The following is a 288,358-nucleotide window of genomic DNA, read 5'->3' as shown; positions in this document are numbered from 1 at the left end:
CTTATTTATTTGTTATTATTAATAATATTATTAGTTTTTTCTTTCTCTTTCTTTTTGTATTTGCAGTTAGTTTTTTTTTTGCACATTGGGTGCATCCTGTTGGGTGTCATCTCTCATCAATTCTATTGTGTTTCTTGTATTTACTGTGATTGCCTGCAAGAAAGTGAAATTGTATCTGGTGACATATATGTACTTTGATAATAAATTTACTTTGAATTTTGAATATTGGTTTGTTTATTCTGATTTAGAGGATTACTTAGAAGTAGGGTCAATGACACATTAGCACTACTTTGTAGTCCTTATCAGAAGCACATATGAGGGAAGTGATCATTACTCCTGCCCAGTTGACCTTGAGACCTGTTAGATTTAGAGTCTCGATCTTCAAACACTCCTTCCTTCCCAAAGATAATGCTGATGCATTGAAGACAATGTTGAATACCATCACTACCTTTGGTGAAGTTCGGCCCTGACGTATGGGTGGTCGTCCATACTTCAGAGTGTTTGGTTTATTATAATGCATGTGATTATCCCATAAATTAATGTCAACATGAAGTTATAGGGCCAAAATGGAGATCAACAGAATCCTTGTCATAGTATATTACTCTTGAATCAGTCAGCTTTTGTCATGGTTATTTTTTTCCCTGAAGATTATTATAGTGAATTGCCTTCCTTTCTTTGTGAAGAGGGACCTTGAAAATGGATGTTAAGGAGATAATATTAAGTAGATTAATGAACTCTTCTCGCAACCAGTGTCAGAAACAATTATTCAAAAGGCCAGAACCAACAACCAATAGATACTCACAAGTGCCCTCTATTGCCCAACAATATGTCTTCTCAAAGAGTGTCTCTGCTGCATAATTTCCACTTCCAGCAGTAGACATCCTTATCAAGGTAAGCCTCTCCATGTCATGGTACTGAGCTACAGTTGTGTGCTAGACCCCGCTGAGGTGAACACAGGTTGAAATGGACAAATTCATTCCTACAGAGCCATCATAACAATGAAAATTAATACATATATATGGTCAGATTCATTCCATATTTCAGAGTTAAAAATGAAAATGGATTATTAATCACCAACTTTGCCACAACTGCTGTTAAATATAATTTGGACTTGCAATTTAATGGGGGAAATTGAAATGTTTCTTCAATGCATTTTTGAAAACAGTGAAAATCCCAGAGCCTGTGTAACAGTGGATGGCGTACAGATAGCAGACATCCCACCTCTCCCGGGAGTTCCGGGAGTCTCCCGCATATTGATAGTGGCTCCCTGCTCCCTGGTGCCTGCAAATTGTATACAATATCCCGGTAATCAATTTTTTTGAGAGACAGACAGAGAGCGAGCAAGCAAGAGAGAGAGAGAGAGAGAGAGAGAGAGAGAGAAAAAAAGAGAGAGAGAGAGAGAGAGAGAGAGAGAGAGAGAGAGAGCGCGAGACATGGCAGAATGTTCCAAAAAAGGAAAATATAAAACGTACTTCACCCCAAACTACACTAAAGTGTACCCCTGCCTAATAGAGGTCAAAAATAATGACAGTGTTGCCCACTGCACTGTTTGACTTTTCTATTGCCCGTGGTGGGTTAAAATGTAAAAGACATGTTGAGGTGAGTTTAACAGGTGTTCATCAGCATAGCTAACATTATTTAAACTAGCTGGCTCGCTGCTGAGTAGCTGCTCTATTGCAGACACCCCACCTTTCCCGGGAGTCTCCCGCAAATTGATGGTGCTACCTCCCTGAAATGAGTTTTTGCAGGATGGGATGTCTGAGATAGCAGCCCCAGCTGGAAGTGAAAGATGCTAGAAATACGAAATAAAAACAGAAAATATTTGGAAACGTTCAATAGGTCAGACAGCATCTGCGAAAAGGGAAACAGAACTAATTCTGAGCTGAAGCTCTGTTTCACTTTCCACAGATGCTGCTGGACCTGCTAACTGCTTACAGCAGTCTTTCTCAACCGTTTTTTGGCCACTGCTCCCTTAAGAGCTCTTCTCAGGTTCCAGGGCCTGCCTTTCAAACAGGGATACAACACGAACAGATAGACAAAAAATGCTGTCACCTGGAGGTATTTTTTTATATAGGTGATTTCATATGCAGTAATAAACTCTTTTCACAATCTACCTTAACGTATAATATATCCAAACACATTTACTTTAAAGACACTAGGCTAAAAAAAGGCCTAGCAATACACGCTGATCTTCAGAGAATGAAGTATGGCGATAATGGATGTGAGAACCTTTAATTGAATACGTTGATCTGGTGCAGTCTGATTCGCAACTGACTCTGAAGTGAGGCTGTGTGGGAGGAGCTTAAGCAATGAATTTACCAGGTGCGCCGTGTTGGAAAGATATTATAAATAGGAGGGAAACTATTGACTCCAATGAAAGTTGCTGCTTGGGTATTTCATCAGTTCAGTTACCAGGGCCCCCATAAACACTTGGGGCTCCCCTTCTCACAGTTTTCAGTCGGTGGCCCCCTTCAAATGTGCCAGGGTCCCCAAGGGGCCATCTGGCCCCCATTGAGAATGGCTGGCTTACGGTATTATGGGATTTTTTTAATCAGCTGGAGCTATAAAATTTTCCAGACTTGAACAAATTGGAATAAGCCAGCTGTTCACTGGGATTCAAGTGGCCAAAGACCTCACAACAGAGACTAATTCAGCATCAGGTTAATTAGCAGCATTGTCAACTTTAGAAGTGACATGTCAGAGTATTCAAAGATTTGCTTTTCCTCTCTAGTCAAATTTGATGTACAAATAATACAGTTCCAAAGGTTGACAAAGATGTGAAATGGGGCTAAAAGTCATAAAACAAATGGATTTACTTTTGTGGTGCTGCTGCAGCTGGTGCAATAGATCTATATTGCACAAATTATGTGAATTGAGATGTAGAATACAAAGAGCAATAACACAAGATTGTCTGCATCAATCTATTGCAAAAGAACATGCCTATATTTATTTCCATTATTTATGTGTAATCCAAACTATCATTTTCTTCTTATTGTAGGGTATAAAGTTGATAAATAAAATCATTTATTGTTAATCAGAACTGTATTATTTCATATTTCTAAAACCATTCCATGTATTTACACACGGCTGTGAATAGTGAAGTATGATGATTGATGATGTAATGTTGTGCCATGAATATTAATGAGACTGTGATTTACCAGCAGAGTAGGAACAGACAGAAGATGAGCTGAATATGAACGCTTTATATTTGCGACTTTCAAATGAATGCCTATCAATAAATATTTAAATAGATGAGATTAATGCCATAGCTATAATAACTCAATGATTAACAAATAATCAAGTTTGCACCATAAGATGTCAGTTATCATTTTTATGTGCCTTCAGTTTAACATGCATTAAATTAGTTTGGTATCAATATTGTTGTTGACGTCAAGCTCGATTTTCTGCATATCTGACACAAGAGTGTTACGTTATGCCTTACATTTATGTAAGGAAGGACGTATTGCTGAGGCTTTAGAAAGCATCGGTCAGACCACACTTGGATTATTGGAGCAAATTTGTGCTCCTTATCTGAGAAAGATATGCTGGCATTGGAGGTGGTTCAGAGGACGTTCATGAGAATTACCCCAGGAATGAAAGGGTTAATGTATGATTGTTTGCTAGTTTGACGCCTGGACTCACTGGAGTTAAGAAGAATGAAGGAGATCTCATTGAAATCTATTGAATATTAAAATGGACATAGAGTGGTTATTTCTGATAGTGGGGGAGTCTGGGACCAGACAGTCCAGCCGCAGAATACAAGTGTGTCATTTTAGAACAGAAATGAATATGAATTTCTTTAGCCAGAGGGTAGTGAATCTGTGGAATTCATTGCCACAGATGTCTGTGGAGGCCAAGTCTCTGAGGATATTCAAAGTGGAGGATGATAGGTTCTCAATTAGTCATCATTCTGTGCCGTGTCGTGTGATGTGGGCAATCATGAGCACAGAAGTGGTTTGCCATTACCTTCTCCTGGGCAGTATCTGTGCAAGATGGGTGACCCCAGCCATTATCAATACTCTTCAGAGATTGTCTGCCTGGCATCAGTGGCCACATAACCAGGACTTGTGATGGGCACCAGCTGCTCATAGAACCATCCACCACCTGCTCCCATGGCCACCACCTGTTCGGGGGCTAGGCAGGTGCTACACCTTGCCCAAGGATGACCTGCAAGTTAGCGGAGGGAGGAGACATATCTCCATCCTGCCACCCAACAATTAGTAAGGTTGTCAAAAGTTGCGGAGAGAATACAGAAGAATGGGGCTAAGAGAGATAATATATCAACCATTGTTAAATGGTGGACCAGATTTGATGCGCCAAATGGCCTGATTCTGATCCTTTGTCTTATGGTATTACAGTTTTGAGTAGTAGCTTGCAGGTAAGAAATTATGCAATGGAAAATACAAGAAAATGCAGCACTTTCTGAAGAGAAATATCATTAAGTTGCAAAAGATATAAACAGAAGTAAAAGGTAAAGCTGAAAACTAAAGTGTAAACAGGTAGCAAGGATATAGTACTTAATACACACTTTAGCAGAAAGCCATTGCTTTTAACTATTAACAACCAAGTTCTTACTTTCTGATCTTCTTGTTTCTGTGTTCCCTTTCATCATTTTCCTATTGAGGTAACGGAGAGAGACGTAGGAAGCATGGGAAGAAGGAGACTGACTGTTGAGAGTCAGGGGCTGCTGAAGTGTGGAGATGTGAACAGTTTCTCAGGAGCCAGATCTGGACTATGGAATTGAATATGTGATTTAAAAGGAAATGATGTAGGTGACTCAATAGGTAGGGCTTAGTCTGAATTAAGTGAGAGATCAGGTGAGACCTTACAATGCACCTAAGATACCTGAATTAAATCACTAATATTAAGGAATCACAGGTTTTAATTGTACCTTTCCTTCACTAATCATCGCATAAGTGTCAGACATTTGGGAACTTGATGAACAGAAGTTTGCCATCCAAACAGATGGTTGTGCAATGATTAGTCTGCTTCTCACCCTCAGCCGCAAACTCATCAGATCTTGGCCCAGAAATTGGATGCAACAGTGCATCTGATTACACTGATTTCTCTAATGTAGAAGGACCTCCAGCCGTGTCTAGGTGAAGAACCTCAGCCCAAAATGTTGACTCTTTATTCCTTTCCATAGGTGCTGCCTGACCTGCTGAGTCCCTCCAGCATTTTGTGTGTGTTACTTCAGTAGTGTTGCTTTTGCATGAGGGTTATTGGCAAGCAGACTTCTGAGAACCTGCACGCTGGGAAAAAGAAGTGGAGAATCCCCATCAACAAGGCCATGTTCTCTTCTCAATACTACCATTGTGCAGGAAGTATAGGAGCCTCAGGTCCTACGTCACCCAGTTCAGGAACTGTTATTACCCTACAGGAAGCAGAGTCCTGAACCAAACTGGATAACTTCAGACGCCTCAGTGCCAAACTGACTCCACAGCCTGTAGACTCACTTTCATGGACTCTACAACTCAGTATTGTTTACTTACTTTTTAAAAGACTGTTTGCACAATATGTCTTCTTTTGCACATTGCTATTTATAGCTATTTATAGTCAGTCCTTGTTATTTATAGTTTTTCATAAGTCTAATTGTAATTCTTTATTCTCCAGTAAATGTCTTCAAGAAAATGAATCTTAGGTTTGTGCTTGGTGACAATAAACTTACTTTGAACTTTTGAATTGGTCACTGTGACAGCCTGTGTATTTTGAATAACAATTTTATAACTTCCATTGAAACAGGAGAAATGTTAAATTAGGTCAATATTTACAATTCTTGGCACGTGGCCAAGTGGTTAAGGTGTTGGTCTAGTGATCTGAAGGTCGCTAGTCCGAGCCTCTGCTAAGGCAACGTGTTGTGTCCTTGAGCAAGCTACTTAACCACACATTGCTCTGCGATGACACTGGTGCCAAGCTGTATGGGTCCTAATGCCCTTCCCTTGGACAAGGTGGCATGGAGACGGGAGACTGGCAGCATGGACAACTGCCGGTCTCCCATACAACCCTGCCCAGGCTTGCGCCCTTGGAAACTTTCCAAGGTGCAAATCCATGGTCTCTCAAGACTAACGGATGCCTATTTACAATTCTTCTAAAGGCGAATGCGGAAGTTTGAAGATTGTTTCAGCACTTCCAGCGCCCTGCAGTCTCTATGAGGATTCCGGGAGGCAGAGGCAGGTGCACGTACCTCAAAGTGGGCTGGCTGCAGGACATTTGCAGGGCCCGAGCAAACGTTTCACTTCATTTCACTGCTTAGAGTAACAACAGAGATTGTAGCATCGAAATGGGGGTTGCTGATTGTGCTGCCTTTCTTGGTTTAATGGCTATCTGAAGAAGAAAAATTTCAGAGACGTATAATAAATGTATAATAAATAAATAATAATAATTGATAATAAATGACCCTTTGAACTTCGAACTTTCAAATGTACAAAATATTTATTTCTGAGAATGTTATCTATTCTTGATTACTTTACCTCTTCCATCAATTCCTTTCCCTCTCTCCATAGCAGACATAATAACTTCAAAGTAAATGTAAACCGCACAAGGACTGGATGATAATAGGTTGACAGAACAACTTTATGATTAACTCAAGCTGCCAGATATTCACCTCTACTTGAAATCTTATATCATTCCCTGTAAGTATAAAATATTATTTACTTGATTTTGTGCTACTCTCCATACTAACTAGTCTGTACCGTGTCTATTTCAAATTGACTTCAGTAAATCTCTTCAGCCTTAAACAAACTAGCAACGCTTGGCTTTCCACTTGACAAAGATGCGTTTTCTTTTCTAAACTGCCCACCTGTCTCCTCCTTTCCTGCAAGTTGCTTCCCTTGGTAGGAAGTTGACTGATGCTGTAGATAATGCACGGAACAAGTCTGCACCAGAGGCGTTAACTGACCTCACTTTGTCCATCAATTCTCTCTTTGTTTAAACCTTCTCTACTCCCGACCTTCCTAAATCGATGCAACGTGGTATTCAATTAAATACTTAATTGTTATATTTGGTTGCAGCTTGTCAGGATAATATCTTGGATCCTCCATGTGCAACTATTTCTAACCATTGCCTTTCCATACCTCCAGATAGCACTGTATCAATACTACTATGTGCTACCTACCTGTTTAAAGTGTTATAATTTTTAGACCAGCAGTTAGCATGTTAATAAATCTACTCCTTCAATTGAGTGGTGGAGAAAATGGTGTCAGCAAACAAAGTGACTAACGGCCACGTCCTTCAAACAGTTCACAACATTACTTCTTTCACATCCTTTACTACCACTTCTTCTTTCGAACACAACTCAGTTACTATTGGAGCCAGTGTTCTACAGTCTGATGGTGTGTCTGTGTGAGGTCTGGAGCAGAGTGTGCGGCCTGGAGGCCAAGCAGCTTGGAGACGAGGTGAGAACCCATGATCAACTCCATTTCTCACTAACCTCACCGATTAAAGCATCAAGGAAGATTGAAGTCAATAAGGATGAGAGTGGCAGGTAAGCCGTCTCACTCCCTCTCTCGCTCACTGCTGCCAGAGAGTGGTGCCTATGTTTGATTGGTCTCTCTCTCTCTCCCTCACACTCACTGCTGCCAGAGAATGGTGCTGCAACTTTGGGTCCTGGGGCAAGGTTTAATCCATGCAGTTTGTGGTTCATGTATCTGGCTTCTCCTTTGCTTATTGCTATTTTGTGTGGTTTTAATCAGGACAGACAGGCTCTGCGGCTCACAGTCAATGAACAACACAGCACTAGATTGAACTGAACTGAGCTGAAACTGGACATTCCTGGTTTGTTTCATTGACTTTGTGGTCTGATGTTTTAAATTCTGTGTTTTTCTCTCTTTTTTTTTGCCATTTGTGTGATTTTTTCCATCATTTTGTGCATTGTATGTTTAATGTTTTTCTTTGAACGGGTTCCATAGTTTTCTTTGTTTCATGGCTGTCTGTGAAAAGATGTATCTCAGGGCTGTACATTGCATACATACTTTGATAATAAATATACTTTGAATATTTCCATTTTGAATCACCATTATTCCTCTTAAAATATTTGTAAACAAATTTACCTAACTTATTCACTTTACTAAGTATTACATGCTTCACCGTTTGAATGTGTACTAGTTGGATTTGGGACTTAACCTATAAATATACTTCCCTGACTTCAGCTGGAGGGTTGCAGAGAGCGATTTATTTAAAGCTATGATTTTTTTGTGCCTTTAATAAAGATATTTACTTTTAATTTTTTTCTAATGGCTTAGTTCTGATTTTATTTTTGTTTTTATTAGCATTTGATAGAAGGAAAGATAAGCTGTGCTCAAAGACTCCTTCACTTTTCACCTCCATAAACACAGCTAAATTGAAATTGTTGATAACAACAGTGCACTGGCATTCAAAGGCACATTAACATGTACTAAAACACACCTCTGCCTTCTGGGTCACCATTGTAAGGCCACTGACCTGTGCATTGAAACAAAAATAAGGTTATCCTGACCAGATGTCTATATCTGCACATTAAAGCCACACACATTATTCTTAATGAAAAATAAATGCGTATGCAAGTCTGACTGTGATATTAGCAGCACTGAGTGTTATTGGAGCAAAGTCTAAGTAAGCCTTCAATGGTGTTTTACAGTTTTTTTAACTGAATGATTCAAGCGCAATTAGCCCATTATATCTCTATTTTTAAAACTACATCATAATAGAAAATATTGGCTGCTTGCAAGGTGACAATGGGCTGCTATGACAGCTTCTTAATTTGCTCCAGTTATCTTGAACAAATCATGTTCCAGTGCTGAAGTAAACATGGAAAATGCTGTGAGAAACCCATCAGATCAGGCAGGACCTGTGGTTTGAGAAACATAGCGTCTTAAAATAAGACCCTTAGCTAGTTCTGATGAAGGGTCTTCAAACTCTGATCTGCTGAGAACCTCCAGCATTAACGGTTTTATTCATACCCTATTGTTGTGCTTTCACAGTTTAGCTGGGAGAATGTTAACTTAAGAGGAGGATTGACACCTTTAAACTCAAGGCTGAACTTTGATTTGCTTCAATTCTCAAAACAACAGTTTAATATTTGCCCCTGCTGAATTGCTTGTCTGCTTTCTTGATGAGGTAACACTTTGCCATTTGAACTCATTGACAGGTGGCTCACTTGGACACTTGGACAGAACCCTGGGCCTATTGGTGCATGAAAAGTTAGAAATGCTAAAAATTCCTGTTCCAATATAATTATGAATTTAATGCCAATACCCTGTGTGGGGGGGGGGGGGGATTGTTAATAAACTGTGAAAGCAATTCTATAACTTTTTAGCTTTCACAAATGCAGAAAGGTATAATTTGTAAATGTACATGGCATGCTGCTCAAAATTCTCCTCTCTGCTAAACTGTAGCAGATCTTATTGCTTCAGAGCAAATCATGCGGACATTGACAATGCTGGCATTCTTTTATTTATTATGTTCTTTGAGATGAAAGATTAAATCTAAGTTTATAATAATGTTTACAGTATTCACCATTGTGACCCTGGCCCTGCTGAAACCAGCAGAGTGAAGGTTATAGCATTTCTGACCCACCTTGCTTCCCCCTTTCAATATGAATGCAGGGAACACACTGGAGGAGAGGATTTGAAATTATACTCTGCTGTTGGGCTCCAAGCTGAGGTCATGCCATGCTGAACGAAGGGATCGGGCACACTTTGCTCCAGTCTATACTGGGCTTGGCTGTCCCATCCAGCATTTCAATGGGTTTGCAGACAAGACCCTGCCTTGTGTGGATGGATCCTGGACTTCCTGTCAGATTGCTGGCAGGTGGTAATACTGGGCTTCCTCACCTCTGCCCCTCTGACCCTCAACACAGGTGCCCCTTAGGGCTATGTCCTAAGCCTCTCCCTTAACTCTCTGTATACCCATGACTGTGTTGCCAGCTCCAATCCGCCAATTAAATTTGCTGATGACACTTCACTGATTGGCCTAATCTCCATATAACCATATAACAATTACAATACAGAAACAGGCCATCTCAACCCTTCTAGTCCGTGCCGAACGCTTACTCTCACCTAGTCCATATATAACCATATAACAATTACAATCTCAAATAATAACAAGGCAGCCTACAGAGAAGAAGTCATCACCCTGACACAGTGGTGTCAAGAAAACGACCTCTCCCTCAATGTCGCAAAACCAAAGCAGCTGGTTGTGGATTACAGGAGGAATGGAGACAGGCTAACCCCAATTGACATCAATGGATCTGGGGTTGAGAGGGTGAACAGCTTTAAGTTCCTCAGCATAAACATCACTGAAGATCTCACTTGGTCTGTACATACTGGCAGTGTGGCGAAAAAGGCCCAACAACACCTCTTTCACCTCAGACAGTTGAAGAAGTTTGGTATGGGCCTCCAAATCCTAAGAACTTTCTACAGGGGCACAATTGAGAGCATCCTGACTGGCTGCATCATTGCCTGGTGTGGGAACTGTACTTCCCTCAATCGCAGGATTCTGCAGAGAGCGGTGCGACAGCCCAGCACATCTGTAGATGTGAATTTCTCACTATTCAGGATATTTACAAAGACAGGTGTGTCAAAGGGCCTGAAGGATCATTGGGGACCTGAGTCACCGCAACCACAAACTGTTCCAGCTGCTACCATCTGGGAAATGGTACCGCAGCATAAAAGCCAGGACCAACAGGCTCCAGGACAGCTTCTTCCACCAGGCCATCAGACTGATTAATTCATGCTGATACAACTGTATTTCTATGTTATATTGACTATCCTGTTGTACATAATATTTATTATAAATGAGTATAATTGCACATTGCACATTCAGATAGAGACATCGCGTAAAGATTTTTGCTCCTCATTTATAAGAAGGATGTAAGTAATAAAGTCAATTCAATTCAATTCTTTAGAAGTTAATAAAGATAACTATTTTTATTAATTAACAGTAATGTTTTATATTCTCATATCAGTGGGGTATATTTCTGAATAACTTTATAGAGACTATTTGTATCTACTGGTTTTTAAAATGTTTCATTTTCAGAGATGTTTGGAATCTGTTAAGGAGGTGCTGCTTGGTGCAAATATCCATCAGAAGGCTGGGGTGGGACTTCAGAGCCCACATCCCATGGCCCAGCTGCTGTGTGCAGGCTGCATTACCTCATCAGATAACCATAGTAACAAGGTCTCCAGTCATATTGTACCTCAGAGGTCCATATAGTTACGGCAACGATGGCAATCAAGCAGACATGGGGTGGAGGAGAAGGGTGTGGGATGTGGGCACTAGGCACGAGCCAGGTGGGGTACAGTGCAGGCCAACAGGCCTAATTTTGCAGTCAGAGGGTGCAGAGTCTTTCAGCACTCTGATACTGTGCTGTAAATTGGCTGTGTTGGCAAGTGCAGCTCTGTGGATCCCAGCATCAGTAAGTTGCTGTTCGATTTGCCTTGCTCCTCCGCAAGCTACACTGGCACACCAAAACCTTGACAAATTTTCACCAACCAAGTAAATAAAGGGCATGAAATTATGGCTGAACTAGTTAGGGCTTAGGCCTTCAATGTAAGCAATTCTCCTCTATTGTTTCCACTCTGCGTCCTCTTTATCTGCTCATTAATACAAATATCTAATTAGCCAATCATGAGGCAGCATTTCAATGCATAAAAGCATGGTCAAGCGGTTCAGACCAAGCATCAGAATGGGGACGAAATATGACCTCAGTGACTCTGACAGTGGAGTGATTCTTTGTGCCAGTCAGGGTGCTTTGGGTATCCCAGAAACTGCTGATCTGGGATTTATACACACAAGAGTCTACAGAGAATGGTGCGATGAACGGAAAAGCATCCAGTGAGCGAGTGGCAGTGAGTGGGCAGAAATGCCCTGCTAATGAGAGACGTCAGAGGACAATGTCTAGACGAGTTCAAACTGACAGGAAGGTGATGGTAACTGAAATAACCACATGTTACAACAGTGGCCTGCAGAAAGGCAGCTCAAAATGCACAATATGTCAAACCTTGAAGTGAATGGGCTGCAGCAGAAGACTCAATACGTGCCTTATGACGTCCAGGAGGTACCTAATGAAGTGTGTTTGAGAGAGTGAGTAGCCTTAAAAATGACCATGCAACTTCTATAAGATTAATAATTAATATTTCCTGTTTCAGGCTCTGCATATCTCCGTGAATAGTATTCAAATCTTACAACATGAGGGAGTAAACGCCTTTGTGTTATGACTCCGTTGCAATGTACGGACAAGTGAATTTATACGTCTTGTAGAAAGAAATCATCTGGGTAAAATCACTTTTGCTTGCTTCTTTCATACCTGGACAAGTTACACAGTAGAGAAGCCTGCACCAAAATGGGTATCTATTATATCTTGCTGTACAAAGTCCAAATCGTGTATGTGAAAAGCTGTAAGTGTAGTGAAAAGCAAGAGATTCTCCTTTAGTATTGACTGCAGAACCTGAGCTTACTGGAACATGCAGAGGGGGTTTTCAAACTGATAGTTCATAGGTTGAAGTCAGTACTGTACCAGTTAGAAACCAGATACCTGGAATCGGATGTCGGTTGTCTCCGTTTCCTATTATTGTTTCATGAATTACAGAACTAATCCACAAAACACATTTTGTGCACAATGAGTGTTGTACTATTTTGGGGCCTCTTTTCAAAACCATACACGATTAGTAATTCCACATAAACAAAAGGGAACCCTCTATCATGATACTCATGACAGAAACTCACTTCTCTTTCATGACGTGACCTGAGTATTATTGTTATGGGCCCCTGCCAGGTTTGAACAGGCGTCCTAACTGCAGCCTACTTGAAAAGGTTGAAACATGATCTGTTGCCAGCGAAGGTGCAGGTACATGACCTGAAACCTGGAACTTCCATCCTTTCTTTCATTTCTGTTGGGCAGGTAAACAGGGAAGAATACATTTAACTATATTTTATTACATTTAACCTTAAATGTCAACAGTTTCGAAATTTAATATGCGAGGTTGTTATTTTTCTATCTTTCCAGTCTTCCTTTTGAGGACTCTGCGGAGTTATGAATAGTTATCAGTCTGACAAGCCAAGCTGTGCATAGCACAGCCATGTTCATAACATTAGACCATTCAGCCCATCGAGACTATTACACCATTCAATCAGGGCTGATTTATTATCCCTCCCAGCCCAGTTCTCCTGCCTTCTCACCATAACCTTTGATGCCCTTATTAATCAAGAAACTATAAACCTCCACTTTACATATACCCATTGACTTGGCCTTCATACATGTACAAGGCAGTGAACTCCACACAGATTCATCACCCTCTGGCTAAATAAAAATCCTCCTCATCTCTGTTCTAGAGGGACTTCCTTCTATTCTGAGGCTGTGGCCTCTGGTCGTAGACTTTCCCACTACAGGAAACACCCTCTCCACATCCAATCTATCTAGGCTTTTCAATATTCAATGGGTTTCTGTGATATCACCCCTCATTCTTTTAAACTCCAACAAATACAGATCCAGAGCCATCGAACGCTCCTGATGTGGTAACCCTTTCATTCCCCCAATCATTCTCATGAACGTCCCCTGAAACTTGTCAGCACGTCTTTTTTTTTTCAGAAAAGGGGCCCAAAACTGCTCAGTATACACCGTGAGGCTTCACCAATGTCTTATAAAGCCTCGGTATTACATCCTTGCTTTTATATTCTAGTCCTCTCAAAATGAATGCCAACATTTGCCTTCCTCACCACCAACTCAGCCTGCAAGTTAACCTTTAGGGAATCCACACGAGGACTCCCGAGCCCCTGTGTACCTGGATTTTTTGAATTTCCTGACTGTTTAGAAAATAGTCTACACTTTTGTCCCTTCTACCTAAGTGCATGACCATACAATTCCCAACATTGTATTCCATCTGCCACTTCTTTGGTCATCCTCCTAATCTGTCCAATATATATTGATTCAGAATCAGGTTTATTATTACTAACATATATCATGAAATATATTATTATATATATAGTATAAAGGTAAATAAGTACCTTTATAGTGGTTCCTTAAGGTTGTTATAGCTGGGGTGGTAATGGGGTCAAGCTCCCACCACCTATTAAATGCTCCCAATGGTGTGCGCTTCAAGTAGCCTCTGACAACCAAGTCCAGTTCCTGGCCTTCACCTGTGGCTTAGCTACCAAGCCTGGTGGATCTGTTTCAACTGACAGGAGAAGGGGCAAAGGCAGGTTACTGGCGCCTTAAAACCAGTCACTTTGGGCAGTTGGGGCTGGCCGCTCATCTAGGAGAAGGAAAACTCAAATTTCAAACGTCCGCTACCTTGCAGCTAGGCTTCAAGTATAAACCCTGAAGGAAATATCTGGTGCTGCTGTCCCTAAGGCAGTTCTACATTGGGTTTAATTGCTGACTGGCAACTCCTGCAATGCTTCTGGTACCTGACTGTATCGGTCTCTGCCGTCCCTTTGCCTTCATCAGTTGTGTGGAGTGGGCGAGCTTGCTACATGGGCAACAGCTTGCTCTCTGTAATCATACTGCCCAGGTGTGTGTATCTAGACAGCTAGGATGCAATATTCATGGTCAACTCTGACCACCACAGGCCCTCACAAATAAATAGTGCAGAAAGAGGGCAAAAATAGTGAGATAGTGTTCATGGGAATCTAAAATGTTTCTAAGTAAAGGTTTATTATTTAGAAAAATACTGATTATATCAATTTACACATAAATGATTGCAGGGTATTTCACAATTATATGATCATAGATTTCAGAATTATATTAACATTATATAATAGAGAACTCCAGCTTCATTGCAACAAAGGCTATGGGTATGGGAGCATTTCAGCTACTGTGCAGCAATGCACCCATGTAGCTTAGAGGGAACAGTGCTCCACAGTACCTCTGCAGGAACTTGCTGACATAGAAAATCTCCTCAAACTTGTATTCATTGTCATGCCTGCTTCATAATTGCATCAGTACGTTGGGCCCAGGATAGATCTTCAAAGATGTTGACGCCCAGGAAATTGAAACTGTTGCGATATTAAACCTGATTCTGATTTTTAACCTGGCCATGCTGCATCAGACTGCAATGAAGTCTTCTGGCAAGACCATGAAAAAGTTGAATCACCTTCTCTATCTGCCGGTCAAGGCTAACATGAACAGGGAAATTTCTTATCATCTTCAATGTGCCAGCACGTTAGTTGATTGAGGAAAAAGGTAGATAAAGATGAACATCATGTGGCCCCAAAACTCTGTATCTATCGGGTAGCCATAATCCCTGTACTAGTGAGACCTGGGCCTAGTCGTTGTTGTTATTGGTTGTTTGAGTGTAGTTTTTCATTGATTCTATTGTATTTCTTTGTTCAAAATGGATTGGGTAACAGATACCTGCTTTGATAATAAATTTACTTTGTACTTTAAACTTTGATCTACAGCCGATATCTAATGTTGAAAAGGAGCGCAACGTGTGTCTCTAAAATATTCTGCAAATTAACTGGATAAAGAAGGGAATCAGTAAAAATCCTGAGCACTGAGGCCCTATTTTCACTTAGCTGGCCATATCACTCACATGGAATAAGATTACTAGTGGAGAAGGACATGATTCAAGGATCTGCAAGAATTCCCTGCTGGCTCACTGGAATCATTTAATGGAGAATAAGCATTTGGATGGTATTGAGAGCAACACTGAATGAGAGGTTACTTCATTGAAACCTATCGAATGCTGAAAGGCTTTGACGGAGTGGATGTGGAGAGGATGTCTTCTATGGAGGGGGGATCTGAGATCAGAGGACACAGCCTCAGAATAGAGGGGGGGGGTCCCTTAAGAATGGAGATAAGGAAGAATTTCTTTAGCCAAAGAGTGGTGAATCTGTGGAATTCATTGCTACAGGTGGCTGTGGAGGCCAAGCTGTGGGGAACATGTAAGGGAGGTCTTGATAGATTCTTCATTAGTCAGGGCATGAAGGGATGTGGGGAGAAGGCAGGAGACTGAAGCTGAGGGGAAAATATATCAGCTAAATTGTCTAATTCTGCTCCTATATCTTACGATCTTATGTAAGCCCACCCATTCAGTCAGGCAAAATTTTGCCCCATCTGTGGAAGAGCGTTGATCTTAGAAGCCACCCCTAAGCCAACAAAACCAGAGTGGGAGTACTTTATCCTCAATCAAGAGAGGAACAGCATAAAGAAATATAAGTTTTAAAATGTCAGCTAATGGCAAAAATGATTAGGCCACAATGAGTCCATTTTGCTACTGGCATGGCTGACTCTGGTTAACAGCTGCTTTCTTCCATTCAAAGGTGCTAATTTGGTCACATCGCCACATCGCTCATTCCCTGAAAGCCATGAAGGTGGCACGGTAGTATAGCGGTTAGCACCAGCGATCGCCATTAGGTTTCAATTCCCACTGCTCTCTGTTTGTACATCTTCCCCATGACCACGAGGGTTTCCTCCGGCTTCTCTGGTTTCATCCCACATTCCCAAAGATGTACAAGGTTAGGGTTAGTAAGTTGTTGCCATGTTGGTGCTGGGTGCATAGTGACACTCGTGAGCTGCCTCCAGCACATCCTCAGAATTTGTGGACTAGTAGCCGCCGACCAGGCGACTGCAATCGACCGATCTTTGAGACTTTCCCAGCAGATCCCGAAAACAAAATGAAAAATAAATACACAAATACTGTTGTAATGTGAGCATTATAACAATAAGTAAGACTAATTAAGATAATGGTAATATAGCAATACTCCCGCTACGGAAAGCTGTTTGTTTCCGGGGTCAGGGGGTTTTACTTCTGTCCTTTCTGCCCGGTGCACAGGTGTGTATAACCCCTCCGCCATGCACCGTGGTTCAGTGAAAACCTCTGTATCTTAAATGTTGGTTTTGCCATCCCAGATAAAGTTGTTCCTTTGGGCATGAAGCTGTCGATTGGTCCTTTTTCAAAGCAGAAGTTACTACAAGTACGTTATGCCTGATAAACCTTTTGATGCAAAAGCAAGTTTTACCCCTAGGGCGCATATGTGAGTCATTTTTAACCCACCCTTAGTTGCTTTCCCTGGTTATTGTGTTTTTCTTTTACCACTGCCCAGCATTGTGCGTCACATGTGTGCTGGCATCATGTGACTGCTGTATGTCTTTCAGCGCAGCTTGTGCTGCGTCCAAGTGACCGATTGGATTAGTGTGCAGATAGTCACTAACATCAATACACGGCACTCACTCGTGATATCCTGCAAGGTAGGTAGCTAGCATGGCAGAGGCTCCACGAAAGAAAGCGAAAACATACAAATTCCATCCAGAATGGGAAGAGGAATTTCTATTTACCTCGGTGAAGGACAAGCGTGTCTGTATGTTGTGCCATCAAACACAGGCTCTGACTAAAAGAAGGAATCTGGAGCAGCACCACAACACCAACCACCAGAAATTTAAAGATACCTACCCCCCCCCCCCCCCCCGCCAAAAGCACAATCTACGCCAGGGAAGTCGAGGAGCTGAAATCGGTGTTGAAGGCCCAGCAATGGTTTTTCACAAAATATGCTGCTCAAAATAAGGCTGCTATTGAAGCATCATTTCATGCACCTTCTGGCTAAACACAAGAAGCCTTTTACAGATGGCGATTTATTCAAGGAAGCAATGGCCCTTACTGCAGAGACTGTTTTTAATGACTTTAAAAACAAAAACGACATCAAAACCGCAATACGTAATATACCGCTTGGCCCTGCAACAGTGACAAGGAGGGTAGAGTCACTGTCAGAGGAGTGGATCGACAAATATTAAAGGACTTGTCACTCTGTGAATATTTTTCACTACAGTTCCATTAATCCCTGGATGTAATGCAACCAGCTCAGCTTGTAGTATTTGTCAGAATGGCTTCCCAGGATTTTACAACAAAGGAGGAGTTCCTCACTCTTTTGCACTTACAGGAGAGAACGAGAGGTGAGGATATTTACAATGAGTTTAAAAAATATGTCCGTGAACATGACATCCCCATTCATAAACTGGTGGCAATTACTACTGATGGGGCCCAAGCAATGCGCGGTGTGCGCATTGGTTTTATAGCACTGTGCTGTAATGACCCTGATTTTCTTGACTTCCTGGATTATCGCTGTGTGATTCGTCAGCAGGCCTTGGCTGGGAAGGTCGTGGAATTTTCTCATGTAATGACACTGGTGGTCAAACTGATAAACTTGATTCAAGCAAAAGCGCTTCAGCACCGCTTATTCATGGTGTTATTGGATGAGCTCGATGCCACTTACGGAGACATAATTCTTCATGCTGATGTTCAGTGGTTGTGTCGCGGCAAAGTGCTGTAACGATTTGTTGACTTGCTGCCTGAGATAAAGACTTTTCTGTCGACAAGAAACGAGGAGCACGAGGAACTGTCAGATGATGCGTGGCTTTTGGAGTTAGGGTTTCTGACAGACCTAATGGCTAAATTAAATGCACTTAACAACGAGCTCATGGGGAAAGACCAACACCTGCCCCACATAATAAGCACAGTAAATGCGTCTAAGGCCAAGCTCAGTGTTTGGATTTCAAATTTAAAGAACGGGAGGCTGACACACTTTCTGAACTTGGAGAAAATGTTACAGGCCATCAAGGAAAAAAACTGCTTTTCGCCCTAAGCAGTACTGTGCTTACCTAGACAAACTGGCAATAGAGTTCGATCATCATTTTGGGGAGTTAAACATCATGAAAAATATTGCTGCATTTACTTCAAACACATTTCTGCCGATCGTCATGGAACAGATAGCAGCCAAATTCCAACAAGTATTTGGTGTGCCAAGTGATATTGAAATAGAAATAATTGATTTGCAAAATGACATCGAGCTTAAAGCGTGATGAAGGGGCGGTGACTTTTGGGGGCTTGTCAGCAAGGAGAAGCTTCCTCATCTCACCACACATGCACTAAAAGTCAGTGCCTACTCTGGGTCAACTTATCTGTGTGAAATTGCATTTTCACAGATGAAAATTATTAAATCTAAGTACAGGAGCTGTCTTACTGACAGACACCTCACAGACCGTCTCAGACTGGCTGTCTGTAGTTATGAGCCAAATTTCAGGGAACTACCAGAAAGTATTCAGCTTCAGTCATCACACTGAGTGCAACAGTCATTTTTTATTCATTTATTTTTCGTGTTGAAATAAAATTAAATAGTGAAATTTAGAATTAAAGGTATGAAGTATTGTAATATTCTTAAAGAAGGACAGCTATGACCTGTTTGAAATGCTAGTTACTGTGTTTTCTTGGTTGAATTAATTTGAAAGTTTGAAAAAGGTATTTTTATGTAACTCAAGTACAATTAGCCCAAATAAAAGGCCTCTAATTGGAAGTACAATCTGAGCTGTTGTTTCTCTAAATGATTTAGTAGGTAGATCTTGCCTTTCACTAGGGCCAAGGTAGGGGATCTTGGGCTTAAAACGGTTGGTGACCACTTTTGTAGATCATTGAATCGAACAACACATTCCAATATATGCTTTTGACGTACATGTGACAAATAAAGCTAATCTCTAATATTATTTTAAATCTACTTGACGGTGAAGTTTGTTTATATCTTCATGACTAACTTGTGACATATCATCTGCCTCTTTGCTCTGTTGACATTTCTTTCTGCAGATCCTTTAGAAAACTAAAGTGACACTTGTAATCTTCAGTTTTTACAAACTGTTAATTAAAACCAATGCTTGATACAGTTTCCCTAAGAACTTAAAATAATTTCTTAATTATGTGTACTATTTTCTTCAATAGTAATCATTCACAATTTCAAAGGGAGAAGTAGACAATTGTCCAAAAACCTTCAGGTCCCGAAGGAGCAAGGGAGAGAAGAAGCAACAAAGCAGGAAGGGCATTAATTAAACATGCCAGAGCAGAAGCAATGTCAAGAAGTATGCCTGCTTTCATGTGATGTCATAACCAGGCTAGTACTATGGAGAAGGAATGCTGGGAGGAGACAGCAGAGAAGACTGGAAGAGTTAACCAAGCAGAGAAATATAGACAAGTGAAGGACATTTAGAACCAAGAACATGCAAACATCACTGATTGCTGGCCATGCAGCCTCAGTACTTTTGAGCATTTGAGTTGGTCTGCAGGGAAAAGCGATTGCAAGTTACGGGATTTTGCTGGAGGTAATTCCTTGCATTTACTCAAACCCCACATCTATATAAAACAGCAGGACCTTTATATTCTATCCTTGGTGATTCAAGAAAACACACATTATGCTGGAGGAACTCAGCAGGCTAGGCAGCATCTATGGGAAGGAGTAAGTAATCGATGTTTCAGGCCTTTCATCGGGACTCGATACACTTTCCCACTTCCCTTCAAATTCGGTTGATGTGAATCAAATGAGTGTTGGATTATTTAAGGGAGCTAAAAGGTTTTATTTTAAGGGAGATTGGAAGTTATTTCTACATTTTTCTATGCTACCTTTCAGCAATTGATCTTCAAGTTGTGTCTCAAACAACGTCCCTTTTAATTGTTTCCTAGACTGTGCATGTTAGATAGCTAAAGATGCCTTGGGCTGAATTTCCCCATAATAATCACATTTAGCCTCAGAGAGTGATGAATGAGTTGATCCCTATCATGGATCATTACACCAGCATATCATTACCATTGGGTTGAGATGGCTCAGGGCATCTGGATGGCTTGACCCAACGTCAACTAGGCAAACAAGGTTTCATCATAAACACAAGAGATTCTGCAGATGCTGGAGATCCAGGACAGCACACAAAATGCTGGAGGAGTCCAGCAGGTCAGGCAGCATCTGTGGAAAAAACAAACGGTCGACGTTTCAGGTCTTTCAGGACTGGAAAGGAAGGGGAAGATGACAAGATGTTTGATCGTCTTCTGAATCAGTGCATCAGTGGACCTGGATGGATTCAGCTTATCATCCATTAAAGCCCCAGGATTGAAATTCTTCCTTTGTTGCATGCACTAAACATGAAATTTTGAAGGGTTTGGGCTCGGCTTCTGAAATTTGGCTCTTTTGACTTACACGATGTAATGACGTCTTCCAATCCTACGTCAAGGACCCTTTCACTTGCTCTAAGCTTGAATGTTAAAGCCATTTCCTAAGCCGATTGATATCTTTGTTCACTGACCTGGCTATCTGTCACACGTACAAGTAGCTGTCATCCTGTGACCTTCGAAGAGTAAGTGTTATTGTTTTGCCTGAGGGAAGTAATATGTCCATGTATTACAGCTGGAAATGCTGCAGAAACATTAAAACTTGAATATATTTTTAGAAAGCAATTAATTTGAACAACTTGGACATGTTGAGCTGTGCCACTGAATTCATAATTTGCCATAGTTCACATTCACCTTAATTCCACTAAAAGGACAATCAAGATGAGATGTGCTAAATCAAGTAAGTTATTTATTGAGAGGAAATCATAGAGACATGATGTCATGGAATCATACAGAATGGAGACAGGTCCCTCATCCACACTGACCACTGGGCGCCCATCCACATTAACTCCATCTCCCAGTATTTCTGCCTAGATGATTCAGGTGCTCATCTCTACACTACTTGGTGTCACAGTAGCATAGCGGTTGGCGCAGTGCTTTTACAGCTCGGGGCATTCCCGAGTCTGGAGTTCAGTTCCGGCGCCGTTCTGTAAGGAGTATCTGTACATTCTCCCTGTGGTTCTCTGGTTTACTGCCACAGTCCGAAGACGTACCGGGTAGGTTAACTGGTCATTGTAAACTGTCCCATGATTAACTTCGGGTTAAGCAAGATCATGGAGGTGCTGGGTCTGCGTTCCTCGAAGGGCCCAAAGAGCCAGGAGGTCGTACTCTGCACTGTATCGCTAAATAAATAAAAATAAGTAAATGCTGTCAGAAACATAGCTTCAACCATTCCTCAGGCAGCGATTCCAAATATTTACCATTCTCTGCATGAACAAAGTCCCCCTCATGTCTCTTTGATTTTATCCTAAATCAAAACCCAATGGCCACTTTTGTAGGCACATCCTGTACCAATAAAGTGGCCACAGAGAGTACTTTAGTGGTCTTCTGCTTCTGTAGCCCCACCCCCCCACCTTCAAGGTGCAATGTGTTGTGCGTTCAGAGATGTTCATCTGCACACCACTGCCATAAACTGTGATTATTTGAGTTACTGTGGCTCAGACCAGTCTGGCCGTTCTCCTCTGACCTCTCTCAATAACAAGGCATTTTCTCCCACAGAACTGCTGCTCACTGGATGTTTTTTTGCTTTTCACACCCAGCATTCCCTCGTAATTTTTTTAGCAGCGGTGTGGACCAACCATTGCTCTGAGCTGGAAATTTTTACACAGCCTGAAAAGTACACGGCACTTTAAATGTTTTTTTGTAATGTGCGTACACCGAATATTTAGAATGAAAATTGAAAAATTACATCCTTTTGATTTTATTTATTCATTGAAGGGTATAATGAAATACAGAAAAACAAAGAAAATCTTTCATGTTTCATAAACTTTTTCCAACTGCGTCCAATTCTAGCCGTGCGGCAACAAAGGCGATGTGCGTGGGTGCATTTCAGTTACTGTGAGGCCATGCACCTGCACAGTTTGTAGCTTATCCCTTTCTCTCTAAACTCTAGCGACTGCTCTGCGTGGAAATCCCAGGAGATCAGCCGTTTCTGAGATACTCAAACCACCCCATCTGGCACCAACAATCATTCCATGCTCAAAGTCACTCGGATCACATTCCGTCCAGATTCTGATGTTTGGTCTGAATAACAACTGAACCTCTTGGCCGCATGCTCTTACGCACAGAGTTGCTGCCACATGATTGGCTGATTAGATATTTGCATTAATGAGCAGATGTGTCTAACTAAGTGGCTACTGAGTTTATCTCCTCTAGTTTCATTTACCGCTGACACATGGGCAGGTTTCCTGCAGTTTGCCCTACCTGTATCCCTCATAAATTTACATACCTCAAACATGTCCCCTTCTTAACCTTCTCCAACAGGGAGAACAGACCTCTCTTCTCCAGTCTCTCTCAATAACAGAACTGTTCCTTCCCAGGCAACCTCCTGGTGAATGTCCTCTGCTCCCCAAAGTCATAGAGAGACAAAGCATGGTTATTATGGTCTTCAGGCCACCAAGACCATGCTGAACATCAGCTACCCACTTACACTGATTCTACATTAATACATCTTTTATTTTCCTCTATGTCTGGAGGTGATCTTGTTAAGAGGCATAAGCAACCTGTCTTTGACTGATCGCCCAGCTTAGGGATGATGTCATTAAGCTGGAAAAAGTGCAGAAAAGTTTCATGAAAATGCTGACAGGACTAGTGGGCTTGAGCTATAAGTAGAGGCTGAGCAGGCTGGTGGTTTGCTCCTCAGAGTACAGGAGGTTGGGAGGACACCTTATAGAAAATAATGAGGTTAGAATTGGAATTGATGGAACTAGTTTATTATTGTCACATGTACTGAGACACAGTGAAAAGCTTGTCTTGCAAATCACTACACAGCGTATTGAGGTAGTACAAGGTGAAGCAACAGCAGAGTACAGAATAGAGAAAGGTGCAATGCAGGTAGACAATAAGGTGCAAGATCGTACCGAGATAGTTTGCGATGTTGAGAGCCAATTTATCATATTTGGGAACCATTCAATATTCTTATAACTGTGAGGTAGAAGCTGCCTTCGTACCAGGTGAACCACCCTTGGTAGTTTTGTTTTATCTTCTGCCCAATGGGAGTGAGGAGAAGAGAGAATGTCCTTGGTGGGTGCAGTCCTTGATTATTTTGGCTGCTTTGCTGAGGTGAAAAGGCTACAAGTAGGGAACGGAATCACTCTAAAAACAGGTGTAAACTTGATGGACAGAATGGTCTACTTATATTTATTTCATTTTGAGGCTGAGCATGGAAACAGGCCCTTCCAGCTCGGTGAGCCTGTGCCGCCCATGTGACCAAATAACTTACTAACCAGTACATTCTGGAATGTGGGAAGAACCAGAGCACCTGGGGAAAACCCATACAGTCACAGGGAGAATGTGTAAACTCCTTACAAGCAGTGTCTGAACAGAAACCAGGTTGCAGGTGCTGTAATAAGGGCTACACCCCTGCCTTTTGGGAATGTAAGATTTACCTAAAGCATTTAAAAGCTTAGTAAAGGCTCAAAATCTTTATTTCTTCACATGTATTGCACTGTAGGCAGTTATGTAACACAGCATGCCAAGTACATAATTCAGGCAGTCAATAGACTATTAATTGTGAAACTTTCAAATGCAACCAGGTCATTGGTTATATCTGGACTACCAGGATAATTTACTAAGTACTTCATTGGCACGAAACGCAGCGATTATTAATTGAAGTAGATGATGCTTGTGAAGGATTCTCCAGAGAATAAATGACAGTTCTTGCCAATAAAACAACAGACGATGCAAAGACGAGGATGAAAAATGCAATTGTACCAATCTTAAGTGTTAAGTGTTACAATACGGCAATTGATACTTATGCTGCAGGCAAACCCCACAAGGTATTTAATTTGTATTTTCATATATTTCTGATGAGCTTCTTGTATAAATCTCATATCCACTTTTCCAGCTCAACCACATATCCATTTCTTTGCCACTACCAACACTTCTGCCATTAATGATTAAGAATCTTCTAAAATATTTTCATTTTCTTCTCATATTGTTACTAACTTTCAGCATACATTGTACACTATTGGAGTTCCGATATTTACATTCTGAATGCCAGCTTAAACAATGTGTCTCATCTTTCTTCTGGAGCATTTTATTAATATTGTGTTTGGTCATGTATCAATATATCAATTGTATATGTCAGGAAAGACTAGTCATCCTTTGAAAATATAAAGATAAAAACACTGTGAATATTAAAAATTTGAAATAAAAATAGAACATTATTGAGATAAGCATCAACTAGATAAGTTTCAATACGTAATGAAATATATGTAGATTCCCCCATGTGCCTCCAAGTGAGAGTAAGATTTTCTTAAAGGTGTGAAGTACCAAACTATTCATCTATCAACAAAACATAGCCTAAGGATGATGTAAATTGTTTACACTAATAGATAAAGATTGATGATAGCTTCTTGGTCAGCACTCCAGCCATCTATGATTTATAGAAAATTAAAATGGTTATCATTCCAAGGTATAGAAGTCGCATTTCTGTCTATGCTCAGTCTCATCACTGGCTCTTAAATAACTTTAGATGGGTCTAAACTTAAATATGTTTAGATAAGTCTTAACATATAGACTTGGCTGAGAAACAACTATTTTCAAGTCAAGTCACGTTTATTGTCATTTAACTATATACATGTATACCATCAAATGAGACAACATTTCTCCAAACCAGGGTGTAAAGCACTGTAGTACACAGAACACACATAATGCATAATAACTAATGAAATTAAGGATAAAATCTACAGATGGATTGCGCAAAAATAAACAATCTAAAGTGTATAATTTAAAAATTGCAAGGTACAAAACCGATTAACCAAAGACACTTTGAATGTGATGCAGCAAGAATTTCAGAAGCCTAATGGCCTGGGGGAAGAAACTGTTTCCCATCCTGACCATTCTTGCTTTTATGCATCGGAGTCTCCTGCCTGATGATAGAAAGTCAAAGAGGATGCTGGATGAATGGGTGGGATCTTTAATAATACTAAGGGGCCTGCGGATGCAGCACTCCTGATAAATGTCCCGAAGGATGGTAGGGAGAGCTTTATGATCACCTCAGCTGTTCTCACATCTTCTCTGCAGTCTATGAAGTATTTAAATGAAGACATAACATGACACACTGCACATATCCCCTCAGTCCCTCTTTTGTAAAGCACTATATTCTGCAGTAATATTATGTTGTACCTTCTGTTATTGCTAAATACTATAATTTGTATTTTGTACTCTATTATTCCTTTACCCTTGTACTACGTTAATGTAGTGATGTGGTGAAATCTGTGTAGATGCAAAATTTTTCATTTACCTTGGCAAGACAATAATAATCCAATTACCAATTACAACAGTATTTTTGCACAATTTGCTTTCTCTGACAGAAATCTTTTTTTTAGAATTCTTTGTGGTTAGCGCACTTTACAGTACCAGTGACCCGGGTTCGATTACCACCACCACTGGTTTACTGTGGCGGTCTGGGGACGTGCTTGTCAGCTTGCCCCAGCATTCCTAGCAGCCAGCACCACATTAGTGTCAAGAGTGGGATCAGAAATTGAGAGTGATGTTGAAGAGCTACAAGGGCAGAAGGAGCACCTTAAGGCCGGGGGGAATAAGTCAAGGGACTGAGTGGTCTGCCTCCACTGTTCACCCGGGCTAGGCTCCCGAAGACGGGTCGACAACCCGGAGGGAGAACCTGGGAATCGAGCATTGTGCCTTCCCAGGGAACCTCGATGGGGTGAGCGTACCCAGGCTCTCTACATGGCGGAATGGCTTGCGCCAAGGAACCCAAGATGCGTCAGCCCCATCGAGACACTGGAGCGGCATTTTGAGCAGAGGCCATTGGACAAAGCAATGGGAGAAGAACTGAGCAGCAGACAGCACCGTGTGGGTGAAAACCTGGGGGCAGAGCTCAGCCACCGTGCTTGGCATGGCTACCCCCCCCCCCCCCCCGGTTCACTCCCATGGCCCAGGAAGAGCTTGCCCTCCACACCTTTGTAAAGGAGCTGACGCCAGAGCGCCTTTGGCAGCATGTTCGCCTGGCATCACCATCATCACTGGTCGAGCCGCTGGCAGAGGCACAGTGGGCAAAAACCATTTTAGCCCCCCCTCAGGCGTTTCCAGTTTTGCCCCACAAACCACGAGGTACTGAGATGGAGGAGGGGCCGGTGAGAGGGGTACGACCAACGCTGCGTCAGCCCTGCCGTGCGCCACTGAGCGGTCTCTGCTACTGCTCTAGTGAGGCAGGCCTTGGGGCCCGGGACTGCCATACCAGGGCCAGTTCAGCCATCGGGAAATGCCCGAGACCCTGGCACAGTCACTCCATTGTTCCCTCCCCGCCCCCCCCAGGGTTGGCCATTTGGCTGAAGAGCAAGGCTTATAAGCGGACAGCACGGTGAAGGGCATCAGAAGCTGTGCGTTGGCAGACGCAGGGTCAGCTGTCCAGCTATCCTCCCCACCTGGGTGGACAACGACGGTGGTCCAGCTGGCTACTATCACCAGCGGCTGTGTGGCAAAGAGAGGCAAGTGGTGGCTGAGCGTCACAGAGGGGGGAGCAGAGCAGAGCACAAGGTGCGGCTTGCTGACGTCCTGGACTTCGGCATCATCGGCCTAGACCAGCCGTCCCCCTGTGGATGTGCTGGGGGCAACTCTCTACCTTGGTGCTGAAGCCGTGGTTTTCCGGCAGGGCACAGCAACAACCTCCAACGGTCTCACAGCAGGCGGCCGCAGTGCGGCGTCCCCCCGGGGCGGCTTAACGTAGCGCGGAACCCTGCGACGTGCTCCACCAGTTCACCGCGCCCCTGTCGGCAGCACTTCTGCAGTGCCCGCCAGCGAGACATCCTGGCGGTGCAGGAGCAGTGGCAGCGGAGCAGCGAGGCCCTGGGTCAGGACCGGCAGCAGCGGCTGAAGGACCTCCTGGGCCAGCGTCTCGACATCTTCACGGCCAGGGATGGGGACCGCAGAAGCTGCTCCAATACTGCATTAATGCTGGGGACACCCTGGGCCATCTGCCTGAAGCCCCATCGCCTGGCCCTCACCAAACGCCAGGCAGCGGAGCCCCAGGTGAAAGGGCTGACAGCAGATGGCATCATCGAGCCATCCGACGGCCCGTGGGCAGCCCTAGCGGTGGGGGTCGGGAAGGATGGTTGTGGCGGTTCTACATAGAATACCGCCATTCAATGCCATGACCCAGAAGGACTCCTAACCTCAGCCCTGGTCTGATGTCGCCCTGGACGGTATCGTGGGTTTGACCTGGTTCAGCTCTTGCAAACTCTGCCGTGGGAAATGGCCCTGGAGGCTGCCTTCACCACTGGTCAAGGGCTGTGGCACTTCTGACTAACGGACAGGTGCTCGCTCCCATTCCGCGGAGCCACCGTATCACCTACTTGGACAGTGTTCTGGTGCACACCACGGTTTTGGGTGATGCTCTGCAAAACCAGGAAAAGGTCCTTGCAGGCAACCGCCAGGTGAGTCTGTGCTTCGATCCCACAAAGTGCCGTGCGCTGCATCGCAAGACAAAGTTCCTGGGCCACGCAGTGAGTGTGCAACGAGTGGCAGCGGACCCTGAGAAGGTGGTGGCAATTAGGGAATGGCCACCCCCGCCCCCCTGCAAAATCTCTGAGCTTTGCTGCTTCCTGGGGCTGGCATCGTACTACCGCCGGTTTTTTATTAAGGGCTTTGCCACCGTTGCCAGTTGCCTGCACTAGCTCACTGGGAAGGGCCTTTCACCTGGGCTGCGGCCTTCAGCTGGCCCCGGTGGTGGCGTACCCCGATCCATCACACCCTTTCGTTGTTGACACAGACGCCAGCAACGGGGCCCTGGCACAGTGCTGGCGCAGGAGGGGGACCAAGCCGGACACGTTATGGCACTCTTCAGCCGCGCCCTGAGCCACCTAGAGCTCAGTGCTGATGCCCAGTCTCGCTGACGCCGCAAGGCTACCGAGTGTGGCTACCCTCACCGCCTTGAGGAGCAGAGCCAGGGGCAAGCAGCAGTGGCGGCACTTCAGGTGGCAGTCTGCGGTGACCTCCCCACCGTGGAGCACCAGCAGCTGCGCAGCAAGCAGGTGAGCGATCCCGCGCTGGCCCGGGTGACGGATGGCTGACCGTGGGACGAAGGCCAGAGTGGGCAGAGGTCTCTGCCCTGGATCCAGAGCCCTAAGGCCCTGCACTCTCAACGGGCACACCGAAGCTCGCCGACAGTTTGCTGCTCTGGCAGTGGCAGTTTTCCGATGGTGACCGGTACCTGCTACAGCTGATGGGCGGCAGGGTGCACAGGCTGTTGGGGTCCAGACATCTTGGGTTTGCAAAGGCGCTGGGCAAGCTGCATGAATGCTTCTGTTGGCCTGGATACGGGCAGGGCATGGAGCTCTTTGTGTGCTGCTGCAATACTTGCCAGGCCGCCAGTCTAGGTGCCAGTGCCGTTGTGTCTGGCAGGGGCTTCAAGGGAGAGTGTAGGGGTAGACATCCTGGGCCCCTTCCCCCGCACTGACGCTGCATTCCCGTGGCCGTGGATTCCTTCATGACGCGTACGGTGCCCCAGACCAGGGCACGACCAACACAGCCGACAGACTTGTGGAAGAGTTCTGTCATCTTGGCAGCCTCGAGGATCTCCACAGTGACCAGTGGTGCAGGTTTTTGGCAAGGCCTGCAGGCGGCTGGGAATCACCCCTCAAGTGATGGGCTGGTGGAACGTTTTAACCACAGCCTGGCCTTGCATCTTGCCATCCTCATCAGCCAGCGGTAGCACAATTGGGGTCGCCACCTACCCCTAGTACTGTGAGCAGTTCAGGAGAGCACCAAGTGCAGGCCGGCTGTGCTCAGGGAGCGGCACACGCCGGTGGATCTAGTATTTGGCCCTCCTCCCGAGCCAGAGATTCCTGGGAAGGCCAGGTTGGCGTACCAGCAGCACCTCAGGAGAAGCCTACAGGCTGTTCGCAATGTGGCTCGGCGGAACCAAAGCGCAGCTAACAGCTGCCAAAAACAGGCTTATGATGCTGGTAGCTCTACTATGGGGGACCGAGTATGGGACTACCTCTCTGCCTGGGAGAATGGACTATCCCACAGGCTTGGCAGCTGCTGGAAGCTGGGAGAGGTGCTCGACCACATCTCCAATGTGGCGTACCCGGTGCAGTTGCCTGCGTGGTAGTCATGCTGCACCAGGGCCGGTTGGCACTGTATCGACCTTTGCCCCCCGCCGACCCAGCGAGGCTGAGGGAATGAGGTGATACTCTGAGAGCCCTGCCCCTTGCCTCACCAAACAATGCCCCCCCCCCCCCAGTGCCCCGGGTGGTAGCATCGACCACCACCAGGACTTTTGGACTTTGTTGTGGACTCTGGAGTTGCCGGGTATGGATGGCCCCTCAGATGAGGGAAAAGTGGCGCCTCAGGGGCATGGCCGACAGCTCACCCTAGCATTCCTAGAGGCCAGCATACTTATTGTTCTTGTTTTAAAATGTGTTCATGGTGTGCATGCTCAGTAGAATTATGGTGGGATATTCAGGTTCATTTATTTTAACTCAGTTGCTCGCTTGTGTGATTGTGTGCCACCCTGAATTTAACCAAGGTGCGTAATAATCACTTCTCCCATCTGTACGTGACTGAGTTAGTTATTGAGCTATTGTGTTTCTCCCAATAAAAACGGCAGTTGAAATAAACGTGCTTTCCTCGTCTGTCATCAGGGACTGAATGCTTGCCGCCATACATTCTCCCTGTGACTGTGTGGGTTTCCTCCAGGTGCTCTGGTTTCCACCCACAGTCCAAAGATGTGCCGGTTGGTAGGTTAATCGGTCATTGTAAAGTGTCCCGTGATTAGGCTAAGATTAAATCAGGGTACCGCAGCACTGCTCGAAGGGTCGGAAAGGTCGATTCTGCACTGTATCTCAATAAAATCAAATCACATCACTGACTGAGTGAGAAGTGGTAGGTTGAATCAGCTCAAAACAGATTAAGTTGGAATAGCTGGGTCAAAATCCGGATGCAGAAGAGAATAACAGGGAACGAGGGTGTGTACACAGCTTCAACTTCCCTATTTTCATTCCAACTTTATTTAGTGAGAGTAAAACAAAATGCTTCCATAATAGTTCAAAATGAAAGCTTATGCAAATCTGTGTTTATTATGCTTCCAGTGACGCAGGGCACTTTACTGGGATTTCCACTTCAATGGCCATACTAATTAACAATATTTGTGGGAATATCTTCACCAGAATTTTCAGCAGTTCAAGAAGGTAGCTCACTACCATTTTCTCAAGGGCAAATAGGAATGCACAATAAATGACAGACTCAGTATCAAGACTCAAATCCTTAGAAATAAATGGATAAAAATAGCTTGAGCTAGAAGTCCAGTGAAGATTTAGCTGCCTTTTACAGAGTTTCAATACAGTGGAACTGTGCACATGTACTACTGGAGCTGGACATACCCTCTCTGATATGATAGTGCACCTAGCAAAATACAAGTTTGTGTTGTAAATAAGCTTTGGGCCTTCCCTCTCCACTACATCCAGCATCAGATTTTTCAAGGATATGCTCTAGAAACCTCCAACAACACTCTGGTATGATGCGCACGAAGTGCAAGTCATTGGGTGAGCATTTAGGCCTATTAGTTCCAGCACAGAAAATGTCCCCTTTGAACTGGCAGGATGCCACAAAAGCAATTTCAAAATAACTGTTCATGGCTTTTATAAAAATTTCTCCTTTTTGGTTTTACATCCCTAGTAAGGACCAGATTGTACAAATTAATTTGTCCGTTACACCAAAGAAATTCTGCTAAGGATTGGGTTAAATTACACATAAAGTTAATATTATGCATAAACTGCAAATAATCCATTGGCAGAGGAAATGACATCACAGGATATTCAAATCTTCCTGAACAAAGTCAAGGAAGCCTTCTTTGTAAATACTGCAGTATTGATCTTGGATGTTTTAGCAGACAAAATATTTATGCTTTTTCATTGCAACAAAAAGCCTTGATAGAAGTAATTAAGTATTCCTCTGCAAATGATTAACATTTTTAAAAAATGAGATGAATTTTAGAAACAGATACATGAAAATGTAAGAAAAAAGCATAAGCTACTATGTAATTTTTGTTCAAGGTCACTTTAAATCATTATCTATCTTAAAACCTGATTGTGAATTAGCCACTGAACGATTGAGGAAACACACAGTACATCTGCTCTCAAGACAACAACAATCATGTTCTTTATGATTAACCAGCTTCATTATTGAAATATGCAGCACTTTCTACAACATTAAAATCTCAATTTTGCATTTTCTTTGTGCAAAGCTTCCCCAAAGACAAATTTTATTCTGGACTCATTTCATAACCCCCCAAAATAATCAATATTCTGCGTACTCTTCAGCCAATGCCACACTCACAAAATTGAACAACTCTATAGAACATCCCTTGAGCATAATTGAGTTATTCAACCATAAATGTTCAGTCAAAGACTGCCTCTCTTGTGATTGTCAGTTCTAAGGGAACAGTTGGAGGTCACTGAGACATATGCTAATCACTCTGCCTTTGCTAGAAAGATTTATACGTCAATATTAAGCCTCCAAAATATGTATCTAATTCAAATTGAATCATTGAAATTTAAAATATAGAACAATGTATTTCGGCCCATCTTATCCACACTGGCCAAAATCTCACATCCCAGCTCTTGTTCCAAGGCATTGATGAATACTAATCAAGGCACTTATTCTTTAAAATGCTGTGGCAATTTCTGCCTCCAATTCCAACTTTATGGCAAAGGATTTTGTATTCCATCCATCACCACTCTACAGCAATTCGTTACATGATTTTTTTTTTCTCAATCGCCAAAAAGCCTACTAATTAACTTAAATGGATAATGCATCACTACTATATTCATGGCTAAGAGTTCTTTCCCTTTAACCCTGTCCAGACCAGACATAGTCTTATTCAGTTGAACTAAATCTACCCACTTCCTCTGTTCCAAAGAACATACCAGTTAGATAATCACTCAATAATCACCATAAGATCTAAGAGCAGAATTAGACTATTTGGCCCATCAAGTCTGCTCTGCCATTTCATCAAGGCTGATACAGACCCCTCTTAGCCCCTATGACCTGCCAGCTCCCTGTAGCCCTTCATGCCCTGACTAACGAAGAATCTATCAACATCTTCCCTAAATGTACCCAATGACTTGTCCTCTACAGCTGCCAATGGCAACAAATTCCATAGATTCAACACTCACTAGCTAAAGAAATTCCTCCTCATCTCTGTTCTAAAAGGACGTCCCTCTATTCTGAAGCTATGCCCTTGGTCCTAGACTTCCCCATTACAGGAAATATCCTCTCCACATCCACTGCATTGAGGCCTTTCAACATTCGATAGGTTTCAATGAGATCCCTCCTCATTCTGAATGGTGTACAAAATCTGGTCTATGTGATTTATCTACCTTCAGACTTTTTAGTATCCCAAGCACGTACTAGTTGCCTAGTAATGGCAACTTTACTCACTTCTTCCCTTTAATACTCTTGAACTTCTCTGTTAGTGTCTTCTACAGTGAAGACTGATGCAAGATTCATGTTCAGTTTCCTTGTCCACCATTACTACCTCTCAGCATCATTTTTCAGCAGTCCAATATCTACTCTTGTTTCTCTTACACTCTATCTGAAGAAACTTTTGATAATCTCTTTAATATTATTAGCTAGCTTGCCTTCATATCCCATCTTTTTCCTCTTTATGACTTTTTTACTTGCTTTTTGTTAGTTTTTAAAGGCGTCCCAATCCTCTAACTTCCCACTAACGTTTGCTCTATTATGTGTTCTCTCTTTGGCATTAATGTTGGCTTTGACTTCCCTTTTCAGCCACAGGTGTGTCATCCTGCCTTTAGAATACATCTTTTTCTTAGGGACATATCTATCCTGCACTTTTGGAATTGCTCCCAGAAACTCTATCCATTGCTGTTCTGCCATCATCCTTGCCAATGTTCTTCTCCAATCAATCTGAGAGAACTCTTCTCTCCTGCCTCTGTAATTCCCTTTACTCCACTGTAATACTGATACATCTGACTTTAGATTCTTCCTCCCAAATTGCAGTGTGAATTCTGTCATATTATGATCACTTAGCCTGAAGGGTTCCTTTACCTTAAGCTTGCTAATCAATTCCGGTTCATTGCATAACAATCCAGTCCAGAAAAGCAGATCCCTTACTGGGTTCAACCATGAGCTGCTCTAAAAAATCAGCTTGTAGGCAATCTACAAATACCCTTTCTTAACATCCAGGACCAACCTGAATTTCCCAATTTACCTGAATATTGAAATCCCTCATGACTATCCTAACATTGCCCTTTTGACATGCCTTTTCTAGCTCTCATTGTAATTTGTAGCTCTCATCTTTCCTACTGTTCAGAGGGCTGCATGTAACTCCCACTAGGTTTTCTTTTACTCTTCACACACAAAACGCTGGTGGAACACAGCAGGCCAGGCAGCATGTATAAGGAGAAGCACTGTCGACATTTCGGGTCTCAGCCCGAAACATCGACAGTGCTTCTCCTTATAGATGCTGCCTGGCCTGCTGTGTTCCACCAGCGTTTTGTGTGTGTTGTTTGAATTTCCAGCATCTGCAGATTTCTTCATGTTTTCTTTTACTCTCACAGTTTCTTAGATCTACCTGCAATGATTCTACACCAGGCATGGGCAAACTACGGCCCGCGGGCCATATGCGGCCCGTTAAGCTTTTTAATCCGGCCCGCAGAACTTGATGAAATTATATTAATAAACTTTGTTAACGTTTTTTCCCCGCAATTCTGGCGTCTTCCCAATAGATGACGCACTCTATATACATTGACCTTTGTTGAGGTGCAGCGTATTACTCCACATTTGCGCTTTACTTTGTGACCTTGTGGCGACCCATTTCCTGGCACATCCGAACCGGCTCACAATTAGCCAGCGTTCCGGCTAAGGGAGATAGCCTGCGGGGATTTGCGAGCACAGAGCTCCGCATATTGGCGCGCTCTCACTGTTCTGTCATTGTGCGGGTCGTTGTTGAGTTTTGGCACAGGGAACAATTGAATAAGAAGGAGCAGGACAAGTAGACCTGCATCTCCTACCGTTTTTGAAATAAAGACAGTCAGGAGGAGAGTGATGATGATAATATCTTGAAGGATAACAGAATTTTCAGTGCTTTAAAATAATAACTGGTACTATTAAAAAAGCTGTATTTTATTCATTTAATTTTCAGTGTTTTAAAAGACATTTCAATAAATAGCTAAATACCATGGGACTTCAAAGACAGGTATTTTGTTGTAATGCATTTGTTCATTTTGAATTGAAATTAAAGCACATGTTTTCTACATATCCCATGATATTTTATTTTCTCTTATGAGGTGTATTACCAAAACACTCCGTCCATCTGCTCCTGGTCCGGCCTCCCTGTCAAATTTTAGAGCCCTTTGTGGCCCTCAAGTCAAAAAGTTTGCCCACCCCTGTTCTACACTTTCTGATCCTATGTTACTTTTTTCTCAGAAATTGATTTCACTTTTTGACAACAGAGCCACCCCTCCCTCTCTACCCATCTGTCTGTCCTTTCAATACACTGTGTATCCTTGGATGTTAAGCTCCCAGCTATAATCTTCTTTTAGCTACCATTCAGTGATGCTCACAACATCATACATACTGATCTCTAACTGTGCTACGCATTATCTACCTTCTGTATACTGCATGCATTCAAACATAGCATACAGTCCTGTATTCATCACCCTTTTCAATTCTGGCCCCCTTTTACATTGCAATTCATCCCATTGACTGCAATTTTGCCCTATCTTCAGCCTGTCCTTGTTAGCAGTCTCGCTACATACTACCTCCATTTGTAAACCAACTGCCCCATCCTCGGCCCTATCACCTACTTCACATCCCCCTGCCAAATTAGTTTAAACCCTCCCGAAAGCTCTAGAAAACATGCCCACAAGGATATTGGTCCCCCTCAGGCTCAGATGTAATCTGTTCCTTTTGCGCAGGTCGTAACTTCCCCAAAAAGATCCCACTGATCCAGAAATCTGAACCCCTGCCCCTACACCAGTTCTTCAGCCACCCATTTATCTGTCAAATGTTCCTATTCTTACCCTTATTGGCGTGTGGGATAGGCAGTAATTCAGAGATTACTACCCAGGCAGTCTTTGCTTTCCTGCTTTCTACCTAGCTCCCTGAAATCTCTCTTCAGAACCTCCTCTGCCTATGTCATTGTTACCAATATGTACCAAGACTTCTGGTGCTCACCTTCCACCTCTAAAAGGCTGTGGACTCAAACTGAGACATCTCGGACCCTGGCACCAGGGAGGCAACATGCCATCCTGGTGTTGCTATCATGTCCGCAAGATCTCATCTTTACTCCTCTAACTATGGAATCTCTTATCACTCCTGTAGCCCTCTTCACCTTTCTTCTCTTCTGAGCCACAGAGGCAGATTCCACGCCAGCGACACGGGCACTATGGATCCTCCCTTAAAGTATCTAAATCAGTATACATATTATTGGGGGGACATCCACAGGGGTGCTCTGTTCTGGCTGCTCATTTCCCTTCCTTCTCCTGACAGTCACCCAGTTACCTGCCTCCTGCAGCCTAGGGGTGACTACCTCTCTGTAACTCCTATCTATCACTTCCTCAGCCTCCAGTATGAGCCAAAGGTCATCGAGCTGCAGCTCCAGTTCCTTAACACGCTCTCTGAGGAGCTGCAGCTGGGTGCGTCTGGTGCAGATGTGGTTATTGGGAGGCTGAAGATCTCCCAGAATTCCCACATCTCACACAAAGAACACAACAGGGACCCTGGGGCGATTCTCACCGCACTAACTGTCATCTAAAGGTGAGGACTGAAAAGTAAAGAAGATGCCTACCAGATGCTTACTTCGCTCAAGCCTGGTGAGCCAAAGCCAAAGCCTCCCCACTCTAACACTGGCCCACTCCAACAGGCCCCACTCCGCTTGCACCTGCCTTATTTTTATTTGCCTTTGCTAATGGATTCGGTTCATTGATTGGGCCCAGTTGAACCACCAAAACCTGCTGCGAAGCATTGCTTTTTAACCTCCAGTCAGGGGCCAGTGTGAAGTTCCCTCTTCTTCTCGCGCTCCCCTTCACCGATTGGGTGCAGTTCAAATGCCCAACTACTTTATCTTACACCACTTAACCAGCCAATCTATCTCACTCCTCTATGCCTCCTCATCACTATCTGTACTTCCACCAACGGTATTGTATCATCAGCAAATTTATTGCTGGTGTTTGAGCTGTGCCTAGTCTAGAGTTCTGAGTGTACAGGGGGTAGAGCAATGGGCTAAGTACACATCTCTGAAGTGTAATTGTGTTGACTGTCAGCATGGAGGGGAAGTTATGACCGATCCGCACTGAATGTGGTCTCCTGATAAGGAAGCTGAGGGTCCATTTGCAGTGGAAGGTACAGTGGCTAAGTTTTTGAAGCTTGTTGACTAATGCTAAAGGAACAATGGTGTTGAATGAAAAGCCATAATCAATAAACTGACATAGATATTTCTATTGTCCACATAGTCCAAGACCAAATGGAAAGCCAGTGAGATCTTACCAGCTGTAGATCCGTTGTGGCAGCAGGTCCAGGATCTTTTCATTTGTGTTTTCCTTTTTTTCTCTTTCTCTGCGCATTAGATGCTGGTCTTCTTTTTTAATTGGGCCCTTTGAGGTTTCTCGCTTTGTGGCTGCCTGTGAGCAGACAAATCTCAAGGTTGTATAATGTATACATACTTTGATAGTAAATGTACTTTGACTCTGTCTATTTGCAGATATTGATGGCTCTTTGAAAATTCAAGTGTAACCACTCACAGTGTCATGCAACACATAAGCTGGGCCTTCACTCAATGATGTCAATCTGACCATAAAGTACATATCTACACTGACGCAACAGCAAACTGCTCAAGGAGCTTAGTGAATCAGGCAGTGCTTGAGGAGACAAGGGATGCTGTCTGACAGGATGAGTTCCTCCAGCAGTTTTTGTTTTTCTCAGGACTACAACATCTTCACATGTCTACATCTTCTTGCTCCATAGCCTACTATGCCCTGATTTTTCAAGTGATCTTCACTCATTCCTTGATTGATGACTTGGATGGATTTCTGGAAAATATTTCAAGGAAAATTTAGTACGTTAAAAGGGTTACACCAGTTTCTGATGTATAGAGTAGGATTCATAAGACTTAAAGATAGATTTGTAAATCAAAGATCAAAGTTCAAAGTAAAGTTATTATCAAGGCACATATATATCATGATATACAACTCTGAGATTAATCTTCTAAATCCAAGAAACATAATAGAATCAACAAAAGACCGCGCCAAACAGAACTGACAAACGGAAAATCCAGTCAATATTCAAAAATCAAACGTTGCTAAGTCATGGAATACCTGTAACCATTTTATTTTTTAGCTTTTTTTAAGAATACTTATTCCTTAGCTTGATACCTAGTCTACTATCTGCTCTAACAATTTTCATCCTTTGTAAGGTTTTTCAGTAATCCTGTATCAGCTTATATTGCAGATTACTTCAAGGCTGCTTAACCTAACTCGTCTGTTGGTAAGTGCACTTGCCTGGGATTTAATCTTGAAAGCCATAAAGAGATAGAATCCAAAAGTAAGATCCTGGTGATCTGAGAAAAACACTGAAAAATTCTAGAAGTTCTCAATTGTCATGTAAGATTCGTGGAGAGAGAAATGGAGATACTTCTTCAAATGATAAATAGGAAAAACTATATAGAAAAACAGCTAGATATCATCTATTGTTTTCCTCTTTTGATTAAAAATAAATAAATTACAGTGCATGTATATTGAATAGATTAAAAATCACGCAAAAGCAGAACTAATATACATTGTATATTTAAAAAGTGGGGTAGTGTTGACAGGTTCAATGTCTATTTAGGAATAGGATAGGAAAGGGGAAGAAGCCCTTCCTGAATTGCTGAGTCTGTGCCTTCAGGCTTCTGTGTCTCCTGCTTGATGGTAACATTGAGAAAAGGGCATGCCCTGGGTGCTGGGGGTCCTTAATAATGGATGCTGCCTTTTTGAGACACAGCTTCTTTAAGATGCCCTGGATACTTTGTCCTGGAATAAATCTCCAATTTAAATGCATTTCTCAATCCTTTTCACCTTCATCTCCTCACTGCACAGCCTCCTAACCTCTCAATCAGTTACATTCCCCTCCTCCCTAATGTGCATCTGTCAATCTCATCTCTTCCTCACCAACTACTAGAAGTCCACTTATTCCTGCCCACAGGAAATGTCTTCTGTTCCCCCTTCCTCTCAGCTCTGTCCTGTTCATACTCCTTGATCTCCTGACCTCCTGCTTCTCTAATCCCCCAATTCATGATCTCATTCCTCCCTATTCTCTACCCCATAAACTCAAAGGCATTTTTATACTCTCTCCTCCTCATGTTATGCTGCCCAGTGTCCCTGTTCCCAATGACTGGAAGAGGAACCATTAATAAAAAAGGTGGCAATGATTGAATATTACCACAAAGACAGAAAAACTAAAGGAATAGATAAAGACTTCATAAAATTCAAGGGTAGTCAGGGTAGATATATCCTGATGAAGATCCTCAGGAAGGTCCTTATGAAGTCTCTAGGGTCAAAATGTCAATTGTTTATTCCTCTCTTATAGATGCTGCCTGATCTTCTGAGTTCCTCCAGCATTTTGTGCATGTTCTTCTGGATTTCCAGCATCTGCAGAATCTTCTGTGTTTAAGGTCACTCTATTAGGTTGTAGTGGGTGTGGGTTACCAGACTATCACCTGAAGGAAGAAGTCAAGGAAACACTCAAACATTGGAACTTGGAACTTCTGCACGTCTCTGAACTGGGATGAGCCACCCTTAAACCCTCTAAATCCAAGACTAGAGTGCCAACAATTAAGCTAAAATAGACAATGGGCTTAAATTTTAACTTGCAATATTTGTACTATCAAAATCTGTGTGCATCACTGTATTTACAAGAGTCAGAGAAGATTAATAAAGTTGGTTGGTCAATTGGGAATATCAAACTGGATTATGACGTACTTAATAACAGTCATCTTTGCAATAACATTTTACACCTGAGATGTGTCATCAACAACACTCTCACTACCGAACTTCTAATGCTGCTTCTAATTGTACATGAAGTGAAAACTTCCAACAGAATCATGTTTACTTCTTGACAATGATCATAAACGGAATTCATGTAACTTGTCAAATGAATTAGATTTAGAAGTTGTGAGAATTTGCTTCAGCTTTAAAATAGCAAGTAAGTGATAACAATTTAGGTAATTTATTAATTGATATTGAATAAATGTTTCCAGAAGGGTATTTAATAGAAGGGAAGGAGTTAGACATATAAACAGAAGAAATAGCTTGCTTTTATAATTTAATCTCCCTCCTGGTAGTTATCCCTGCAAGCAGATGAAATGTTACACCTGGCCATTCACCTCCTCCCTCACCTCTATTCAGGGTCCCAAACTGTCTTTCAAGGTGAGGCCACACTTCACCTGTGCATCTGCTATGGGTCGACTATTATATCTGGTACTCCCAATGTGACCTGCCCTAATGGGTGAGACCCACCATAAATTGGGGGGTTGCTCTATCGGGTGCCTCTGCGCCATCTGCCAGAAGTGGAAGATCCCGGTGGTCAAACATTTTAGCTCTGATTCTCATTCCTGTTTCAACATGTCGGTCCATGGCCTCCTCTTGTGCCAAGATGAGGCCTCAAGGTGGAGCAGCAGCACCTTATATGTCTAGATACCCTTCAACATGATGGCATGAATATCAATTTCTCCTTCGGGTAAAAAAATGTTTTCCCTACACCCCCCCCCCCCCTTCTATTCCCCACTCCGGCATTTTACTTCTTCTCACTTGCCTATCACTTCCCCCAGGACTCCTCCTCCTCTTCTATGGTCCACTCCCCTCTCCTACCAGATCCCTTCTCCTGCCCTTTACTTTTCCCACCCACTTGGCCTCATCTATTCCCTTCCAGCTATCCTCCTTCCCCTTCCCCACCTTTTTATTCTGGCATCTTCCCCTTTCCTCCCCAATCCTGAAGAAGGGCATTGGAACAAAACGTCAACTGCTTACTCATTTCCACTGATGCTGCCTGGCCTGCTGAGTTCCTTCAGCATTTTGTGTGTGTTGCTTTGGATTTCAGCATCTGGAGACATTCAAGTGTTTATGATTTTGCTATTATATAATATGGCATTTATCACATTTTTCAGGGTAACCAAAAGCACCTGAGGTTTGCCTTCATATTACAATTATTTTCTCATCTCACCTGAAAACAAGTTACAGGTTATTAATTACCTTGAAAAAGTTGTAACTGTTGGGCTGATAGGGAGGTACTTGAAAATTCTGGATTAATGAAGTTGACCATTTGATTGCAGAGATTATAACTGGTTGTTTTCTTTCTGTATTCTTCGTAAGCAAATTCAGCTCTAAATTCTGCATAACAAGATCTTACAAGCAACAATACTAAAGCAATGTGGTGCTAATGAAGAGACAATTAGATTCACTCCCTTCTGTGACCTTATTGCACATAAACAGCACATTGCAAAAGCTGATTTTGGGAAGTTCAGATTAGTCAAATCAAGATTTCACCAGGTCATCAAATATTTTGGGAAGATGAAGGCCATTTGGCCCATCCCAAATGAACTGACACTCTCCACTGCACTTTAGTTCAATGTCAGTGGCACTGGGGACAGTAAGTTTTACAGAGCCGGAAAGTGAGCAGCTGTAGGTCTGTTGCCTGATTCTAGTATTGATCCAAGGACTACTGGAAGGGTTGTATAAGAGTCTCTCATTTTGCTATTATCAATGTCGAGATGTGAATATGAATTAAAATCTAGGAGCTTGGGACTCTTCCACCATTTAATTAGATTATGGCAATTACGGTGACTATGTACCTCAGTGCAATGTACTTCCATTTGATCCATCCTTCTTGTTTACCTTGAAAATCTATAAAAGTCATATAAAAGAATTCTATCAACCCAACATCCATAGAATTTAGGTAAAAAATTCCACATTTCTACTGGTATTTGCATGAAAATTATTTACCAGTTTTCCTCCTGAATGGGCTCATTTTATTGTTTTGGATTGTCGACTAGAGGAAGTAATAATTACCTACTCTTTTGCATTCACATATATATAATTTTAATTACACCATCTGCCTACTTCCTTGCCACCAGGGAAAGCTAACATAGTTTATGCTGTTCCAAATTAATTTTCATTTTAAACTAACTCGCCCAGCTCTGATACTGTAATGGTAAATCTGCCCTTCTACCTCAGACAAATTAATTTACAGATCGAATGCGTTAAAAGTTCCAAGTTCAAAGTATATTTATTATCAAAGCATGGATACATTCTACCACTTTGAGATCAAAACAAAGAAACCTGGGAGAACCCATATAAAAAGACCGTTGAACATACAATGTGCAGAAAAAAAAACAAATCTTGCAATCAATAAATGGAAGTTCACAGACCATCCAGCCTCATACCCTTAGTTCAGTGCAGAGCCAGGTAAATGTCGTGGAGCTGGGAGCTGAACCAGCCCTTTCCTCAGCTCGGGCCCTGACACCCTGATCCTTTCAGTCTGGCCCAGCGCCTAAATTGTCATCTAGAAATAGGATTTAGTCACCTCAATCCACTCAATTCAGCCTGTACCCGACTTTTCCGATTTAGAATGGCACTTAGATCATTGTCCGAACATCAGGTTCAGACACTTCGACGTACTCTGGGGCCTGGACCCTAACCACCTCGATTTAGCCTGAAGCAGACCTTTCCGAAATGATGGAACTCCAGTGGTAACAGACTTGAGCTCCTCTCCATTGGCAGAGATGCATGCAAGGAAAAAGTTTGTTCTATTCTTACCTAAAGAAAATTCTGGGTGATTGATGTTCATTCAAATCTATGAGTAAATCTAGCTCTGTGTGTATGTGTATTTATGTAAATAGAACAGCTGCTTTGCTCTTTGAAAGTCTACTTGTATTTTCATGTCCTCTTGTCCTCTAAAGTTATTTCACAACTAATGAATTATTTCTTGAACTGTAGTTACTATTTTTGCAAGCAAATGCAGTAATTAATTTGCACGCAGTCTCAGATCACCAACACACTATTCTATTTTGGCGATTCTGTTTTAAAAATAAACGGTACCTTGCACCCCGGGGAAAATTTTCTGAGAAATTCATTCACTGTCAATAATGTTTGTTCTCTGCCTCTGAATGAAATGAATTTCAGAGGCACAGTACTGAATACAGTCTGCTAACCACTCCTGAAAGGGAATGCACTCCAAGCCTCATTTTTCTAGAAAAGTTCTCGAAAGGTCCACTTTGTCCACCTGAGCTCAAAATCTGTCCTTGGTTTAAAGCATCATCCAGAAAAAATGGAACTCTGCCAATGCACTAATCCCTTCGTATGGATATTGATTAGCAGCTTACAATTTCTGGAACAGCCCCAGATTGACATTTCTCTGACTCTGAGGCAGAGTGCTGAGACAGAGCCAAGCCAGCCTGTGTGTTGGTCTGAGTCCCAACGTGTAATGCAATCCATAACAACTTCTCTGAATGGGATTTGATACACAAAGGGGATATCCCATATTTATTTCTATGCTTGTCCTTCATTAAATTTGTTTAATTCCTCAGGCACTTCCAATCACTTCAGAACAAATCGAAGCAACTGTTAAATTATGGAAGTAATTAAAGTTGATTGCTTAGTGGTTACTTGTCCATTCTAATAATCTGTTACTTTCCAGTTGTTTCAGGTCTCTGGAGTTATAAATATCCGCATGTCTTTTAACTGGAACTACACGTCTGTTGCTGATAACTTCCATGGTCCATGTCCACTTTTCACACTGCTTTGCTGACTGTCTGAAACTTCAGTGGGCCTTACATATCCATTACATTCTGACCTTACTGATCCCCCACTGCTGCTCCATTTCCTCCCCTACGTCCATCAAAATGAGGCCTGCTGATGATCTGCCATATAGATCATGTATTCAACCGATTGATCCTTCTTTTTCAGGGTGAGCTCAAGTTCAAGTTGATTTGTCATTCTACCATCCTCACGTATACGGCTAGACAAATGAGTGTTCCTCCAGGGCCCAGGTGCAAAACACAGTACACAGCACATACAGTGACAAAAAGACTGGCCTGAAGATTGATGGTGGATGGGATGGTATCCTAGAGCCATGTTTCTGGAAGAACAAGTACACAGCAGTTCCTCATCTTGTGCTGGATCAGCGCCAGATGAAGGAAATCTAGTTTATCTACCAGGGAAAGACAGAAGTTCATAAAAGGAGTGGGATTGCAGGGCTTGCCACCCATTGCAATCACCCACAAATATCCTACTCAATCAGGAAATTTTAAAAAAGAACAGTTAATCAACTATCACTTCTTCTGATCATCATTATGGTTTAATTTCATCTGAATGTCCCTTGCCTTGCTGCCTACCAAACCTGCCAATGTGAACAACATTGTACACCTGAAAATGAGGTGTGACAATATTTAAATATTCCATATTAAATGCTATACAATGAATGAAAGAATTTTAATAATGCTGATGGGACAGAGTATAGGGGCAAAGTGGAGCAGCTGGTGGATTGGTGTGAGAAGAACAACCTAAACCTAAGCGTGGGGAAGACAAAGGAAATCATTGCGGACTTTAGGAAGGAGCAGCCAAGCCATCCCTCTCTGTGAATACGTGGCTCCTCTGTAGAGAGAGTTCAGTGCACCAAGTTCCCGGGAGTTCACGTCAAGGATGACCGAACCTGGTCCCTTAACAAGAAGGCACAGCAGCATCTCCACTTCCTGAAAATATTGAGGCAAGCAAGATTTCCCTACCCCCATCTTAACAGCATTTTACAGGAACACCATTGGGAGCATCCTGACGTTGCATCTCCATCTGGTATGGGAGCAGTCGAGCATCGGACCTTAAGTCCCCCAGGCCACTAGGCTTCTGAACACCTGGCCACATTGTATATGAAGGTTCACTAGTTAATCTGTTCCATACCTTTATGATATTTAATATTAATGCACTTTAGTTTATTATTTATGTGTGATTCATCTGTCAATTTTATCCTTAGCTTCATAAGTTATTGTGTGTTATGTGTTTTACACCCTGGTTTGAAGAAACATTGTCTGATTTGTTATATGTTACATATCACATGTTACATACATATATGTGTTTAAATGACAATAAATGTCCCCTGTCCCTTAACTGTTGCAGTTACTTGCAGTAATCTGAAGGCTCCTACATGGTTGTTACAAAGTTTACAGCTGATCCTGGTATGCAGTGAAGAATTCTCAACCTCCCTTCCACAATACTACTGAATGGTCAGTAATGATCAATACTACTGAAGTGCTGTTCATTGCAAGAGGCAGCTTAAATTCCCAAGTCCTACTACAGTTAAATTGTGACCGAAAGTTTTTCTATTGTTGCCACTGATAAATGAAATTATTTTCTAGAATATCTTTTCCTTGACCATATTTCCAAGATCATTGTTAGAGAGGGAATATAGATATATTCATCACATGTAAGTTAAAACAAACAGTGGAAAATGTTATTTGTGTCAACAACCAACACAGCCTGAGGGCAGCCCGCAAGAGTCACCACACATTCCAGCGCAAACATAGCATGACCACTGTGTTGACAGAACAACATAAGCAACAACAACAACAGCAACAGCAAAGCAAGCCCTGTCATCTATTTTGACTGATACTTGTCATCTGGCATGTCTCATTAGGGCCAGTGCACTGCCCAGGTTCAGGGTCACTCTATCTCCCATGCAGAAATATTGATAAACTTTAATAAGTTTGGCTAACTGGTTGATATTACTTTGTTTTTATAAATAAAGAAGTTGTGGGATACAAAAGGTTAACTAAAACTGTTTGGGTGACTTTACTGAAAATAATACATCTTTCATTGTGTTATTACCAGCAAGTCCAGTCTGACTTAGACTGGATTTCTCATAAAGCCATCTAGGTGTATGTTGAACCAATGTCTGCCTCTGCACTGGAGAATTCAACAATCACTACTTAATTGAAGAGGTGCTGACGACACTCATCCTTGTTCTATTCAATACTTCAGTTAACCTTTCAATTATTCTGTCTCTTTTTAATGTTTAAAACATGGCAGTGTTACTAGGTACTGTAATGTAGATGCATGCGTAGGGAATACTTTTTACATTTAGAAATTGTTCTCAAGATCAGGCAGTGCATCTTAAAATATGTGTCATGTGACCATAATTCTCTAAACATCAACCTTTCTATTTTTATTATTAATTGGGAATTAATGTTCAATGTATTCTAGTTTTCAAGTGGTTCATTTTAAAACCTATTCTTTTGCATCCTCATGATACATCACCTGACACTTTGAGTAGCCCCGGGCCTCATTGCAGATCATTTGCCTGGAATTCAGTAATCAGTAAATAAAGATTTTTCAAGAACTTGGATAACATGTTCAATTGTTGGTCTGTTTACATTGAGAACATTGATTACAAACAAGGCTTCCCTTATTTAACTGGATTATTATTGTTCATTTTAATGTGGACATCTTTTACTGATACTGAAAATGTGTAATTGTTAACAAGTTTGACTATGGAATACACAGTTTGTAAGACACCACCCATGGTGCAGCATATATTTGTGAATTAAAATTATGCTGCAGTTTAATAATTTTGTACCACACATCCACCATATATTCCAAATCGGTGCCTATGGTATCGTAATACTCTGTTTTCAAGTCTAAAAGTAAAGATAGTTGGTTACACTGTTTCTATTAAATGCCAGGGACACATAATGGAAAATCCACTACATTTTCAGAATGATGTCTCTGATGTGAGTGCTTGTGATCTTTTGCCAACAGCTACAACATCTGAAAATTATAAAATTTAGAAGCCAACTATCTAAAAAGATTGCATGATATTTGAACTGTCTATTTAAAGAAGAGATTTGATGGATTAGTGATTGGTAGGGGCATCAAAAGTTATGAGGAGATGGCAGGAAAATGGGGTTGAGTGGAATAATAAATCATTGGACTGAATGGCCTAATTTTGCTCTTATGGTCTTGTTGTTGCACTTAGTTTATTACAATGCAGGGTAAATTAATTTGATTTATGTCACAATGAATGTAATTTAATAAATGTGTTTTATGGATACACCTTGCATTGATTAATAAAACAAAATATGAACAAGAATAGAAAATTTTGTGCGTTTTCATTGAACTTTAAGGGTAAAATGTAGACTTCAGAATATTGACAGCTGTTGCTCTGCCGTGCATTATTGACTTATGCATGAAAACCAACAGTAAAGTTTAAAGCAGTCAGAATGAGAGACATGGGATGCAACAGTCATCAAAAAAGTGATCAAATTTTTAAAAAATATATAATTGCACTACGAGCATCAGATATTAACATATCTGATTATAAACATTAAAATTCTAATAAATTATAGTAAATTATAGAAAAAAATTAATGTTTCTCCTTTCATGCTTACTATGACTAACAACATCACTTCATGTCCAATTCTATATGTATGATACCAACTCCATGCAAAACAGCAGAAGACAAAAACGGCTAATCTGTCCCCCATCTTGGGTTGTTTGAAACTATTTCTGCTCATAAAAATAAATTGGTTTCATTATTTTCAGTACTCTACAGTTCAAATATCCTGCAATTTTCTTAGACAGTTGGCTTCTAAATTTCAGATCTTGTAACTATTGGTAAAAGATCACAAGCACTCACCTCAGAGACATCATTCTGAAAATGTAGTGGATTTTCCACTATAACCATATAACCATATAACAATCACAGCATGGAAACAGGCCATCTCGGCCCTCCTAATCCGTGCCGAACTCTTAATCTCACCTAGTCCCACCTACCCGCACTCAGCCCATAACCCTCCACTCCTTTCCTGTCCATATACCTATCCAATTTTACCTTAAATGACACAACTGAACTGGCCTCTACTACTTCTACAGGAAGCTCATTCCACACAGCTATCACTCTCTGAGTAAAGAAATACCCCCTCGTGTTTCCCTTAAACTTCTGCCCCCTAACTCTCAAATCATGTCCTCTCGTTTGAATCTCCCCTACCCTCAATGGAAATAGCCTATTCACGTCAACTCTATCTATCCCTCTCAAAATTTTAAATACCTCGATCAAATCCCCCCTCAACCTTCTACGCTCCAATGAATAGAGACGTAACTTGTTCAACCTTTCCCTGTAACTTAAGTGCTGAAACTCAGGTAACATCCTAGTAAATCGTCTCTGCACTCTCTCTAATTTATTGATATCTTTCCCATAATTTGGTGACCAGAACTGCACACAATATTCTAAATTTGGCCTTAACAATGACTTGTACAATTTTAACATTACATCCCAACTTCTGTACTCAATGTACTCAAATTACGTGTCCCAAGCAACTTTACTTTTGGACTTGAAAACAAAGTATCACAACAACACCATAGGCACAGGAATCATAAGAAGAGATCATAACAGGAGATGCTGCAGATGCTAAAAACTCTAGAGCAACACACACAAAATACTGGAGGAACTAAACACATCGGGCAGCTTCTGTGGAGGGGAATAAACAGGCTACATTTTGGGATGAGATCCTCAATTAGGACTGGAAGAAAGGGGGCAGAAACCAGAATAAAATGATGGGAAATGGGGAGGAGTACAAGCTAACTGGTGATATGTGAGATCAGCTGAGGGTTAAAGTGGTTGGGTGGGTGGGGACAGAAGGGATAAAATAAGGATGATAAGTGGAAGAAGTAAAGGGCTGTTGAGAAAGGAATATAATAGGAGAGGACATGGACCATGGAAGAAAGGGAAAGAGGAGGGGAACCTGAGCGAGGTTATGGACAAGTGAGGAGAAGAGGGATGAGAGGGTAACCAGAAAGAGGAACAGAAATTGAGAGAAGGGGAGTTTGAGAAATCTATGTTCATGCTATCAAGTTAAATGCTACCCAGATGGAATCTGAGGTATTGCTCCTCCAACCTGAGTTTGACTTCATCATGGCAGTAGAGGAGGTCATGGGCTAACATGTCAGAATAGGAATGAGAAGTCAGATTGAAATGGGTAGCCACTGGGAGATCATCCTTTTGATGGCAGACAGAGTGAAGTGGCTTGACAAAACAATCCCCAATCTGTGTTGGGTCTTACTGATGTAGAGGAAGCCCCTGGGTAGAGAAAATTCAACATAAAAGCTCATGTTGCATTAATCGTTTGTAAATTTATCCTTATATTCTTGGATTGTCTTCTGTTTAATTATCAAAATTTTAACACCATTCTGATATTTTAATAGCTTTATAAAACAAATATCAAAGAAAATTACCTAATATAATATTTTCAGAGGATGAACCACTTTCTATTCTTTCATCCTTCTATCTAAAATCATGGTAATCACTGGAGGTAACGTTAAGCTTCTTGCAGTCTTTAGAAACAGAAGGTCATCAAAGAAGATTACTAGAATGTAAGATTGTTATATCAAAGGGATCCAAAGCACTGCTTTCACACATCTTAAATAGCCCTGGCATTCAAAACCGGAAAAATTTTAAGGTTAAAATATCATTCTTCTTGAAAAGCGTTCAATTATGATATAAGATCATAAGATATAGGAGCAGAATTAGTCCACTTGGCTCATCGAGTCAGACCCGCCATTTCATCATGGCTGATTCAGAATCCCTGACTAATCAAGAATTTATCACCCTCTGCCTTAAGTATACCCAATGACTATAGTCAGGGGGGCGGATAGGCGATTTTGTGGGGAAGATTGGGAGTCTCGGATGGTATGTTGCTTCCCTGGTGCCGGGGTCCGAGACATCTCAGATCAGGTGCAGGTTATTCTTGAGAGGGAGGGCAAGAATCCAGATGTTGTGGTCCATGTAGGGACCAATGACATGGGTAGGATGAGTGAGGGGGTCTTGCATAGGGAGTTCAGGGAGTTAGGTGTGAAGCTGAAGAGCTGGACCTCCAGGGTAACAATCTCAGGATTGCTACCTGTGCCACGTGCGAGTGAGGCAAGGAACAGAAAGATTATAAAGATTAATATGTGGCTGAGAGGATGATGCAGGAGGGAGGGCTTCAGGTTTGTAGATAATTGGGCTTTGTTCCAGGGAAGATGGGATCTATTCCGAAAGGACGGTTTACACCTGAACTGGAGCAGTACTAACATTCTTGCAGGGAAGTTTGCTAGTGCTTCTTGGGGGGGTTTAAAATAAATTTGCAGGGGGTGGGGATCCAGAATGTGAGAGAGGATAGCGAGAGGAAGAATAAAGGATAGTTGGGGACTACACAGTTCCAGAATATTAAGTGTGTAGTAGAGAAAGGTGAGGCGGAACAAGTGATAAGGAGGACACATGTACAGAGGGATGGTCTGACGGAATATGGAGTTAAATGTGCAGAAATAATAAGTAAATTTAGGAAGGATAACAAAATTCAAGGAGCGTATAGCCCGATGGGAGTTCAGGTAGCTGGGTTAAGCACAATAGGCAGCGATTCAAACAGAGACAGGAGAAATGGGCTAAAAATTCTACATCTGAATGCACGAAGTGTCAGAAATAAGGTGGATGAGCTTGAAGCTCAGGTGCGAATGGGTAACTATGATGTTGTTGGGATAACGGAGACATGGCTGCAGGGAGATCAGACCTGGAAAATGAATGTCACAAAGGTATACGTGCTATCGTAGGGACAGAAATGTGGGCAGAGTGGGTGGGGTGGCCCTGTTGGTGAGGAATGAGATTCAGTCCTTTGCAAGGGGGGACATAGGGTCAGGAGAAGTAGAGTCTGTGTGGATAGAACTGAGGAACAGTAAGGGCAAAAGGACCCACATGGGTGTTGTCCACAGGCCACTAAACAGTAGCATGGATATTGAGTGCAAGTTGAATAGGGAGTTAACATTGGCATGTAGCAAAGGTAATGTCACAGTAGTTATTGGGGATTTCAACATGCAGGTGAACTGGGAGAATCAGGTTGGTGCTGGACCACAGGATAGGGAGTTTGTAGAGCGCCTACGGGATGCATTCTTGGAACAGCTTATACGAGAGCCAACCAGGGACGAGACTTTTCTGGATTTAGTGTTATGTAATGAATAGGATTTGATAAGCGATCTTGCAGTAAAGGAGCCATTAGGAGGTAGTGATCATAATATGATAAGTTTTTATCTGCAATTTGAGAAGGATAAGGGCAGCTCGGAGGTGTCAGTGTTGCAGTTGAACAGGGGAAACTATGGAGCCATGAGGGAGGAGCTGGCCAAAGTTGACTGGACGGATAGCCTAGCAGAAAAGACAGGGGAACAGCAATGGCAGGTATTCTTGGGAATAATGCACAGGGTGCAAAATCAGTTCATCCCCCAGAGAAGGAAGGATTCAAAGGGGGGGGAAACGGCCACAGTGGTTGACAAAGGAAGTCAGAGATTGCATAGCATTAAAAAAAAAGGAAGTATGACAGAGCTAAGGTGAGTGGGAGGACAGATGATTGGGAAGTTTTTAAGGAACAACAGAACTTAACTAAAAAGGCAATACGGGGAGTAAAAATGAGGTACGAACGCAAGCTAGCCAGGAATATAAAGGAAGATAGCAAAAGCTTTTTTAGGTATGTGAAGAGAAAGAAGATAGTTAAGAACAATGTTGGGCCCTTGAAGAATGAATTGGGTGAAATTGTTATGGGAAACAGAGAAATGGCACAGGAATATAATGAGTACTTTAGAGGTGTTTTCACTAAGGAAGACACAAGCAATCTCCCAGATGTATAGATAGGCCAAGGAAATAGGGTAACAGAGGAAATGAAACAGATTGACATTAGGATGGAAACGGTGATGAGTAGACTGATGGGACTGAAGGCTGACAAATCCCCAGGTCCAGATGGTCTACATCCTAGGGTACTAAAGGAGGTGGCCCTTGAAATTGCGGATGCATTGGTAATCATTTTCCAATGTTCCTTAGATTCAGGATCAGTTCCTGAGGATTGGAGAATGGCTAATGTTATCCCACTTTTTAAGAAAGGAGGGAGGGAGAAAACAGAGAACTATCGACCTGTCAGCCTGACATCGGTGGTGGGGAAGATGCTAGAGTCCATTATTAAGGATGAAATAGTGGCATATCTAGATAGCAGTGATAGGATTGGGCCGAGCCAGCATGGATTTACCAAGGGTAAATCATGCTTGACTAATCTGTTGGAGTTTTTCGAGGATGTTACCAGGAAGTTAGACGGGGGAGATCCAGTGGATGTAGTGTACCTCGATTTTCAGAAGACATTTGATAAGGTCCCACATAGGAGATTGGTGGGTAAAATCAAAGCTCAGGGCATTGGGGGAAGACGTTGACATGGATAGAAAACTGGTTGATAGATAGAAAGCAAAGGGTAGTGGTGAATGGGTGTTTCTCGGAATGGCAGGTGGTGACTAGTGGGGTGCCACAGGGCTCAGTGTTGGGACCACAGCTGTTTACAATTTACGTCAACAATTTAGATGAAGGCATTGAGAATAACATCAGCAAATTTGCTGATGATACTAAGCTGGGTGGCAGTGTGACATGTGATGAGGATGTTAGGAGAATTCAGGGTGACTTGGATAGGCTGGGTGAGTGGGCAGACACTTGGCAGATGACGCTTAATGTGAATAAGTGTGAGGTTATCTACTTCGGGAGTAAGAACAGGAAGGCAGATTATTATCTGAACGGTGTAGAGTTAGGTAAGGGAGAAATACAAAGAGATCTAGGAGTCCTTGTTCATCAGTCACTGAAGGTGAATGGGGAAGTGCAGCAGGCAGTGAAGAAGGCTAATGGAATGTTGGCCTTTATTACAAAGGGAATTGAGTACAAGAGCAAGGAAATCCTTTTGCATTTGTACAGAGCCCTGGTGAGACCACACCTGAAGTATTGTGTACAGTTTTGGTCACCAGGGTTAAGGAAGGACATCCTGGCTGTAGAGGAAGTGCAGCGTAGATTCACGAGGTTAATTCCTGGTATGTCTGGATTGTCTTACGCAGAGAGGTTAGAGAGACTGGGCTTGTACACACTGGAATTAAGGAGATTGAGAGGGGATCTGATTGAAACATATAAGATTATTAAGGGATTGGACAAGATAGAGGCAGGAAATATGTTCCAGATGCTGGGAGAGTCCAGTACCAGAGGGCATGGTTTGAGAATAAGGGGTAGGTCATTTAGGACAGAGTTAAGGAAAAACTTCTTCTCCCAGAGAGTTGTGGGGGTCTGGAATGCACTGCCTCGGAAGGTAGTGGAGGCCAATTCTTTGGATGCTTTCAAGAAGGAGCTAGATAGGCATCTAATGGATAGGGGAATCAAGTGATATGGGGACAAGGTAGGAACCGGGTATTGATAGTAGATGATCAGCCATGACCTCAAAATGGCGGTGCAGGCTCGAAGGGCCGAATGGTCGACTTCTGCACCTATTGACTTGGCCTCCACAGCTGCCTGTGGCAGTGAATTCCACAGATGTGATGGTAAAGTGGAAATTATCATCAGATTGGAACAGAAGATTTTGACAGGGGTGGGGCCGGGGAGGTGGTTTGCTGAGTTTGCTTGGCAGGATATACACAGCGAGCAACGATCTTCTAGAAGAACTCAACAGGTCAAGCAGCATCTGTGAGGCAAAAAGGATTGTGGATGATTTGGGTTGAAACTCTGCAACAGAATCTTTTATTCCCTTCAAGGTTGGTCCACTTACTGAAGTCAAGAAATTCACCATCTGCAAGCATTTGCATCTATCCATTGAGGTGTTCTCCACGTGGGGAAATTTAAAATCTGGGACATAGTGTTAGTGTGAATGAGATGTTCTCCATGTAGCAAAATCTAGAATCAGCAGAATATTAGTGTGAGATCACCCATTTACAATGCAGTATAGGGAACTGAATGGATCATGGTGCATTTGCACAACACATAAGCCATTACGTATTTTTACATAGTGGTAGAATCAGCAATTCCTGCATTGTGCATTCATGGGTGAACAATAACACCCATACTGCATCTTTCTTTATCTACCATTCAGATTATGCTCCAGGGTTATCGAGGTACCAAGATCTGGTGTAAATTTGTCTCATTATATAATAATAATAACTTTATATAATAAGCATTTTTCATGCAGCTGATGTACTTCAAAGTGCTTTACAATGGTATAAAGGTACAAATATGAAAATAAAATTAAAATAAACATGAAAATAAAAGACAAAAAGATGCTAGTTAAGAGCAAGGTTAAATAAATAGGTTTTGAGCTGGTGTTTAAAAATGCTAACTGAGTCTGCATTTTTAGGAACTGTATTGAATTCCACAGTTTAAGAGCGTAGTTCAAAAAAGCTGACCTCCCAATTATCTTTTGAGGGAGATTGTTTAAATTTAAGAGGCCGGTGGAAGATGACCTGAGCTTGAGCAGGATTATAAAAATGATTCTATGATTTACTCCGGTTCTAGACCATTACGAGCTTTAAATCCAAGTAAGAAAACTTTAAAATCAATTTTAAAAGATACAGGAAGCCAATGCATCGTAATATGGGATTGTATGTTCACTCTTCCTAGTTTTGATTAAGAGTCTAGCAGTGTCATTGTGTTAGCGCTTGGCCAAGTAGTTAAGGCATTTGTCTAGTGATGTGAAGGTCGCTAGTTCGAGCCTTGGCTGAGGCTGTGTGTGTGTCCTTGAGCAAGGCACTTAACCACACATTGCTCTGCGACAACACCAGTGCCAAGCTGTATGGGTCCTAATGCCCTTCCCTTGGACAACATCGGTGGCGTGGAGAGGGGAGACTTGCTGTTTGGGGAACTGCTGGTTTTCCATTAAAAAAAACCTGCCCAGACTTGTGCCATGGAAACAAATACATGCACAGGCACAAGGCACAAATACATGGTCTATCAAGACTAACGGAGGCCTACACATACAGCAGTGGCATTCTGAATGAGTTGATAGTCAATAGATTGATTTGGAAGGCCAGTAAAAAGTGCATTTCAATAATTCAGTCTATTCAATATAAAAGCATGAATGAGCTTTTCAGCATCATTATGTGACAGAAACAAATGTTCCTTAGCAATGTTCCTTAAGTGTTGAAACACTGCACTGGTCACTTTTTTAAGATTCAAATCCAAATCAAGGATAACACCCAGTCTCGCCACTTCAGATTTTACAAAGGGGGCCAAGTTCCCAACTTTATCGAGAAGTTTATCTCCTTTTGCTTTGAGACCAAAAAAGTACTTCAGTTTTAACTTCATTTAGTTTCAAGAAGTTATTGCTCATCCATGTTGTTCATTGAAGCCATACCAGAAGCCAGAGAAGATAGGGTGTTATCATCATCAGGCTCAACCGAGATGGACAACTGTGTGTCATCTGCATAACTGGAAATCAAGCTTATGCTCCCTAATGATGTCCCCTAAGGAGAGCATGTATAGAGAAAAGAGTAGGGGACCTGGACAGCCTCCCTTAGCAACAACAAAGGTGCAATTATCTCTTCAAAAATTGGTCTCCAAGACAGACAAAAAATTTTCTAGGATATGTATATGAACAAAGCCAACTAAGGGCCCTACCAGAGAGTCCAGTCCAGTTTTCAAGGCAGTCTAGGGAAATGTTGTGGTCAATTGTGTCACAGGCAGCACTTAGATCTAGAAGAATTAGAACTGAGACTCTGCTGGCTTCAATGCAGAGCCTAAGGTCGCTGACAATTTTGGTAAGGGTTGTCACCCTTGCTCGAAAACCTATTTAGAATACTGTTCCCATTCAGAAAGTTGTTGAATTGGTTGAAAATTATTTTCTTGAGACTTTTGCCCACAAAGGGAAGATTTGATATTGACCTGTAGTTAGCAAGGACCTCACTATCAGGTTTTGTTTTTAAGCAGGGGCATGACAGCCACAGTCTGGAGGCATCTGGAAAAACTCCAGTTTCAAGGGAAGTGTTAATAAATTTCCTAACAGAATTGAGAACACTATTAAGAGTTCATAAAAAGTGTGGTAGGGACAGGGTCAAGGCAGCACAGAGACAGATAACTCTTTGTTACATACTTGATCGGAAATACTTGTAAATTTTGACATAGCTGCCATCTTTTTCCCATCTTTTTACAAGGTTGGGTGTAGAGGCTACCAGTATCTGTGGCTATACTCTCCCTAAAGGAAGCAATTCCATTGATAAAACTATTGCGAACTCCCCCTTTTTGTGGCAGATACTTGACCGTGAACATACGTTGGGGCAGAATCAGTAGGAGATTTATAGTTGAGAACAATATGATTGAATCACATGATTGATATATGATGATATATGATTGATATATGATAATATGATTGATTCTCTGTAATCACCTTGGAAAAAATGAGCTCTTCATGCAGAGGGTATAGTAGTGTAAAAAGAGTCTAGTTTTTCCCTGAAAATATTATGGTGGACTTCTAGTATAGCTTCCTCCTATTTTCTCACCTACTCTGCATGATCTCTTGAGTTCATGGACAGAATTGTTTGGCCACGGTGGCATTTTACTAAATGATTTCCTTTTCACCCCTAAGTGGGGCCACAGTTTTTAATATATTTGTCAAGTTATTTTTGAACCTGAGCAATTTAAGTTACATGAGTCAAATAAACTAGCCAGCTCGGAGAATTTAAGCTGTGTTGCAACATAAAGAAACCATTTTTAAAAAATGTAATTTCTTTTGTGGTCTTGATCCCAGGCTGGAGGGGGGGGGGGCAGCAAAAAGTGCACACAAAAGATCAGAGATGGTGGTTTCAGACAAATAGATGCTAATATTTAACCCTTTAAATCAAGTAAATCAATATTTAAATCAAGTGTATTTCCAAGTCGATGGGTGGGCTCAGTGACATGCTGGGTAAGATCAAGGCTATCTAGTAAACTCATGAATTCAGCTGCCATAGAGTTCATATTTGAGAGATCATTAATATGAATATTAAAATCATCAGAGATGAGAACTCTGTCATAGTTCAATGTAATGTAGTTCGATACAATAGAGGATAAGAATTCTTACAATTCTGAGAGAAAGCAGGCATTAGATTATGTGTGGCATCTGTTAGTCTCGTGAGACCATGGATCTGTGCCCTCTCCAGGACGCAGGCTTGGGCAAGGTTGTATGGAAGACCGGCAGTTGCACATGCAGTGAGTCTCCCCTCTCCACGCCACTGATATTGTCCAAGGGAAGGACAAGGGCCGATACAACTTGGCACCAGTGATGTTGCAGGAGTTGCTAGAACAAGGTTGAAGACAATGTCAGACTGCCTTAGGGATTCCAGCTCCGGATTTGTCCTCAGGGTTTACTCCCGAAGCCTTTCCCATGAGTGGGGATGGCCACAAGGCAGCGGAGGTTTGAAATCAGAGTTTTCCCTCTCTTAGATGGACTGCCTTCCCAGGCCGATGAGCTCCATCTACCCGAAGCACTGGTTTTAAGGTGCCAGGACTCGCCTTCGCCCCGTCTCCTGTCAGTAGAAACAGTTCCGCCGGGCTTAGAGGCTAAGCCACACAAGAAGGCCAGGAGTTGGACTGGGTTGTCAGAGGCTATTTGAGGCGCATGCCGTGAGGAGTACTTTTAAGTAGTAGGAGCTTGTCCCCTACTACCACTCCTCAGCTTGACAATCTTGGAACCTAGGCATTGGATTTAGGAGGTTGATAAATGATAATGCAGAGGACAGGATCCATACCACAAATTTTAAACACATGCACCTCAAAATTTTATGAAGTTTTTACAGACAGTAGATTGTACCTAAAATGCTTATTGAACATGGTGGCAAGTCGTCCACCTGATCTACTAGGCCTTGGTACACTGAAACTGTCAGTCAGGGGAACACAGTTCAGATAACTAGTTGTATTCATTTGGCTTTAACCAGGTCTCAGTTAAGAACATAAAATCAAGGTCTGCAGAGGCAATGAAATCATTTAAGATAAAAGTCTTATTTGAAGGGGATCTCGGATTTAGAAGAGCTAGCTTAAACAGAGTGGCTTGGAGTGGTGCAGCAGGGGAGGCAGATTTTAAGTGTAGAAGGCTATTTCTGATAACACCTTTTGATAAGGTAGTTCAATCCAAAGGCCCTTCCAGTGGCAACGGTCTGAATAGGATGGGTATCATTTACAGAACTGTTGGATGGTGAGGAGGAGGAGAAAGAGGAAGTTATGCTCCATTGTGGCTTTGCTATATCTGGCTTTTTGTCGGTTGCATTTCATTTTGTCTCTAAGATGAAATTCTGCCTTTCAGATGGTTACCGACATTCAGAATTCTCTACCTCAGACTGGCAATTCACTGAATATATCCAAGGATGAGCAAGCTGGACAGACATTTGGATAATAAAGAAGTTGAGGATAATGGGGAACAGTATCAAAGTGGAGTTGAGGTTAGGATCAGATCAGTGTTGATCACTTGAATATTGGTGCAGGCTCAAGAGGTTTGTTTTCCTTAGACAGTGGAGGCTGAAGGGGTCCTGATAGGGGTATATAAAATCATGAGGGCATTGATGAGGTAGATAGTTTTCCCAACAATGGAGATGTATAAAAGTGGAAGGTGTGAGTGTAAGGTGAGGAATAAGGTGGGGTGGCATAATGCTAGTAGAGTGCCAGTGACCCAGGTTTAGTTCTGCTGCTGTCTATAAGGAGTTCGTATATTTTCTCTATGACTGTGTGGCTTTCCTCCAGTTTCTCTGTTTTCACCCCACACTCCAAAGACATAGTGGGTTAGTGAATCACATGGCTTAAATGGGAAGCGCAGGCCCATTGGGCCCAAAGGGCCTGTTATTGTGCTATATCTCTAAAAACTTGTTTAGGGAGGATCTGAGGCAAATGTTTGACATGGAGAGTAATTGAAATGTGGGAAGTATTGCCTGAGCAGTGATTGTAAGAACTACTCTTGTAACATTTAAGAATTATCTGAGTAGCATTTAAATTCTCAAAATGACTCAGGCATCAGCTGAGTCTAAATAGCATGGATACAATGGGTGAAAGGGCCAAACAAACCTGTGCTGTACAACTCCTCGTCCCTATGACAATGTTAGATCTTTGTTACCAACATATTTTTTCTGAATATCAGTTGATGAATAGTAGAAAACGCTTCCACTAAGAAAGAGAACTACTTGGATCCTGCTGGAGTAGCTCGGTGTTGTCAAGCAGAAAATGAGATTTCCACATTATTACTTTCATAGACAAACTTCAATGTGATTTGGCACTTACAGAAAAACCACCTTCTCTTTTTTTTCGGGTAATGGGAGTAATGAAGCATTGGCATCTGTGTTTCCATATATGTGTTCTCTATTTTGGGATTATGCAATAAAGAGGAATTGGAAGTATTGCATACGCCGAACCACAGAGATGAGGTCAGGGTGAAAAGTCAATGAGGAAGAAATTCTGACAATATTAAATTGCTCACAGAAAAAAAAAATGGTCATTGTAGCAGCTGCTTCTTCTCCATCTTCTTGATGCAGTGCACTTGTTTTCCTGCCCCCTGAGTGGTTTTTGTTTGGAAGCATGAAATGTGCAGAAAGGTCTCTCCCTGGCCTTGATCTCAAAAACAACAGGAAGGGAACAAAGAAAAACCAAGTAAACCTTTCACATATTTACAATGTCTTGAAATATTTCATGCTGAATAAAGTTAAGTTCCACATAAAATATCAACGGCACGGTAGCGTAATGGCTAGCACAATGCTTTACAATACCAGTGATCCTGGTTCAATTCCCGCTACTGTCTGTAAGGAGTTTTTTCACGTTCCTCCTGTGACTGCGTGAGTTTCCTCCGGGTGATCTGGTTGTCTCCCACAGTCAACCTACCAGTTGGTTGTAGCTCGCCCCATGATTAGGCTAGGATTAAATGGGGGGTTGCTGTGTGGCATTTCTCCAAGGGCCAGAAAGGCATATTCCACACTATATCTCAATACTGTAAACACATGAAAATACAATGACCACAATCATCCTCTGGCAGGGGGGGTTAGGCTGGCCAATGGGTGAGTGGATACCGATAACTGAGTAGAATACTCAGCACTTGTTAACTCCATCCCCAACACTTAGTTGTTGGGAGCTGGAGTAGTTACCAAATCATCCTGAGTAGTGCTTACTCATCTGCATTAATTCCCCAAAGAGGCTGTAACTTCACATAACTAAGGGACCAAATACTATGTCTGGGTACTTGTTTAGAATGTCCCTATGATTTCACATCATGCAGGCATCCCAGCCCCATTTTGGTTCACTTTGTGCCCAAGTCATGAGCAAGTGGAGGCACAGTGCAGTACCAAATTCTAGTCCGTGAGAGAGGCATTATTGGCCTGGATTTTGCTGCTAAATGGTAGCAGGTCCCTGAACCTATTCCCTGTATTTACCTATTAAAGTACCATTAAATCTGGGATTTCAGTGCTTGTGTTGTTAAACAGTGAGGTCCTAAATTTCCCAGATTCATATATTCAATCAGCCTTTGTACTGGCCCTTCAGCAAACTCATCCACACTGATCAAGTTGTCTGCCGAGTTAGTCCCACTTGCCCAGTTCCCTCTTAATGTGCTGCCATTTGCTGGTGTATCTTCTAACTCATTGTACTACTGGATGCCTCATAGAGTCTAGAACAGGGAGGAATATTATTGAGGTTCCACAACGATACACTTTGAGATTAGTTCTAAATCCTGAACCATGTTAGATCTCTTGCAGGATCCATTGATAACCGCAGGGATGATAGGGCTACAGGAAAGAAAAGTAAAAAGATTTGTTTTTGAAAAATGTATGGTTGTTTAAAATTTTAAACATTATTTAATATGTGTATAATAATTTGTTTTTTATTCATATTCTTATTAAAACAATTTTTCATTGTTTTAAATTTTGCTTAAATTCAGAGATATTCAAAAGCAATTTAGAAGCTTTGATGTATGGCAGAGATTTGCAAGCTGGCAGAGCTTGTAGTGGAATTTCAGGGACAGGCTTCCTCCATGACACTGCCCAAGAATCTGCTGCCATTCAAGCTTTTGTCCCGGCAGCTTCCTGGGAAGTATTGGCCCAGCATGTCAGGCTCTCTGTAAGTGGATTTAAGAAGGACAAGTGACAACTGCAGGTAGCCAGTACAGGAGATGGCCAGATAATTTTATTCAATCAATCCTTTCTGTTGTTCACTAGGAACATATTGTGTTCCCTTTATGTTAACATAATCAGAAACAAGGGGCCCTCGGTGTTATTTACTCCTGGCATTACAGCCTTTTAGCTTCTTTAATGTGGTAAACAACTGTTACATTGTAGATCTGAAACTAGAATTCTGAGCAAAATATCACACTACTGAATCTTTTAAAATTATTTTCAATTAAAACCATTGTGCTTTGATGCTGAAAATTTAAAGAAAAATCCTGATTAAAATGAACAAGCCAAAGAAAACTTGTTATATAGCAAATTATAATTTATCAAGTTAAATCAGATTTTGGCCCAGCTGAAATAATTTGACTATTGTAATATTTATAGCTCAGCGCTATTTTCATTACAGATTTTAAATGTTATTTTGTTCATTAATTCCTAATTAAATATATTTGTAGACTTAGGTAATCTTTGAGGACATACTTGATGGAACCTCAAGCAAAAACAAACTGCTAGGCAGGGGTCAGCAACCTTTACCACTGAAAGAGCCACTTGGACCCGTTTCCCACAGAAAAGAAAACACTGGGAGCCGCAAAACCCGTTTGACATTTAAAATGAAATAACACTGCATACAACGTTTTGTTTTGCCTTTATGCTATGTATAAACAAACTATAATGTGTTGCATTTATGAAATTGATGAACTCCTGCAGAGAAAACGAAATTACATTTCTGCATGCAACAAAAACATGTTGACCTCCGAAAAAAAGACGTTGGGTTGAAGGTTACTTTTAAGTAAAATACTCAACGTCTATTTGAGTCCTTCTTGTATTTATGAAAAACGCCAAACTTAAATTTGCCGCCAGCAGCAAACCAAAAATAACGTCAGCCAGCTGTCAAGCTGAAAAATAAAAGGACTATTTCACTGAACAATGAAAGCATATGAATATACGTAAAATAATAGGCAATTAAAATATTTATCATCCTTGTTCAGGTTGACTCACACCTGACAATGCAGTCGTATTCAGTAGGGATGGATCGATGCTTAGGGGAGTGACCAGGAAGGATAATGTGTTTTTTTCCTCTCTGAACTCACAGAAGCGTTTCCCAAACGATGTTTGCATTGCGATGATTGCCCAATGTAAATACTCCGAATTTATCATGTCGTGACCTTTTTTGAACTCTCTCAAATTGGGGAAGTGAGACAATGTGCCTTTCTGTAAATCTCTGGCAAGCAACGTCAACTTGCGCTCGAATGCCAAAACATCCTCCAACATGTGCAGGGCTGTACGTCCTTACCCCGTTGAAGAGCTGTGTTCAGCGTGGTCAGGTGCGCTGTTATGTCTACCATGAAGTGTAGCTTTTCCAGCCACTCTGGCTGTTCCAGCTCAGGAAAGGTGAGCCCTTTGCTGCCCAGGAAAGTTTTCACTTCTTCCAGACACGCGACAAAGCGTTTCAGCACCTCCCCTCTGGACAGCCAGCGATAAAAACACGTTGTAGCGGTTGCTACACGCAGTCAGTAAACTGCAGTCAAAGATAGCTTTATTCGAACTAAACAGCCTTGCTTTTAAGCCTCCCTCAACCCGCCCCCCATGGGCGCGGATGCTGCAAAAGACACGTACTCACAAACCCCCGTAGGCTATCTCCCTTAGCCTGAACGCTGGCTAATTGTGAGCCGGTTCGGATGTGTCAGGAAATGGGTCGCCACAAAGTCTTATTTAGATTGTACAAGATCACCATAATCTTCAAATTTAGATTTACATTTCAAAAACTAACAAACTAACATAAAATACATTTTAATTAAATACTGACCATGTAGCGGTGTGCTACACGCAGCGCTAAAATTACGACACGGAGTCGGTAACTGCAGTCGAAGGAAAAAACTTTATTCGAAATCTTCAGCCTCACTTTTAAGCCTCCCTCAACCTGCCCCCCATGGCGCAGAGGCTCCAAAGCTCTGTGCTCGCAAACCCCCGTAGGCTATCTAATTGTGAGTCGGTTCGGATGTGCCAGGAAAAGGGTCGCCACAACCAATTATTTCCCAAAGCAACAGGGAGCTGCAGCACAGACGTAAAAGAGCCACATGCGGCTCCGGAGCCGCGGGTTGCCGACCCCCGTGCTAGAGGAACTCAGCAGATCAGGCAATATGTGCAGAGGCGAAGAAATGCTGGCTGTCTTCCCTCTACTCTCTTAGTCCTGATGCAGGTTCACAATATGAAACAGTGACTACTCCTTTGCCTCCACAGAAGCTGTTCAATCCACCAGGACTCCAACTAGCATTTTGGTGCACACCAACGCATGCTCGCTACGGCGTAGAGCAACGCAGAAGTGAAAATCAGGGCTATGGCATAGCCCATATGTACAAGTATAAATCAGCCTTTATAGAAAAGCAGAAAAGATGCCTTATTAGGGTATGAAAGGATGTAAAGAACAACTGATAATAGATTCTGCAATTGTAAATCAAGCCTGAAGGAAAAGCAAAAATATTTCATGTTGTTTTGACTACCAAAAAGCATTTGATTCTGTCCTACACTCATGGTTAATAGAAGCACTTAAACTACACCCAATACTTGTGAAATTCCTACAACACCTTATGAATCATTGGCATACTATAATCACCATATCTATTAACATCCAGAAAAGATCAACCACTGTTATCAAAATAAACCAAGGCATTTTTCTGGGTGATTCTCTAAGCCCATTATGGTTTTTGCTAGCTTTAAGCCCACTCCCTAATTTACTAAACTGGACAAAAACAGGGTATCAAATCAGAAACAGCCTTCTATACCTAGGCGATTTCAAATTATACTTTCCTTCATCAGTAAAACTAAAGCAATTAATTCAAATAGTAGAACTATTTTCGAAAGATATAAACATGAAGTTTGGACTAGATAAGGGCAGAGTATTAAACGTAAAGAAAGGTGCAATAGAGTTGGTAGAATATAAAACAGAGCAGCGGGATACAATACAATCGACAGATGAATATGAAACAGAAGTATTTGGAAACTCAACAAGCAAAGAAATAGATCATACTGTGATAAAGGGATAACTTTTGGCAGAACTTATTTCAAGGCTTAAGAAAAGCTGCCAAACAGAGCTCAAGAGTAAAATATACCAAAGGCAATAAACACTAGGTCAACACACACAAAATGCTGGAAGAAATCGGCAGGTCAGGCAGCATCTACAGAAAGGAGTAAACTGTCCATGAAACCCTTCTTCAAGACTGAGAAGGAAGGTGGGGAGGCAGATGCTTGAATAAAAAAAGCGGGAGGGGAAAGAGGCTAGCTGGAAGGTGATTGGTGAAGCCAGGTGGGTGGTAAAGGTCAAGAGCTGGAGAAGACAGGATCCTATAGGAGAGGAGAGTAGTCGATAGGAGAAAAGTAAGGAGGAAGGGACCCAGGGATAAATAATAGGCAGGTGAGAAGGTCAAAGTGCGGAAGGGGCGGGTGGGGGGGGGGGGGTTGAAATTTGATTACCGGAAGGAGAAATTGATATTCATACCATCGGGTTGGAGGGTACCCAAATGGAATATAAGGTGTTGCTCCTCCACCCTGAGTGTAGCCTCGTCTTGCCACAAGAAGAGGCCATGGATCAGCACATCAGGACAGGAATAGGAATGGGAATCAAAATCTTTGGCCACCAGGAAGTCCCACTTGTTGTGGATATTTTCACCATACTTACATCAACATATTCTTTTGGCATAATATTTTGGTCCAAAACAGATTTACAAAGAAAAATAAGAAATGAAGTGACAAATTTTGGAAAACACTCTGGATATTCAAATATACTTAGATTAACACTACCTAGGACAAAAGGAGGAAGAGGAATAACAGACATGAAAAATTTACACAACTATCAGATTAAACTTCTAAGGATATATTTTCAACAACAAAAACAGTATTCAGCACTCTGTGCAAGCATATGCAATTCTGAATAGAAGTACACACCATTAAATTTAAATGGCAGTACAACCAGAAAAATGAAGGTATTACCACTATTGAAGAAAAGGTGAACCTAAGGAACAGCATGACCCTCCATGGAAGACATCCTCATGATCTGAGCAGACTGGTCATTGACAAGGAAGCATTGAACACCTGGCTCAGAGTTGGAGATCGCTTCCCAGAAACAGAGGGGTTCCTTGTAGCAATACAGGACCAGGTGGTTAATTTGCCTGACACCAGCCCTCTAGGCCTGAGTCGACATAGTAGTAGCAGTTAACACAAAAAAATACCAAAAAACACATAATAAAAAGACCAACAAATTCAAGACAATAAACGTAAAAAGTGCTTAGAAAATCCAGAAACAGTTCAACACATTACATGATCCTGCAGCAGTTTAACTCAATCTGATTACTTACACAGACACAATCAAGTGGCAAGCATCATTCACCAAGATCTTGTTTTAAAATACAAACCCAGGAAAGATATCATACCTTACTATAAATACAAGCCTGATATAGTTTTAAAGTCAGAGTCCTAAAAATTATATTACAACCGATCCATTATTACTGATAGGACAATCCATAATAACCATCCAGATATAATGTTACAGGATAAACAAGTAAGAACATATACTTAATAGAAGTAATCATTCCAAACACACATAACATACAGAAATCAGTGAGTGAAAGACACCTGAAAAATGCTTAGTTAAAAGAGGAAATTGGAAGACTATGAAACATGAACAGTGTATACATTATTCCAACAGTAATATCTACAACTGATATCATCCCAAATTCATTACACAGTAGTGTTAAACTACTAGGCCTACACAGCAATCTTTATGTAAATCTCCAGAAAGCTACAATACTAAACACCTCTAGAATAGTCTGAAAGTTCCTAGCAATTGAGAAATGTGTGCTTGGCAATGCCCATATTTCAAGTTTTACCAGCTTGAGCGAAAAAAAAACAGTTAGTAAATAATACTGAGAATATGAGTTGTAGAGTCCTCAAAATTGAGCCCATAGGTTGTAGAATCAGTTTAGCTTTGAGGTGAGTGAAGTTATCCATATTGGTTCAACAGCCTGATGGTTGAAGCATCATAAACATTCCTGAACTTGGTGGTATGGGGCCTAAGGTTCCCTTACTTCCTTCCTGATGATAGCAGTGAGAAAAGAGCACAGCTTGGATGGTGGGGGTCCTTAATAATGGAAGCTGCTTTCTTTTGGCAGCACTCCTTGTAGATGTTCTCAATGGTGGGTAGAGCTTTTCCTTTGATAGACTGTATCCACCACTTATTGTAGGCTTTTCTGTTTATGGGAGGCAACTGTTCCATTAAAACAGTAGGCTCTCGGATCCAACTTAATGAGACAGAAAAAACACCAACGCCAATTATTTGCTTAGAACAACAAAACTATGTTTATTAGAACAGAATAGAGCAAGCAGTAAAATACTTATCTGACATACAAGGGCCCCTCTTACTACAATACACCTTCCATTCTGCCAATCCACAGTGCTGTTCACGATCAGCCCATTGGTGAGACCTCAAAGAACTACTCCATGCCCCTTGAATGCTCTATTTTATACCCTTTCCATTGATTTGAAATGCTGCAGGGTGGGCAAATCCATAACAAAGATTCAAAGTCTCAAAGTATATTTATCAGAGTATGTATACAGTTTACAACCCTGAGATTCATCTCCAGCAAATCAGAACCAATCATTACTTGTCACCGCTTTTCATGAGTCCCACCCATGTTCAACTAACTTTCATGCTGTTCCCACAATATTGCATCTCATTGTGAATTCCCATAGTATTACTAAAAGCTCCTGAAGCTGGTTCTGATACATTCAGGGCCACAGTGGTGGTGAGATGCTCAGTAAACGTAAAGATGAACCATTTACAATCCAGCACCCAAAATGCGGACTGTCCATTTCCCTCCAGAGTTGCTGCCTGAGCAACCGAGCTCCTCCAGCAATTTGTGTGCTGCTCCATATGCTGAGGGCATTGGTCAAATTTCATTCAATAGTTGTGCCACAAAGGTTGATCTCATCCTCAGGGTGGAGAAGCAACACCCTATACTCTGTTTAGATAGCCTCCAACCTGATGGTCTGAATATCAATTTCTCTTTCCGGTCAAAACGATTGTCTCCCCCTCCTCTCTTCTTCTATTCCCCCTTCAGGCCTTTTACTTCTTCTTACCTGCCTATCACCTCCCACTGGATCCCTTCCTCCTTCCCGTTCTCCTATGGTTCATTCTCCTCTCCCACCAGATTCCTTCCTCCCCTACCCTTTGTCTTACCTACCAACCTAGTGTTACTTTTCACCTTCTAGCTATCCTCCTTTCCCTCCTCCCACCTTTTTATTCTGGCATCTTCCCCTTTCCTTTCCACTCCTGAGGAATGGTCTTGGTCTGAAATGTCGACTGGTTATTCATTTCCATTGATGCTGCCTGAGATGCTGAGTTCCTCCAGCATTTTGTGTGTGTAACTTTGGATTTCCAACATCTGCAGACTTACTCTTGTTTATAATTTGATACTCATTCAATCCTTAATTGTAATTATATTAGCCAGTGTGAGCCAATTTTGGTTTACAGCCATACAGCACTTTTCAATAATTTTTGTGGGCTTATTTTCTATTTCAATTTGGAGATGTCCTGGAAATGTGAAGTGCACATAAAGCATTAAATAGCATGTGAACTCAACGATTATATAGAAACCAGTGTGCAGAATCAATTTTTGAATTATAAATTGCTCTAGTTTAGAATGTGTAATCATTTAGAAAAGAAGTAATTTGGTTAGCATTAGTTTACTAACAAGATTGTCATTCCTGATAATTCTTTTATCAATTAATTACAAGAAAAATAAATAGGATACAGAAAATCATTGTGTTAGGATTAGGAGGGCTGCAAGTCAAGTGGTCCTTGGTTGTTATTTGCATAAAGAAACAAACATGTCTGAGCTAACATCCATATTTAATTCAGCTTTCTAAATCAAGCTCAAAAATAGTTAAAAGTTATATATCAGTATTTATTTGTCATGCTAACCTAAATAATGAGGTTCTGAGAAGACAATATTATTCCATTTGTCTTTTATTTCATGCACTGTGTATATTATACCTGGTTGTATTTCCTGTTACATCTATGGATACCTCTTTGATCTAGGTCATTATCTCTAAGTCTGAAGATAAGGTTGTGCAATAATTGATTATTGGATTGCTGCTGTCTAAGTTCCTGTCAACATGACTACAGAAAACAATGTTACATTTGTAATCACGTTTGTATCACCCCATAACTGGTGTGGGGTATTGGGTATAGTAGTTAAGGAATCATTCATCCAGTTTGTGCTCAGTTATGTGTTGTGTGAACAATTGTAAGAAAGAAACTGATTTGAGATGATGTCAGGGAATGACTTAAAAGGAAAAGAATGTTGAACAAGATCTAAAGAAACTGTATAATTTCTGTTGAATTCCCAGGGCTGAAATGGTTGCGACAAGAAAACACAGGTTTAAAGTGCTGGGGAGTAGGTACAGAGGAGATGTCAGGGGTAAGTTTTTTACTCAGAGAGTGGTGAATGTGTGAAATGGGCTGCCAGCAGCGGTGGTGGAGGCAGATACGATCGGGACTTATAAGAGGCTTTTAGATAGGTACATGGAGCTTAAGAAAATAGAGGGCTATAGGTAAGCCTAAGAAATTCTAAGGTAGGGACATGTTCAGCACAACTTTGTGGGCCAGAGGGCCTATATTGTGCTGTAGGTTTTCTATGTTTCTATGAATGTTTTGCCTAGGACATATTTCAATCCTTCAGCTTGCTAATATAATGATTTTAGAGAACTTCACTGCATCTAATAAAAGAAAAATTTTCAGACCTCCATTTTTAAAATATTTATACCTCCTGAGAAGAAATTTGACTTTGATCACCAGTACTACATATGTGTAAGAATGTGGCTATATATTCATCTCTCATCAATTTTTTATTAGTTTCTCGCATTAGGTTGGGGGATGATGGGCTTGGATATAGAAATATAATAATAAAGCCCTTTTCTTGATACCTAAATATTTGTCTAGAATGTCAGTCATTGCCCATGTTCTTCTTTGGAACATGTCACTTTGATAGTGCCTCTCAAAGTCAAGGTGGAAATAGGTAAGGCTGGACAACAGGGCTCTGGTGAATCTGTATTGGCTAGCCCCTTGTACAGTAGATGCAAGGATTAAATCTACTGTACCAACTTCACAGGATGATGGAGATGCAAGGTCATCAATGGCCTATGCTCCTCTTAGGAGTTAAGGGTCCAAGTAAGTAAGTAAAGTAAGTACACTGACAGTGCTTCTTCCTGTCTCCAGACTTCATATATCCTATGGCACTTAGCTGGACATGCCCAAGGTCAAATGGCACCACTTGTCCTCTGTAAAATTTCAGCCCCATTTACCCATTACAGTGGGCTGTCATTGTTCTGTGATTCATTTACTTTATACTGATGATCATTACTCGTAGTTAATTTATTCCTGGTTTTCGAAAATCAATGCAATACATAGGGATTTGGGACTATTTTCAGGTTGAAGTTCAAGTTCATCCATACACATCTAAACAGTTAAATTGTACATCCTTCCTCTGGGTTCAAAGTGCAAAACACAGTACATATAGTTACGACACAGCACATATAGCTATCCTCCAAGAGGACCACAATCTTGTCATGGTTTGGAGGCTTGTGCGTATCAATAACCCAGAGAGGCTACGTTGGCTAGAGTCAGGACTTTATGCTTTGGCTCTTAGTAGGGTCACCCATGTCAAACAGGTCAAAGGGTAGAGGCCAGACTAAGAGTGGTTCACCAATCCTCCAGGTTCCAGGATCCAGCACAGGGTTAACAACGCTGACTGGTCAAACAAAACTGTTACAGAAGCAGCAATGCAGAATCCTTCTACATCTGTGTGTGACAGTATTCCTGAGTCTCCATCTAGGACTTACAAGACTGACAGTAAGCCACCAATGTGACGAAGGAAGCCATGAATGCCACCAGAGATGGAGGACCTTCATTACTGCCCTAAATGCCAGTGGTGTAACAGGCAAAAGAAAGAACACATAGTTATGATACAGCACATATATTTACAATAAGGCACAACACAGTTACAAAATAATATTAGCACAAGTCCCTGAGTGGCATGGTCTAAAGACTGATGGTGCATGGGATGTTGTCCAGGTTTTGAATAAGATCATTATTTCTATTTAAAATCTATCACTCCATCACATGACAGTTTATAAATACATTGCCATCTGTAAAACCTTGCTTTAGATTAACTGGCAGCCATATATCCTCATTACACTATTTTCTATACTTTAAAAACGTACTTCTTAGGCTGGCTAATACATTAAGTTTTCCAGCATAGGATATAAATGTGCAAACACGAGGAAGTCTGCAGATGCTGGAAATTCAAGCAACACACACAAAATGCTGGTGGAACGCAGAAGGCCCTGCCGAAGGGTCTCGGCTCGAAACGTCAACTGTACTTCTTCCTATAGATGCTGCCTGGCCTGCTGTGCTCCACCAGCGTTTTGTGTGTGCTACTATATAAATGTGAGTCTTTCTTTCCTTTTTTGCCACCTCTCTTGCTAGCTTCAAAATCTGTTTCAATATCCTTATTCTCTACAATGGCTCTGCTCCTCAATTTCTCATTTTGTTTTTCAACTCTTCATTTTTTTATCTTCTCTAAAATATTACTCTATAAGTGGAAAGGTAAAGAGAGTGAAAGTTATTTGATTAGATTGTTTCCACATTATTTGGCAGATTAGTACCCAATAAGCTTGATGTAAATGTTCGATCAATGTCATTTGTCGGAATGTCTCCAGCCTCCCCTAACGATATTCTTGTTCATCTCAACATAGAATTTCACGCCAAAAGTTTACCAATTACTCCTTTGTCATGACATATCCACGATAGATTGCACCCATCATATGGTCAGGTGTGAAGCTAAACATAATTACAAAGAAAAGTAGTTGCTGAAAAGAAATGCAGCAAGAAATAAGCAATAAATTTCATTCTTCAGACTCAGTCCTTTATATTCTATGGCCTTAGAATGACCAGAGAATAAATTCTTTCCAAACTGAATTTGATACCAAATGGGATTCCTATTCCACCTTAAAAATTCTGCAAGTAGGAATGCCATATTGATGTGCTGGATCTCAAGGGAAAATACAAGCAATAGGATCTAACTGTCTAACTTCCACCAAATATTGTAATTATATGAATGTACAGTGGTTATGGGCTTTCCACATACAATTTGAGAATACCTCAGCTTGAAATTACTGCAATAAATTGAAACCTGTACAACAGTAGGTAATCTTAAAAGGTGGTTTATTTTGAATATTTATCATGCTTCTTGAAATGTTTTGACAGAGTGAAGGGAAAGTGATCATGTTACAGTCATCCACTTGGATTTACTAAAGACAGATTGGAATTTTCTTAAATATTGATTCACAAAAAGCTATAGAAGATCAATGAAATGTGGCAGGTACATGCTAGGCAGCTTTGCAGAGTTCTGGTTAGTGAACTTAAAGGGGGAGCAGGGAATGATAAATACAAGCAATTCTACAGATGCTGGAAATCTTGAGCAATGCACACAAAACGCAGGAGGAACTCAGCAAGTCAAGCAGCATCTATGGAGGGCCAAGTTCAAATGAGTAGTGGGCAACAGGGGTCGGTACTGGGACTTTGACCTTTTCAAATTTATGTGACACTGAATGTATGAATGGGGAATTGCAGATATGTTTGCTAAATTTGTTCATGAACAATGAGTGGTCAGAAAGTAAATTGTAAAAAGGATGATAAGAAGTGACAAAATGTTAAGTGAATGGATATGTTGGACCGGTTCGATTCGCACTTACTGAACTTAATGGAACCATTGCATCCTGAAAGTCTTGTCAAGACGGATGCAGAGAGGATGCTTCCATTTTCTTGCCAAAGTGAATTGCCTAACACTTACCTACATTGCTCTCCAATGCTTGAAGAGAGGTCTGCCCCCATAAGTCTCCCAGCTTTTGCAGGTGGCAGTTATTTAGCAGTCTGGCAGGATTTGTACCCAGCCCGATCAATAGAAAGGATTGACACCTAAAAGGTTGAACTTGTAAACTGCAAAGTATGTAAAAAATATGCGGATAGAATATATTTCAAATATTGAACAACAATGCGGGAATGTCCTAGGTCATTGACTTTAGCAAGAAGCATTAAAATGGTTCTTAGAATGAAGATTAACTACTAAATGCTGGTCCGCTGTGAGATTTAGTTTTCTACTATAATGAAGGATAATATGCAGCTACAAGCTCATAAGAACACAAATAACAAATTGACCTTTTTCACAAGGGGATGAGTGGCAGAGTAGAGTAGTGTTTAGCATAATACTTTAGTTTTAGAAGTAGATTGAGGTTCTATTTCTATTAATGTCTCCATCATACCCTCTAGCTCTCCATGTCGTGTTTACACATTCTCCCTGTGATCACATGGATTTCCCCTGGAGCTCTGGATTCCTCCCAAATCACAAAAAAATATAAATTGATTCTGTAAATTTATTCTGGTGTTGGTTGCATGTGATAATCAGGGGGAATTAATGCATGTGTGAGTAAGAAATAGTAGGGGGTGGGTGGATGGTGGGGGGGAGGATTGTTCTGAGAGCTAGCACAGGCCAAAAGGCTAGGTTGTAGGGAAGTATAATTAAAAATGTGTAAGGAGAAAGAGACAGAATAGACTGCAGATGTTGGGGTCTGGAACAATGAATAAACTGCTAGAGGAATTCAGTGGATCAGACAACATCTTTAGAAGCAATGGATAGTTGACATTTTGAGTTTGTATAGGGCTGACATTGGCACCACAGATTCAGCCTGATCCACACTGTGTTCTTCCAACTGTTCTTCTTTTTTGAAAACAAGTAAGGAAGCCTTGCAGAAATTTTATAGGAGAAAGGTGAATCCGCGGCTGGAAGTAAGTACAGTTTTCCCCTCCTGATCTGAGGTTGGATATTCTTGCAAGCAGTACAACATAAGTTTATTTGCTTTACTCCTGGAATGAGTGGGAGGACCTATGATGGAAGATTAAGTGGAACTGGTGTTTATTTTCTGAAATTTACTAGAATAAGAGAGAACATTTAAATATATAACATTATTATATTACTAGAAATTACAAATTGGGACATCTTCTTGGGGTAAATGGTTGATCATGAGGAGATTCTGCCAACATGATTATGATTCTTTGGAGTTCTGTAGGATTGCAGCTGAACAAATCAAAGGCTGTAATTGATAATTTTCTGGAATTTGCAGTGTTGGAAACGGAAAGCAGCTTTGATTTTGTTGAATTGAGGGACGTGATTAGGATACCATGACCTATATGTCCTTCTTGTTATACTAACACAAAGTTTAGCCTCCTGAGATCCTGAGCATCACATTGCCCATTTTACTTGATTCAACCCCCCTCGAAACCAGAAGCAGAGGCCCATGTAGGTAAGATAGAAAGATCAGACCAGCTACATCACCGTACAGATCATCTATAAAATGCATCAATTAATATAAGAATCAATTAAATAAGGATTCTGAAAGGAAATTTTAGGCAGAAAGTAAAAGTCAAAGAAATAATGTTCATGAAGTACTTCTGTAGGTCTTTTTTGATGCATTTTGCAATATGTGAATTAGGATTTCCCTCATGCGTCCATGGCAATCTCCATCGGTCGACCCGCTGCGAAGGACTGGGAAGTGACACCGCAGCAACAGTGGCGGCTGCGGCAAAGGCTGTCCGATTACGTCACCAGTCCCTCCGCCTGCCCTCGTCACGCGCTCGCCTGCCCAGAGGGCGGGCGCGGGCGCGGGCGCGGGCGCGGGCGCGGACGGAGGAGCCCGCCGGCGCGCGTGCCCGCTCCACCCCGGCAGCGCGCACGGGGGGTGATCCGGGTATTTTGAAATGAACCGGGTGAGCGCCGCGGCAGCGCTGGCGCCTCGGAGCGGCTGAGGGGGAAAAGTCCTGCGCCGGAGCACCGGGGAGGTGCTGGTTGGCGGAGGGAAGAAGGCGTGGAAGAGAAGTGCACACATTTAACACACAGATAATACAAAAACAGAGCCGCCTGCGTCGTTGAGGGAGGGCGCGGCGGTGACCTGACCGGGAATGTTGTAGGGAAGCTGCCGGCCGTCACTATGCATCTCCATCAGGTGCTGACCGGAGCTGTCAACCCCGGCGACAACTGCTACTCGGTCGGGGGCATCGATGACATTCCGTTCACGGTAAGGGGCTTGCTCTTATTTATTCGGTTCCTACTCGGCTACTTTGTGTCCTGGGTGGTGGGGAGTGTAAAATACAAAGGTGCTGTTCCCCGATCTCCCCACCCCCACTATCTTTCAGTGCGTGGTTAATGCAGGCAGCAGTGATGCAGCAGGTCTTTTGATTCTGTGGGTGTGCGCTGAAGCCCGAATTAACTTCCTTTTGAAATATGCTGTAGTTTGCATGGGTCGTTGCCTGCACGCCTACCTGCTGTTTGCATGAATTCTTTACGGGCTTCTCACGGTAAGCAGATCGAAGAAATGCGAGTGCAGTTCAGCTGTTCTCTTTCCGCCCACACTTTACACGTAGCTCTGCATGTCTCACATGATTTACTTTATAAATCGAGAATATCAGCACAATCAGATATCTCCCAGTTCCGTTTCGTGAAGAAAGGTATCGTCATTATTATTGCTGCGACGGTAGCGGATAGGCTGATGTTGTAATGTGTTTTGTGCTGCTTGCTGATTTTGATTGCATTAATAAATCATGGTGCTGAAAAAGGCTGACTGTCACATCCTTCAGAATTTCCAACAGGTTTCCATAACTTGTCTGTTGTGGTACTGCAATTTTACCAGCACTAAACTACGCATAAATGCAATTTCGGATTCTGCATAACACAGTCGGTAACTGCAGTATTTATTTTGGATGAGAGCGGTAGGGCGGAGGGACTAGATCGGAAAATGAAATAATCGAAACCAAGGTCTTACAGTTTATAAAACAAAACAACGGAAATGTATTTTCTTCACGGGCTAAATAAACGTTTGAATAAATGCAGAAGTAACACACTATTGGTGAAAATTGTATTAAAAGATAAATATGCCAGAATGTTAGGTTGTATTGAACTTTTCTAGCGGCAAATGTTTTTCAAAACTAAATTTAGTTCTGACTTCTTTGATTAAAAAATCATGTTTGTATTTTACAACTGTCTGTTTACGAGTTGACACAACACTTGATTTAAGTTCAGGGCTGTGGATACATGTATCTGAAGATAAGACTTTGAAATTAAGGGGTGTGATTTAAGAGCTGGAAAGTAGTACTCAGGCAAAATAATAATCGTGATTTTATTGAATGGAGATGCAAGGATACTAATATTAATACATTTTTTCATTGACTCTATTATGGTTATTCTATCAAGGATTTATTGAGTATGACTGCAAGAAAATTAATCTCAGGGTTATGTACTTTGATAAATTTTACTTTGAACTTTTAATGCTCAGCTTCAAGAACCTTCTAGGCAATAATTTTAGTGCAGTACTTAGTAAATGCTGCAGGAGCACTGATGAAGTTGTATTTGCTTTGGAACAACTAACTATTAAGCCATTATAGTGACAGTCAAATGAGCTATTTGAAGAAATGCAGGGATTTTCCCATATCTTATATTTTGGCATAGACATACAATATCCCATGTATCCAGCATCAGTGTTCTGTGTAGAAAATAGAGTGGAAAAATCAATTACTGCATTTATCACTTTGCAGTCGTTTATTAGCAAAGTCACAGGCAAAGGCATTAACTGTATTGATTAGGTAGCTTTAAGTTAACCAGTAATCTCCCACTGGTGCTTGGTTTGTGTTTTAAACATTCCCTGTAAGCATCAGACCTCAGTACAGCCTTGGACAATATTTTGGAAATGGGTTCTATTTCGAAGGTTGCATGCTTGTGTTTAAACTAATATGACATAAAGAAACTCGAGCATAATTGGTAGAAAACACATAGTTTGAGTCATGGAGACAGGCAGCACCATAACAAATCCTACAGCCCACTGAATCTGCATTGACTATCAACAATTTGCATCAATTCTATATTAAACTCAATTTGTATTCTCACCACGCACAGATCCCTCTCTTCCAACAACCCCCCCCCCCCCCCAGCCCTAGTTTTACCATTCACCTATATACTAGGAAAATTTACTGTACCCAATGAACGTGGGATGCTGAAGGAGATTACCTAGGTAGCCAGGCTGGGAGTTTGTCAATTAGGTTAAACAAACTTGTGTTTAATCTCCTTGTGCCTAACTTCAGATCACAAAGCAGGTATTTGCAGACTATTCAGTATAATTCACCAGGATGTAGATGGAGTCAGAGTTGAACCCACCACATCTATCCTGACTTTCTGTCAATTTACACCAGGGGTTCCCAACCATATTTTATGCCATTGGCCAATATCATTAAGCAAAGAGTCTGTGAGCACCATGTTGAGAACCCTTTATCTACACTAATTCTATTTGCTCAGGTTAAGACATAATTCTGTTTGTTCCCATTAAGGCAGTGTCATTCTATTCCTTGCCTTTTTAAATGGTTCTCTGCATAACTTTGACTGAGTGGTATCACAGCAACCTCTTGCTCAACGTCAGCAAGACCAAAGAGATGATTGTTGACTTCAGGAGAAAGAAATCAGAAGTCCATGAGCCAGTATTCTCTGGAAGATCAGAGGTGGACAGGGTCAGCAACTTTAAATCCTCTGTGTTATTGTTTCAGAGGCTCTGTCCTGGGCCCAGCACATAAGTGCAATTAGAAAGATGGCATGACAGAACCTCTACTTCCTTAGGTGTTTGCGAAAGTTTGGCATGACATCGAAAACTTTGACTAACTTTTATAGAAGTGTGGTGGAGAGTATATTGACTGGTTGCATCATGGCCTGGTATGGAAACACCAATGCCCTTGTATGGAAAAGAGTACAAAAGGTTGTGGATATGATGCATATCACTGGGAAGCACCCCCCCCCCCACCACTGAGCACATCCCATCAACAAGGATCCCCACCATCCAGGCCATGCTCTCTTCTTCCTGATACAAAAGCAGGAAGCCCTGAGGGCTTACACCACCATGTTCAGGAACAATTGTTACCTGAACAATTGTTCAGGCTCTTGAACCAGAGGGGATAACGTCACTTGCCTCATCACTGAACTGTTGCCACTTACTGGACTTACTTTCAAGAACTCTTCGTTTCATGCTCTTGATATTTATTGCATTATTATTATTATTGTTTTTCTTTCTTATTTGCATAGTTTGTTTTTCTACACAGGTTCGCCCTGTTGGGTGTGGTCTTTCAGTGATTCTATTTACTGGGATTGACTGCACAAAAATGAATCTCATTGTTGTATATGGTACACTTTTGATAATAAGTGTACTCTGAACATTGATTTCCCCACCTCCTCTTGCACTCCAGTGCAGATGTTAACTAGTCTCTGTGTAAATACGTACATTTAAAAACCTACAGATCCCCTTTGAAGTTCCAACCTTTCACCTTAAGCCTCCTGTTTTGATATCCCTACACCTTGAGATAAATCTATTCTATCTATGCCTTTCCTAATTTCATTACTTGTACTAGGACATCTCTCATCCTCCTTCGCATCTAGGAAAACAAACACAGCAAGTCTAATCTCTTTCCCATGACTAACATCATCCAATCCAAATGACTTTCTGGGTGAATCTCCTCTGCACTTACTCCGGCCTAGTCATATCTTTCCCAGAGTATGATGACTGGAAATGTACCAGTTATGTGCATGGGTGAAAGCTTGGCAGACTGAGTTTAATGTAGGGAAGTGTGATGTCGTGTATTAATGGAGAAGGGTCACAAATGCGTTAAGTACAGTGGCATATTGGTGCAGATCTTCCCCAGGTTATATAGGAAGGAGATTGAAAATCTGTTTGGTACCACAACAACCACCTCTCACACAATGTCAGCAAAACCAAAGAGCTGATTATTATGAATGAGGAAACCGGAGGTCTATGAGCTAATTGTCATGAGGGGATTTGATATGGAGAGGGTCAGTCACTTTAAGTTTCTTGGTGTTATTTCAGAGTATCTCTCCTGGGGCTGGCACATAATTACCATTATAAAGAAGGCATGCCAGTGCCTGTACTTTCTTAGAAGTTTATGCAGATTCTGCATGTCATCTAAAACTTTAACAAACTTATACAGATGGATATTGCCGACTATCCTGGTATAGAAACACGAATGCCCATGAATGGAAAAGTCTACAAAAAGTAGTGAATGCAGTACAGTCAATCAGAAGAGGGGGACGGGTGAGTCCTGGGCTGGATGCCCTGCTCACTTAAGAAAGATGAAGCATCTCTCATAGTCTCTCCTTTCCAGGTGTAATGACACTGCAGAACCACTGTTTGGCTTGCCATGCAGGAGGTCTCTAACATACGGCCTCTCTACACTACTGTGGCCATAGCAACGCCTTCATGTGTCATACCTGAGTTTACTATGTCATGGCGCGACCGAGTGTTCAGCAGTATAACTGGGTGGGCAGGCTAGGCCATTCAGCCTTGGTTGGCAGCCAGCCTAGGAGAAGGACAACTCCAATTCCAAACCTGGGCATTCTGTCTAGGAGAAGGAAAACTTTGATACTTGACCTACAACCTTGTGGTTGCCATAGTTGTCGCAGCCTGTTGTGCGATTGTGGAATGTCTCCCAGCCTAAAAAAATGGAGTCTGTCTACGTGCACTGATTCTCACTATAAATCTCTGCAGCACAGGCGGGAAGGGAGAACTCCTCTTCCCTTGTGATCTTTGCAAGCAAAGAACCAGCCAGCCCTCCCCACCTTTGAGCGCATCTACAAGGAGTGCTGCTACTAGAAAGCAGCATTCATATTCAAAGACACCCAGCGTCCAGGCCATGCTCTCTTCTCACTGCTGTCATTGGGAAGGAGCCTTGGATCCCACAACACCAGATTCAGGAATAGTTATTACCCTTCAACCATCAGACTCCTGAACAAGCATGTCACGTGGGATTTCTCCAGGTACTCCAGTTTCCTCTTCCTGCAGTTCAAACACCAGCTGGTCATTGTAAAGTTGTCCCATGATAAGGCTAGGATTAAATTGGGGCCTTGCTGGGTAGCATGGCTTGAAGGGCCTACTCCACCCGGCAACCAAAGAAATAAATAAATAATAGATTTACTTTGAACTTATGAGGTTACAAACACAGCTCGTACATCTGAATGAATGTTTGAGAGACCAGCAAGATGGATTTTGCCAGCTATTGTGGGGCATTATGGTCATTTTCTACCGCTTTGGGACAGGGCCACATTACCAACACAAACTGCCTTGGTTGTAAATGGGTCACAGGAATGGAATCCTGCTGTAATCTGCAGAGAGCCTGTACTAACGTGTATGAATCTTAACAAGTTAGCAAGCAGGAGCAGCGAATTACTCAGAAGCCTCAATGTAGGAGAGTCGAAATGGAGAAGTATTGTTAGATTTATGTAATGTGTTAATGAGGCCACATCTGATGTATGTGTACAGTTTTGGCTACTACCTTGTTTAAAAAAAGATACAGTAGTATTGGAGGAAGTCAAAAGAGATTCACCAGGCTGATTACAAGGCTCATAGGATTGTTGTGTAATGAGATGCCAAAGAAGATGGATGTGTATTCTTTGGAGTCCAGAAGAATTAGGTGTGATCCTGTTGAAACCTACAAAATACAAAGGGGACTTTAGATATTGGAATGTTCGAGGTGAAGTATGAGGTGAGAGAAGTGGTCATTTTAGACAAAGATGTGTAGATATTTCTTCACGCAAAAGGTAGCTAATCTCAGGATTTTTTTTATCCCAGACGGTTGTGGAGGGTAAATCATTGGAGGAATTTAAAGTGTAAGTAAATACATTGGGGGAAAAAAATCAGGAATTAAATATTGCAGAACCAGACTTAGAGAAGTTGTGGCCTGAGCAAATCAGCTGTGATCATAGTACATTGACAGATTTGCATAACCAGGCAGCCTACTCCTACTCATGCTCCTCTTTGTTGTGGTCTTCAAATTCTGCATATATTGAAGCCCTTACTTTCCAATGCCGTAAACTCCGGATGACAAGAAGGCTTGTCTGGTAAATAGAAAATATTATTCATGCAATTGCCTCACTGAGGAGCTCTCCCCTGGCTGAAGTAATTGATATTCCAAGTACAGACAAAAGATTCAAAGTACATTTATTATCAAGGAATGTATAAGATATACAACCTTGAGATTTGTCTGCCTACAGGCAGCCACGAAGCAATAAACTTGAAATAACCCAATTTTTTTTTTAAAAAAGACCAACACCCAATGTGCGGAGAAAGAGGGGGAGAAACACAAATCATACAAACAATCAAAGCAAGCAACAGCTTTCCAATGAGTCCATAGACCCAGAGCAGCCTGAGTAGGCCCATAACTTCAGTGTCAGTTCATCATACAGTGGGGCAAATCACTATGAAACTTGCAGACATGAAGCGCAGAACGGCTGGAGCAGTTTCAGCCACAGCATCATAGAGGGATGAGTATACATCGCGGAAGAGTGAGCGGAAACGGCCTGATCCTTGTCTCTAATCTCGACACCCTACTTTTTCAGTCTACCTGGGCTGGTGTTTAAATCGTCCAAACATCGGGTTGTGCCCTGTGCTAGGACCCAGGCCCCACTGCAGTGATATGCTCGGGGCTTGCATTGATTCAACCTCGCTCATGGTTTAGGCGGCTGGGGTCCAAAACTCCTCCACACTGACTCCTCTCCAATTCACTCACTCTGACACCGTCTCAAACATGCCTTGACCTCATTCTGAACACCTCTCCTCGAATGTGCCACACTCTGAGGCAGTTTCAGAGTGAGTCTGCCTCTTTTGTTGATGCTGAATGATGTTACTCTTTCATTACCAACAATGCTATGATGACATACTGCATTTGTAAGAGTACCATTACTGGTCTGCTGCTAATGGTTGAATTCTCTGCCTAGTAGAACACATCAGAAATGATATATTCTATGGTGACTCCATAGTCTATAAATAGTCTAAAATACTCTATAATGCTTCCATGGAACAAGTCAGTATAATAATTGTCTGCGTGCATGTAAGTATAACATTCAGAAAGCTTGATGTAATTCAAGCCAAAGCAATCCATTCCATCCACCAGTTTGCATATCCATTCCCTCGACTATTAACTCACTGTGGCTACATCATGCAATATTTACATGGTTCACTGGAATGACTTGCCAAAACTTCTTTTAGCAGCAACCATTCATAGCTTCTATATTTAGAAACAAAGGGCAACAGATATATGCAAAAACCCATCAATTCCACCTTTGTAATAATGATATGCCCCTTTGATTGGGATATTTATTGCTTTTATCCCTTAATCGGGTCAAAAATGTGGTACTGTCCACTAATGGCACCTTTATGATATGAACAACAATTTGAAGGTGACAGTCCTATGCTACCTTCTCAACAGCAGCTGGAGCTGGGCAATGAATGCCGAGAACAAATAATTCCTGAGAACATTTTCTCCATAAGATAAATTGACTTGGTGCAGACACCCAAAATGTTGAAGGAACTCAGAAGTTCAGCAGCGGCTATGGAGGAATATGGCCATCAATGTTTTGAACTGCAACCGTCCATCTGGACTGAAAGATAAAAATTTGAGAAAACCAAAATAAAAGATAGGGGGAAGAGGTGGAGCAGGTGCTTGCAGATCAGATCCAGGTGAGGGGGGCTGATAAGACAATAGGGGAGGGGAGAGTAGGAATAGTGCCAGAAGCTGGGGGATGATAGATGCTAGTGACAAAAGGGGTAAAGATGATGAAACTGATAGGACAGGAAGATGGAGCATAGAATAAAAGTGAGAGGAGGGCAGATGAAAACAGTGGGGGGGGGGTGGAGATGGAGGGGAACCAGTAGAAATGCGTGGATAGAGGAGGGGAAAGAAATGGGGTGAAAATGGATGAGTAGTTCAGGAGAAGAGAGAAAAGGGTCAGAGAAAGAGTTGGAGATTTCAGCATTCAAGTTGCTGGGTTATAGACTACCCAGGTGGAATGTTAGGCGCTGTCCCTCTAGTCTCATCTGGGCAGTAGAGGAGGCAGAGGACAATCATGTTGGTGCGGGAATTAAAATGGCTGGCAGTTGTGAGACCACACTGCAGCAAGGGTACAAGTGCTTGGCAAAACAGTTGACCAGTCTGTATCTGGTCTCAGCGATGTAGAGCAGGACGCATAATGCCCCAATGTAATAAATAATGCCAGGGATTTGCAAAAATGCCAGATGTATAAAGCCGCCTCACCAGAAGAACTGAATAGGGCCCTGGATGGTGGTGTAGGAACAGGTGTTACATCTCTTGTGGTTAAAAGGGAGTGCTTGGGAAGAAGGGAAATGAATGGGAAAAGATGAGTGGACCGGGGGTTACAGAAAGAGAGAGAGAGATATCCCTGCAGAAAGAGGTGTGGAAGGGAAGATATGGGTGGTAGTGAAACCATCTCGAGAAAAGATGGACATAATAGCAGAGTCCTTGATGATTTGAAGCTTATCCAAGAAATTATAGAACAAAAAATACAAAACAAGGAAAATACAAAAAGTACAGCTATATTAGATGTTCATGTTGTGAAATAATACAGCAGTTAACTGATTGGATAACATAATAAATATGTTCCAACATTACTAGGGATTTTCTGATGTTTTAAGTAATTTGATACAAGTGTAGCCATCAAAAGAACCACCCACTTCTTATCATAGAATGCACATTTTTTGGAATCAAGTTTAGATAGTTTACCTTGCTAAGTAAATTAAAGTTATAAAATATTTCTTAAAGCATCTTTTTTTATTATGGGTTTATGCACAAATGAAAAGTAGAATTGCATTAATTTACTTAACTAGAGTTCCAGGTATGCCAAAATATACCATAATGTTTATTTAAAAACAAAGGTGCGCATTTATATAATACCTTTCAAGACATTATAAAGCAATTCACAGACAGTAAAGTACATACTGAAGCTTAATTCACTCTTGTTTAAAAACATAGCAACTGACTTGGGAAGAGCAAGCTCTTGGAATAGTAAAGTGAAAATAACAAGAAAATGTGATGTAGAAGTGTTGTTTGAAGGATAAGTACTGGTGAGGCCACCAGAAATCAGTACTTTCAAATAGTGACATAGGATTATTTACATCCACGTGTGAAGGTTGGCTTGATTCAGTTCAATGTTTCATTGGAAAGTTGGCAACTCTTAGCAGTGTAGCATTCTGATAGTACTCCACTACCAGTCTCAATATTTGTGCTTAAAAATTCAGAGTGCTTGACCCAGAATCTTCTGCTTCAGTGAAGACTACTATCAGTTTAACTGCAGAAGTGTACTCAGCTGGTGTTTTTATTTATATTAAACATCAATTTGTATATAGCCAACTCCTACAAACAGTAATGAATTTTTGTAAAGATGAGGTAATCTATTTTGGTGATGGCAGCCAAGAGATACATATTGACAAGGGTGCAATGGAGAATAAGTTGCACTTGTTTAAAAAGTACTAGGATCTTTTGCATCCATCTAAGACCAATGTGGCTCTGATTTTTCATTTAGTGAATGTAGTCCAATAGTGCAAATAAAAGAATTTTAGAAAAGATTTGGCCCATTTTGTGTTCGTAGTCTGAGCAGTTAAGGGTAGTATATTCTAGTTTATTTAGTGTTATCAGGAATTGTGTTCATCTTAATGAAAGTATGATAAGTTGAATAATCTTGCAGCATTTGATAAAAGGGACCTGGGAGTCTTTGTGCAGGATACCCTAAAGTTTAACCTCCAGGTTGAGTAGGTGTGAAGAAGGTGAATGCAATGTTGGCATTCAAGATTATGAATGAGTTCCATTCCTGAGTCTGTCTTTAAGTCGGATTTGTACGTAAGTTGGAACAAGTACATCTGGTATTATTTAGCGGCAGTTAGTCAAATGTTTGTCGTAGTATACAGTATATATTTTACCTTTCTATGCATATAAAACACTTAAGAAACATATGTCTACCATTAATTAAACCACTGCGTTGCTTAGTAATAATTGTAGCTCTCATTGGGGCAGGGCCTTTCACATGCTCCATTATTCTCACTTTATCCTTTATCCTTTAAAATTGTTCCGATCGTTGACCGACTTGTAGCTTAACGCTTTTCCAATGACCGATGACCTTTTACCTCTTTCCAAATGCTTTATTATTTCCACTTTATTTTCAATTGCGATTGCTTCCCGTCAACGGAACAGGAACACTGCAGGCGGCAGTTTCCAACCTCCACTGACTCCTGAGGTCTGCTGGGTCCTAAGGACCACCGCACTGAGACAGATTAAATGGGACAAGTGGGGGCTGCACTGGGTTTGAGTATTTGATCCTCTTCAATATACCGCTTTGGAATTTAAACTAGAGGTGGCAGTGGGTTTTTTTTACGAGGTCGAGTTCCGAGCTTGACATCAACCCGGTGTGCTCGGGAGCAGTCTGACACTGGATTGAACTCGGGAACCTCCATTCTCGAGCCCAGCGCTGATCTCACTGCACCACCAGCTGACTGGAAAAGGTGGGGGGGGGGGTGTCAGGGTGAATCTTGCTAAGAAAAATTTAAGCCAAAGTTACACACTCAACACTGTGTCAACGGCAGTGACTTAAAATGGCAGACGGCGTCGCGATCCAACTTAAAATGGCGGATGACGTTCTCCTTCCTAGGTTCATAAGTACGAGTTGTTCTTAAGTTGGACATTGGTAACTCGGGGACTACCTGAGTAAGAACGGGGATGTGATGTTGAGTCTCTATAAGACACTTGTGAGACCACATGTGGAGTATTGTGTGCACTTTTGGGCTCCTTATTTTAGAAAGGATATACTGACATTGGAGAGGGTTCAGAGAAGATTCACAAGAATGATTCCAGAAATGAAAGGGTTACCATATGAGGTATGTCTGGCAGCTCTTGGGCTGTATTCCCTGGAGTTCAGGAGAATGGGGGGGGGGGGGCGGGGGGGAATCTCATAGAAGCATTCCGAATGTTAAAAGGCCTGAACAGATTAGATATGGCAAAGTTATTTCTCATGGACCATGAGTCCAGGACAAGAGGGCGTGACTTCAGGATTAAAGGGCGTCCATTTATTGGATCAGCCATGATTGAACGGTGAAGCAGACTCAATGGACCGAATGGCCTACTTCTGCTCCTGTATCTTATGGTCTTAAAATATATATTTAATAGACTCCACTAAAGTATTTACTGAAATAAAAAATCTATTTGTTTACTTTGACATTGCCAACAGTGATAGTTGAAACCAAATATCAGAATTAAAGAGACAAAAACTATAATGTAAGTGAGGATATTTCATGTATTTTGTAACTTTGAAATCAAGATATACAGAGAAGCCTTTTGCAGAAACATTTCCATGACTCTCATGGCATAGTGTTCATTAGTTTTGTTTCCCAGGACTTTTAATTTCTTGAAAAATAAATGGCCATAAATACAAATTTACTAGCTACTTGAAGAATCAATTAAGTACGGACAAACAATTGCACGTTTTAAATTGGCTAGCTTCAAGTCTAGATAAATTTACATGCAACCCTTCAGTTTAAAAAAAATCTTAAATTACAGCACTGTTTTATCTGGTTTAAAGCCTACAAAGCAACTGAGATATTCTAAACTTTAAATTCTCAGAGAAGATGCTAACTGCTTGGAAGTTGTAGAGTAGAATGCATACAGAATGGTGAAATAAGCTAGAGTCGACCTTCTGAGTAAAGAAATTGATCTAAACGTTTGAAGATAAATGGTGAAGCAACACTTATGGCAGTGTGGAAAAAAGTAAATTTAAAAGCATTAAGAGGAAATGTTGGAAATACTTGGCGAGTTCCAAATATGTATCAAAATAATATGAATATATTAAAAAATATTCAGTGCCTGGAGCTCTTGGTTTTCAGTTTTAATTTCCAATTATTTGTCCTGCCATCTAACAGGAAGGTGAAGCTAAAACACTTAACTCATTGTTCACTGTTGCAGGCAACACATGTAATGGATGTTCCAATCATTTATCTGGGATTTATTTTTATTCCTTTACCCATTTTACTCCTTGGGAAGAAATTTCTTTGTTCTTAGCACTGGTTCATGAACTCTGAACATTAACTAATTGTAAGATTTAGAAGAAAGAAATGTTCTGAGGATAACATAATAAAGTGTATTACATATGAATTAATATATTTAAATATTTTCTATGGTTTTGATTTCTGTTATGAAGAAAATCTGATTCATGTGAAAAAAGGGTATATTGCAAATAGATGCTATTCTTCAAAGAATTTAGAAGAAGAGGAGGAGGATCCCAAGCAAAATTATAGTATTTATTCCTCATTTGGTTGAACTTGATGACTGGGCGCTACAAATGGTTTACTATGATTTTCCCACAACCACAATACATTTAGGAGCTGCGAGATGCTCTGATCTCTGGCTCATAGAAAGTTAGAAAACCTACAGTACAATATAGGCCCTTTGGCCCACAAAGTTGGGTTGAACATGTCCCTACCTTTGAAATTACTAGGCTTACCCATAGCCCACTATTTTTCGAAGCTCCATGTACCTATCGAAAAGTCTCTTAAAAGACCCTATCATATCCGCCTCCACCACCATTGCCGGCAGCACATTCCACGCATTCACCACTCTGAGTTTTAAAAAAAATACCCCTGACATCTCTTCTGTACCTACACTCCAGCACCTTAAACCTGTGTCTTCTTGTGGCAACCATTTCAGCCCTGTGAAAAAGCCTCTGCTCGTGTGGATAGTCAAAGTCTCTCATCATCTTATGCACCTCTATCAGGACACCTCTCATCCTCTGTCGTTCAAAGGAGAAAAGGCCGAGTTCACTCAACCTATTCTCATAAGGCATGCTCCCCAATCCAGGTAACATCTTTGTAAATCTCCTCTGCACCCTTTCTATGACTTCCACATCTTTCATGTAGTGAGGCGACCAGAACTGAGCACAGTACTCCAAGTGGGGTCTCTGCTCTCTGCTCCTAAGTTCAATTCCACGATTGATGAAGGCCAACACACCATACCATACGCCTTCTTAACCACAGAGTCAACTTGCACAGCTGTTTTGAGTGTCCTATTGACTCGGACCCCAAGATCCCTCTGATTCTCCACACTGCTAAGAGTCTTACCATTAATACTATATTCTGCCATCATATTTGACCTACCAAAATGAACTACTTCACACTTATCTGGGTTGAACTCTATCTGCTACTTCTCAGCCCACACTATCCAGAGCACCTCCAACCTTTGTGTCATCAGCAAACTTACTAACCCATCCCTCCACTTCTTCATCCAGGTCATTTATAAAAATCACAAAGAGTAAGGGTCCCAGAACAGATCCCTGAGGCACTCTACTGGTGACCGACCTCCATGCAGAATAGGACCCGTCTGCAACCATTCTTTGCCTTCTGTGGGCAAGCCAGTTCTGGATCCACAAAGCAATGTCCCTGTGGATCCCATGCCTCTGTACTTTCTCAATAAGCCTTGCATGGGGTATCTTATCAAATGCCTTGCTGAAATCCATATACACTACATCTACTGCTCTTCCTTCATCAATGTGTTTAGTCACATCCTCAAAAAATTCAGTCAGGCTCATAAGGCCTGACCTTCCCTTTACAAAGCCATGCTAACTATTCCTAATCATATTATACCTCTCCAAATGTTCATAAATCCTGCCTCTCGGGATCTTCTCCATCAACTTACCAACCACTGAGGTAAGACTCACTGGTCTATAATTTCCTGGGCTATCTCTACTCCCATTCTTGAATAAAGGAAGAACTTTTGCACTGCTCCAATTCTCCGGAACCTCTCCAGTCCCCATTGATGATGCAAAGATTATCACCAGATCATTGGCAATCTCCTCCCTCGCCTCCCACAATAGCCTGTGGTACATCTCATCCGGTCCTGACGACTTACCCAACTCCAAGAGCTCCAGCACATCCTCTTTCTTAATATCTACATGCTCAAACTTTTCAGTCTGCTGCAAGTCATCACTACAATCACCAAGATCCTGTTCCATAGTGAATACTGAAGTAAAATATTCATTAAGTACCTCTGCTATTTTCTCCGGTTCTGTACACAGTTTCCAACTGTCACACTTGATAGGTCCTGTTCTTTCATGTCTTATCCTTTTGCTCTTCACATACTTGTAGAATGCCTTGGGGTTTTCCTTCATCCTGCCCGCCAAGGCCTTTTTACGGCCCATTCTGGCTCTCCGAATTTCCTTCTTAAGCTTCTTCCTATTAGCCTTACTATCTTCTAGATCTCTAACAATACCTAGCTCTCTGGACCTTTTGTAAGCTTTTCTTTTCTTCTTGACTAGATTTATTACAGCCTTTGTACTCCACCCCCCTGTATCCTACCATAACTACTCTGTCTCCTTGGAATGTACCTATGCAGAACCCCACACAAATATCCCCTGAACATTTGCCACATTGATTTATGCTGCATTGATTTCATTCCTCTCCTTGAATAACATCTGATTCCAAACCAAACCTCTTTAGAATTAAAATTCATTGATTGTTGTTAATCATCTTTTTCCCACCCCTATCTCCATCACTGATGCCCTTTTTATAACCCATCTGATCTTGAACCTCTCCAGAAAGATTTCTGTGAGGTGTTGTATGAATGCAAGTAGCTTTTGAGGAACAGAAAGCAGGAAATTTGCATACAAGGCTGAGAGGAAGTGGTCGATTTGAGTGAGGATGGAGAAGATTTGCAGGATTTGGCTTTGATGTTCACTGCCCAAGATAGAGATATCAACCAGTTTAAAGAGTGGATTTGGCTTTTGGGTTACTACACACTGTGTAAGCTGCAAAGGGTTACTTTGAAAGAGGCATGAGAAAGTAGCTGTAGTATGGAACAGCATGCTTGCATGAATCATAACCTGTGGAGGGGAAGTGGTTAAAGAGGGAACATAATATTTGACTTTATTTACAGAGAACATATTGTTTGCAAGATTCAGAAGACTTTCACTGTTGTGATAGTACTAACAATGCTTATTTAAGAAAGTAAAAACAGCCGTTTTACTAGTAAACAATTTAGGGTAACCAAGCTTTCTGTTTTGAAAATAATTCTGGTTGTACTTTCCTGCTTTTTAATTCTGTAGCTCCCTTTTTAGTATATATTAGTTTTTCTGTTCTTATTAATCTCGCACCAAATAATATGAAATATGTATAGTAATGGTGATTAGATGACTTGGGTGTATTTTTAAAAGTGAATACAGGTCATGCTGCTGCTTGAGCTTATTCCTACACAGTGGTAAAGTTTGAATTTTACTTTACAGAAGTTTTTTTGTTAGGTTGCTCAATAGCCTTAACTATTTAAGAGTCCAAATTTGTTCTTACTACAGTTATTTCTGAATTGCAGAACTGTAATCTTTGTTCTATTTCTTGTTCTTATACTTAGTAAAATAAAATTAATTTATCGTGGGTGAATATGCATGCAGATTTCACATGAATTACACTGAATTAAAGTTGAGGTCTTTATTAAAATCTCTCGCATCCTTTGGAAGCAATTTGGCTGCTGTATGTAATTGTAACAGACTCTGTTTCTAGGGATAAGTAATCTTTCCTGATTTTTGAGGATAATTGTAATAAAACATGTATTTAAAATTTTGGATGGAAACAACTGGAATTTATTCAGTGCTGTTCCCAGTTTTGAGGAGCTAATGGCCTTCAAAAGTGTGCATTCTTTTAGTGAGCATTCCACATTCAAATCTACAATGTCAATAATAACACCTGTGTTTTTAAAATATTTTTCCAAGATCAGAGCAGTACTGCATTACAAATAAGAGTGGAACTATTATGTTCTCCACCAGCACACAGTCATCTCACTTCCTGGTGCAATGAGCCAAGTCTCATGAACAATTTTCCTGGCCAAAATGCTCCTTTAGGAATATTTTCAAAAATCTGACATAAAATTAGTGACCTGTAATACCAAGTCCTTAGCATGAAATGTCACAAATTGTGGAGTTGGTGGGGGGGATGGAATGTGAGAAGCAGAATATAAATATGATGCTGGTCTAAGAGGGCAATAATTACTGTTTCACAACTGTCACATGACTATCGCTTTTCACATCTGCATTCTACAACAACACTGGAGGAGGGTCAGCAACTTTAAACTTCCCGGTGTTATCATTTCAGAGGATCTGTACTAGGCCCAGCATGTAAGTACAATTATGAAGAAAGTATCGCATTGTCTCAACTTTCTTAGGAGTTTGTGAAGGTTTGGCATGACATCTAAAATGTTGACAAACTTATGTAAATGTGTAGTGGAGAGTATCACAGCCTGGTATGGAAACACTGATGCCCTTGAACAGAAAATCTTACAAAAAAAATAGTGGACAAGGCCCTGTCCATCGCAGGTAAAGCCCTCCCCACCATTGAGTACATTTACATGGAGCATTGTCACAGGAAACTAGCATCCACCACCAGGGACCCCAACCACCCAGGTCATGGTCTGTCTCTCTGCTGCTGTCAGGAAGAAGGTACAGGAGCAAACATGAGGAAATCTGCAGATGCTGGAAGTTCAAGCAACACACACAAAATGCTTGTGGAACGCAGCAGGCCAAGCAGCATCCATAAGGAGAAGCACTGTCGACGTTTTGGGCCAAGACCCTTCGTCAGGACTAACCGAAAGGAAAGGTAGTAAGAGATTTGAAAGTAGAGGGGGGAGGGGGAAATGTGAAATGATAGGAGTAGACCGGAGGGGGTGGGATGAAGCCAAGAGCTGGAAAGGTGATTGGTGAAAGTGATACAGAGCTGGAGAAGGGAAAGGATCATGGGTCAGGAGGCCTCAGGAAAAAGAAAGGGGGGGGGAGCACCAGAGGGAGATGGAGAACATGCAAACAGCTAAATATGTCAGGGATGGGGTAAGAAGGGGAGGAGGGGCATTAACGGAAGTTAGAGAAGTCAATGTTCATGCCATCAGGTTGGAGGCTACCCAGCCAGTATATAAGGTGTTGTTCCTCCAACCTGAGTTTGGATTCATTTTAACAATAGAGGAGGCCATGGATAAACATATCAGAATGGGAATGGGACGTGGAATTAAAATGTGTGGCCACTGGGAGACACAGGAGCCTCAGGATTCACAACACCAGGTTCAGGAGCAGTTATTACCCCTCAACCATCAGGCTCTTGAACCGAAGGGGATAACTTCACTCAACTTCACTTGCCCTATCACTGAAATGTTCCCAGAACCTATAGACTCACTTTCAAGGATTCTTCATCTCATGTTCTCAAAATTTATTGTTTGTTTTATTTATTCACTATTATTATTTCTTTCTTTTGTATTTGCACAGTTTGTTATCTTTTGTGCCCTGGTTGAATGCCCGGTTGGTGCGATCTTTCATTGATTTTGTTATAGTTATTATTCTAGTATGGATTTATTGAATATGCCCGCAAGACAATGAATCTCAGGGTTGTATATGGTGATATATATGTACTTTGATAATAAATTTACTTTGGAGCTCATTCTTGCATTTTATCAGCATGTCTTGCATATATATATATATATATATAGCAGAACCCTCAGGAATGTAGGTGGTGCTATTTGCATTTCCAGCGTTGGTAATTTGATTTGCTGCCTGGCCTATGCAGAACTTTTGGGGAAATGCAAACAAATTTAAATTGATGTGTATTAGGACAGCGTAATTAGAGAGGTCAGCAAGATTTTGGCTTGGTCTCCCACATTTGCCTCTGGCTCAGCAAGATTTTCTTTCAATCCTCCCTTAAGAGATTTAAGCATATAATCTAGGCTGACACTTCATTGCATTGTGTTGTAAGAAGTCTTTGAGATGGAATTTTAAAATAAGATCCAAATAGCCTTTTTGGAATGAAAGACTCTTAATTTAAAGAGGAGGTGCATTTTCTTGGTGTATGCATAATGTACTTCGAAGTGAGATACCATCATGTTTTATTGCCCTGAAAGTTTAACATATTGTCAGCAGCTGCGCAAAAGCCCTGGGAGAAGGCCGCTACTGCTGGGGCCATGACCGGGTACTGAAGGTAGTAGTAGAAAGTATCTCCTCTGTCTAGGCACCTCTGCCAACCCAGAAAGCTGGAGACCAACCACAGCCTCAGCCTAGATCACCAGTAGGCTTGCTCGACACTGCATATGACTGGCAACTGAAAATCAATCTTGGTAAGCAGTTAATATTCCCTGAGCAAACACGAGGAAATCTGCAGATGCTGGAAATTCAAACAACACACACAAAATGCTGGTGGAACACAGCAGGCAAGGCAGCATCTATAAGGAGAAGCACTGTCGACGTTTCGGTCCGAGACTCTTCGTCAGGACTAACTGAAAGGAAAGATAGTAAGAGATTTGAAAGTAGTGGGGGGAGGGGGAAATCTATAATTCCTTCGGCCTTTCAACTTTTCTTTTCCCCCTCCCCCCAACTTTCCTTTCAGTTAGTCCTGACGAAGGGTCTCAACCCGAAACGTCGACAGTGCTTCTCCTTATAGATGCTGCCTGGCCTGCTGTGTTCCACCAGCATTTTGTGTGAGTTAATATTCCCTAACTTTTTTGCATCATAATCCCTGAGGCCTGACGTGGTTACTCTGTCATAAAACATTGAAGCTGGTGGTCATGTTAGAACTGATAGTTGCTTGGGAAGACCAGATTGAGGAGGCATTTGAGTGTAAGAAAGCCAAATACGAGGAGCTGGTTGAGTAGTACCAGAGACAGGTGGAGGGCACAGTTCAAGCCTATCTAGGTGGGGTATAGAGGTTTTGCACTCTGCTTGCTGTGCAGAACCTACTCTGTCCTTGGCATTATGGGGTTTGCAAAGAAAAGAGCAGTCAGGACCGTCACAGGGGCTGCTGAGTGAATCTCCAGATTGCCGTAGATCAAGAGGTGGACCAGTTGCTGCTGGGACACAAATGAAGGCCTGATCAATGCTGGCTGGGTCGCTTAGGCAAGTGTCTAATAGTGAGAGATCCGAAACACCCGATGACCCCAAATTGTGTCACTGAGGTGTCCCGGCACACCCTAGAATGTATTTTAGCACCAAGACAGTTCTTTGACTGTGGTGTGTAATACCTTTTGAAAACTAACTTGTTAAAATATTTATTGAAATATAATTATGTCCATTTAAGCTTTTATTCATTTTTGTCACTTTGGAAAGTACTTTCTCCCAACTGTTATCTATAATATGATAAATTGATGGTACGACTGGAAGCTAAGGAAAAGCTGAAATACTAAAATTGTGTATACCGTTTTAAAAACCCAAGGTCTAAATTTAGTTCCTGCTGTTATTTTGTTACTCATTCATCCTCTATCAAAATCTGGAACTAGTACCATTTTAGTGTATATTACTGTAATTTTCCTCATGAATTAGAAACTATGTGAAATCTTGGCATTTTATCTTAATCTGTACCTGTTAAAAAAACAGGATCTAAGAGTTACACTAAATGTGTGACAATTGTACTTGTGAGCTAATTCCCAGTCTAAGTGTCTGAATGTTTTGTAAGGATTGTTGGGTAATTCAGTAAATGTTTTACTTGTAACTTGGGGTAGTATTAATCAAATAATTTGAAATGACTGATTTATCAGTTGCCCATTGTTTATTCCGGATGGTATTGAGCTCATTCTAATTTGAAAGAACAAGGCTATTTTAAAATGGATTTTGCAGTCCTTGCTATGAATATCCAAAATTGTTTTGTAAGGCTTAGTTAGGAGGTCCAGAAAGTTTGCTATGTATTTTACACTGGAAACTCAAGATGATTCTATTTCGAAGTGCTTGTCTTGTACAGAGTACAATATTTAAGAGCCTAGGATTTAGTTGGTTCCTGCAATGGCACTGTTTGACCAGCAGATGTTTTATTTATGAATCAACAGCTATGAAATGTCCAAGGGTTGGAGCACTAAATGAACTGGATTTGTACTGAGGAAAGGCTTTCCTTTGATAGTGTGGAGTAGGATGAGGAAATTGGACAGACCTTAGGAGTGATTAAGGGAGGGAGGCTGGCTGCTGAATGTAGGAGTGAATGTTGGACAATGCACTTGAAATAGAAGGGCCAGGATTAGGGTTGACATGATTAAGCATTAAGTTGATATTTTCACATGGGATTAATGAAGTTTCAGGGCAGGTAAGAGTGGATGAGTTGGGGAACAGGGTTGGAGGTTGTTGGTGAGAGACTGAGTTTTTTTTATCTGGCAGTTGACTGGTCCAAGGGTTTGTTGGGTGAGGAATGTGACCTGGGAGTGTGCAAATTGAATATCTTGAGAGAGGTGGGGTAGGAGCTCTGAGAGAGGGAGAGCCAATTAAGAACATAAATGAAAACTGTCAGGCATTGAGAAATCCTTCTGCATGAGTGGTCCATGGACTAGACAGGCCAGGGATGAAACAATGGAAATGCTATTCAGAGCTGCATTGCAAGTTATTGGATGCCATGTTCCATATCCAAAGTCATATGATCATTTGGTTTTTGTATTAAGAGGTTTGGAAGAACTTCACGAGCTGTGCTGTAGGTCTTATTAGCCAGGATGTGCATAGTTGTACAGCCTATAACCAGTTGCCTAGGAGCACCAGCAGGTCGTGTAGGTGCACTGTTGAAGTTCTGACTCAGTCGCTTGGCAACTGGTGACAAGAAGGGCTAAAACCTTGCCTTTTGTCCACACTAAGTTTTGCAACTTTATTTAAATTCTTTAATGGAATAATTAAAACAAATTAAACCAAGACACAATTTAAATATTTTTATAAAAAGAAAAAAAATTGAATAAATTAATTTCTTACCTTATAAGTTATAAGCCTTAATCTCAATTCAAATCAAAAACGTTGCTGGTCCTACGGCAAAATTGTCTAGAATGGAAGTGACTGACATTTTAATAATGCTGTGGAATCCTAAGGGGTCTTTTTAGTGGCATCTGCCATGTGGCATTCCTAGGCCTTGCAGTGAGTCTGTGTCCAGGATTTACTTATCTTGTACCACCAACTGAATACTGGTGGTTCTCTTCAGAATTGTTGTCCTTGCTCAGTTTGACTTAGACCAATAATATTTTGCAAATCTATTTCTGCCAACATTTTTCATTTTTTTGTTTTTTCATTTTGAGTGCAAGTAAAAATCGAAGGCATACCACAGTATTTAAACCAGCAACAATAGCCAGAGATATTTGACCTTAGTATTTCTATGGAATTAAATCACCTATAAATGTTTTCTATCTAGTGATAATGTACTATTGACACCCAATTGACTTTAATATTTTTCCACTTCTTACAACTCTTTGATAATGTGCACAAGTACAGTCATGCAGGGTTAATTGACAGATGGCTCTGAGCAGCAGGGTGGAATCGGTACTGATTAGAGAAGCAGAGTGATAATAGCATTTTATTTTTACTCTTGTTAAAATCTGGTTTTTCTTCTCTGACAGGAGACCCATTTGGTTTATCATGTTTATTGATGTAGTGGGAACCAAAGGTTATTTTGAATGCAGGAGTAACTCATGGGAAGTAATTAGATATAAAATACAAATCATAATTTTAAGAGGATCTTGTTTTTCTTTTTCTCTAGTTTTGGTGTTGGTGTGAAAATTACCACATTGATATATTTCTGAAATCTAGGATATCTATATTTATAAACCCCTTACTATTTTATCTGCAGCTTATTTCTGCACTCCAGCTGTAGTTACTCGGGATATTAACCACAATATCATCTGTTGTGATTATCAGCCCATGTTGTTAAATGTACAGTTGTGTCTTGGTGCATAGTTCAAATTATTTGATAATCTGTAACTTTAATCTCAGCAAGCATTTTGAAATTGTTTAATGTGACAGAGTTTGCAACCTTTGAGTATAATTACTAGAACATGGAACAGTGGAGCACAGAAAAGGACCTTTGGCCCCCAGTTCAGTTCTGACCTTATAACCAACTGTTAAGATCAATCCAACCCTTCCCTTCCACATAGCCCTCAATTTTCCTTCTCAAATGATCCCACTGTATCTGTCTGTACCACCGCTCCTGTCAGCACGTTGGATGCACCTACTATTCTGTGTATAACATCCCTCTATAATTTCCTCCAATCACCTTAAAATTGTATCTGCTCATATTAGCCTTTTCCATCCTGGGGGGAAAAATTCTGGCTACCTATTTAGTCAGCTCTCATCCTCCTTTACTCCAATGAGAAACACTCTAGCTTACTCAATCTATCTTCATATGTTCTCTAACCAAGGCAAATCTCCATAAGACCGACTGTAAGACACAAAGTAGGAGCAGAATTAGGCTATTCAGCCCATCGAGTCTGTTCCACCATTCCATTATTGCTGATTTATTATCTCTCTCAACCCCATTCTCCAGCCTTCTCCCTGCAATCTTTGACTTAGATCCCGAATTGGCTTGCCCACAGAAGGCAAAGGGTAGTTTGCTGGTTGGTGTTTGTATTCTGCATGGAGGTTGGTGACCAGTGGTGTTCCACAAGGATCTGTTCTGGGATTCCTCCTCTTTGTGATTTAAAAAAAAAAATATATATATATATATATATATATATATATATAAATAACCTGCGTGAAGAAGCAGAAGGGTGGGTTAGTAAGTTTGCTGATGATACAAAGGTTAGGGGTGTTGTGGAGATTCTGCAGAGTTGTTCGAGGTTACATTGGGACATCGGTATGATGCAGAACTGGGCTGAGAAGTGGTAGTTGGAGTTCGACCCAGATAAGTTCACTTTTGGTTGGTCGGATTTGAAGACAATATATTCTTAATGGTAAGACTCTTGGCAGTGTGGACGATCAGAGAGATCTATGGGACACTCAAAGCTGCTGTGCAGGTTGACAGTGTTGTTAAGAAGGTGTATCACATTCATCACTCATGGGATTGGGTTCAAGAGCAATAAGGTAATGTTATGGCTATACAAGACCTTGGTCAGACCTCAGTTAGAGTACTGTGTTCATTTATGGTCACTTCACTACAGGAAGGATGTGGATACTATAGGAAGTGTGCAGACGGGATTTACAAAGATGTTGCCTGGATTGGTGAGCGTGCCTTGAAAGAATAGGTTGTGTGAACTTGGCCTTTTTTCCTTAGAGTGACAGAGGATGAAAGGTGACCTGATAGAGGTGTATAAGGTGATGAGAGGCATTGATTGTGTGGATAGCCAGGGGCTTTTTCCCAGGGCAGAAACTGCTAACACGAGGAGGCATAGTTTTAAGGTTTTTGGAAGTAAGTACAGGGGGGATGTCAGGTAGTCAGGATCACAGAGAGTGGTATGTACGTGGAATGCACTGCTAGCGACGGTGGTGGAGGTGGATGCAATAGGGTCTTTTAAGAGAATCTTAGTTAGGTACGTATTCTCCTAACCTGTTGAAATTCTTATGCAGATTCCCTGCTTCCTCAGCACTACCTGTCCCTCCATCTATCTTTCTATTGTCCGCCAATGTAACCACAAAGCCTTCAAATCTATTATCCAAATCATTGACATAAACGTGAAAAGTAACAGTCTCAACATTAACCCCTGCGGAACATTCCTCTACCTCTATCTCCCTCCACGTCCCTTTAGAAACATCTAAACCCCAGAACATCCAGCTGCCATTCCTGCCCTTATGACAGCTTTGTAAGAGCCACAACATTGTAGTTGCATGTAAGGATCCATACTTTTTCATCACCCTTGTTCCTGAAACTTCTTGCATTATATTAGACACATTTCAACCCATCCAGTTGACTGCATTTATGCTGTATCCAATGTCTGTCCTTCCAGTCTCTCTCTCTACACACTGCATCTACCTTTACATTAACTTTTCCATCATCTTACCTATCACTCTCCTTCCTATCCCCATGCCAAGCTACTTTAAACTATCCCCAATAGTTCTTGCAAACTTGCCTAAAAGGAAATTGGTCCCCCTTGAGTTCAGGTCCCCTTTGTATATGTCATACCTTCCTCAGAAGCGATCCTAATGATACACAAATCTGAGGGCTGGAAGTATAAGCTAACCATTATTTTTTGATTTGTAGCATACTCAATATCCTGTGAAATGTATAATGTTACAGTAAGTGTTGCTTTACCTATAAGGAACACATAAAATGCTGGAAGAACTGAGCAGGTTTGGCAGCATCAGTGGAAAAGAGAAGAATAATGAGGTAGTGTTCATGGGTTCATTGTCCATTCAAAAATCTGATGATGGAGGAGAAGAAGCTGCTCCTGAAACATTGAATGTGTATCTTCAGGCTGCTGTACCATCTCCTTGATGGTAGCATTGAGAAGAGGACATGTTCTGGGTGTTGGTCATCCTTTCATTATGGATGCCACTTTTTTTTTGAGGCTTCACCTTTTGAAGGTGTCCTGAATGCTGGGGAGGCTAATATCCATGATGGAACTGACTGAGTTTATAATTTTTGGCTGCTTTTTCTGATTCTGTGCAGTGGTCCTTCTATACCAGACAGTGATGCAATCAGCTAGAAAGCTCTTTACGGTACCTCCTATAGAAATGTATTAATGTCTTTGATGGCATACTAATTCTGCTCAAACTCCTAATGAAATATAGCTGTTGTTGTGTCTTCTTTATATTTGCATCAATATGTTGGGTCCAGGATAAATCTTCAGAGATATTGACACCCAGGAGCTTGAGACTGCTCACTCTTTCCACTGCTGATCCCTTGTGGAGGACTGGTGTGTATTCCCTCGACTTCCCCTTCCTGAAATCCACAATCAATTCCTTGATCTTACTGATGCTGAGTGCAGTGTTGTTGTGACACCACTCAACCTGCTGATCTGTCTCACAACTGTACACTTCCTCATCCTCGGCCCGAAACGTCAACTGTACTTCTTCCTATAGATGCTGCCTGGACCGCTACGTTCCGCCAGCATTTAGTGTGTGTTGCTTGAATTTCCAGCATCTGCAGATTTCCTCATGTTTGCGTTTTTAAACATCCTTGTAAATCTCCTTTGCACACTTTCTATGGTTTCCACGTCCTTCCTATAGTGAGGCGACCAGAATTGAGCACAGTACTCCAAGTGGGGTCTGACCAGGGTCAATAGACAATAGACAGTAGGTGCAGGAGTAGGCCATTCGGCCCTTCTAGCCAGCACCACCATTCACTGTGATCATGGCTGATCATACACAATCAGTACCCCGTTCCTGCCCTCTCCCCATATCCCTTGACCCTGCTATCTAACTCTCTTGAATGCATCCAGAGACTTGGTCTCCACTGCCTTCTGGGGAGTGGGCACATATCCACCACTCTCTGGGTGAAAAAGTTTTTCTGCATCTCTGTTCTAAATGGCCTACCCCTTATTCTTAAACTGTGGCCTCTAGATCTGGACTCACCCATCAGCGGGAACATGCTGCCTGCCTCCAGCATGTCCAATCCCTTAATAATCTTATATGTTTCAATCAGATCCCCTCTCATCCTTCTAAATTCCAGTGTATACAAGCCCAGTCACTCCAATCTTTCAACATGTGACAGTCCTGCCATTCCGGGAATTAACCTTGTGAACCTACGCTGCACTCCCTCAATAGCAAGAATGTCTTTCCTCAAATTTGGAAACCAAAACTGCACACAATACTTAAGGTGGGGTCTCACCAGGGCCCTGTACAGCTGCAGAAGGACCTATACTCAATTCCTCTTGTTATAAAGGCCAGCATGCCATTAGCTTTCTTCATTGCCTGCTGTACCTGCATGCTTGCTTTCATTGACTGATGTATAAGAACATCTAGATCTCGTTGTACTTCCCCTTTTCTTAACTTGACTCCATTTAGATAGTAATCTGCCTTCCTGTTCTTGCCACCAAAGTGGATAACCTCACATTTATCCACATTAAACTGCATCTGCCATACATTTGCCCACTCACCCAAGCTGTCCAAGTCACCCTGCATTCTCATAACATCCTTCTGACATTTCACACTGCCACCCAGCTTTGTATCATCAGTAAATTTGCTAATGTTACTTTTAATCCCTTCATCTAAATCATTAATGTATATTGTAAAAAGCTGCGGTCCCAGCACCGAACCTTGCGGTACCCCACTGGTCACAGCCTGCCATTCCGAAAGGAACCTGTTAATCACTACTCTTTGTTTCCTGAGGTTGGGTGGGACTACAACGAGAAGTCATGGATTAAGGGTGAAAGGTGAAAAGTACATGAGGGGGAACTTCTTCAGTCAGAAGGTAATGAGAGTGTGCATGAGCTGCCAGTGCAAGTCGTGCCTGCGAGCTCAATTTCAACGTTTAGAAGTTTGGATGGGTGTATGGATAGCTATGGTCTGAGTGCAGATTGATGGGACTAGGAGTTTAAATTGACTAGTTGGACTGACAGGCCTGTTTCTGTCCTGTACTTTTCTATGACCGGCATGTTGTACAGCTGTGGTATGATGCTGTAACTCTTGTATTCAGAGTGCCAAAGTGACTGAAAATTTAAATGCTTATCCTTGTTTAGTCTGACCATCTGTAATTCTTGTCAATTATCAACATTATAAGAACCTGCCTGACTTGCTGAGCATTTCCAGCATCTTACTTTTTATCTCCAATATCTGCAGGTTTTAAACAATTTTTTGTAATTTTCGACTCTTAATTATCTTTAGTGTCCTTGTAACTATTTCAGTTATATCAGAGCAATTCGGATGAAAAATAAATGAAGCTTTTTCCCTTTTTGAAAAAGCAAACCTGGTAAAGTGTTTAATTTCCTGGATGATAGTTTTCTAACTATGTACCAACCATAAATGTTTTGCAAATCTGAACTCCATCTTGCAACAAGGTTGAGGAAGAATTTGAAAGTGTGACAAAGTTCTTTGTCACATCTTCAAATTCTTTAAGAGAAATTTGTTAAGAAAATTTGTATAGGTTTAAAAATGATAAATTTCAAAGCCGGAAACTTTTCAAAGCAACTGAAGCTGCTGACGATTGTTTCAGAATAAATACCCCTTGAAATAAAGGGAAAAATTAAAAGAAGAACTCGCTATATTTAATGAAGATGGGTAACTTCATTCAAATAAATGGGATCACACTATATAAAGTTGATGTGCCCTATTTCCCTTTCTGCTAGCAACAACATGCTGCCTAAAACCAGCCTGATCTAAAATGGTAAGGCCCTGTGTAAGTAACATCAGGGCATTGTGTGACATTGATATGCCAGGACAAACTGTAGCTAGGAAACTGCTGAAAAAAGCAGATGGCCAAGCTATTGCCCTATTATTGTCAACTATAAAGCATGCCAAGAATTTTAAGTGTCATGGCATTCAAAATATGCCAAAACAAAAATTATTTAAATGTAACTGAAGTTTACTTGCCTTTTATTTTTTTAAAAAAAACACCTCGTGTTCTGGTCGTAGTCCTTTCCAGCCATTCCTTGCTATTGAAATATATGATCCAAAGAGCTGTTATGGTAGTAAACTGCAGAAAATCTGTGCTATTGCCACTGATGGAATATAGAGCAGGAACTATCTGTTAAGCTTAACCAATAAGTTTGGGACTTCCAGTTTGTACAGGGATTGCATACACAGTTAGGAACTCTGGAATGCTGGCATTTGTCTATGAAACTGCCAATCTTCCCAAGCAAGTTTCAGTTAATTACCTTTGCCATTTCCAGGGAGCAAGTTCCAAATGAATCCTAATAGTCTTAATCTGGCATTTCCAGACTTAAAATCTTTGGGGTTCCAGCTTCATCTTTTCTCACCCTCTGCACTGTAGAAGATTATTGTATCTGGAAATAAACACTTGAACCAGATGAATATTATTATTCAACATTAAATGTTAAATCAGCTTGAGAATTTCTTTCCATGTTTTAAATATATGAATGTAGTTGCAGCATATTATTAGACACACACAGTTTAGTTTAGTTCAGTGTAGTTCAATTTAGTGCTGTGTCGTTCATTGACTGCTGACCACAGAGCCAGTCTTTCCCAATCAAAATCTCTCAAAATAGCATTAAAAAAAAGGAGTAACCAGAAACACATCATAACATGAACTACAGAGTCCAAACCCCAAACCACGTCCATAAAACCTTACCCAACACCCAAGACTGGCACCATCCTCCAGCAGTATTGAGTGAGAGGAAGAGAGAGACTAGTCAAATGCAGGCACTTTCCTGTAGCAGCAGCAAGCGAGAGAGAGCGTTCAAATGCAGGCACCCTCTTCTGGCAGCAGTGAAAGGTATGAGACACCAGTCAAATGTAGGTAGACGGTGCTGAACACCTGCTCGCCTTCTACTCTCGTCCTCATTGATTTCAATCTTGCTTTAGTTGGTGAGAAATTGAGTCGAGCACTGCTCTTGCCCCATCCCCAGGCTTCTGGTCCTCCAGGCTACACGCTGTTTGAAACTTCACCAAACTCCTTCAGAGACAGCAAAACGCTAGATCACTTAATCGGCCTGAAACATCGCATTGAAATGTAAATCACAGGTTCCAGTAGCAGCAGAGTCATATTTTAAAGAAGAAAAAATAGTTATGTGAACTGTTTGAAGAACAAATAGAGAGCAAAATTGAAATTAAGTAAAAGCAGGAGTCACAATCCAGAAAGACACTGACAGCAATGGTTTTTGGAAACAATGGAATCCAGGAATTGTGAAAAATAGAATTAAACAACTGAGAAAAAAAATATAAATTCAGTTTTGAGGTTTGAGAGAAATGTAGCAAAATCATTGGTGATTCAACAGTGTGATATTTGAGAAAACATTGGAATATATTAATAACATTATTTTTTTCACTTTTTATAGCTGATGTGATTTGCTGTGATAGAATAGAAGAACATGAGACTTTATATTAGTTTTATTGCAATGTTGTATACTTTTTCATTTAGTTCCTCACTTGATTTTGTGAAACCACATTTAGTTGGAAAATGGTTTGGGTTAATAAATCGTTTCTTATGATTTCTGATTTGACAGGCGTATGCTTCAGGATGTGACATAGTCATTCTCGGAAGTGATTTTGAATGTGTTCAAATCATCCCTGGTGCTAAACATGGAAATATCCAAGTCGGCTGTGTGGAATGTTCCCTTCAGCAAGGCCGGGTAAAATATCTTAATTTGATTAATCCCAGTAACTAATTAGTGAAGTTTATTATCGTAATTTTATGTTTTAATATTTTGCTTTATCTTGTGTTTGTGTTCTATACTAGATTTCGCACATCTAGGCTTGTTTTTAACAGCAGTTATTTACTGTTGATTTTGTTCAAATTACTTTGCTTTCTGATTTGTGTATATCTGAGAGATATGAATTAGTAAGCACAGAAATCTTGGGGAGAGATGTATCTCAGGTTCAGGTAGCTTAACTTGTGTTATTTGTCCAATTCCTGGAGGATATTGGTGAAATTCACCTAAATAAAATTGCAGGGTTTTTTTTTGTGAAATGATAATGGGTCAAATTGAGGGTGGTCCAAAGGAGTTTCAATTTTTATTGACTCCTCTATTCCATTTGTTCAACATGATAACTTTTCGGATCCGAATGGTAGATTTTTGTTAATTATGGGTTTACTTTGTAATAAAAAGGTTGCTTTGGTTAATGTTTATGCTCCAAATGTGGATTGTCCTGACTTTTTTAAGTCCTTATTTACTTCTTTACCCAATCTAAATGAATATAAGTTAATAATGGGTGGAGACTTTAATTGTTGTTTAAATCCTTTGATGGATAAATCTTTATCTATTCAGACTTTACCTAATAATTCGGCCACTTAACTCCTTTTTGACTGATAATGGAGTTTTTGATGTTTGGAGATTTCGGCATCCTAATGACAAAGAGTTTTCTTTTTTTCTCACATGTTTATCATTCTTATTCAAGAATTGATTATTTTTTTGTAGACTCTTGTTTTATTCCATCAGTAATCCGTTGTAATTACGATATTATAGCTATCTCTGACCATGCTCCGTTAATACTTTCTATTAAATTTACGGATACAGTTTCTAATGCCAGACAATGGCGATTTGACTCTACCTTATTGCAGGACTCGGACTTTATAAAATTTATGAAGGAGCAGATTGATTTCTTCTTTTCAACTAATTCCACAGATGATATCTCCTGCGGAACACTTTGGGACACTTTTAAAGCGTATATACGTGGACAGATTATCTCTTACTCCGTTGGTTTGAGAAAATGCATTAAGAAGGAAACTCTTTTATTGGTCGATAAAATTAAAGAGATTGATAAGAAATATTCGATCACTCCTAGTAAGGAGCTTTACAAACAAAGGGTTGAACTTCAAATGGAACATAGTTTATTACTTACATCTCCGATTGAAAATCAATTAATGAAAACCAGATCTGATTTTTATATACATAGTGATAAATCTGGTAAACTGTTAGCTAGTCAATTGAAGAATGCTTTGCTTAAACGTCAAATCACTAAGATTCGTCAGCAGAATGGGAATTTGACAGTTAATCATGATGAGATAAATAAGGCATTTCAAGACTTCTATACCTCCCTGTATCAATCTGAATTCCCTCGGGATCGTAATACCATGTGTGATTTTCTTGGGTAATTAAATTTCCCAAGATTATAATCCGATGATCTTTCAATATTGGATACTCCTATTACGGATGTAGAAATTAAAGGGGCTATTTCCTCAATGAATTCTGGGAAAGCACCAGGTCCAGATGGGTATACAGTAGAATTTTTAAAAAAATTTTCCACTACTCTTTCTCCTTGGTTATGTAAGGTTTTTGAGGAAGCAATTAGACTGGGGAATTTGCCACAATCGTTTTATAGAGCTTCCATTTCTCTAATATTGAAGAAAGATAAAGACCCTACTGACTGTGCATCCTGTAGACCAATATCTTTATTGAATGTAGACTCCAAGATTTTTTCCAAGTTACTGGCATCCAGATTGGAGAAGGTATTACCCAAAATTATTTCAGAAGATCAAACCGGTTTTATTAAAAATCGCTATTTTTTCAATGTTAGGAGATTACTGAATATTGTTTATACTCCCTCACATGACACTTCAGAATGCGTGATTTCATTAGATGCGGAGAAAGCATTTGACAGAGTTGAATGGCCTTACTTATTTAATGTGTTGGAGAAGTTTAATTTTAGTCCGACATTCATTTCTTGGATTAAATTGATTTATCACACTCCAGTAGCCTCAGTGTTTACCAATAATCAAAGATCTCCCTTTTTTCGCCTATTTCGGGGCACTAGACAAGGATGTCCTCTTAGTCCATTACTATTTAACATTGCCTTAGAACCTTTGGCAATTGCCATCGGAGAATCACAGGATATTTTGGGTATTAATCGTGGGACAGACATTCATAAGTTATCTTTGCATGCAGATGATTTATTACTATTCATTTCTAACCCTGAGAAATCTATTCCAGCAGTTTTATCATTGTTGGCTCAATTTAGTGAGTTTTCTGGGTATAAGTTAAATCTTAATAAGAGTGAATTATTTCCTTTGAATAGACAGGTCCCAATATATGGAAATTTACCTTTTAAATTAGTTAATGACTCTTTTATTTATTTAGGGATCAAAATCACAAAAAACCATAAAGATTTATTTAGGTTTAATTTTTTACCCTTAATTGATCAGATTAAAGGCTTGTTTACTAAGTGATCACAATTATCTCTATCTCTAATAGGCAGGATTAATGCTATTAAGATGGTTATTTTACCTAAGTTTTTATATATTTTTCAAGCGGTACCAATTTTTATTCCGAAATCTTTTTTTACTAATGTTGATTCAAAAATTTCCTCATACATATGACAGAATAAAAATCCCAGGTTAGGTAAAATATATTTACAGAAGATAAAGAAGGAAGGCGGGTTAGCATGATCTAATTTCAGATTTTATTATTGGGCAGTTAATATTAGATACTTGTCATGTTAGTTGAAAGATTGGGGTGGATCTTTTGGCCCTCATTGGGTGAGTTTAGAGATTAAATCTGTATCAGCCGAAACAAATTGACAACCCCATAGTTAAACATACTTTACGTATATGGTTTCAATTTCGGAAATTTTTCGGGTTGACTCAATTCGTTTTAAATAGTCCTATTGTATTTAATTGCTTTTTCCACCCTTCCATTATAGATCAAGCTTATTCGGCTTGGAAAACTAAGGGATTGCTAAGATATTCTGATTTTTTTTGGACAGTTGTTTTATGTCTTTTGAGCAATTATCCAACAAATATAACTTGCCTAGATTTCATTTTTTTTAGATATTTACAGATTAGACATTCTTTAAGTACTGTACTCCCTACGTTTCCAAATTTTGTGCCTTCAGATATTTTGGAGAGTTTGTTTGAATTAGACCCTTTTCAAAAAGGGCTTATTTCAAAACTTTATAATATAATTATGAAGATACGTTCAGAGCCCCTTTATAAGACCAAAAAGGATTGGGAAAGAGAGCTTAACCTTATTATTCCTAGTGAGAATTGGGATAGAATTCTTCAATTAGTTAATACATCATCAATATGTGCCAAACATTCATTAATACAATTTAAGGTCGTACATAGGGCCCATATGTCCAAGGATAAATTAGTTCATTTTTACTCTTATATAAATCCTATTTGTGATAGATGTCAATCTGAAATTGCGTCTTTAACTCATATGTTTTGGTCATGTCCGCTTTTGAAAAAATATTGGAAAGATATTTTTGATATTATCTCTGCGGTTTTGAATATTGATTTACAACCTCATCGTATTGCCGCAATTTTTGGTTTACCAATGATGGACTCACTGCATTTATCTTCTTCCGCCCGTCGAATGATTGCATTTCTAACTCTGATGGCTAGAAGATCTATATTGTTGCATTGGAAGGAAATTAACCCTCCCACAGTATTTAATTGGTTCTCTCAAACTATGTTATGTTTAAATTTAGAAAAAATTAGAAGTGGTGTTTTTGATACTTCAATTAAATTTGAAAAGATATGGAGACCATTTATTCAATATTTTCATATGATGTAATATGACCCCGTTCCAAATTCATTTGACTTTCCAGCTTTTAGCTTATGTATGTTGAGAGGACCGGAAGTGACGGCATTGATGATTATTTATTCTTGTGAGATATTATAAACAGCCCTTTTTTTTCTCCCAACATTTCTTTTTTTTCCTTCTTTTTTTTTTGCTTCTTTTTTCTTCTTTATTAGTTATTAGATTAGTAGATTAGTTAATTTTGCATTATATATTTTTTTCTTTTTTCTGTTTTTCTATATCATATATTATGAAATATCTAGACTTACCATGTTCATACATATACTGTATGGTTTATGTCTTGGTAAACCCATTTATACTGTAACTATTGTTTGTCTTTTTTCATCTGTAATGGAATTTGTATGTTTGTAATTTTTTAATTAATATATCATTTGTATTTTGTCCACATTATTAATAATAATAAAAAGATTGAGAAAGAAAGGGGAAAAAAAGGGTTGTCTACCAGTTAGTCCTAACCTGACTAATTAGACTTGAATCTCTGGGTTACCCAGGCTGTAAGAATTCCAGCCAAGTTCGCTAATTGATGATGCACAGTTTCAGGGAACTCTATATCTGTGTACCAATTCTTCCATGGTGGGTTTACTTGGGTCAGAATCAGGACTGGGTATATGTCATTGGCAGAAGTACATTGCAAATACATAATAACTCTAAATTATAAGAAGTATATTTTTTTTAAAAAAGGAGATTAAATAAGCAGTGCAAAAATAGTGAGGTAGTCTATTCAGAAATCCCATGGCAAGGGGGAAGAAACTGTTCCTGAAATGTTGAGTGTGTGTCTTCAGGCTCCCATACCTCCATGGTGGTAGCAGTGTGAATCCATCTGAGTTCTGTTAACTTAGAGGCATGTTATATTACAGGTGATTTCCAGGAGGGGAATCCCATTAATCTCATTTCCCTCTCTGCAGCATTTTTCTCCACAATGCTTATTAACTCTCCCTTGATTCTTTTTTTACATTAAATTTACATGAAGGTATAATTTACAGCAGCCAACTAACCGAGTTGCAAGTCTTGGGGATATGGGAGGGAATGGAATATTTGGAGGAAAGATATCTCTGCCCCCAGCCTGCTGGGGGTACTTACTAGTTGTTGAGTTGATGTATGCACTTAAACTTACAGCAGTTGTAAACTGCTCCTTGGGAGCTAAGTGGTGAGCACCAAAAGCTGTCATAAATCTTGGATGCCTTGCCATGCTCCTGTTGCTTGGTGCATGGAATTGATTATATTGAAAGCTGGTTCCAAGACTTGGACATGCTGAGCGGTTTCAATAGAAGCTTATTATCTTATTGAAATCCAGTGAAGCTACTGTATATCCAACCCTCATAGATGTGAGCATGCTGTTTTATACTTATTCTTTAGATAATTCTTTCACCAGCTGGTGCCTCCTGACCAGTTATATAACAGCCTTCAATGTGACAGAGGAATTTGCAGAGAGCATCCTGTGTTTGATTCTTTTTATATCTTAATTATATCCAGTAAAGTGAATCAGTTCTGTAATTTCAAATCAACATAAATGTTTAAATATTGCAAATTAATCTACAGTGTTAATACGTAAATTTGTCTCCATTGTATTGAAATTAAATCATATTTCCAGGACATTCTGTGATGTTTCTCAACTATTCAAGTGAAGAAATGTCCGTACATTGAGTAAATAATTTTAATTGCCGTTCCTAGATCGCTGCTTCATATGGGAACACTGTTTGCATTTTTGAGCCAGTACCATTACGACATCACAAAAGAAAGCTTGTGAGTATGATCAATCATTTCACCTATTCTTTGAAAATAATGCAATATAATTTTTAATTTTCTTTGAGGTAATGTCAGATTTTCTTTCATCTCAAAACGTGCAGTTTCTCTCCACGCTACATTAGGGTTCTGTTTCTGACAACTGGTTGTCGCCCAATTTGTAAATGTGAGTGCCTGATATTATATTTAAATGAAACCATTAGCCAGCTAAAGGCAGTGCATAGTTCAACCATTGAGATTCCTCTGCAATATACAATGATATAGCTGAAAACAGAGATCCCACACAGCAGAAGATTTTCCCCTAGGGGGAAAATCCATACTTCCATCATTTGATAAATGAGAAACATGTTAAGGCCAGTCCTACAACTCTTTGTCAAAACTCCCAGAAGAGAGAGGATATTTCCCAGAAACATGGGGGGGAGGGGGGGGGCAATGATAGGGAATGTCTTGTTGAATTCATAACGTAAAACAGTACAGTATAGCACAGAATGGGATAGGCTCTTTGACCATCATGTCTGTATTAATAATTTAAACTAATCCCATCTGCTTGTATATAGTCTATCTTCCCCTGTCCCATGTGCTTGTCTAAATGCCCCTTAAAGTTTGTTATTTGTATCTACTTTACAAACCTCCCTGGGAATGCATTCCCACTCACCTACTATTCTTTTGAAAAGCACAATCTAGCCTTTCAAATCTCCCATAAGCTTTTCCTTTCTCCTCTTAAACCCATGCCCTTAGTATTTGACATTCATGGGGGGGATGGGTGAAGGTAGGGAAGAAACTTTGTCTACCTACCTTATCTAGACAACTTATAACTTTTTAATATTTCTATCAGATTGCCTTTTACTCTGATACTCTGGAGATGACAATGTTTGCCCAATCTTTCCTTATTGCTAATACTCACTCATGCAGACAACGTCCTGGTGAATCCCTGCTCTCTATCCTCCTTTCCTATAATTACAACTGAACACAATGCTCCAAATCTAGCCTAACTAAAGTTTTAATACAGCTACAACGTAACTTCCAGACTTTCACAGCCTGACCAATGCAAATATGCCCTCTGCTGCCTTTACCGTCCTATGTACTTTTGTTACCACTTTCAGTGAGCTATGGACTTGCATGCCAAGAACCCGCTATGCATCAATGTTCCTAAGGGTCCTGCCATTTACTGTATGTTTTCCTCTTACAAGTTGACCTTCCAAAGTGCAAAACCTCACACTTGTCTCAATATTATTTATTATTATTTGTTTTGATTTGTAATTGATAGTTTGTCTTCTGCATATTGATTATTTGTCCATCTTTGTGTGTAGTTTTTCATTGCTTCTGTTGTGTTTCTTTTGATTCTACTGAATGCCCGCAAGAAAATGAATCTCAGGATAGTATATGGTGATATGTACATAATTTGATAATAAATTTGCTTCAAACTTTGTTGAGTTTTGTCTGTAATCTTCTATCCTGTTGTATCTTCTGAATATCTTCCTCACCATTTACAACTCTGCCAATTTTTATGTTGTCTACAAGGTTGCTAATTAGCCCCACTATGTTTTCAAGCAAATCGTATGTATCATAAAGAACAACTGTCATCCCAGCACTGATCCTGCAGATACCACTGCTCAAGGCACCTCTGTCTTTCGCGGACATTTCAATATTGATTCCATCTCCCAAGAATCCTTGGATCACATGCGCTTTAATGTTCAGGGTCAGCCTACCATAAAGGACCTTGATGAATGCTCTACTGAAGTTTGTTCATTCAGAATTAAAATCTACTGCTTTGGTCCCTTATTTTTTTTGTAAATGAGCCTGAATAAGTTTGATGACATATTTCTCAGTGGAAAACTGTACTTCACCCTTACTTCAAAGCATGCAACCTCTATTCAACAGTGATCTTATGGATATCCAGAAAAAGGATGTTTGTACAGGAAAGTAGCAGATCAGCCGCAATCTTATTCAATGATCAGATGGTCAATTCCTGCTTCAGTTTTGTTTCTTAACAAGTTTGTTATAGTATTAGAGAAAAGAATACAGAAAACTTTTTAATACTTTTTCTAGTCTACCTATAATGACTGAACTTAAAATGCATTGTTCAGCACTTTTGTTACCTATATTGAAAATTCATTCTCTGTCGCAAATCTAATAGAAATTAACTCCCAAAATGCACTGAGAGACTAGCTTTCCATTTTGATCTCCAACTATTAAAAGATTTCCTGTGTTGTTCTGCCTGACACCACATCCTACCAATTTAGAATTTCTATCAATTTCTCATAAGTAAAGACAAGATAACCTTCATGATAATTTGATGTGACAGTTGTACTCTCCGTTCCAGGACTGTATAATCCTGTACAATAATATCACTGTCAATGTCAGTACAGGTGTGGAATTACAGCAGAGGTTTGGCAGTTTACTGACCAACATTTTATAGTCAATATTTATAGTGCAGTCTGTAGGAATGTTCTAAAATCATTCTTGAGTTAAACTTTCAGGAAACCAAACCATTTAGAATGCAGCATGCATTTAATTTACCAAAAGGGTGAATTGATCAAAAACTCACTAATTTAATATGTTGTTTTGAAAAATCCTAACCTACCACTTTCTTAATACCTCTGTCCAACTTGAAGATGGTGCAAAATTTAATTTAATATCTGGTGTTTAATGTATTGTTGAACTAGATGTTCTCCTTCATCAGCCAAGGATTGGCACCATCAGGTATCTTGGTGTTCTGAGGCCTTTTGAAAGTGAATATTCTCTAATCTGACATTTTTAGTGTGGTGTGCTTTCCAGGTATGGCAGAGAAAAAAAATAGTAGTTTTAGTTTATGGCCACCAGGTGGTGATACAGCTTTACTGTACATTGTACCATTGCCACCTTCTAATATGTCTGTACTTCATACTGTAGAAACCTGTGGAGAAAGATGTCCAAGTTATTGGTTTGTCATGCCATACCTGTGCTCTTCAAAATATATCCAGATTTGTCCTGTGGAGAGTATACTACAGATAGATGTTTAAATCTTATACCTATGCTTACCTTAGCAAAGGTTAGATGCAGTTTGTGCAATTCCAGTATGGTGAATGGTTGAAACTGACCCAAGTATGTGACATCACATTGTAAACAGAGTCTAATGTAGAATCTATGCATGACATCGATGTCTAGTAACTGGCACCTGCACTATCATTGCCTGATGCCTTGGTTGCAGCTGCAAGCAGATCCCGGCACAGTGGTAACTGCTAAATTGTGCACAGCGCCAATATCTGAATTGGTGGCTATGAGTGTGAATTCTAGTGAGAGTATATCATTACTGTGTTCCTACTCTGCCACTACTATCCATTATCCTAGCCTGATCTGAATGTATTAGTACCACAGCCAAGAAATTGCATTGGAAGATAAGGAAAATGGAACGCGTTATTTCACCTGCACCAATTTTTTTTTTCAATCTACCAATGCATAGAAAGCATCCTGTCCAGGTGTATTTATGGCTTGGTATGGTAGTTGCTCTCAACCAAAACAGCAAGAAAGTAGAGAGCTGTGGACACAGCCCACTACAACAGGAAAATGAGCTTTGGGCTCTTAACTATACTCTGCTTTCTTAATGCAGAGTACAGTTAATATTCTTAATAATCAAAGACTGCACCTATCCAGCCTCCCATTTGCCTAAAAGCACGTATCACTAAGGCCAAGAACAGTTTCTGTCTCATTGTTTCAAGACTATTGAGCAGTTCCCTGGAACAATATGATGGACTTCTTATCTCATAACCTGCCTTGTTATGTCCTTGTCTCTTATTGCCTGCCCGTTCTACACTGTAACACTTTTTTACATTTTGTTACTGTTTTCTGTTGTATTACCTCAATTCAGTATTACAGTGAAATGATATGTATTGATGGCATGCAAAACTAAATTTTTAACTGTAACTGTGATAATAAACCATTTTTCCAAAAGAATTATGGAAAATACATCACTGATCCTAAACACCTTCTCTGCGATAATTAGGATTAAGCTGTCAGTGACCCCCCAGATCTGCCAATCAACACAATCTTTTCATTATGTGTTTGAAGGGTTTATTATTCTCTAGAGAAGTCCTTCTCCTCGGCACCTCTAGTGCCATGTTCAAGAATCTGGGCACCTACATTATCCCTTAAGCAATCTTCCCTTTGAAAGTCAGCTTCAGTTACTCAAAGTTTCCTATCTCCTGCTTGGGGCATAGAGTGCCTCCATTTCAAGATTACAGAATGGGCTCAAATGTAGCAAATGACATCCAGCATAGTGTACTGGAGCAGTCAGTTATTCCTAGCAAACAAGAGAAATTATAAATATCAGATATCACAAAATTGGTACAGCTACAGGTTAATTTTTCATTAGCTTCTACTGCTTACACTACTTTAGAAAGAATTGATCTAATTTTGGGGGAGAAAAACAGCTATGGCTTTTCATCTGGAATATTTGTCAACTTTTTGTAGGATTTTGGCAAAGTGATCTATAAAGTTGTTTACTGATCTCCCATTAGTACCTTTTTATTCATACTGTAGTGTGTAAATTCCTTAGAATGGTATTGGCACATCTGCCAAGAGCTAAATCAAGATTCAAATTTATTTATCACATGTACATTGAAACATACAGTGAACTTTGTCATTGGTGCTAACAACCAATGTATCTTGGGTGCTGCTAGCAAGCCCAGTAGGATCTGATTTTGTTTGCTAGAGTTGGATGCATATTCTGATCATGTGGAACCATGCATCACTGACCCAGCTTAATGCTTTAAACAGATCAGAATGATTTGCATAGCATTACCACTTGCGTCCTCTGTTCTTGATTAATATTTCACATTTTATTTTTGAACCACTCTGTGTTTTAGATTGTTGTATTAACAGTGATTTATTTAACGATCATTGGAAAATTTGTAAAGTATTCAGGTTGAACTGGGTTGTCAATGACTGCGGGTGGGTGTTGTTTTAATCGTCGACCTGAGCTAACCTCTACTACTGCTAAAGTTGCCTGAAATTGGTTTGTGAAACTAGATGGCAATGTAGGAAAATGCCACCGGGTTTGTGAATCCCATATGTGTGTGTAGTGTAGGCCTCCGTTAGTCTTGATAGACCATGGATTTGCACCTTGGAAAGTTTCCAGGGTGCAAGCCTGGGCAAGGTATTTTTTATGGAAGATCAGCAGTTGCCCAAGCTGCAAGTCTCCCCTCTCCATGCCACCGATGTTGTCCAAGGGAAGGGCATTAGGACCCATACAGCTTGGCACCGGTGTCATCGCAGAGCAATGTGTGGTTAAGTGCCTTGCTCAAGGACACACACACACACACACACACACACACACACACACACACACAGAGCTTGAACTAGCAACTTTCAGATAACTAGACGAACGCCTTAACCACTTGGCCATGCGCCTACATACCCCATATGTGTATTCTGTATGTGAATACAAATATCCCCAACCTGCTGCCACTCTTTGATAGCTTTTGCCTGACTTAACTCTGAAGATAGATAAACTCCTGGAATCTAGCAGCAGTGAATAAAGTTGCCACAATTCCCTAAGAACTAGAAATTCATTCATTTAAAAGAAGAACAGTCGTGAGGGTCATTGGTTAGTATTAAGTAGTTTATATTGCTTGGTAAGGCAGCAGTAGAATGTCTTTTATCTCATGGCTCTAGGGATCCAGGTTTAATCCTGACCTCTGGTGTTATCTCTGGAGTTTGCATGTTGTTCTTATGACTGCATCGGTTTCCTTTGAATGTTCTAATTGCTCTGCATGTTCTGAAGACATGCAGTTTCACAGGTTAATTGATGACTAAATTGCGCCTAGTGTGTAGGTGAGTTGTATAAGTTGGGAGAGTTTGTCATGATAGTGAGAGTGTAAATGAATACTTGATGCTCAACATAGACTTGGTGGACCAGGGTGTCTGTTAAGTGCTGTATGACTCTGACTTATTAAAACTTACTATTTTTAATATTTCTAGATGGTGTTTTAAAATTCTGAATGTTTAATGATCAAATTTTTTTTATTTCTGCATGCCAAAAAATCATTTTTTATTGTCATGGTCCTGGCTTACTTAACTGGCTACCATCGGTTATTTGTCAAATATTTTATGCCTACCGCCCCACTGTAACAGTATTTATTATATGCATGGTCTGGATACCATATCAAGTCCCACTGATGTTAGATTCACACTAGTACTACTACTATGTCAACTCAGGCCTAGGGGACTGGTGTCGGGCACGATGACAGACTCTCCACTCCTCCCTCTCCCTCATCTGTGTGTTCAGTTCATCTACATTAGCCATGTCGCTATCTTCTAGGAGCGTGTTGACTGTAGTCTTGGGAAGGCGCCCAGCGTTCATCCTCCCATGCTTGGGCTTCCATGTGATGACTAGGCTGGCAGGTAGCTCGGAGGGGCGTAGACAGTGCCCCACTAATTGTGTCATAGCCTGTGAACATTCTATTCCTGTAATTTATCCATGTTTGTATTAATAAAGCACATATTATAAAATGTCACTCAATGTGCTAAAATATTCTATTCTGTTTTAAAACATTATCCAACACTACAGGTCCTAAACTATCAATGGCAGAAAATGGGGCAGTTTTTCCTTCAGTCCATGGCATACAACTTAGCTTGGGATCCACAAGGTAATGTTATCTGTATGGTGTAAATAAATGTTCATAATGATGTACTGTAATTTTTATTATTGATTTGAAAACAGACTTGTCTATTTTTAACTCAACATGAAAATCTTTTAAGCAGGCAGACAGACAGACATACTTTATTGATCCCAAGGGAAATTGGGTTTCGTTACAGTTGCACCAACCAAGAATAGTCTAGAAATATAGCAATATAAGACCATAAATAATTAAATAATAATAAGCAAATTATTCCAAGTGGAGATAAGTCCAGGACCAGCCTATTGGCTCAGGGTGTCTGACACTCTGAAGGAGGAGTTGTAAAGTTTGATGGCCACAGGCAGGAATGACTTCCTATGACGCTCAGTGTTACATCTCGGTGGAATGAGTCTCTGGCTGAACGTACTCCTGTGCCTAACCAGTACATTATGGAGTAGATGGGAGACATTGTCCAAGATGGCATGCAACTTGGATAGCATCCTCTTTTCAGACACCACCATCAGAGACTTAAATATTTTCAAGTTGAGTTCAATGATTTATTGAAATACCATTAAACTGTTATGACTTACAATCCTTTAGTTTTAGAAATAACTGTTTTTCATATAATGATGGAAAACCAGAAATATGATCTTTTTTTGCTTTGTGATAATAAACAGAGTACATTATAAACAAATGCAACTGCACACATGATGAAGCCAGAATATGTTTTTTTTTTGTAATGGAGAGTATATTTGGTTTGTAGATCTTAGTCTCAAATTGAAGGTACAGTAAAACTCAGATAAATAATCCCTCAGTACTTTGCCGACTAATAGATGTTCTGTACTATTGGATGTCTATTCTTTAATACCAAAATACATTTTAACTGTACAATAGTTAATCATTTTTAAAATGAATTCTGTGAATTTCAAGTGCATGGGAAGCTGAGCCTTGTTGAATGTAAAGGGAGTGAGAAATAGAACTTGGTGAAATTTGACTTGTTTGACTTGTCAAAACAAGCTAAAGCGTACATGTTCTTTGGATCTTGCAAATCTACCCACGTTCCCAATTCCAGGTCCATCCATACCACCATTTCACACATTGGAACCGTGGTTCCAGGTGCACTGCCCAATTGCAATCAATCTTTGCTCACATTATGTACTAATGAGTAAACCAGATATCGAGCTATTGGAATTTGCAAAACAGTTGGATACTGGATTACTGGCATTATGCTGTTTTTAGAATTGCCTATCTGTAAACTTTGTTTTTCTAAACAGAGTGCACATCTACATCCAGAAGTCTTGTATATAAATGGCATAGCTTTTGTCTTGAATGCTTGCATTTTTTTTAAGATTAACTGGACAATTTATCGTCATAGCTCCAGTTAGAAACATCTTCTTGTCATGCTTTTACTTTCTTTTGAAGTCAAGTTTAAAGAATTGAGGTACCAGGTGAATCAAATGCTTTGTTTTACTAGGCAGGGTGTGCGGTATTCCAGGTATCAAATTGAGTTTGCCCACAGGGTTGTCATGAATCTAAGACTCCATTCTAAACTTTAACTCCAAAATAAATTCTGCTTATTTCTACTCAACAATATTGTGACCAATCCATTTATCATTTTAAATAATGGTAAATTTTATTCCTTTGTGTAGGTAATCAATTATTGACAGCTACAGATCATTTACAGTTATGGACCCATCCCTCCGATGACATTCTTGAGGAAGAAAGTAGTCTTGCTGAGGAATGCAAGTTGCAACCAGATTTAAATGACTGGAAATGCAACTGGCAGTGCAAGTAAGTGTGGAATTAACCTGCAAACTTTTTTGTTGGATTCTTCATTTGCTGCCTTCCAGCACAGTTATGAATGGCACCAAATTTGGCAGTCACCTTTTTAGTTGTCTAACTCCATGTTTTGATTGTGGTATGAAGACTCTCAGTGCTTGACTAAAGATTTCTATTTAATGAAGTTTATATTATAAACTTGGAGATCACCAGGTCAAGGTTATTACTAGTTTCAAAAACCAGTCGCTGTTGCCATCCAGAATTTTGGCACTCCTTTAATTGAGGCTTTTGTATGCAATGTAAATAAAAAAGAGTGGAAACTGGAAATTGAATCCTGGTTTTTGTTGTGTTAACAGTCTGCTTTCACAAGCTTTGTGTCCATTTTGAAGAGGTCAGTCTTGGTAGTGGCTTAAAGGGAAGTGAAAGAAACCATGAAAGTGAAACTAAAACAGAAAATGTTGGGAAAACACATGTAATGCTGGAGGAACATATCAATTCAGGCAGTATCTATGAAGGAAAATATACAGTTGACATTTCAAGCAAGCCCCTTCATCAGGATAGACTTGAGTCTAAATGCTGCAAACATTCAGCTGGTCTAGCAGCACCTAATGTTAATATGCCTGGTCGAAGACACTTCAGAACTATTAACATCTACAGTTTAAAAAAAATATACTTTTTAAACTAACTAGCCCTGTGGGTGGATAGAATGTATGGTTCTCAAAAAATAACTACTTTCATGGCTTTAGATGGTTCTAAAAAAATATCATGGAATAGAATGGTATATATTTATCTAGAATAAAATGTTGTCAGATTATTGTATTCAACATGTTACTTGGTATTTTTTTCCCACCCCAGTATTTCCTTAAAGGATACAGGGTTTTATATAATACCTTTTCAGAATCTCTAGAATTCTTGAAGTTTTATAGTCAATAAAATGCTTTTGAAATGTAATCGCTTCGGTAATGTAGAAACTGTAATAGGAAATTTGGACATGGTAAGGACCCATAAGTCACGACGTGATTATTAATCATCTGCTTTAGCTGTGTGTTCGTTTTTTTTTCTACTGGTAAATATTGGGTAAGGCACTGGGTTAACAATTGAGGTTTTCAAAATAATATCATGTGATCTTTTGTACTCCACTCCACCTTCTTGTCATCAATAATTTGAACTCAATTAAAAGGATACACAATAGTTGTAGTTTAGTTTATGCTAATCAAATAAAGAATTTTGAAATAATTAGTAAGTACTTTCAGTTGGCAAGATTACCACAATCAACTGCTATTTTTCAGACTTTTACATTGAAGGTTGCTCGTCCTGAGCTGACCCCTCCTCTTCCCCCCACCCCACCAACATGGAGGATTGGTGGACCACTCTTGGTCTGACCTCTACCCTTTGACCTGTTTGGCATGGGTGACCCTACCAAAGCCAAAACATAAAGCCCTGACTCCAGCTAAAGAAGCTGTCCAAATCATTGAGGCGCACAAACCTCCAAACTGCGACAAGGTCGTGGCCCTCTTGAAGGATTGCTGACTGTTGGGCCAGGCATAAAATAGCAAACTATATTTTTTAAAATGCTGAAGTCAATTAAACTGGCTATCTGTTTGAAAGCCCAAAATTAAAGTATTTACTCTGCTACCTAGGACTGCTATTCCAATATATCTGATGAAGTGGTCGCCTGATGGAGAATACTTTGCAACAGCAGGAAAGGTAAAGTTTTACACTTGTTTACCTGTTAATTCCCGTTGGTTTTGTGTTCTAGTACATAAATACTGAAGCAAAATTAATTAAACGCCAAAAGTAAGCTCTACTTTGTGGAAGGAATGTTTTTGTTTTTGCAATTTTTATAACATGTATGAATACATCTTATTTTTCCATGCAGGATGACTCCCTTCTCAAAATATGGTATCTGACCCATGGCTGGAAATCTGCATTTCTAGGCGGAGAAATTCTTGGGGGGAAAAGTGCTTCTACAGCTATGGACTTTTCCTTTGTATATCTGGCACATCCTCGTGCAGTAACAGGATTTTCATGGCGGAAGACTAGTAAATATATGCCAAGGTTAGATTCATTAGTGTAAATGGTTTTATACTATCGTTTTAACAAGTTGACCATTCCAAAATTTAAAGTACTATTAGCCATTTAATGGAATGGCTGCTATTAGGTGTTATTTTTTAAAGAAAATAGGAATGTAATGGAGATGCTACTTTTAAAACAGAAGCTATTTTCTGAGTTTGGATTAAGATGTGTATGTTTGTTGAATTAGCATTCTTATTTGGGACCATGATTGAGGGCTTTGGAATTGCCCTCAGTGGACGGAGTTTATTCTAGGGGAGCTCAGTGATGGGGATGAATCCTAATTAATGGGGGCTTTCTCTGGTTGTCAGATCTATTTTGAGGCATGTAAATTATATGCCCTAGCTGAGTATAATTATGACTTCAGTTTTGGACATGTTGGCCTGAAACAAAACATTGATGTTTATATGTTGTCCAGATGATGAATTTGGAGAATCTGCAGAGAGGATGCATGTGCCTGCTGTAGATAGTTCTGGTATCAGAACCATGTAGGAAGGCAAGGGTCACTGCTGCCTAGAAGACTATGACCACTGTGCCTTGTCTTCATCTTCAAATTACTTTCTCATTAACATCTGCCTTCACTGAAATGTGGTTCCTGAGATATGGGAAGTGGCTTGCATTTTTGCAGGGTGTTGCTGTGACCCTTTATTGTTGGAGGGCAATGTGATGCTGAAAAGTAGTCGTGGAGAATGGTGGGGAAAGTGCTGAAAGAACACCTATTGTTTTGCATTTTCTGTATGTAAGATCCATACTATCTATGGTTAAATGAACAAGTTGACGATGGTTTGGAGCTCCACCTCCAGGTTTGCACAAGCCAGCATGAGGCTCTGGAAGTGCTTACTCAGTTCTGAACTTGTCTTGGCAGGAGAATACCAGGTGGACAGGGGACTAGATATAAGGATGCTGCTAGAATAATTGCAGTATTCCCACTGATACCTGGGAATTGTTGACCCAAGCCCACTTAGAGAAGGAAAACCACTACTTGGGCTGTTATTGACAACAGTGTCACATATCAGAAGTACAAAGAAGCTCTGTCTAAGCAGTAGAAGCAGCATACCAGAACAAAATCGGTCCACTTCTCTGACCTGTTAGGCAGCTCCGGCCCCAGGAAACGTTTCCTCAATGGCCTTATTACCCTTCTCAAAACCCACAAATCAAGTGATGAAATAATTCATCCTTTATCACAAGAGCTTCAGAAGGAGAAGAGTACTTGTTCATGACTGCCCACCTTGTTTAATTACTTGTATTATTGTGAAGACTTGCATAGTATCAACAGATATTTGGTTGAGTTATTAGTGGGACGCTGTTAAGTGGAATTGTATTTCAAGAGTTAATACTATGGATGATAGGAGTGGAACTGACTTTCATACAAAAGTATTTAAAAATTACAAAAACTTTTTTCAATGTTAATCAATTTACTCTTTTATGTCAAAGTGAAAACAAATTTCCACAAATTGGTCCAAATTTATAACAATTATTAAACACAAAATAATTGATTGTATAATGACTCACCCCCTTCAAGTCAGTATTTAGTCAATGCACCTCTGGCAGCAACTACAGCCTTGAGTCTGTGTGGATAGAACTCTTATCAGCTTTGCACATCTGGATACTGCAATTTTTCCCCATTCTTCTTTACAAAACTGCTCGAGCTCTGCCAGATTGCATAGGGTTTTGTGAGTGAACAGCTCTTTTCAAAATTCAGCCACAAATTCTCACTTGGATTGAGGTTTGGACTCTGACTTGGCCACTCCAGTACATTATCTTTGTTATTTTTAAGCCACTTATATTTAACTTTGGCTTTATGCTTGAGGTCATTGTCTTGCTGGAAAACAAATCTAATCTCAAGTCACAGTTCTCTTGCAGACTGCATCAAGTTTTCCTCCAGGATTTCTCTGTGTTCTGCTGCATTCACTTTGACCTCTACCTTAAAGCCTTCCAAGGCCTGCTGCAATGAAGCATCCCCGCAGCATGATGCAGCCACCACCATACTTCATGGTAGTGACGGTGTGTTTTTGATGATGTGCGGAGTTCGGCTTGTGCCAAATATAGTGTTTAGTTTGATGGCCAAAAAGCTCAATTTTGGTTTCATCAGACCATAGAACCACCTTCTAGCTGGCATCAGAATCTCCTGCCTGCCTTCTGGCAAACTCTAGCCTAGATTTCATGTGTGTTTTTTTTTCCAACAGTGGCTTTCCCTTTGTCACTCTCCCATAAAGCTGCAACTGTACAGCAGTTGTATGCACAGTCTCTCCCATCTCTGCCACTGAAAGTTTGTAACTGCTCCAGAGTTGTCATAGGTCTCTTGAAGGCCTCCCTCACTAGTCCCTTTTTCCCAGTATTTGAGGACTGCCTGCTTTAGGCAGAATTACAGCTGTGCAATATCCTTTTCATTTCTTGATGATTGACAACTGTACTCCAAAGAATGTTCAGTGACTTGGAAATTTTCTTGTATCCATCTTCTTTTCAATAATTTTTCATGTAGTTGTTTGGAGTGTTCTTTTGTCTTGGTGGTGTAGTTTTTGCCAGGATACTGACTCGCCAGCAGTGGGACCTTTCAAATACAAGCACATTTTTATTATGATCAATTGATACACCTTGACTGCACACCAGTCTCCAGAAACAGATGTCCACTTAACTAATTAAGTGACTTCTAAAACCAATTGGCTGTACCAGTGATAATTTGGTGTGCCCGATTAAAGGGGGTGAATGCCTATGCAGTCAGTTACTTTGAAATTTTTATATTTGTAATTCTTTTAAATCACTGAGTAGAAATCTGTTTCCACTTTGACACAGAAGTCTCTTTCTGCTGATAGGTGTCAAAAAAGCCCAATTAAATCCACTGATTCAATATTGTGAAATAATAAAACATGAAAACTTCTAAGGGGGGGGGGTAAATAGTTTTTATAGGCACTGTGTGTTCATGTAATAAATGTATAGAATAATGCCCCTAAACAGCATCAGTGAAAGATTTAGGAGGACCAGAATTTCATATTGCAAAGAATGAAAGCATAAATGAATAGGACAGCAAAGGTTACAGTGGGGAAAGTGTCTCTTGTCATTGAATCTTGCTTGGAAATTACATTACAAAACTCATGAATGTTAAAGTATTTCACACTTGATTTATTGGATATTGAAGTGGTGAAACATTATCTTAAATGGGGGGGGTGGAATTTGATATGTGAACCTTTATGTTTTTGTTCTTTGGGAATTCATCCATATCCGAGATGTAATTGATTTCTAGATAGAACTACATTTAAAAATATTTACAAGTAACATTCTGCATTCTCTATAATTGATCACACTGTGTTGCAAAGTTGTTTTTTGGGATTAAATTTGATGTTCAAAACTACTGATCTTAAGTCCCACCAAATTCTGATTTTTGAGCTTGTCGTGAAATTCAGCAGTGAATTGAAAATTTGTTGTAATTCACCAAAAAGGGTGGAAGCTTGCCTGCTAAAACCACACCAGGTTAGACATGAAAAGTATCTGTTAATTTCACTGATAAGTTTTATGGTAATTTTTTTTAAGATTTTCAGTTTCAGGATCTAACAAAAGGACATGGCCTTTTAATCTGTTGTTGAAAAATGCTTTTAAGCAGAAGAGTACTTCCTACTTTGTATTTGGAGTGCATATGATTTCATGATGTTCTCACTGCAGGAACTCTGTGTGCAACGTGCTTCTGACTTCATGTCAGGATGGTATCTGCCGGCTGTGGGCTGAAACATTATTGCCAGAGGACAGTCTTTTTGGAGGACAAATGGCAGAGACTCCCATCAGTACATCAACCACCAACCTCTCTCATAGTGGAAGCCAGAAAGACAAAATCCAGCATGCTCTGGAGGTAATTATTTCTAAATCCTCAGGAAGAGAGTTCAGAGTAAAATCCTAAACACTTGAAGTGGATAATTTAATTGGCATCAACTATATACTTAGTTTGTTTATTCCAGGTTGGTATCATAATGCTTCACAGAGCAGATGATTAGTAGAAATGATGTTAAAGAAATCTAAAATTTTGCTGTATAGGAATACAAATCTAGCATGGTGTACTTTTAAGAAGCAAGGCAAAACTGTAGTCCCATGCCATCAGTATGTGCCAAGCCTATTCATTCTTTTGATATCTTGTTGGCATCTACGAAATATAGTTTTGTGTGTGTATATACATACAAATGTTTATTTTTGTTTTTGTTAGTGCATCTCAGTTTAAATTGGATATTAATCCAGATGTTGAACTGCAGCCTTCCTCTGTAACTCCTATTTACACATAAAATTTGCTTCACTTTCAAAAGTACTATGCCTTCAAAAAGATGTGTATTCATTTGAAAATATGGAATGAAATATTGTGAAGTCTTGAGTTATATGTTGTTAACATTTCATGTAGAGATACTGAAATTCCAAAATAAATATTTTGTAGATACCACCATGATATCTTGAAAATGAATGAATTGCACATACTGACAGCATGTGATTTCAATAAGTTTGTCTTTCTTCTTAAGAGGTATATTAGTTTCAATATTGTTCTGTTATTTTTCAGTGCATGAGTGTAAAAAAAAGACTGAAATCATTGTTACTCTGGATCCAGTGCAGCATAAAATATCACAATAAGCACAAAAAAACAAAAAAAACATTAAAGCAATCCTATAAAACTGTACATGTAACTGTTGAAATGTGGCTATATGTACATAACATTAACTGTACATTGACTGTATGTACAGTACATAAAGTGAAGCCAAATGCAGGAGAATCTGTACATAAGATGACTGTCAGGAAATGATAGTGACAAAATGACTTGGTAAGAGGAACTCTTCTAGGTAACAGCAGGGTATATGAAAACGCAGCAGAACAGTGACTGTATGTGTAGGTTTGAGGTATGGAGTTTAAGCATAAAGTGGCAATGCATGGGATGTAAAAAGCACTGAGGGTTTTTGGAGTGGAGTGACTGATGTGTATGTAAAGGTGGTGGGGTGGGTTAGTGGTTGGAGGTGTTGATCACACTGCCAGCTTGGGGGAAGTAACTGTTATGAGTCAAGTGGTCCTGGCATGGATGCTAAAAGCTAATTTATATTTCTGCATTGAATCTACACCGTAGGTATGGCGTAGCCGCGCACCCAACTACGTAGCCTGACACGCACCTCCCGAAAAATGTAATGATGTATTGCGGCAACACAGACTGCAACAATTGTGATTGGTCCGCTTGGTAGCATCACATTTTCTCCTACACATTTCTGGTTGCTTCTTCTCCGCCAATATTTGAAATGCATTTCCTCGTCCATGTCCCTCAGTGGTCAGACAAGCTCAGAAAATTCACCCTCCTTCTGCCTCAATCCATTCAATGGTCGTACATACCATCTCCTCCAACGTCTTCTCTCTTTTCTGCGTTGCAGTAATTTCAATAAAAGTAACCCTTGTTCAATATTTTTTAGCTCCAACTCCAACATGATGCACTCAGTTTAAAGTTGCCATTGTTTGAAGTACACAAAGAGACTCAACACAGTGGCATAGAAACCCCACAGCCAACTAACGTTTTGGCAGTGAATTGCAGAGCGATGCAGACAGACCAATACACAAGTATAAATGCTGACAATGGCATAGGCCACTTACATAGGCTATGGCATAGAGCCTACACAGAAGTATAAATCAGCCTTAAGTAGCCTCTTCCCTGATGGGAATGGGACAAACAGTACATAAGCAGGGTGGGTCGGATCCTTCATGATATTGCTGGTCTTCTTCTGCCCTCCTGTCCAACATAGTGCATGTCAAGTTAGAGTTCTTGTTCTTCTTTGAACATATGCAGCTTCCTCACTTGAAAGAGATTGAACCAGATTCCACTCAATGACCAAACAACCTTCTTCTTCCTTCTATTTTTCGCAAGTGCGGCAGTTTGATAGTTCCGTTAGTTCCATCAGTCATTATTCGTAAGTCCTTAGTCATTAGTCATGTCATACGGTGAAAAAAAACTGGTTACCTCTCGGACTTTGTAGACGGATTCTCCCTGCACAGTCTCAGTTTCTCTGATGGATTGTCATGGTCTTCGACCGTTACGTTTTCAAACCGGGCGAACCATCCTGAAGGTTCGCGAGCTCTTCTTAAGCCCCGTGCCGTTTCCAAGAAGCGCCTGCGCCTTGATGATCCCCGTGACCAAGCTAGCGCTAACCCAAACACAGTAACAGCAGTGTTCTTTTCCATGAAACAGTCTCTCAAGTTATTTCAAGTCCAGCATCTTACCACAGATTCCAACTCTTCTCCCGGACTGCCACTGTGATGGTGCGGGGTTCCCCCCAATGTTCTGGGCAGAAGCAGCACTCAAGCAGTGGGTTCCGTCCAGTCTATCAGTGAATTCTTGCTATTACCTTTAAATTTTCTTTTGCCTCTAGGTCCCAATACTTCCTGGAAACTGTCAACTAACTGCATGTTTACATGGAACTTCCATCTTTATGTACAGGAGAAAATCTACAGATGCTGGAAATCCAAGCGACACACTCAAAATCCTGGAGGAACTCAGCAGGCCAGGCAGCATCTATGGGGAGGGGGAAATACAGTTGACGTTTCGTCAACTATATTTTTTTTCCATAAACGCTGCCTGGCCCACTGAGTTCCTCTAGCATTTTGTGTGTGTTGCTTCCATTTTAACATGTAAATTTCATTATGTGGAATTACAGATGTGCCGGTTTCAGCATCAGTACCAGCAAGTATATTTATTTAATATATTGAAAGCTTGGATTTTCATAGGACAATAGCTGAATATTTTTTTCTTTGGAATTTCCTGATCTTTCATTTGATTGGATACATTTATGGCTAGATGTAAATGAAGTGCCATTATGATATTTCATGTAGTTGAAACTGTATTTGGGAAGAGGTTCACAGAGAATATGGTGCTGAAGCACAATATACAGAATCTTCAAATTAAGTGGACCATTTACTGGAATTTGAATGAAGAGCTAGGAATGTTGTTGACTTTTTTTTGTGAGCAGTCTGGTTCCTATATCTGATTATGCAACTGAAGACCAAATCCAGGTTTCAGTTTATTTAGTGAGGTGTTCAAAGAATCAGAGCTGCACCTTCAGTGACCTTGTCAGTCTTGCTCCTCTGTGCTTCTGGAGTGCTTTAGGTTTTGGCAGATTTAGGATTATAATCAGATTCTGAGAATTAATAATCAGTCAGAGTGGTGTGGATAGTGACACTGCTGGAATTGTATGGTTTTTTTTTGCACAGCATAGCACGCAATTTTTTCATTAGGTTGAAGCTTGGGTTCTTAATCCAGACTAAAAATCCAGGGAACTGAGATTCTAGTGACCCAGAGAGGAGGCCAGCATTGTGGTTTATTTTGAATATACAGTGGTATACAAAAGTTTGGGCACTCCTGGTCAAAATTATTGTTACTGTGAATAGGTAAGTGAGTAGAAGATGAACTGATCTCCAAAAGGCATAAGGTTAAACATGAAACACTCCTTTCAACATTTTAAGCAAGATTAGTGTATTATTTTTGTTTTGTACAATTTGAGTGTGAAAAAAAGGAAAGGAACACCATGCAAAAGTTTGAGCACCCCAAGAGATTTGAGCTCTCAGATACCTTTTTCCAAGGTCTCAGACCTTAATTAGCTCATTAGGGCTATGGCTTGTTCACAGTCATCATTAGGAAAGACCAGGTGATGCAAATTTCAAAGCTTTATAAATACCCTGCACTCCTCAAACCTTGTCCCAACAATCAGAAGCCATGGGCTCCTCTAAGCAGCTGCCTAGCACTCTGAAAATTAAAATGAATGATGCCCACAAAGTGGGAGAAGGCTATAAGAAGATAAAGCGTTTTCAGGTATCTGTTTCCTCAGTTCATAATGTAATTAAGAAGTGGCAGTTAACAGGAATGGTGGAGGTCAAGTTAAGGTCTGGAAGACCAAGAAAACTTTCTGAGAGAACTCGTAGGATTGCTAGAAAAGCAAATCAAAACCCCTGTTTGACTGCAAAAGACCTTCAGGAAGATTTAGCAGACTCTGGAGTGGTGGTGCACTATTCTACTGTGCAGCGACACCTGCACAAATATGACCTTCATGGAAGAGTCATCAGAAGAAAACCTTTCCTGCGTCCTCACCACGAAATTCAGCATCAGAAGTTTGCATAGGAACATCTAAACAAGCCTGATGCATTTTGGAAACAAATCCTGTGGACTGATGAAGTTAAAATAGAACTTTTTGGCTGCAATGAGCAAAGGTATGTTTGGCGAGAAAAGAGTGCGGAATTTCATGAAAAGAACACCTCTCCAACTGTTAAGCACGGGGGTGGATCGATCATGCTTTGAGCTTGTGTTGCAGCCAGTGGCACGGGGAACATTTCACTGGTAGAGGGGAGAATGAATTCAATTAAATACCAACAAATTCTGGAAGCAAACATCACACAGTCTGTTTAAAAAAAAAACAAAAGCTGAAGATGTTAAGAGGATGGCTTCTACAACAGGATAATGATCCTAAATGCACCTCAAAGTCCACAATGGACTACCTCAAGAGGTGCGAGCTGCAAGTTTTGCCATGGCCCTCACAGTCCCCTGACCTAAATATCATCGAAAATCTGTGGATAAACCTCAGAAGGGCAGTGCATGCAAGATAGCCCAAGAATCTCAGAGAACTAGAAGCCTTTTGCAAGGAAGAATGGGCAAAAATCCCCCAAACAAGAATTGAAAGACTCTTAGCTGGCTACAGAAAGCATTTACAAGCTGTGATACTTGCCAAAGGGGGTGTGACCATGCAGAGTGCCCAAACTTTTGCTTCGGGCCCTTTTCCTTTTTTGTTTTTTTGGAACTGTAAAAATGGAAATAAAGAAGTAATCTTGCTTAAAACATTAAAGACATGTGTCATTTTTAACTTTCTGCCTTTTGGAAATCAGGTCAACTTTTACTCGCTTAGCTGTTCATAGTAACAGAAATTTTGACCAGGGATGCCCAAATTTTTGCATGCTGTTGTATTACTTAAATAGGTTGAGTCAGGTCAGTGATGTATTTGCCTAAAATATTCAGTGATTTTATTGATATTTCATTTGTATCATTTTGTATTCTATTTGGTCTGTGCTTCAGACGGCCACAGTTTGAATTTTTTTAAAGAAAATACAAAAGAGGCATGGATTTTGGATCTCAACATTCTGCTTTTCTGAACATAGCTGATTCCATTTAGCATTATTAAATTACAAAATAGATGTTGTGATATTTTCTGACAAGATTATGGTTACACTGGGATATTTAGCCTAGAGGTTTCTAATGCTTGCACTTAAGGTTTAAATGATATTGATTGTGAATTGGATGGAGTTATTCCATTTTTTTTTTACTACATCAACTTACAAGTAGGCAATATTGGAGTATTTTATTCTTTTTGAACAGCAAGGTTCATCATTCCCACTGTGATTATACTTTATTTATGATTGCCTTATAACATGGTTATTTTAAGGACCACTTACAACTTCTGCAGTCTGCTGCTCAAATCTTAAAAAATCTTGATATCAAAATTGTATCTGATGGCTTATGCAGTAAACCTTATCTTCACTTTAAGAACTTGTTTGAAACAAATCAACTAAATTGTTTGTATTGTGGAAGGTAATAGGGCTCTTCCACAAAAGCAAATAAATGCAATGTGCCATTATGTATTCCTTAACTTTTATTCCTATTTAATACCCCAAGGCACTTTTATTTTGCCTTTCTCGTAGACATTAGGATGTAGTATAATTTTTCCAATGAACTCATTTAACAAAACATGAGAAACAGGGCCTAAATGTGTGTAAAGGGAGCATGAGAATAGGGATCCAGTGAGCAGGTACAGAACCACTGGGATTTCAGAACAATCAGATTGCAGATTACCAGAGCAATAAGCTATTTGCTGGAGGAAGTTAGCGGGTTAAACAGTATCTTGTGTCTTCAGCAGATTATCAATTTTCCTATAGCTGTTTTAATAGGCTCATGGAAGGCTGATTCATTTTTCCTTCTGCAGCATCAGAGAGGAAAGCTTCATTTCTGCAAATAGCTATTATCCTGCAAGGACTGGCTTCAGAATGCTCTGTCCCACCAGTATCAGATCCAGTGTGGGAATGCTGGCAGGAGGATGCATACAAAGATGTTTGAGACCCAGTAAGGTCATGGCAAGTGCTATCTTCTTGAGGAAGATCAAGATGTTGCAACTTAGTTAATTTGGGGACTTGGCAAATATCAATTTGTGTATCTTCCATGAGGCATGTTGTATTGCTGGTCTCAAAGTCTCTGAACCCTACACCAAAGAATCTTCCATGTATTGCTGCTCTCAGTTCACTCTTTGTTTCTCTGCTCCTGCATATTATGTCGATACAGGCATTCTGCTCTTGGGTGGCACCTATCAGAGCTGTAATCAACACAGCTCAAGTCTACTCAGTATTACCTGTGACAGTCAAGAACTTGTTGAGTAATACTTTTTAGTAAAGGGTTACATATATTTCCTTTTGACAGAAGTTGCTAGTATAAATTGCTAAAGTGTTGGTGCTGAAAGCAGTAAGTTTAGTTACCCTGTATTGATCTATACTAGGTGGTTACTAAATTATTAATACCTTTATACTATCATATAAATACATCAGTTAACTGTATTAATAATATCTTTTGCAGACAATTCATCATTTGAAGCATCTAAGTGGGCGCCGCAGATCTTCAGTTCTGATTGCCCATAAGGAAGTTTTACCAAGTCAGCTTGGGTCACATGAAGTCCACAGGCAAATTTCACACTACGCTAATGCACTTTGTCACTTCCATATTGCAGCAAGCATTAATCCAAATACAGGTTGGAATCAATAGAACTAATAACTATTTTTTCCAAGTTAAAGAAATCTGTCTTATTTAAATACAAATTGATAGTTCAAAGAGAAAATTAACTTTTAAAATTCCATGAAGCTGTTTTAAAAATTCACTCATGGGGATGAGTGAGCGTCCTGCAAGTCAAATTTTTTTTTTTTGGCCGTAAGACACAAAATTTTCTCCTGGTAATATTTTCTCTTCAATCTCTATGAGAAGGCTAAGAGCCTTGTTACCATTCAGTTGGGTGCTCAATTTAAACCCAAAAGCTGTAATCTGGTAATTCACTCATCAATGTGATTTGGAAAAATGTCATTTCTCTGTGAAATCTGCCAATAAAATTTAATGTGAAAGATGGAGAAAGATTAGCTTAATTTGTCACATGTACATAGAAACTTGTGAAATGTGTTGTTTTGCATCAAATTAAATCAGCAAAGATTGAGCTGTCCAGGTGTTGCCAAGTTTCTGGTGCCAACATAACATACCCACAACTCATTGATCTTAACCGTAAGTCTTTGGAATGTGGAAGGGTACTGGAGCACCCAGAGAAATCCCACGCGATCACAGGGAGAATGCACGAACTCCTACATAGGCAGTGGTGGGAATTGAACTTCATTGTTATATAACTAGCATTGTATAACATTGCATTAACACCCACACTACTGTATCCCCTTATGATGTAGTGGATTTGTCAGAAAAGGCCAGGCTGAATTATATCTTAATAGATTCTTTTGGATAGCTAGTATAGAATTCTGTAAGTTTTGTGAGAAACTAATAAATGGCTCTAAGTTCGGTTGGGTTTTGCATTTATGTAATGCTTTTTATGAGTTTGCGTCCACACACTATCTTGGAATACTGATCGGGTGGGAGGGAGAAATTCTTCAAGATGAGCACTTTCTGCTTCAGGCAAAGAGCCACCATAAAAGTGACACAGGCACTTAAGGTTTATTATGATATGCTTCATTAAAAGAATCAGACTTCAGCTTACCTATAATTTGAGGCTGGAGTTCAAGAATAAGTTTGTGGAAATGGAGCCGAAAGCCTTATGGGAATGATCCACACACTCATTATCCACTGCTCTTTTTTAACCATGCTGATTCAGATTTAATGTGGAAGTATATGGTGTTAATGTTACTCTAGCAAAATTTCTAGATTCAATTCTTATCAGAAAATTGTGAAGAGTTTATACGATGTTTTGCACATGTTGTACTTGGCTATGACAAATTAAAATAAGTTCAAGATAGCAATTCTGATGTTAATTTAAAAAAGTAACCTTAAAGATGCTGTTTAATCTTCCAACCTTGACTCTAAATATTTTAAAATTTAGAAATAATAGAAAACCTACATCACAGTACAGGCCCTTCGGCCCACAATGCTGTATTGAACATGTACTTAATTTAGAGATTACCTAGGGTTACCCATAACCCTCTATTTTTCGAAGCTCCATGTACCTATCCAGGAGACTCTTAAAAGACCCTATTGTAGGCACCTCCACCACCATCGCCAGCAGCCCATTTCATGCACTCGCCACTCTGTTTTTTTAAAAAAAAACAACTTACCTCTGACATCTCCTCTATACCTACTTCCAAACTATGCCCTCATGTGTTAGCCATTTCAGCCCTGGGAAAAAACCTCTGACTATCCACACAATCAATGCCTGTCATCACCTTAAACATCTCAGTCAGGTCTCCTCTCATCCTCCGTCACTCTAAGGAGAACAGGGCAAATTCACTCAACCTATTCTCATAAGGCATGCTTTCCCAATCCAGGCAACATCCTTGCAATTCTCCTCTGTACCCTTTCTATAGTTTCCACATCCTTCCTGTAGTGAGGTGAGCACAGTGCTCCAAGTAAGCACAGTACTCCAATACACACAGTACTAATTTGGGTATGTTTTTAATGTAGCTGTATTGGGTTTCAATTTGATTTAATGCAAAATACACTTTGGATGGAAATTACTGTAATTTATTTTTCCATTTAATGTTGCATATGAGGAAGCTAATTTATCCATTGTACTATACAGATATTCCACCAGCACTAGCTGGAACAGCTTTTAACATTGAAGAAGGTGGTGGAAATTTTGTGGTTCATTGGCTGAACAACAAAGAGCTGCATTTTACATCATCTATGGAAATATTCATGGAGCATTTGAGGAAACTCACAGATCAGCAGATGGAGAATGAGGTTGACATTGCCAGTATGAACGGATTGAAAATGAAATTAGACACTGGTGAGCATAGCAAGTAAAAGATTTGTGTTGTACAGTATGAATAAGCATAATTTAATCCACAGTTCAGTGCCTTAAGGAAAAAACAATTGATCTGTTTGGTTTAGACTACCTGACCATACCCTTGTTCATCAAAAGGATTAAAGAGGGAACAAGTGGCATATGGCTTTTCCTAATCTATTGTTGTAATTGTGGGTGCACGAATGCTTCAGACTTCTGCTAAGCTCCTTGTTAAAATTCTGACGTTCCATACATGGCTCTTCAATGAGAGGGGGTAAGAGAATTGCTCTCTGATCACATTAGGCAGTTACGGCTTGGAATGCCCTTCTTTTCCTCTCCTCTTCCTGGTCAAGTAGAATTGTTCTTTGTATATCATCTAATTACACAAGGTTTGAGATACAGACAGTCCCCAGGTTACATACGAGTTCCGTTCCTGAGTCCATCTTTAAGTCGGCTCAAGAAACGTATGTATTCCAATAATTAAAACCACTACGTTGTTTAGTAATAATTGTAGTCTTCATCGGAGCAGGGCCTTTCACATGCTCCATTATTTTCACTTCATCCATTATCCTTTAAAATTGTTCTGACCATTGACGGACTGTAGCCTAACGCTTTTCCAATGACATTTCACCTTTTTCCAAACGCTTTATTATTTCTACTTTATTTTCAATCGCGATCGCTTCCTGTTAACGGAACAGAAACACCACGGGGCGGCGGGTCCTAAGGACCACCGCACTGAGACAGGCTAAATGGGACAAGTGGGGGCTGTGCTGGGTTTGAGTATTTGATCCTCCGCAATATTCTGTGTGGGAATTTAAACTGGAGGTGGCAGTGTTTTTTTTTTACGAGGTTGAGTTGTGAGCTCGACATCAACCCGGCACATACGGTACGGGAGTCACTGGATCGTCATCAACCCGGCACGGGAGCGTTTGGTCACTGGATCGAACTCGGGAAACTCCGTTCTCGAAGCCGGCACTGATCTCACTGCGCCAGCAGCCGACCGGAACTGGGTGGTGGTGTCAGGGTGAATCTTACTAAAAAAAAAATTTAAGCCAAATACAAAGTTAAACACTCAATGCTGTGTCAACGGCAACGACTTAAAAGGGCACATGGTGTCGTGATCCGACTTAAAATGGCAGATGGCGTCGTGATCTGACTTAAAATGGCGGACGGCGTTCTCCTTCCTCGGTTCGTAAGTACGAGTTGTCCATAAGTCGGATGTTCGTAACTTGGGGACTACCTGTATTCCAATGGGAATAGAAATTAATATATCCAAGACAGTTTTGAATCAGAATAAAGTCTTTCTGTACTTTTGCATGTTATTCACTGTAAATGAATGCATCTTCAAATAAATGTGGAAAGAACCATATACTTGTAGAACTAAAGCATCAATCAGAATTCAAGTTGCAATTAATGAGTAACTAATCATTCTATCAGACAGCAGCATTGTGCGGTGATTCTTGCTGCTTAACGTGTTTAGCAGTGCAGATGAAAAGAGGTGCATTAGGTTGAAATTGAACTTTGGCATTACAGTTAGTGTAAAATCAATGTTGTATATTGTTCTATCTGCTTGCTCTGCATAACTTCTGGATGCCTATATCATTATAGCAGTTAAGCAATTCACAGCACAAGTGTGCATGAAAGGATTTTGATTCCAAACTAACAACCTATTGTGTATCATTTTGGATGAAGCTTTTATCTAAATTCTGTTTCTTTACAACAGAAATTTTATATTTTAGAACAATTTCCTCTTACCTATGCTCCAGGTTGTGGAACATACTGAAGATTAAAACAACAAGCAAGTGCTTAATAAAGAGCACTCCTAATTTAATTTGGAGCACTGTATAACTTTCTTTTGAGTAAGACTGATTAACTTTAATTTTGTTATAGAACAAGAAGAGACTTCAGAGAAGGGATCAGAATACGACACAGAAGAAGCTGAACAAGATGATAGAACCAAAATATATTCATCATCCTATGCTGGAATTCCACTACCAACCATTTTGTTAGATCGAAAAATTGAAGCACTGCAAACTGAGTGGAACAAGAATGCTGATATGCTGTTTACAATCCATCCTATAGATGGTTCATTTTTAGTGTGGCATGTGAAGTATTTAGATGAGTACCATCCAGGAATATTTAGACAAGTCCAGGTACAGATGAAGGACCTTAATTATTTTTATATATAAATGAAAGAGGTTTAGATCTAGACTTTAAGAAGAAACAAATGTGTTCAGATGAAGTCACTTCAAAATTGTGAGTGAGTTTGACATCTGAATGTATTAAAACATAAATTGATTTATTATGATCAAGCAAATTATAGAATATTGCAGAATGTTTTGTTTACTTTTAAACCTGTGGAAACAGGATCTAAGATGAGAAATTATAAAACAATTTGAGGTCATGTTCCTTTAGACTATATCTCTCTTGTATACAAAAAATAAGAGAAAGATATAACTTTCTCATTGCACTGTAGTAATTGACATTCTGATTAAAAAGATCTTGCAAAAAATGCCTTGTGCTAGAAAATTCTGGACAATAATATTTGAGCATTGTCACTATTACTGCCTTGATTGGATATGTCAGGAAATTTTGTCTATTGTCTTCATGCTTTTATCTTTCCATTTCCTTTTTGAGCCCTCCCCAGAAAAAAAGAATGAACATTTTTTAAAACTTGCATCAGAGTATAAGATCTTCAGTGATCAATCTAATTAAAGAACAACATTTTCAGTGAATCAGTCTGGTTCTAAAAGATAAACAGAAGAGATTTTGCAGATGTTGGAAACCTTGAGCAGCCTGCACAAAATAGTTCCAAAAGATGTTTTAAACCACATTTAGTACTTCCGAATTCCTTAGATCAGAGTAGCTACCTCTTTTGTTCCCATCTTCTAGACAAGGGGTTTCCAACCTTTTTTATGCCATGGACCAATACCACTAAGCAAGGAGTCTATGGACCCCAGGTTGGGAACCTATCTTCTAAGCTGTTCTCATTGGTTTGAACCATCTGCAGAAACAAAATGCTTGTATCTGTGTGAAAAGTTTTATCTAATGCAGTATGTGCTGAGAAATTGTAAATTTTATGACACCTAATGATGCATGCTGGTACGATAGTTCTGGGTGCCAAGTCATAGTTTTCCTTATTTTGTCCTGAGCCAATTAAACCAATGACATTCAGCAGCAGCCATCAATTGATATAAATGAACCTTGTATATATGTGGCCTGGAGAAGTTATTTGATTTATAATATAAGAGAAAATATAGTTGTAATTGTGTGGTATATACCTTTTTTATATTTTGGCAGTCTTCTATTTGTTCATAAAGTTTTTCTAACAAAGACAGTGTAAGTATATCAATACTTCATTGAACCTTTTGATGAGCATACCAATCCACACATTCCAATATCAATCAAAACATAAAATTTGATAGTTTAGAAGTCACCTTCAAGCCACTTCTTTAATTACACTTTGACCTGAGCCTCTAACTCTGGTCACTTTGGTTCCCTTTTGATTCCTGTATTCATCTCTTGTATACTTTTATTGAATTAGAGACTTCTTGTAAGTTGTTGCTTCTTCTAGACAGAAGATCACTTTCAAATCCTGCAGTATATGCTATCTAAAAATATCCAATTCTTTTTGTGTTCTAGGTTGCATTTTCATCTCGGATTCCTGTTGCTTTTCCTATTGGTGATGCAAACTCACTCAGCAGAAATATAATGATGTATGCATGTACTGTTAAGAATGTAAAGCATCTCCCCGATAATGATCCAAAAATCAATGGAGTGACCCATTGTGTGAATGGTTCAAAAATAAATATTGTCACACCATCTGTTATGATGATTTCGAAACATATTGATGGATCATTAAACCAGTGGGCAGTGACTTTTGCTGAAGAATCTGCCTTTAGCACAGTTCTGATTGTATCACATAAATTCAGATATTGCGGACATCGTTTTCATCTCAATGATTTGGCTTGTCATTCAGTGTTGCCCTTGCTGTTGACTTCCTCACATCACAATGCTCTCATGACACCTGAGTCTGATGTTGAAAAAGAAATCATAGAACCTGTGAAATCCTTAAAAGGGCCAAGAACACAGCAGGTTAAAAATGCTGCCACACGAACATTTCATGACCCTAATGCCATCTACAGTGAACTGATCCTATGGCGTATGGACCCAATTGGACCGCTATCATATTCTGGGGGTGTATCAGAGTTGGCACGAATCAATTCCCTGCACACTTCAGCCTTTTCAAATGTAGCCTGGCTTCCAGCATTGATCCCAAGCTATTGCCTTGGTAAGTTTAATCTTTTAGTATGTCATGATTTCTGAGTGTGTTCATTGTTCCTTCACCCTTGGTAAAATAGAAAATCTTGTAAAATTAGGAGCCAAGAAGTCTTAGATTTTTACATGTAATTTCTTTTGCTATAGTACTTTTATCCTCATCATTTTCATCCATTAGGATAACATCAATTTGATACTTGGCATTTACATCTCCTACTTAAGGAGAATGCAATTGTTACTTTATAAGCATTTGGATATTGTAAGAATAACTTACTTTAAAGCACAGTAGGAACCTGTTACTGAAAACATAAGCAAATTGTGTAGCTACCAAAAACACAGAATAAAATCCAGATTTTTTTCTCCACATATGTAACCAAAATGTTGAGAAAATCCCCTTCGGAAATGTTTCCAAGCTATGCATATTTATAGCAGTTATGTGACAGGGTTTTATCTTGTGGACTTTTATGCAACGGAAACTGGGTTATTAAGTGAAACTGGGTTCTATTAATTAAGATCAGCATTCCATCTGGATCCAAAGGGCTAAGCGGCAGTATAGGCATTATCTAATCACAGATATTGATGCCAATGTGAATTTTGTTAATGTTAATTTCATTTTTAAAGAAAGGTTCTGAAATGTACATAGCCTATAGAATTATTGTATTCAGTGTTTCTTGGTGGTAGGCCATTTAGTCCTGTAAAATGCAACAATTCTTTAATAATATTGAAATCACATTTTTGTAGCAAATATATACTCGGTGGCCACTTTATAGATACACCTGTACACTTGCTTGTTAATGCAAATACCTAATCAGCCAATCATGTGGCACCAACTTAATGCATTAAAGCATGCAGATGTACTCAGGAGGTCCAGTTGTTCAGACCAAATAGGATGGGGGAAAATATATGATCTAAGTGAGTGCAGAATGTTTGTTGGTGCCAGATGGGGTGTTTTGAATTTCTCAGAAACTGTTAGTCTCCTGGGAGTTTAATGCACAACTGTCTCCAGGGCTTACAGGGAATGGTGTGAAAAATAAAATACCTCCAGAGTGCAGGCAAAAGTGCCTTGTTAATGAGAGGTCAGAGGAGAATCTAGGTAGAAGGGTAGTACCCAGATTCTGGGTTGCTGCCTGTACCGTGTGCTATTGAGGATAAAGTAGGATGATTTAGCCGATGAATGTGTAGCTGAAAAATTGGTGTAGGGGCAGGATTTTAGATTGATTTCTGGACCATTGGGATCTCTTCTGGGGAAGGAATGACCTGTACAAAAAAAGGATAGGTTAATCCTGAACCCAAGGGGGACCAATATCATAGCAGTCAGGTTTGTTAGAGCTTTTGTGGAGTGTTTAAACTAACTGGGCAGGGAGATAGGAACTAGAGTGATAGGGTAAAATTGTCAGTGGAAGAGTTGGATTGTAACATGGGGGCAAAATCGAAAAAGGTGATTAATACAAGACTGAAGGTGGTATATTTGAATGCACACAATAGATTGAATAAGATTCTGTAGCACAGTTACAGATTGGCAGGTTTGATGTGGGTATCTCTGAGTCATGGCTGAAAGAAGATTATAATTGTCAGCTTAATATCCAAGGATACACATTGCATTGAAAGGGCAGGCAGATAGGCAGAGGGGTTGAGATGGCTGTGTTGGTTAAAAAATGAAATATCTGTAGAAAGAGGTGACATAGGATTGGATGATGGAGATTTGTTGTGGGTAGAGTTAAACTGTAAACGTAAAAAGGACCCTGATTGGAGTTGTATACAGATCTCCAAACAGTAGCCAGGATGTGGGCTACAAATTACAACAGGAGATGTAAAGGGCATGTAAAATGGGTAATGTTGCGATAATCATGGGGATTTCAATATGAATGTCGGTTGGGAAAGTCAGGTTGGTGCTGATTTCCAAGAGATGAAATTTGTAGAATGCCTAAGTGATAGCCTTTTAGAGCAGCTTGCGGTTGAGCTTACCAGTAGAAAGGCAGTTCTGGATTGGGTATTGTGTAATGAATCAGATTTGATTAGGGAACTTAATCAAAGGAAAAGGGATCCTTACGAGACAGTGCTCATAATATGATAGAATTCACCTTGCAGTTTGAGAGAAGATAGTCAGATATATCAGTATTACAGTAGACTAAAGAGAAATACAGAGGCATGAGAGTGGATCTGGATGAAGTTGATTGGAAGGAGATACTAGCAGGGATGATGGTGGAACAACAATGGCAGGTGTTCCTGGAGAAATTTGGAAGGCACAGGAAAGATGAAGTATTCTAGAGGGAGGGTGAAATGACCAGGGCTGACAAGGGAAGTCAAAGTCAGCATAGAAGCAAAAGAGAGGTCATATAGTATAACAAAATTTAGTGGGAAAGTAGAGGATTGGGATGCTTTAAAAAACCAACAGAAGGCAACTAAAAAGCCATGAAGAGAAAAGGTGAAGTATAAAGGTAAGCTAACAAATAATATAAAAGAGAATACAATTTTTTTCAGATATGTGAGGAGTAAAAGTGTGGATATCAGCCTGCTGGAAATTGACACTTGAGAGGTAGTAATGGAGGACAAAGAAATGGCAGAGGAAATTAATAAGTATTTAGTGCCAGTCTTTATATGGAAGAGACCTGCAGAATGCCAGAAATGCAAGAGTGTCAAGGGACAGAAGTCTTCAGGTCTGAAGGTAGATAAGCCATCTGGGCTAGGTGGACTATATCCCAGAGTTCTGGAAGAGGAAGCTGAAGACATTGTGGAGGCATTAGTAATGATCTTTCAAGAATTCTGAGAACTGGAAAATTGCAAATCTCCACTCTTTTAAAAAAGGAGGGAAGCAAATAAAATTAAATTATCGGCCAGTTGGCCTGACTTCGGTGGTTGGGAAGATTTTTAATGATGAGGTCTCAGGGTAGTTGGAAGAACATGATAACGTAGGTCAAAGTCAGCATGATTCTCTAAAGGGGAGATCTTGCCTGATATATCTGTTGGAATTCTTTGAGGAAATAACAGGCAGGATAGACAGTGGAGGGTCTGTAGATGTTGTTTGGATTTTCAGAAGGCCTTTGACAAGGTGCTGCACATGACGCTGTTCAATGAAATTAGAGCTGATGGTATTATGGGAAAGCTAATAGAATGGACAGAAGATTGGCTGATTGGTGGGAGGCAAAGTATGGGAATAAAGTGGGCTTTTTCTTGTTGGCTGCTGGTAACTAAGTGTTCTGCAGGGGTCAGTGGGGGATCACTTGTATGTCAGTGATTTGGATAAAGGAATTACTGGCTTTGTGACCAACTTTGAAGATGATACAAAGATAGGTGGAAAGACAGGTAGTGTTGAGGAAGCAGTGTGCCTGTTAAAGAACTTGGACAGATTGGAGGAATGGGAAAAGAAGTGTCAGATGGAATATAATGTAAGCAAAAGTACTTTGGCAGAAGGAATAAAGGTGTGGAATATTTGTAAATGTGGAGAATTTTTTTTATATCAGAGGTGCAGGGGCATTTGGGAGTTCTCATGCAGAATTCCCTATGGGAAGAAGGCAGGTTGAGTTGATCATCAGGAACACAAATCCAATGGTAGCATTCATTTTGAGAGGACTAGAATATAAAAGCAAGAATGTAATGTTGAGTCTTTATAAGGCACTGGTCAAACCTCACTTGGTGTATTGTTAGCAGATTTTGTCCCTTATCTAAAAGGATGTGTTAGCATTTGGGCAAGTCCAGAGGATGTTCACAAGAATGATGCCAGGAACGAAAGGGTTAACATGAGGAACGTTTGATGATCTTGGGTTTGTACTCACTGGAATTTAGAAGAATGAGGGATTATCTTATTGAAACCTATCAAATATTGAAAGGTCTGGATAAAGTGGCTATGGGGCGGATGTTTCATTTAGTGGGTTTCATTTAGTGGGCGCAGCCTCAGAATTGAGGAAAGTCCATTTAGAACAGAGATGAGGAAAAATTTATATAGCCAGAGGGTGGTGAATCTTTGGTATTCTTTGCCACAAATTGCTGTGCAGGCCAAGTTGTTGGTATATTTTAGGCAGAGGTTGATAGGTTCTTAATTAATCAGGACGTCCAAGGTTATGGGGAGAAGGTGGGAAAATGGAATTGAGAAGGATAATAAGTTAGCTATGATGGAGCAGATTCAATGGGCCGAATGGCCTAGTTCTCTATAAGTCTTATGGCTTTATGGAGAATAGTCAAACTGGTTCAAATTGACAGGAAGGCGACAGTCACTCAAATAATTACACATTACAAAAGTAATGTGCAAAAGAGCATCTATGAATGCACAATGTATCAGACCATGAGATGAATGGGCTGTAGCAGTAGAAGACCACATCAAGTTCTATTCCTGTACTTAATAAAGAGGCCTCTGAGTGTATATTAGTGTGTTATGTCACAACTAATTTTACTTAATGACAGTACAACGTCAGTATCAGGGTTGCCTTCTAAGACACAAGAATGGTAAGATTTTGTTATATTACAGAATGGGTAGTATAGAAAGATTATAAATTAGGATTTGGTCATACTTATCAGTTTTCACCTGAATAAATTTATTTTTAAATCTTATTGAAACATATTTAAAGGAGTTTTCAATATTATAGCAAATAATAGGTTCTGATTTGGCTGTGCGAAACCGGCAATTACTTGTTTTTGGAAAATATATTTAAATGTTAAAGCACAACATCAAGTCATTATGAACTATATTCATTGATTTATTCTGTTAAAGTAGAAAAAAATTCATTATTAACAGAGTAAATGCTGCATTGTATAACTTAAATCAAAAATCAATAAAATGTGTAGTAATGAAAATAATTACAATTGTATCCCATTTGTATTTTCAGGCACATACTGCAACTCTGCCAGTGCATGTTTTGTTGCTTCTGATGGTCAGAATCTCAGGCTTTACCAGGCTGTTGTTGATGCAAGAAAACTTCTGGATGAATTGTCTGATCCAGAAATATCGGTAAATTCATGGCTATGAAATTAGCAAAAAAAAAAATCCCAGAATTAATACAATTATAATAGGATTGTAAAATATTCTTAAATAATTTTAAACATATAATAATTGGTTTTAAATTCTGGCTTAAATGTAAAGAAATGGGTATTGGAAGGGCTGGAGAAGTTAGTTAAAGGTGTGTATTTTAGGACAGAAGATGAGAAAACTGGAATGGCAGTTGTTTATGAAAGGAATTGCAGCAAAGAGTGTAGGTGTCTGAAGGAATAATCATCAATGGTTTGGCAAGGTTGATGGAAATCTGGGTCAGAGCAGTGAAGAATTAGACCAAGAAGGCATTGTGATGGAATTAGGGAGGCAATGTGGAGATATTCGAATTTAATCATTCATATAAGTATTTTAAATGTGGGATGATTTTGTTGGACTTGGAGTCCCTGAAGGGTAGCAGGTAAGTGGGATTTGTTGGATATTAGAATACGGAGTTTTGGATGAGCTGACGAAGAAGTGGCCAGGAAGGGGGCTGGGGGTAATGTTCTTGGTATTATAAAGTAGAAACACCACAAAACAATGATCAAGAATCTCAATGGCTTATTCTTTGAATTGGGCCAGCAAGTATGAGTGTTTTAATTTTCTTATTCTGTATAATATACTTGTGCTTCAGTTTCAATTGGTCATGAATTTTGGATATAGTTCTGCACTTGTTCAATGTACATTGTTTCTCTAATACAACTTAGTTTGACTTGTATAGTAATGATTTACTTGTAATAACTTAATTTTGATTAACCACTTAAATTTTCTCTTCACCTGGTTTTACTGGATCTCTTGCATTCATTTCCAATTACATTAACCTGCTGCCTGGAACTCACTTCAGTCAGTAGGTAATAGAATTGGTACATTGCTATGCCATTGGTGCATCTTTGATGTTTAAGTGTGCCTGTGATTGAGCTTCATTCTACATGTCAGAGAACGATGAACTATTGTGACAAGATGAATCACTGATCCTTATTTTGATCCATTTGGATATTTGTAGAAGACCATGGATAACAGAGCATGGTTCTTCTATCTTAAGGTGGATGACTTGAGGTTTGGGCTGACTATAAATGATGTCAGTGATAAACTGTTTCCCACTGTTCCATTTAATATTTTATTTCTTCATTTTTGCAGAAACTTGTTGGAGAAGTGTTCAACATAGTAAGCCAGCAATCAACAGCTCGTCCAGGTTGCATTATTGAACTGGATGTAATAACAGCTCAGGTTAGATGGACTTTGGATTAGTGTGGAATTTGACAAGTATTTTACTTTCCTTTTGTCTGTGTTATGACTTCAAATTTACTATTTTGGGAATCAAAGCTAAAAAAAGATAATCTTTCATCCATTGGTAATTAGTTATCCATTTAGAAAGTCTCAGCATTTTGACACAAAATTTACAACATTGCTCATTTTCCTGAAATTCAAAACAAAATTTGTGGGATAGTGTTTTGTACAGTTTTAATTTAAGACATAAACTTATGTCAATTACAGTGATGGGAGTTAACATTTCATATGGATAACCATCAGATTATGGGGTATTGTTTTCCTTGAAAATGGTCTGTATCACAGTTTTCTGTACCATGTTTAAGGCCACAGGGGTACTCAGCACTGCTGCCCTTTTTTTGTTCCCAGTCCCACAGTCAACCAGGTACCTGCCTCCTGCAGCTTAAGGGTGACCACCTCCCTCTAGCTCCTATCTTATTACCTCCTCCTCATTTCCTTGTACGAGTTGAAGGTCATAGAACTGCCCCTCCAGTTTTCTATTACCAAGCTTGTTTTAGATTCAGTTTACCTTTGATCCATGGATTTTAAGCAATTAAACCAGCCTTCCACATGGGACCTTGTCAGTAGAGTTCCTACATCAATCATATTGCCCTTATACTTTGGAAACTCTCAATTCAATTAGTCAGACATGATCTCCCACCAAAATATCATGCTTACTTATCCCTGATAATCCCTGCCTTTCTGATTGATCCTGTCCCACGGGACTTTTTTAAAATAATTTTTGCCAAATTTTGTAATTCACTTATCTATAATCTTTTTGTAACCTTTTTTACACCTTGCAACTTGGTTTCCTACCTACTGTTCTACCTATTGTTTCTTAGCCATTAGCTGTATGAAAACTTGGATTTTCTACATTTTTTATGTCTTCTACTTGTAAGGGCACATTGAAAAATAGAGACGATATGATTCTGGTTTTGGCAAAGTGCATCTTAGATATTCATTAATCTTACTACTGCCGAGAGGCAATGCTTTTCCTCCGTCGTGTTTTTTTTAACTTTTTGTATTTTGTGAATTGAATATTCTCATCCTTTCCCTAAAATGACAGATGCTTTCATGTTTCATAAACTTCTCGTAACTGAACATGAAATACAAATGCCCACTGAGCATTTTAGCTCACAGGGGAAAGCTTTGTGTTTATGAACTATTCAAGACCTTTTGTTTTGTATTGCATGCAGTGCCTTCCACTTCACATGTTTCATTGCTGAGGCTTCACAGCCTTGCACAAAACTGACTTGATGCCCTTCTCTCCGTACCCTTTACCCTCCGCCCCCTTTTGCATGCATGACACGTACTTTCTTTTAATAAGTAAATTAGTGCTAATTAAAGTTCTTTAATGAGGTTGCTTTAATGGTCAAGAATGGAATTATTAAAACTGGGACCTTCTCCAGGCAATAATCCCATCATCTATGTTTCACAGTGGATGTGAAAAAAAATTCTCCCCTAAACCAAGCTCATAAATGATAAATAATCTGCTATTATTTAATGACTAACTCCTTGCTATATTCCTGTTTCAGTGTGGCTCAAACACACAGCTACTTCATGTATTTCAGGAAGATTTTATCCTGGGATATAAGCCACAGGAAGAAAAAAATAAGGATCAAGGAGTGTCTTTTACTCAACCCGTACAAGGTACGCTGGAACAATCAAAAGGCTTTTATTTTGGTATGCTTTAATTAAATGCACCATTAGCTTCAACCTACTCCTAATATCAATTTGTCTTACTTTTGGAGTTTTCTTATTTCTGATCGCTTTGCAGGATTTAATCATGAAACTTAAATTGATGTATTAGTAAAGTGCCAATGTTGCATTGTTGAGCTGCTGATATTCAGATGAAAAGCACTTCTGTCAACAGGACGTAAAAATTCTTGGTGTTTCTCAGAATACCAGTGAACTCCTAGGAATTCTTCATTAAATAGTCGTTTATTTTACTTGCTATTTCAGCTGTTTTCCTGTTCTAGTATAACACTCTATAGGGGCAGCACAATAGCAAAGCGGCTAGTATAACTCTTTACAGTGTAGATAACCCGGGTTCAATTCCCTCCACTGCCTGTAAGGAGTTTGTAAGATAGATATATGATCCATTATACTTTCTCTTATTACAATGGGAAACATGATCAATTTTTGAATAATATACACTTCTATGGTTTAAGGATATCATGCACCATCATTCTCCGAAAAGTTTTACCTTGTGGTAATAGAACGTGAGAAGAGGCAATCTATTCTTCACATGTGGCATCTGCATTTGAAGTCTGTGCAGCCCCGTATGGGTAGGTATATGAAAACGTTGCACGTAAATTACTTTAAATGTGTATGAAAATATTATGAAATTACTACTATCCCATTGAGGCTGCTTGACAAGAGACAAACCAAAATTGCTTGTTGTGGGTAAGATAAAGTATTGTCGAAGAATAATCATTGCTTTTATTAATTATGGTCATTTGCAAACTTATTAGGAGGGGTAGCAATGCTCCTTTCTGTAGTGGGGTGTGGGAGAAATTGCTTAAGCTACATATTATATTTTATACTTAAATGATTTGACTCGTGCAGTCAAATCATGCTAATGAATTTTATTACCTATGGACTCTTAGTTTTAAATACACATACCTTGGTACACTGGTATTTGTTGATCCAATCTAGGGATGGGATTGGTTTGGTCCTGGGGTTTGCTAGAGAAACTGGTAATTGGGTCGAAAGACAGGATATCCAGGGAGCAGCTGAACGGCTCCATACCATGGATGCCATAGTAGCTTTGCAGTTAGAGCTATGCTTTTACAGCTTGAGGCATTCTGGATTTCAGAGTTTATTCCCAGCGTCATTCTGTAAGGAGCCTCTCTACATTCTCCCATGGAATGTGTCTGGTTCCCCTGGGTGTTCCGCTTTCCTTCCACAGTCCAAAGACGTATTGGATAGGTTAATTGGTCATTGTAAAGTGTCCACTGATTAGTTTAGAGTTGATTGGGGTTGCTGGGGTGGTGAGGCTCAAAGGCTGGAAGGGCTACTCTGCACTATATTGCTAAATAAATAAATAACTTTAGAAGACGGTGATCTGACCTATGGCAATAGAAGACTTGATAAATTGCCAAATTTTTCCATATTATTACAATTTAGGTAAGACATTTTACGTAATTCCTGGTGTTTGGTTGTACAATTTCAGTGAAACAAGAGGAAACAGCTAGGAAGTATTGCTGTGTACCCTAGGGTGGTTGATTCTGGGTCTCTTAGCCTCTTAAAAATAATTTAGCACTGTAATACAGTGAGGTATTGATATTATGAACAAATAAACTTAATACATTTTCTTTTTACATGTGCATGTTGTCAAGATATGCCCATTGCAAGCAATGTCAATTATTTATTGTCCATTCCTATTTGCTCTGAACAAATTTGTCATGTGTTTTCTCTCAAAACATTACTATTCTATTTGAATGTTGCAAATTCATGTTATGGATCTACATGTGATTCAAATCATAATAGACTGTGTCATTTTTACTAAGAGTATTTTAGCGTGTTAGATTGCCAAGTTACAATTAAAATTGAAAGAATGAACAGGTCTTTTTGCCCTCAGATCAGTGGCTACCTGCCATTGGCCCATGCTGTTTATTTTTCCAAATATTACAAAGAATTTTAAAAGGTACATTTCAAGAGCTCTCAAAACTTAACTTTTTCAAACACAAAATCAATAGAAAAAAAAAACATTATTTTTAAATTAATTTCAAACTTAATACAAATTAATTCGGAGTCTTCACCAACCAGAAGCCCTGGATAAACCAGGGGAATTTGCTAGGGGCCCAATCAGGGACATTCAGTTCTGATGACCAAGTAGGATACAAGAGATCTAAGTACAATCTCTAAACCATTTCATGGGTGAAATGACATTTCCGGACTAAACGTGAATCAGTGAAGGATGCCGGACAACAATTACATCTTGCAAACTGAAATCAAGTGACCTAAGTGACAACAAGGCATCACTTCCAGATGAGTAATGCCTACACTCTCTTTGACCATCAAAGCATGGAGAAACCTTCACAAACTCCCACAACCCCTGATAACCCTGTGATACCAGTCTCTGGGGCTGATGTGAGAGCATCCTTCAAGAGTGTAGAACCACAGAAAGGGGGTACCTGGCTGAATACTAAAGACCTGTGCAGATCAACTGACTGGAGTGAACACCAATATCTTTAACCTCTCACTTTGGCAGTACGCACCTGCTTGAAGCAGGCTTCAATCATACCAGCATCTAAGAAAATGGCTGTTAGCTGACTCAATGACTTTCGTCCAGAAATACTTACATTCACTGATGAAGTGTTTTGAAAGGTTGGTGATGAAACTTGTAAACTCCTGCCTGAGAAGCAACTTGGATCTGCTTCAATTGACCTACTGGCACAACAGGTCCACAGCAGAAGCCATTTCATTGGCTCTTAACTTAACACTGGACCATCTGGACAGCAAAGAAGCATACATCAGGATCCCCTTTATCGTCTACAGCTTAACATTCAATATTATCATCCCCTCAAAATTGATCAATAGGCCTTGACCTTGGCTTGGATACCTCCTTGTGAATTTGGATCCTTGATTTCCTCACTTGCAGACCCAAGTTAGTTCAGATTGGCAACAGTAACGCCTCCACAATCTCCTTTAGCGCAGGTGCACCACAAGGCTGAGTGCTTAGCCTTCAGCTCTACTCTCTTTACACTTATGACAGTGTGGCTAAGCACAGCTCCAGTGCCATATTTCAGTTTGTGGATGACACTACTGTCATTGGCCGAATCAAAAGTGGTGACAGATCAGCATATAAGAGGGAGATTGAAAACCTGGCTGATTGGTGCCACTGCAACAACTTCTTGCTCAATGTCAGCAAGACCAAGTAGCTGGTAATTGACTTTAGGAGGTGGAAACCAGAGGTCCATGAGCAATCAAACATGGAGATGGTCAGCAACTTTAAATTTCTTGGTGTTAACATATTTCAGAGGACCTGTCCTGGACCTAGTGCTTAAGTACAATTATGAAGAAAGCACGGCAATTCTTCTACTTCCTTAGAGGTTTGCATAGTGTGATAAACTATGTATACCTGTCTGGACTCACCCCCCCCCCCCCCCCGCTGACTGCCCCTGTGGCTCCTCCCACAAGACCCCTGTATAAAGGCGATTGGGGGCACTGCTCCTCCCTCAGCCTCGACATGATTGTGGTCCCTTTTTCGCTGTTAATAAAAGCCTATCGTTCACTTCCAGTCTCCTAGAGTTATTGATGGTGTATCAATTTTATAACAGCGAATTTAAAACATGGAACAAATTTTACAACTGGATATTGACCCTCAATCTCCCGAAGCTGGCATCGATTTTGAACTCTGGCTTGCATGCTTCAAATCATACCTAGAGGAGATTCGAGTGACCGAGGCTGCCATGATGCATAGAGTTCTCCTCTCCAGGGTCAGTCCACGGGTCTACTCTCTGATCAGGGACTTGCCAACCTACCAAGGGGCACTGGATGTGCGGTGGAGAATATATTGACTGGTTGTATCACAATTTGGTATGGAATCACCATTGCCCTTAAACGGAAAATCCTTCAAAAGATAGTAACCCATTCCATCAGGGATAAATCTCTCCCTGCTGTTGAGCACGTCTACACAGAGTGCTGTCACACGAAAGCAGCATCTGTCATCAAGGATCCACATCGTGCAGGTTATGCTTTCTTCTCACTTCTGCTATCAGGAATGTGGTCTAGGAGTCTCATAACTCACACCATCAAGTTCAGGAGAAGTTGTTAACACCTCAACAATCTGGCTCTTGAACCAAAGGGGATAACTTGACTTGCCCCATCACTGAAATATTCCCACATCCTATGGGCTTTGAAGCAATATCTGGGCAAAAGTTTGACCGCACAATGCAATCTTACAATTAAGTTGGAACATCTTAATCTGATTTTTCTTTCTCAGAGTATGATGCATTTACCATATGAAAACTGAATAATCTAGTTGTTATTAAACATACATTTCTTTTTAATTTTTGTGTTTTTTCCCTCCATAAAACTTGCAGCAGAAATGAGCGCATCAGATAAGCTGCTGACTGTATCAGATGAAAAGAGCTTTGGCTTATCACCAAATTCTCTCCCACGCTCTGCATCAGTTGCAAATCTTCAGACTGCTAGCAAATTGATACTTAACTCCAAATTGGTCTATAGTCAACAATTAAATCTACCTGAGGGAGTGGAAGTAATCCGAGCAACTCCTTCTGCAGGTAATTTTATTGCATTTACTTTATGTAGATTTTATTTTCCTTATTTAATCTCTGTCGTTATGCACATCCACATCTTGGTGATGTACCAGCTACAATCCTTGCACTGGCTGTAGAAGCAACTATTAGCAATCTACAGAGGCAGTTTTGAAGGTTGGTATTGCTTCGGCTAAGTTGATATTTTTGCAGAATGATCTGGACTATGGTCTATGGACTATCATAGGAAGGATGTGGAAGCTAATGAGAGGGTGCAGAGGAGATTTACCAGGATGTTGCCTGGATTGGAGAACAAGTCATATGAAGCAAGGTTAGCAGAGCTGGGACTTTTCTCTTTGGAGCGTAGAAGAATGAGAGGGGACTTGATAGAGGTCTACAAGATTATGAGAGGCATAGATAGGGTGGATAGTCAGTACCTGTTTCCCAGGGCACCAATGGCAAACACCAGAGGGCATATGTACAAAATTAAGGGAGGGAAGTTCAGGGGAGACATCAGGGGTAAGTTTTTTACGCAGAGGGTTGTGAGTGCCTGGAAAGACTTGCCAGGGATAGTGATGGAGGCTGAAACATTAGGGGCATTTAAGAGCCTCTTGGACAGGCACATGGATGAAAGAAAAATGGAGGGTTATGGGGTAGTGTGGGTTTAGTACTTTTTTTTAAAGGATTATATGAGTCAGCACAATATGGAGGGCTGAAGGGCCTGTAGTGTACTGTGGTTCTATGGTGAAACTTGAAGTTGGGTGAGTATTGTGAAGTACAATATATTAAGCGTGCTGAAGAAAAGTAAGCAGCAAAAGAAATTATGCTTGCTGGTAGTATTAATAAGATAGTGCATGACAGGCCACCACACTTATTTTGATACCATGCCACTGTAAAAAAAATAGTGCACAAGACCCAAAACATCCTGTTCAACTGGGGGATCTGTATTTTCTTTGGAATGTAGGAGGCTCAGGAGATGACCTTAGAACTTTATAAAATCATGACAGTTACAGAGTAGGTGAATGGTTAGTCTTTTTCCCAGGATAGGGTAGACTAACATCTAGAAGGGGATAGGTTTAAGGTGAGAGGGCAAAGATTTAAAAAAAAGAACCTGAGGAGCAAGTTTTCCGTGCAGTGTTGTTGAGTATATGGAATAAGCCATCAGAAAAAGTGGTAGAGACAGGTACAAATATAACATTTAGAAGACATGTACACAGATATAGATGGGGCTATGGGCCAAATGTAGGGAAATGGGACTAATTCAGGTGATGACTTGGTCAACTGGGCTAGTTGTACTGAAGAATCTGTTTTCCTATTGTTTGAGTCTATGACTATAAGGCCTCTAAGGTAAACAATTGCAGATCAGAACAAGAGAGTGATAAGGGTGATGACTGAAGTGAATAATAATGGGAGTGCCATGAGAAGCCTATAATTGTTTTAATATTGGGCACCATATACTGTGTCCATATGAGATGTACAGAGCAATGTATTTAGATTTCCGAAAAACATTAGATGCCACGTAGGGGGTTGATTCATAAATTTAAAAACCCATGGTATTGGATGAAATGTATTTAAAATGAATTGGAAACTGGCTGTCTCACAGAAAACAGTTGAAATAAATGGTCTCTTTCCAGACTGGAAAGAGATAAATACTGGAGCACCACAGGGATAAATTTTGGGCTGGCAATTGTTCACTCATTACATTAATGAACTAAAGGAAGGAACGGAATGTCAGGCTTCCTGATGTGCTGATGGTAAGAAAATAAAAAAAGTGCATGTTGTGATAAGGGTACTGTGATTCTGGAAGGGTCTATACTGCAGATAGGGTGAATGAGCTAAAGACTAGAAAATGCAGTTTAATATGTAGAGGTGTGTGATTTGGTAACAATTCAAAAAGCTAATTATCATGTAACTGCAGGAAGTCTGCAAGTGAGTGAAGTACAGAGGGATCTACCTGTCATAGTGCACGAATCACAAAAAGCTGACAGTCTAACAAGTGGTTAAAAAAAAACAGTATTTTGACTTTCTTAAAAAGGTTTGGCCTTTTTAAAAATCAGGTTTTGTTCCAATTTTAGAGTTTGATGAGGCTGCACCTGAAATATTATATGCAGTTTTGTTCACCTTATATTAAACAAAAAATGATAGAATAACATTTGAAGCAGTATAAAGGAGATTCACCACGTTAATCTTTGGATTGAGAGGGTTGTCCTACCAAGTGAGTCTAAATAGTTTGGACCTGTATTCCTTGGACTTTACAAGAATGATGAGCGACCTTATTCAAACATAATTTTTGAAGAGTGCTTGACATTTTTGGTCCTCTTGCCTTCCATGTGGCATTGGAGGCAGTCAAGAGGTGATTCACAAGGCTGATACCTGTGATGGAAGAGTAGCACTATCAAGAAAAGCTAAGCAGATTGAGACCGTATCCTTTGTTGTTTAGAGGAATGAATGATGAATTTATTGAGACCTACAAGATCACAGGAGGCCTGACTAGGTTGTTTTTGTTGGAGGAAGAAACTTGAATTAGGGGACATATTAGAAGATAAGAGGATGGTTATTTAAAATCTCACAAAGGATGGCAAATATGTGAAATTCTCTGCCCTGGTGGTGGAAAGTAAATCATTGGAAGTGCTTGAAGTGGAGCTGGATAAATATTGATAAGGCATAGAGGGTTCTGGAGAAATGGCACGGCAGTGTAGACCAGCTTAGGACAACCATGATCATATTAATTGGTGGGGTAGGTTTGAAGGGCCTTATGGCCTTCTCTTGTCCTGGTTTTCTTGTATACTGCAGTTTCAACTAAGAATGTCTCACTGTTATAATAGGTTTTCTTTCTTTTAGGTCACTTGAGTTCATCTTCCATTTATCCAGTCTGCCTTGCACCTTATCTAATAGTGACGTCATGCTCAGATGGTAAAGTAAGATTCTGGCGATGTACTGTGGATAAAAACTCAAAATCTGAAGAAGTACGTGCATATTGCTGGGAAACTTGGCCTTTGATGAATGAAGAAGGAGAACACAATAACAGTGCAGTGAGTGTAACTGGGCGCCCTGTGGCAGTAAGCTGTTCATACACTGGCCGTTTGGCTGTGGCTTACAAAGAGTCTCTACAGCCTAATGGCATTACTTCAAAAGAATTTTCAATGCACGTCTCCATTTTTGAATGTGAATCCACTGGAGGATCAGAGTGGGTGCTGGAGCAGACAGTTCATTTGGATGATTTAGGCAAGGTTGGAGGTGTCCTGGATTCAAGAGTCAGTGTTGATAGCAATTTATTTGTGTATAATAAATCAGACCTATATCTTAAAGGCAAAAACATGATGTCTAGCATAAAACATTTGGTGCACTTGGACTGGGTATCAAAAGAAGATGGTTCTCATATTCTTACAGTTGGAGTGGGTTCCAAAATTCTAATGTACGGAAGACTATCAGGGATTGTAACTGAACAAGCCACAAGTAAAGATGGATTAGCTGTAATTACTTTGCCACTAGGCGGAAGCATTAAACAAGGCACAAAGTCAAAATGGGTATTGCTGAGATGTGTGGATTTGATATCTTCTGTAGATGGAACGCCTTCACTTCCGGTTTCTTTATCCTGGGTGAGAGATGGAATTCTAGTAATTGGGATGGACTGTGAAATGCATGTGTATGCACAATGGAAGCATTCGACAAAGCCATTAAGCAATACTGAAAATGGAAGCATATCATCTTTTGATGAATTAATTGATGTTGATGTATTTGAGTCTAAAATGCTTCCAAAGCGGCAGAGTGTGGTTGATGGAACTACTACTGGAGATGATGTGTTTGGAGTCCCAGGAATGATTCAAGATGGTGGATTGTTTGAAGCTGCTCACATTCTCTCTCCTACTCTTCCTCAATATCACCCCACTCAGCTACTGGAACTTATGGACTTAGGCAAGGTGCGCAGAGCTAAGGCAATCCTTTCACATTTGGTTAAGTGTATTGCTGGAGAAGTGGCCATCTTTAGGGACAAAGACCCAGGTGAAGGAGGAGGTCCTCGACGCCACCTTTCTCGAACTATCAGCATAAGTGGAAGTACAGGGAAAGACACAGTTATAGCTGGAAGAGAAGGTACTCGTGATTATACAGAAATAGACTCAATTCCACCACTACCTCTTTATGCATTGCTATCAGCTGATCAGGACACAACGTATAAAATTGCAGAAGAAACTGCGAAAATAGACAAAGGCTCACAACCTCAAAGTAAAAAACTGGAGGATCAGTATGCTGATTTGTTCCAGTCCGCAAGCTTAAGCACAGATGATTTTGTGGATTTTGTAATTGAAAAGAAGGAATCCAAGTCCAAAGTCATTAATTTATCCCAGTATGGACCAACATACTTTGGGCCCGAACACGCTCGTGTGCTTTCCAGTCATTTGATGCACTCAAGTTTGCCGGGACTTACACGATTAGAACAGATGTTTCTTGTAGCTTTAGCTGACACAGTGGCTACCACAAGCACAGAAGTTAATGAAAACAGGGACAAGAATTATTCTGGTAGGTATATAATAACTTTTAGCTTATTTTCCAAGTCGACTATTTACCGTATTATTGTGATAGCACACTCTTGTATATCTTGTATATTATATATACAATCTTGTAGCTTTGGACTTAACCAGTGATATTTTGTAAGCAATGTATTTATTTGCTGAAACAGAGCAACAAGAAAAGATTGTGGTATGCAGGATTATTTAGTTCATTGTTGAGTTTTATAAATATTTCTCATCAAACATGCAATTAATATCAAGCAACACACACAAAATGCTGGTGGAACGCAGCAGGCCAGGCAGCATCTATAGGAAGAAGCACTGTCGACGTTTCGGGCCAAGACCCTTCGTCAGGACTAACTGAAAGAAAAGATAGTAAGAGATTTAAAAGAGAGATGAGCACTTTCAAATCTCTTACTATCTTTTCTTTCAGCTGGCTTTCAAATCTCTTACTACCTTTTCTTTCAGTTAGTCCTGACGAAGGGTCTTGGCCCTAAACGTCGACAATGCTTCTTCCTATAGATGCTGCCTGGCCTGCTGCATTCCACTAGCATTTTGTGTGTGTTGCTTGAATTTCCAGCATCTGCAGATTTCCTCATGTATGCAATTAATATTGTTATTTTGAATTTGGGGGTAAAGAAAAATGGTTCCCATTTTATTACCTAGTTTATTCACTGCAAAGCTGACTAGATCTGATGCCCTCTTTACACACAGTCTGGTTAAATTTTCTATAGATGTCTTTGAAAAATAGTATTGGGCCAAAGGGCCAGATTGGGACTTAGTTAATAACAAGTCCTAATTAACTCCTTGTGGTTGCCTATAAGGACACGAATCCCAAAGTTGTACATAGTACATACACACAGTTTGATAATAAATGTACTTCGAAGAAGATGACTTTGGATTCAAATTACTTTCAGAGCTTAAGTGAAAAATCTACCTCAAGTGCAGTGAATGCTCCATTGTTTGGAAGGGCCATTTTTAATGATTAGAATCTCCAATTTCATGTTTCGACATTAAAAAAAAAACTGGTATTAAAAGTAAATAAAAACCAGAAAATACAAGAAACATTTGGGACATTAGGTAACATCGGTGGTAAGAGAAATGGGCTCAATATTTGAGGTCAAAGACATTTTATCATCTGTTCTATCAGGTGGACCTGTATATTAAAAAAAAATACACAAGATTCTGTTTCAAAAACAAGGGAGTTCTATATGGCTGTGGGTTCACTTCCATTGATTAGCTCATTATCTTTGGCTTAAATTTATCAAGATAAGAATTCCTTCTGAAGTTCAGTCTATTGCTGTCTCTTAAAGTTATCGAAAGACAACTGAATCTTTGAAAATAATTATTTAAAAAGAGTGAACCATGGGTCATGCCAGGGAGAAAATCTGGTGGGTCAAGTGGTTAACATTTTCTAGTTATGATTAATATATTACTTCCATATTACTGAAGAACTAGTTTTGTGTATACTCTACATACATTGATATGAACTATAAGGATATTAATAAGCCTTTGTAAACATTTTATTTGACATTTACTTATTTGTATGGTAGGCCTTGGAATTTAAATCTTTTTCTCTCCAACTTGGCACACTTCAGAATGAAGTGTATAACATTTTTGTACTGGATTCAATGTATTTAACAGTTGATGTGCATGTCAGGAATGGAATTATTTTTAAATAGTACAAATGTTCAAGTGAATTGAATTAACTTTTAAATATACTTATTTCCCAAAAAAATCAATAAAACTAATTTTAGATGTTATTGCACTATTTTTAAATGTATTAATATTCTTGACTTTATTTCTTATATTCTTCACATACATGAGAAGTAAAAATCTTTGTTACGTCTTCATCTCAATGTGCAATCATGGTAATTTGTAATAAATGTGTACTCAAATCAGTGTGAGTTCATCAGTCTGATGGCCTGGTGGAGGAAGCTGACTCAGAGCCTGTTGGTCCTGGCTTTTATGCTGCAATACCACCTCTCAGATGGTAGCAGCTGGAATAGATTGTGGTTGGGATGGTTTGGGTCCCCAATGATCCTACAGGCTCTTTTTACACACCTGTCCTTGTAAATGTCCTGAATCATGGGAAGTTCACAACTACAGATGAGCTGGGCTGTCCGCACCTCTCTCTGCAAAGTCCTACGATTAAGGGAGGTACAGTTCCTATGCCAGGCAGTGATGCAGCCAGAAAGGATACTCTCAATTGTGCCCCTGTAGAAAGTTCTTGGGATTTGGGGGCCCATACCAAACTTCCTCAAACATCTTGTGTGAAAGAGGCGCTGTTGTGCATTTTTCACCACACGGCTGGTGTGTACAGACCACATGAGGACCTCGGTGATGTGAATGCTGAGGAATGCCCCCTCGACCCCCAGATCCATTGATGTCAATAGGGGTTAGACCATCTCCATCCCTCCTGTAATACACAACCAGCTCCTTTGTTTTTGCAACATTGAGGGAAAGGTTGTTTTCTTGACACCACCGTGTCAGAGAAATGATTTCTTTCTTGTAGGTCACCTCGTTATCCTTTGAGATACGGCCAATCAATGTAGTCTCGTCGGCTTAGCAAATTGGAGCTGTGGGTGGTAATTCTGTCATGGGTGTACAGGAAGTAAAGGAGGGGACTCAGTTCACAGCCCTAAGGGGCTCCTGTATTCTATTGGAACTTATTTAGGAAAACTAATGTAGTAATAAGTATACATATAGTAAATGTAAGCATATCATGATGGCCCTGTATATTGTAAAGTAAAATCTTTTTTTAATTTGAGGTGAAACTTTGGATGAATGCGGCTTACGTTATTTGCTTGCCATGCGCTTGCATATTTGCCTCTTGACGTCACTGCCTCCAGTTTATAGACTTCAGCTTTTACATCAAGGTATGAGATTTGGGTAAAGTATCAAAGTGTAATTTAATTACTTAAAGGGTAATTGTTACTGTTGTTTTACTTGTGCAAGTCTCAGAATTAACTATATTTAAGTGATTTGTAAATATTTCCTCTTAGTGGGGTGAAAGGAACCTGGAACCATTATATGGACCCATCACATTCTAATCTGTAGTACTATACATGAAATTGTAGTTCTACTGAGGTAACTAATTGTCTGTCATATACTGATGTCTCCATTAGCCCTTATTACTGAACGCATTAAGTTTCCTACGTCACAGTGAATCAACTTCAAGATTTTGTCACTTGTAGCTTCTGGGTTCCACTATCTCAGCAGCTTAACACTGCATATTGAGCCACTTATTTTCTCTTCACTCATTTTCAATTACAAGTAGCAGCTATTTCTTCACCTGTCTCATTGTATTATAGATGTCCCTCGCTATCTAACCGCATCTTCCTCTTTGCCTTAAGCCCTCAAGACTCTTTGCTCTGGTGCCCCCTTCTTACATTTTTCCCCATCATGCTTGCTATCAAAAATCTGTAAGTACTAGATTTGACTGAAATGTAAACTGAACGCTTTAGCACGTTCTGAAGCAGGCTGACCAAAGAGAAGGACAAAGGCAAAGTGAACCTCCTCTTTTGTTACCTGTTGTTACCATTTATCTCCTGACATTTTGCCTCCATCCCTAGCTGTTGGCTGGGAGAAGGAACTAATTGGGAATCTGCAATGTGAAAGATAATGAGTGTTTGAAAATGTTTTGTCTGTAATAACGTACCTTAAATTCTCACTGTTCTTTAAAATACAATTAATCTAGAAAAAAAAGTGATAATGGAAAGATTTTTGTTTCTTTCAAAAAAAAGCTAACATGTGCCAGATCTATGGTAAAAGTGTTTTAAGTTTGTTTAGGCTTTGGCAGTGTTAACCATCAACCATTAATTTATCCTGAAATGGTAATAATAGAGAATATCATTATTGGTTTAATAACAAACTTCATATTTTTCTTTACAATTTTCTCCATTTTTAGAAGGTATTATGTTGGCTGATTGCTGGATTTTTGTAATGTGGATACAAAGCAATTTACCAAGCTGATTGCCTTTGTGATGCAAAACAACAAGGGCACCATTAGCAAAGGTTAACTATTCTTATCCCTGTTAAAATGTGCACTGCTATTGGAACTGTCCAGTTTCCTTGCCTGGAGGCCTGTTCCATAATTTATTTTGAGTTGGCAGAATTCTACTAAGAATTAATCTATTAACCTCTATTCAATTTCTGCTTTTTATCAGAACACTGAACAGTCCTATTCCAAGTGAATTCTAAGTTTATAGTATGCAACTTGATATGAAAACTCAGAATCTCCAGAAGCTCAGAACTTAGTAAATAGAAGTCATGAAGTTGTAGTTGTCTAAATGACAGTAGTTCCAACCAGGAACTTAAGGTAATGATTGTAGATTAATTAATATTGAATGGAAGTAGTTGGAGTCAAGGCAGAATAAACTGGCTTTGGTCTTTTCATTGTTTGGTTAAAATAGTTCTCATTGAACCACAATAAGCTTAAAACAATAGTAGTTGTAACATTGAATGATTGAACTTGTAAAATGAGGAAATTGAGCTGCTATGTTTGAATAACATATAGATGTTGAGATAAATAATAATGAGAGAAGCTAAGGAGGAAACTTTGGAGTACACAGGGAATAACACTGTAGTCATGAGTTAGAAGAAAAGTCACCTTTGGAAAAGGGGGCACAGTAGCGTAGTGGTTAGCTTTGCAGTGCCAGCGATCAGAATTCAATTCTCATTGCTATCTGTAACGAGTTTGTATGTTCCCGCTATGGCTGTGTGGGTTTCTTCCAGGTGATCAGGTTTCCTTCCACATTCCAAAGACATACCGGTTAGTAAGTTGTAGGCATGCTACGTTAGTGCTGGAAGCATGACGAAATTTGTTGGCTGCCCCCAGCGTATTCTCAGACTGTGATGACCATTGACACAAACGGTGCACTTCACAGTATTTTTTGATATTTTGATGTTAATGTGACAAGTAAAGCTAATCTTCATCTTGTCTGATGACTATTATATGGAGTAAGATCATATATAAAGAACAAAGCAGGTGAATGGAATGGTTGCTCATGCTGAGCACCATGGGCAAACTGAGAGTGGGTGGTCTCATGTATCAAAGATATTGATTATTGTAATTGTGAATCTTCATCCTATGGACAGGATTAAAGGCAGATCAATATCAATATGGCTGGGAAATCATGCAAGAAAATTAAGGGAAATTTTGATTTGTAAGAAGTAATGAAGCAGAGCTTTATAACCAAGAGAAACAAATATTTATAATAGGTAGTTTTAACTTGTATTACAAATAGGACTCAGTCATATTCTGTTAAGACTTTTCTAGCATAGATCAATCATGATAGTAGTTTTCAGCTGCTAACTTTATACAATGAAACTGGACTGGTATTTTTGAATACTTTTAATACAACTACTTGAGCCAAAACTCTGGATGAAAACACTGTTCTTGCATTTTGCAGGCTTGTCTACATGCCACTTTGCCTGGGCCTTTCATTCTGAAGCTGAGGAAGAGTTGCTTAATATGATCCCTGCCATACAGAAAGGGGATCCTCAGTGGTCTGATCTGAAAGCCATGGGAGTGGGCTGGTGGATTCGAAATATTAATACACTCCGCAAATGCATTGAGAAGGTATTGCGTTTCTAACATCTTACCAACTCCAAACAATAGTCATGAAAGTATATAAATGCATTAAGGTAAAATGTAGCTTATATAATTTGTGAGGAGAGTGTGATGTTTTGGTTAGTTAGTTACTGCCTGTTATGCTGCTGTTTTGGTTGGGAAGCATTTAAAAATGTGTCATACAATGCAGGTGAAAATGAATTTTGTTTTTAATCTGCCTCGAATGTTTTATGTAATTAAGAAATGTTTTGTGCATTTGCAATGCAAACTGATCATTCTCGGTTTAAGATGGAATATTTCATGCTTATTTCCTTATTATCTCTTCACAACATGAGTAAGTTGTGGTTATGTAGTGCCTTCTGTTTTTATGTAGTCTGGTTCTTTTGAAGTTGCTAAGTAGCTAAGATTTTTGTTTTGGTAGAATTATGGCTAATTTACATTTTTTTGTATGGGAAAAGTCACATAATTATTGCCAGAAAAAATAGAGTTACATAATTAAGCTGCTGACTGAATTACCTTAAACAGCTTTGGTATAGTCTTCAAGTGATTATTAAGTATGCATATCTCTTAATTTAGTACAGAATTAAGCAGATAAGAATAACACTATATTTCATTTTAGTCTGAACGTTCAGTTATGCAGACTTGGCTAGTGTCATTAGAACCAGAATAAATGAAGTCAGGAGATGAAAGGTCACTTTCTAGGTAAATGCTAAGTTCAGTTAATTATGGTTGTGGTGGGGGGGTGGGGGGGGGGGACCTTCCTGGAGCCTCACTGTCTGGACTTGTAGATTATAACTATTTACTGAGGTATCATATGCTGCCAATGTCCATTGTCCTTTGATGGGCTGATATGAATCTAGAAGAGAAAATTGAAGAAGAAATTATTCTGATAGTAGTCTACGCTGGAATTGTTTTTTCCACTCTTGTACCTGATCCCCAACTCAATCAGTCTGCCTGGGGTCTAGAGACAAATCAAATCCGGCATTGATTCATCCCTGGTTTATTACCCTCACTGAGTGAAGAGTGTTTCTCCTTGCTTCATTTATGAATTTCTCATCATTTTTAGTAGAATACATGTTTATTACATTATTTTTATGGCACTGCTAATGAAATGTTGACAGTGTACAGTATTACAATAACATTAAAATGGCTGCAGGTTGGAAGAAAATATTTCAATATTTGCTCATAAATTGTAGGGACAGAGCTACCAATGAAAATGGCTATTAACCATGGTGGTAGAAATTTTGATGTAGAAGTCTAGCAACAATGGAGCAGTATGTGGTGTTTAGCAGTTTTGACTATTACTGCTGAGAAAAGCATGTTAAAATCAGTCCTCAAATCACAAATGTCCATCACAGCCACTTTAAGTTGGATCCTATATTTCCAATTTAAACTTGTTATTGCCCTCAACCTTTCCCTCCCCCATCACCATAGTCTGTAGTCTGGCCACCTCTCACAAATGTCGTTTCTCTGATTCCGGCCTCTAGTTCACAGATTATCCTACACTCTGGAGGTCTGTTTCCGGACCCCTTTGCTTCCTCGTCTTTATCTCCTCTAAAAGCACTTCGGTCAAGTTTAATATTATTTCTTTTTATAATCAGGATCTGTTCTTTTTGTACTCTGAAGAGTTTTGCAACTTTTGTCAATATTAATGCCATTATGTGATTGTAACCTATTGCTGTTAATATGTATTTTTTGAAATTGTCTTGAGCATTTTGTCCTGGCTTTTAGTTTTATGAACTATCTGTAAAACTAAGTTATTCTTTTTAAAATATTATAGAAAGTAAAGTAAATTTAGGAAAACTTTATTGTTGTGCAACATATACATTGGAGTATATCATTTCTTTGTCTCCTTTGCTGAAATAATTTGCATTGCATATTTTCATAAAACTTTTTAAGTAACCTGGATTCCAAATGATATGGAATGGTAGAGCTCAGCCTTGCTAGGTTCTGTGGTGTTGCACTGGGCAACCTACTACCTGTGCTGCTCTAGGCAGACTTGGGGTCGTGTTGAAAATCAGTATGTTTGAATGGGCATTTGCAGTTGGAAGAATTTGGAGCGCAAATGTTTTTTTTCTGCAGATTTCACTTCACATTTGTCAATCTGTAAGTGTTTAATATAGGTTATATTTACATATTTTAATTAGCATTTAGAACATAGAACAGTACAGGCCCTTTGACTAATGCTGTTGTGCTGAGCTTTTAATGTACTCTTTAAGATCATTCTAACCCTTCCTTCCTACGTAGGCACATGATCGATAGAAAAGGCTATCTAAGAGTTTCTTAAATGTCCCTAACTTAATGTATCTGCCTCTAAATAAATTATGAACTTTGACAAAAGGCAGAGCTCCAATTCCTGGTTTCTAGCATACCTGGGGACCTTGTTTGGCACCTTGTTCTCTAAGGCATACATGTTAAAGACAATAGGTGAGATCAGGATCCAGCCCAGTCAAATGCTAGGGAACTTGGGCAAAAGTTAGGTTCCGCACAGTCTGTCCTATTAAATTACTTTTAATGACATACTAAATGCAGTGTTTAACCCTTAGCATAATAGCCTAGCATGAAACTTTCACTTTAACTGTGTAAATTATGAGTCCTTCACATAAATGTTTCACAATTCCATGTAAAAAATGTTAAATTTTGCTTTAAACTTTCCCTTACGCATATGTTGCAATTGCAATTTTAATTTTATGCAAGTATTTTGAATGAATTTGTGCAAGGTTGTGAATTCTTAAATGCGATTCACATTAAGCATGATGTGTTGTCATTACTGAATGCTGACACTGTCTTGGAGCTGGTGTTTTTTTTTTAAAAACTTTTTTTATTGCATTTTTAAATGGTTACAAAGTATGAAAAAACAATGTATATAACCCTTACCCCCTCCCCTTAACCCCTCCTCCCTAACTGCCCTATAGAAAAAAAGAAAGAAAGAAAGAAAGAAAGAAAGAATGCCTGGTTGTTGGAAGATCTCCACATGCTCCATGGAATTCGTAACAACTTTAATATGTATATTTATTTCTTTCCCCTAATAACCAATTGTTTCATCTTCAGAGCATCTATATATTTAATCCTGTCTTTTGTAAATAAGGGCTCCAAATTTTCAGAAATGTTTCATATTTATCTCTTAAATTATAAGTAATTTTTTCTAATGGAATACAACCATAGATTTCTTTCTTCCAAGAATCTATACTTAAATGTGTATCCGATTTCCAAGTAACTGCAATAGCTTTTTTGGCTACTGCCAGTGCAATTTTTATAAATTCTTTCTGATACTTATTTAGTTTGAGTTTCAGTTTTATCCCTTCAATATCACCTAGTAAAAATAATATTGGATTATGAGGAAGTTGTGTTCCTGTAATTTGTTCCAGTAAAAGTCTTAAATTTGTCCAAAAAGGTTGAATTTTAGAGCAAGACCATGTCGAATGTAAAAAAGTACCAGTTTCCTGGTTACATCGGAAACACTGATCCGATAAATTTGGATTTAATTTTTTTATTTTTTGTGGTGTAATATATAATTGATGTAGAAAATTATACTGCACTAATCTTAACCGAACATTTATTGTATTTGTCATACTATCAAGACATAGTCTTGACCAATTTGTTTCTTCAATTTTAATATTCAAATCACTTTCCCATTTTTGTCTTGACTTATGGACTCCTTGTTTAATTACCTGTCTTTGAATCAAGTTATACATGCAAAATATAATTTTTTTAATATTTCCTTTTTGAATTAAAATTTCTATTTCATTAGATTTCGGCAATAACATTGTTTGACCTAATTTTTCTCTTAAATACGCCCTTAATTGAAAGTAACAAAATAAAGTGTTGTTTGATATTTTATATTTATTCTTTAATTGATCAAATGACATTAATATACCTCCTTCAAAACAATTCCCTATATATCTAATCCCATTTTGAATCCAATTATATAAAAGTTGATTGTCCATTGTGAAAGGAATAAGTCTATTTTGAATTAAAGATCTCTTTGCTAATAAAGATTTTTTTGTCTCATCATCAACATTTATCTTATTCCATAAATCAATCAAATGTTTTAATATAGGAGATTCTTTCTTTTCCCGTATCCATTTAGATTCCCATTTGTATATAAAATCTTCTGGTACATTTTCTCCTATTTTATCTAATTCTATTCTAATCCATGCCGGTTTATCTTTCTCGAAAAAAGATGCAATAAATCTAAGTTGATTTGCTTTATAATAATTCTTAAAATTTGGAAGTTGTAATCCTCCTAGATCAAATTTCCATGTCAATTTTTCCAACGATATTCTTGACATCTTACCTTTCCAGAGGTATTTCCTCACATATTTGTTTAACTCTTGAAAAAACTTCTGGGGTAATTGTATTGGTAATGATTGAAATAAATATTGTAGTCTAGGGAATATATTCATTTTTATAGTATTTATTCTACCTACTAATGTTATTGGTAATGCCATCCATTTTTCAAGATCTTCCTGAATTTTTTTCAAAAGTGGTAAGTAATTTAATTTGTATAAGTTTTTTATATCATTATCGACTCTTATACCTAAATATTTTATACCATTTGCTGGCCATCTAAATTGAGTTATTAATCGACATTGAATATAATCTCCTTTAGTAAGAGGTAAAATTTCACTTTTATCCCAATTTATTTTATAACCCGATATTTTCCCATATTCTTCTAGTCTATAAGATAATTTGCGTAGTGAATGTAATGGATCTGTTAAATAAAGTAGAACATCATCAGCAAATAAGTTAATCTTGTATTCTTCCTGATTAACTCTGAAACCTTTAATATCTGGGTCCATTCTAATTAATTCAGCTAGTGGTTCTATTGCCAACACAAATAAAGCAGGTGATAGTGGGCAACCTTGCCGAGTTGATCTTGTTAACTGAAATGATGTTGAAATTTGACCATTTGTCACTACTTTAGCTTTGGGATTAGTATTTAAGGTTTTAATCCATTTTATAAATGATGTTCCTAGTCCATATTTTTCCAATACCTTAAATAAAAAATCCCATTTTTCTGCATCTAAAGCAACTGCCACACTCATTTCCTCCCTCTTTTGTGCTAAATGGATTATACTAAATAACCGAGTTACATTATCTGCCGATTGTCTATTTTTGATAAATCCTGTTTGATCCATATGCACTAATTTTGGTAAGCATTTAGATAATCTATTAGATAAGATTTTTGCTATTATTTTATAATCGGTGTTTAATAAAGAAATAGGTCTATATGATGCTGGTTTTAAAAGATCTGTCTTTTTTTGGCAATACTATTAAAATAGCTGTTGAAAAAGATTCTGGAAGTTTATGCGTTCTTTCTGCTTGATATATTAACTCCATAAAAGGAGGAATTAATAAATCTTTAAACTTTTTATAAAATTCAGGTGGAAAACCATCTTCTCCTGGAGATTTATTACTTTGAAGTGATCCCAAAGCTTCTTCAACTTCCTTCAATGTAAAAGACATACCTAATCCCTTCTGTTCTTCTGTATTTAATTTTGGAAGAGTTATTTGTGATAAAAATTCTTCTATCTTAACGTCATCATTCTTTGATTCTGATTTATACAACTCAGAATAAAAATTCTTAAAAGCCTCATTAATTTCTAGAGGTTTATAAGTAATTTCATTCACTTTTGTCCGAATTGCATTTATTGTTTTAGAAATCTGATCTGTTTTTAACTGCCATGCAAGAACTTTATGTGATCTTTCACCTAATTCATAATATCTCTGTTTAGTTCTCATAATTGCTTTTTCTGTTCGATATGTCTGAAGTGTATTATATTTTAACTTATTAATAAATTGTCTTCGTTTTTCTTCTGTCATATTTCTTTGAGATTCTTTTTCTAATTTTATAATCTCTTTTTCCAATTGATCTATTTCTATCATATATTCCTTCTTAATTTTAGAAGTATAACTTATTATCTGGCCTCTCAAATATGCTTTCATTGCTTCCCACAATATAAATTTATCATCAACTGAATGTAAATTTGTATCTAAAAAGAACTGAATCTGCTTTTTCATAAAATCACAAAAATCTTGACGTTTTAGTAAAATTAAATTAAATCTCCATCTATAAATTGATTCCTCTTTATCATTATCATTGTCATTATTAAAGGAGAGTGATCAGACAATATTCTTGCTTTATATTCCACGTTTTTCACTCTATCTTGAGTATTTGTTGATAATAGGAAAAAATCTATCCTTGAATATGTTTTATGTCTATTTGAATAGAATGAATAATCCCTTTCTTTTGGATTGATTCTCCATATATCAATCAAATTTAAATCTTTCATCAATGATAGAGTTAATTTTGCTACTTTTGATTTTGTAATAGCCTTTGTTGATCTATCTAAAACTGGATCTAAACAAAAATTAAAATCTCCACCTATTAATATTTTATCATGTGCATTAGCCGAATTCAAAAAGACCTCCTGTATAAACTTTACATCATTTTCATTTGGTGCAAAAATATTCATAAGAGTCCATAGTTCTGAAAAAATTTGACAATGTATAATTAAATATCTTCCTGCCGAATCAATTAATACATTTTGTATTTTAATTGGTAAATTTTTATTAACCAAAATTGCAACTCCTCTTGCCTTTGAGTTAAATGAAGCTGCAATAACATTTCCAACCCAGTCTCTTTTTAATTTCTGATGTTCTATATCCGTTAAATGAGTTTCTTGTAAGAAAGCTATATCTATTTTCATTTTTTTTAATGTATGTTAAAATTCTTTTTCTTTTTATTGGTCCATTAAGCTCATTAACATTAAAACTTAAAAAATTCAATAAATTAGTCATTATTTTTATTTATGTTACTCCAATCTATAATAATACCTAATCCTTCAACTTTCATTGTATCCTGGGAAATCTTTTTAAAAGTCTCCATGTTGCTATGTGTGTTCCCACCAATCATCCAGGCAAAAGAATAGAAGAAAAATAGAAAATAAAGAAAAAAACAAAATACCCCCCTACTAACGTTGTGAAAGAAAGGAAACACAACATTACCCCCCTCTATTGTACGGGTCATGGCAATCGCCATGATTACACACGTGAATCCCGTAGTAACCGATTCAAAGCTCCCCAGCCCCCCCGCAACATAAAAAATATACATATAAAAAAAACATACTATTCTCAATTAATATTTCTAAAATATTGCTTTTCTCCCTTATATCGTCCTTAAATGTCCATCAGTTCCATTTGCTTTCTCTGTCTTCGTCTTTAACCATTACATTTAGAAATCTCTACTTTTAATTAACGAAGAGATGAAAGTTTTTGTGCAAACACCTCCGCATCTTGATAATCAGAAAAAAATCTTTTTCCTTCCTCCAAAAAAATTATCAGTGTTGCTGGGTGACGCATTAAAAACTTATAACCTTTTTCCCACAAAACATTTTTAACTGGATTAAATTCTTTCTTTCTCTTCAAAAGGTTATAACTTATATCAGGATAAAAAAGAACTGGTTTCTCAGCTATCATCAACGGACCTTTTTGGAGCTGGTGTTGAGCAAAAAATATTATTGTAACTAAATTTGATGATGAGTACTGTTGCTATATTCATAACTATGATGACCCAGGGAAACAGTTTTCTAATTTAACCAATCTCTTCGGTGTTACTGGTATAGAAATGGGAATACTTCTTTCCTTTTTCCCATACAGGTTGCTAAAGCTGCTTTCCAACGAAACAACGATGCATTGGATGCTGCGTTATTTTATCTTGCTATAAAAAAGAAGGCTGTACTCTGGGGTTTATTCAGGTCAGTTCAGTTGTAAAGTGCATGTAAAGCACAATTATAAATGGAAAATGATGAAGTCTTTTCATTTGATATCTATTCTTTCAAGTTGTGTCTTTCCTACAAATGATCAGAACTAACCCTGAAGATTCAGACTGAGAATCAAGATGTCTCTTGGGGATATAAACATGTTCCTTACGTATCCCCACAGTGATAAGATTTTTTATTTGTATTTCTTCTGTTACTGATTTGACTAAGTTAGTCTGAGAATTTGTTGATGTTTAATGACATCCTGTTTTTAGTCTTGATGCACTTTATATTTAAGTCTGAAATAGTATTTCCGTGTTTCTATCTTCTGCTCAAATATCGGTATCCTGTCCTTTCAAGGCTCTTTGAAACTAAATGATACTTGGTATAGATTGTGCTATAATCAGCCTTTTCATTTTTATCTTCATGATTTTTTTTAACGTGTGAGCCTAAATCTGCAGTAATGCAATTCTGTTGTGTTGTGTTATCCTATGCACATATATCTGATAATTTTTCATAAAACTTTTAGACTTTTGCTGTCATTAGGCTATCTTGAATAGGTTTACATTTTTTCAGCAACGGTTGTCCTCCATTGCACTTCATTGTAGACATTTCTCTTGTGACAAGCAGAATGTGTTTAGTTCTGGCAAGAGCACTTGTGAAAATACGGGCAAATCACAGAAAATGAACCTTTTGCTTACTAATATTTTGTTTCAAGTCAATAATATCAAGGAAGTATCCGAAGGAAACTCTGATATTTTTCCATTCACGGGTTTTTACCTCCAAATGTAGGATACAAAAATAGGAAAGTTGCGCTAGAAAGCAGTGGCTAACCACAGCTAGATTACTCCATACAATTATATACACCACATTATAAAATGATGTACTCACAATAGAAAGTACACAAAAAATAAAAACTGCCAGAACTGAAGAAATTTTAGTCATCACTTGGAAATGGTTAGGTCTTGGTTGTTTTATTTGGAATCGAGGAAGCTGCTGCATGTTTGGTTATCTGTAATAAAAAAAAATACTTCAGCCTAAATAGGACTAATCAGAAGGATCATGACTTGCATAGCAGAGAGGCCAACAACCAAGAGGTGCAGATTTAAAATAATTGACAGAAAGATGAGAAATTTCTACATTAAGTTGATGTAGTCTGGAACTGCCTACTTGAAGGAATTGTGCACAATTTCTAGTAATTAAACAGTACTTGGTGATGCACTTGAAATGTTGAAACTGACAACCAACCTAAAACTGGAAACTGAAATTAGGATGGTAAGCTTTTCTTTGGCCAGCATTAACACAATAGGACATTTGTATTTTTTCTCTCTGCAATTCAGTGTCAAGGCTACAGGAAGCACGGGAAGGATGTATTCTCTAACATCGTATCATTTCTCCTTCTTGTCCACGAGATATTATTAGTGCAGACTGAACTGATGGTATGCTTTCTTTAAAGAGGGTAAATAAGAACATGTTGAAGTTTTGGGCAATAACTAGCATTTTTGGAAACCTCCAAGTAGAGTTCAGAGGCTCAGGATATTGTCAGGCTAAAAGTCTTTATTAACTAACTTCAGCGTTTTGCTTCTTCTCTACAGGGACCTATAAGCACCCATTTCCTCTAAGTTGCAATGACATACAGGTTAGGGTTAATAAGTTGTGGGCATACTATGTTGGCGCTGGAAGCACATCATCAGCCGAGTTGATCATTGATGCAAATGATGTTTCGATGTACATGTGACAAGTAGAACTAATCTTAAAAAGTGGTCTGGACATTTGCTACTGATATAATTGAAGGTTTACTACATTGAGGGAGAGGCCATAATTTATTTAACTTGTATGTTGTAGAGTTGTGCCAAGCTTATAATGGCCATTAGGTGCCCATTTTCTGTAATCCCATTTTATTTACTCCACATCGTAGGAGTAATGAGGCAGAAACCCTACTAATTTCACCACTCTTTCACATTCCAATGCTGCACTAAATATCCAGTGATGACAAATTCAGAACAATATGGTGCAAATTCCCAAATGTGTAGTCTTTGGGGAATGACATCAATTACATGTGCTTGTGATGTATAAATATCTGTCTTCACCTTTTGACCCAAGGTGATTTCTAAAAATTTGGCTTGATGCTATATGGAGTGATATACAATTCAATTTCTCAGCATAGTGTTTCATACTGTCTCACCAAGATACTGCATACAAGTAATTAAAATTAGCAATATGAATTGATTAATTTTATTATTTACCTTGTAGATTACATCTTTGCAAATGAATACTAAATTTCCAAGAATATATGGGGTCATGTGGTTCCATTGTTTACAAAGGGTTCTAAGAGTAAACCTAGTCAGCCTGTAAGTTTGACGTCAGTGGTGGGTAAATTAATGGAAAGTATTCTTAGAGATGGTATCTGGATAGACAGGGTCTGATTAGGAACAGCCAACATGGATTTGTGCATGGAAGGTCATGTTTGACAAATCTTACTGAATTTTTTGAAGAGGTTACGAGGTAAGTTGACGAGGGTAAAGCAGTGGATGTTGTCTATATAGACTTCAGTAAGGCCTTTGACAAGGTTCCACACAGGAGTTTAGTTAGGAAGGTTCAATCATTAGGTATTAATATTGAAGTAGTAAAATGGATTCGACAGTGGCTGGATGGAAGATGCCAGAGAGTAGTGGTGAGTAACTGTTGGAGGCTGGTGACTAGTGGTGTGCCTCGGGGATCTGTCCAATGTTGTTTGTCATATACACTAATGATCTGGATGATGGGGTGGTAAATTGTATTAGTAAGTATGCAGATGATACTAAGATAGGTGGCCTTGTGGATGATGAAGTAGGTTTTCAAAGCTTACAGAGAGATTTAGGCCAGTTAGAAGAGTGGGCTGAAAGATGGCAAATGGACTTTGACGCTGATTAGATGTGAGGTGCTACATTTTGGTAGGACTAATCAAAATAGGACATCGATGGTAAATAGTAGGGCATTGAGGAATACAGTAGAACAGAGTGATCTAGGAATAATGGGTGCATAGTTCCCAGAAGGTGGAATCTCATTTGGATAGGGTGGTGAAGAAAGCTTTTGGTATGCTGGCCTTTATAAATCAGAGCATTGAGTATAGGAGTTGGGATGTAATGTTAAAATACAAGGCATTGGTGAGGCCAAATTTGGAGTACTGTGTACAGTTCTGGTCACCGAATTATAGGAAAGATGTCAACAAAATAGAGAGAGTACTAGAATACTACCTGGGTTTCAGCACCTGAGTTACTGGGAAAGGTTGAACAAGTTATGTCTTTATTCTTTGGAGCGTAGAAGGTTGAGGGGGGACTTGATAGAGGTATTTAAAATTATGAGGGGGATAGATAGAGTTGACATGGATAGGCTTTTTCCATTGAGAGTAGTGGAGATTCAAACAAGAGGACATGAGAGTTAAGGGGCAAAAGTTTAGGGGTAACACGAAGGACAACTTCTTTACTCAGAGTGGTAGCTGTGCGGAACGAGCTTCCAGTAGAAGTGGTAGAGGCAGGTTCAATATTGTCTTTTTTTTTTAAAAAAGGATAGGTATATGGACAGGAAAGGAATGGAGGGTTATAGCTGAGTGCAGGTCGGTGGGACTAGGTGAGAGTAAGCATTCAGCACGGACTAGAAGGGCAGAGATGGCCTGTTTCTGTGCTGTAATTGTTAAATGGTTATAAATTTCTATAGGATGAACCAGACTTTAAAAGAAGTTGTTCATTGTAAAAGTTGGTTTTAAGTCCATCACTAAACTTCCTGCTGCTGTCTGTAAGAAGTTTGTAAATTTTCCTTTTTACTATGTGAGTTTCCTCTGGGTTCTTCTGTTTCCTTCCATATTCCAAAGACCCACCTCACATGGGTGTAATTGGGCAGCACAGGCTTGTTCAGCTAGAAGAGCTTGTAACCATGATGTATCTGTAAACAAAAATACAATAAATAAGGGCTAAGACACAAATTTGTTGCAGTGCTTTATTACTTAGCTGGTGTTAGTGACCAGAAATACAATGGTGGGATAATGCATGCTATGTGGTGTAGAAAGTCACATATTGTATCATTGAGTACATTTTCAAATGTGGTTTCTGTAGTAAATCATCAGAATATCTTACAATATGTTAGAATATGTTACAAAATATCTTCAGAGATGCACAATGTTTGAAAAATGAAAAGAATGCATATTAGGTAACTTGGGATAGAAATTATTCAATGTGTAAACTTTATAAGAAATTTTGACTTCCCACTATGGTGAAGAGAGGGAGGAAGTCATGAGGAGACTATGCCAGTTGAAGATAGTTAAGGAGAGGGAACACTATCAGATTGCTGGAAAAGATTATGTGGATGGGGACTGTTAGGGAACTGGCAGAGGAGTGGAGAGAGAACAATTGAGGAAGTAGTTAGGGATGCTGGTTGGAAATGACCGAGAAGATTGAAAAGGATCCAAGGAGAAATTTGGAATGGGAGGGTGCATAAAAGATAAGATACTGAGAGAGAAGCAGAGGTTAAAGATGGGGAGGCTGATACATGGAATAGAAGAATTGACGTTTGTTGAGGGCTCAGGGATCACATTTGCCATGAGGGAAACTTGAAGAGAATGAAGTCCATCACAAATCTGGAAGACTTAGGCAGAAACAAAGAAACTAACCTTAACTGAAAATGACCTAAAATGAAAGAATTTGATTCTGATGGTCTGACAATATCCTTGACACTGATCCTTTTAAATAATACGGGGATAGACTGTAATTGTTTGGTTAAGTACTACACTTAACAAAAAAAAAACACTGCTTTAATGACGTCAATTGTACAAGGTTCATTAATTGATGGCACTATCCTGTCTTAGGTCTATATGTAATGCATTATACACAGGGAAGACCATGCAACCATTTATACATGCATGTGTTGTGTGTAAGAGGTACCCAATTATACTTGATGATTGGGTTCCTATAAAATTCCATTATATTGTTCATAAAATCTTCAAAATAATAAACTGGTTTGTTTCCTTGATTAGTGGAATGATGCTAAAGCACAGTTACACACTTAGCACATGCAGCGGAAATGTAATTCAAAAACTATTTTTGTTTCCTTAGATCTCAGCAGGATAAGAAGATGACTGAGTTTTTCAAACACAATTTTAGTGAAGATAGATGGCGTAAAGCAGCTTTAAAGAATGCATTTGCTTTGCTGGGTAAACAGCGCTTTGAGCAAGCTGCTGCATTTTTCCTTTTGGCTGGTTCTTTAAAGGATACCATTGAGGTAGTGTTGATTTTTCCTTCAAAGCATAATTAATTTTTTTTCCAAAGTAACCTAGCCAAAGCAGTATTTTATTACTTGTGGTCTGCTGTAATAGATATTGTTAGAAAATGTTATCTTTATAGGACCAAGATTGTTTAAAAGAAACAATTTTATCAGTTCATTTAAGTTTAATGTCACAATGCTGAAACATCATTTCAACTTTAGTTTTAATTGTCATTCAACCGTACACATGAATACAGGCAAACAATACAGCATTAGATGTCTAGAAATTGTGTTTAAAGTAAACCACATTTCATGTACTGCTGTAGTACACTTGATGGTGGAAGGAGAATGTTCTTTCTTTGTATTTTTAACATCCAGGTGTCTACATATTTCAATGTAAAGTACAATTCAATTATTCATTCAGACTTGTATAACACTCGCTTTGCCTATTGGCATGATCTCAGGGGTGATGACTCTCCCCCCCCCCCCCACAACCTGGCCAAATGTTGGAACTCTTGTTTATACAGAGAAGTCATTTTATTAGCCTTAGCAGCTAACTTAAAAGAGAAATCCTTACACTTGCATGAATGTTTGTCTGACTTACTGTCACACTGAAATGCAAAGTTTATGCTTTGACAGGTGATCTTGGAAAAAATGGATGATATCCAGTTGGCCATGATTATTGCACGATTGTACGAATCTGATTATGAAACTTCCTCTACTTGTAAATCTATCCTCTATGAGAAGGTTCTTGGCTGTAAGCCAGGTGGGTCTGAGTTTGCACCAAGTAAACTGCACCCAGATCCATTCCTGCGGAGTATTGCATATTGGACAATGAAAGATTATTCCAATGCATTGGACACGTTGCTAGAACAGCCTACAAAAGGTACCGAAGAACATCCAGGTATGAATGACCACTCTACACTTCTTGTTTAAATGAAATATGCAATTAAATTAGTTGGAAAAATAGAGACACGAGATTGCAGATGTGGGAAATCTAGACCAACATGCAAAGGACAGTCAGCATTTTGGGTCGGGACATTTCTTCAGGACTGTATGACCCCAAATGTCAACTGTCCAGTTGCCTCTATAGATGATACCTAACCTGTTGATTCCTCTATTTCCTTTGTGTGTTGCTTGTAGGAATAATAGGTGCATATAAAGTTTCTTTTAAATAATATTGACCGAAGTGTTAGGTTACAAGGTGTATTTTTCTTTAAGTTTAGGTACCATGCATTCTCTTGTGTCCCAAAATGATAGTTTTTGGAAAAAATGCCACCAGTCTTACTTGGTAAAGATAACCAAGTAGCATCTGTGAGCAAAAGGCTTTCACAGATCTAAGGATGAAGTGATTACAATGGTCGATTGGGTTCTAGCTGCAACTTTGCAACTCTAATTATAGTTACAGAAATTGACACTAATATAGCAAGCAAAATTAATATTACCCCAGCTAAATGAACCCTACCCTCTGACCTTAGCTACTGCCAGTTGTTGGTGTTGTGTTCCGCTACTTATTCTCAGAGGCCACTCTGCTAATTCACACAAACCTTCCACATTGGCACTCATTTTATATCCCCTACTCCACCTAAGCTTGCTCTCTTATCAGAGAAGCCATCATTTACCATTATGTTGCCAATGGTCACTTCTGATTGTTGCAGTTCCTATTGCATTATCTCTGTCGGAAGAAGGTCTTGAGTCTCAATATCTGGGGCTCTGGCAACTTCACTATTCATGTGGTGTAATTGCCCCATATGGGTGTAATATATGAATTTTGACTTGGTTGTATCTAACCTAGTAAATTGGAAAAAAAAAAGTATTTATTGTAGTGTCTACTATGTTTCAGGAATTCTCATAAAGTCTTGCAATCCAGCAGTCTTCAGTTTTTACAACTATCTCCGTGCACATCCACTACTAATGAGAAAACATTTTGCTCCTCCTGAAGGGTCATTAGCTACTTTAGGACTTGCAAAGGAGAAAATCAGTGAAGATGAAATTAACCTCATTGAGAGGAAATTATTTTTCACCACAGCAAATGCTCATTTTAAAGTTGGTTGCCCAGTCTTGGCTCTTGAGGTACTGTCTAAAATCCCCAGAGTCATGAAGAAATCAAAGCCACCCTTGACGACTGAAAGCTCTAGTACGAGTGACCAAGACAAAAATGGTGCAGTAGAAAACAAAAGAAGCACTATAGGTGCAAACTGGCCACAGACTTCATCAGGCTTGGAATGGGAAACCAGTAATTCTGCTGGGATTGACTGGAGTGCACCAGTAGTGACATTTTCTGATGAGCCCCTAAAACTTGAATGGGATAATGACTTAGAAGATGACTATGAAGATGAAGAGGCAGGTGGTTTGAATATGAAAGATGCAGAAATGGTTAAAGAAACTAACATTGAGAAAGGAGTACCTCAAGAGATCCAGTCAGTTCCAAGAGAGGATTCCACTTCTAATGACTCTCGAGTTGATGTAATAGCAGAACAGCTAAAATTCAGAGCCTGCTTGAAAATTCTAATGACTGAACTTAGGACATTAGCTACAGGATATGAAGTAGATGGAGGGAAGCTCCGATTTCAACTCTACAACTGGTTAGAAAAAGAAATTCATGCGATGCATCAAATCTGCAATTATAAAACTGAAGTGAAAGATGTGGTTGTTGAAATAAATAAAAAGATCAGTGATTCATTTGACCAAGATGAAGTAACTGAGAGTATAGAAGCAGCTTCGTATGAAAGGCATCAGATTGATCGGAGGAGGCTCCAAGCAAAACAAGAACACGCAGAAAGGAGGAAATGGTGGTTGCGGAGAAATCAAGCTCTGCTGAGAGTCTTTCTTAGCTACTGCAGCTTGCATGGAGCTCAGGGTGGTGGCTTAGCTTCAGTCAGAATGGAACTTGTCTTCCTTTTACAAGAATCTCAGCAGGTAAAATTCTTAAGTGGTCTTTTAATGGTCGAATAAAAAAACACTCCATGAAATCATATGGTTTTAACCATGAGAATCTAGATGTATTTACTAATTAATTACTAATGATAAGTACATATTTTGGCATCTTGCATGTAATCTAATCAGTGGGTAAAGCAGAGTGACCTAGAAATTTGTATGCATAACACAAGTTGGAAAATCACATCAATATGGAGTTCAAGCAATTTTGCTCATGCTCTGGTTAAATTTTTGGTATCCTCTGATGTTTTGTGCTCATTTTTGGATGAAAATTTGAAGTTTAATTTATTTTCTTCACCCCCCCCCCCCCCAATCAATTCAAATGATGAGAAATGTACTTTGTGCATTATATTATTGCCTACATCACGGGGATTATTCAACCACATAAGACTGAGAAGCATCAGTCAGTATTCACTAGGTTTTGCTGACAGTAGTTGGTTAGAAGGCCTGTAATGAAAAACCAATATTTGTTGCTGGGCAACGTGCAGAGTGCAATACAGATGTGCTGCATAGTAAATAGCTTACCTTGCACACAATTTATGCTGAAGATACTGTTTTACATCTTCAAACACCTTGCTGCTGACCAAATTGACTCGGAATGTGAATTTGCCCAGACGCAACACACCTCCTCCTCCTCCTGATAGGGACCACAGTTATAGGGGACAATCTTTCCCACATCACTGTATGCATGAAGTGTTAATTTGATGAAAGACTAAAGGTGTAAACTGTTCCATTGAAAAGATATGCTGAATTATGAAGGAAGTACTGATAATATGCACTTATTGTTGGATGTTCACCGTCCAAGTCCACTTCACTGACGTGTATAACTGCCATTTTTTCACGGGTTAATGTACAGATTTTATGTTCTACTGATGTGTGCAGAAGACATTTCCTATGTAACAGGCATTGAACCAGTAAGGATAACCTTCCTTGGTTTTCTGGAAACGTTTTCACAGAAGTATAATGTTTACAGGTTTCATTGAAGGGTCATCACAGAAGACTCTATCCATCTAGGGTTTACATGGAGCCATTGGTTAGACTTGTGTTTACTCCAGGCCACAGCTATTTTTATCTTGCATACTACAGCTTGCTGCTCACTTCTGTATTAGAGAAATGCTCTTCATAATATTTTATCTGCTTCTCAATTGACCTTCAGGAGAATGGCTGACTAACCAAAGGCATCAGTGGTCAGCTGCCAACTTCCTCAAAATACATACACACACTCAAAACCATCATTTGTGGCCAGTAACAAATCAGTCAGTCACAAAGATTGCATATTAATGCCATAGTTACAATGAGAGCTATTGCAGTTTACTATGGTTTCCATTTTTTTATTTGATAAAGTGGTCTTGATTCAATGGCAAGGATATCCAAGGTAATAGAGAACAGGGTCTGCTGCACAAACATGGTGATCACAGATTTGTGCACATGGGTATGGGATGCACAGGCACTGCAGGAAGGACCTTTCCCACATCACCATATGTACAAAGTGATAAGTTGATGCCAATCAAGGATGTGAGCTGTTTCATTGAAATGATTTTATGAGTCTTGAAGAAAGTTCTGATATATGCATTTAACATTGGGTGTCAACTGTTCAACTACACCTTGGTGATATGCAACCCAAGAGGCATTATTTTCACTGGTTAATATACCAATTTTCTGTCCTACTGATGTGTACAGGAGAGATGAACAGAAAATGTAGTAGTGATCATAAAAGAGGGAGTGTCAGAGAAATGCAAGTGAAGGTGGTAAAAGAAACAAGTATTCTTATGTGAGAGCGGAGGTTTGAATTTATTATAAATAAAGCTATTAGCAGAATATCAAACGTACATGAAGTCTAGAATTCTGCAACTAATTTCCTTGAAACTGTCTTGTAAAGACATTTTCTTCAATAGTGATTTTACAAGGAATGTTGTACCAAGTTAATGTTCCCTGGGAGCTTCTGTCAATGTTGCCAACATGTAGTCTTGTACGACACCTTAATGCACAATCCTATGTGAGGTGTCTTAGTAGTCTCTCAAGATCTTGGCCAGTAGACCCGAGTGGCCATTCCCTGCCCTTTGGAATGACAGGCATAGCCAAATGAATAGAACAGTGATCTGTGGTTGGAAGAGTGCTATTGGTGCTGCCTGAATTGATGTTGTACCTTCCTGAACACATGCAAGTTTCTCTGAAAAATTGGACTAGGGCTTTTTAGTAACATTCATTGTTTTTGGAAAGAGTGTGTTATACTGTACAAGGGTGCCAGCTGATGCTGTTTTTATATTCCACATTTCTATGGTTTGATGTTCCACATTCAAAAGAAAGGACAAGTACACTTTTGGTTGTAAAGCCTTTTGGGGTTTCTTGGGTCATGAAAGGAGCAATGTAATGTAAATCAGTACATTTTTGCTATCCACTTCCTTTCTTTGCCTATAGAGGTCATACCAAGATTCATTCCCTCCTTTTTTTTTGCACAGAGTTGCCTAGAGATTTCTGGTGGGTAGCATTGACACTACATGCAATATATAGTTGTATTGCCACATTGTGTACGGCAAGGAGAATTCCCAACCAGTCAAATAGGTATTGGGAAAAAAAATCTGGTTAGTTAGATATTGATTCCCATGCTCCCTCAGGCATCATGTTCCTACCCCTCTTTGAAATCTATCAGGTTTGCTGGAAACTTTATTATGCTGCTGTGCTGTGTAACATCAAAAATAAACTTTACATGCTGGAATATTTATTGGAAATACATCCAGTAGTCCAAAAAATGTGTCGATCAGACACCATAGTGATGAGTTTTTACTGTAGTTTGTGTCAGATTTCACAATGAAAAGTAAATAGAAAAGAATATAAACTGAAGATGTAAATTAAAAAACCATGAAATATATTGTAATAAGAAATTAACTTTGTTGCTTTGGACTTTTATCTAGACTTTGTGAAATACACATTTTTGAAGCTTCCAGTTTTCTAGGGCTTTATTTTGCATATTTAATATTTTCAAAGTAATTTTAGACATAGTTGTGTAGCAAAGGACTCTTTATTTCTTCACCTTCACACTGGCCTAGTAGGATTAGTAGTAGTAGTTATTTGTAAGACTAAAAATACCAAATACTAATATTTCATGAATTAGTGATTTAATAAAGATTTTAAGCAGACTTCTTGACTAGTTAATACATTCTCTCATTTGTTTGTTCCAGGTGTATTATCACTGATTAATCTTCTTGGAGCAGTTCAAGAAGATGATCAACCTAAATAGAATGTGAGGCAGCCATTGGTGTTTATCTAAACCTCTCAATCCATGTTTCTATTAATAAGGAATTGTTATTTCACCAGAGTTTTTACTTCACTGTGAATGAATTGCTGATATAGAAGTTTTACATTATTCTTATACAATGTTAATCTATTGTAAGGCAATGTGCGTGATTATTCTAATACTGATTTTATTGTCATGTGTTAGGAAACCACTGTGAAACAGCTTCAGTCCCCTCTTCCTTTACCTACGACTTTGCCCCTCCTTTCTGCAGCCATTGCTTCAACGAAAACTGTGATAGCCAATCCCATCATGCATTTGAGTAATCACATCCATGATATCTTGTACACAGTGGTACAGATGAATTGTCCACCTCTTCCAGGACTTAAGGATGATACGGTAACAATTTTATTAGAGCTTGCTATCTTTTAAAATACTAATTGTATCAGTTGCCATTGTTACTTCTGTTTAGGAAAAGGGAAATCTAACAGTGAGATTTTCTTTAAGTAAAGGAGAAGAGTTCACTTTGGGTTCATGTTGTCACGTTAAGAAAAACTTTACTAGTTATCCAAACCAAGCCAGAGACATCTGTGGTACTTCAAGTGTACAGTTGATGACTAGTTTGGCTCCTTAATAATACTGAAAAAGTTAAAGTGGTCATTCGTTACTTGGCTGTAGTTAATCTCTTTAATTTTGCTGTGGACAGATATACTACACAGTTTTAGCTGGTTGAGTTTCTTGGCAACCCTGTGCGTACATTAGAGTAATTAATTCTTAACTATTCTAATATAAGATAGTCTTTGTTTCAAAGTATTTCAAATTAAAGTGTTCTTTGTTGAAGAGAAGCATTGATACAAAACATGTTTGTACTAATGTGTGATGTTTCTCCAAGCTATCCTTGTAACTCATACTGAATTGCATTTCTTATTAGGTTTTTATTCTGCACACTTCAGCAGCTTCACTCTCGGCCTGCATTTACCAATCTCTTTGCGACAGCCACAGCTACAGGTAAATGTATTCATTGTGATCATTTTCTTCAAATTTAGAAATTACAAGGAAAAGAGTTCAATTTTTCTGCAAGATTATATGAATTAAAATATTTATTGACTCATCTAGATACTTTCAGAGCAGACAAATTAACTGGTGACTTTAAATTAATATCTCCACATTGATTTGTATAGTACAGTGATCTAGAGTGGTTATGTTGTCTCTTAAACCAACAAGATTGTTTATAGACAAGCTTTTTAAATTATGAATTTTGCTTTAACAGTCAAACAGCCACAAACCTGTTTACAGGGATGGTTTATCAGGGGCTTCTATTGGGAGAAAGACGTAGACTACGGACAGAAAGCATTGAAGAGCATGTAACTCCTAATTCTTCACCTTCACATTGGCCTGGTAAGATGGCAAATCTCGTTTTTTTTTAACTCAACTACAAATTTTGATTTATTTTTACTTAGTGATTAGGTAGTTATGGATAAAATGATACAAGAAATTGTCATCTTCCTGTTTGACTGGTTAATAATATATCTGATTTGCTTGTTCCAGGTGTTTCATCACTGATTAATCTTCTCGGATCTGTTCAGGAAGATGATCAACCCAAACTGAATGTGTTGCTTTGCGAGGCAGTGATTGGTGTTTACCTGAGTCTTTTGATTCATGGTCTTGCTACTCAGGATAGTAATGAGCTCTTTCGTTTAGTTGCTCATCCACTCAATAATCGAACCTGGGCTGCAGTATTTGGAGGAGGTGCAAAAACTATAATAAAACCTAAAAAGCGGCCAGAAATTTCTCCAGGTAGGTCAGTTTCCTTCAACATAGCAGCAAGGGCTTACATCTTTACAGAACATTTAATCTTATAAAGCATCCCAAAAAGCTCCATGACTTGACAGTTGGATATTAAGACAGCTTATCAAAAGCTTAATCAAAGAAATAGGTTTTCACAGAAGTAAGAGGTTTAGGGAAGGAGTCGGAGAGCTTACTCTAGGAAGGTGAAGGCATGGTCTTCAAAACACTACCACAACCTGACAGACTTTTGCTTACTTAATCTGATACTTTACAATTCTCAGCTTTAACTTTTGTGATCCCCTTTAAGACTTTTTTTTAATATAAAAGTAAACTTTTGCACTTGTCATTTTATCTATAAGTGGCACAATCACAATAAATTATTCTATCAGTATTTTTAAGCTTTGATTTGCTTTAGTGGGACTTTTTTTTTGCAAAATTGTTTAGTTGGTACACGATTAATAACAGCAACTTTGCTGTGGGTAATGAAGCTTATATCTGGACTGAAGCTAGTCACGTATACCATTGTCCAATTGCCTGCCTTCAGATTTGGAATAATCTTACTATTATTTATCATTCAGAAAAGAAAGCCAAAGGACAATAGAAAGGTGTGGATGAGTGTGCTGGGGGTTCTGAGCTAAATCAATAAACAGCACTGCAACATTGGTCTATTGATGACCTCCCTTGAACGTATAATGAGTCCATGATTATTACTTGTTTTGCACTATATTATGACTTTAATATGTTTCATTTGTTGCATTTCTAATGGTGCTGCATGTTCTATAATTGTATTTTTCCCTGATCACATTTAGAAGGTAATTTTCTCTGTTGACCACTGGCAACATAGAGTTAAAAGAACTTGGTACTTAATTCAGTGCAGTATTATTGGATACAAGTAATTTTAAAACTATAGTTCTTAGTACCAAAATGTTTGAGTTTTTCTAGCATTGGCTAGTATAAAACAGTTGCCATTTAAATTTGACAGAGGGTATTTTTAAACAATGAAAAAAAATTTATGGTGCAGGTATACCAAATGTTTCAGCTGTATTGAATTTGGAGCAAAATACTGCCTTGAAGACAGAAATTCTAGATGTGTCTGTGTCTCCCAGCTGTGAGACTGGAACACGACACACACCAGAACTGGATGGTGAGTGACGGCATTGGTTGCTGTGAAGTTTTGGGTGCTTTCCTCAGTTCTGAACTCTTCCTCTGTGTGCAACTTTCCACCCAAAAATTTCTATGAATCTATCGGCAAACCTTTATTTAAAAATACAGTCATTCTTCCCAAAAGCTGATTTCCATTCTAAAGGTTTTCTTACTATTATTGTACACTACTGACCATATTTTAATGCAGACTTCTGCAACTTCTAGCCCAACACCCCCCCCCCCCAAAGCACTATGTATTGAATGCCTCTCTTAGGCAGAATATACTTCTTGGCGTCCCTATGGTGTAAAAACATGGCTACCGTATGCTAACATGAAAATAATTCTGCTTTAAATTTTTATTTGTTTTTAAACCTAACTACATAGTATTTGTGTGCTGTAAGGCAGCTTCAATACCAATGTGATCCTTGAGCTTGATGCTTTTTAGCAAGTTGTGACAGCAAAAGCCTGAAGTTCCCACACGTAACAATGTCCAAGTGGTTTCTGTTTCTTGTGAGTATGTGGTTCACTTGAACTGAAACCTTTTTTCAATAAGGTAGGAGGATGGAAATGCAATAAAAAGCAGTTTGTCTCTTCTCCAAAGACCAGGGAACTTTGTATGACAGTTTAGCCATGTACCACAAAAGCCGACATTTTTGAAAAGCATTTTTGTTTCTTCCATCATTCTGAATTTCAACATTTCTTCTTGTAAGCTCTCCCTGTTTTTCCACCTAGCAAAGAAATTAGCTAATTACCCAGTCCAGAATTCCCAAGTCATCCAAATCCTTGAATCAATTCTGAAAATATTCCTTCATTAACTGCAGGTGTAAGCAGTACTCTTGCAAAGAGAATGCCATACTTCCCATGCAGGGAAACTGAGAGCATTCTTCTCCCAATATTTTGCTTGTGTATTTCCAATTTTCTGATAATAGTGGACACCGTATTTTTTGCCTGGATTAAATTGAAATTCTCATCCTGTAGTTTCATATTTAAAATGTTCATTTTGTCGAACAGAATGGCTATGTATGCACATCTCCATGTAAAAGTTCAATCTTGTTTTCCAAGCTCTTGTCGACTTTGAGCAAAAATTCAACCAGTGTCAGAAAGATCAGAAAAATGTTTTAAACAGCAGCCTTCTGACAGCCAACACACTTCAGAGTGAAGAAGCAAGTGTTTAGGCTCTTCATCGTTATCTTGGCATAACTGGCTAAATATTCTGCTATTTAATGGATGAGCTTTAATTTTGTTGATAGCAAATATTATAAGTGTCATGCTTGAGAGAAGCCGCTGGCTGAGATTTTTGGCCGCGAGAATTTGATGATGAATTACACAATGGATTGCACACAGATTGGAACTTCTTTTTTCATAAATGCCACCAAACCAGCATGGTGACCTCTCATATATGGTGCTCCATATATGCATAAGAAATAATGTTCCTAATCAAAATACTTTCATCCTCAATATACTTTGTGACCTTGTCGTAGATTGATACCCTGTTGATATTTGTTTCTAACTTCTTACAAAAGAGAATTTCTTCCAAAACTTTTCCATTTTTGATAAACCATTCATATGCCATTAGCAATGCCTTGTTGTCTTGCATAGTTAACTCATCCAGTTGTATCCCAAATCCTGTTTTTGAAGCTCTGTGCATAGTGGATACTGTTGTGATGGAAAATAACTGGTTCTTTGAGTCTCAACAGTAGAGACCTGGACACACACAGTTTTAATAATAAGGAAATTATTTACAAGGGGAAGTCAGGTCAGCACAAGCAACTACAATACACAGGAAGCGGTGTGGGGACAGGGTACGGTTACACAAAGAACAAGGGAAAAGCACTACAACAGCTAACCCCCTTGACCTTGGATAGCTGCGGCTCCCTTACCAAGACAAACGATAGACCTTCCCAAACATAAATCAATGCACTTACCTCCAATGTGGTGGTCTGTAAGAGAGGGCTAGCCAAGGGCAAGTCTCACCTTTTAAAGCATGGGGCTGGGCGAGTTAATCCTTTTAAGGTGACCAATAATTTAGGTGTGCATTGATTAGTTGGGAGGGACCAAAGGTTGATTGGCATGTGGTGTGTCCTCCGACCAGCCAGGTGGCAGTGCATCTGTCACGTGGCCGTTATCTCTGGATACAGATACTCAATGCCTTCACTCATTTCATCAATGCAATCAGCTACAGATTTATTATTCAGGAATTGATTTTAAAATACTGGTATCCATTGTGAGAACAGTGGTGTCCACTTCTAATACAACAGGCATTATTAATCTTTCACCAATTGTATGAGATTTTCCACACATTGCTATCATTTTGGAAATGCTATAAGAAACAATGAGACCACTATCAAGGTCATTTTTAGCTTTCTTGGCAAATGACTCAAGAGTGGCTTCATTATACAGTACAGTATTACAAATAGGACATAAGGAGTGTCACTGATCTGACGGGAATGGAATAAAGCCATATTCCATGTATGTAACATCATATTGACGCACTTTCTGTAGTTTCTGTTTCTTAGCAGAATTAGAATTCAAGGCTTCACCACCTTCAGATCCTAGAGATCGCGCAGTACATATTTGTCGATCATTAATGGGGCTAAATTAGAATAAAAAATTAACATAAACTGGGAATGCCTATCGGATGTTGATGATGGCAGTGAGTTGACATGGATGGAACAATGGTTGTGACATGCAGATGAACAGCAAGACAAAAATGAAGTTGATCACAACAGCCAAGATTGTGTTGACAAGGATTCAGATTGGAATCTGAATGTTAGTCAGGGTAGAGCTGGTGTTTGCTTTATGCTGTTCCAGTTAGCACGACTGACCAATCATGTAAGGTCTCATAATCCCCAAAAATGGTTCTTATCTACATATATGAAGCCAACGTCGCTTTGAACACCTCAAGAGGAATCCCCAAGGTCAGCAGATTCACTGATTTCTATTTCACCGTTTGGTTCTGGCCTGTGCTGTAGAGAAAGTTGAGAGAGTGTACTAGACTTACCAACTGTTAAATTGCATGAACTCGTTCCATGCCGTAAGTCAAGGGGAGCTGTTGGGCATCCTGGTTGCTAATTTATGCATACCCAATAATGTCTGTTTAGTTGGTAAGGTTGGATGAGATTACCATGTTTCAGATGTGTGGTGATGACGAGTGCTCATGGCCTGCAGAGCTACCGTTCTTCCTGTGTTCCAGTGTCTTATTCCCTTTTTTTGGAAGTGCCTGAAGTGCCTGCTCTGCTAATGGTCGGCCAGGTCTTGTGCCTCAAGTTAGGGTGCTGCTTCACACCCCCCCCCCCCCAAGAACCTTGAAGGCCCCTTGATGACTTCTGTTTCTCCTACACCACCTTAGAACATGTAACCAACCCCACTGGGATTCACTGTTTTAACGTTCAAGGAATTTAAATTTTTTAATTTATTTTAAATTTATTTTTGATTTATTGACACTGAGATTAAGTGTAGCAAACTTTACTAAGTGTAGTGCAAGGCTGATATAATTGAGAATATATTATGACAAGCCCAGTATTTAATAGAATTTCTAAATTCTGTTTCATCAAAAGTAAAGCTCTGTCATAATCTGGAATTTAATTCACTGAAAATCATTTTAACCCTATTTGATCAGAGTAAACTTCACTGAATTAGCCCTTTCTAATATATTTTCTGTTTTGCATAATTAATGATTAAAACTGAGTGGTGATAGAATTCTGAGTTTCATTATTTAGCTGAAATAACTGCAAAGAATACGCTTGGATATTAGAGAGAAATTGCATGCATTTGAATAATATTTTGAATGTGCAAATCATTTTATTTGAGCTTACACTGATTTTTGTACCTGATCATATTTCTTTTACATTAACTTACAAGTAGTTAATTTGAATACATAATAAATTTTTGTGTTACCTTTCAATATATTCTGTTTCCTGTTATGGAAAAATAACAGTATTAATAATTTTAGAGCTACAGTCAATTTAAGTTGTATTTGAAATGATGGTGGTTATGTTTTAGCAGATACATCTTGAATGGTCTGGTGCTAGGCCATTCTAGACATGTTAATCTGAAGATCATGGAAGATGAATCTCAAATGGTCTGTTTAGTTTCAGTCAACTATTATAAACTACATAATCAGCAGAACAAATATGTCTCACCACCTGTTTATCGCATTTGCTTTGGACAGTTCCTCCGGAAGACATTGATCGATATCGCCGGAGATTTAACATGAAGATGTTAGTTCCTGGTAGACCTGTAAAGGAGACTTCAACACCACCACCTGTACCTGTAGATCGACCTTCATACAAAGAAAAATTCATTCCACCTGAACTTAGTATGTGGGATTATTTTGTAGCCAAGGTAAGAACAATATTTATTATGTAATTATTTTAACAATTCAGTCAAATGGAATTTGACTGTTTGTAGTTTTATTCGTGATTTAATCAATGTTGAAGAAACTTTAAATTTCTTTTAGGCTTTGACAAGTATAAGCATAATACAAATAGATAGGCTTATTGGTCATGATGTACATAATATACACAATGTAGGAAAAATAAATTTTGTACAAAGACTGGTTTCAAAATTGTGGAGCGAAGTGCTGATTGAGTACTTCAGGCAAGAAATTCTTTTGCTTTGCACAATATCTTTGTAAATGTATTTAATCTAAAACCTGATTGTTAATGTCATTGCACGGTCATCCTGGAAATTCAACTCTGGTTCCCTTGTTACACATAACACATATTTTCAGAGGATATAGTGATATCAAATAACATGAAATGCACATCTTGAGGCCATATGCCGTATTGAAAAGTGCAGATTACTTAAATGGAAACCAGGCCTGCCTTGGAATTGGTTAAAGATAATCATTTAATCCATGCTAGATTACTGCGCATACTAAGTATCTTGTCAAGTGTTGATTCTCATCCATTATTTTCACAATGTCCTGCATGGTAGGCTAGGGCATCCAAGGCATATTGGCAAACAGAATCCAGAATTGGCTTGGTGATGGAAAGCAGAAGGACATTTTTCTGACTGCAAGTCTATAACAACAGGGATCAGTGCTTGGACCTTTACTTTTTGTAATACATACAAATGATTTGAATGAGAATGTAAGTATTTTGATTAGAAGTTTGCAGATGATAAAATTGGTTGAGTTGTACATAGTGAAGCGGTTTGTCTAAGGGTACATCTGGAAAGTTGGGCTGAGTGATGGCAAAAATTGTTTATTAAGCAGCATAGTGGTAGGGATGAGGGGGTGTAAAAGGCCTGTTCTTTTGCTGTACAGTTTTATGATTTGCTGTGGCTGTGTGTCATGTTTTGTATCAATAATGTTTCTTTAAGAAGTCAGATTCAGGTAGAATATGTAACATAAAAGGCAGGTACATTTGGAGTGTTGCAATATAGAGAGATTATTGAGTGCAAGTCCATAGATCTCTGAAAATAGGGATACGAATGGCTATGGTAGTAAGGAGGGTACCTTCATAGGCTTACCTCATAGGCAGAGACATTGAGTATGAGAATTTAGTTATCATGTCATAGTGCAGAAAACAATGCTTAGCCACGCTAAGTGTATTGTGGATAGTTCTGGTCGCCATATTACAGAAAGGATATGGTTGCAGTTGAGAGTATGTTGCCTGGAACAGACGGCATTAGGAGACATTGTGCAGACTCTGTTTATTCTCACTGATGTTTAGGAAGCTGATTGGCCTTGGGTTTATAAAATTGAGGGGCATAGGCAAGGTTGATGATCAGAGTCTTTTTCATAGGTTTGGGAAGTCTAGAACTAGAGGGTATATGTTTAATGTGAGAGGGAAAATTTAAAGATCTGAGAGGTTTTCTGCACATTTTGATCATTAACTGGCACAGTTGCCAAAAGCAATTACGACATTTAAAAGGTGATTGAAATAATACTTAGGTCTTTTGCAAGCAAATGTGATTAATATGTTAGGCACCATAGTGGTATGCATGGGGGGGGGGGGGGGGGGTCTAAAAGAGTTCTTTCTTTCTTGTACAATTTTATGATTTGCTGTGGCTATCTTTCATGTTTCATATTGATTTATGTTATCAAAACACCCCTGCCAACCTTCTGCTTGTTGTAAACCCATCTATTGAAGTACTACTTTGATCTCCAAAATCCCTCTTGGCCTCGTCTTCCCTATATACCAATTCTCTCAAAAGCTTCCAGCCTATTCCCTCATCTAGATACTACCTGATTTAATCTGCTAGTTCTACCATTGCTGATGGCTTTGTCCTCCTGCATAACAAAATTTCCCTTCAAAGGGTTTCTCATAAAGCTGACACAGGCTCTCTTTCCTGTAGTATTAAGGCAAGAAATCATATTCATGACAAAATTATTTGCCTAATCTTTTAATTGGTGTATTTTTGCTTTTAAAGCCATTCATGCCTCCTTCCGAGAGTGGATTTATGTATGATTCAGATGAAAGTATCCCTAGTGACGATGACGATGATGATGATGCTTTTATTTCTGACATTCAGTTGCAAGAACATTCTGATCCTAATTCATACAGGTTGGTTACAAGGAACTTTGTTCAAAGAAGTTTGCTTTATCGTTTTGTTTAATTTAAATACAAAAAGTTCAATCACTTGCAGAATTTTTGTTCAAATATATTTATTTTAGAAGACTATGATATTTCATAATATTGATAGCATATGAATTAGTTTTGAGGGAAAACAGAAGTGTCTTTATATTAACAATGTTTCTACCTTCTGTAGAAGAGTGGAATCACCTGATGATACTTTTAATAAAGGGTAGTTTTATTTTATTGGGTGTGTTACGAACCCCGTAACTGGGTCACTTACCAGCAAAGATAGAGATGTCCGTTGAAGTCTGATGATACTATTTTTAACAGTATTTATTAGTAAAAATACACAAAAATATAATATCAGTACAAATATACAGATAATATACGTCGTCAATACTAAATCTAAAAGTGCGGGTATAATAATAATAAGAAATAAGCTCTATCGTTGTCTAGGGGATAATGTATTGTCTGATGGAAATATAAAGTTCACACAGTTCATGCAGGCTGCAGCCTTTGGGGACCACTGTGTTGCAATGGTTGGAGAGAGAGAGAGAGAGAGAGAGATTTGGAGAAAAACTTGCCGGTTTTCCTTTTATGATTTCGATCTGTCAGGAGTCCTGTTGGTCTGGCCGTTCACTTGTGGCCTCTCCTTTAGCTAAACCGTTCTTCCGTGTTGAGCCCACCACCCTGGCAAGGGAGGACGCACATGAGCCCTCACCGGCCTTCGCTATAAAACGCTATCATATAACCATATAACATATAACAATCACAGCACGGAAACAGGCCATCTTGGCCCTCCTAGTCCGTGCCGAACCCTTAATCTCACCTAGTCCCACCTACCCGCACTCAGCCCATAACCCTCCACTCCTTTCCTGTCCATATACCTATCCAATTTTACCTTAAATGACACAACTGAACTGGCCTCTACTACTTCTACAGGAAGCTCATTCCACACTGCTATCACTCTTTGAGTAAAGAAATACCCCCTCGTGTTTCCCTTAAACTTCTGCCCCCTAACTCTCAAATCATGTCCTCTAGTTTGAATCTCCCCTACTCTCAATGGAAACAGCCTGTTCACGTCAATCACGGGATCACGGGATTTCTAGCGTTTCTCCTGGTGCGTCTAAAGGGGTTGTTCCCCAGACCCCTCTTTTATCCTTACTCATGGGGTCACAGATGTCAATCAGGTTGGGATGATGCAATCCCTAAACCAGACCACTCTGGTTGTCCCCTGAGGGGCTTTAATGAATAGTACAGTACTCAATACACAATTCCATCTCCAAGAGACAATGGCCATTATCAGTGGCTCCATTCGGCTGAGGCCAGGACACATTCCAAACCTTGTGTATTCCATGTGTGTGTCTCTCTCTCTCATTTCCTGGGTCCCAGACCCGAAATAATAGCGATCTTGTGGTTCTCAAAAAGGAGGGGATGACTTTGTACCCTTCGGCCCCTCAGAGTTGCTTCACATTCATAACACCCCCTTCCTTCTAAGATTTTTACCACAGGTAAAAATTAATTAATACAGAGTCTTACAGGTTTTCAGAATCTAGCACAATACAAAAGAGTTTTTTTCACTACAGAGTAATACAGTTATACATTCAATTCAGCATCTAAACAGTTAGCGATTACATTGTCACTTCCTTTAATACCTTAACATCTCGTACCTTAATAAATTCTTGTAGCATCAGACTCCAATTTAATAACCACCTATTTTTATTCCTTTTCTTTAGCAAACAAAAACTAGAGTTGTGATCTTAGCTTACGTGTATATTACAAAAGTTCATGCAAATACTAATCTTTATTTTACTTTCAAACTTAACAGTCAATCTTCCATGGGGTTGTCTTTATTAGTTACATGTTTTGTCGAAATCCCTTAAAACCCTATCCCGTTATTTAAAGTGGCATCCCGTCAACCCTCGCCCCTTTTCCAGTTAACTCCCACGTGGTTAGCTTGTGCACCAGTGTGGAATAGGCTTTTGCACGCTCCTTTTATAGGAGTTATTTTATCAACAATGTTTCCCAAACGTAACCCATTTGCTGAATTTCCACACAATTCCTTATTTTTAAGCAAGTCAATAGTTTTATCTTCAGGACCCTTCATTCTATTAGTTTTCAGTTTAAGATCTGCAAGCAATCCCTTTTTGTCCAAACAGCATTTCAAATTCTGCCTCTTTCCAGCACACTCTTGAATAACAATAGCGTGTGGGGCACCTTTACATCCCAAATCAGCCTGTAATTGATTCGCAGGCACCGTTTTTACCAAGCCATTGTCCCTTCAGCCTGGTTACTGCTTCTGACATCAATCCAGACTTTAAATTTTCTTCATTCAATTTAGGAACTACACTTTTCCCTTTTCCTTCAATAATAATATTTACCTCACCACCTTTTATCTCCTCATTAACTTTTAACACAAACAACTGGGAATTCTCACTTCCCACTAGTAACAAGGTTAACCCTTTCTTCACTGAACCAAGTCCATCTGACCCACAAGGACTGCATTCCTTTTCAACTGAATCAAACACCTCAGACTTGTTCTGAGTTCCATTACTAGGTTCAGTACCACGCGCATCCACATCTTGAACACACTCAAACGGGACATCTGCCTCTTCCAGGCTTTCAATACCTGTACCCTTTCCAAATTCTAAGTTCCCCTGATCCTCCCAGTTACTCTCTGGGCAACTCCCTTCCGGAATAAACTCAACCCTGCGGGCTGAAACAATCTCATCTGCCAACCCAGTAGACTTCTTCAAGGTAATGGCATCCTTTTCATCTAGGACTGCCCTCATTTCATTATTGGGAACACCTTTAAAATTTTCAACTTCTTCTAACAGTTCTGTCAAACCAGACAGATCATCCATGTCCAACCCTGGACCTTCTAACAGCCTTATCTGTTTCTCATTTTTACTCCGTGCCTCTATAAATTTCCTCCTGGCTAAAGGCAAGTCTACCTCCTCTCCCTTACTCTCTTTCACCTCCCTATTCTCCGTTTTACTACCCTCTAACCCCTCTTGGTACAGGGTCGGTAAAAAAGTCTCAGCCAAATCAATACTGGCCTGAATTAAACTGGTCTCCTTCTCAGCGGTCTTTCTCGACATGCTGCGAGTGGTCGCACACGCGGGATAGATCTCGGAATCTAGGGGCGGGTCCTCAACACTTACAGGCTGGCTCATCAGCTCCATGGCTGACCAAACATCACCACCAGTTAAATCGTTACCCAGAAGGATGTCTACGTCAGTTCTCAGAAATTCTGATCGCATCCCTATTTCAACTGGTCCAGATAACAGCTCACAATTTATAATGATCCTATGGAAAGGCACCACTTCTGTCCCTTTTCCTATGCCTCTCAAAGCTACCTCTCCAATCTCGGGACCAAAATCTAGTACCTTACTGCGAATCAATGACAGCTGAGCTCCAGTGTCTCTCCAGATCCGCACTGGAACTGGTGTGTCTCCCTTTTTCACAGACGGTTCCTTCTGAAATAAATTTCTCAGGCCCCTCTCGTATTCTGTCTACCTGGGGCTTTCTCGTCGATTTACTGATCACCACAATACATCCTGTAGGGACTGCTGCTTTCCCTTTTCCTGTCTCCTTCCTCGGAGCAAGGCACTTAGATGCAATATGACCCACCTTTCCACAATTAAAACAGGTCAAGCCAGGACCTCTCCTGCCATCTTCCCTTTCCTCCTCCTTAATTTTACCACTAGCTCCCGGCTGGATCTCTGCCTCAGCCGGCGGGCTTTCTCTACCGTTCCCACGGTCTTTCTGGTAACTCTTATTCGAGGAAAACTTTGTCTTGTGGGTTAGGGCATATTCATCTGCGAACCTAGCAAATTCGGATATGGACTTATTCGGCTTCTCGTTCAAATACATCTGGATATCATCCAAAACACAACCTTTAAATTCCTCAATCAGAATTAACTCCCTGAGACGCCAAAAATCCTCTTCCACCATTTCTGCTGCACACCAACGATCCAAGAGCACACCCTTCTCATAGGCAAACTCTGCATACGTCTGATTCCACCCTTTCTTTAAATTTCTGAACTTTTGTCCATAGAATTCAGGTACCAATTCATAGGTCTGAAGAATGGCCTCCTTTACTTTCTCATAATTCTCAGACTCCTCCTCCTCCATGGACAACGCCGCATATACCCGTTGTGCCTTCCCTTTTAACACACTTTGTAACAATGCCACCCACTGATCTTTGGGCCACTTCTGACTCACTGCCACCTTTTCAAAATGCAGGAAATAACTATCAACATCCGTCTCCTCAAACGGAGGTGTTAACCTAAACTCCCTACTGACATTAAATCTCTCCTCTCGGCCTGAGCTCTTCGCTCTTGCCTTAACTTCTCCAGGTCCATCTCATGTTGCCTCTGTTTCTCCTTCTCCTCATACTCCTTTTCGGCTCTCTCTTCTTTTTCAGCCCTTTCCTTCTCTTTTTTGGCTGCTTCCAGCTGTTTTAACTTAATTTCATGCTCCCTCTGCTTCTCAGTTCTTTCCTGCCGCCTTTTCACTTCTAACTCCTTCAGCTGGAGCTCATACTCCTTTTGCTTTTCAGCTCTTTCTTTTTCCTTTTCAGCTGCTTCCAGCTGTTTTAACTTAATTTCATGTTCCAACCTTAATTTCTCCAACTCTAACTGAGCCATCCCACTAGCTGGTACCTTTTCAGGGGTATTTTCCAAAAACAGATTCTTCCCAATATTATACTGAGTTATGGCCCTCCGCACCTCCTGCTTTTTCATTGACAACCTCAGCTCTGTGAGGTTTAGTCCTTTCGCAATATTTATCAAGTCCGACTTTGTGGCTGCCTCTAACGCCTCCAGAGTCGGGTTTTCTATAAATTCATCTACGTCCATCTTTGCTGGTTTCCCGTCTGGTTACCCGCACAACCAGATCCAAGTTTGGACTTAAAAGCCCGATTTACTGGCCCTCCAATTTGGTATCAAATCTCGAGACGAGGCCCCACATTGTTACGAACCCCATAACTGGGTCACTTACCAGCAAAAATAGAGACGTCCGTTGAATTCTGATGATACTATTTTTAACAGTATTTATTAGTAAAAATACACAAAAATAATATCAATGCAAATATACAGATAATTTATGTCGTCAATACTAAATCTAAAAGTGCAGGTATAATAATAATAAGAAATAAGCTCTATCGTTGTCTAGGGGATAATGTATTGTTCGATGGAAATATAAAGTTCACACAGTTCATGCAGGCTGCAGCCTTTGGGGACCACTGTGTTGCAATGGTTAGAGAGAGAGAGAGAGATTTGGAGAAAAACTTGCCAGCTTTCCTTTTATGATTTCGATCCGTCAGGAGTCCTGTTGGTGTGGCCGTTCACTTGTCGCCTCTCCTTTAGCTAAACCGTTCTTCCATGATGAGCCCGCCACCCTGGCAAGGGAGGATGCTCACGAGCCCTCACCGGCCTTCGCTATGAAATGCCATCACGGGATTTCTAGCATTTCTCCTGGTGCGTCTAAAGGGGTTGTTCCCCAGACCCCTCTTTTATCCTTACTCACGGGGTCTCAGATGTTAATCAGGTTGGGATGATGCAACTAGACCACTCTGGTTGTCCCCTGAGGGGCTTCAATGAATAGTACAGTACTCAATACACAATTCCATCTCCAAGAGACAATGGCCGTTATCAGTGGCTCCGTTCTGCTGAGGCCAGGACACATGCCAAACCTTGTGTATTCCATGTGTCTCTCTCTCTCTCTCATTTCCTGGGTCCCAGACCCGAAATAATAGCGATCTTGCAATTCTCAAAAAGGAGGGGGTGACTTTGTACCCTGCGGCTCCTCAGAGTTGCTTCACATTCATAACAGTTGTATTCAGATATAGCAAGTGAGGTTTATCAGCATACAGGGAGCAAATTAGGGATGAAAGTAGACAGTGTGAAATATGACTGACTTCAAGCAAATTGGAAGGCAGATAGAACTTCAGCTGATACACAGGAATCTGGCCATTAGCAAAAAAGAATGCGAAAAGTTGCAAAAGGAAAAAAAAGCTGATAGTCTGATGGTTTTGACTGGGTTTACTGAATTTATTCATTCTTGAAATGTGGAAGTCACATTTGTTGCCCATCTCAAATCTATCTAATCCAAGTGGCTTGCCAGGTCCTTTACAGAGCAGTTATGAATCAATGAGATAAGCATGGCAGGTTTCCTGCTTTAAAGGACTTCAGTGAACCTGTTTTTTTCTGACAAGTGGTCATTTCATGATCATCACTGCTGATACCAGAATTTTAATTCCAAGTTTACTTAACAGTTTAAATTCCTCAGCTGCCTTGGTGGGATTCGAGATTGTATCTCTGAATCATTAGGTTGAGCCTCTGGATGCTATTACAGTAAATTAAACACTTCGTTGCCGCCTTCTGAGGGCTAGAGTATCAGTAGTTAACTTCTTGGTGCAAAGATATAGTTGTATCCTGTTGTTGACAGTTGCTTTTAATTGGAGGCTATTCTCCATCCAAAATATAAGTAAAATGAAGTGTTTGTAATTGTTGATGTTTTCAAAAATAAATTTGAAGTTCATCTGGTATTTACACCTATATTTATTTTTCAGTTGGGCTCTGATACGTCTAGGAATGGTTAAGCTTGCACTGAACAATGTGAAAAACTTCTTTCCTGTTGCAGGATTGGATTTTGCAGGTATGACATTTCCTGTTTAAATTTTTTTTTAATTGTTCCACAATTAGAAAAATACTTTATTTGAAAGAAAATCATTTGAAGTTTAAAAAGACTTTCATGGTTTTCCCTTTGTTATTGTTAAACAATGAATATTTAATTTCTGCATCCTTCATAAAAATAGCTCTTCATAGGAGCCATTATTTCTGAATTGTTAATGATTTAACATATTTTTATTTAATAGACTGTTTTATCATGGCAAAAAAGCATAATTGACATTACAGGTGTCCCTTGCTTTATGAATATTCGCTTTACGCCACTTCACTTTTACAAAAGACCTACATTAGTAATCTGTTTTCACATTACAAAGAGGATTTTCGCTTTTATGAAAATTTTTCCCATATATATTAATGGTTCTTTGCTTTGCACCATTTCGGCTTGAGAAAGGTTTCATAGGAATGCTCTACCTTTGTGGGGGGGCAGGGAATCACCTGTACAACTCTGGACATGAATAGCCAAACATTGATTTGGTGTAAATGATGGTGCAGGTACAAGTAGTGTTGTTGGATACAAGCAGTTGACATATAATGTCAGTGAGCAATGATTTGATGTCAATTTTGCCATTTTGAAGACCATCACTCCAACTAATGTATTACTCTTAAATCCACCTGGCTGCACACCTACCTGTTCTATAATGGAATGGTTGCCTGTTAGTGCTATTTGAATGGATCATCTGTTACTTGTATGTTAATTGCTGATCAGTTTGTACCATCTATTGATTTATTTATCAAGTGCTTGGTACTTCACAGAGTAAGTCCAAAGTTTTTAGGTTTTAAGGAAATGTATTTCAAATGCTAAGGCTTTTTTGTTGACTTCTACCTTCTGACCAAGTCAGCTGTTCCAAGGATTGAGTGCATTGGTAAAATATAGGGTGTGCAGTTCAGGAGAAGTTGCTAAAGATAAGGAGGTGGACTCTCAGTAAGGTGCAATAATCAATTAGGATATATTAGGAGCTATTGTCACACCTGAATCTTGGTCAAAATCAATGCATCATAAGTTTGTGCCTCAGTAAACCATTCTTCAATGCTTGCACTGTTTTGTGCACTTTATGCAGTCCTGGGTAGGTCTGTAGTCTAGTGTAGTTGTTGTGTGTTTTTTGTTGTGTCTAGTTTTTGTAATGTGTCATGTAACACCATAGTCCTGAAAAACGTTGTCTCATTTTTACTACGTACTGTACCAGCAGTTATGGTCGAAATGACAATGAAAGTGACTTGACTTAACTTGAATTTTACCACCTGATGTATCTCAAACTGGACCAATGGAGCATGTTGTCAAAGACTGTCAAGGTGACTTTTAGATCTCGCCTTTCTGGCTGGAGATATTTGCAGTTTATTTTGGATTGACGGCTACAATTTTAAAAAGTGCCTTTTACGCTTTCCATTCAGAGTCTCGTATCTATTGTTCTCTAATGCTAGATAACAATTGAAGAGTGAATATGGCGTTTTGAGAGGATTACAATGTGTCTATGGTGCAGGATGTTACTGTGTGCATGTGCACTACTTTTATGGCTGCTGAGTATCACATCTGCCCTAGACTAGATCCAGAATCGTTTTGTGCTCTCTAAGATCAGATGGTATGTGAACATGGGCAGTAAATCAAGCACATCCTGGCCACAATTATGATGCCTTTTATTCTGAGGCAGTACCCTTTGCCAAGTAAACTTTAACTAAAAGGTAAACCGACAGACAGACAGACAGACAGACATACATACTTTATTGATCCCGAAGGAAATTGGGTTTTGGTACAGCCGCACCAACCAAGATTAGTGAAGAAATATAGCAATATAAAACCATAAATAATTAAATAATGATAAGGTAATCATGCCAAGTGGAAATAAGTCCGGGACCAACCTATTGGCTCAGGATGTCTGACACTCCGGGGGAGGAGTTGTAAAGTTTGATGGCCACAGGTGGGAATGACTTCCTATGATGCTCAGTGTTACGTCTCGGTGGAATGAGTCTCTGGCTGAATGTGGAGCCCTAGTGCTGCTGACCACTCTGTCTGACACACAGCATTGCAAGCGCACATACTGTGGTCTGCAGTCAGATAATTAATAATCCATGACACTAGGTAGCTAGGTAGTAGGTAAAGAGTAGCTATTGGACCATCATGCACACAATGTTGGAGGAACCAGCAAGTCAGGCAACATCTATGGAGGGAAATGAACAGTCAATGTTTCGGGCAGAGACCCTTCCTGAGGACTGGAAGGAAAGGAGGCATAACCTAGAATAAGGGTAGGAGGAGAAGGGAGGAACATGACCTGACAGCTGATAGGTGAATCAAGGAGAAAGATGGAAGGTAGGTATATTGGAAGAGTGGGTTGAGGAGTGAGAAGGATGTATGAACTGGGAGATGATAGGAGGAAGATTCTAAGGGCTGACAAGATGGAATTTGATAAGAGAGGACAGTAGGCCTTAGAATAATAAGAAGGAGATGGGGAACCAGAGGGAAAAGGTGTAGGTGATGTGCCAGTTGTGAGAATGGGGGAGGGAGAAGAGTAAAGAGGGCAGGGGATAAGGAAAAAACAAAAGGGGTTGTTGGGGGGGGGGGAGAGGGGTGGTTACTGGAAATTGAAATCAACGCTGATGCCATCTCATTGCTGGGTAACAAGACTGTTCTGTTTGCTGCAGACATGATTAACGATTCTGTTGTGTACCTGTGCCGAGGTGGTCAACCTTGCTGAAACACTTCAGCTGCCCAGACCACTCTGGAGGAGCTGTGAAGTCATCAGCAGAGATTTTGTTAAATCACTTCCATTCCTTGATTGTCACCAAAACATTCAGAAATACAAGGTCTTTGGTTCTAGTCAAAATGCGACTCAACAAACTATCATTTCTTTAATCTCTTGTCTTGAGTGGGGGCGAGACCCATCGTATCAATCCAGGACAATACCCTGATTGTCACTTCAGCGCTTTCACTATATATCCTACCTGTTTTCCTTAATATTTATTAAATTGCATTTTGGAAGCTACTATTTGAACAGTAACTGCCGTCCTATCAGGTATGGTATTAAAAATCATTCCATACTCTAATTTTTCTGGTACTTAAACTTTGGAAACAGTACACTAGAAATTCAGACACAGCATTTAGCACTGCACACATGAGCATCAATTTCCTCTTTTCCACAGTGGAACCCAATGACTCGTAGTTCCAGGTGGAATAGTTTCCACTCTGTAAATTAAACCCAGCTCTTACGGTCACAGGTCGTGCTTGACTAGTTGATTTTTGTTCTTGAGGCACGCACCGAATGATATCATTCCCTGCACCATGCTTTGCCAAGAGCATTGGTTCACATATGGTTCTAGAGATGAACATCAACCAACATGATGAGATGAAAATCCTTAACAAAATATTTCACCTTTCAATTCTCCGCATTTAATTTCATCTGCCTCTCATCCCACCAGTCAAACAACTTAATCCTGACTTATCTTGATCTTCTTGCTTATTGGAATGTATGCATGCATTTGATGTAAGCAATAATTGTAAATGATCTCAAGGATTAAGCAGGCTTGAAATAATTTATTTAACAAAATAGTTATGTTAAGAGTTTTAAGGATTTTGTCATGAAATGTATAAGGTCTGAATTTTTGAGAATTTACATTATTCTTATTAATAAAATTTCTTTGAGCTTATGCTTCACATTAAGTCAAGATTCCTGCAAAACTTAAGATCAAAACTTTTTCTGCCCTTACATCATTCACAATGATTTTGAAAACAATGTTATTCTTTATAGATTCCTAATTGTGTTTAAAAGTTGACTGACAATCCATTAATATTATTAATGTTATTTTTCTCAAATCTATTTTTCCTATAGACCTTCCAGTAACTTCTCCTTTGGGTAATGCTGTTATGAAAACTTTGGAAAACTGGCAGCAGATACTTCAGGCAAAAATGGAACAGTTTGAAGGCCCACCTCCAAACTATATCAACACGTATCCTAATGATTTCTGTAATGTTGGTGGACCAGCTATTCTGCGACACAAAGCAATGCTTGAACCAGAAAACACTCCATTCAAGTAAGGGAATAACTTAAGTGTAGGCTTGGTGGGGTATGATTTTTATCAGGTAACTTCAGTTAGCACTGTCTTAATGACAACTATGCCATGGTTAATCATTGGAATTTGTAACTCATAATAACACAGCAGAAAATGTTTTTAAAATGATGCAGGCACCCCAAAGAGGTGAATGTTGTATTTCACATTATTTTTCTTTTGCATATAACACAAGTACAACGTGAACACAACAATATCAATAACACGAGTAAGATTATATAAAGATGTCAGTGCTATAATGATTACTAAATGTCTCCACATCCTCAATTATGACCACTCCTGAACCTAGAGGACTGCTGGCCTTTGGTTGTTTGAAGTTTAGCTTTTTATGCTAATGGTGATGTTCAATGGTTCCATTTAATATCAAAGAATATATACAATATACAACCTGAAATTCTCACTTTTGGCAGACATCCTCGAAAAGGGAGAAAAAAAAATCCATTTGAATGACAGAAAAAAACATGAGCCCTAAAGCTCCCAATGTGCAAACAGCATCACCCTTCCCTTCCCTTCCACACTCCCACTTATTCTAGCATTCCCACCACCCATCATGCAAGCAACAGCGAAGCCCTCAAAAAGAGACCATGGTCTGCAGGATGTCAACAAATAACTATTCATTCCAACATTTCGACATCCCTCAGATTCTCTCTCACTAATGAGGGAGAGACAAATATCATTCCTTCTGCAACGAGATGGGAGAAGGTCACTATTCTGATGTTACAGTCAGTGTGAAGCATTACTGTTGTCTGAAAATTTGTTTAATGAAGTACTTAGTGCTTCATCTGTTACTGTGAAGTTCCAGTTAAGTTACATTACTAGTGACCTGGTAAATATAGTAGACCTATAATTTTATAGTTAAGCTTATGTGGACAGAAATTGCTAACTATATATTTTACTTTAGGTCAAGGCATTATTCCACATTCCCTGTTAAAAGGCTGTGGTACTTCCTGATCAAACAAGAAGTTCTGCAAGACACATTTATAAGATTTATATTCACAAAGAAAAGAAAGCAAAGTGAGGTAAATGGGCATAAGGATAAAAGTTGTTGCCTTTTTTTAAACTTTGTAGCTGTAAGTAGTATTGTAGGTTTAAGGACCAACCACAGATTTGGCATAATATAAACCTATAGGATGCTTATGATGATGTGCCAGCTTATAACGATTCAGTTATAAAAAAAACAGCTTAGTTATAGTTATTTTTGTATATTCTTCCTCTAGGAATAAATGGGATGATTAGTTAAAATGAAGGACAAACATTTTCCAATTTGTTTTGACTTATTCCCACTTCATACCATTGTAATTATTGGATATTTTAGCAACAAAATATCATTTCTAATGAAATGTTGGACCCCAAGAATATAATTAGTACTCTAGAATGAGAGATTCTGCAGATGCTGGAAATCCAGAGCAACACACACAAAATGCTGGAGGAACTCAGCAAGTTAGTCTGCATCGATGGAAATGAATAAACAACTGATGTTCTGGGTGGAGACCCTTCTTCAGGATTGGAAAGGAAGAGGAAAAATGTCAGAATAAAAAGGTGGGGGGAGGGGAAGGAGGACTAGCTAGAAGGTGATAGGTGAAGCCAAGTGGGTGGGGAAGGTAAAGGGCTAGAGAAGGAGGAATCTGATAGAGGAGAGTGGATCATGGGAGAAAGGGAAGGAGGAGGTAGTAATTGGCAGGTGAGGAGAAGAGACAGGAGATCAGAGTGGGGAATAGAAGAAGAAGGAAGGGTGAAGTGAAAAATAATACCTGAAGGAGAAATTGATGTTCATTCCACCAGGTTGAAGGCTACCTAGACAGAACATGAATATTCTAATGCAGGTTTTATTCTTCATAGTTGTAGTAAAGCATTTGACAAGCAACCCAGGAATTTTTTTTAGTTTATGGGACTCAATGCTTCTTGAAGTTTCCAACAAAATTTTGGGGCTCCTGGCAGTGTTCAACCTCAGAAACTTTCATGTGTATTTGGTAAAAGTCCATGGATTTCTTCCTGATGATATAGTCAGGATGTATGTGATTTACACTTGAAAATCATAAACAGCTTGGAAACTGCATTGTTAATATGTGTGTGGGGGTTTAAATTGTGCATATATTCTCCTTTTTTATCATTATATATTTTATATTAAATCTAGTAATTTTCCTTTCTTATGGGTATCTGCTACTGGCCCTGAATTAAATATTAGTAATCCTTTTGAAGTAAAAAGAATTGAGCAGTGTGACTGCATTACTGAAGAACAACCTATAGTAGGAGTTAGGTAATTATGTTCTATGCTGAGAAGCAGACCCTTACTAAGATCAGTTGTTATCCTTGATCAATGTTATGGTTGCAAAATTTAGCCATACCAGTATTGGAAGCACTTGAAAATGAGCATCTATGGAAAAGAGTAAACAGTTGATGTTTCGGGCCAAGACCCTTCATCAGCACTGGTGAAGGATCTTGGCCCGAAATGTCAACTGTTTACTTTTTTCCATAGATGCTGCCTGACCTGCTGAGTTCCTCCAACATTTTATGTGTGTGTCTAAAGAGTTATGTATTAAGAGTGTCTAAGTGAATGAGGCACCAGAGAAATGTTAGTGTTAGTGGAGTTCTGCCATTAGGAAAGAAGAGTAATATGGACAAACTAGGATTGAGTGTGCCAGAAATTATAATTAATTATTGGGTAATGATAGTTATTGAAACAAATGTAAACTTAATATCTTATGCCATCAGAATTATCAGTTTCCATTTTTATATTTAAAAAAAAGCCTTGACAAGAATCCAAGTCAGTAATATTTTTTTGCTAAAGTTAATTTTCTATTTGGTTTAATATTAGTGAAAGGAAATGCACATTAAGTTGGAGTGGTTTTCCCATCCCTTAAATAAGTTAGGCACATCATCAGTGTATTGCTTGCTTTCTTGTTTTATTGTCCTGGCAGTATTGTTCATTTAGACTTCTTTTAAAATATAATATCTTAAAATCTGTAAGAAATCTCTTCAGAAATAAAAGAAAATTCTATTGTACCCAAATCTGGTTACAATTTTAATTTGTACAGAGACTTAAAATAATTCTCAATCTCTCTCATTCATCTTATTTGCAAACTGCTATTTCCTATGAAAAGATTGAAAAACTAAAATGTTTTTGGTCATAAAGTTCTTCATGAAACTTCTTTTCATAACTTCAACATATGCAGATTGTTGATTGCATTTTATTTTTAAAATTTGTATTCATTCAAAGCTTTGCAAATTTCATCTAATGGCAAATTAAAGAGATTGATTAGCCCTTTTTGTAAAATGTCAAGTCACCAATCAGTAATGTCAATACATTATTGCTGCTGTTGGTGATGCAATACTACCAGGTTTTCATTTTTTTTAATTCAGTAAAAACATTTTATTCATTTTCATTTTTTTTATTTCTGTGCATGTGTATTGTGCTGTGACTGTGTGCTGTGTTGTGTAGTCAGTAGAAGACCATGTGGAGCAAGTCAAACAAAACTACGTCAGGGAACATCGTGGAAGCAACAAGGTAGTATTCCTTTCCCACCCCCTTTGCATTTAGCAGCTATTGTAATTGCGCTAGCTTCAACATCTTGTTTAATGGTTGTGGAGTAAACTATTGTGCACATGCAGAACTCGTAACTCATTGTTGTGACTGTGGAAAATGCATTGTAAACATGTTATTCATTCTGTGTGATTTCAAAAGGGTTACATGGATCTATGCACAGCTAGTTGCTGCTTTGCTAAAACCATTAAACAGTTGGCAAGGCTGGTGATTCTTTTAACTTATTGCTGAATATTTTATTTCCAAATTAAAAAAGGCAAACAACATCATTGGTACAAAATTTGTGCATTAATATCATTGATGTCTTGATCTGACACTATTATATGGAGTATTTGTCTTTAGGTTGAAGCAGATATGGGATACCCTGGTGGAAAATCAAAGATTATTCATAAAGATTCTGATGCCATCATGGCATTTGCAATTAATAAGGTAAGAAAACAGAGTGGTTTATAATTTCCTCTGACTCCAAAAACATAAAACTTTACAAACAAATAATATAACCTTTGCACTTGGATTTTTTTCATGCTTTCCTTCCTCTTCGCACGGCCATATCTAAATGACATCCACACCTTCCTGTGGAAGCCATTGGTTATAGGTTATGACATGTACCCAAATATTTTTATATTGTATTGCACATATTACATGACGTGCTCACATATGTGTACTGGATTTGAATCTTCCAAGTGCCTTTTAACTGTTTGGTAAGATTAGCTAAGTTGCTGAAACAACCAGCTGAAAAATTGTCTTGAAAATATCTTAAGGCTGCTCCACTATTTTCAAGCATAATTATGACATGGAAGCAAAAGATACAGAAGTCAATGAGAAAGGGAGTTCAAAGATAATAAGGGGGTAGTGATGGCTTTTGATAATGTGTGTTTTGTCTCTTCAGTTAACAAAATGCAATATATTTGAGGGCAGCTTCCAAGTTTAGCAATACTTAAGAGTGTTGTCAGGATTGCAGGCATTTAATTTGTGCTATGTGTTATGAGATCATTTAGCTATTGCAAACTACTTGTACTGAGCATCTAATCTAATTCTGATATCACTCAGCTCCTTTTATATACATCTGAACTGCAATAAATTCTTGAAATGAGTACTGGCATTAACCTTGCAGGAAAGGATTTGTGGGTGAGGGGGGCTTTTAGGGAAAGGATGGGAAATTCATGGGAAGGGCATCTGGACAAGGGAGGAGACTAGTGGGATAGTGAGTTAAGTGTATGGAAGAGTTATGGGCAAGAGCATGTGGCTTGGGATCCACAAATGTGTGTGCGTAAGTCCATACAAGAGAACCTGATCTCCATTTGTTTAAGAACGTGACATTTGTCCAGAACTTCCCTCTATCTGCCCTGTGTGATAGTTATTATGCAGTGGCTGCTTCATAATTTCCAAAACAAAAATAGAAAATGCAACTATCATCCTTAAAATGCTGGAATACAGCCTCTTCCCTTGGATCACCCAAGAAGGTGGTATCAGTTTTGTGGTAATAGATATAAATGATGGACATTTTAACATCCGTTGTTTCAGTTAGATGTGCTGGCTATTTGAGGAAATTAGAAACTAGTTGTTAGATTCTTTTTCATGACTTGTTTCCCAAAAGAGGCAATATCCTGCTTTTGGCATAAAGCATGTATTCTTGTAGGACTTTGTTTTCAACAGAACTCTTGTATTTCTTTTTATACTTTCAATCTGTCTTGTGTTCCCTTTTCTGCAGTGGCATTCCCACGTATGTTTTCAAACGCTGATTACTTAGATCAGGGGTTCCCAACCTGGGGTCCATGAATTCCCCCATTTAATGGTAAGGATCCATAGCATTAAAAAGGGCGGGAACCCCTGACTTGGATACTCTTTTACTTTAGTTTTCTTTTGTTCCTTTGACACCATGGTCCTTTTAACTTTTTTGTAGGTAGTTTGTTGTCAACCTCTGGGCAAGTGGCATTTAAACTTTTAGGATTTTAATTCCTGGTAAAAATTTAGACACAAAGTGTTACACTGTAGTTTCTCTTTGCACATGTTCACTTTCTTCATGGGCACTGTTGCCCTTAACACTTTTGCCTTAAGTAGGAGAGTTTTTTTTTAAATCAGAAAACTGAAAGAGAAACTCATTCTAGCCTGAGCCGCCTTTTGGTGGTATGGGTGATAAGCAGGGAAAGGGAAAGACATGTAACACTGGTTCTATTATGAAGCACAGTTGGTCAGGCTTCCCAGGCCTTTGAAGTTCTGGCATGGTGGAATGAGCCCAAAGTGGCTGGATTTGCAAGTCACTTGGTAGCACTGCTTGTGCACTCTTCCCTCCAGTACATCTACCATTCTGTTGTCCTGACTTAGTATCTTTTGCAATATTCAGCAATTCCAACCAGACCAAGGATCAACCTGTCAATTATGCAACCTCAGATGGGAAACTTGCAGAAGGAAAATAATTACAAGTTGTTTGGGGAAGATGTACTTCTGGTTTTCCTGGTGTAGATACTCTACAGTCCTTCTACCTTTGCATTAATACTTTGGTCAATATTTCCAATAACTGTTTCAGATTAATAGCATTTTTCATATCTATATTGATTTGCCTATCTGCCTAAATATCATTACTACTTAGTTTGTTGAGAAGATTTTCTTCTGAGCTCTTTGCTTAGTTTCCTTGGTGTGAATTTTGTTTTCTTTTTCTCTCCCCTCAAAAGGCAAATTCCAATGAGATAGTTCTGGCTTCAACACATGATGTGCAAGAACTTGATATATCTGCAATTCTAGCTGCTCAGCCTTTTACCTGGATTGGTGAAGATTCAGACAGAGATTCAAGAAGGTTCTAAAGTTAATGTTTTAGATTTTTTTTAATAGTCATAAATTTGTATGGCATTGAAACAGGCCTCTCCGCTCAACTTGTTTATGTCAACCAAGGTGTTAAAAGCTCATGTTCAAGTTTAATTGTCATTCAACCATACACATGAATGCAACCAAACGAAATAGTGTTCCTCCAGGGCCAAGTTGCAAAACATATTACCAACGGTCATACATGGGACAAGGTACATATAGCATATATAATTACAATAACAGAAAAACATACAGTCACACAAAAAAATGCCCAAATCCCTGATTGTCTGGCATCTAGATTAATAGTGCATGGTACGTTGTCCTGGAACCATGTTTATGCAAGAACAGGAATGCAGCAGTTCTTGATGCAGCCTCAAACGAACGCAATCCAGAGCAAACAGTAGAGTGCAGCACCACTGGGAGGGGTGAGCGCCCAACCCAGCTGGGACTCCTGCACATCTGCTGGATCTCTGGTATCTTCTCCCCAGCAAACTTGTGGAATGAGGGCCTGGTTCACACAACAACCAAGGCCACACAACTCCCCCCTCTCGACAATGAACCAGCGAATCAGACTTGCATTCAGGTATCTTCCTGAACTTGTCCCATTTGCCTTAATTGGGCCCGTATTACCTTTTTTATTCATATATCTGTCCAAATGTTTTTTTAAAACATTATAATTGTTCCTGCCACTACCACTTCCCCGGCAGCTTGTCCCATATACCCACTGCCTTCTGTGTGGAAAGCATTGTCCCTCAATTCACTCACCTGCGCCCTCTAATTTTGGACTCCCCTACCCTACAGAATGATCATTTATCATGATTTAATAAACCTCTATAAAGTCACCCTTAATCCTCCTTCACTCCAGTGAAAACAGTCTCATACTGTCCAGTTTCCCCTTGTAGCTCATGCCCTCCAGTCTGGGCAGCATCCTGTCATTCTGCACCCTCTATAACTTAATCACATCCTTCATATAGTATGGCAACCAGAACTGTGCACAATATTCCAAGTGCAGTTTTACTAACAGTTGTAACATGATATCCCAACTTTTGCCCTAACTGAAGGCAAGACTAGCATAAGCTGCCTTTACTACCCTCTGGTTAATTAGGAGAGCTATGTACTTGTATTCCTCAGTGTCTCCATTCCACAACGTTTTCCAGACTTTTACTGTTCACTGCATAACATATATCCTGATACCTTTGCATTTAATGCAAATTTTTATTTGTTTATCTAAAGTTATAGTAAATTACTGATCATAATAGAATGTACAACACAGAGTCCAGATATTAGTCCAGATATCTTTTGTTTATGGATTATTTGAGGCACTTTGTGACTTTCCTCCCTCAACTCCTGCCAATGTAAATTCTGATTTTATTCTCTCAAGCTCTGGGTGTAGACTGTCTGTTTCCCCCCTCTAAAATAAGCATCACCCTTAAAAATAGAAAATATTATAATATCTACATCATTAATATCTCTTGTAGTTCTGACGATCTTGAGCATCGCTCAGTGGGAAGCAGCAGCCAAACAAGTACAACTCATTTTACATCCAGCCAGCTTTCTAGTTCATCTTCGATGCCTTGGCTAGGAAGTGGACAAACCAGCACAGGAGCCACCGTGGTATGTCAAGAGCCACATAACCTTTCTAATACTGTTAGTTTTGTTTATAAGGTTACTCATTATGACTATAACTAGTTTAGGACTTGCCTCGTCCATAACTGTTTCCAAATGTAAAGGATATTTGAGGAGGTAAACCTTAATGATTGAAACAAAATGTCTAGAATTGTTGAATTTTTATTTGTTACTTGCACACTGACCTCTCTTGTAATCTGTATATTTAATACTGCTCTTCTTGCCTAATATATTTATAACATATTGCTTTCAGAATACCACCCCATTGTTTCCCATTCTTTTAATCCCATGTATGTAATTTCTTCTTCTATTTTGTCTTTTCCTATGCAACTATAAATTGCTTCTAAACATTGGCAGAGTGAATTCCATGATTTTAAAGACACATAAGAATACTTGAGAGTTTATTGAGCATTCATTTGTAAACTTTACTAATAATAAAGACTTAACATGAATTACATACACTGTTATCATTCCCCAACTGGGCTATGTCGACGACTGTATTGGTGCTGCTTCCAGCACCCATGTGGAACTCGTCGACTTTATCAACTTTGCCTCCAGCTTTCACTTTGCCCTCAAATTTACCTGGTCTATTTCCAACACATCTTACCCCTTTCTTGATCTCGCTGTCTTTATCTCTGGAGGCCGCTTATCAACTGATGTCTATTATAAACCTACTGACTCTCACAGCTACCTGGACAATACCTCTTCCCACCCTGTTAATTTAAAAATGCCATCCCCTTCTCTCAATTCCTCAGTCTTTGCCTCATGTGCTCTTGGGTTGACGCTTTTTATTCCAGAACTAAGGAGATGTCCTCCTTCCAAGAAAGGGGCTTCCCTTCCTCCACTATCAACGCTGTCCTCAACCACATCTCTTCCATTTCGAACATGTCTGCCCTCACCTCATCCTTGTGCCACCCCACCAGGGGTAGGGTTCCTCCTACCACCCCACCAGCTTCTGCATCCAGCACATAATTCTCTGTAACTTCCACCATCTCCAACAGGATCCCACCGCCAAGCATGTCTGTTACTCCCCCCCTCCCCCCACCGCCTCCCCTGTTTTCCTCAGGGATTGCTCCCTACACGACACCCTTGTCCATTCATCCCTCCGCACAGACCTCCCTCCAGGCACTTACCCTTGCAAGTGGAACAAGTGATATACCTGCCCCTACACCACCTCCCTCACTACCTTTTAGAGCTCCAAATAGTCTTTCCAGGTGAGTTGAGACTTCACCTGTGAGTCTGTTGGGGTCATCTACTGTACTTGGTGCTTCCAGTGTGGCCTCCAGAATATCAGTGAGACCTGACGTAGATTGGGTCAACACTTCACCAAGCACCTACGCTCCATCCGCCAGAAGAAGTGGGATCTCCCAGTGACCACCCATTTTAATTCCACTTCCCGTTCCCATTCCAATATGTTAATCCATGGCCTCCTCTACTGCCGCGATGAGGCCACACTTTGTATTCCATCTGGGTAGCCTCCAATCTGATGGCATGAACATCGATTTCTCAAACTTGCGGTAATGACCCCCTTCGCCATTTCCCCATTGCCATTTCCCGCTCTCACCTTTTCTCCTTGCCTGCCCATCAGCTCTCTCTGGTGCTCCTCCCCTTTTCCTCCTTCAATGGCCTCCTGTCCTCCTATCAGATTCCTTCTTGTCCAGCTTTTTATCTCTTTCATCAATCTACTTCCTGTTCTTTACTTCACCCCTCCTCTCCCCCACCACCCCGGTTTCACCTATCACCTACCACCTTGTACTTCCTCCCCTCCCTCCACCTTCTTACTCTGATTATCTTTTTTTTCTCCGTTCCTAATGAAGGGTCTCAGCCCAAAATGTCAAATTTACTCTTATTTTCCCATAGATGCTGTCTGGCTTGCTGAGTTCCTCCAGCATTTTGTGTGTGTTGCATGAATTACATTTAATCTGTTTTTATTTTCTTAATTGCATAGAACATTGTCTGTTAGGAAATTTGATTATAATATGAAATACACTAAGTCATATAGGAGAAATCAAGTGCCTTTCAAGAATTCATATTACCTCCAATGAATATCTGAACCTTATATATGCAAGGAACGACTCTAGATTGATTTTCAGGATTCAGTAATCAATATTATAATCACGTTTAATATCACTGGTATCATGAAATGAAGCAAGTAGTGTGCAAAAAGAGAGGGAGGGAGAGAAAACTGAGGTAGTGTTCTTGGATTCATTGTCCATTCAAAAATCTGATGGTAGAGAGGAAGAAGCTGTTCCTGGAATGTTGAGTGTTAGTCAATAAGCTCCTATGCCTCCTCCTTGATGGTAGCAATGAGAAGAGGGCATGTCCTAGGTGATGGTGGTTCTTGATGGTTGCCATCTTTTTGAGGCATCTCCTTTTTAAAGGTGTCCTAGATGCTGGGGAAACTAGTGCCAATGATGGAGCTGCCTGACTTTACAACTTCCTGCAGTTTTTTTTCGATCCTGTGCGACCTTTTTCCCTTCCATAACAGATCGTGAAGTAGCCAGTTAGAAAGCTCTCCACGGTACATCTGTAGAAATTTGTAAGTGTCTTTGGTGACATACCAATTCTCCTCAAATTCCTAATGAAATATAGCTGCTGTCGTACCACCTTTTGTAATTAATCAATATGTTGGGCCTAGGATAGATCCTCCGAGGTGTTGACACCCAAGGACTTGAAGCTGCTCACCTTTTCCACTTCTCATCCCCCAATGAGGACTATGTGTGTTCCCTCAACTTCCCCTTCCTGAAGTCCCCAATCTATTCCTTGGTCTTACTGACAGTGAGTGCAAAGTTGTTGCTGCAACACTACTCAACCAGCTGATCTATCTTGTTCCTGTACACTGCCTCATCAGCATTTCAGATTCTGCCAACAATAGTTGTGTTGTCAGCAAATTTATAGATTGCATTTGAACTGTGCTGAGCCACACAATCATGGGTGTAGAGAGTTTAAAGCAGTGAGCTAAGCACACATCCCTGAGGTGCGCCAGTGTTGATTGATTGTCAGCAAGGAGGGTATTTTATTTCTGATCCATATTGACAGTAGTCTCCCAGTGAGGAAGTCAAGGATCCAGTTGCAGAGGCCCAGGTTTTGGACCTTGTTGATTAGAACTGAGGGTATGATTGTGTTGAACGCTGCGCTGTAGTCAATAAACAGCAGCCTGTTTATAGGTATTTCTTTTGTCCCAGATGATCCAAAGTCGAGAGGAGAGCCAATGAGATTGCATCTGTTGTAAACTTATTGTGGTGGTTGTCAAATTTAAGTGGATCCAGGTCCTTGCTTGGGCAGGAGTTGATTCTAGCCAGGACCAACCTTTTAAATAAATCATCACAGTCAGTATGAATGTCACTGGACAGTAGTCATTGAAGAAGCTCACACTGCTCTTCTTGGGCTCTGGAATGATTGTCACCCATTTGAAGCAGTTGGGAACCTCTGACTGCAGCAGTGACAGATTGAAGCTGTCCTTCAGCACCACTGCCAGTTGGCTGACACAGGTTTTCAGAACACTGCCAGGTACACCATCAAGGCCTGACACCTTGATGTTAATTATAATTATCTTCAGCACTCACAGATTAGAGTAATCCATTTTCAAGAAATTGTGATAAATTAGAAATGCTGATACAAAGATATTTGTCTGCAGTAGCAGCTGTAGTTAATGTACAGTACTGCATTGAAACAATATGTGCATTTATTGATATATTGATGTTTTTTCTTATTGTAGATCATAAAGAGAAACTTGAATAACGTGAAGAGGATGACTTCTCATCCAGCTCACCGATATTGTGAGTGTTTAAATGAGATTACACTAGTTCTGTTTCTCAGACCAAACAGAGTATCTTGCCTGCCATCTGCCCAAAGGTCTAATGAATAAGTAAAAATTAATGAGCCACCCAGCTTTCACTCAAAGAAAGCAAGTCTGATTAATTGAGATTCTTTGTTTCTCTTATCTACCCATATTTCTGCAAATGCTCACTCTCGTTTGCAAAGTATAAAAACTAATAGGTGTGCAGGAAGTCCTGTTTTTAATTTAAAAACAGAAGATACTGTAAGATTTTCCTGCAGTATGTGTGGAACAAGTCAAAAATGCAATGAAGGATCTTTGACCTTGCATGTTAATTCTTTCTTTTTTCCCACATATGCTGCCTTGTGTAATGAGTGTTTCCAGTACTTTCTGTTTTTATATCAGATTTCCAGAATCAGCAGTTTTTCAAAATCTATTTTATCGCATTGATGAAATAAATTAGGTAGCGCTGAGGACGTTGTAGCTCTAAAACTGTCCATAGACACTCTCACACATACTCACTAGCCAGTTTCATACACAAACATACTAATTAGGACCATTGGGGCACCTAGCTCCTATTTATAACCACAATTCTGCCTATTGGAGTTAACTTCTGCCCATATCAAAACCTACTTCAAAAATTTTCAGATTCTATTGCCACCAACTTCTGATGTAGAGAATTCCAAAGCCTTCAGTGCTCTTGGCCATAACTAATACGTTTGTGTATGAAACTGGCTACTGACATTAGCTCAGTACTGAAATCACCAGGTTCAGAAATAGTTATACACCCTATCCTCATTATATGCGGGGGATACGTTCCTCGCAGTCAACGCATAATGTAAATAATTATTTAAATGGAGAAAATAGGGATGCATTCCAGAGGGCTTCCTGAATATGTTTTATCTGTAAATTATTCACATTTTCATACCAATACGACTCAAGGCAACATTTGTTTTAAATTTCATCAGTTTAAGGTAATATTCAACGTAATCATAGAACGTTAACATACTAGGATGTACAGTACTCATCAACAGTGGCAGGTGTGTTCCCTCTGGGAGATGAGTGGTTGCTATGGCGTTGGGCAGCAAGGTGCATGGATGGTTGTGGTCATCAGGATCATATCAAGTACAGCAAGGGATGAAGGAAGACTCACAGAGCTCTTAGAACTGCCGGCACCAGTTTGAAGAAAGTGGTGAGGGTTGTTTGCTTGGCAGCATTTTTTTCCAGCATAAATTTGCTTGCAAGGAAGAAGGGTTGACGGCAGAGAACGACTGAAATGTTGACTCCGTTCTAAACTTGGGTCCATGTCCATTGCCATTTGTGCCAAGTGTTCCGACTTCCAACATTCCCTCACTGTTAGTAACCTCCCGGGATTTTCAAAATCGTCTGTTGCTTGCAGCATCTGAGAGATAGTTTGCCACTTGGCTGATGGCCCAGAACATGACATTGGACACTTAAGAGGCATAGTTAAATATTTCAAGCACAAAATCATTGTACCATAGGTAAAACCAACAAAAGTTTAAGAGCGCAAGATCACGCATCCACAGCTTGCCAAAACCAATGCATGACTGGCAGGAATGAGACTGTGAGGCACAGGCACGTGACTTGTATTGGCGGGAAAGCGGTGCTTCTCATCCCGACAGTGAGACTGTGAGGCGTGCGCAAGTGACTTGTATTGGCAGGAAAGCAGTGCTCCTCGCATAACTGAGAGTTTTGGACGCATATAAGGAGACATTGGTAGAAATAGGTTTGTCGCATAACTGTGGATCCGCATAGTGTGGAGACGTATATAACAAGGATAGGATGTAACTGTCAAAATATCAGGCTCTTGAATCAAAGTGAGTAACTTCACTTGCCCCATCCTTGAATTGTTCCCACGACCTGTGGACTCCAAGGACTTTTCATTTCATGTTCTCCATGTTTATTGCTTACTTATATTATTATTTTTTCTTCTTGTATTTCCACAGTTTGTTGCATTTTACACATTGAATTTTATCCACACTATTGGATGTGGTCTTTCATTGATTCTTTTGTGTTTTTTGCATTTACAATGAATGCTCGTGTGAAGATGAATCTTAAGGTTGTATATGGTGATGTACATGTACTTCGATAATAAATTTACTTTGAACTTTGGAGGTAGGTGACTAGTGGTGTTCTGCAGGAATCTGTTCTGGGACGCCTGCTCTTAGAGATTTTTATAAATGACTCTGAGAGGAAGTGGAAGGATGCATTAGTAAGTTTGCAGGGAACACGAAGGTTGGTGACATTGTGGATAATGTAGAAGGTTGATGTATGTTACAATGGGATACAAACAGAACTGGGCTGAGAAGTTACAGATGGAGTTCATTCCAGCAAAATGTGAATTGATACACTTTGGAAGATCAAATTTGAAGATGGAGTACATGGTTAATGGCAGGATTCTTAGCAGTGTAGAGGAATAGACAGATCCTGGGTCCAAGTCTATAGATTTCCTCAGTGTTGCCGCACAAGGTGATGGGGTGATTAAGAAGCTGTAATATGTTATTGGCCTTCATTAGTCGGGAGATTGAGTTCAAGAGCCGCCTGGTATGGTTAGACCATACCTGGACGGTGACCTCCCAGCTTCTTACTTTATTACCTCCTCCTCCACTCACTCACCTGCTTTCACCCGTCACCTGCCAGCATGTAGTCCTTTCACTCCCCCCTCCTTATTCTGTCTTCTGCCCCCATCTTTTCCAGTCCTGAAATGTTGACCATGCTTATGCGTAGATGCTGTCTGACCCATTGAGTTCTTCGAGCATTTTGTGTGTCAGAGTATTGTGCTCAATTCTGGTTGCTTCTTTATAGAAAAGATATGGAAGCATTGGAGAGAGTTCAGATGAGATTTACCAGGATGCTGCCCGGATTAGAGAACGTGTCTTATGAGGAAATGTTGAATGAGCTGGGGCTTTTTTTCTATGGAACGAAGGAGGATGAAAGGCAATCTGGCAGAGGTGTTATAGCTTAAAAGAGGCATTATTAGAATGGACAGCCAGCACCTTTAACTCAGGGTAGCAATGGCTAATACCAGAGGACATCCTTAAAAATTGAGTGGAGGAAAATTTAGGGCAATGAAACAGAGTGTTAGTTTATGGAGTACTAAGTGCCTGGACTGTAATGCTGGGGGTAGTGGTAAAGTCAGATCCACTAGAGACATTGAAGAAACTATTATGTCAGAACACGGATGAAAAAATGGAGGGTTTTATAAACTGTATAGGAGGGAAGAGTTTGATTGTGGAGTAGGCTAAACATTGGTGCAACATTGTGGGCTGAAAGACCTCTGCTGTGCTATAGTATTTTGTATTGCATTGTACTGTTCTTTTTAACACTAATCTCATTAAATTTTGATGATTACTCAATCTGAGCAAGTTGTAGAGCAAATCAGCATTTTTAGGACTTAAGGGGATGCAGTGTTTTTATTACAAATGAATGAAAAACCAATTTATCAAATAATAAATTATGATAAGCAGAAAGAATTTTTTTCGCATGCATTTAAATTAATTACTCTGAATTGATGACAACTTTCAATTTGTGCCATTCAGATCTTACGGGTGCACAAGATGGAAGTGTCCGAATGTTTGAATGGAATCGGCCACAGCAGGTTATATGTTTCCGGCAAGCTGGCAATGCCAGGGTTACCCGACTTTATTTTAATACCCAAGGCAATAAGGTCAGTATTTAATGTAACCATCCTAAAATTTATTTTGGATTATAATATAAAGCACTAAGGAGTTGTCTTTCCAGAAATAATGGCATTTTCTCAGCCATTCCACCCAATTTAATTTTGAAGGTTTCCCCAGTTACTAGAATGCAAATATAGAATATTTATTACTTTTTACATTTTATCCAAACGTGATGAGTTGCTTTTCAAACTATGTTTCATAATTATTGTGGTGAAGAGCTAATAAACTAACAGTAGAGGCAGCTTAAGGTTGTTATAGCCAGGTGTGGTAGTAGGGTTAAGCTCCCACTACCTATTAAATGCTCCTAAAGGTGTGCATCTCAAATAGCCTCTGCCAACCATGTCCAGCTCCTGGCCTTCATATGTGACTTAGCTACTAAGCCTGGCGGAACAGTTCCCACTGACAGGAAAAGGAGCAAAATGTGGGTTACTTGCACCTTAACAACAGATCTCAAACCTCTGCTGCCTTGTGGCTATACCCACTCAAGGGGAAGGCTTTTGGAGCAAACCCAGAGGGGGGAGAATTCCAGTGCTGGAGTCCCTAAGACAGTCCTACATTGAGTTCATTGCTGAATGTTAACTCCTGCAGTGCCACTGATGCCAAACTGTATCAGTCTCTGCTGTTCCTGTGGATTCAGCTGTGTGGGGAGGAGGAACCTGCTACATGAACAACAGCTTGATCTCCATATCATACTGCTCTATACTGCATATCACATAGACAGCTGGGACGTGGTATCCATGGTCGACCCCACCCAACAGAGGGCCTCAATGAGAGCCAGTATATTCATACATTTGGTGTTAGTGACCAAAGTTGAATTTTTCACCTAATATGTTATCAAAAGTGTTAGACGGTTTCTGTAGGTATGCTTCTTTACAAAGAAAGAAACAGCAACTTTAAATTTTTTAAAAGGTTTAGAAAGAAACAAACAAACATTTGGTTTTATTTGTTACTTGTATATCAAAACACACAGTGGAACGTCTTGTTTGCTTCAATGCTCAACACAGTCCAGGGATGTGCTGGGGGCAAGCCCACAGGTGTTACCATGCTTCTGGCATGAGTTTAGCATATCCACAACTTACGAACTGTAACCTATACATCTTTGGAACGCAGGAGGAAATCAGAGCACTGGGAGGAAACCCACACAGTTAAGGGGGAGAAAGTACAAGCTCCTTACAGCCTGCGGTGGGAATTGAAATGCAGTCGCTGGTGTAGTAAAGCACTGCACTAACCACTGTGCTACTGTGCTGCCAATTATATAATGCTTTGATGACTCTGGAGAAAGATTTGAGTGGATGATGTGACATGAATTTGACTTGCATTTCAAAACCCTATGATAGGTATAAAGGGCTTGTCTGCGTCTTATATAATTCTGAGTATAGTGGATTTGGTTAATCGGGATGCATCAGGACCAGTACATTTTGGCCCAATTAAGCAGTTGCCCAATTAGCTGAAGTTTCATGAAAATATTTAAAGAGGCATTTAAAAAAAAGACAAACTACCATTTAACTGAGTAACAAATTATGCATTTAAATGAAATGCAGAATAAATCAGAACACTACCAAAACTACTACAATACACAAAGTGCAGATAGTGGATTGCCTTCAAACAGTGCTTTCCACAACTGCATTCTCTAAATGTTCATTTTAATTGCAACCTTCAAGGTGATTGTCAGTACCTTTGAATTGTTGAAGTAGTGAAATAGATTCATTTTCACTCCTGGCCATTTTAGGATGCTTAAAACTACAGTGAGTAAAATAGTTCTGAATTCTCTTCCTTTTTATTACTTGCCAATTATCAGTGACAAAAATCACTAATTTGAACAAGTGACGCTATTTCAAAATTTTGCTCTAAGCAGTATAGTAAATAATGGCCACACAACATGCAGTTAGAAAATGTTCAGAAACAGTTGTCTACCCCAATTAAACAGCATACTGTCCCAAATAAATGAAGAGAACCCTGGTTATCTGCTCGATTTTGGTTTTGTTTTTTTCTAAGAGTTGTCCCAAATAAGTAGCTGTCCCAATTAACTTGAATCCATTGTAGTTGACACATTAGGATGTCTAAAGTTCAGTAGTCATTAGGAAAAGGAAACATGAATAGCAGTCAATTTCCTTAAGTAAGATGTCTCAAAAATACTTTTTACCTTCCTGAGAGTGTACAAGTGGCACTTCTGTTCACCATCTCATTTATAAACTGCTATTGATTTTAATAGTGATGATTTTTCCTTTTGGGCCAATTTGTGTCCTCATTCCTGGAATAGTACAGAAGTTTTTGGTTCAGAGGCAATTTGTGATACTGAACTGCCCTTGAGAAAATTTCAAATTTTAGAAGATTGATTTTCCTAATTACAAATCTTGACACAACAATTGTAGGAAAATCAGCTGGGAGGATTGACCAGATGATTATTAATGTAATTAAATTAAGGAACAGAAAATCATTTGGTGTCCCGGGAGCAAATCCCAGCTATTAATCTTGAAATTAAAGAGGTCAGGAAATTCAATATTGTAACCAGGTTTTTTTTTTGTAAACAGATTAAACCACATTAGTTGCAATTTCCGTGTTAGTTGGAAAGGGGCTGCTTGAAATATAAAACTACTATGCTTCCACCACGAACTCTGAATAACGTGTTATTTTGGCTAGTCTATTAGATAAGGTGTTTCTTTTCGTTGAAACAATAGTGTGCATTTTAATTTATTTCATTGCTCAATATTCTACTCAGTGCTGCATATCTTCCATCTCCGCACCAGTGCTTACACCAGGACTTGCCTATGTTACAGCATAAGTCCCAAAATCCACCCCAGGCAGGTGCCTAAATGGACAGCAGAATCTTCCACTTGGCCAAATGCCTCTTTCTCATAATCCTGTGAGGCAGCACAGACCTCTGTAGAGTACCCAATTCTGAGACTTGAAATATACACTACGTCCATAAAGCCGACACATTAAATAGTGCACTTGCAGTAGTTTCTTTAAAATGAGTGGGAAGAATTGGCTGCGAAGAAGTAGTTTTTAAATTTGGTTAAGTAAAATAGCTAATGAGTTTATAATTATGTGTTGATCTTTAACTTGCAAAAACAAGTTAATGATATTTTCAAAGAGGTTGTGAGTGGCTTTGAATGTGTAGATTTAAAGGTGTACATGGAAGTTCAGCGACAGGACAGGGTTGACAGCTAGTGAGCCTGAGAATTGAGTTTCACCTTTTCTCTCAACTACTGTGTGATTGCAGACTACTGCTGGCATTGAGGTGATCTGTAGCTGTACTGATGTGGTGAAAGCCAGGCTTCCAGTGGAAGACCACATCCAAGACCAAGCAAACTGTGGCCTAAGGGCAAGCTGGCAGTGGTAGATCTGCCCTATTATTCTTTACTCTAAAAATGCTCTTGTAAAAGTTTTGACTAAAATGTTTTTTTAATAAATGTGTGTCTTTTTATATCTGCAGTTGGGGGTGGCAGATGGTGAAGGATTCCTCAGCCTTTGGCAAGTCAACCAAACTGGATCTAATCCCAAACCTTACCTTGTAAGTTGCAAAAGTGATTTTGAGACTTGTTAAGAATGTTCACCTGTTTTGTTTGTTGAATAAATAATTTCCTCTTGGGTATTATAGACTTGCTAAAGATGGGTTTGGTATTTCTTAATCCCTTCAGGGGAATTATAGTTACCTTTTTTCGGTCAAACAGTAAATGTCATATTTAAGAAATTTTATTATTAAGTTTGTATAATTTGTACATAAGAAATAATGAGTAATCAAGAACAAAAACATTTTGAATTTTGTGATATAATGATTTTTGTTTAATTGCAGAGCTGGCAGTGCCACAGTAAAGCTGCTGGTGACTTTGCATTCGTTACTTCTTCGAGCCTCATAACCACTGCGGGCCAGTCCAATGACAGCAGGTACAATTAACTCTAGTACAATAATAAAAGTAAGTTTGCTAAGCAGTAGTAAGAGGTCATTTTCTAAAGTTTCTCTAGAATGTTTTTCCTCCTCAGTTTAAGTGTTGGCATATTTTGTTTATATAATCAATATTATTTATTTGTCCCTTAACAAAATGTTGCAAATTGTAAAACTATTCTTTAAGAGCACATCTGCAATTCACCCCTAATCTAAATGTATTTACTCTATATTGAATCCTTTGTGGTGCCTTGTGAAGAAAGATCATCTTGCAGAGTGTACGAGATAAGCATTTTCTGCCCCCTCTTACTCTATAAGACACAACAAAAGGGGGCTGCGGAATGAGGAACCTTCAGCAAATATACTGGCATAAATTTCACAAACAAATCTTACAGCTTGGTATAGTTAGTAGGAGAGACCAAGAATGGAAACAGTAAATGGATTCCTTTGTGTACCCTTTATTTGGGTGTTTTAATCACCAACATCTGTATTTTCCACGATAGAACTGCTGAATATTAACACAATAAAACAAATGTTAGAAATGTTACTAAGTGATATTTCTATTTCCCTTTACAGAAATGTTTGCCTTTGGGATACACTAATTTCGCCACATAACAGCCTTGTGCATGGTACGGTCATCGTTAGTAACCTTTATAAATGCTTGTTGGTGATTTTTAAAAATTAATTCTATAAGAACACTTCTTATAAAAATAATTTCATAGCATTCTACTATAGTTGTAAGTTTATTAGAAGAAATTGAACTTTACTCTGTTTTAGTATACTATGATGACACAGAAATCACAATGAATACTTCTGATGCACATAGTATACAATGGTTACAGTGAAGGAAAACCTGTGATAATATTCAGATACCCTGAGCATTGAAAACTGAGGCTGGATGCTGGTTGGGAAGATTTTGGAGTTGATTGTTAGGGATGTGGTTTTGGGGTACTTGGAGACACATAATAAAAGACAGCATGGTTTGCTTAAGGGAAAATCTTGCCTGAAAGATCTGTTGGAATATTTTGAAGAAATAACAAGCAAAATAGATAAAAGGAGCATTGGTGGATGTTGTGTACTTGGATTTTCAAGAGGCCTTTGACAAGATGCCGTGCATGAGTCTGCTTAACAAGAGCCCTGGGTATCACAGGAAATATACTAGCATTGATGAAGCAGTGGCTGATTGGCAGGAGGCAAAGAGTGGGGGGATAAAACAGAATCTTTTCTGGTTGGCTGCCAGAAACTAGTGGTGTTCCACAGGGGTCTGTGTTGGGACTGCTTTTTATGTTATATGTCAATGACTTAGATAATAGAATTGATGACTTAGTGTTCGTGTTCGTGGATGATACAAAGATAGGTAGAGGGGCAGGTAATTTTGAGGAAGTAGAGAGGCTGCAGACTTGGACAGATTAAGAAGATATGCCAAGAAGTGACAGGTTGAATACGGTGTTGGAAAGTTTATGGACATGCATTTGGTAGAAGAAATAAAAGCATAGACTATTTACCAAATGGAGAGAAAATTCATAAGTCTGAGGTGCAAAGGGATTTGGGTGTCCTTGTACAGGATTCCCTAAAGGTTAATCTGCAGGTTGAGTCTGTGGTGAGGAAGGCAAATGTGATGTTAGCATTTATTTTGTGATGTAAAGGTTTTGGAGAACCTAAATGTTGCCTGGATTGGAGTGTATTAGCTATAAGGAGAGGTTGGATTATTTTCTGTGGACCATCAGAGACTGAGGGGTGACTTGATGGAGGTTTGTAAAGTTATAAGAAGTATAAATAGGAGAGATGGTCAGAATCTTTATTTCCAGCATGGAAATGTCAAATAATAGAAAGCATAGGTTTAGGGTGAGAGGTGGAAAGTCTCAAGGAGATATGCAAAGCAGAAACGGTTGCAACATTTGAGAGGCATTTGGGCAGACAGAGGATTGAGGGAAACAGACCATGCACAGACAGGTAGGATTAGTTAGATTGGCATCGTGGTCAGTGTAGACATGATGGACTGTTCTTGCGCTGTACTGTTCTGCTTTACCTGATAATGACATCAGCTATTGAAAAGGACTGCCACACCAGCCACCATTGAACATAGATGTGCTGCTTTAATGAAAGGAATAGTACTTTGGCAATTCTTTCCTTGGAGTCGTTACTGAACCATCATGCAGGCATAGGTTTCCCTTGCATTCACTTTTGGCCTAACCCTTCTTGTCTTTTTAGTATTTGTAATGATTATTGGTGAGTTACAAAACCTTTTCAGGTTCTCAGAAGGCGCTTGGCATTTTTGTTCCCAAATGTGATAATGCAGCTCCTGTTGACCAGTTTTATGTGCATCAAAGGGACACAGATTTCTGCAGATGCATAAGGAGCATGCACTGTAAATGTATAAAAATATTGCACTAAGTTCATTCACTTGGTCCTGTATTTTTACATGATGAACTAGAATGACAATTTGTATATTAATGGGTAGGAAGTCAGCACAATGTTATCGAAATAAAACTTACCATAGTTCTTGTTCAGGTTCTATAATATTCATACATGAGTAACTTAGTAAATTATGGTTAACCATTATTCTGAAGATTAAAGTTTTTTTTTCAATATTTTCCTTCAATTCCCCTTAGGCTTTGTCTGCCATGAAAATGGTGCCACAGTGCTTCAATATGCACCAAAGCAGCAACTTCTTATCTCTGGGGGCAGGAAGGGCTTTGTCTGCATTTTTGACTTAAGGCAGAGACAGTTGTTACACACATTTCAGGCACATGATTCTGCTATTAAGGCACTTGCTTTGGACTCCGCAGAAGATTATTTCATTACAGGATCAGCAGAGGGGAATATGAAGGTAAGGCTCATTTTGAAGAAACTTCCATTAAAGGCTGTCTTGACAAAGACCTTTGCTTCAATCCCTAGTTATATGTGTTACCTACTGAAATCCACCATCAGGGAGATTTTTGAAGTTCTGATCTGGATTTTGAATATAATAAGGCAATCAACTGAATATGGCCCACTACACAGTTAGCGGGGTCGAGATGTATATCTACCAAAGGGGGTGTGAGCTAACTCTCTGCGCTAACTTTCAGTCACCCTTGGGCAAGGCATAGCATCTGCTCAGGTTTCCCAGTCAGGGTCACGTGAAGCCAGGCAAGCAGCTGGTGCATATCACAAGTCCCAGTTATGCAACCACTGATGCCAGGCAGACAATCTCTGAAAAGTACTGATAATGGTTGGGGTCACCCATTTTGTAAAGGCACTGCCCAGAAAAAATCAATGGCAAACAAAGAACAATCTTGGTCAAAAGATAGTGTTTGCCCACATCATATGACATGGTACATAATGAACAAATTAACACTCCGTTAATAAAAGTTCAAATTTACCCATGTATTAGATGATGTCAGCAAAGGAAAGCATGTATTCTGAGCATTACTACTAGAATTTCAGCCTCTGGATTTTCCTGTGCTGTCACTGCCTTTTTATTTATAGAGCTGCCTGTAATTTCATTGTTGTAGCTACAAAATTAGAAAAATAGAAGGCTCTGTATTGTTCACATTGTGTCCTAATAATTTAGCATCCTATACTTGTTCATTTTAATACATTGTACTTAGTAAATATAGTGTACTAACAGGTTATTTTAAAGGTGCCAATTAATTATAGAAACATAGAAAATCTACAGCACGATACAGGCCCTTCAGCCCACAAAGCTGTACCAAACGTGTCCTTACCTTAGAAATTACCTAGGGTTACTCATAGCCTTCTATTTTTCTGAGCTCCATGTACCTGTCCAGGAGTATGTTTTTTTTAAATCATGTTTGAAAACTAGCAAGCTTGTGTTCTTGATTTGCACCTCAAATTTTGTTTAGCTTTCATTTATTGCCAAGGACTTTTTACAAGAATATTGACAGTACAAAGGAATGTGCACCACTTGTGTTCAGAGATCTGAAACTGTTCCAGGATGAAGTTTTGTTTTGGTTAAAGGTCCTGTGTGGCTACAAAATGATTATGAAAGAAAACAAAATTAGGGCATCCTGACATTGGCTGCTAATGGCAATCTCCTTGAGGCCCTGCAGTGAAACTTATTCTTTGATACTGATGCTTTTCCCAACCCCTTTTCTCAAATTCTGCCTGCTCCCAATTATTTTTTTATCCAGAGCAGTGAGGTTGATAACTGATCATGTCCCTTGCCCTTTAATTAGCACTCTGTTCCACTTCACTGTTTACTTTGTCCATCTCCCTGAGATGTCATTGTTAGCACATCTAATGCCCTTCAACATAGAAAGGCTCATTTGCTATTGGTGCATGGCCCTTCTGTAGAAATGCATGAAGTTTTAAAAAAACTTTTACTAAACTTTTTAAAAAAGTCTAAGCAGCGATCTTGGTGTACAGTATTAGAACAGTATTTTAAGTAATCTTTTGCCTAATTTTAATTATCAAGGAAACTGACTAAATGGACATATTCAATAGGTATAGAAGTAACAATAATTGACATAAATTTCAGAGTATTATTAATGCTCTGATATTTGCATATTTGTTTTCAGGTATGGAGGTTAACAAGTCATGGATTAATTCATTCATTTACTAATGAACATGCCAAACAGTCAATCTTTCGCAATATTGGTGCAGGAATTGTACAGCTGGAAATCCGGCCAGACAATCGTACCTTTTCCTGTGGAGCAGATGGAACTTTGAAGACGCGAGTTTTGCCAGATTATTTAAATATCCCAAGTGGAATATTTGACAGCTTGTAGTTTACTGGGTTTCTTCTGTTTGGCTACTATAAAACATGGGCAACTCCCATATAATGTGGGAATACACAAGCTGTTAGAGAGTGCTTTGTTTGAATGGAAAAGAGATCCTAGTTTCAGCTCTCTGCAGAACAGTTTTAGTAGCACTGGATCATGGAAGACTTGAAACATGTATGAAGAAAGTAATTTGAAGAAGTATAGTGTGGCTTTGTGATGTAAAGGCTTAAGAATCCATATTATAAACCCTTGATACAGACATGCATGTACTGTATTATTACTTTTAAAAGCAATGCAGTTGCAGGTTGTTGATAATGCACTGTGAACACAATGCAGAATCTTTTGGTGTACTGTAAGTGAATGGACATTAAAAGTATGTGCCCATAGCTAAAATCCATCAGCACTGAGGAAAACTATGTAATAATGAATTGGGAAATCCCACATGTGATGATGGTGTGAGTTGATTTCTAGAATTAAAATTCTTCATTTTCTCTTTTGAAAGAATTTTCAATGTTAACGCAGTAGCAGATTAATGGTCTTAACTACAGGATGCAATGCAAAAATGGGACCCACTGTCATTTGGATGTATAGGTTAATTTGACAGTTTAGAGATTTCCTTTTAATTTAAACACTCATGTTAAATGTATTGAATGACTCATTTAATGCCCTTATTGCACACTTAAATCTACTGAGACTGTTGTACTTATTACAAACTATTCATCATATTATTGTGTAGTGTAGTCTAATAATGGCATTATATATCTACTGTATACTTGAAAAGCAAAGAAACCAGATGGTATTTTTGTTCATTTTAAATTAGCGTTATTGTTAGTTTATACATTAAATCTGAACATTGCACTATAATATAAATTATGAAATGAAAACATTTGTATTTAAAATGGAAGAATCCTATAATGTGTAAAAGATTGGATTTCCTTGAATGAATGTCTGGCTTAACTGGCCCAACACTTTATGTAATATTCTGAACATTTAACTTATTCTGTGAATTAAGATAACATGCAATCAAGAGCTGTGTAAGGTCTTCTATTTTGCCTGTAATATACTTTTTAATTTATTGTATGTTTGTTTCCTTGTATGTACATCTTGCTAAACTTGATAAGTAAATCCTGAGGACCATGAGACAGTATTTTGACACATTGTCTTCTCATATTTTGTCTGTATTCTGAAACAAATTCATTGCATTTCTTTGTGGACTGAGCAAGATATGGACTTTACATCTAGCGCTTTGAACTATACCTAAAATAGTTGTGTGTCCCAGTCTTTGTAAGTTGAATAAATTTTTAATGTGTGTAGCTAACTGTCTGCTATATCATCTTTGTTGTATTAGTAGAAAGTAACCAGCATTTGTGAATCTGTGGTATATATACTATCTGAAAAATGGCACCAGAATTGTAACTTGTGAAGGTGTGACAGTTGTCCCACCTTTTCTTTTAGTACTGTGAATAGTGACAGCACAGAAAAACAAAAATCTCCCAAACTGTGGGATATCAACGATAATCTCCTTCCTATTCATAACTTTCAGATAAGTCAACAGCCATCTGTCATTAATGTTCCTCCTGTTACATCATAATTACCAAAGCACTTGCTGTAAGTCACAGCATGGCTGCTCTGGGCCCTCTGTTCTTGAGTAATCTCTCAAAATTACACTTGGTAGTTGGACCCTGTTATAATTCATTAAAACCCAACTCTTTTTTTTAAAGTAAAACAGTCTAAAGATCTTTTTTGGATTTGAGAAGTGATAGACAGAGATGCTCTTCGTCCAGATAGCCCAACTGCTCTGCACATGGGAACAGTTGTATGAAATAGTAATCTAGCACATCTACAGTACTGAAATTCCAGTCTTGCATTCCCCTTGTTACAAAAAAACCTAAAGGAATGATTGTAGTTTATTGTAAATATCATAATTAAGAATGTGTATATATATCTACAATACTGTACATCAACATAATTACCATTTTAAAGATCATTTTAAGAAAAAATGTAGAATTAAGAAGCATTACTACTCGCTGAACAGCATCATGCACGTGGTACATTAAATTATATTAACTGAAATTTGTTCTGCTTAACTTTTTATTAGACACTAATATAAACGGCATTTACCACAATGTTGGATTACAAATCATTTTAACAAGGTGTAAAAAGCACATTTAACAATGTCCACTTATTGCTGAAATTCTTAAAATAATGCATTTTCAGTACTCTGCTTGAATGGCCAATATTAAGAACTAATGGCAATTTGTGTTATTGTACAATATCTAAATTATTTTAAGTCTCAAATTTAAATACTGAAGTTGTACTGCACATTTAATTATATTTGCCATAGATATGTGTACCTTATACATATTTGCAGAATGTTCAAGAATAATTACACAGCAACCATTTACTCAAACTTGTGTACAAGGAGTTTTTTTTTCAATTTTGATTATTTTATTCATTATATTATTATATTTGATTGTTTATATTCAGAATCAGACTTAACATCACCGGCAATGAAATACTTGATGAATAAATAGAGGAAAAATTACTGAGCTACAGTAAGTACCGGTATGTATATTAAGGTACTGTAGCTACCAATCCAAGAATGTCTGTATTCACATCACGTTTTTTTTTAAACTCTCCAGACTAGAAATGAAGGATCGCTAAAGTGTTTTAAAATAGCAGATTTGACATAAGTGGTGGCAATCTCCATGCGATGTATTACATGGTGAGTAATGGTCTGCAATGCTGGTGCCACTGCAAAGGGGCAGCTACCTTCACAAATGTGGCACGTAAACTACAGTAGAAATGTAACCTCTACTTCGTTACATGTGAACTAGTTTGATACCATAAACCTCTAACACCTTGTGAAAGAAAACATTTAACAATCCATCATAGAAGTTGCATGTCATATTTTAAATATTAGATAATTTGTGCAAGTGTCAAAATATTAAAGTTTTATCTACATGGCATTAGAGAAAATTGTCTTGTGAACATCTCAAATTAGTAGCTGCACCAGTTGCACATTCATGAGTTATTGCTGTCCTTCACGTTTATTCAACTGGTAAAAATTGTAAACCATATTTCTTTAAACAGCCATTTTCCCATGTATGTAAATGATGATCATGTGGGTCAAAGGATATCATTGTAAGCATTTCATTTGATGATCTTAAATCAAAACTTACATCAATTTGCTTCTCTTTCAACAAATCATACGCAAAAGCTATTTTGGAGTCCTTGGTATCAGTGAGGTAGAGGATCCCACGTGCAATGAATGCATTCCCCGCCTTTGATTTGGGGTAAGTGGTGTTAATATTCTGAACAATCTCGAATGATTTCTCACTAATTTCAATTTGGCCAACAATTATGTTTTCATCATTACTAGAAGCATAGATTATCCAAAGTCCATTTTTGTCTGCAGTTAAATCAAAGTATGTCTTTGCATTTTGAAAAAGATAATTACGATTGTTGTGCAAAGCATTTTCCATTTTCATACGTTGGAGCTGTTTCCCATCAAGTGGAAATCTAAACCAAACACCAAGAAAAGTTAATACATTTAGGTACTTCACTACAATTATTTTCTGTCCTATTTTCCATCAATTCTAGTGAACTAACCATCTATTTTAAAACAATCATTGTAAATGCTAATATAACGGTATTAATCAACAGTTAATGTGTAGCAGCAAACAAGAAACTTGTGAGTTTTTTTTTAGTAAGTTCACAAGTGGTCAAGGCTGAGGCTAAATTTAAGTGTCCCAAAGTGTTTCGTCAATGAAATGCTCCATGCACAAAAGGGCGGGGGGGCTAGGGTCAATATTTTGCACATCCACACAGGATATAAACCAAAATAACACTGCAGTCACCTGTACCAAGCGCAACAGCACATTTTAAGAGGGAAAATAGATACTGAAAATTCCAATAATAAATTTAATGAGTTTCATATTGTCATCTAATGAACAATTTTCTCAAAAATCAAGACTCCATTTTCTTGATTAATGCAGTTCCTATGTACATCAAATTGTAGGAAATGTATCAGTTTACATATCCTCAATGAAATAGAGATTGTAGTCAGTCAATGGTTAACTTTGTATAAAACTGATGTGATGATAAACCCAACTTCTGTATATTAAGGCCAATGTCCATTTTGTTTGTGAATTGAGAAATTACATCGGCAGTAACCGGGGAGGGTAGATTGGGGTAATTCACCCACATTTGCTCCATCATCAAGGACTCCCCACCATTTAAGCCATACTCTCACTACTGTCATGAAGAAGGAGGCACTGGAGCCTTGGTTACCACACGACCAGGTTCAGGAACAGTTATCACCCCTCAAACAACATCAGGCTCCTGAACCAGCCCTGATAACTTCACTCACCTCAACACTGAACTGATTCCACAACCTATAGACTCACTCTCAAGGCCTCTACTTATGTTTTCTATATGTATTACGTTTTTTTTGTACTTTGTGTTGTCTTTTGCACATTGGTTGGTTAACCATCTTGTGTGGATTTTTTCATTGATTGTGGTTCTTTGTACTTACTGTGAATGCCCACAAAAAATGAATCTCGGGGTAGTATATGTTGACATATGTTCATTGATAATAAATTTATTTTCAAATTTGAGGAATAGTATCACTGGAACACCTGTGACCTTGGTTTAAATATCTTGTATTGAAAGACAACACTTGAGGATTTGGTTTAAATATCTCCTATAAAAGACAAGGCTATTGTATATTTAGAATATTACTGTTCAAATTTGAGATGATAGACATAATCATAAACTTAAGTTGTTTTCTCTCTATGATTGCATCAAAGTTTAGCAGATGCACTCTACCTTGTGTTCTGCATGCCCATTATCACACAGACCCTAGATGTAGTTCAATGTATAAAATTATATCTAAAAATATTTGCCAAAGTAGTACCTTTTAATTGAACCTATATTTTAAATAAATTATTTTAAGCAATCAGTGAAATAATTTGTATTTAAAATTAAAAGTAATTAAAGAACTTGTTCATCTGTATCTAAACATTACATTTAAATTTATGTTGGCTAAATCAATGCAAGAACTTTGGATTTGTTAACATCATCAGAATATAGAGCCCACAAATGTAATCTGCAAATATTCCTTTTTAAATAATAGAATTTGCAGTGGACTCTAGGAATCCAGACATCAATAAAAATATTTACTGATTTTGTACTCATTGTTCTATAAAATACAATTAAATGTACTCACTTTATAATATTATCGGATCCTCCTTTGTGGTAATAAATTGAACCATTGTATATTGCATGACCACAGCCATGGAAAAAGTACGGTAATGTTATAGTTTTGAAGTTGGTTCCATTCTTAAGTGCTTCCAAATTTTCATATTCTTTAACTGTGAGTCCTATTAACAAAATGCACAGTTAAATAATAGTCCTTCATAAACATACTATGGTCAAACTGCCTGAATGATAACGTTCAAAGTAAACTAAGCACACAAACCCTAATTTCTTCATGTTTTGCCTCAATGTGATAGCCTTAATGGTATCTGATGTGTACAACTTGTAAACCAAACTGGAAAAAGGCAGGGCAACGAAGTTCCAAAAGAATGAAGACAAAAGTAACACAAAAATACATCAACACATGGAGAGGCATGGTGAACAGTTGAAGAGTAACAGGCTAAACTCTAGTTGGAGCTTGCCACAGGAAAAAAATCAGTCACACCTAAGTGGGCCTGGCATGCTATCCATTGCATCTTTCTTTGCAAATCAGACTGTCCTGGAGGTGGGTCACGTTGAGGTGGAAGTAGGGAAGAGGATTGAGCATTAGACCAAGTCCTTGGGCCGGCAGAAGCATTCCTTCATTCAAAGTATCTGGAACTAGAAATGACCAAGTTCTTAACTGAAAAGTCCTGTGTTTTCAGTGAAGTAGGTAATGGTATATTTGCAAATGGACCATGCTCAATGATCACATGAATAATGCAAATACACATGGTGGCTGTGATTAGTCCTTGAAGGATTAATCCATGCTCTGTTGTTCACTGATAATAGAGATTATAATAAAGAGCGCTAACCAGCATTACCATAATAGTGTATATATAATTTGCTTTTCAGTGTTTTGATAATAGGAAAACTTGGTTATGTTTAGATATTTGATAAATTTGCAGCTAAGTATATTAATAGCAAACCTGAGAAGTGTTCAACAATCCAAATCTGTTCATTATGCTTCAGTGCAGGATCTTCCATCCATGCTCCAAATGTGTTATCTATCTTTGTCACGTTATAAGGGTCGTCCACTGACCTTATGATGCGTCCTGTTGAGAGATATTGCTTAAAAGTTAATGCAAAAGCAATTACTCCAATACCACAATTAAGGCCAAAATGAGATGAAATAATACCGGCTTTCTTTGAAAATGAGGTCTGTATTTTCTGTGCGGACATCCTTCTGATTAAAGTGCCGTCATTAGGTTCAGCATGGACTTCACCTAAGTTTGAACACAATAGTGAGACAAGGCCTTCTCAACCAGGACTGCCACATTTCCATGGAAGGTTCAAATGTAAAGGCCCATTACCATAGCTAACCAAGTTCTGTTGTTTCTTGGACTTTCCTCTGGAACCTGGGGGACCAGGGGGACCTGGTGGTCCTGGAGATCCTGGTGGTCCAGCTGGGCCCGGTGGACCTGTAGGACCTCTCTGACCTGAGGGAGGAGGAATTGCACATTGAAATATAAATCTGTCAGTAACAGTTCACTGAGCACAGGTACGAACTACAAAGAAACAGTACCTAGATATGTGATCATTTACACAACCTACGATCAAAAGCAGTTTTCTGAATAAGTGATGAAACTCGCTTATTAAATCTGTAGGACGTTTTCATTGGACTCCGTCCCCCCAAAAAGGGACTGATATTAACAAAAGAAAGGTGTTATATTTATACAGCACCTTTAACAAGTTAAAGATGTCCCAGTGTAGTTAAAATTCAACCGTAATGACTTCAAATGTCATTGGGCACCAGGGTAGCATAGTGGTTAGTGTGACACTATTACAGCTCAGGGCATCAGATTTTCAAGTTCAGTCCTGGTGGCCTATATAAGGAGTCTCTGTATGTCCTCCCTCTGGAATGTGTGGGTTTTCTCCGGGTCTTCCAATTTCCTCCCACTGTCCAAAGATATACTGGGTATGTTAATTGATCATTGTAAGTGGTTTCATTATTAGGTTACAGTTAAATTGTGGTTGTCGGGGGTTGCTGGGTGATATTGCTTGAAGGGTTAGAAAGGCCTATTCCACACTGTATCTCTAAATAAATAAGTGTTGCTACTCTGAGTATCGGAAACAGTTGTTAATTTATGTGCAACTTACTCCTACAATCAGCAATATGATGATGACCATACCATCTACTGTTCATTGAAGGATAAACATAGAAAACCTACAGTGCAATACAGGCCCTTCAGCCCACAAAGTTGTGCTGAACAAGTCCCTACCTTAGAAATTACTAGGCTTACCTATAGCCCTCTATTTTTCTACGCTCCATGTACCTATCCAAAAGTCTCTTAGAAGACTTAGGAGATTTACCAGGTTGCTGCCTGCTTTAGAGAGTATGATTATGATCAGAGATTAAGGGAGCTAGGGCTTTACACTTTGGAGAGAAGGAGGATGAGAGGAGACATGATAGAGGTGTACAAGATATTAAGCGGAATAGACAGAGTGGACAGCCAGCGCCTCTTCCCCAGGGCATCACTGCTCAATACAAGAGGACATGGCTTTAAGGTAAGGGGAGGGAAGTTCAAGGGGGATATTAGAGGAAGGTTTTTCACTCCAAGAGTGGTTGGTGTGTGGACTACACTGCCTGAATCAGTGGTGGAGGCAGACACACTAGTGAAGTTTAAGAGACTACTAGACAGTTATATGGAGGAATTTAAGGTAGGGGGTTGTATGTGAGGCAGGGTTTGAGGGTCAGCACAACATTGTGGGCCAAAGGGCCTGTAATGTGTTGTACTATTCTGTCTATGAAAGACCCTATTGTATCCACCTCCACCACCATTGCCGACAGCCCATTCTACCCACTCACCAATCTCTCAGTAAATAAAAACTTACCCCTGACATCTCTGTATGTACTCCCCAGCACCTTAAACCTGTGTCCTCATGTGGATCTTCCCTGGCCTTTATCAAAATGACACCATGGGATCTCTCACCTTGATCTGGGAGAGTAGATTGGGGTCTCAGTTCACACTCTGAGAGAGCAGACGCCCTCAATGCTGGAGTCATCGGCCATTACATTTGTGACTCAGAAGTGAAAGTCCTTAACAACTGCAGGTCATGAGGTTGGAGTCATTTCAAGGCACAAACTTCGATTAGACTGAACTGACAAGTTGAGCTCCTCCAGTTCAGCAGCTTCAAGCCTGTTAAATACTAGGCAATCACGTAGTGGAGGCAGGAGTAGTGATGTGATTAATGAAGAGTCCCGTGCAATATGTTACCAGAAATAAAAGTAAACTTTTCCTTCCCTTTCTCCTATGGTCCACTCTCCTCTCCTATCAGATTCCTTTTTCTCCAGGCCTTGACCTTCCCACCCACCTGGCTTCACCTATCACCTTACAGCTAACCTCCTTCCCCCCTCTCCCCACCTTTTCTATTCTGGCACCTTCCTCCTTCCTTCTCAGTCCTGAAGCAGGGTCTCAGCCCGAAATATCAACTGTCTGTTCACTTCCATGGATGCTGCCTGACCTGCTGAGTTCCTCCAACATTTTGTGTGGTTGTTGCTTTGCACTTCCAGCATCCATAGAATTTCTCACGTTTATCATTTGTAACCTTCCATAGCTCTCTTTAACTAAACCATCAGGTGACCTGGACGGAGGATGCAGTACTTCTCGTTCTGCCCATACTGTTTGAGCACCACTTAGTTTTTACATTATAGCAGCTCAAAGTTTGAATTTCTAGTGTTAATAATACCATTTAGAACTAACTGGAATCTTTATAATATCAGTGTAGCCAAGTTAATTTACACCATATGTGAACCACTGGATAACAGAAGCTAAAACATAAATCTTATATAGGTGGTTCCACTATAATGCCTTTTTTGACAATGCGAATTGGTTATAACACAATTGATGGATTAGGGAACACCTGGCATTTCATGGGCCACATAGAAAATGTGATTAGGAACTTATGTTCAAATCTATGCTTTGAAGGCAGCCACAGTGTCTTCTGTACATGATTTCCATGACTTCCTATTATACAACATTTCTACAGACTAGCAGATCTACCTACATAAAAAGGACAAATCAATGGGTGCTTTCCTAATCTTCAGTCAATGGGAACTATGACAAAACTGGCTGAAGACTTTACTCTTGCTCAAGGTGTCTGTAATACTCTAGTGGAAAACAACAAAGAAATTCCCGGTATACCCTTGCCACCAAACTTGCCCAAATCGTAATACTGATGACACTTCAAATTGATTTTACTGAAATGCTTTGGGAACTGAGAGTGTGATGGATATACTGTTAAAACCCATTGAATATTTTAAATAGCAATTATGTTATTACATTGCTTGACTTTGTTGAATCTGCTATTTTCTCCAACAAAAAAAACACTAACTTTTATATCCTTTATTATAATAACCCACAGTGTCTCACCCCTACATCATTCATCTTTTATTATACTAGCTCTTGGTTTTTGAAATAATACATAACATTCCTCAATTCTGATAAGGTCTAAAAAAATTGTAAAGGGCAGTATAATGTTTACAGCAGAATGCCTGAGAAATATAAAATAAGGCTCCTGAAGTAGTTTAATTCAATACTTACTGTAAACATGTGCAAGTCAACACAAATATTAACACGGTAGTATTTTATGCAACACACAACATGCTGAAAGAACTGAGCAGGCCAGTCAGCATCCATGGAAACAAATCAACAGTTGACATTTCAGGCTGAGACCCTTAATCAGGGTTTTATGTTTTGTGTGTGAGATGTATGTACTATGTCGTGTAACTTGGTTTGTGGCTGTTTCATTTGGCAGTGTACATGTGTACAGTTGATTGACACTAAACTTGAACTTGAACAAAGCTTTTCCATGCATGCACTGCTAAAGTACACTCCCCTCCTACATAGCTCAACAAGCAGAACACTATAGAATAGAGTGAACTCTATAGATATGAACTATCATGAACTTGTGAGGGGAGTCATTTTCTATGATGCACTAAAAAAAGAGCTTCAGATAATAGCCACACTGTTCATGAAATTGCTATCAGACAGCTCTTTCCATAGCAGCCACAAAGGCTGATACTAAAACAAGGGAAAGATAGGAATCGAAAAGACTATGAAAATCAGGACTCATTAACATGATGCTGAGCGTCAATAGGTACTGAGCAGTGACCCATTGCAAAATTAAAATAACTTTATTATCTAAGTATGTGCATGTTACCATGTACTACCTTGTGGCTCAGTTTATTGCAGGAATTTAAAGGAAGATAAATGCAATAGAAATTATGAAAAACTATACATAAAGACCGACAACCAATATGCAAAAGAAGACAAAAGTGTTAATAAAAATTATCACCAGCTCTGGGAACTACGAGGGGTGATTGATAAGTTTGTGGCCTAAGGTAGAAGGAGTCCATTTTAGAAAACCTAGCACATTTATTTTTCAGCTTTGTCCCCTCCTACATTTACACACTTAGTCCAGTGGGCGTGGAGCATACAGATCTTGGACCTCCAGAAAGTGTCCACAGCAGGGGTGATTGATAAGTTCCTGGCTTGAGGTAGAAGGAAATGAGTTATATAGCTCTTGTTACATGCACATGCAGTTCAACTCTTTGAGTGATTATGCAGAAAGTTTGAAGTTAATAACTCAGCTCCTACCTTAGGCCACAAACTTATCAATCACCCCTGCTGTGAACACTTTCTGGAAGTCCAAGATCCATATGCTCCATGACTGCTGGATGAAGTGTGTAAATGTAGGAGGGAACTATGCAGAAAAATAAATGTGCTAGGTTTTCTAACATTGACTCCTACCTTAAGCCACAAACTTATCAATCACCCCTCGTAACTGGCACCCACACTAAGTCAACTATTCTTCTTGTTGATCCATTCAAAAAAAAAAATCAGTTGGTGGAGTTAGATGACTTTACTTACCTCTACTCTAAACTGATTCCACAACCTATGGACTCACTTTCAAGGACCCTACAACTCATGTTTTCAGAATTATTTACTTTTTTTTATTATCATCATTTTTTATATTGGCAATATGTATCTCCTTTGGCACAATGGCTATTTGTCAGTCTTTGTGTGAAGCTTTCCACTGATTCTGTTGTATTTCTTTGCTCTACTGTTAATACCTTCTAGAAATTGTATCTGAAAGTAGTAATTGGTGGCATATGTACTTTGATAATAAATTTACCTTGAAATTTTTGAACATTGAGTCATTTCTATAGGGCTTCCCCTTTCTGGACTACAGACAATTGGTAGTACAAAGAATGGGGCAAACATTTGTCCATTTACACACAAGAATGACAACCTTCAGGCTGGATCTCCAGTGCTTTTGCAGTGGCCCAAAGTAGATGCCCAGCAATTGAAAAGTACAACCAGTCAGAGGCACTTTTTAATACATTGACTTCAATTTCCCAAAACTCCTGCCATATCCAGAAAGAAGTGTATTTTGTAAATGGAGTTAGCAAAATTGTAACTATCATTATTAAATCCAAGGGAACAATGGCTATTTCACATTGAGTAGCAAACTTTAAACTTTCTGGATTACCTTCTAAAATGATCTCGTTGTGAGGTTCTCCTTTATCACCTCTTGGACCTGGTGCACCTCTTGGACCTGGTAATCCATCTAATCCAGGTGGACCTGGGTCTCCTTTGTCACCTCTTGGCCCTGGCTCTCCAGGATCCCCTTTTGGGCCAGGGGGAGCTGTGATTTGAAAAAGTAGTTTTGCTTTAATTCAAATGCTAATCAGTTGATTACTTTGTTATGAAAATACAATATTTATGGATATATAAAATAAGATAATATGCTTATAAAATCCACATTTGCCAACTGATGTTTTAGTATCCAAAGCTGTCCAACTCTTGATACAATATAATTTTTGAAACGTATTTCATGCTAAATTTCATCTGGCCAAATTAACCAAGAAAATAAGTAGGAACACACAGCAGATCAGGCATGCAGAGAAGCAAAGTTAACCTTTCAAGTCCATGAGACTTAGTTAGAAGATAGCCTTGAAATATTACCTCTTGTTTCTTGTCCCACGGATGCAGCTTGAATTGCTGAGAGTTTCCAGTACTCTCTGCTTCCATTTTAGATTTCCGGCAACTGCTGTGTTTTTCTGCTTGGATTTTCAAAGAAAATATTCTGTCCAATGTTTCTAAACGTTGGCATTCTGTACCATTTCAGGGACATTATGTTACAAGTCACCCATAACTATCTTATTTGCACAGTTAAAGACTTGTACTGGATTCTGAAAGTGTCCTTTAGTAGGCATGAGAGGCCCTCCATTGGTTGGGGTCAAGCATCCTACCTGTCTATGTGTTACACAAGCTAGGTCTGTACGATATAGAGACCAAACTGTTGCCAGGGAGCAGGCTCACCCTCCCCATGCAGCTGATGATTCCAAAATAACAGCAGAGACCATTACAGTTTGGCACCAGCAACGTCACAAGAGTTGCCAGTCAGCATTGAACTCAATGTAGGTCTTACTTAGCGACTCCAGCTCTCAATTTTTCTTTAGGGTTTACTCCTGAAGCCTTCCCCAAGAATGGGTACAGCCACAAGGCAGCGGAGGTTTGAGATCAGTTTCCTTTCTCCTAGACGAGCTGCCAACTATGATGGACGTGCCCCATCTTCCAGGAATGACTGGTTTTAGGGTGTCAGTAACACATCTTTGCCCCTTCTGACAGTAGAAACAGTTCTGCTGGGCTTAGTAACTAAGCCATATGTGAAAACCAAGAGGTGGACTTGCTTATCAGAGGTCATTTGAGACGCACGCTATTGGCAGAAATTAATAAGTAGTGCAAGCTTATCCCCACTACCTCCCCCGACTATGACAACCTTAAGTAGGCATGAAGATTACTTTCAACTTAAGTCTTGAAGAGAAATTCTGTAAAAAAAAAAGGTACTTTTTGTACTAACAGGTACAATACTAATAGTTTGAGAAAATGTACCACAGTACTCATCTGCCTGTCCTTTCCTCAGCAATATTAATCCATTATAAATGAAAAGGGAGATATTTCTGCGGAAAACAGCTGAGGCGCAGAAGATTTGCTACCTTTTCGAGCTCGCTTGCCTTCCTTCCCAGGTGGTCCAGGAATCCCCGTGAGTCCATCTGAACCATTTAACCCAGGTAACCCATCCAGACCAGGAGGGCCTACAGAAATAAGACAATCTATTAGCCCAAATTAAAGTGTCAACCAAAATTTGTCAGAATTCTTTGAAGCTTTAAAGAATAGTGTTGGTATAAATTATTTTTCCTACCTGGAGGTCCAACTGGTCCTGGTGGCCCTATTTTGCAAAAATTAGAAAAAAAGAGATTAAAATGTACCTTAGTCACCAGATAAAACATGAGAATACCACAGGGTTAGTGTGAAGCTGCATTGAAGTTGGGGAAGGATAGATTGATAGGGAGAGTCTTTGATGGGGTGAGGCCAGGATTGCCCTGGAGATAAGTGTAAATGATGTCATCTGGTCAGTAGAGGGTGGTCAGCAGTTAGGGAGGGAGGGAAGAAATTATCTTTTTTTAGATAAAGCTATAAAATATAAGAATTGCGAAATACAGAGGCACAGGAAGTACCCAGTTTATGAGAGAAAAACTGAGACAATGTCGTAGGTGGATGTCCTGGCCCATTTCTGATTGCCTGAAGTATGGAGTGTTGCAAACTGCAATTTGCCCAGGCAACATCTGCTCGTTTCTCAAGCCTAAGCTGGGTCTCATTGTTACAGTGTGGGAGGCAACAGACAGAGTGGCAGAGGGGTAGGGAATTAAAATGGCAGGTCAGTGCTGACTCCAGATTGAATGCAGACGCTGCATAAAACATCCCCAAACCTGTGTGTAACTTCTAAAGAACTCTAGTGAGCAGGGAATGCAGTCGGTACACCAGAGAAGAACATGTGAAAGCGAGTCTCTGCCTCACCTGGAAACATTGCTTGGGTTGGGAAGAGGTAAAAGGACAAGGTGTCAGGTCCAGCAGTTGTACCGGGAAAATGCTGTATGATGAAAGGCACACCCACGAAATGCTGGAAGAACTCTCTATGGAGAGAAATATAGAATCGATGTTTCAGGCCGAGGCCCTTCATCAGGACATAAAGATTTGAAGTTCCTGAAATGTCAACTCTTTATTCCACTCCAGAGATGCTGCCTGACCTGCTCGGTTCCTCCAGCACTGTATGTGTGTTGCTCTGGATTTCCAGCATCTGCAGAATCTCTTGAAGGGAGGTGGTTGGTGAGGACAGTAGAGTGGTCCAGGGAGTCAGGAAGTCACAAACAAAGTGCCCCTTTCAAAACATTAAAAAGGGAGGGAAGGGAAGATATGCCCGATAGTGGAATCTTATTAAAACTGATGGTAATTGCAAAGTGGTTTGGGAAGGTGTGAAAGATATTCTATTAATGAGGGAATTTAGTGAGTTCAAACACACTGTGAAACCTCATTAGAGTCATTCATTTAAATTAATTAGTTCTGCACTGCTTAGGCATAATCATCCAGAGGCCACAATTCTGTATAAAATCAATGTACCCTTCAGAGGCATGGATTGCTTAAGGACATTTAGCATGGTTTTGCTAAAGCAACATATCCAATAAATCTACTTATTTAAGGTAGCAGAGGACCCTGATTAAAACTGTTAATTGGTATTGTGCTTCAGACCTTCAGAAAGGTGCACGTGACAGATGGAATGATAGGTGCAGAATGATAATGCCCTTTCCAAAAAGTATTCCCAGATCTTGTTCCAAATAATCTTGTTCCTGGCCCTGCAGAAGTAGCTAACCTTGTCTTTTAGTAACACCACAAAGCCAACTGTAAACTACACACTCCCCACGTGGATACACAAGCGATTACAGATGCTGTAATCTTGAACAGCAGATAACCTGCTGGTAGATCTCAGGGACTAAAGCAGCATCTGTGGATGGAAAGTAACTGCTGACCTTTCGAGACAAACCCACGTGTAAGGATCAGCTGACAGGCAGAAGGCTTATTTGGAATGCTTGCTCAGGCTGCTTGTAGTGGAAATGTGGGGGTAGGGCTTCAAAGTGGTTCGGACCAGATTCAGTATTTACTGTCCGCTCTACTAGAACATTCACATCACTAAAATGCAGTTATATCTTAATCACATCATAATACCTTGATTTGTAGGTCTAAAGTGACCATGTGGTCCTGTTAACGGGAAAGTATGATCTATTAGTGTGAGCATTTTAGGTTTATTCATCACATGCACATTGGGACACACAGTAAAAAGTATTTTTTGCATTAATGACCAACGCACCCAAGGATGTGCTGGGGTCAGCTTGCAAGTGTCAGTACACATTCCAGTTCCAAAGTAGCATGCCCACTAAGAGGTATCAGCTCCTTTAGCTCAGGCATGGAAAGACCAACCCTCAGCAGTAACGAAGACCAACAACAAAAACAGCTGACCCTCACCTGTGAGTCTGCTGTGGGTCACCTACTATGTTCAGTCCAGTGTGGCCTCCTGTATATCGGTGAGACCCGATGTAGATTGGGAGACCACTTCACCGAGCATCTACGCTCTGTCAGCCTGTAAAAGCAGAATCTCCCTATGGCCACCCATTTTAATTCCAGTCCCCGTTCCCACCCTGCTATGTCCATCCATGGCCTCCTCTGCTGTGGTGATGAGCCCATACTTAGGTTGGAAGAATAACGCCTTATATTCTGTTTGGGTAGCCCCAGCTCTCCTTCACCATTTCCCGTCCACTTTTCCCTCTTTCACTTCATCTCCTTGCCCACACATCGCCTCCCTCTGGTGCTCTCCCCCCCCCCCCCCCCACCTTTTTCTTTCTACTATGGCCTTCTGTCTCTTTCACCAATAAACTTCCCAGCTCTTTACTTTATCCCTCCCCTTTCAGGTTTCACCTATCACCTTGTGTTTCTCTCTCCACTCCCTCCACGTTTTAAATCTCCTCAGTTTTTTTTCTCCAGTCTTGCCGAGGGGTTTCAGCCCGAAACGTCAACTGTACTTTTTTTTACTACAGATACTGCCTGGCCTGGTGAGTTCCTCCAGCATTTTGTGTGTGTTGCTCAGATTTCCAGCATTTGCAGATTTTCTCTCATTTGTGACCTTGCCACCAAACGGTGAACGTGTTTCTGTGTCACACAACTCTATGACAACATTCCACTGAGGCGCAAATAAACAGCAGTCATTTAAAATGATTCAAGTGTTTTTCCTTTTCCCAAAGGACACTACATCAGGCGTTACCAACTGTATTGTGTTCCCAGAGATTTCCAGCGATCTCCTGTGAGATTTTCTAACAGCCCCTCCCCCATGCCACTCATGATTTAACAAAACAGCTTTCAAATATAGATTCTGCAACATTGAACTTTGATGACCTGACCTCTCAAATTCAGTAAAATGTCAAATGACAATTGAAGCAATCAGACAGCATTGTTGAAACTCAAGTTCAATCTCACACGCTCCCTCGTACATTCAGTTTCGCTCTCACTCAACCACTTTTTCATGCACACAACAATTTTTCAAAGTATTTTTAGACTGCTTTTTGGGTACAGCCAATACTTCAAAGGCCAGTCACTAAATAAAACCTCTCAAGCACCCATTCCTTTTTCCCGTGAACAATATTAAATTAGTTTTTAAAATAAATGCTTTTCTTGTCTTTCAATACATGTTCAACAAATTAAAGGCTTGCAAATATATATGTATTTTATTTGTTGAGGTAAATGCTTACAACAGGCCCTTCCGCAGCAAGGGGCAGCACCCTCCAGCAACCCACCTATTTAACCCTTGCCTAATCTCAGGGCAATTTACAGTGACTAATTAACCTACTAACTGGTATATTTTTGGAATGTGGGAGGAAACCGGAGCACCCGGTGGTAACCTGCTCATTTCACAGGTAGGATGTATAAACTTCTTACAGGTGGTGTTGGAATTGAACTTTGAACTCCAGCGCTTCAAGCTGCAATAGCGTCATGGTAACTGTCATGCTATCCTCACTCCCTATTCCCAAATATCCTTCTATCCTATCCTAAATATGACAATAAATTAATTGTTTACAGGTTGGAGGATGATTCTGATGAATTTTAAGAACATCTTAAAATAAAATATGCAGGTATGCATCTAAGGTTTGTTGACATTCATTCTGCACGTTACTACTCCCTCAAAGTGCAGTATCTGCTGCATTGCTTCTGAACTATTTCCAAAAAAAATATCCATTTGCACCATTTTTCTTTGCATTAATTGCATGCATTTTTGTACATGCTTGGCAGCTTTTACACACATTTCCTGGTGAAATCCTCATTGGGACAGGCATTTCCAAAGGAGGAAATTAAAAATTGTTAAGCCATTTCACTGCTAAGTATGGAATAGGAGAACCTATCCGTGATCAGCTGATCAATAGTGGGGGAAACAGAAGGATTTTTCAATACACCTGGATTTAAGTAAGGCTGCCCTGCCTTGTTTGTCTGCTTGTCTGATATTGTAATGAGAGACGCAGAGATGGCAGAGGAACTGAATGCGTATTTTGCATCAGTCTTCACAGTGGAAGACATCTGCAGTATACCGGACATTCAAGAGTGTCAGGGAAGTGAAGTATATGAAGAGAAAATTACAACTGAGAAGGTGCTCAGGAAGCTTAATGGTCTGAGGGTGGATAAATCTCCTGGACCTGATGGAATGCACCCTCGGGTTCTGAGAGAAGTCGCTGCAGAGATTGCAGAGGCATTAACAATGATCTTTCAAGAATCGATAAATTCTGGCATTGTACCGGATGACTGGAAAATTGCAAGTGTTACTCCGCTATTAAGAAAGGTGGGAGGCAGCAGAAAGTCTGTTAACCTGATATCAGTGGTTGGGAAGCTGTTGTAATCGATTGTTAGGGATGAGATTACGGAGTACCTGGAGGCACATGACAAGATAGGCCAAAGCCAGCACGGTTTCCTGGAAGGAAAATCCTGTCTGACAAACCTACTGTAATTTTTTGAGGGAATTACAAGCAGGGTAGACAAAGGAGTTGCAGTGGATGTGGTGTACTTGGATTTTCAGAAGGCCTTTGACAAGATGCCGCACATGAGGCTGCTTAGCAAGATAAGAGCCCATGGAATTACAGGGAAGTTACTAGCATGGGTGGAGCATTGGCTGATTGGCAGAAGACAGAGAATGGGAATAAAGGGATTCTATTCTGGCTGGCTGCTGGTTACCAGTGGAGTTCCACAGGGGTCGGTGTTGGGACCGCTTCTTTTTACGATGTAGTCAATGACTTGGACTGTGTTGCCCTTAAGGCATTTATTTAACTTAATTACATTTTCACTTTAGTAATTCATTTGTAACTATTTTCTAGTTAAAGTTAAGGTTCATAATTACGTTGCAGTTGTTGAAGGTAAATTCATTGTCTGTGATATATCGCGGCATGTGATGATGTCACACCCGGTTTTGCCGCGTCTTGTGGGTAAATACCAGTTTGGAGAAACGGGAAGGCGGGGGCTTGTGTGTGCAGGATCAGCGTGAGAGAAGTTCCATTTCTCTGCACTAAGAAACATCATAGAAGCAATGCCATAAGTTCATATGACAGTCGATAAGTTGAAGTAAAAATGTTAACATTGATTCTGTTAAAAGAAATGACGGTTGATAAAGTTTATTTTCTTGTGCTATTGAAAGCATTGCTGGATAGTTTGTGTTGAAGTGTATTTAAAGCTGTTGATGGGGTAGGTAGATTCTGACTATATGTTGTTCTTTAATGAGACTTTAATATAGTTTGTTGTAGTTCTACTTTTACAAGTATTTATGATGCAAATGTAATGCCAAGAAGGAAACAAATACTGTATATATTTTGTGTTGTTTTATCAACACAGTTTTCACCATACGTTCATGTGGAAGAGTGAACAGTAAACGGTTAATCTTGCTGCAATCCTGTCCTCATTGACTTCGGTTTAACTTGGTGTTAGTCAGAGTTTCTACACCAGGCACGAGAACACTACATGTACTATGGGATTAATGGATTTGTGGCTAAATTTGCCAATGATACAAAGATAGGTGGAGGAGCAGGTACTGTTGAGGAAACAGAGAGCCTGCAGAGAGACTTAGATAGTTTAGGGGAATGGGCAAAGAAGTGACAAATGAATTATAATGCTGTAAAGTGTATGGTCATGCACTTTGGTGGAAGAAATAAATGGGCAGACTATTATTTAGATGGGGAGAGAATTCAAAATGCAGAGATGCAAAGGGTCTTGGGAGTCCTTGTGCAGAATACCCTAAAGGTTGAGTCGGTGGTGAAGAAGGCAAATGCAATGTTGACATTCATTTCTAGAGGTATAGAATATAAGGGCAGATATGTGATGTTGATGCTCTATAAGGCACTCATGAGACCACACTTGAAGTATTGTGTGCAGTTTTGGGCTCCTTATTTTAGAAAGGATATACTGACTTTGGAGAGGGTTCAGAAAAGATTCATAAGAATGATTCCAGAAATGAAAGGGTTACCGTATGAGGAATGTGTGGCAGCTCTTGGGCTGTATTCCCTGGAATTCAGAAAAATGAGGAAGGATCTCATAGAAACATTCCAAATGATAAAAGGCTTGAACAGATTAGATATGGTGAAGTTATTTCCCATGGTAGGGAATTCTAGGACAAAGGGGCAAGACTTCAAGATTGAAGGACGTCCTTTTAGAACTGAAATGCAGGGAAATTACTTCAGTCAGAAAGTAGTAAATCTATGGAATTTGTTGCCACGAGCAGCTGTGGAGGCCAAGTCATTCAATGTATTTAAGGCTAAGATAGATAGGTTCTAGATTAACCAAGGCATCAAAAGGTATGGGATGAAAGCAGGGGAGTGGGGATGACTGGAAGAATTGGATCAAGCCCATGACTGAATGGCGGAGCAGACTCTATGGGCTGAATGGCCTACTGCTGCTCCTATATCTTATGGTCTTATTATTCAAGAATAATAGCCTTGGAAATCATGATGCACAGGTAACTGTTGGCCATGGTGTGGACAGTTAAGCTTCCATTCACTCATGGTTCCATTCATTTTCATGGTTGTAGCATCCTGCCACCTCACTGGTTGAGCATATAAGTTGAAAAAGGGAAATGTGCATTGCCAATCTGACCTGGAATGCATTGAAGTATGACACTGTACAAGAGGGACAGTTTCCAATAGTTTTTCTTGTTTGATAGTCAAGGTGGTCAGTTAAAAAGAGTGTTTAACATTAGACCTGAAGGTTTTCCAGATATTTACAAAATAAAAGCTTGATTTCTTAAAGGGAGTTGTACAAGTCAAGTCCTGAGATTATGGATTAGGTGTTGAATATGTCTTTAACTGTGTAACATATCTTCTCATTTGCTTAATACAACTCACCGTTATCATTCTGCTCCCAACAACGTCTACTAGTTAGGTCCACCTTCATATATTGCTCTGTACATATAATCAGGAGTGCTGCAAAATACACCTATTTCAGCTTGCATATGTTGCTGGCCACATTGTCATGATGATCACATCAATCAAATTGATTGCATGACACTGCCATATATCCTCCACTGTGCAGGAATGAAACTCACAGAAAGATTCCAAATGTTAATAGACCTGAACAAATTAGATATGGCAAAGTTATTTCCCATAGTAGGGGAGTCTAGGACAAGAGGGCACAGCTTGAGAATCAAAATACGTCCATTTAGTACAGAGGCGGAGAAATTACTTTAATCAGAGGAATTTAAATCTGTGGAATTTGTTGACACAAGCAGCTGTGGAGGCCAAATCATTGGGTGCATTTAAGGCAGACATAGGTAGGTTCTTGATTAGCCAGTGAATCAAAGGGTATGGGGAGAAGGCAGGGGAGTGGGATGGCTGGAAGAAATGGATCAGCCATGACTGAATGGCGGAGCAGACTCGATGGGCCAAATGGCCTAATTCTGCTCTTATATCTTGTGGTCTTCCAGAGGTTTAAACTGACTGTGTTAGGAAGGATGTAACTATTGGGTGATTCAAGCCAAAGCCTCCCTATATGTGGGCTGGGAATGGTGTCTGCTCCCACTTGAGCTCTGTAACAAACATCTGTATCCAGAAGTAGATACAAACAACCAGCTGGAGCAACTCGCCAGAGTAGGCAGCATCTCTGGGAGGAAAGGAACTGTTGGCCTTGAGTTAAAACCCTTCACCAGGGCTGTTTCTGAGGCAATATGGTCAGAGTCAGGATTCATGCACCTCCAATCTGGAACTGTCCTCAGAGAATGACAGCAACAGTGAAACCATGCTCCCCGATAGCTGCTCTGATCAATGCGTTGTAACAAATGTTTTGCTAGAGGAACGCAGCAGTTTGAGCAGCACCTGACAGTGGAAAGGAACTGTCCGTGTTACAGGACGAAACACAGTGCCAGTCCTGGTGCAGGACTTCGAACCAAATGTTGACAAGTCCTTCCCGCACACCTCCCCACCCCCACCAATGGATGCTGCTCGACCTACTGAGTTCCTCCAGCAGATTGCTTTCTGTTCCTAATTCCAGGAACAGCACAGTGGCGCAGAGGTCTCTGGCTGTCCACTCTATCAAGTCACCTCTCACCCTCCTTCTCCCAAAGAGGAAAGACCCAGCTTGCTCAACCTATCCTCATAAGACACAAGAGTCGTGGTAAATCTCCTCTGCTTCTACATCCTTCTTACAATGAGGTGATCAGAGCTGAACACAATACACCAAGTGTGGGCTAACTAGAGTTTTATAGAGCTGCAACATCACCTCACAGCTCCTGAACACGGTCCCTTGACTAATGAAGGCCAACGAATCATATATGTTCTTAAACATACTATCAACTTGCCCTACAACTTTGAGTGATCTGTAGATGAGAACCACAAGATCACTCTGTTCCTTCACACTGTTAAGAATTCTGCCATTACCCCTATATTCTTCAAGCTTGACCTTCCAGAGTGAATCACTTCACACTTTTCCAGATTGAACTCCCATCTGCCACTTCTCAGCCCAGCTCTGCATTCGATCAATGATCCTTTGTAACATATGACTACCTGCCCTACCACCGAACTTTGTGTCATCTGCAAGCTTAATAGCCCACTCTTCCACTTTCTCATCCAAGTCATTTATAAAAATCAAAGAGCACTAGTCCCAGAACACAGCCCTGCAGATCAAGCAAATCGAGCTGATGCATTCTTTAAGAAATGATAGAAATAACATGCACAAATTTTTGGTGAGTTTCAGTCTGGCACTAGTATTGGTATTGATACTAGTTTATTAATGTCACATGTACCAAGACACAGTGAGAATCCTGCCTTAGTTACTGTTTATACAGATTAAATTATTACACAGTGCATTGAGCTAGAACAAGGTAAAACAATAACAATGCAGAATTTAGTGTCAAAGCTATCAAAAAAAGACAGTGAAGGTAAAATGCATGATCATGACGAGGCCAAGAGTCTATCTTATTGTACAAGAGACTGACAATAGCAGGACAGAAGCTGTCCTTTATCATGGCTGTATGTTATTTCAGGATATTAGATCTTCTATCCAAAGACAGAGGGAGATGAGAGAATGTCCAGAGTGCATGGGGTCTTTGATATCACTGAGGTAGCGAGAAGTATAGACATTGTCCATAGAGTGGAAGCTTGTTCCTGTGATGTGTTGAACTGTGTCCACAGCTCTCTGCAGTTTCTTGCACTCACATACAGAGCAGCTGTTATATCAAGCCATTATGCATACAGACATGATGCTTTCTACGGTGCACTGATTAGAACTGGTTGGAACTGATGAGCACATGCCAAATTTCTTGACATGTCATAACCACTTTCACACACACTTAACCCTGCAAAAATATGTACAACCCAATTTCTCAGCAACTATTTCTGAGCAGAAGCTTTCACACTTGGGGCTGAGAGAAAAAGAATGTTATTATCCCAAAGAAAGCAATACCTAATTGGCAGTGAAAATGAAACACCTTACCGAAATACTTCAGTATGGTAAAAATAAAAAAATCTCAGTTCAGCCTGTCATTCTACTGTAAAGGTCTGTAGCTAGAAATGTGCATATGGGAACGTTTGTATGTGATCGAGTTAATGGGTATGTGAATAGATATTTAAAGGGGTTTGTAACCCAGCACTATAATGTAAAATTGCTTACAAGAAGACTCTTTGTAGGAAGCACAATTTGGACTAGTTACTGGCTTTTTTCACTCCTCATCTCCTGACTAGGACCAAGACGATGTCTGGGAAATATCACAACACTGAAGTCATGAATGCAGGGTTAAGTGTAATACACCCCCCACACTGGAAGTACCATCAGCAGAATTTATTTATCACTTATTTAGTGATACAGCATGAAGAAGGCCATTCCAGCCCTTTGAGCAATGCTGCCCCCAGCAATGCCAGAATCCCAATTAACCCTAACCTAATCACAGGACAGTCTATAATGACCAGTTATTCGACCCTTTCACAGTCTTTGGACTGTGAGAGGATACCGAAGCACCAGGTGAAAATCCACACATTCCACGCGGAGGACGTACAGAGACTCCTTCCAGAACAGCGCAGAGTTGAACTCTGAACTCCAGAACACCACGAGCTGTAACAGCATCACACTAACTGCCACACTACCATGACACCCTCAGTGGGAGCACATCTAACCAAAAATAATGGATTTTCAAAATTCCAAAAACCACCCTTACTCATAAAGCCACTTCTGGGAAGATCCCTTTAGAAAACCACCCACAACTATGCTTGTTGCAACTGGGCAGATATCTATTTCTGCTTGCATTACATCTAAACATGTCCATCTCCACAGAAGCAAAATTGAAACTGATATAAGGATTTCCATAACAAGTGAATGATTGAAATATACATCATAAACCATGCAGTGCGTATCAGAACTTCCATGCCTTGATGTCGTTTACCGTTAGCGATTCCTCCAAGTTCACATCAGCCAAGACATGGCAACACAAGCATGCAATCTTGCAGGTTGTTATGGCACCCATACACAGTACTCCTTTTAATACTCGTTCACTGAGCAGCCAATTTATATTTAGTCCCACAAGAAGCCTCACACACAACTCACAAAATTTAATTAACATCAGCAGATTTTCTAAACTTTTTCTAAGAATGACACACTATATTCATAACAAAGAAGAGCATTTATAGATAAGTCATTTAATATCATTTCGATTTCTGTTCCAAGATTCCAAAAGAAGTGGGAAACTTTTCCGAAAACATACCTGTTAAGCAGATTCCTTTAGTGCTGTTGCAAAGGTCCACTAATATCCGAACCTGTAGAAAAATGTAATCATGGTTATATTTAAAAAGTCCTTCAAAGAAACTGATGCAACTTACTTACTATGACATGGAAGGAAGGCAGTTGGGCCCATCATCCCCAAGCCAGCTCTCAGCTGAGCGATCCTACCAATCCCATTCTCTCGCTCCGTCACCCTAAATTTTCCTCTTTCTTGCACGTTAATGCTCCCTGATTTATTTTGCCCCCCCCCCCCATCTACATCAAGGGGTTAATTTACAGTAACCAACCACCTCACCTTTAGGATAAGAGGAAACCAAAGCACGCGGCTGAAACCTCCGCACAGACAGCACCTGAGGTGGGGATTGAACCCAGGTCACTGGAGCTGTAAGATATTAACAGTAATGGCTGCACTGCCATGTTCCTTTGGAACTGTTCTCATTCCAGCTGAGATTTACCTGCGACATCAAAATGGCTCAGAATAAAACAGGCACCACTATTGGGTAAGTGGGGGTGAAACTGGTGGGAGCTGCAGCAGCCCTCTGTCAGTCGACACCCAGGATGAACCACACTAAGCAGTTCTTTAAATTCATGGGACCACATAACTACAGACTTGCTGAGATGTGTAGGCAACTTCCAGGACCTCCTCTCTGTAATGATCTAATTATCTTTTTTCATTGGCCTAAATAGGCAGAGAAGGAAATTTTATTTCTATAATGTTACCAAAGTTACAAGTGACGTTTAAAAATTGTGGACAGTAATAGAAAGACTGACAGTAATCAAAGTAAGCAGAAAGAGTAATAGATTAAAGTTAATGTCTGTGGTTCAGTCTTACTCTGAGTGCTTGACCTGATCAGATCTGATGTTTCAGAGGGAAGAACTTGGGGCAGAAGGAATAGATCAGAATGCAAAATAAATCCATCAATACAAGAATATGACTTTCTATGATTTCAGCAGTGGAAGAAATCAGCTGCAGCCTGGAAGAAGACGCAATTTTGCAAAACTTTCCATGTGGCATTAAAGAAAGTTGGCATCTCTGATAGAGGTCCATAAGACAATAAGAGACAAAGAGAGGGTGGACAGCCAGCACCTTTTCCCCAGCGTGGAGGATGATTTCCTCCAATCATTCTAAGGTGACTGGAGGAAAGTATAGAGGGACGCCAGAGGTAGGATTTTTAACACAGAGAGAGGTGGGTGCGTGGAAGAGCTTCTGGGTGTGCTGGTAGAGACAGGTGCATTAGGAAGATTTAAGAGACTCTTCATTAGGTACATGGATGAAAGAAAGCTAAAGGGCTATGTCAGAGGGAAATGTTAACTAGGTTGAGCATTTGGCATACCATTGTAGACTGAAGAGCCCTGTTCTGTGCACTACTGTTCTATGTTTTATTTCCATTGTTGTAAATTAACTAAGGTTTGGTTGCAAGGAACATCAGCTATTCTTCAGAATATAATTGTAGTAGATATCTCAGTTAGATAGCTACATGCAAAAATTAAAATAAAATTAGACCACACAGCTACTGATTGACACAAAGAAACCTGGAGGTTTCAGATAACAATCATTAAAACTTAAGATTCTGGTTGCGAGAGAATCTTATCAAATGTTCTAGAGGTAGTTATATTGGTACCTTCGTTACTTAATTATTTGAATGGTTTATAAAATAAATGAACCCCTGCAGCACGTTGCTTTAAGTACATTCATTATCATCATTATCCCCACCCCACCACCCAGGTACATTACTGACATTCACATCTACATTGCTACCGCACAGTCCTCTAACCATTACAAACATCAAAATTTATATGATAATACATCTGGTGTTGAAGGCTGTGGCTCCAATCTTATGTCCCCTCGAATATAACGTGTTAACAACCCTTTTATTTTACTTGGAAGTGTCAGTATTCAAATGAATTCAAAATAAACTGAACAATGGTGTTGTGAGGTCACTATTTTGAACCCATCTTGCATTTAATATTTGACTTCAAAGACATTTTAGTTGTTTGTCTGAGTTAACTGTAATGGACAAAACAATTATTCAAGTTCAGTGGAAACAAGCCCACATTTCTTGACTCTTACTACTCCTTAAAACTACACTGAACCCTCTACTAAAAGAGTAGCACAAGTGGGAGAGATGCTGAATCTCAGCCCCAGCAACCACAGTTCAATTCTGACCTCAGGTGCTATCTGTATGAAATTTGCATGTTTTCCTTGTCACTGCATGGGCTTACAATCCAAAGACATGCTGGTTTCTAGATTAACTGGACCGAAGGTGATAGGTGTATGTGGGGCATAAAAATGTGAAAAGTGTAAATGGCTCAGCATTAACTCGATGGGCCAAAGTGCTGTTTACAAGTGATACTGTTCTATGATACTCTATGACAATATAATGATATTGTGCTGCCTTTGACTGGTATTTTCTCCAAGAGGACCACAACCTTGTTGTAGGGTTTGGAGGCTTGCGTGCCTCAGTGACCTGGGAAGCTATGCTGGCTGGAGTCAGAGCTTTATGCTTTGGCTCTTGGAAGGGTCACCCATACAAACAGGTCAAAGGGTAGAAGCCAGACTAAGAGTGGTCCACCGCTCTTCCAGTTTCGGGGGTTCAGCTCTGGGATAACAACCCTGACTGGTATAACAAAATTGTTACGGAAACAACAATGAAGATTTTTTTCCACCCGGGACTTGCATGACTGACAGTAGTGAAAACTAAGAAGAAGCTACTGATAATGATGAAGGAATCTCCGAACACCACCAGAGATGCCAGACCTTCATTGCTGCCCTAAACGCCAGTGGCATAACAGGCAGTAAGTGAGTGTAATAATATTTGATGGCTTTACTCATTATAAAGAGCTTAAATAATATTATTCACATATGATTATTCAATCTCATGCAGAAAGAACAAATTCTATTTCCAAAATCAGCGTTTAAATATTAAATGTGGTATAAATTTAATATTTTTTGATGTGAGGAATTATTGCTTATTGTGGCTGCTAATAAAATGTAACCCCGGGCTGAGCCACCATCTTGAAAGAAAAATTTACATTTAGAAAAGTTAAAGTCCACAGGCATTTCCACATGTAAGGATTACATTATCCCACACAGTAATGAGTTTCAGACACCAATGAAAATCTCAGAGGAAGAATCTAGTTGCTGAGCACAATTTGCAAACAAGTACAGTAAATGTAGAATAACTTTCCTGCATCAATAAAGCAGATTAACTGATCGTATATTTTGCACATATCATTGGGAATCTTTCTTAAAACAGAAATTTTACTGTAGCACTTCTTTGTCAAATAAAAAAGAAATGATTTGCTTGTGAAGCAATTTGTCACTTCCCTGGGGTATCAAAGACATTCAAATGTAAATAGGATAGGATATTCCTCTTGGGTTTTCTTGGTGTGATTCCCCTGGCTTTAGAACTTCCCAGTTACCAGCCTTTAGTCTTCCGGGAGGTGTGAGTGTAGGTGCTTGGGCCATGTGAAGGTTGGTACTGTTCTAACAAAGTCAGGTGTCCTGGGATCACCACTCTGCCGAGCAGAAGATCTGTTCCATTCTTTTTGCTGGGTAAGGAGTGTGGAATTGCATCAGTTACCCTGTTCTTCCATTAGGAATCCTGCCCAAAGAACTAATACCAGGTTAGACCAGGCAGGACCAGACCGTAGGCAATTAAGGTACATTTAGAATTTATTTTAAACTTCAAACAAACTCATCAATTAAACCTTTTGATAGTTTATAATTTGTTCTTACTATTTATGTTATGCTGTCGGTTTTATTAATTTTAAAAAACCAGAATGTTTCTGAATGTCAGAAGCATTTATGTTTTGGTAGCACTGACAGTCAGCTAAAATGGGAGAGTGGTTTAGCCAGGTTTCAGTTTCCTTATTATGCCTGGGTAGGACTTTGAATCCTTCCCCAGCTACCAGTTTCAAGATTCCTCACTTCATGCAGATTTTTTTCAAGCAAAATGCTTTGATGTAGAGATTTATAAAAAGTTAGTGCAACCTTCCTTTATGAATAAGCAACATGTGGATGGATCCATTTTTGATATAACAGTTCTGATATAACTTCAGTCCATCTCAGCCACTTTGAGGATCTGAATTCAGATATAGGTCCGGCTACTGGAAGATTACAAATATCCTCCCTGAGGAACATTAATAAACCAGATTTTTAAATGATATTTTTCATGGTCACAATTACTCAAAATAATTGTTTCCCATTCTGGATTAATTAACTGATTTTAAATTCTCTAGCTGCTTGTTAGGCTTGTGAACTTTCTGCTTCCAATCTTTAGACCAAGAATCTAAGTATGAATCTGTATGCCCTAATTAATGACCATAATATTGCTCCCAGCATTACTTATCCAATTCTTTCTGAACATAATTATCGAATGTGTTTCAACTAGCCTTTCAATTAACATATGCCAAATCATAATATTTCACTATAGTACTTAAAGAATATTTTCCTTTATATCACTTCTAGCTAATTGCATGATATCTTCATATCCTGCTTGCATGGAACTTCACCCACTAGAAAGAGTTTCTCCTCATCTACCCTGTCACCCTCCCTCATGGCCCTCAATCTTTGTTAATCTCCTTGCTCCTTAATGAACAACATGGGTTTCTCTGACCTATGAACCTAAACCTTCTCTTTCAGGTCTTGACGTCCTTCCTAAATTCTGATGCCTTGCCTTGGACGAAGGATATACATAAAGCTGAAGATCCCTCACTTTGTAGCTTTTGTGTGACCTCTGCCTTATCCAGCTAAATTTGCTTTCTACCTCAAATTGTATAATTTATGTAAACCATGCAGCTGCTCTTTAAATGAACCTTTTGTTTTAGTCAGACAAGTTTTCTTTAACAATTGCCAACCGTTTGAATCATTATTTTGATTTACACTTTGTTTTCAATTGCAACATTTAAGATATGAGAATTGCAATGGTTTAAATATTACAAATAAGGTGCATTCTTCAAATGTATACAAGCTACTTCCTTAAAATGTATGATGAAATACAACCCAACAAAATGTATCAACATGGAATAATCCTTTTCGGGTCTTATCCTATAGTGATTTACATGTATTTAAAGTATTCTTATGAATAATTCATTCTTTATAAACCACACAGCACTTCAAGGTATTCCCAGTTGAATTAAAAGTCCATAAGTCATTGTCACATGGAAATTCCTAGTTCATATATTATCAATAATTTAAGAAGAATGAATGCGCCTGCTTGTCAATCTGTCTCTTGTGGGAACTGCATGATGGACGTTTACACCAATGTCACAACTAATTGTTCATGGCTGCCTTCTCCAGATGTAAATTTTTCTTGATACTACAATTTTTAAAAAAATCTGTTTAGTTAAACAAAATTTCCACAGGTAAGGGAGTCTTAGGTCCCACACCTCCAGGTTCAGGAACATTCATTACCCTTCAACCATCAGGCTCCTGAACCACACCTCAAATCTAAACTACTGTACTTCACAACCTATCGACTTACTTCTACAAATCATGTTTCTAGTATTATTTATTTATTGATTTTTCTTGTATTTGCAGTTTGTCTTCTTTTGCACATTGATTGTCAGTCTTTGTATGTAGTTTTTCATTGGTGTGGTTATTTTTCTTTGTTCAACATTTTTCTTTTGTTCTTCAACATTTGTGTTTAAAACTCTAAAGTCAAAATAATAAAAATTTATGTCATTTCTATTTGGACATCTTGTTTAAGACACTACACAATAACTTGGTTATGTCTTGTTAATAAAATGAGATGAAAATAATTGATCTTTAATCATGCAGGTAGACATAAAAAAGCATTTTCTTTCAGTTGTGCTTGGCTGTTACAATCATTGCTGTTGATAGTGTTCAAATGTTTTCAAGAATACATTTTCATCTCAACACCTAGACTGCCCACTCTTTATAAAGCTAAGATTCTCACTGATAAACCATGCAAGTTGTTAAATAGTAAGTGTATTGTTTGTCACTTAATAAGAAAATGAAAGGCAACTAACATCTACATAGGCTTCATTTACATCGGATCTTTCATATCCTTTCTAGAATGTTCCAAAGTGTTTGACAGCCAGTGAGGTAGTTTTTAAGTGCTGCCACTTGTGCAGGAGATGTGTGAGCAAACTGTAATGAGATAATGACTGGATAATGCCAGGTGAAGGATACACAATGGCCAGAACATACTGCGTACAAATCTTTCGCTTCTTCAAAATTGTGACTTGGGGCTTTTAATTTTCACCTGAGAGCACACCAGGACCCGTAGTTAACATTGCACCTGAAAGGTGACATCGCTGACAATGCCACTCTCTCTCAACACTGCACAGATTAAATTAGCTCAGGGGTTTCCAACCCGGGGTCCACTGACCCTTACTTAATGGCTTAGAAAAGGCTGGGATCCCTGGATTTGCTTCATTTCTCACATGCACATCAAAACATACAGCGAAATGTAATAATCGTGTTGATGACTCATACAGTCTGCACATATTGCCACATTTCCAATGCCAACATAGCATGCCCACAGCTAACCCTACACGTACATTCTTTGGAATGTGGGAGGAAAATGGATCACCCAGAGGAAACATACACGGTCAAGGGGAGAATGTACAAACTCCTTACAGACTGTAGCGGAATTGAACCTAGGTGACTGGCACTGTGACCTCATTCACTGTCCTCATTCAGCACTGTGCTTAGATTAGATTAAATCAGCTTTATTTGCCACATGTACATCACAACATACTGTGCAGTGAGTCGTTGCATCAACGACCAACACCGTGTTTGGAGGAAGGGACTAGGTGCCAAAGAAACTGCCAGGGCACTTGAACAAAATCCTTCTGACTTAAAAGGTGAGTTTGCTGGCATTGCCCCCACAGCTAACACTTTGGTCCTGCCAGCTCCTGGTGTTCATGGGTAGCAAGATAATTCCGATTTTGTTTTTCTTCCATCTGGGTGGTCTCCAACCCAATGGCATGAACATCAACTTCTCCAACTTCTGGTATTTTCTCATCTCCCACCCTCCTTCCTGCACACTCTCCTTTTCCGTTCCCCATTCTGGCTCTCCTCTTACCCCTTCTCTTTGACTTCCCTGCCTATCACATTCCTCTAATGCTCCTCCCCTTTCTCCCACGGGCTTGTTTCTGTTCTGTACAATTCTATTATTTTCATATTAGCCAGGCAATGGTTATCTGCAAAAAGAGAAAGCTTACCAGCTCCCCTAGACAATCAATGCTAACACTGATCTTTATGATGGGTAACATAATCAGGAGGGTCACCATTGACCAGAGCTTAATAAAACCATTCAGATAACAAGGGCAGCTCTATTAGAGTCATAGAATCATGGAGAAGTACAGCACAGAAACAGACCCTTTGGCCCATCTAGTCCATGCCAAAACCATTTAAGTTACCAAATCCCATCAACCTGCACTGGGACCATAGCCTTCCATACCCCTTCCGTCCATGTAGCTATCCAAACTTAAAGATTGAGCTTTCCTGCACCACTTGAGCTGGAAGCTCATTCCACACTCTCACGATTCTCTGAGTGAAGAAGTCTCCCCTCATGTTCGCCTTCAACTTTTCCCCTTTCGTATTCTGTAGGATTTTCATCATGACACGGAAGGGAGTCATTTCGCTCATGAAGTCCATGACAGATCTCAAAGCATTCTCATCAGCCCAATCCCGTTATCTACTCCCTCTCGCATGCCCTTCAACTCCACCTTAATGTTGTACGGTTCACCTACACTAGGGATAACACAGCTGCCAACTGACCTACCTTCTTGTCTTTGCAATGTGAGAGGAAGGAGGATGAGAGCCTATTTGATAAGAGTTGTACAGTCGGCCCTCCTTATCCACGAGGGATTGGTTCCAGCACCCCACACGGACAGCAAAAAACGCGGATGCTCAAGTCCCTTATTCAACTGGTCTCAATCCAGTGGACCTTAGGACCCAGTGGAACCCTAGACCTTATTTAACCTGACTCAGTGTGGTGGACATTAGGACTTGGGGGCAGAGCTCTGAATCCGCAGTGTTTCTGTTCACGAAAATAATCACCATCATGATTGAAAATAAAGTGGAGATAATAAAGTGATCGGAAAGAGGTGGAACATCATCAGTCATTGGAAAAGTGTTAGGCTACAGTCGGTCAATGATCGGAACAATTTTAACGGATAAAGTGAGAAAGGCTCTGCCCCGATGAAAGCTACAATTATTACTAAGCAACGCAGTGGTTTAATTATTGGGTTTTGGGGTTTGGGGTTTTTGATCCTCCACATCAACCCGGCACGGATGGAGAGCGCACTCGATAGTGGTCTGTCACTGGATCGAACTCAGGAACTTCCCGAGCCCGGCGCTGAAACATACATTCTTAAGTGCTTTATATACATAGAAAAGTAAAATATATACTATATACTAAGACAGATGTTTGACTAACTGACGCTAAATAATACCAGATGTACCTGTACCGACTTACATAGTAAGAGAGCTTCCAATTTTTTTGATCCCGATCCACGGTAACCTATGCACATCCTCCCGTATACTTTAAATCATCTCTAGATTACTTATAATACCTAATACAATGTAAATGCTATGTAAAATAGTTGTTATACTGCATTGTTTAGGGAATAATGACAAGAAAAAAAGTGTAATGCTTGAACAACAAGTGCTGGAAGAGCACTTCTGGGTTTTCTCGATCCGTGGGTGGTTGAATTCGCGCATGAGGAACTCGCAGGTAAGGGGGGCCGACTGTATAAGATTATGAGTGGCATAGTTAGAGTGGGCAGCGTGCCTTTTACTCAGGGCTAATACCAGAGGACAGTCAACGTTTCAGGCTGAGACCCTTCGTCAGGACTGAAGAAGGAGGGGGCAGGGGCCCCATAAAGAAGGTGGGGGGAGGGTGGAAAACCAATCAGAGGAAAGATCAAGGGGTGGGGGAGGGGAAGCAGGGAGGGGATAGGCAGGAGAGGTGAAGAAGGAATGTAAGGGGAAAGCACTATGGGTAGTAGAAGAAGGCAGAATCATGAGAGAGGTGATAGGCAGCTAAAAGAGGAGACAGAGTGAAAGTGGGATGGGGGAAGGGAGAGGGAGGGAATTACCGGAAGCTGGAGAATTCAATGTTCATACCAAGAGGCTGGAGACTACCCAGACGGTGTATGAGGTGTACTTCCCATACTACCCATAGTGCTTTCCCCTTAGATTCCTTCTTCCGTTTCCACAGATGTTGCCCGACGTGCTGAGTTCATCCAGCTTGTCTGTACGCGGTGATTTGACCACAGCATCTGCAGTGTACTTTGCAGAGAACATCCTTTTCAGGTAAGTGTGGGAAGGTTTAGGGCAGACCTCAGACGTAGATTTTTTACACAGAGAGTGGTCAGTATCCAGAAAGCACTGCTGGACGTGGTGTTAGAGGTAGATACATTGAAGACAGTTAAGAGAACCTTAAATTGGCACATGGTTAGAAAAATGGATGGCTATGGGTTATGTAGGAGGAAGGGGGTAGACTAATTGTGGAGTAGGTTAAAAGCTCGGCATATTGTAGGCCGAAAGGTCTGTACTGTGCTGAAACCAGAACACCCAGAAAGTCACAGGGAGAACATGCAAACTCCTCACAGACAGCGCCCGAGGTCACAACTGAACTGGGCTGCTGGGGACATGCAGTAGCAGCACTATCGGGGCACTCCTCTGACAGTCAGTTGAGATGTCAGAAGTGCCATCCCAAGGCCTTTCCAGCCCAAGGAGAATTCTCCCTCCATGCTGCTGGACAAGTGTAGCTTCAACAGTCAAGAACGTCAACTTCAGCGCCACCCGGGGCAAAGCAGCCCTCCCACTTGCTTAAACATCCGTGGCTTTGCCACCTGCGTGCAAAAGCGTTGCAGCAATTCTCCAAAGGCTGTTTGACAGCAAATCTGTGGTATATCCCACCTATAAAGAGAGTCAGACAAATCAAATCACCTGCAGGTTCTGACTGGCACAATAACATTACCAGTCCTTCACTGTCATGGTTCTAAGTCCTGGAACACCTTCTTGACAACACTGTGTGAATATCTTATTTAATTATCTCGAGATACGGCATAGAACAAGACTTTCCAGCCTGGCAATGCACCGATTTAACCCTCGCCTAATCATGGGTCAATTTATCATGAGCAATTAACCTACTATCCGGTATCTCTTTGGACCGCCAAAGGAAACCGGAGCACACGGAGAAAACCCACGTGCAAGGGGAAGGAATGTGCAAACTTGCTTACAGAGGATGTCAGACTAACTGCTTTGCTATTATGGTATGGCTGTGACTCATGAATGCACCTCCCACCACCTTCTCAAGGACAACAAAGTATTGGGCAACAAGTGGTAGCATTTCTGGAACAACTACTTCAGTTGTCTAATTCCAGAGAGTTCCTGGTTCTCTCCGTCACTGCATTCAAATGTTATTTGGATTTAACACTCCATTCTGCATTCTGTTATTGCCTTCCTCAGTGCAGTCTTGCGTTGAAATTATCCGTATGGATGGCATGTCAAGCAAAGTTTTTCACTGTACCTTGACACATGTGACAATAACAAATCAACTTCCCAGTTTTATTTAAATAACATGGGCATGGGTGTTTAAGATTTGTTGGGAAAGCTTTTTCAGCGACCTAGTCAGTCTTGGCTCCCTTCTTTGACGCCGTCACCATTTTCAAGGTGAATTTTTCTTTTTCGTTCTCTGCTGCTTTGCCATCTTTGGATAAACGCTTTCCAATGAAATGGCAGCTCTTTGATGCTCTCGTGGAAGCCACCCAATGCTCTATGTGAGGCTTTCTTCTTTGTTGCATTTTCATATTTGTCTGGGTACCAGCACCTGCACCTTGACGGTGCTGATATCCATTATCCTCTAATGCAAGTGCCTCATGAACCATGGCAAGTTCCTATTGAGAAACTTCACGTCAGCATTGACCGGATTGTCCCCGAGGGTATGCTGCCACACAAAGGACAAGAATTCATATTCCGTTTGCCGCAGGCTGAACTTGCAATCTGCACTGCCTGCGTGAGACCTGACTTTCCATGGCGCTTGGCACACCATTCTGACGTGCCGTCCAGGAGCTCATCTGGTTGATTAACAATCAAGTGTGGACTAACATGTTTAAATCTGCATCAGTTGTAATGCAAGCCATTTCTCTGCTTTTATCTTTCCCTACTGTATTGTCTAAAAGTCTCAGATGCATGTAAAGTAGGAATGCTTTCAAAAATAACGGAAGGTTTCTAAGTATCAAAAATTACTATAAGAGCAGTAAACAGAAAAAAAATTAATATTTGGTATGACCCCCCCCCCTTTTAAATTGCATCAATTATCTTATTGTAGGAACACTGTCCTGCAGTTTTATTAGAAAATCAGCTGGTAGGTTGTTTCAAGCATCTTGGAGAACTTGCTTCTGTCTCTCCAGGTAATCCCAGACACCCTTGATGATGTTTGGATCAGGGCTCTGTGGAGGCCAAACCACAGAAACCATATCAAAATGTGAGGCGCCCAAAACGTTTGCACAGTACTGTATATCCAATCTTGTAATCTCCCAATCCACCCAAGCCATTTAAATAACACGGTTATTTTTTTTCAGAGAAACTTCCACACCAATAGCCAATTATTAAATCCAATTCATTAACTAAATACTGGAATAAAAGCCTGTGGTGTTGCCGTGAAACTCTCTTGCAAATCCCCATCTAGTTCACTATTGCACTTCATAGGAGGAAATCTTATCTGTTTCCTGGGTCTGGTAGGTGCCTCAATCCACAGCAACTGCCCTTTGAAATGACCAAGCAAACCATTCCACTGAAGGACCATCAGGGATGGGCATTTCACGCTGTGTTCGTCAGTAAGACCCACGTTTCATGGCGGCAGTAAAGCCTTCTTATCTCCTAACTTGACTCTACAAATTTTGCGTCGTATCTAGGATTCCAAATGCAATATCACAACAGGTATTTAATCCCCTATTCAGTTCAAATGACAGTCAGAGTTCAGTCTTCTATCTCTCGGTTAAAGTACGAAATATTTACCTTGAAGATATGATTCCTTTGCAGATGTCTGCTAGTTTACAAATGTTCCCGGGAGTTGAAACTCGGGGCACTTACCGGAATCATCGAGTACGTCATCATCACGAAGGAGTCTTCGGGCTCTTCCCGAACGTGGGGCTCGAGTTGGCTTCGCCTGTTCCGGCTTCTCTGCTCAGCCAGGTAGCTGGCGTCCTCGGCCAGACTCGTGATAATCCCCGGGGGCCACGTCCCCGACAGTTCGTCCAAGCGGTCGGCCAGAGTTTCCACCTGGGACCTGAGGTTGCTGGATTGCAAGAAGAGGTACAGCAGCCCGGCGCAGTTTAACAGGGTGACCACCAAGGTCCCCGAGACCAGCACCTTCGCACTCACCGAACCGGACTGGCCCCTCTGCAGAGTCATGTCCACACCCGGCCTCCGAGAGCAGGAAAGAGAGGGAGTTCGGATTCCGAAGATGGTGGGGTGGGAATCCTCTGGAGAAATGCTTTTGAGCTCCGGAGCTGACAGACTTGCACGACATTCGAAACCAGTCCCTCTGACCACTTTACACTGGCATTTGCTTTATATGCAGCAGCGCCCTTTCTGCACAATGCCTGTCGTTGGAGGCTGATTTTGAGATTAGTCATGTACATTTCATTCATGCCATGCCTGATGGGCAAGTGACAGGCATGGCGCTCAGTGTCTAGACCCAGGCTTGCGTCCACTGTGGGGAGTACAGCCTAGACTTGTAACAGTCTGTGGTTCCATATTCCAAAAGGGGGAATTAAGGATTATATTGGAACAAGTATTTACTCCGAACATAACATAGAACAGCACAATAGAGGATCAAGCTCATTGTGCCGACCCAGCTAAAAAACAAATCAAAAACACCCAAACACTAATCCCTTTTACCTACATCATGCCCATGTCCCTTCATCTTCCTTATATCCAGGTGCCTGTCCAATCGTATCTTAAAAGCCACTAGTGTGTTTGCCACTATCACCATACCAGGCAGCGCATTCCGGGCATCCACAGCTCCCTAAGTAAAACTTACCCCTCACGACTCCCTTGAACCTACCTCCCCTCACCTTCAATGCATGCCCTCTGGTATTAGACATTTCAACCCTGGGGAACAGATACTCTCTGTCCACTCTAACTATGTGTCTCATAATCTTGTAAACCTCCATCAGATCTTCCCCTCAGCCTCCAGAGCTCCAGAGAAAACAACCCAAGCCTCTCGTGATAGCACGTGCCCCCTAAACCAAGCAGCATCCCAGTAAACCTTTTCTGCCCCCTCTCCAAAGCTTCAACATCCTTCTTATAATGTGCTGACCAGAGCAGTATGCAATAATCTAGATGAGGCCTCACCAGAGCTTTATCAGGTTATAAGAACATAAGAAATAGGAGCAGGAGCAGGCCATCTGCCCATCAAGCCTGTTCTGCCATTGAATAAAATCATGGCTGATCTGGCCACGGACTCATCTCCACCTATCTGCCTTTTCCCATAACCCTTGATCCCCCTACTGTGCAAAAGTCTATTGCCTTAGTTATATTTACTGAGGTAGCCTCCACTGCTTCACTGGGCAGAGAATTCCACAGATTCTCCACTCTCTGGGAAAAGCAGTTCCTGCTAATCTCCGTCATAAATTTGCTTCCCCAAATCTTGAGGCTATGTCCCCTTGTTCTAATCACACTTACCAGTGGAAACAACTATCCTGCCTCTATCTTATCTATCCTTTTCATAATTTTATATGTTTCTATAAGATCTCTCATTTTTCTGAATTCCAGTGAGTACAGACCCAGGCAACTCAGTCTCTCCTCATAGTCTAATCCCCTACTCTCTGGAATCAACCTGGTGAACCTCTTCTGTACCGCCTCCAAGGCCAGTATATCCTTCCTCAAGTAAGGAGACCAGAACTGCATGCAGTACTCCAGATACCCTGTACAGTTGCAGCATAACCTCTCTGCTCTTAAATTCAACCCCTCTAGCAATGAAGGCCAGCATTCCGTTTGCCTTCTCGACAGCCTGCTGCACCTGCAAACCAACCTTTTGCGATTCATGCACAAGCACTCCTATGTCCTTGTGCACAGCAGCATGCTGCAATTTTTAACCATTTAAATACTAATCTAGCAACATAACCTCCTGACTGTTGAACTCATTGCTTCTACCCATAAAAGCAAGCATTCCATAAGCCTTCTTAATCATCTTATCGACCTGCATAGCCACTTCCAAGGAGCTATAAACTTGAATCTCAAGATCTCTCTGCTAAGCAACACTGTTAAGGATCTTGCCCTTAACTGTTTACTGTCCTACCATGATGCAACACCTCACATTTATCTGGCATCTGCCATCTCTCTGCCCATATCGGCAACTGATCTATATCATTCTGTACTTTTTTGCCAGGCTTCTACACTATCCACAACTCCACCAATCACATCTCCCTGGTAATATTTTCCTGTATTCCTGAGAATATACTGGAATAATCTTCTATTATACTGACAACATCCTTGCATTTCTCTGTTAATATAATCTGCATGTAAACTGGAAAAGCTGAAGAAGCTGGAAATCCAAAATAAAAATAGAACATGCTGGAAATACTCAACAGGTCAGGCAGTATCTGTGGAGAGAGAAAACCTACAGATCCCCAACTAATGTTGCTTGACCTGCTGTGTGTTTCTAGCATTTTCTGTTGATATCATGGGATGTATAATACCGTTTCTCTTCAAATATCATTCCTAATAATCCCAATTTAGAATTTGTATTTTGTCTTTTTGAAGTTATCACAACTTGCTGAAACTTCGTGATAATAAGAATCAGGAAAACTGCTGATGTTGGAAACCTGAAAGAAAAGTGCTGTAAACATTCAACAAACCAGACAACATTTGTGGGAAGAGAAAATGTTTCTGGTTGAAGACACGCTGTCAGAGTTTTCAGTCTTGTCCATTTTTTCTTCACATCTTGACAACTATCAACTGTCAGCTTCTACTTCTCCCTATTCCCCAATATTCTGGCTTCTTCTCCCTTCCTTCCCATTTCTTCAGCAGAAATGACAACTTTTTGTTCCCTTTGCATAAATGATGCCTGACTTGCTGAGTTCCTCCAGCATTTTGTCTGTGTTGCTCAAGATTTCCATCATCTGAAGATTTTCTAATTTAGCTTGTAACCAAACACCAGTTTTGTTGATGGAAACAAAACTGATAAATGAACTACAGATCTTTATGCAGTTTTTTTTTCATATTTTCCATCTGGAATAAGAAGTCAATATTTATGCTGCTTAAAAGTTTTAATTCAAAGAATCTTTTTCAAAAATTCATAGAAATCAATTTGCTTAGGATGTTGTAAATTTTGAACCAATATTAGGAAATCGTTCTTTAACTGCGATCCTTTAATCTCACCGCAGTGACATCAAGCTCCAGAGTCCAGTCCATTGAACGGGTGAAGCATTTTCAGATCATCTGAAATATATCCGAAGTCTTGAGGTCATACAAAATGAGAGGCTAACTTTGTTCGATGCACAATCACCAGGTTCTAGTAAAGTTTGAGCTGTGAACAACCAGCATGGCTAGAACTTCTTCAATATTTGACCTCCTCATACACTTGCATCTCCAAGTTGTACGTAAACAGATCTAAATATGGATGTAAGTATGGATGATCATTGAGATCTAGATAAAGTTGGTTGAATAGAGTTGGCAGTGGTCCATGTGGTGCGTTTACTTGACTTTATATCAAGGTGGATAGTGTAGCATTTTCTTTGCTGCAGGCCCAGTTTATCTCAAAGCATTGGAGGAGCTCAGCAGATCAGGCAGCATCTGTGGAGGATGTGGACAGTCAAAGTTTTGAGTATTGAGATCCTTCATCTGGGATCAACCTGAAGCATTGACTGTTTCTCTCCTTGCACAGATGTTCTCTGACCTATTGAGTTCTTCCAGCATTTTGTGTCCTGCTCCAGATTTCAGCAGCTTATTCAAATCCACCCAGCATCACCTGCTAATTAAACAAGTGTTGCTTTGGAGCAGTGACTTTTGATTTCACTCCAATTGGCCTTCTGTAGTTGTAAAGATAAATGAATGAAAGTTTGCTTCAGAAAATTAGCCTTTTAAATTTAGAAATGAGGGTCTATTTGTTAGCTGAAAGCCTAATTGAGTGGGGCAATATGAATCCAGACCGAGGTGGCTAAAGGTTAGGACTGTAGTTGGCACATTACAAGTAGACACAATATTATGTACAGATAGGGATTTTTTTAGTGAAAAATTCATCAGACTAAACTGTAAAAGAAGCAGAAATGTAAATGGATAGAGACAGCAGTGGATCTATCCTGAACTTTGTTCCTAAAAATAAAGGAACACATCACTATTCAACTCTTTAAAAAAATCAAAGCATTTTGATGACGCATAAGGTTTGAAGTCCAAGGCAAAACAACTATCTGTTTTAGATGAGTGAAGAAACATTTAGTGGGTATCTGAAGCTTTGCTGAGGGTCATTGGGATATTGCTCAGTGTAACATTGCATGCAAAAGCAATGCCAAGATGAAAACATTTCTTAAAAGGAAAATGGATTCGGATCCTTGAGATATGGTGGGGAGGACTATCAGTACTTTTCAACGTTAAGCTATTAAAAGAAGTTCGCATCACTTACGGGGGGATTTGAGACTATCCCAGAAATAACACTTGCAACGTGGGATTGATTGCCTAAAATGAGGAGGTAAAAAGAAAGAAAGGTTGGCATGAGAGAGAAGAGGTCAGCTGTTTGGTTCAAAGCACCAACAGACCAACAGAACAGTAAAAAATATGAACATTAACATGATACTTAACAAGAAAGTGGCACTTTCTATCAACAAGAAGGCATGTCACCCTGACTGTGGGCTCCTTCCATGCACCTAGCTTTATTAGTGGATGGAAGGAGTCCAAAGAGCTCACACCACCCTGTGCGACCAATTCAGCTACTAATGTCTTTAGAAGGTGGGAGGAAACCAGAGCACCTGGGGGAAACCCATGGGGCAGGGTCATGGGGAGAACAAAGGAACTCATCACAGACAGTGGCAGAATTGAACCCGGGTCGCTTGCACTGTAATAGTGTTACGCTGACCACTATGTTACCGTGCCACATGATCAGCAGGTCAGAGGTAAGTGAATACTGCTGAAGAGGTGCAGCAACTCCTTAACTACCCCTACCTGTGGCAATGTCCATGGACCCACACGGGCTCATTAGCCACCCCAGAATCCATGGGAGTGGACTGGAAGTATCATCATCTGCCTTGTTGAACTTACTAAGAAGATGAAGGAGCGAAGAAAATAACTCATTCCATTCCCTTTCCTCACTTGCCCCACTCCCCTATCTCCTCCTTCTCCCTCACTCTCTTTCTCCCCTTTCCCACTCTCTTCCCTTCCCCACTAACTCTCTTCAACCCCCCCACCACCCTTTCTCCTCTCCCACCTCCCACTGTGGTTTCAGGCAGCAGCTGAGTACCAGTGCCATAACTCAAGCAACGCAACAACCAATTGAACACTAGCAGAGAGTCCCAATTAATTTGATGCTTTTTTAAATTCATCATTGACTTTTTTAGCAACACGCACAAAATGCTGAAGGAACTCAGCAGGCCAGGCAGCATCTATGGAGAAGAGTGAACAGTTGACATTTTGGGCTGAGAAAAGGACTGCAAACGAACGGGGAAGGAGTCAGACGAAGAAGGTGGGGGGAGTGAAGGAAGAAATACAAGGTGATAGGTGGAACCAGGGGAGAGGGAGAGGGTAAAGTAAAGTAAAGAGTAAAGAGCTAAAATAAAGAGGATAAAGTAAAGAGCTAAAGTAAAGAGAAGTTGATTGGTGAAAGAGATAAAGGGCTGGACAAGAGGGAATCTGATAGGAGAGGACAGAAGACAATAGAGAAAGGAAAGGATGAGGGGCATCAGAGGGAGGAGATGGGCAGATAGAAAGAGAAGGCGTGAGGGAGAAACAGGAATGGTGAAGGAAAGCATGGCAGGGTAAAGCGGGGGGAGGGCAATTACCGGTTCGAGAAATCAATGTTCATGCCATCAGGTATACCCAGATGGAATATAAGGTGTTGCTCCTCCAACCTGAGTGTGGTCTCATCGCAGCTGCAGGGGAGGCCATAGACTGACATGTCAGAATGGGAATGGGAAGTAGGATTGAAATGGGTGACCTCCAGGAGATCCCACTTTTTCTCGATGAAGCAGTTTCACAATCTATGTTGGGTCTCGCCAATATACAGGAGGCTGCACTGGGGGCACTGGATACAGTAGATGACCCCAAAAAGACTTGCAGGTGAAGTGTCGTCTCACCTGGAAGGACTGTTTGGGGCCCTGAATGGTAGTGAGGGAGGAGGTTTAGAGACAGGTGTAACACTTGTTCCACTTGCAAGGATACATACCACGAGGGAGATCAGTAGGGAGGGACAAGTGGACAAGGGTGTCATGTAGGGAGCGATCCCTGTGGAAAGTGAAACATGCAGGGGGGGTGCGGGAGGGAAAGATGGTGGGATCCTGTTGGAGACGGTAGAAGTTATGGAGAATTATGTGCTGGAAATGGAGACTTGTCAGGTGGTAGGTGAAGACAAGGGGAACCCTATCCCTGGTGTGGCAGTGGGAGGATGATGTGAGCGCGGATGCGCATGCAACCGAAGAGATGCGGGTGAGGGTAGCATTGGTGGTGGAGGAAATGAAGTTTCTTTCTTTGCAGAAGGAAGAGCAGATGCAGCCGAGACGGAGGAACTGAGAGAAGAGAATGGCACTATTACAATTGACATGGTGAGAAGAGGTTTAGTTCAGATAGCCGTGAGAGTCAGTGGGTTTACAAAAGGTATCAGTAGAAAGACTGTCTGCAGAGATGGAAACAGAGAGATTGAGAAAGGGGAGAGAGGTGTCAGAAATAGACCAAGTAAATTTGAGGGAATGGTGGAAGCTGGAGGCAAAGTTGATGACATTGACAAGCTCAGCATGGGCGCAGGAAGCAATGCCAATGCCATCTTTGTGTAGCATAGGAAGAATTGGGGAGCAATACTGGTCTAGGGTTGGAACATGGACTGCTCCATATAGCCAACAAAAAGGTAGGCATAGCCGGGATTCATGCGAGTGCCCATAGCTACACTTTTGGTTTAAAGGAAGTGGGAGGAGCCAAAGGAACAATTGAGGGTGAGGACCAGTTCTGCCATACAGAAGAGAGTGGTGGTAGAGGGGAACTGGTTGGGTCTGTTGTCCAAAAAGAAACAGAGCACCTTAAAGCCCTCCTGATGGGAGATAGTAGGGACTTGACATCTATGGTAAAAGTGAGATGATTGGGACCAGGAACTTAAACATTAAAAAGATTGAGTGCACATAGGTAGGAAGGGACTGAACCAGGGGGTATAAAAAAAGAGTTGAGGTATACAGACACAAGTTCAGTGGGGCAAGAGAAAGCAGAAGCAATGGGTCCACCTGGACAGTCAGGTTTATGATCTTGGGTAGGAGGTAGAAACAGGAGTTGCAGGGTAAGGGAACTATGCGTTTGGTGGCAGTGGATGGGAGAACCCCAGAGCTGATGAGGTCAGAGATGGTACAGGAGGAAATGGCCAGATGTTCCCTAGTGGGGTCCTGTTCAAGGGGTAAGTAAGAAGAGATGTCTAAGAGTTGCTGTCTGGCCTCAACACAGTAGAGGTCAGAGGCCAGACTACTAAAGCAGCCTCCCCACTCCCCCGTATCTGCGGATTTGACGGTGAGGTTGGGGTTAATGGAGAGCAGCATGCGCAAACACAATAAAATCTGCAGATGCTGGAAATCCAAAGCAATGCGCACAAAATGCTGCAGGAACTCAGCTATATGTTTATATACCTGACTGGATCAATTCAAATGCAAAATCAAATAATAAATGTGGATGTAAAAATCAGGGAGGGAAATGTTCTTTTCCTCTTCCCTGAATGCAATATGATGAGGTGTTAAATTGGTTTCATCTCTTAAGGGCAGTGAAATACTTACTTAGTTCAGTGATTTCAGGGGCACCTGTTATTTAAAACAAGAAGTATGATCTTGAGATCTGGTTAGTGGGAGCTGCCTTTGAAGCTTTGCTTTAAGAAGTTATTTGTACAAAGCATCATCGCCAAGGTAAACAGCCTTTCTTATTTGGCAGCTTTGAAAGGCCAAGTATTTAAGAGGCTGCTCAAGGCTGCATGCTTCATATTCAGCCTCTCGAAAAGAGATGCATTTTGTGGTTATTTATTCATCAGCATTGGGAATGGCAAATTCTAATCTAATGAATATATTCAGTGGCACATATTCAGAGTGCAATAAAAAAAAAGGGTCAATAGGTGATCCTGCAGGTGCAAATGTAAGTTCAGTTTAAATATCTGACTACATCCTGTTCATACTGAGGCAAACTGGCACGGCAGGTAGTGGAGCTGCCTCACAATTCCTGAATTTGAGTCAGATCTCCAGAGCTGTCTCCTTGCATGTTTGTCATGAGTTTCCTGTGGAATCTCCTGATTCCTCCCCGGTCTTGAAAGAACCATAGGAACATAAAACATCGGAGCAGAATTAGGCCATTTAGCATTGGGTTTGCTCAACCAATCCATCATGGCGGATTTATTTTCCCTCTCTATCCAATTCTCGTGGCTTCTCCCCATAATCTTTGGCACCTTTAGTAATCAAGAACCTATCAATCTCCATTATCAATCAAAATATACCTAAACAATTGGCTTCAAGAGTCTTCTGTGGCAATGAATTCCACAGTTTTACCATCCTCTAACTAAAGAAATACTTCCACATCTCTGTCCCAAAGGGACTTCCTTTCATTCTGGGGTTGTACTCTCTGATGTTATGTCTCCCACTACTTGAAACATCCTCTCCAAATCCACTCTATCCAGACCTTCTAATATTCAGTCGATAAAGTTGACCTATTGCCTGCAGTGAACTGCCCTTATCATTAGTGAATAGTCGGAGAAATGTTGTACTGGGGGGGGGGGGGGGGGTTTGTTAATTGGTTTGTGACAGGAATTAGGCTACGTGAAAATGTGAAAGAATGGATCCCCTGAGAAGTTGATGGACCACGAGGGGTCCTTCAGTGTCATCAAAAAATATATATAAATATCCACCTCTGCATGTAGCTGTGTCTCATGGGAAGTGAATTTCCAATTTCCTACAGGGAAAAATCTATCAAAAGTTGGAGAAGACAAGATTTTTCCTTAGTTTTGACAGAAAGTGAAGCCGCATAAATTGGTAAATGTCAGTTTCCACAGGGAAATGCATAGTCTTTAGAGGCTACAGAGTTTCATTTACTCTCTGTTAATGGAGTGTAGCATTCACATGACAAAACAGTGCAACCAAAATAAGTCCAAGTGCAATAAAAAACAAATTCAAATATTTGCCATATTGGCTGGGGCATTAGAGAAGTCCACCTCGGATGGAGCAATCCAGACTACATCTCATCATATTTGTTGGTTATTCCTAAAATCACTCCCATCTCAAGATTGTTCCTCTCTGCCAGTTGAAAGTGAATAATGACTCGAAGATTAACCATGTTCAGTGCATTTGAACGTAAGCTTAAGCTCTTAAAAGCAAACTGATTTTTGCCTACTTAGGTAGGGAAAGATCACTTGCCTACTGAGTAGTATGGGGTGGTACTGGAAAATGGCTCTGAGGTAGGAGATCAGGCTTACAGATTTTTCATCTTTGCAATTGATGGAGCAGGCTCAAAGGACTTCTGGCCAATTCCTGCTCCTATTCCTTGTATCCTAATAAGACAAAAAGACATGGGAAAGAAAAACCTCATTCAGCTGATCGGGTCTACTCTGCCAGCGCATCATGGCATATCTATTCCCCCTCTCAAACCCATTCTCCTGCCATCTCCTTATGTAACCTTTGACACCTTTACTAATTAAGACCCTGTTATCCTCTGCTTTAAATATGCACAATGGTTTGGCCCCCACAACCATCTGTGGCAATGAATTCCACAGATTCACCACCCTCCGCCTAAAGAAATTCTTCCTCAACTATGTTCTAAAGGGACGTCCTTTTAATATGAGGCTATACCCTCTGGTCCTGGACTCCGTCACTACAGGAAACATCCTTACCACTTTCATCTAGGTCTTTCAATATTCATAGGTTTCAGTAAGACCCACCCCACCACCCTGCCCTATTCCTCTAAGCTATATTGAGTACAGGCCCAGGGCCATCAAACGCACATTGGACATTAACCCTTTCATTCCTGGGATCATTCTCGTGAACTACCTCTGGAGGTTCTAATCCTCCTCTAATGTTCTAGTATTTGTATGCGCATGTGTATTGTGTGTGTGTGTGTGTGTGTGTGTGTGTGTGTGTGTGTGTGTGTGTGTGTGTGCCCTTATATGTGCTCGTGTTGTGTGTTTTTTGAAATTATTTGTAAATTTTAATGAGTCCTGAGTTATTGTGAATGCTTGTGAGTGTCAAAAACTCCTCAAGCCACGGTGGAGGAGAGCCCTCCAAAACTAATGTCTCAGACAGCCGGCCCCTTCCAGTGAATGAAGGAAAGGCTCACACCATATTTTGACCCAGTGACATACTGGCGGTCAGGTTCCAACTGCAATGATCACAATCAAGGGAGCAATTTGCCCCAGGGTGCGAATGTCCAGTGGATTTGGGGTACAGGCGGATACACTTGTCCCATTTTTCTAAGGAGCCCACTAATGCTCATGAGTTTACAGCAGTTTTGATTCCATAAGTAGAAATGTGGCATTACTATTCACACCTGGAAGACCAAAACCTACTCAACTGGTAGTGGAAGTTTCTGCATGCTCACAAATACATAAAGACGCACGCGCACGCACACACACATACACACATGCACACGCACCCACACACTGCTTGTTCATGATTTATTTCAATGTAGAGCGGCCACTGCACACCAATACTGCAAGGATCTGACAGAGAGAGTGAGAGCTTGGCCAAGTGGTAAGGAAGTCCTCAGCAACATAAGACCTAGCAGTCCTGCACGTACACTTCTGTTTCTGCCCTCATGTACTCTTGCCCTTAGCCATGCTCTTTTCTCATTGCTGTCATCAGGTAGAAGGTACACGTGCCTCAGGACTCGCACTACCAGGTTCAAGAACAGTTACTAACCCTCAACCATCAGGTTCTTGAATAAAAGGGGACAACTACACTCCTTTAAGGACTCTTTTATCTTGATACTTCAAGCTCTGCACTTGCACAGTTTGTTTACAGTTTACAGATCCTGTTTACAGTTACAGTTCTATAGATTTGCTAAGTATGCCTGCAGAGAAATAACCTCTGGGTTGTATGTGGTGACACAGAGACCCAGGAATGTTTGAGAAGTAAAAGAATTTTGGGATGTATATTATATACATTTCTCTAACATTATATGTACCTTTGAAACATGTATTTACTCTGATAATAAATTTTACTTTGAACTTTGAAACTTGAACTTTGTAATGCAGTTCTCTGTTCCCTTCTCACTTATTCTCCAGCTGCAGTAAGGCCGCTCGCTAATGTTGCCTTTCCCTTGGTCCAGAGTCACTCTTCAACAGCTACCACACGCAGACAATGACCGGCTGAGCATTTAAGCCAAACTAAAGGCCACTTTGTCCCTGGCTACCAGGCCAGCAATGGCAGTGCTCCATCCGTGCACCAATCAGCTACTCCCCTGGGTGAGATGGATCAACTGAGAAAACATTCAGTGTCATCTACATCTATAATCTCTGACATCACCCACTCATAACTTGAACTGAAGGATCAGCATCCAAGAATCTAGAGTGGGATGTGAACTCACAACCTTGTGAGTCAGAGGTGAGTCTCCATCCCACTGAATCACAGACAACACTACAGAACGTTTTGCCTTTTGGAATTCTTACAATAATCTTTTAGGGACTTTTCAATTGTGGATTGTTGCAGAATTACGAGTACATACTGAACAGGCCACATCCCACACAAGCTTTCGTATCTACTGTCCTTAAGTCCAAAAGCTGCTTTGTGTTATTTGCTAAAATAAATAAAAGTGCCTTTAATTGAAAAATCCTTTAATAGTTTAGCTGTGAATAAACCTTTGGTCTTGTGTTCAGGGAGAATGCCTGTGAAGTGCAGACTTGCTGTTCCCTTTGTGTGCAGACTCAGCTTGAAGGAGACAATGGAGTCACTACCATAGTTGAAAGGATTGGTAGCCTCTGGCAACACTTTTAGACATAGACCAATATCTGCATAAAACTGGCATTGGAGTTTGCAGCTACAAAATTAGGGGAGAGATATACAAACAACTAAAGTAAAGAGGAAATGTAGAAGGCTTCCACAATCTGTTAACCACATCTTCTTTGGAGTCTCTATACACCCAGTGGCCACTTTGTTAGGTAACTCCTGTGCCCAGTAAAGTGGCCACTGAGTCTATGTGTGCAGTCTTCTGCTGCTTCAGCCCATCCACTACAAAGTTCAATATGTTGTGTGTTCGGAGATGCTCTTCTGCACATCACTGTTGTAATACACTGTTATTCGAGTTACTGCCACTTCCCAGTCAGCTTGAGCTAGTCTGGCCGTTCTCCTCTCTGACCTCTCTCATTAACAAGGTGTTTTTGCACACAGAACTACCACTCACTGAACGTATTTTTGCTTTTCACGCCATTTTCTGTAAACTATATAGATTGCTGTACATGAAAACTCCAGGAGATCAGCAGTTTCTGAGATACTCAAACCACCCCATCTGGCACAAGCCATCATTCCACGGTCAAAGTCTCTTAGATCACATTCCTTCCCCATTCTGATGCTTGGTCTGAACAACAACAGAACTTCTTGACCATGTTGGCATGCTTTTAGGCATTGACTTGCTGCCACTTTTAGGCTGACTGGATATTTGCATTAGCGAGCTGATGAACATAATAAAGTGGCCACTGAGTGCATATTCCACTATTCAGAAAGACCAGCTTCCCGAAACGTTAAACCTTAACCTAAATCATTGGCTAGAAAATTCTCATTCTTGTTTGGTAAATGTTCAGCATTTCTCCAGCTTTTTCTATGACCAATATTTCACCTTGCACCCCATTGTCTGAATCTGGTGATTGATTTTCCTTCTACCACTCATGACTCAGAAGTACCTTCTGCAAATGGTAGATGGTTGTTGACTTCAGGAGGGCACGGAGCGACCACTCCCCACTGAACATCGACGGCTCCTCAGTAGAGATCGTTAAGAGCACCAAATTTCTTGGTGTTCACCTGGCAGAGAATCTCACCTGGTCCCTCAACACCAGCTCCATAGCAAAGAAAGCCCAGCAGCGTCTCTACTTTCTGCGAAGACTGAGGTAAGTCCATCTCCCACCCCCCATCCTCATCACAATCTACAGGGGTTATATTGAGAGTATTGAGATTAGCTGCATCACTGCCTGGTTCAGAAATTGTACCATCTTGGCTCGCAAGACCCTGCAGTGGATAGTGAGGTCAAATGAGATCATTGGAGTCTCTCTTCCTGCCATCACGGACATTTACACTACATGCTGCATCTGCAAAGCAAACAGCATTATGAAGGACCCCACGCACCCCTCATACAAACTCTTCTCCCTCCTGCCATCTGGGAAAAGGCACCAAAGCATTCAGGCTCTCACAACCAGACTATGTAACAGTTTCTTCCCCCAAGCTATCAGACTCCTGACTACCCAGAGCCTGGACTAACACCTTACTGCCCTATTGTCTTCTTTATTATTTATTGTAATGCCTGCACTGTTTTGTGCACTTTATGCAGTCCTGAGTAGGTCTGTAGTCCAGTGCAGTTTTTCTCTGTTTTGTTTTTTACGTAGTACAGTCTAGTTTTTGTACTGTGTCATGTAACACCATGGTCCTGAAAAAATGTCTCATTTTTACTATGAACTGTACCAGCAGTTATGGTCGAAATGACAATAAAAGTGACTTGACTTGAAATACTTCACCACAGATGCATCTTCCTTCAATATTAACAGCCTCTTTAATATCTTACTTCTTGTCAGTCATTAAATTTTAGGTCTGGAGGAGGACAGACTGGGGTAAAGGGATGGAGTGAGCTGTGGCTGGAGATCCCACCAGGAACTAAACAAAGGACAATCTAAGGAGAAATTACATCAAAGACTAAAGGTCAAGGATATGCAAACTGAGCCCTGGGACTGTTCAGCAACCAGGATGAAGTTGAGCAAATAGATAACTAAGTTTTGTGGCAGCACGGTAGTGTAGTGGTTAGCACAACACTACAGGTGGCCCGGGTCCAGTTCTTGCCACTGCCTGTAAAGAGTTTGTAAATTCCCCGTGTGTCTGGGTAGTGTTCTCCAGGTACTCTGGTTTCCTCCCACATTCCAAAGACATACCAGCTGATTGGTTGATTGGTCATTGTCCCGTGATTAGGTTAGGGTCAAAGTGGGGGGCTGCTGGGTGGTGCAGCTTGAAGGGTCAGCAGGGCTTATTCTGTGCAGTACCTTAATAATTTTTTTAACAGTTTTATTTAAAGGTAAAGATTAGCTTTATTTGCCACATGTACATCAAAACATACAGTGAAACGTGTCGTTTGCATCATTGACCAACACATTCTGAGGATGGGCTGGGGGCAGCCCACAAGTGTTACCACACTTCCAACACAACATAGTATGCGCACAATTTACTAATCCGTACTGACCTGCATGTCTTAGGAACGTGGCGGAAACTGAAAGCGCCCTGAGAAAACTCACATGGTGGTAGTTAAAATGTACGAACTCCTTAACGGACGAACCTGGGGTGGCTGGCTCTGTAAAGCTACGCTTCTATGCTGCCCTACCTGTGGAACCAACCCACTTAATCAATTTGTAAATGATTGATTGAGTTGATTTCCACAGATAAGCTATGATGGACACTTATCAATAGCATTTACTCTGGAATTCTGTGCCGTGCAGTTAAACAAGCAGGGAATCTTGGAAAGATACTGGATGTTGCTAGTGTCTGTCATTTAATAATGCATTGTGAGACAGGTGCTGAGCTTTAAAAGTTGATACTATAGCCCAGAACATTTCAAAACTGAATAACATCTCAAGGACGTTATTGTCTCTCTGGTACACTAAAGCATAGGTGAAAGAAAAAACAGGCTTTTGCCTCACCCGCTAATGTAAGACCATGGATTAGTGTGACCTGCTGTGGCTTAACTGTACTGGAAACTAATCCTTGATTTTGTACTTTTGCTTCTTGAAAGCTTAAAGAAACATGCACAAACTGCAGCTCGAAATTTTGCGATTGGTTTTACCACTCTTGGCAAATTGTTGACAGTCATTGATGTGCAAATTGCAGAAGGGAGAGAAGAGAGGTTGTAAGCAGATAAGAATAAATTTAGTGAGAGACATGAGCAAGGAGACATGGTTACAAAATAAGGGCCAAGTGTTTAAAACTGAGGCGCTGTGGTGAACTACATATACCTGTCTGGACACGCCCCCCACTGACTGCTCCTGTGGCTCCTCCCACAGACCCCGGTATAAAGGCGATTGGAGGCACTGCTCCCCCCTCAGTCTCCAGGACGTTGTGTGATGGTCTCTTGCTGCTGATAGTGCTCTCTTCCAGCTAATAAAAGCGTATCTCTCGCCTCACGGCTCCGAGAGTTATTGATGGTGCATCAGGTGCAAACACATTTCTTCTCTGAGTGGGGGTGTAGGTGGTGGTTGAACCATATCTATGAAATTCGCTGCCTGGGAAGCTGGTGAAAGCAAGATAATTTGAAATATATTAGTTTGAGATGGATAATTACTTGAAAGATCAAAGAATTGAGGGCTATGGAGAGCTGACACAGAAGAGGGGTTAGGGCCAACATAGATTCACCATTATATTGAAAGACAGGGCAGGCATGAGGCTCCTTCTTACTTGTGCTTTCCAGCAGGAATGCTGAGCAAATATGTATGCTACGTATGTAGCTTATCTTCAAGTGAACAGTGAGCACTGACACATTTCAAACACAGATCCAAGGTAATATTCCAGATCATTATTTGAATGATTCAAGATTCAAGCTTCAAGATTGATTACAGAAACAAAGTACACTGCAGATGCTGTGGTCAATCAAGCTGGACGAACTCAGCAGGTCGGGCAGCATTCGTAGAAATGAAGAGTCAATGCTTTGGGCTGAGACCCTTCCTCAGGACTGAAGAAGGAGGGGGCAGGGGCCCCATAAAGAAGGTGGGGGGAGGGTGAAAAACCAATCAGAGGAAAGATCAAGGGGTGGGGGAGGGGAAGCAGGGAGGGGATAGGCAGGAGAGGTGAAGAAGGAATCTAAGGGGAAAGCACTATGGGTAGTAAAAGAAGACAGAATCATGAGAGAGGTGACAGGCAGCTAGAAGAGGAGACAGACTGAAAGTGGGATGGGGGAAGGGAGAGGGAGGGAATTACCGGAAGTTGGAGAATTTGATGTTCATACCAAGGGGCTGGAGACTACCCAGACGGTATATGAGGTGTTGCTCCTCCAACCTGAGTTTGGAGTTTGGCAGTAGAGAAGGCCATGTATGGACATATTCGAATGGGAATGAACCTCATACACGGTTTGGGTAGTTTCCTGCCCCTTGGTATGCACATCGAATTCTCCAACTTCTGGTAATTCCCTCCCTCTCCCTTCCACCATCCCACTTTCACTCTGCCTCCTCTTCCAGCTGCCTATCACCTCTCTCATGATTCTGTCTTCTTCTACTACTCATAGTGCTTTCCCCTTACATTCCTTCTTCTCCTCACCGGCCTATCCACTCCCTGCTTCCCCTCCCCCAACCCTTGATCTTTCCTCTGATTGGTTTTTCACCTGGCACCTTCCACCCTCCCCCCACCTTCTTTATAGGGCCCCTGCCCCCTCCTCCTTCAGTCCTGACAAAGGGTCTCGGCCCAAAGCGTTGACTGTTCGTTTCCACGGATGCTGCCTGACCTGCTGAGTTCCTCCAGCTTGATTGTACGTGTTAAGATTGATTACAGTATTGTCACTCTTCAAAAGGAAAGGGATGGTGGGGGGGGGGGGGGGTTCATTTCAGTGTACACGTGTAAATGAGAATAAAATAATTGCTACTCCAGATTTGATAAAGCATAAGAAAACACAGTAAGTCTAACAAAAACAGCAATAAAACAAAAAGAAATGTAATAAATATAAATATAAAAGAAATCTTATAAAACACAATGTGTAAGTAACTGTTTGAGTGTGGCAGTATATACTTAAGATTAGCCTACATTGGACTATATAGATTATACATCTGACACCTGTCCCAGACCCCTCCTGTGGCGCTCCACTGATTTAATGTACATAGATTGACACTTAGTGCAGGATCATCTGTACATAAGGTAACTGACAGGAAATGACAAAGTGACTCTTAGCAAGAGGAACTCTTCTAGGTAGCACTGGGACATGTAAAAGCACAGTAGGATGACAGGGTTAGTGGAAGTTTGAGGTGTGGAATTGTTGCTGCTGTTCCTCTCCACGCCTCGTGGTGCATCCGGTGGCAACCCCGCCATTTCCTTAGCATTCGTCTGTTTTTCACAAGGCCGAGTTGCTAGCTTGATGATCAATCCAGCACAGCTGGAAAACGTGGAAGGAGCTGGCCGGATTCGAACACTGGACTACTCGCCTCAAAGTCCGGTGTGGATGCCATTACACCATTGACCGACTATGAGATGCAAGTGTAAGATGGCAGTGCATGGGGGGGGGGGGAGAGGAGTGAAGTTGAAGGGTGCTGAGGAGCTGTGGAGTGGAGTGGGTGAGGTGTCTGTGGTGGTGGTGGGGCAGTGGTGGTGTGGAGGTTAATGGGTTAATACCAATGTTTCTTCAACAATGATCCAAGTGGTCAATTTATGTTTGATCTCATTTGGTTAGATGCTTTAAAGCATCTTAAAGGTTTACAGAAGAATGAAAATTAACATTCAGTTTTTTTGATATAACTATATTTTTTATAACTTATGGCAATAACATTATTCTAATACAATTATTGTCTGACATAAAACATTATCCTTTGTTCAAGTTTCCAGGGAAACAACTAAAAATGCTCTGTTTATATCTCTCATAAACCTAAATTCCAAATCATTTGAATAACTAGCCTGCTTTTTCAAGGACCTGCTTCTACAATGCCATGTTCTCAGACAATGGCACAGGATGTCCAGTAACTTCTTAGAAAGATTATACTTATAAAGGTTAAACTCTATAAAGATTACAAAGAAAACTCTAAGAGCTTAAATCAATTTGCTTTTTACTAATGGTGTTTGGCTAGGTGTGTCACCTTGTTTCATTTACATTAAAATTTGCTTTGAAAACCACCACCCAAAACGTAACTTCTTTCCACCTCTGTCAGTAATATTAGAACATTTAGAACCAAAACCATGACTGCAGAAAGCTTTAGGTTCCATAAGCAGAATCAGAAGGAAGGTGGGTGGGGGAGGGGGCATGGGTCCATTTCAGCTTACATGGCTGAATTGAAGAAATTGTCTGAGTATTTTCAGTTCAGTGATGGGCTGAATGAGAGATTGTTTAGTTTGTGGAATCTTATAAGAAAACATTCAAAAATGGCTCCTAACTGAAGCACAGTTCACATTTAGAAGAGCAGTTGAAATTGCTGTATCCATTGAAACAACAGACAGAGATACAGTGGAGTTGCAGTCAGGAAGTAGAGCAAGCATGAACAAAATTGCACTATCTAAACAGAAACCTGCCTGGCTGAACAAATTGTGTTACCATTTTGGCAGGGGCTCATGCACAACAGACCAATACAGATTTAAAGGTGAAACTTACAGAAACTGCAACAAAGTAGAACACACACAGAGTTGGGCAGACAAAAAGAAATGGATTGCACAGGGAAGAGATAAAGATAACAAGCTAAGTGGCAGTTTCAAAAAGAACACTACGCTGAATGCTGTTGAAGAAAAATTTGAAAATACTGACAGTGATATGGGACTGGGTAGCCTTAAGATTTCCACAGGCAGACATACTTTATTGATCCCAAGGGAAAATGGGTTTCGTTACAGCCGCACCAATCAAGAATAGTGAAGAAATATAGCAATATAAAACCATAAATAATTAAATAATAATGTTAATCATGCCAAGTGGAATTAAGTCCAGGACCAGCGTATTGGCTCAGGGTGTCTGACACTCCGAGGGAGGAGTTGTAAAGTTTGATGGCCACAGGTAGGAATGACTTCCTATGATACTCGGTGGAATGAGTCTCTGGCTGAATGTACTTCTGTGCCTAACCAGTACATTATGGAGTGGATGGGAGTCATTGTCCAAGATGGCATGCAACTTGGACAGCATCCTCTTTTCCGACACCACAGTCAGAGAGTCCAGTTCCACCCCCACAACATCACTGGCCTTATGAATGAGTTTGTTGATTCAGTTTGTGTCTGCTACCCTCATCCTGTTGCCCCAGCACACAACAGCAAACATGATAGCACTGGCCACCACAGCCTCGTAGAACATCCTCAGCATCGTCCGGCAGATGTTAAAGGACCTCAGTCTCCTCAGGAAATAGAGACGGCTCTGACCCTTCTTGTAGACAGTAGAAATGGCTCTGACCCTTCTTGTTTTCCAATGTGAAAATTAACAATTGAAAAGCAATATGGCTTTTTCCAAAAGTGAACAGCAAATTAATTGTAATGGAATTGGTCTCAGATTCAGCTGTTTCATTCATTCCACAAAATGTGCTTGAATAGCATTTCAAAGATGCAGCGCAGAACCTGCAGATATCCAACTCAGAACTTACCCAAGAGAAAAGATATCTCCTGCAGGAATGACATTTGTAACAATGAAGTGCAACAACCAATAAGCCACATTGGGCTAATATGTGATCAAAACAGGAGAGCCAGTATTTCGAGCCATGATTGGCTGAGACAACTACAACTTGATTGAAGATCCACCCACCATTTGCAAACCACATCCCCTGCAAGAGAGTCAGCTGAAAATGAATTAAGAAAGGTACTGGATGATGCTACAGCAGTGTTCAAGTATGGCATTGTAAAACTCAAAAATATCAAGGGTAAACTATCTTCAAAAAAATGCCATACCCAAGCTTTACAAAGCCCGACTGGTTTTTAATTCCATGTCCCATTCCCATTCTGATATGTCTATCCATGGCCTCCTCTACTGTCAAGATGAATCCACACTCAGGTTGGAGGAACAACACCTTATATACCGGCTGGGTAGCCTCCAACCTGATGGCGTGAACATTGACTTCTCTAATTTCTGTTAATGTCCCTCCTCCCCTTCTTACCCCATCCCTGACATATTTAGTTGTTTGTTTTTTTCTCTCTCTCTCTCTGCCCATTACTCTGCCTGTTCTCCATCTCCCTCTGGTGCTCCCCCCCCCCGGCTTTCTTTCTCCTGAGGCCTCCCATCCCATGATCCTTTCCCTTCTCCAGCTCTGTATCACTTTCGCCAATCACCTTTCCAGCTCTTAGCTTCATCCCATCCCCCTCTGGTCTTCTCCTATCATTTCACATTTCCCCCTCCCCCCACTACTTTCAAATCTCTTAGTATCTCTCCTTTCGGTTAGTCCTGACGAAGGGTCTCGGCCCGAAACGTCGACAGTGCTTCTCCTTATAGATGCTGCCTAGCCTGCTGTGTTCCACCAGCATTTTGTGTGTGTAGTATTGATTCAGGATCTGTGGTGCTTTTAAGGCCATCATCAACCCAGTACTGAAAGTAGATCAATACCCTATGCCCAGGATATCCTTGCAAACTACAGATGGAGATGGAAGAAGAGTCCAAAATGTTCCTCACTATAAACACTCATAAGGACTTCATTGCTATAAGGTTTATTTTCGGTGTAGCATCCATACCTGCACTCTGGCAGAAAGCTGTGGATCAGGTACTGCGAGGCTGCCCAAGCACTCAGTGCTATCTGGATGAACTCATTGTTATAGGCAAAGATGACAAGGAACATCTCCAAAATATCAAGACTGTTTGAAAGATTAGAAGATTTTGGGGCGAAAGCACAATGCAAGAAGTGTGAATTCTTTAAACCAAACATCACTTACCGTGGTCACACCATTGACACACAAGTTTACACAAGTGTGCTGACAAAACTCAAGCAGTGGTGGATGCTCCATGGTGAAAGGATGTGTCACAGTTGTGGTGTTTTTCTTGCATTTGTTAATTACTATATCAAGTTTCTGCCAAATTACACTCCTTGAACTGATTACTACAGATTGGGAAGATATGGCAATGGACAAAGTAATGTCAGGCGGCTTTCCAAAAGGCAAAGGAAATGGTGATGTCCAGGATTGCACACGCATGTTATGACCCTCATCATCCAGTGAAGCTTGCTGGTGATGCCTCGCCATGTGGATTAGATGCAGATATGTCACTCGCTATGAGTGATAGAAGTGAAAGCCCCAGAGGCTTTGCTTCACCACTGCAGAGAAAAATTACGCACCAATTGACTGAGTCTGGTTTGGGGTGTAAAACGTTTCAACTAGTATTTTTATGCGAGAGAGACTTTACCCTCATTACTGGTCATCAGCTGCTAGTGTTCATTTTCAGGCTTCAGAAGGGTGTTCCACAAGCAACAGCAGCATGAATGCAGAGATGGGTTTCTTAGAACACACCATTACAAGATTGAATTCAAAAGGATGACTAATCGTGGAACTGCTGAAGGATTGTCCTGTTTACCCTTGGAAATTGAAATGTCTGCAACATTTACAAAAGCAGACACTCCTCTTGATGTATTCTCTCCAATGGAAATCAAATGTCTACGATTATGGCAGACATGATTCAAAGATAAACGAGAAAAGACCCCGCACTGTCTCAGGTCTACATGGCAACTTGAAGTGTCTGGAACGTGCAGTAAAAATTATAGCTCCCCCATTTTTACCACTGCTGGGATGAAGTTGCCCTTGACAGGGGTTGCCTTACGTGGGGATTGAGAGTTGCTGTACCATACAACCTGAACGATATATTGTTGGAGGAGCAACATCCTGGTCATCCAGGAGCTGTCACAATGAAAGTGTTTGTTCAAAGTTTTGGCTAGATCAGCAGATCGAGCAGCTTGCTATGCTCTGTTTGGGATGGCAACACGTCCAGAAAATGCCAAGACCATGAGACCATAGGATATAGGAGCAGGATTAGGCCATCTGGCCCCTCGAGTCTGCTCTGCATTTCATCATGGTTGATTCAATTTTCCCCTCAGCCCCAATCTTCTGCCTTCTCCCCATATCCCTCATGCCCTGACCAATCAAGAATCTATCAACCTCTGCCTTAAGTATACGTAAAAACTTGGCCTGCACAGCTGTCTGTGGCAAGGAATTCCACAGATAAAGAAATTCCTCCTTATCTCCATTCTAAAAGGACACCCCTCTATTCTGAGGCTGTGTCCTCTGGTCTTAGACTCCTCCACCATAGAAAACATCCTCTGCACACATATTCTACCAAGGCCTTTCACCAGTAGGTTTCAATGAGATCACCCCTCATTCTTCTGAATTCTAGTGAATACGGTTCCAGAGCCATCAAACTCTCTTCATGTGACAAGCCGTTCAATCCTGGGACCGTTTTTGTGAACTTCCTTTGAACTCTTTCCAGTTTTAGCACATCCTCTCCAAGATAAGGGGTGCAAACCTGCTCACAATTGAGGCTTCATCAGTGTTTTATTATGTTTCAACATTACATACTTGCTTTTAAATTCTAAAATAGGCAGTGTCTCTCCATCCCAGGGAATGGCTTGCATTGCCCTGGCAGAGGCTTCCTGTGGAGTCTGCCAAGTTTCTTGGTAGTAGTGGGTGCAGCTACAAAGTGGCCAGAAGTAATCCCAGTGGCTTTCGCCACCCCATCACACAGTGTTAATGTGTTGAGAAGTCTCTCCTCAAGGACTGGTGTTCTAGAACACTTAGTCAGTGACAATAGACCACAATTTGTTGTGGGACAATTTCAGTCATTCCCGAAAATTAATAGATTAAGACATATTACATCTGTACCATACCACCCAGCTGTAAATGGTTTGGTGAAAGGTTTGTCGAAAGTCTACAAATTGCACTGTGAGCAATGTCAGCGGAGTACACTACACTGACACTGTATCAGAAGCTTGCCAATTTCCTTCTTGTGCATCACGGTACAACACACTTCACAACCAACAACTCACCAGCTATCCTGGTTCTGGCTGTTTCCTTGCATTTACACTTGGATCTGCTCAAACCCAGTCTCAGAAGAAGTATGCAGTTCTAACAGCTGAGACAAATTTAAGAGCCCCTCAAACAAGGAGGTTTGATGTTTCACTCCTGGGCAAGAAATTCTGAGGAGGGACTGCAGAGGTGATCAAAAGTGGGTATTTGGAGAGATGAAGGACAGAACTGGACCACTGTCCTACATGGTGAAGATGGCATCTGATGTCATCTGGATGTGCACTTCGATCATCTGAGGAGAGCAGAGTCAATTGTTAGAGAAGAAATTGTTAGAGCTGTCAGACCCACCCTGCAGTCCCAGAGTCAACTCATTCAACCACCGAGGAGGAAGCAACCTGAGATTGCTTCATAACCACGAGTCTCACTTGCCAAGCAGAGTGATGCCCCTTGTCAGGAAAGATGTTATCCCTCTAGAGTAAGAAACCCTCCACAGCGATTAGATCTTTTGGCTTCAATGGGACAATTTAAAATTTACTATGCTGTTGTTGTCTATACAGTGGTTGTATTATATAGTATACTGTGTATACAAGATGACTAGAGAGTAATACGTTACATGTTTGAGTTGAGATGCATTCTATATTGATTTGGAGTTTAGAGCTAAGCAGGGAGGAGCGTTGTGTATTTGATATTTCAGTAATATTTGAGTAATATTGTAAATATATTGTTTGATTAAGCATTCTTTCTTTATCTACATAATTCATTACAAACACTTTTACATATATATTACAACTGCACTGTACCACCTGCCTACAAATAATTTGGTGGAAAGGTTAATCCAGTTTCTAAAGAATCCATTGCAAGCAATGTCAGTGGGACAGACTACACTAACACTAAATCAAGATCTTGCTAATTTCCTTCTTGCACATTGCAGTACAGCACACTCCACAAACAATTTACCAGCTATGCTGTTCCTGGCTGGTATCTTGCATTTACGCTTTGTATCTCCAGGAAACGAGTGTATTTGTGGCTGTGCGGTATGGTGCATACGTAATGTGTATGTGAATGGCATATGTCATTATGTCACCACGTCATAGGTGTGTCCCTCACAAATTGAGAGAGTGGGATGGCATTTTTACAAGTAACAGGGTGGGAAAAGATATAGTCCAAGTAGCTGTGAGAATAAGTGAGTTTATAAAAGATATTAGTAGAAAAACTGTCTCCAAAGATCAAGACAAAAAGATTGAGAATGGGAAGGGAGGTGTCAGAAATGGACCATGTCAATTTGAGGGCAGGATGGAAGTTAGAGGCAAAGTTGATGGTCAATGAGCTCTGCGTGAATGCCAGGAAGCAGCACCAATGCAGTCATCAATGTAGTATAGGAAAAGTTGTCTCCATTAGAGACAGAGAGATCAAGAACAGGGAGGGAGGTGTTGTAAAATTCTCTGTAACTTCTGCCATCTCTGACGGGATCTCACCACCAAGTACATCTTTTCATCCCCCTGCACTTTCTGCATTCCACAGGGGTGACACCCCACGCAACTGCCTTGCATTCATCCCTCTTCACTTATCTCCCTCCTGGAACATAATCCTTGCAAGTGGAACGAGTGCTAGACCTGCCTCAACACCTTCTCCCTCACTACCACTCAGGGCCCCAAACAGTCCTTCCAGGTGAGGCAACACTCAAGTTGGAAGAGCAACACCTTATATTCCGACTGAGTAGCTTACAATCTGATGGCATGAACATTGATTTCTCAAACTTCCAGTAAAGACTCCTCCCTTCTCCTTCACTATTCTCCATTCCCATTGCCCTCTCGCACCTTATCTCCCTACCTGCCTATCACCTCCCTCTGGTACACCTCCCCCTTCCATGGCCTTCTGTCCCCTCCTGTCAGATTCCCCCTTCTCCAGCCCTTTACCTCTTTCACCAACCGACTTCCCAGCTCTTTACTTCACCCCTCTCCCTCTCCTGGTTTCATCTATCACCCACCATATTGTATTTCTTCCTCCCCTACCCCCAACTTCTGACTTCTCATCTTTTTTCTCCAGTCCTGATGAAGGGTGTCGGGCCAAAACATCAAGTGTTTACTTTTTTCCCATAGATACTGCCCAGCCTGCTGAGTTCCTCCGGCATTTGTGTCTGTTGCTTATGTAAATGCATAAGTATTTATAACAGGATGGATGAAATCACTGTACAAGTACTGTAGAGGCGAATGGATATGATCCAGGAGTCACTATATGGACAAGATGGTGTTGCCTGAAAAAGGAATCTTTCAGTGAACATAACATTGTGGAGGCGTCGGCAGAATTAATAAGGATATCAATGGGCCTGTGTGAGAACTGATCTTGGCTTAGAAAATCTAAATGTGCAATCTGTTTGAGTGGAGATAGGAAATTTTTTTTAAAAATCAGGCCAACGAAGCTCAACAGCTCCTCTTCTTCCTCTGGAGGCTAAAGATATGTTGCATGTCCCCTTTGATACTCACCTTGGAAAGACGCAGGTACATCAACTGCTCTGCCCATGACGGGAAGAAACTGCAAAGAGTTGTGGACGCAGCTCGGCACGTCACAGAAACCAACCTCTCTCCATGGACTCTGTCTGCATTCCTTGCTGCTTTGGTAAAGCAACTAGTGTAATCAAATGACCCCACCTGCCCTAAACATTCTATCTTCTCCCCTGTCCCGTCGATTCAAAAGCCTGAAAGCACTTCCCACCAAGCTCAAGGACACCTTCTGCCAACCTGTTCTAAATCTATTGAGTAGTCCCCTAGTATGATAAGATGGACTCTTGACTTCACAATCTATCTCATTGCAGCATTGCTCTTTAATATCTGACTGCACTTCACTTTCTCTATAATATAACACTTCACTCAGCTTGTTGTTATTGTTTACCCTTGTACAACCTCAATACATGTCCATACTGAAATGATCTGTATCGTTGGCATGCAAAACGAAGTTTTTCACTGTAGTTTCGTACATTTGACAATAATAAACCAATTTATCAATATCTACCCTGCCACTCCCACAAATGGTGCATTGCGTGTTCATAAAGGAACGAAGGTAACTAATAAAAGGATAATACATGAACTCTGGATGATTTTATATAGTTTTTCCATATAGTTTGGGAAAATCCAACTCGCAAAGATTGTGCAGAAAATGGATTCCAACTTTGAACAATTCATTGTGGACAAAACCATGGAACTGGCCACTTTCAAATCAAGTGTAGTGGAACAGAGCCACAGGGTGACCTTGAGTAATGAACAAATTGTGATTTAAGTCCATAAGTTGGTCTTTTCCTTGAGATGGGAATACTGAAAATTCATACCTCCACAGTATTAAAATGAATGGCATCAAAAGGACATAGGACTGATATGAAAGAGCAATTACTGAAAGTGTAGAGAGAGAGGAACTTCCAAAAAGAACACAACTTTGTTGTGGTTTGGAGGTCTGCCTGCCTCAAAGGCCTGGAGAGCCATGTTGGCTGGTCAAGGCTTTGTGCTTTGGCTCTTGGTAGGGTCACCCAAGCCAGAAAAGGTCAAAGGGTAGAGGCCAGGTTAAGAATGATCCACCGGTTCCCCAGATTGGGAGTTCAGCTCAGGGCTAACAACCCTGAATGGTCAAAAACAATTGTTACAGAAACATTAATGAAGAATTCTTCTACATCTGAGTGCAACGGTATTCCTGAGTCTCCACCTGGGACTTGCATGATTGACAACAGTGAAAACCGAGATAAACTTCCGTCAAGACCAAGACCAAAATTGGTGCCAAGGACAGAAAGAGATGGAGGACCTTCATTGCTACCTTAAATGCCAGTAGCGCAACAAGCAGTAAGTAAATAAGAGAGAGAGGAAGCTAGTTCTTTAAAAGATACGTGGATACTTTAGACATGCAAATTTAATAATGTTGTGGGAGAACGTTTGGTGTTACACTGCACTGAGCTGTGACAAGCTTCTCCAACACATTGAGAGACAGACTTCTAGTGGACATCCGTGCCCAAGCAACAGTGGTCCTAGGGCTGGCAGCTGAAGACCTCAAGGCAGTGGGAAGCTCCATAATTTATAAGTTTCACCTGCAAATACATTGGTTTCAAAACCCACAAAATGGGAACAACTGGCTTTGAACCATACTGTACTTGAACTACTGGTTCAGATATTTTTGTACTTAATGCCTGACCTTGTCCAAATTTGTATTTATGGAAACTGAGATTCAGTCTATATTTAGTATAAGAAGATATTCATCACAAATAATAATCTATAGTGAGACCATTAGCAGAAATGAGGATATGGAATTTTTAGAAGAGACAGGTCATAGGAGTAAAATCTTCAGGAGTACATCTATAAATGCTGCCAATAGACATAGAGTACGTATATGCCAAGAGTGGAGCGATACAGATCATGTGCAGGTAGAAAATACTTAGTTTAATTCATCATCATGTTCAGTGCTGAACTTGTGGGTCAAAAGGCCCATTCCTGTACTATACTGTTCTATCTTCTGGGTAATTCAGCTGTAGGTTGGAAGGTCTATGAATTAAGATGTGAATTTCACATTAACATCTTGGAATCTTTTCCAACCTTTTCATCAAAGTCAGTGAAAAAGCCCGAGTGAAAATAAATGAAATCATATTAATATTAGTGAACCAAAGAAACATTTAAAGCCAACTATTAACATCTCTGAATTATTACCAAGGCAACATTATTGGGTTTAGCAAAGCATTGAGTACAGTATCAAACTGTGTTCCTTGTGTGTGACCATTTACCATAGAGCTATCACACAAAGTGTGAAACATTGAAATACCAACTGTATTGTTCTTGAATTCTGTGTAGTCTAATGGTTCACCAATCCCTTTGTAAATGTGAGTCCTTTGTTATAAAGGTATATTTCATTCTCAGGGAAGGAAGCATTTTAAATCAACCTGGCTTCATCAAACCATAGTAACAAAATTATTGACAAGGATTTAACCCATTGAGAAATTGAGATTATTATTTTCATTGTGTTAGTTAATGAGCAAGTCCAAATGATAAATGTGCCAATGGCTTGCTTCTTTATTTATTTATTGAAGTACAGTGCAGAATAGGCTCTTCTGGCCCTTTGAGCCATGCTGCCCAGCAATCCCACAATTCAATCCTAGCCTAATCATCGGACAATTTACAATGACCAATTAACCTACCAGTGGTACATCTTTGGATTGTGGAGGCAACCGGAGCACTCAGAGGAAACCCATCTGGGGGCGGCGGGGAACGTGCAAACTCCTTACAGGCAGTGGTAGGCTGTTTGCCACCATTACGTACGTAGACTGAGACCTTACTGGTGTTTCAATCAGGATGATTTGTGCTCTGGTTGCTTCTCTTATATTTCCCTAATTGGTAGAACACATTTGGTGGTCCAGTAATAGTGATCTCTTAGATCTAATGTCACTCAGTCCCCTTCTACTAGGATAATTTGCATCATAAACCATGGTACTGACATAGGTGCTCAGTAATGGCAAATTTTCAAAGAATGTTTCTAACTAAAAATAAATTTCCCTTTACAGCTTTTATGTGATGTTCTTTCTTCCCCGCAACCCCGAGCCAAATAACTGTGACCTAAGTCATCAATGAATGAGATTGTAGGCCCGATCTTCCGGGATGATTCTTTGGTCTAATGGGCAAAACCAAGTTAAAAGGGGGGAAAAAATGCTGTATGTTGGAAATTCTGATATGCTGTATAAATACAAAATCGTGTAAATGCTCAACAGGTCAGGCAGCACTTCTGGAGAGATTAACAATTAACACTTTGGACTCATAATATTTCAATAGAATTATCATATATGTATTGGAGAGCTACAATTAAATAAAAGAGAAACTTAAAACCCTGATCATCCAACTCAGAACCCTGTACCTGCTTTCTCTCCATACCCCCTGATCCGTTTAGCCACAAGGGCCATATCTAACTCCCTCTTAAATATAGCCAATGAACTGGCCTCAATTGTTTCCTGTGGCAGAGAATTCCACAGATTCACCACTCTCTGTGTGAAGAAGTTTTTCCTCATCTCGGTCCTAAAAGGCTTCCCCTTTATCCTTAAACTGTGACCCCTCGTTCTGGACTTCCCCAACATTGGAAACAATCTTCCTGCATCTAGCCTGTCCAATCCCTTTAAAATTTTATACGTTTCAATAAGATCCCCCCTCAATCTTCTAAATTCCAGTGAGTATAAGCCTAGTCAATCCAGTCTTTCTTCATATGAAAGTCCTGCGATCCCAGGAATCAATCTGGTGAACCTTCTCTGTACTCCCTCTATGACAAGAATGTCTTTCCTCAGATTAGGGGACCAAAACTGCACACAATATTCCAGGTGCGGTCTCACCAAGGTTTTGTACAACTGCAGTAGAACCTCCCTGCTCCTGTACTCAAATCTTTTTGCTATGAATGCCAACATACCATTTGCCTTCTTCACCGCCTGCTGTACCTGCATGCCCACCTTCAATGACTGGTGTACAATGACACCCAGGTCTCGTTGTACCTCCCCTTTTCCTAATCGGCCACCGTTCAGATAGTAATCTGTTTTCCTGTTCTTGCAACCAAAGTGGATAACCTCACATTTATCCACATTAAATTGCATCTGCCATGAATTTGCCCACTCACCTAACCTATCCAAATCACCCTGCATCCTCTTAGCATCCTCCTCACAGCTAACACTGTCACCCAGCTTCGTATCATCCGCAAACTTGGAGATGCTGCATTTAATTCCCTCATCTACATCATTAATATATATTGTAAACAACTGGGGTCCCAGCACTGAGCCTTGCGGTACCCCACTAGTCACTGCCTGCCATTCTGAAAAGGTCCCGTTTACTCCCACTCTTTGCTTCCTGTCTGCCAACCAATTCTCTATCCACATCAATACCATACCCCCAATACCGTGTGCTTTAGGTTTGCACACTAATCTCTTGTATGGAACCTTGTCAAAAGCTTTTTGAAAATCTAAATATACCACATCCACTGGCTCTCCCCTATCCACTCTAGTAGTTACATCTTCAAAAAATTCTATAAGATTCGTCAGACATGATTTTCCTTTCACAAATCCATGCTGACTTTGTCCGATGATTTCATCTCTTTCCAAGTGCGTTGTTATCACATCTTTGATAACCGACTAGCAGTTTCCCCACCACCGATGTCAGACTAACCGGTCTATAATTCCCCGGTTTCTCTCTCCCTTCTTTTTTAAAAAGTGGGGTTACATTAGCC

General features: G+C 39.9%; 2 protein-coding genes and 1 pseudogene across 4 annotated transcripts; 1 reads left to right on the top strand and 2 right to left on the bottom strand.

Annotated features, from left to right (window-relative positions):
• Window positions 1-73,368: 73,368 nt before the first annotated feature.
• Window positions 73,369-223,111, top strand: dmxl2 (Dmx-like 2). 3 transcript variants are annotated; one of them, XM_059952796.1, is made up of 45 exons: window positions 73,369-73,720; window positions 102,318-102,443; window positions 108,024-108,095; window positions 114,643-114,721; window positions 116,341-116,482; window positions 118,111-118,177; window positions 118,350-118,528; window positions 122,201-122,384; window positions 129,147-129,318; window positions 131,353-131,559; window positions 133,447-133,709; window positions 135,199-135,847; window positions 140,655-140,776; window positions 141,932-142,021; window positions 143,596-143,710; window positions 144,232-144,348; window positions 148,114-148,311; window positions 151,126-152,802; window positions 155,564-155,671; window positions 158,207-158,376; window positions 166,030-166,127; window positions 171,218-171,383; window positions 172,005-172,269; window positions 173,209-174,284; window positions 177,742-177,933; window positions 178,466-178,542; window positions 178,805-178,932; window positions 179,083-179,331; window positions 180,344-180,466; window positions 184,637-184,809; window positions 186,844-186,977; window positions 193,567-193,652; window positions 197,503-197,704; window positions 198,642-198,759; window positions 201,180-201,245; window positions 201,624-201,710; window positions 203,954-204,075; window positions 205,562-205,697; window positions 209,428-209,488; window positions 213,048-213,175; window positions 216,625-216,702; window positions 216,985-217,076; window positions 217,651-217,703; window positions 219,687-219,904; window positions 221,595-223,111. In XM_059952796.1, exons 1-45 carry the CDS (start codon window positions 73,634-73,636, stop codon window positions 221,802-221,804), a joined length of 9,162 nt encoding a protein of 3,053 aa, XP_059808779.1. In that variant the 5' UTR covers window positions 73,369-73,633; the 3' UTR covers window positions 221,805-223,111. The 3 variants fall into 3 exon arrangements, with proteins under 3 accessions (XP_059808779.1, XP_059808778.1, XP_059808780.1); XM_059952795.1 differs by having other exon boundaries at window positions 148,111-148,311; XM_059952797.1 differs by lacking the exon at window positions 180,344-180,466 and having other exon boundaries at window positions 148,111-148,311.
• Window positions 223,112-223,241: 130 nt separating this feature from the next.
• gldn (gliomedin) lies at window positions 223,242-258,794 on the bottom strand. Its single transcript, XM_059952798.1, has 10 exons — window positions 258,240-258,794; window positions 246,144-246,195; window positions 235,248-235,274; window positions 235,042-235,140; window positions 233,532-233,687; window positions 228,350-228,475; window positions 228,176-228,262; window positions 227,966-228,091; window positions 227,029-227,182; window positions 223,242-225,320 (listed from the first exon to the last, which is right to left on the bottom strand). Exons 1-10 carry the CDS (start codon window positions 258,558-258,560, stop codon window positions 224,849-224,851), a joined length of 1,620 nt encoding a protein of 539 aa, XP_059808781.1. The 5' UTR covers window positions 258,561-258,794; the 3' UTR covers window positions 223,242-224,848.
• On the bottom strand, window positions 256,776-257,701 carry LOC132382306 (oligoribonuclease, mitochondrial-like; annotated as a pseudogene).
• Window positions 258,795-288,358: the final 29,564 nt, after the last annotated feature.

This window comes from Hypanus sabinus, chromosome 28, assembly GCF_030144855.1.
Source record: "Hypanus sabinus isolate sHypSab1 chromosome 28, sHypSab1.hap1, whole genome shotgun sequence".
Taxonomy (NCBI): Eukaryota; Metazoa; Chordata; class Chondrichthyes; order Myliobatiformes; family Dasyatidae; genus Hypanus; species Hypanus sabinus.
Note: the sequence above shows the minus strand (reverse complement) of the source record. Positions and strands in the feature narration are given on the sequence as shown.

Bases quoted from the DNA above. Each gene is read 5' to 3' on its own strand.
- dmxl2 (XM_059952795.1), top strand. From the start codon at position 73,634: ATGCATCTCCATCAGGTGCTGACCGGAGCTGTCAACCCCGGCGACAAC. The intron at 197,705-198,641 runs GTAAGGGAATAA...ATTTTACTTTAG, and splicing joins CCAGAAAACACTCCATTCAA to GTCAAGGCATTATTCCACAT. The intron at 213,176-216,624 runs GTCAGTATTTAA...TTATATCTGCAG, and splicing joins TTAATACCCAAGGCAATAAG to TTGGGGGTGGCAGATGGTGA.
- gldn (XM_059952798.1), bottom strand. From the start codon at position 258,560: ATGACTCTGCAGAGGGGCCAGTCCGGTTCGGTGAGTGCGAAGGTGCTG. The intron at 233,688-235,041 runs GTAGCAAATCTT...TTCAAATCACAG, and splicing joins AGGCAAGCGAGCTCGAAAAG to CTCCCCCTGGCCCAAAAGGG. The intron at 228,092-228,175 runs GTATTATTTCAT...ATCTCTCAACAG, and splicing joins CTCATTTTCAAAGAAAGCCG to GACGCATCATAAGGTCAGTG.